Source organism: Haliotis asinina, chromosome 7, assembly GCF_037392515.1.
Source record: "Haliotis asinina isolate JCU_RB_2024 chromosome 7, JCU_Hal_asi_v2, whole genome shotgun sequence".
Lineage (NCBI taxonomy): Eukaryota > Metazoa > Mollusca > Gastropoda > Lepetellida > Haliotidae > Haliotis > Haliotis asinina.
Genome location: NC_090286.1, coordinates 58,960,493 through 59,202,784, shown reverse-complemented (window position 1 = coordinate 59,202,784; position 242,292 = coordinate 58,960,493). Strand labels below are relative to the sequence as shown.

The following is a 242,292-nucleotide window of genomic DNA, read 5'->3' as shown; positions in this document are numbered from 1 at the left end:
GCACGACAGAAATCAGGGAATACATAATTTGTAGCGAGTGTGGCCACCGTGGCATCCATACACACCAACACATGCCTCCTTATTGACGTCGTTTGGATGACGTCCGGAGGGATTCTGTTCATGGGAGTCTGTTCAAGTCTCTGTTGGTTATCTGGAGGTGATACAACCTGTTTCAGCTGACGATGAAGATGATCTCAGAGATGTTCACTGGGATTCATGTCAGAATACGAGAACGCCAGAGAAGGTATTACGCAAGACGTTAACGTTATGCAGGTATTCTCAAAACCTTCTGGCGGTGTGAGATCTCATTGTCGTGATACAAAATGACTTCACTTGGACGTTGTCCAATAACACCACAAAAGGTCTCAATACTTCATCCCTGTATCGCGAGACATTTAGACTTCTTGTTCTCTTGCCACAAATGTCGCCACATACCATGTCGCCTTCTTCACTGGACAGCTGAACTTCTTGAACGCATTTTGGTATCAGTCGCTCTGAGCAGTGTTTGCCCTCAACTCTAAAAAGCTTCAGGCCCCAAGGACCCAGGGTGTCGGTTCACAAAAGCCTCTGAGCGCTTACTTACTCTGTACGACTTACTGAAGGATACCTAGCATATTTCGTTCCATGCAGACATAGTAAGCCCGTCGTAAACGTCTCTTAAGTTAAGGGTTATTTACGATTTACAATGTCCTAACTTGCACAGTTGGTCAGTCTCTCCTGGATCCAAGACTCGTACTATGCAATCGTTTCTGAAGCAACTGAACCGACTTTCATCTGTAAGTAGCACTCTCTCCAAGCCACCGACGTTCAGTTCGTACCTATTTGCAGTCTGTGTTGACGGTGAAGACGGGTGAATGCCATTCCACAGAAGGGTCGGAACTCTCGCTTTGGAATATGCTGATATTGACCTGGCTTCAGTTTAAGGCTCTTGCCAGTTAACGTTGTGATGCCCCCATACTGGCGATACCAATCGCCTTTTGTCATTGTCCTCGGCATATTCGTGCTGTGTTTTGGTATACTCTTGTATCTATGAACTGTGCTATTCCTACCCCACTGTCTATTACATGACACATGCTCTTCATCTGTGATGAGTTTCTCATAGACACTGTTGGTCCATTGTCCCAAATGCTAACTTCATTATAAGTACTGTAACTTAAAAACATTTTGCTTTGATTCTATCGATCATTAACACGTTTTTCTTTTGCCCACTAGTTAGGAACATGTGAAAAGAGCGCAACATATAAAGACAAACAATAAAGAATTCATTTTCCCCCAATAGGGGTGATAATGTGTTCCCTGTATTTAACGCATCACAAATTCTACGCTTGGGCCAGAGGATGTAGACTAACCTTTAGCAAAAATAGGTCTTAGCCTTCATTTTTAGGGAGGGTTAGTATAATTTAAGCATATTCTAAAGTTATATACAGTTTACACGTGGGGTTTACATATTGAAACGGTTCCAGTTTGCAAACGAGATGTCTAAAAGATTACCGTTTATGGACATTTTTGTCATTTCATCTGCGGATAACACGTTGCCCGTTCACGAACACCTGGTGTCATCAATGATTAGCAGTGATTACCGATATTTTGCATTTTTCACCAACTTGGAGGTCGTTTCCTTGATAAATCAAGAATCATTGTTCTTAACGTAATGATACAAAACACTGAATAATATTTTTTCCTATGCCCTATGGTTGGATACAATACTAAACCGCTAAAGAAATGTCACGCTACGAAACAATTGCCAGATATGTTTCATGTTAATTTTAATGATTTTTTTCTCTTTTTTATATGTTAGGTAGACCTGGTTTTGTAGCCAAGGTTCAAATAGCCAATTTAGCCAATCTGGTTTCAGATGTTTTAGTTTATACAAGAAACATGTCGTCAAAATGCAGTAACCAAAGCAATGATGGGATGTATTTCATGACAATGACAATGCACGTGCATCCGGAGTTGTCTTCCCTATAAGAAGAGCCATCGGCTGTAATTCATGTACAGCTAAATCATAAGAAAGGATGAATATGTTCACTGACTGATCTAAATTGTTTGCCGTATCGTCATAATAGAAGGTGTCAGAAATGTTTGGTTGTGGGGTGTGGTGATGTGGGCTGGATTCTTCCACAAAACCATTGTCAACCTGATCTAGAGATCTATCCCCGTCATGTCCAACGTCAACTCCGTATTTACAAACGACAATGACACGCCTTACACAACACTGAAAACTATGCAGAATTTGTTTTCCTTTCGGTGTCATTTCAGATTAAATCTTATTTCCAATACCACCAAAATATGGTTATACATATATTATGTATGTTTGCAGTGTGCGTAAACAGAGTTCACGATGTGGATAAGAGGCACTGTCGCTGGATAAGAGGCACATTTGAGCACGACTAAATCATATGGTTTCCTAAGAAATGATGTTTTCTTAATAACGGAAAAGTGTCAAAGAGACACATCCCTGAGTACCTGGTGAATCTTCATTTTAATCCAATTTTCAACAAACGCTACAATAGGAACTGTGATAAAGTTGAGAATTATTTACATGATGCATTGCAGGACTTGTCCCAGCTGTGGTATCTTTACATATTGTCAAATTGGAAACATTGCAGCCACACTAAAAATGCCACTGTAGGCCATTAACCCGTCATGTCTGTTTGTATCGTTATGGATTTTCACAGCCTGGAATTGCTGATTCTCAAACCAACCAGCTGCTGCCGTCGATTCTTTGAAGGAGAAGAAGAAATTTATTCAATTTAAAGGTCACAGGCAATAAATACAAACAGCATGATGGTTGGAAAACCGTACCCGTCTCGGAATGGGAACGTGCACGAGGGTGCACTCTTGAGAGTTTAACCAAAGTTTCATTTTCCATATCATCTGTCAAAACGTCAGAATTATCAAACATAAATCTGTCCAGTCGTAGACGGTATCTCACACGCTCGAACATAGAGCTATATAATTGCATAATTCCTTTTAACATCATTTCTCTCTTGTCACAGTCTCAAGTTTTTGAGAGGGTATATTTAGAAATGGGTACAATGTGATAAGTCCATTTCTGGTGTCCCCCGCCATGGTATTGCTGGGATGTTGCGGTGTAAAACGTAACTCACTCTCACACACTGTAGTGTCAATCACGTACCTCGAGTGCCCTTTTGCATGTTTAACTTGATGTCTCCCATTGCCGAAGTTAATGAATGCAGTTAACTATTTAGACCGCTGCGGTGGCTGAGTGGGTCAGATCGCGTCCTGGAGGTAACATACAAACAGTGAACAAATTGTTTTTATAAAAACATTTTTCAAAATACACGACTGAATACGGCAGGTATATATTTCAAATTTGTAAATGAATTATGACTAATTTACAATGAGAATTAAAGTCCTTTCGTGCCAAAAACGGCCAAGAGGCCAAATATCAGTCCCACTGATTTGGATCCAGCAATGAACATCATGACTAGGGATCAAAATTTTGTTTTCTAATTAGTGTGATGAGGCGCTGAGTGTATTTCTAGCATACAACATGTGTTTTAGTGAGCGAGTTTAGTTTTACACCGCACTCAGCAACATTCCAGCTGTATAAGGGACAAGGAGAAGAGAAAATCACCGAAATCTTCAATTTTGCTCACATAAAGATGCTAACGACGTTGGTCGTTCTGTCCCATGTGGTCATTGTGAGTACAATGTCGTGACAGTTGTCAGTTGACAGTTGTCAGTCTCTGCCATTGTTACCACCGCATTGATCCGAATAACTGCTTGACTAACTTAGTCCTTCTCTAACGATAATGATGTTTGTTACTTTGGTCACGTATACTCTGCTACAGCACCGATGAAAACCTGACAAAATATTCTGCCAACCCCTTCCTGGATTTTTTTTCTATTGTAAATAAACTGGCTGTCGCCCAGCAGTGAAGGGCGCCATTGTGCAGTCCCCGCTCAGTGAAGTGCCAGTGCATCATACCCAGATAACCAGGCTGGCCTCCAGGGCTTTGAAAGAAGTTGTGATTGTACAATGCCACTTAGAAAGTACAGTCCGTTTGATTCCATTTGAGACCAATGAATTGCTCACTAACACAAAATCTAATAATTGCAACAAAACCAAATTTTGCACAGCCACATGAAATCGACAGACCAACTCTGATGATGTGTCTCATAATTTGGGACACCCGAATAAAAAAGTTATTTAACAAACGATCATCATTTTATTGTCACCTTTCGCTAGTTTGTACGAGGGGGGCCTCTTGCTGGTAGAACAGCCAGGTGGGCAAGGTGCGCGTGTGAAATTGACACGTGTGATTTGCTCGGCGAACTAGACATTCGTGATTGCAGTACCTGAAACAACGAGATTATCACACGACGCTAAGCCAACTATTTGCAAAGTATTCAACTTTTTTGAAACCGAAGGTGAAAGGGGTAGGCCTCAACGTGCTGTGGCTAAGTATCGTTTACGAACTGCACGTGCTGTTTGGATGAAGGAAGGGAAGTCAAAAACTATCTTGAAAAATTGTACCGATTCAACCTGCAATGACACAACTAAGTGGACCGTCTCAAAACCCACACAATGTGAGAAAGTCGATTCATTTCAACAATAGCTGGTAAGAAACGACATCGAGTCTCTATATAATCAAAGTACCTGTGTCTCTCTGCGAATTCTGAAAAAAGCATATGAAGACAAATCATTCTTTGGTCACTTCAAAATATCACTTATGGACGTTGCTTCACAAATTTGGTTTCCGTTACAAACAAGTAGGCTCAGAAAATAGACGTGTACTGTGCGAGAGGTGTGATATTGTTCGACTAAGAAACCACTACTTATGCACAATTCGAAAGAAACGTACAGATGGTTACGAGCCTGTATATTTGGACGAAAAATGGGTAAATGTTTCCCATACCACAAGGACACAATGGTTCGCTAGCTCCTCTTCAGAGTCCTTTGCCAGAAAGTTACCACTTGGCAAGGGAGAGCGACTGATTGTGCTCCATGCTGGTTGCGAGAGTCGGGGATTCCTACTTGGCTGCTCCCTAGTCTTCAAGGCAAAATCTAAAGACAACCGATACTATCATACCGAAATGAATGGGATGGTTTTCTTAGAATGGGTACCAAATCAACAGCGTCTTCTGAAAGTGGCAACACTGACTCCCAATAAATCTCTCAAGTGGTAACCAGAAAACGGCTTTTGAGATGACCCCATCTGCACAACACACGTTTGTTGATTACTTGGCTGTCAACACCAGCACACAAGTCAGCTGCCTGACATTTGAAAGAATTGTCAATATATCAATATAATTATATAATTGTTACATACACCGACGTGTTGGTCTTAACGAGACTCAGAAGTACTTGAGACAGACGTGTGTACAGCAAACATTCGTGAGATGCAAAATGTAGACACAGGTGGACGGTAATATTTTATCAGTAGTTTGTCAGTTAATAGTAATATTTGCCAAAAACCACTAGAAGCGTCCATACAATCTGCCCAAAGCCGGTCGTGGTATTCACGCTCCACTGCCCAGTGCAGGAAGTAAGAGAGTGACGAGTCACGGCCCATGGGCAGGCTGGTGTTGGGATCGTGTTCTGTAGTAGAACTCTTGCTGAGACTGAAGTCAGGTATGTTCAAACATCAATGGTATCAGGGCAGTTACAAGTGTTACACTGTCATTCACTGGAATCAGCTGGTGCACACGTTATGAGATATTGTTGGGCGTGTATGTCCGAGTTGCCTCCCTTACAGGACTTACTTCAATGTTGCAGTTGATTACTTCCTTCTTTGAATGTTTTGTATGCAGTGATATTTAAGCGGGTTTTTTTTATCAAGTTGTTTGGGTTTCTCTCTTGTGGCGATGAAACATGTATTATCGTAGCTACACACCCGAGCGCGGCGACGCTCAAACGTCCAAATACGTGTACGCTTTATGTACACAGTCGGCGACCTCCCACTCACTGGTGAATGAACGGGCTAGCTTGGTGTTACTTTGTCAGCGAGGCGTGGCTGTATGTGAAGTACAGCTTAGTGACGTCGTGCGAGACAGTTTACGAGATAACGCGGTAATTACCACGATCTACGAATAAAGGTGATCCACGAATTTAGGTTGCGCATTGAGGAATGAAAAACTAATTTTCAGTGTTATATGCCGAGGAAATTGTGCAAACATGTAAGGGAAGTAAATGCAACATGTAAATTAGTACAACATGTTGGGAAGCCAATGAAATATTTTTGCAAGGTGTGAAGGGAGTCAGTGCAAGATAGTAACATTTGCAAGCTAAGAAAATTGCATATGGTATACTAAAATCTGTTTACACATTCAATCCAAGTCCTTATGGTTTGGTATTTAAGATATTTGATACTAAAATTAGCCCAGTTGTTTTATATGCAGCTGAAAAATGGGGAGTTGCTAAATTCAATGAAGTTGAAATTGTACATATGTTTTGCTGTAAACGGTTCTTAAATGTCAAGCGGTCGACTCCGAAAATGTAGTTAAGAGAGAATGTGGCCGTTATCTAGTGTATGTATATAAAAAAGGCTGTTAGATATTGGTGTAAAGTATATAAAATGCCACATTCTAGGTTTGTAAAGAAATGCTACGATATGTTACTTTTAGACTCTGTAAATGGTAAAACAAACTGGACATACAAAATTCGGAATATTGTCTACTTTTTTGGATTTTGCTTTATGTGGGAACATCGGCAAAATTTGTGTAATGTTGATCAGTTCATATCAGAAGTTCTCGTTAGACTCAGAGCAAGTTATGAACAAGAGTGGCACTCATCGCAAGTAAAAAATCCTAAATTTTCACTTTATTCTTGTTTTAAAATCTTATCAAATGTTGAATAACATAAAAGATTTATCAATCTCAAAATTCCGATCGGCCCTTGCTAAATTCCGATGTTCTTAACACCGTCTCCACACTGAAACCGTTCGATATATCATTAACCAACGCAGATCGAATAGATTATGTCCTGTGTGTAAAAATAACTCTATTGAAAATGAATTTCATTTTATTTTAGTTTGAATGTAGTTATCAAAATCTGAGATGTTTGTATTTACCACATAAGTTCTATTCAAATCCCACCATTCATGAGTTTAAAAATCTAATTAATCGCTAATGTTAATTGACAGTCCAGTAAAAAAAACCTACCTTTATATTTATATACACCATGAAGTGAAACTTAGAGATTCACTCTTGTGTCAGTAATATCATGCTTCCTTTTGTTCATTTTGTAAATCAGTTTATTGTCTTTTATTGTCTATTTTATATGCACATACATACAAACAATAAAGAAAGATTGAGTGACGTGATTGAGTACATGATTAGTTGTGTTTTGTTTTCTAGGAAGATGGATGAAGTATCTACCCCTATTGTCATTGACAACGGTTCGAGCACAAGCAGGGCAGGGTTTGCCGGGGCCGCCCAGCCGTTGTGTATCTTCCCGACCATTGTTGGCAGGCCCAGAGGACAGGTCTGAAGCCAACAGTTTCTTTTGGATTTTATAGCAGGGCAAACTCTTATCCCGAAAATTGATTGTATGACTTATTTTCATCTACCTGACATAGATTTTATGGTTACATGTGTTTGTATATTTATGATCAAAGGCATATGCTTTATCGGATAATGGAGACTGGTTCGGGTCCGGCGTTGATATAGAGATAACGTAGACAGACATAGTGTGCACTGTAAGAAAAAACCGGTCGTAAGATTAATTAATACTAATCCACTGGGTACGATATCAGACACACATAGAGCTGTCTCATAGAGCTGTGAATCTTGTGTTGTTAAGTATTCTTTTCTAATCCCTGACGAGTACGTGCCCTGAAGCTTCAACTGTAAACAATTATTCTCTGGACTAATCATTAGTTCCTTACTTGAACAGAACAAAAGTCCTGAAAGTCATATTGCATTTGCAGCATTAGCTCGAGAAATATCATTCAGCCAGTGACCGATGTTGTAAATACATATAGCGTCTACGCTCGGATGTTGATCTCTATTCACAATGCGTCATCATAAGGTGCAATATCAATGAAAGTGAGCGTGCATGTTCTTACTTCTTTCTGGAACTGTAATATTGAAACATGAGTTTTGGAAACCACGATTACAATTTCAAGAATGGATTACTACAATCACAAACAGGACGCAGTGTACTCTTGGTACGGACATTTTGTACTTTCAGACGTATTCGGACATATTGAGAAGGTAAATTTTCTATCGCCCATTAACAATACCACATTCATATGTGAAAGTGGATATGCTTTATCCCAACGTTTGTTTAGTGATTGTTTCACACCGCAGTCAAGTCTGGTTGAAATATATAAATTATACAGACAACCATTACACTTCATCACTGGTAATTAATTTCAAATCAATCCTCTAGCCATTGGCGCATAACGCTGGATGTACTGCTCCACCTACACCTACCCACAGAAAGACCTACACACCTACCACGCACACACCAAAGAAACTAATAAGCAAACAAACAAACAAACAAACAAACAAAAGATTTAATGAACATAGTAAGTGATTGCACAAAATCAATGACAACCCCCTTTCGGATTCAGAACATGTGTACAATATGTGTACCCCCACCCTAGCCCACAGCCATAAATTATGAGCGGTCCTTTAGAAAAACACATACATAGAAAGAGCATGCTTGAAAGTATTTCAAGAGTTGTGAAATGTAGACACCAACAACTGATGCAGCCTGAATATCCGACAAAAAGGGAAAAACGTTGGAGTTATCCCCCTTGTATGAATTTTTTATATCGTTATGCAGGGTCTAAATACGACATAAGTAAGGCATGTAGAACATGTTATGTTGCTGAAATGAGCGTGTCCTGACACAGAGTGGTACTTAACGCTTGGTCTTTTGTGTCTGCTGTTTACAGACACATTGTTTTTGTCGCCTCATACCTAAGTCGTATACAGCTGTCTACGATTTGTAATCATTGAATAAATATAATGACTGCCACGATAACTACTGGCTTATATACACATAATGCTGACACGTTCTCTTTCAGGGTGTGATGGTCGGAAAGGGACAGAAAGACAGCTACGTCGGTCACGAGGCACAGACCAAAAGAGGTATCCTTGCTGTCAAGTACCCTATCGAACACGGTGTCGTCACCAACTGGGACGACATGGAGAAGATCTGGCATCATACCTTCTACAACGAGCTCCGTGTGGTTCCAGAGGAGCATTCAGTCCTCCTGACTGAGGCTCCCCTGAACCCCAAGGTCAACCGTGAAAAGATGACCCAGATCATGTTCGAGACCTTCAACTCTCCCGCTATGTCTCTGGCAGCCCAGGCTGTTTTGACTCTGACTTCATCTGGCCGTAAGACGGGTATTGTTCTGGATTTCGGTGATGGTACAGCGCATCAAGTTCCCGTATATGAAGGATATTATTTGCCACACGCTGTCTGTAAGACGACAGTGTCGGGGCGAGATCTAACATATTACCTCTTAAAATTGCTGATCGAAAAAGGCGACGATATCAACTATAACGTCGCCAGAGACATTAAAGAGACGCTGTGCTACGTGGCCTATGACTACGAACACGAGCTGAATACGATGACCAAGTCTACTTTAAACAAAACCTATGTACAGTCCGATGGGACCTTCATCAATGTGGGTGAGGAACGCTTCAAGTGCCCTGAGGGGATTTTTAATCCTCCATTGCTGGGTGAGGAAATGCTGGGTATACAGGATATTTTGTGTCGCTCCATACAGCTGTGTGATAGCTCCATCCGTGATCAGCTGTATGACAATATAGTCTTGTGTGGGGGGTCTACACTTTTCCCAGGATTCCCTGACCGCCTCCGGAAAGAGGTAGAGATCCTAGCACCCGCTGGAACTTCCGTCAACGTGAGAGCACCTCCGCATGGAATCTTGTCAGCATGGGTGGGAGGCTCTGTGAGGGCGGCGTTGCCCTCCTTCATGGATGCTGTAATGACGAAAGATATGTACGATGAATATGGCCCATCTCTAGTTCATCGTTGTTGTTTTTGAACCATCACTGAACCATCATTGTTTTTATTCCTATAAGCATTGTTGCAACATATTCATTTTTGTCGTATTCAGAAGACACATACATATATTTCCGCATTGTTAAAAAACAAATCACATTTTGAAAAACTATTTTATCCATAATTGTGTAGGGGATAATGATCGGTGAGTTTTCAAAAAGTACCAAATTTTGCTACATTCATACCTAGTTTTGTAAGATCAGCGATCATTCGAATTTTGATATATAATATTTACGAGGGCAAACATATCGGGGTTTATATTATCATACGATGCCGTAGGATAAAGTATCATTTTACGAGGAAGTTTTCCATGTCAAGCCTCGATTTCGAACGGAACTATTTTTTCATTCATTAAATTTACTATGCTTTACTACGTTCATTCATAGATAACCAGTGGCTCTTTCAAACAAAACTCTTGTTGATGGGAGATTAAAGGTTATCAATTATATATTTACGACTGAAATATATGTTTGTGTTTTTTCAGACTCAGGGTTTACAAATAACTGTTAATGAAAATGCGCACTTGCTTCATATGCGAGTAGGTAAGTGGCTGTAAGTGGTGCTAAGGTCTCTGCCTGATTACGTTGATATTTTCTTCCGCCGCTATTACAGGTGACGTGGCCTTTCATTATAATCAGGTACTTCCCTCCGTGTTTAAGTGATACATATTTCTACGACAATAAACAGAATATCACATTCGTGCCCATGCCATACTATGATTACGACACTCGTGCCGAAACGCCGAAATACCAACATTTCGGTACTCGTTACCATAGCATGACATGGGCACTCATATAACATCCTCTATGAATCCATCCTAAAATTCTTCTTTCTCCCCGGAACCATGTTTACTGGAAGCACATCAAAGACGCGTGTTAGAGAGAAATTTTCCCCATGCATACAGTTTAAAACAAAAGACACTGTTATCCTTAAGATTTGATGCCCTGGAGATATCGAGGACGATGTCAGAGGAGTTTTATCTATTATTCCTCATTATTATGATAGTGTACCCTCCACCTAACAAACATTCCACCGCCACGTTGGATGTATATATTGTTTATACTGAATAAACCTCTCCTTCAAAGGATCGAGAGTGGTAGTTTGTTTGGGGTCTTGTCTGTCAGACAAAACTATTTCTGATTCAGAAAACCACATACTTCCAGCATGGGAAAAGCCATGACCCAGTCATTTAGTGGCATACAATCACGAATCCCCTGGAATCGAGGGCAGCAGGTGGTTTGTTTGGGCTCATATCTGACATACAGATGTGCCAGAATCCATAGTGATCTATTCAGAAATGACTGTTTAGTGGGCTAAAATGACATTTTAAGTGTTTAAACATTGGTAGTATTTAAAGACAAGAATATACACACACAAAAACCCCCAAAACAAAACAAACAAAATAGCAGCTACAATGCATCATCTGAATAATTCTAAATAACTTGAACATCGTCACAGTTCAGATGTCAAGTTTGCTGATAACTTGATTAAGCGAAGACTGACAAAGTGTATACCTCTCGTTCAAACTGTGTAAGCTTTCATTAAAGTGACTGCATTAATGTACCTGCCCTAGCGGCTTATTCTTTCAAAATAAATCGGGCGCCAGGCGGTTTATTGGTTACCAAGTCCCTCACCTGTCTATCAGCTTAACTGTTATAGGTTTTGATATTGATGATGTATACTCCAGTAATGTGTGTCCGTGTCCGTCACGGCAACTAGCATTCACATATACTGTCATAGTTTCAAAAACTTTCGAGCACTTACGACCATCGCCAATAACGTGGAGAGCTCTAGAACATAGTCGTAGCCTCGTGTTTATGTTTGTCGAAGGGAGGTAACTCCAAAGTGCTGCCTTAGAGGTGTGCCGTTTAAATAATTCTCTGTGGGAAGTGTGACCCATAACAACTCACCCTAAAACCGTAAATATTATGACTCAATTACAAATACCATAATAATAATAATAATTAATAACAACTCAAATCGCGGAAAATACCCACTCCTAACAATATCACTGGACATCTGACCCAAACTTCTGGTACTGACTCAGTGTTCTGCTGATTACACTTTGACTGAAGTCTGCAAGGTGAAGCATTGTTGACACAGTTTCCAGTAAACGTGTAATCTGATGCTGGAGGCCATACGTGCATTCAGTGACTCAATCCTTAGTTTCCAAAGTAGTAGTGCCCTCCGATAATGACGTTTTATGTCGCAAGAGGGGGGCACCAAAAATCGGCTCCATTCATGTGGGGGATCGAACACGGATCTACAGCTTGACGAATGAATGTTTTGACCTATCGGCTATCCAACCTCTCCTCGAGAAACTGAAGTCTCAATTATCATTCACTAGGATATGCCAGTCTTGATTTGCTCGATGTAGTTTTGCATGTCAACAAAACCTATGTAAAATAGAGTAGTATAATTTTAGGTATTGTTTCCTCCTGGTGCGAGTTGTGCCTCGGTCGATGTGAAATATGTTTCAAACAGAACTCAGACTTAAGGTGTAAAGACAATATTCCTCGTTGTCGTGTGTCACTACTTGTTATTTTAGCATTAACAACACATACAAACAGACATACAGTATATGAAGTCTCCAAAACAACATATGAAGTCTCCAACCAAACAATCTATCTCCACTTTGGTGAAAAATGTTAAATAGCGGTGATAATTCTAGGAATTGCGATAGGGCAAAACGTTTGCCTGAGGGGAAGTGACAAAACTGTCCATACACGGTAAGATATTAGGCTCATCGTTTGCAAATGGGGACCATGTCAATATACCACATGTACACTGTATAAGCGTAAAACTTAGAAAAGTAGTGCACTGCGCATTTATTCTTGCACACAAACCAGCCTTAAAACATCGAAAACACAAGAATCAAACGTCAAAATTTGAAACATATTTGAAAATTTATACATCAATATCATATATCGTTTCACTGTCTATTCTATCAAACCCGTTCCAAAGTTACATACAGTCCCTCCTGACTCTTGGACAATCAACACGGGCAGTCTTTCACAATATTATCACAGTGTGAATCCCCAGCAGGCTCTCAACAAGGAACAATACTTGCTCCTACTTTATTTTATTAACATGTTTGACTTCGTTTCAGCTTTGGTTATTGACAATGGATCCGGCATTTGTAAGGCAGGCTTTGCCGGTGACGATACCCCAAGAGTTGTTTTCCCCTCCATCGTCGGTCTTCCCCATCATCAGGTATTACACTTAATTCTGCCAGTGTCATGCCATGCCATACCCAACGCCACAATGAGACTGGATATTGGTGGCCGTGATCTCACTGAATATTTGATGAAGATCCTGACTCAGGTGGTTGTTCCTTCACTACCACTGCCGAGGGAAAAATCGCCAGGCCAAGGAGAAACTGTGCTATGTCGCACTGGACTTAGAGCGGGCGATGCCTTCTACTTCCGCTTCTTCCTCCCTGGAGAAGAGCTATGAGCTTCCTGACAGGTCGTCGTCATTGGCAAGGAGAGGTTCCTTTGTCCAGAGGCCCTCTTCCAGCCATCCTTCGTGGGTATGTATCAAACGGTATCCACGAAACAGCATACAACTCCATCATGCAGTGTAATGTTGATATTCGTAAAGACCTATATGCCACCATGCTCCCAGGTATCGCAGATAGAATGCAGAATGAGATCCAGCCCTTGCCCCAGCAACAATGAAGATCAAGGGCAGCGCTTCACCAGAATTCTCAGTCTGGATCGGTGGCTCCACCCTTGCCCTTTGTTTGACCTCTGAGCAAAGATACATCAGCAAGCAGGAGTACGATGAGTCCGGTCCATCCGTTGTTCACAATAAGTGTGCTTAGTTCCTGGTACTGCAGCTGCATGTGATGTTGACATTGAAGAGAGCACTTTCAGTCATTTAGAAGACCACTCTTTCGTAGTTTTATTCTGGTAGTTGGAGCTGTATTGAAATGCATTGAAATGACAAAATTCCTGGTGTCCTCTCCTTCATGTTTTGAGCTTTTAAGTATGTTTCCTTTTGGTATTGGGTATTCATAACTTTCATTGTGTCTTTTATATGTTTCTACTCTCTTGGATCTCTTGTATGGTTGGTTTGAAAACGAGTAAAGAGAGAGATATTCGGTTTCTTGCACTATTCACTGCTGCAGACTTCATGGAAAGTGACGTCGCCTGTAACCATCCGTCAATAAAGTTACGAAATCTGAACGTAACTACACGGAGTAGTTTTGCCTAATTGTTTTAGTCTTTCAGTAGATGTCAGTAGCAACAAAAAATATTTGTAATAATTACGGTGCATATCTCCATACACAATGTATGCTGACAGCGCACGAAAAGTTGGAGAGCTCTTGTCTGTATAGGCACGTGGAATACTTTGAAGTGATCTGAAGAGAATCTGAGGATTTAATGTCAAGAAGAATAGCAGTTCCACTCGTGTGTTTGCTGCAAAGCAAAGGAGCGATGACCACAACCAAGTAAATTTACACTTTTGGTACATACAGATGCTGACGACAATGAGACTTCATGTTGCGAGCAGAAGGATAGATCAGGTCCTTCAGCTACCATGACACAATACTCGATAAACACTAGAAAGTTACAATGAGAACTGGGAAGACAATTCGGTATTGTGGAGAATTTTGGCTGCAGAAATTCTGGACACGCTGTAGTCTGTTAATGATGTTGGAAGCTGCAGAACGAAAACTATGTTAAGGTAATAGTGATTTCTGTTGAGTATTTTACAGAAATACACAATATCATAGTGTGTTCTAATTGATTCCTATAATGAAACTGTGATGTCCACGATTTTCATGTTTTAGTTGTTTATCTCTTCTAGGGTGTGTTACGGTTAAGAGTCCCCTCTGAACCAGCAAAAAATACCATACACAAGTCTTAAATATTCAATAATACATTGAGCAAACAGTGAGCAAGTTACAATGAATCAAAATACAGATTTCTAGTACGATGCACTTGAGTCACAAGTCTAAGGTAATGGGTCACACATATCAAATATTAACTCACCAGAATCTTGGCATTTTACAGTGAGATCAGATATTTACTGACGCTTGTTTCCACAGTGAGCGGTCAGGCACGGAGTGTCAGTCTTGAATCTGATATTGTTGACAAACAGACGTTGATAGGCAGAGGCACACAGCTCCAGTATTTCCGAGTGTAAGTCTGTATGTGTCTCAACAGAGCCATCCTTTATATACACTGACAGAGTGTCGGGAACATTCGCCATTCATTTATAACTTCTCGAACAGGAAGTAAACAAGAGATTGCTATAGACTGTCGCTAAAAATGCTCTTGCCATTGAATATATATGATATGAAAAGAGATTAACATTAACTTACGACTATCATACCGCCAAGAGAGCGTCGAAAATCTAGGCCCTGGAATATTGAGGGCATTCCTTTCATTATTTCAAAACTTGATGATGCAGTTATATAAAGAATTATATAACTGAATTTATTAGTTATATAAAGAATTGACATAATTTATCTGACTGAATCTTTCTTCAAAATCTGGTATCCATCTGGAATCCATCTGGTATCGATGTTTTATCTATCCTACATCAGACTGTCTAAAGGAGTTAGATTATCAGGCGGCGTATACGTGCTTATGAACAAAACTGTAACTGCATACTGTCAGCAGGTATCAGATTTTCACAACAACCTGCAAACTCTTTGCTCTGTAAACATTTTGTAGCGATATCATCTTAAAGGAAATGCATGTTTCTCCACTAGCTCAAAGGTTCATGCTGCAGGAGACAACACAACAACAATCAAGCTGGTAGATCGGTGGCTGATAGAACATTCAGTTATGAACGATGAGGTCACGCCTTTTGGTGACATGAACGCAAGGATAGCGCTTAAACACAACCCAAAGGATACGCTTTGATGAAATCCCAGAACACAAACATGGCGTTGTCTGTAACAGTGACAGCTTACCTGTAAGAACTATAGTTGACGGTGTGAATGTGAATGTGAATGTGGATGTGGATGTTGATGTTGATGTTGATGTTGATGTTGATGTTGATGTTGATGTTGATGTTGATGTGAATGTTGATGTTGATGTGGATGTGGATGTGGATGTGAATGTTGATGTTGATGTTGATGTTGATGTTGATGTTGATGTTGATGTTGATGTTGATGTGAATGTTGATGTGGATGTGGATGTGGATGTGGATGTGGATGTGGATGTTGATGTTGATGTTGATGTTGATGTGAATGTTGATGTTGATGTTGATGTGAATGTTGATGTTGATGTTGATGTTGATGTGGATGTGGATGTGGATGTGGATGTGGATGTGGATGTGGATGTGAATGTGAATGTGGATGTGGATGTGAATGTAAATGTAAATGTGAATGTGAATCTGAATCTGAATGTGGATGTGGATGTGGATGTGGATGTGGATGTGGATGTGAATGTGAATGTGAATGTGGATGTGGATGTGAATGTGAATGTAAATGTGAATGTGAATCTGAATGTGAATGTGAATCTGAATGTGGATGTGGATGTGGATGTGGATGTGGATGTGGATGTGGATGTGAATGTGAATGTGAATGTAGATGCGAATGTGGATGTGAATGAGTAAGAATGAAGATTTTTATGGATATCAACTTCTTTATGAGAGAACACAACGTTTCGGAGTTAATGCTTACTCCTTCATCAGGTGATTGGGAAAGGGATACAGAGGTGTATTTATATGTACAGGTAAAACAATAACAAAGTAACAAGTGGAACGAGTTAACGAAAGCTAGTATAAACAAGCACTGATAGGAAGCCGATAGTTAAGATAACAATGATGGAAGCCAATGGTAATGCATTACAGTTGATTGGATATGTTTACATAACACAGATACGGGATAAGGACGATGTACATGATTGGGGATAAGGATGGAAGCCAATGGTGATACATTACGCATGATAGGATGATGTACATAACACACGATAGGGGGTGAGCATGTTTGAGCATGATTTCTGGTCGAATTTCCTGACTGAGGTCTGACCTATACATTGGAGAAACGCTGAGACCAATCAACACCAGAATGAAGGAACATCAGACCTCAGTCAGGAAACTCGACCAGAAATCGGCCATCTCTGAACACATTCTCAAGAACCCTGAACACTCAATTCGATTTGAGGACACTAGGATACTATCTATCAACAACAACAACTGGCGCCAAAGGAAACTACAAGAGGCCATCGAGATCCGGAGACAGAAACCAGCCATCAACCGCGACCAAGGAGTGTACCTACCAAGTGCCTGGGACTTATTGATAAATTAATCTCATCTACCTGTGTACATTCTATCTATGTAATTCATGTATAGCCAAGCTACCCGAGTACACCCTTACCTACCTGTGTTTGTACATCATCAACCCTCATGTAAACATGCTCACCCCCTATCGTGTGTTATGTACATCATCCTATCATGCGTAATGTATCACCATTGGCTTCCATCCTTATCCCCAATCATGTACATCGTCCTTACCCCGTATCTGTGTTATGTAAACATATCCAATCAACTGTAATGCATTACCATTGGCTTCCATCATTGTTATCTTAACTATCGGCTTCCTATCAGTGCTTGTTTATACAAGCTTTCGTTAACTCGTTCCACTTGTTACTTTGTTATTGTTTTACCTGTACATATAAATATCACCTGATGAAGGAGTAAGCATTAACTCCGAAACGTTGTGTTCTCTCATAAAGAAGTTGATATCCATAAAAATCTTCATTCTTATGTATTTTCACTTCTAAATGACATTCAAAGACTTGATGTGAATGAGGATGTGAATGTGGATGTGGATGTGGATGTGGATGTGGATGTGGATGTGGATGTGGATGTGGATGTGGATGTGGATGTGAATGTGAATGTGAATGTGGATGTGGATGTGGATGTGGATGTGGATGTGGATGTGGATGTGGATGTGGATTTGGATGTGATTGTGATTGTGAATGTGAATGTGAATGTGAATGTGGATGTCAATGAGGATGTGGATGTGGATGTGGATGTGGATGTGGATGTGGATGTGGATGTGATTGTGATTGTGAATGTGAATGTGAATGTGAATGTGAATGTGGATGTGGATGTGGATGTGGATGTGAATGTGAATGTGGATGTGGATGTGAATGTGGATGTGGATGTGGAAGTGGATGTGAATGTACATTCACCGCCTGTCGAACAGTTTTACAATGGCTGTGTCCACGACGCATCAATAGACGACTATATGACCTTGTGTGGTATATGTAGGGCTTGTAACAGTGGCAGTGTCCACGGCACATCAATAGGCGACTATGTGACTGCGTCTGTTATATCTTGGGCTACCGGGCATTGTAACACTGGTGGTGTCCATGGAAACATCAGTAGGCGACTATGTGACCATGTGTGTTCTGTGTAAGGTTGCCTGGCTGTGAAACAGTGGCATTACATGATTAGGAGAGCCTAGAAACAGACTATGGAAAGTAGACCGTAACTGACCCCAATGCACCATTGTTTTGACCGTAGTACACAAGGTAAGATGGCATTATAATCAAACTATGATTAATCACTACGGCCATCAGAACAACGCCTGTGACCGAAAGATGTGATGGCGCCCTAAGAAATAAGCCGAAAATCTAATCTCTTATCTTGATGTTTCTAGTGTAAATGGTGTACATTTGATCAAGGATGTGTAGCATGTGTAAGTCAATAAACTATTTATTCACTGAATATGACTACATTTTTTATGTTGTCAGAGGAAGCATCAGAATTTCTGAAGGTCGGAATTTTGAAATGTAGATTTTATCGGTAGGAGATTTTATCGGTAAGACGCTGAGATCGTTTGTCAAACCGCTGGAAGCGTTCGTACAATCTATCAACATCCTTTAGGCCCACCGGCCCATCAAAGGAAGTGACAAGTCACAGTCCACCGGGCCATCAAGCTGGGGTTTGGGACCTCTGCTGCTGACTAATTATTCATACAGACAGACATATTCTTTTCAGTACAAGGTCTTTGGCCAGAAATACAGAAATTTTACTCTTCCTAAAGACCCATTTGTATATTACATATTTGAATACTTTACAGCGAAAAAAAAATGCATGCATGCTATATATATATATTGTATCTTACTTTGCTGTATGTGTTGTGCTTTCAAAAAAGGATTAACGTTTCATGCAAAATATCAAAATTATGCAAAGAAATTACAGAAACAAGGTTATGTTATGCAGTATTTACCAATAAGTGTATTAATCATTCAATGGAATTATTAACACCAAGAAACTTGACATATCTCACGATTGAATAAACCCCGTTCTTAACACTTTGAAGCATATGTTAGACCTGACTGGTCGTCATGTATAGCAAAGGGATCCTCCGATACAGAACTTGGCCCAATAAGGACATGCTTTAAGCGATAAAATGCATAGACTGCTCTGCCAGAGGATCAGGAGGGTCACAGGGTATGAGTGCTGGCTGTCATACAGTCATATGGAGGTTATATTAGGTATTGATCTTGAATCGTACACTGAGAATGACAGTTTGAATCTTCATATTTATGAATAGAGAGACTTTCACTTTGTTCCATTCAACAGTCAGAGAAACCATAATTTGTACGCTCTCCACAGACAGGGAAACCATCATTTTTACACTCACCAACATCCAGTTAGATCATCTTTATACTCTCCACAGTCCGAGAGGCAACCACTTTTGCACTCCAACAGTCAGAGAGACCATCACTTTTGTACTCTCCAACAGTCAGAGGCTATCATCTTTACACTCTCCAACTGCCAGAGAGACCATATTTGTTACACTCTTCAACAGCCAGATAGACCACCACTGTTACACTCTTCAACGGGGAGACCATCGCTTTTACACTCTCCAACAGGGAGATCATCATCTTTACAGCCTCCAACAGTCGGAGAGACCATCTCTGTTACACTCTCCAACAGTCATAAAGACCGTCTTTGTTACTCTTCAACAGTCAGAGATACAACAGTCAGAGAGACCATCTCTGTTACACTCTCCAACAGTCATAAAGACCGTCTTTGTTACTCTTCAACAGGCAGAGATACAACAGTCAGAGAGACCATCTCTGTTACACTCTCCAACAGTCATAAAGACCGTCTTTGTTACTCTTCAACAGTCAGAGATACGAGACCATCTCTGTTACACTCTCCAACAGTCATAAAGACCGTCTTTGTTACTCTTCAACAGTCAGAGATACAACAGTCAGAGACACCATCTCTGTTACACTCTCCAACAGTCATAAAGACCATCTTTGTTACTCTTCAACAGTCAGAGATACCACCACTTTTACAACGTCCAGCAGTCAGAGCGACCATCTTTAATATTCTCTCCAACCGTCACATTCATATTACCAAAGGCTCATCATCTTTGATGCGTGTCAGAGCTTTACTGTGTGAATGTATTCATAAAACAGTCCAACATTCAGTTATCAATCTCTTGATTGCACACTGATCTCCAAGTTTCATATCGATTTGTTTTTCAAATATGAACAAAACGGGGTCAGACTGGGATCAAGAATACATACCCCTGTCACCTTAGAAGATATAATGGCTAACATGTGAAAATCATACTTTCACTCGTGGAAGCAATCGGAACTACATATAATCTGTTTATCTGCGTAACATACCCAACAGAAATGACACAGTCATTTTATGTTGCTCAGATACAAATACGTTGTGGGAACGTTATAATTACCCAAAGCCATTAATCGATGGTTTTGCTGCAGTGAATAGGACATCTCGGCTCCTTACTCTTTTTCAAACTAGCCATGCAATAGACACAAAGGAGTAAAAAAGACATTGAAAAGATATTAAAGACAAAAATAGTTATGAATACCCAGTAAGAAAGGCAGCATGTAAGAAAACATGAAAAAAGCTCCAAGCATTATGGAGAGGCCATGAAGTACGTTTTCTTTGTCATTTCAATATTACAACAGTTGAAACGATTCGAAGAACAGTAAATGATAGCAGCAATCACAATGATCATAGGTATTTGCCTGAATGTCACCGCTTTATGCAGTGTCAGTACCTAACACTTTCTGTGAACAATTGATGCACCGGACTCATCGTACTCTTGCTTGCTGATCCACTTCTGCTGGGAGGTCAAACGAGGTGCAAGAATAGAACCACCGATCCAGACGGAGTATTTTCTCTCTGGAGGAGCGATGACCTTGATCTTCATAGTTGGTGGAGCAAGGGCTGTGATCTCCTTCTGTAGTCTATCAGCCATTCCTGGGAACATGCTGTTACCTCCGGAGAGAAGAATGTTGGCGTATAACTCTTTACGGATATCAACATCACACTTCATGATGGAGTTGTACGTTGTTTCGTGGATACCAGCATACTCCCCACCCAAGAAGGATGGCTGGTACAATGCCTCTGGACCACGGAATCTCTCGTTGCCAATAGTGATGACCTGTCCGTCGGGAAGCTCGTAACTTTTCTCCAAAGAAGTGAATGTGGCAGCCGTCTGCATTTCATGCTCAAAGTCAAGTGCAACATAACACAGTTTCTCTTTGATGTCCCTGGCGATTTGTCTGTCTGTGGTGGTGGAGTAACCACGCTCACTTAGAATCTTCGCGAGGTAATCAGTGAGATCACGGCCACCAAAGTTCAACCTGAGAATACCATGGGGTAGGGAGCAACCTTCAAAGATGGGAGCAGTGTGGGTGACACCATCACCCGAGTCCAACACGATACCCGTGGTACGACCAGAGGCGAGCAGAGACAGAACTGCCTGGTTGGCCAAATACACAGCGTGAGAGTTGAAGGTCTCGAACATGATCTGGGTCATCTTTTCACGGTTAGCTTTGGGATTGAGGGGTGACTCTGTCAGAAGGACTGAATGCTCCTCTGGAGCCACACGGAGCTGGTTGTAGAAGACGTGATGCCAGATCTTCTCCATGTCGTCCCAGTTGGTGACGATACCGTGCTCAATGGGGTAATTCAGGGTGAGGATACCTCTCTTGGACTTAGCCTCCTCACCAACGTAGATTTCCTTCTGTCCCGCCGTCTGAAATGTAAAATGTATTGACGGGTCAGACGATTGTTATTTTTGACACAGCCAAAAGGAATATTGTTTCAATTAATAATTTTGGAGTAGTTGATTGGACAAAACAAGACATCCAGAGTCTTGACCGCCTGACCAGAAGGATCATGTCTGATAACAGAGCACACCACCCTCTTTCCTCTCTTAATCGTTTATATATGCCAATCAGTTCAGGAGGTCGGGGTTTGATTAAGGTGGAAGCTCTTCATGACAGAATTTATTGTGTACTTTTGCACATATTTATTTATCGGATGATTCTCTGGTGATGCACGTCAAGACTCACAATGAAAGCAAGGAGTTCCACAGCTATTTTAAGCGTGCCAAGGGTGTTGGACATATTCTGAAATTTGAAGTTGATTTTGCTCATGGTGATGTACTGCTGGACAGTACAGCGATGGGAGTAAACCAGGTGAAGTCCTTTACCAAGTCTGCCCAGCGCCGGTTCTTTGTGGAGAAGCTGTCTGAGAAGCCATTGCATCTTGTGTACATGCAGTGCGTGGAACAGAACAGCAGTCCAACCGACTCCTTCGCCTGGTCTCACATGTGAGACTGAGGGCTTCCTTTTTGCTGCTCAGGACCAGTCACTTCCCACTCACAATCGCCAGACTGTGATTCTTAATCAAAATGTGAACATGAAATGTCGTCTCTGCAATGAATCTACAGAGACTGCCCAACACCTTGTGAGTGGATGCCCTTCTTAACAGCATATCTTAAAAGACATGATGGCATGGCTCGCTGCTTTTACTATCGTCTCTGCCATGCCTGTGGCTTTGACCCGGAGGTCCATCCACGGTATGACCCTGGACATGTCCAGGGCGTCTTCGAAAATGAAGCTAATGAAATTATTTATATCATTGAATTTTCTGTCCCTTTTGACAGCAATGTGTTCATCTCTAGTTCAGATTATACAAAGTGCGTTAATACGGACGTATATCCTTTTCAGACTAAATCATCACAACTTAAGCATACTCTTACTTTAGATGTAATGCTCACAACTTCAAAGCTGAAGCAGTACTAGTTACGAAAAGTGTAAATGTAATAGATACCCAATGTCCAGTGAGTACCATGTATTACGTTTATGTCCTTTATATTTAGAAATAAAGTAAAAATATCTGCCTTATTTTTCCACAACCAACCGTCAAGACATAAATCACTTATGCTACTTCGCATAGAAAATGTTGAATTATTGTAAGGTAGCCACAATAATGTTGTGATGTACCACCTATTTATGTTGAGGAAAACGTGTTTATGGTATTTACTGATTTATCAATGTCCTAATAAATAGTAAATTTACAGGTTGCGCATTAATTCATTGGTATAATTTTACACATCATGTACTGATGACCTCAGGGCAACATACACAAACACATATCTGTCTTTCCGTCTGAGAGATGACAAAAGTATATAGAAATATAATCGAAGACTGTGAGTAACTGATATCTTCCTAACAAATGTTAAATTGTAATATTTCAAGATGACACTAGCAATATTAAGTGTTATACCTGATGACGGGGACGACCAACGACGCAGGGGATAACAGTTGTTGGGGCATCACTACCAGCTAACCCGGCCTTCACAGTGCCAGCGCCGTTGTCGATAACAATCGCAGCAACCTTGTCATCACTCATAGTGTAGAGCAAGTATCGTTCCTTGTTGCACGCCGGCTGAGGACTGAAGTACTCTACATCCTCCACAGCTGTATTTATGTGCGAAGATCAATGCAGTTCTCGGGTACCACAACAGTTCCCTTATAAAGCACTGTCATACTACATGTATTGATCCCGTGGAACGTGATAATAGCTGTGCCAGTTTTCGGGGATGGGGCAAGGGTGGGGAAATAAGGAAGAAGAGGAGACTCGTCTCAGAGATATGATGGTTCGGTACGGGAGGGGTGTTGCGGTGCAGGGTTGGAATGTCAAGAAGAAGAAATCAATAATTATCAATCGATCAGAGATTTGCACGTTTTGTTTTGTTTATAAACTTCTGTCAAAACGAAAGTCACTGACTTCACTTGGAAACAAAGCGGTATGTTAGATTTATGCTGATTATTTTACAAACAGAAACCATTTTCCAATACATTTACTGAAAGTTCATCGTAATGCTGGTCTTGCATTTGCTGCAAGTCAAAGAAAGAGTCAAGGGGTCAAAATGAACAAAATCAGTAAATCAGTGTTCATTGAACAAATATGCACGAAGAGGCACGACAGAAATCAGGGAACACATAATTTGTAGCGAGTGTGGCCACCGTGGCATCCATACACACCAACACATGCCTCCTTATTGACGTCGTTTGGATGACGTCCGGAGGGATTCTGTTCATGGGAGTCTGTTCAAGTCTCTGTTGGTTATCTGGAGGTGATACAACCTGTTTCAGCTGACGATGAAGATGATCTCAGAGATGTTCACTGGGATTCATGTCAGAATACGAGAACGCCAGAGAAGGTATTACGCAAGACGTTAACGTTATGCATGTATTCTCAAAACCTTCTGGCGGTGTGAGATCTCATTGTCGTGATACAAAATGACTTCACTTGGACGTTGTCCAATAACACCACAAAAGGTCTCAATACTTCATCCCTGTATCGCGAGACATTTAGACTTCTTGTTCTCTTGCCACAAATGTCGCCACATACCATGTCGCCTTCTTCACTGGACAGCTGAACTTCTTGAACGCATTTTGGTATCAGTCGCTCTGAGCAGTGTTTGCCCTCAACTCTAAAAAGCTTCAGGCCCCAAGGACCCAGGGTGTCGGTTCACAAAAGCCTCTGAGCGCTTACTTACTCTGTACGACTTACTGAAGGATACCTAGCATATTTCGTTCCATGCAGACATAGTAAGCCCGTCGTAAACGTCTCTTAAGTTAAGGGTTATTTACGATTTACAATGTCCTAACTTGCACAGTTGGTCAGTCTCTCCTGGATCCAAGACTCGTACTATGCAATCGTTTCTGAAGCAATTGAACCGACTTTCATCTGTAAGTAGCACTCTCTCCAAGCCACCGACGTTCAGTTCGTACCTATTTGCAGTCTGTGTTGACGGTGAAGACGGGTGAATGCCATTCCACAGAAGGGTCGGAACTCTCGCTTTGGAATATGCTGATATTGACCTGGCTTCAGTTTAAGGCTCTTGCCAGTTAACGTTGTGATGCCCCCATACTGGCGATACCAATCGCCTTTTGTCATTGTCCTCGGCATATTCGTGCTGTGTTTTGGTATACTCTTGTATCTATGAACTGTGCTATTCCTACCCCACTGTCTATTACATGACACATGCTCTTCATCTGTGATGAGTTTCTCATAGACACTGTTGGTCCATTGTCCCAAATGCTAACTTCATTATAAGTACTGTAACTTAAAAACATTTTGCTTTGATTCTATCGATCATTAACACGTTTTTCTTTTGCCCACTAGTTAGGAACATGTGAAAAGAGCGCAACATATAAAGACAAACAATAAAGAATTCATTTTCCCCCAATAGGGGTGATAATGTGTTCCCTGTATTTAACGCATCACAAATTCTACGCTTGGGCCAGAGGATGTAGACTAACCTTTAGCAAAAATAGGTCTTAGCCTTCATTTTTAGGGAGGGTTAGTATAATTTAAGCATATTCTAAAGTTATATACAGTTTACACGTGGGGTTTACATATTGAAACGGTTCCAGTTTGCAAACGAGATGTCTAAAAGATTACCGTTTATGGACATTTTTGTCATTTCATCTGCGGATAACACGTTGCCCGTTCACGAACACCTGGTGTCATCAATGATTAGCAGTGATTACCGATATTTTGCATTTTTCACCAACTTGGAGGTCGTTTCCTTGATAAATCAAGAATCATTGTTCTTAACGTAATGATACAAAACACTGAATAATATTTTTTCCTATGCCCTATGGTTGGATACAATACTAAAACGCTAAAGAAATGTCACGCTACGAAACAATTGCCAGATATGTTTCATGTTAATTTTAATGATTTTTTCTCTTTTTTATATGTTAGGTAGACCTGGTTTTGTAACCAAGGTTCAAATAGCCAATTTAGCCAATCTGGTTTCAGATGTTTTAGTTTATACAAGAAACATGTCGTCAAAATGCAGTAACCAAAGCAATGATGGGATGTATTTCATGACAATGACAATGCACGTGCATCCGGAGTTGTCTTCCCTATAAGAAGAGCCATCGGCTGTAATTCATGTACAGCTAAATCATAAGAAAGGATGAATATGTTCACTGACTGATCTAAATTGTTTGCCGTATCGTCATAATAGAAGGTGTCAGAAATGTTTGGTTGTGGGGTGTGGTGATGTGGGCTGGATTCTTCCACAAAACCATTGTCAACCTGATCTAGAGATCTATCCCCGTCATGTCCAACGTCAACTCCGTATTTACAAACGACAATGACACGCCTTACACAACACTGAAAACTATGCAGAATTTGTTTTCCTTTCGGTGTCATTTCAGATTAAATCTTATTTCCAATACCACCAAAATATGGTTATACATATATTATGTATGTTTGCAGTGTGCGTAAACAGAGTTCACGATGTGGATAAGAGGCACTGTCGCTGGATAAGAGGCACATTTGAGCACGACTAAATCATATGGTTTCCTAAGAAATGATGTTTTCTTAATAACGGAAAAGTGTCAAAGAGACACATCCCTGAGTACCTGGTGAATCTTCATTTTAATCCAATTTTCAACAAACGCTACAATAGGAACTGTGATAAAGTTGAGAATTATTTACATGATGCATCGCAGGACTTGTCCCAGCTGTGGTATCTTTACATATTGTCAAATTGGAAACATTGCAGCCACACTAAAAATGCCACTGTAGGCCATTAACCCGTCATGTCTGTTTGTATCGTTATGGATTTTCACAGCCTGGAATTGCTGATTCTCAAACCAACCAGCTGCTGCCGTCGATTCTTTGAAGGAGAAGAAGAAATTTATTCAATTTAAAGGTCACAGGCAATAAATACAAACAGCATGATGGTTGGAAAACCGTACCCGTCTCGGAATGGGAACGTGCACGAGGGTGCACTCTTGAGAGTTTAACCAACGCCAGTTAGACCAATATCATACCGATACCTTCACACCGGAACACACGTGTTTAATCAGGCGGACATGTTACAAAACAGGGGAAGGGGAGCAACCGCGGACATCATAACTGCCAACCACTACTAATATTGGCGTGACCACCTTTTTTTTCTTAAAGATAGGAGTTGGGTCACCCTTAACAGATACAACATATAACTGCTGTTTAACGCGAAGTTGTAAGGAATGATTAAAAGTCATTGACTTCACTGTTATAACAAGTGTCACTGGTATGAAACAACAAGAGCTAGAACAGTTTAAAGGAACCAACACTGGATAAACAAACGTCAGTAATGTGGGGATTATTTAGTCCCTTTGCATACTCAATGGGTCCAAGTAATACACACTTGAGCAACTAACACAATGTGAACACAAATACAAAAACTAGTAAAGAACCATCATAGGACAGACTACCCTCTGGTTCTTGGGGATTATTCTGCCCCAATTGAAAACACAAAACTCAAAGATCCAACACAAAATCCTGAAGGTAAGATGGACTCTTCCTGTTGCGCTTAGGACGACTACACGTCTGTGCAGGGTCAGTGTCTAGAAGAGGCTCTGGAGGCTGTACTATCTCTGAAGGAGGTTCCGAGCTTGGTGGAAGGTCATGGCTAAACAGGGGATCAATTTCACTGGGAATCACTGGGTGATGGATCACTGTGGGGTTCATATTAACCTCCAGATCTGTATCAGTAACAACAGGTACACTAGGCTCCTCTCGGTCTTCTTCCTGAGTGACCTGCGGCTCTTGAAGTGTAGGTGGAACAAGATAGCAATCTGAGGAGTGAATACGGTATGCTGTGTCGCGTAGCTGTACTCCAACAAATTTACGCACATCGCACCATGGGCCATCAATATTGGAGACGAGATATCTTGAACGAGAACACACCTTGTTTCTATCAGACTTCAAGTAGACAATGTCCCCAACTTTTAACACAGGAGGTAATGGAAACACGCCGTTGTCACTTTTGGCTTTGACACTGTGGGGATGGTTCTTCAAGCGAGAATCGTGTTGAGAGGATATCAATGCTCTGTCTGACATGGGGAATTGCTGGTGAGAAAATTGATCTCGTTGAGTCCAAATCTCACGAGCCGAAAGCCCGCCGTGACGAATGCGCGAGTTCAATGAGGCGACTGCTACTGCTAGGGCCGTGGAAGAGATGGCACCCCTTGATGGATCGGTTCTCAGAATTTCTAACTCTAGTTCTTGAATAGCTCTTTCAGCTACTGGGTTTTTGTTGACATTTTTGACGCGACCAATTTCAAGTGTCATTCTGTGTTTCGACAGCAAGGGGTCATTGTGTAAGGCAAGAAATCCTGGAGCTGGATCAACTTGGACTACGCATCTTGGTCCATCTAGGGGACACATTCCGACACATAAGCGAACGAGAGCATCACGCAATGTGCAAGCCTTCTCATCCTCAATGAGACATGCAAGGGTAAATGATGACACACATTCCCTCAGGACAAAGATCATCTGACGCTCACGACGCATCACATCAGCTGCGTATGAAACTCCAACTACTTCTGGTGGCTCAGAAGTGGACTGTTCTAAGGTCACTACAGGTGCTTGTTTGAGGGCAGCGCACTGGTGACATGTTGAAGAGATGCGTTCAATTGTCTTGTCAAAATCAAGAGCATAGAAGTACCTATGAAGGACCTGTTTCAGTTGGTAAGCAGAGGGATGGTTGAGCTTGAGATGCAAGGCAGTTATGACTCCGTCGACAATCTGGCGGGGAATAATGATGCATTCTCTTGGAGGTTGCAGGGGATCAGCATACCTGACAACCAACAGTCCGTCTTTTGCAATTGTAGCAACAGCGAGGTAGCGTTTGATGTCTTTGATATTGGTCAGTTTCTTGGAAGGACGTGCACCCTGTAGCAGATGCGCATGGGTACGTCTTAGATCACCACACTCACTTTGTAAGGAACGCCATGTGGTGCGAGTCATGAAGGGTAGTCGTACTTTTCCGGACACAATGTCTTCGACAGAGGTACTCCTTACAACGGATTCTTCCATGGTGTCAATAAAAGAGCATATCTGACAAGACTGATCTGAGCAATCTGGAGCGTTTCTGCTGGCAAAATCAGACGGGACATTGGATGCACCTGCAAGGTGATCGATAGTAGCTTGATACTGGCTCACGACAGATAAGAAAGTTGACACTCTCGGGCTGGTTGAGAACTCCCCTCGACATAACTTTCGAAAGGCAAGGACACATGGCTTGCTGTCTGTCAGCACATGAGACTTGTGACGAGACTGGATCAAATAAGGACTGAAATGCCGAATCGCAGCAGCAATCGATAATGCCTCTATTTCACAAGGTATCCATGAAACTTGTCGCGGTTTCAGCTTGGCACTGAAGAAGCCTGCCAGTTTTGTCTTGCCATTCCTGACCACGTACATTGTGGCACCAATACCAGGCTTTCTCAGGGCTCCATCTGTCACAATCCACAATACATCATCTGAGCATGGGAGGGTGATTGTCTTGTTCATGGCTAATGACTTCTGAGCTGACTGAAAGGTTTCGACTTGATCAGTCGTCCAATCTATCTTATCACCCGACTGTCGTCCTGCGGTAAGAGCATCAAGAGGACCTATTGTGGGTGCACATTGGGGGAGAACGCGAGACAAGACCTTGTAAGCTCCAATGAATGACCTGAGGCCAGAGACAGTTTTGGGGAGACTGCAAGAAGATAGGGTTGCGATTCGATGGGGACTTGCTTGAATACATCCATCTTGCCACTTCCATCCAAGGATGGTGACTGATCGTGGAGCAATGAATGTTTTCTTGGGGGAAAGCTTTAAGTTGTTCTTCTGGAGGGCTTGTAGAACCGACTTCCAGTTGTCCAAAAGCTCTTCAGGTGTAGATCCGCCACAATACAGATCGTCAGCGAGCTTTGCCACTATTCCTTTTGCAATGAGGTCGCCAAGTACCCGACACATGAGTTCCTCCAAAGCAGTCTCACTGCCCGGCATTCCCATGGCTGATCGTACGTATACCCTGACACCTCCAAATGGTGTTGCCACTCCACAATATTTCATAGAGTTTCTCGATAGGGGTATTTGATAGAATGCACTGGATAGGTCTGTGGTGACTAGATACTTCCATTGACTAATTTGTCGCAAAGTAGAGTCCACATCCGGAAGCAATGACGGCTGAGGTTTGCTGTAGCGTCCCACATCTCCAAAGGATGTTACCAGACGGAATCCACCAGATGGTTTCTTGACCAAGAAAGACGGGTTTAAGTATTCCACGTTCACTCCCACATCTTCAGGGCGTTTGAATACTCCCTTTGACTCTAGATCATCAAACATTTGCTGTAACTCTACGAGACGACCTCTTGAATATTGCGGCAACCGTCCCTTCCGTTGGGGAGGTAGTACAGGTCCCATATTGACTGTAGCCTGGAATGGGCCTGATGCTCCATTGTATCCTTTCGCAATTGGCTGAAATACTTCATCATATTGGCAGATAAGTTGACGAAACTTGTATGAAACGTCCTCTGGGAGTATGTCATGTGGATCGACTTGTACACTGTCAGAGCAAAATCCAGTGGCATGGTGTGATGAGTTAGTAGCTGGTGTGTTGGGCTGGACGGTGTCATATGAATCTGTCGTCGTGACTCCACGTACAGAGCAAAAATGTTCGTTTTTCCTCAGAGTCTGAGGGTGATCGGACATATTCAGTATCCTTACACGACCGGACAAACATGGCAAAATGCTAGGGGGGGGGGGGGGGGGGGGGCACAAGTTGGATAGTGATGAACAGGAACGTCTAGTGTCTTCACGGGGTTCAACTGCAACAAAGTGTTCATGTTTGTATTCCACGGGCACGGAAACCTCCAGGTATTCACCTGGCCATATGGTTGTTGCATTTTCAGGAGCTCTCACTACGACGGCTCTTCTCACCGTGTGTATGTCTGGGTTCTCATCAGACTTGTAACAAATGCTAGTGTTATCCGAAAAAATGATAAGCTTGAGTGCAGGGCGTATTGTAATGTCGTTTTGTGACAAAAAGGGTATACCGGCGAGTATTCCGACATCAAGAGACTCTACAACCAGACCCTCAAAACAAAACTCTCTGTTATCTCTGTGGACAGTGAACTTTGTTTCACCGACTATTTTCAGCTTTGAAGTACCATCAGCTTGTCTTGCAGACTGAGTACTCCTATTGATGGGGGTACCTAGATACCTGGCAGTATCGGCAGAGATCATGTTGCCGGTAGCACCGGAGTCAAGAGTGAGGCGAACGCAAATGTGGTGATAGAAAGTGTCCATGTATGGCGATTCCTCGACATGGACCCGTCTTGCCGATGTTGTAGTACTACTAGGGTCATTAGCAATAGGTGCATCTGTATCATGACATGTATTTTCCTCGTCACTGGAGGGCACGTCGTCCAAAATGTGTGCAATTTGCCGTGCTTTCATGATATACTTGCGATCTCGGTCGGGCAAGAATTTGCACTCACTTAGGAAGTGATTCACACTAGCGCGCTTTGCTGCTGTACAAAGTGGACAAGATTTGAACCGCTGAGTCGTGGACGAATGTTTTGTGTACTGGTTACGAGTGGATGTCTGAGAGCGCATTACTTTCACATCCTCTGATGTACGTATCTCATCTAGTAAGGAGTCTAAGGCCTGAGAAATTTCGGGTTTGATTGACGCTAATGTGCGTGAACGTAACTCCGTCCCATATCTCTGTTTCACTAAACGGGGGAGGTCTTTGTGTAACAATCGCAACCAAGTAAGCACTATTAGGTTTTCTACGGTAGGAGAGGCTTCTTCGTCCTCGGCAATCGCCTCGCCATGGTGAGTAATGCCTGAGTCACGTAGAAGTAAATTGTCCTCTATGAAAGCTGTCAGGCGTTGATACAAATCCTCCGGTCTCTCATCTACTCCCAAATGAATGTCATCAAAGTCAAGAAAATGACCCCCGGTTGATTGAAAACCAAAATGGAGGCGAATTGACTGCCATATGTACGGTAAAGAGGTAGAATTTTTCACTATGGTGTTTCTCGATATGACAGGGCAGTAGTTTGCGATTTGGCCGAGCATAAGTTCTAAAGTAGTGACTTTTTGTACTGCTGTTTTGCGTTGAGCGACAGCGACATTTTCTCCATCATTTGTAAAACCCCTGTTCGGGTTGGCACGAGATTTCTTCAGCCAAGTTACACCCGCTTCTAACAATGGGGAAAACGCTGCATCTGTGGACAATGTGTACAGTAAGTTTTGTTTCCAACCTTCGAAAGAATTAATGGTTTCATTTTTGGTAAGGATCCATTGTTTTGGAGCCCTGTGTGTTTGTGCCATGATGACAACACGCTGAACGATACTAATGTGTGCCTATCCAGATCAATTGCGACATTGACACCAGTGAGAGCGTGACGCTACGGTTTCGTCTTGAATGGGTCTTAACCAGAAAATTCTGACTTTACAGAAGGGTGAATACGTATCCACGCTGCCACCACGCCAGTTAGACCAATATCATACCGATACCTTCACACCGGAACACACGTGTTTAATCAGGCGGACATGTTACAAAACAGGGGAAGGGGAGCAACCGCGGACATCATAACTGCCAACCACTACTAATATTGGCGCAAAGTTTCATTTTCCATATCTTCTGTCAAAACGTCAGAATTATCAAACATAAATCTGTCCAGTCGTAGACGGTATCTCACACGCTCGAACATAGAGCTATATAATTGCATAATTCCTTTTAACATCATTTCTCTCTTGTCACAGTCTCAAGTTTTTGAGAGGGTATATTTAGAAATGGGTACAATGTGATAAGTCCATTTCTGGTGTCCCCCGCCATGGTATTGCTGGGATGTTGCGGTGTAAAACGTAACTCACTCTCACACACAGTAGTGTCAATCACGTACCTCGAGTGCCCTTTTGCATGTTTAACTTGATGTCTCCCATTGCCGAAGTTAATGAATGCAGTTAACTATTTAGACCGCTGCGGTGGCTGAGTGGGTCAGATCGCGTCCTGGAGGTAACATACAAACAGTGAACAAATTGTTTTTATAAAAACATTTTTCAAAATACACGACTGAATACGGCAGGTATATATTTCAAATTTGTAAATGAATTATGACTAATTTACAATGAGAATTAAAGTCCTTTCGTGCCAAAAACGGCCAAGAGGCCAAATATCAGTCCCACTGATTTGGATCCAGCAATGAACATCATGACTAGGGATCAAAATTTTGTTTTCTAATTAGTGTGATGAGGCGCTGAGTGTATTTCTAGCATACAACATGTGTTTTAGTGAGCGAGTTTAGTTTTACACCGCACTCAGCAACATTCCAGCTGTATAAGGGACAAGGAGAAGAGAAAATCACCGAAATCTTCAATTTTGCTCACATAAAGATGCTAACGACGTTGGTCGTTCTGTCCCATGTGGTCATTGTGAGTACAATGTCGTGACAGTTGTCAGTTGACAGTTGTCAGTCTCTGCCATTGTTACCACCGCATTGATCCGAATAACTGCTTGACTAACTTAGTCCTTCTCTAACGATAATGATGTTTGTTACTTTGGTCACGTATACTCTGCTACAGCACCGATGAAAACCTGACAAAATATTCTGCCAACCCCTTCCTGGATTTTTTTTCTATTGTAAATAAACTGGCTGTCGCCCAGCAGTGAAGGGCGCCATTGTGCAGTCCCCGCTCAGTGAAGTGCCAGTGCATCATACCCAGATAACCAGGCTGGCCTCCAGGGCTTTGAAAGAAGTTGTGATTGTACAATGCCACTTAGAAAGTACTGTCCGTTTGATTCCATTTGAGACCAATGAATTGCTCACTAACACAAAATCTAATAATTGCAACAAAACCAAATTTTGCACAGCCACATGAAATCGACAGACCAACTCTGATGATGTGTCTCATAATTTGGGACACCCGAATAAAAAAGTTATTTAACAAACGATCATCATTTTATTGTCACCTTTCGCTAGTTTGTACGAGGGGGGCCTCTTGCTGGTAGAACAGCCAGGTGGGCAAGGTGCGCGTGTGAAATTGACACGTGTGATTTGCTCGGCGAACTAGACATTCGTGATTGCAGTACCTGAAACAACGAGATTATCACACGACGCTAAGCCAACTATTTGCAAAGTATTCAACTTTTTTGAAACCGAAGGTGAAAGGGGTAGGCCTCAACGTGCTGTGGCTAAGTATCGTTTACGAACTGCACGTGCTGTTTGGATGAAGGAAGGGAAGTCAAAAACTATCTTGAAAAATTGTACCGATTCAACCTGCAATGACACAACTAAGTGGACCGTCTCAAAACCCACACAATGTGAGAAAGTCGATTCATTTCAACAATAGCTGGTAAGAAACGACATCGAGTCTCTATATAATCAAAGTACCTGTGTCTCTCTGCGAATTCTGAAAAAAGCATATGAAGACAAATCATTCTTTGGTCACTTCAAAATATCACTTATGGAAGTTGCTTCACAAATTTGGTTTCCGTTACAAACAAGTAGGCTCAGAAAATAGACGTGTACTGTGCGAGAGGTGTGATATTGTTCGACTAAGAAACCAGTACTTATGCACAATTCGAAAGAAACGTATAGAGGGTTACGAGCCTGTATATTTGGACGAAAAATGGGTAAATGTTTCCCATACCACAAGGACACAATGGTTCGCTTCAGAGTCCTTTGCCAGAAAGTTACCACTTGGCAAGGGAGAGCGACTGATTGTGCTCCATGCTGGTTGCGAGAGTCGGGGATTCCTACTTGGCTGCTCCCTAGTCTTCAAGGCAAAATCTAAAGACAACCGATACTATCATACCGAAATGAATGGGATGGTTTTCTTAGAATGGGTACCAAATCAACAGCGTCTTCTGAAAGTGGCAACACTGACTCCCAATAAATCTCTCAAGTGGTAACCAGAAAACGGCTTTTGAGATGACCCCATCTGCACAACACACGTTTGTTGATTACTTGGCTGTTAACACCAGCACACAAGTCAGCTGCCTGACATTTGAAAGAATTGTCAATATATCAATATAATTATATAATTGTTACATACACCGACGTGTTGGTCTTAACGAGACTCAGAAGTACTTGAGACAGACGTGTGTACAGCAAACATTCGTGAGATGCAAAATGTAGACACAGGTGGACGGTAATATTTTATCAGTAGTTTGTCAGTTAATAGTAATATTTGCCAAAAACCACTAGAAGCGTCCATACAATCTGCCCAAAGCCGGTCGTGGTATTCACGCTCCACTGCCCAGTACAGGAAGTAAGAGAGTGACGAGTCACGGCCCATGGGCAGGCTGGTGTTGGGATCGTGTTCTGTAGTAGAACTCTTGCTGAGACTGAAGTCAGGTATGTTCAAACATCAATGGTATCAGGGCAGTTACAAGTGTTACACTGTCATTCACTGGAATCAGCTGGTGCACACGTTATGAGATATTGTTGGGTGTGTATGTCCGAGTTGCCTCCCTTACAGGACTTACTTCAATGTTGCAGTTGATTACTTCCTTCTTTGAATGTTTTGTATGCAGTGATATTTAAGCGGGTTTTTTTTATCAAGTTGTTTGGGTTTCTCTCTTGTGGCGATGAAACATGTATTATCGTAGCTACACACCCGAGCGCGGCGACGCTCAAACGTCCAAATACGTGTACGCTTTATGTACACAGTCGGCGACCTCCCACTCACTGGTGAATGAACGGGCTAGCTTGGTGTTACTTTGTCAGCGAGGCGTGGCTGTATGTGAAGTACAGCTTAGTGACGTCGTGCGAGACAGTTTACGAGAAAACGCGGTAATTACCACGATCTACGAATAAAGGTGATCCACGAATTTAGGTTGCGCATTGAGGAATGAAAAACTAAATTTCAGTGTTATATGCCGAGGAAATTGTGCAAACATGTAAGGGAAGTAAATGCAACATGTAAATTAGTACAACATGTTGGGAAGCCAATGAAATATTTTTGCAAGGTGTGAAGGGAGTCAGTGCAAGATAGTAACATTTGCAAGCTAAGAAAATTGCATATGGTATACTAAAATCTGTTTACACATTCAATCCAAGTCCTTATGGTTTGGTATTTAAGATATTTGATACTAAAATTAGCCCAGTTGTTTTATATGGAGCTGAAATATGGGGAGTTGCTAAATTCAATGAAGTTGAAATTGTACATATGTTTTGCTGTAAACGGTTCTTAAATGTCAAGCGGTCGACTCCGAAAATGTAGTTAGGAGAGGATGTGGCCGTTATCTAGTGTATGTATATAAAAAGAGGCTGTTAGATTGTATGCCAGGTTTGTAAAGAAATGCTACGATATGTTACTTTTAGACTCTGTAAATGGTAAAACAAACTGGACATACAAAATTCGGAATATTGTCTACTTTTTTGGATTTTGCTTTATGTGGGAACATCGGCAAAATTTGTGTAATGTTGATCAGTTCATATCAGAATTTGTCTTTAGACTGAGAGCAAGTTATGAACAAGAGTGGCACTCATCGCAAGTAAATAGTCCTAAATTTTCACTTTATTCTTGTTTTAAAATCTCATTTAATGTTGAATAACATAGAAGATTTATTAATCACAAAATTCCAAATCGGCCCTTGCTAAATTCCGATGTTCTTCGCACCGTCTCCAAACTGAAACCGTTCGATATATTATTAACCAACGCAGATCGAATAAATTATGTCCTGTGTGTAAAAATAACTCTCTTGAAAATGAATTTCATTTTATTTTAGTTTGAATGTAGTTATCAAAATCTGAGATGTTTGTATTTACCACATAAGTTCTATTCAAATCCCACCATTCATGAGTTTAAAAATCTCTAATTAATCTCTAGTGTTAATTGGCAGTCCAGTAAAAAAACTACCTTTATATTTATATACTACATGAAGTGAAACTTAGAGATTCACTCTTGTGCCAGTAATATCATGCTTCCTTTTGTACATTTTGTAAATCAATTTATTGTCTTTTATTGTCTATTTTATATGCACATACATACATACAAACAATAAAGAAAGATTGAGTGACGTGATTGAGTACATGATTAGTTGTGTTTTGTTTTCTAGGAAGATGGATGAAGTATCTACCCCTATTGTCATTGACAACGGTTCGAGCACAAGCAGGGCAGGGTTTGCCGGGGCCGCCCAGCCGTTGTGTATCTTCCCGACCATTGTTGGCAGGCCCAGAGGACAGGTCTGAAGCCAACAGTTTCTTTTGGATTTTATAGCAGGGCAAACTCTTATCCCGAAAATTGATTGTATGACTTATTTTCATCTACCTGACATAGATTTTATGGTTACATGTGTTTGTATATTTATGATCAAAGGCATATGCTTTATCGGATAATGGAGACTGGTTCGGGTCCGGCGTTGATATAGAGATAACGTAGACAGACATAGTGTGCACTGTAAGAAAAATCCGGTCGTAAGATTAATTAATACTAATCCACTGGGTACGATATCAGACACACATAGAGCTGTCTCATAGAGCTGTGAATCTTGTGTTGTTAAGTATTCTTTTCTAATCCCTGACGAGTACGTGCCCTGAAGCTTCAACTGTAAACAATGCTTATTCTCTGGACTAATCATTAGTTCCTTACTTGAACACAACAAAAGTCCTGAAAGTCATATTGCATTTGCAGCATTAGCTCGAGAAATATCATTCAGCCAGTGACCGATGTTGTAAATACATATAGCGTCTACGCTCGGATGTTGATCTCTATTCACAATGCGTCATCATAAGGTGCAATATCAATGAAAGTGAGCGTGCATGTTCTTACTTCTTTCTGGAACTGTAATATTGAAACATGAGTTTTGGAAACCACGATTACGATTTCAAGAATGGATTACTACAATCACTAACAGGACGCAGTGTACCTTCGGTACGGACATTTTGTACTTTCAGACGTATTCGGACATATTGAGAAGGTAAATTTTCTATCGCTCATTAACAATACCATATTCATATGTGAAAGTGGATATGCTTTATCCCAACGTTTGTTTAGTGATTGTTTCACACCGCAGTCAAGTCTGGTTGAAATATATAAATTATACAGACAACCATTACACTTCATCACAGGTAATTAATTTCAAATCAATCCTCTAGCCATTGGCACATAACGCTGGATGTACTGCTCCACCTACACCTACCAACAGACAGACACATGCACACGCCAAATAAACTAATAAACAACCAGACAAACAAATAAAAAAATTAATGTACATAGTAAGTGACTGCACAAAATCAATGACAACCCCCCTCGCGGATTCAGAACATGTGTACAACATGTGTACCCCCACCCCAACCCACAGCCGTAAATTATGAGCAGTCCCTTAGAAAAACACATACATAGAAAGAGCATGCTTGAAATTATTTCAAGAGTTGTGAAATGTAGACACCAACAACTGATGCAGCCTGAATATCCGACAAGAAGGGAAAAAAGTTGGAGTTATCCCCCTTGTATGAATTTTTATATCGTTATGCAGGGTCTGAATACGACATATGTAGAACATGTTATTTTGCTGACATAAGTGTGTCCTGACACAGAGTGGTACTTAACGCTTGGTCTTTTGTGTCTGCTGTTTACAGACACATTGTTTTTGTCGCCTCATACCTAAGTCGTATACAACTGTCTACGAATTGTAATCATTGAATAAACATATTGACTGCCAGTAACACGATAACTACTGGCATATATACACATAATGCTGAGACGTTCTCTTTCAGGGTGTGATGGTCGGAAAGGGACAGAAAGACAGCTACGTCGGTCACGAGGTTCAGACCAAGAGAGGTATCCTCACTGTCAAGTACCCTATTGAATACGGCATCGTCACCAACTGGGACGACATGGAGAAGATCTGGCATCATACCTTCTACAACGAGCTACATGTGGCTCCAGAGGAGCATCCCGTCCTTCTGACAGAGGCTCCCCTGAACCCCAAGGCCAACCGTGAAAAGATGACCCAGATCATGTTCGAGACCTTCAACTCTCCCGCTATGTCTCTGGCAGCCCAGGCTGTTTTGACTCTGACTTCATCTGGCCGTAAGACGGGTATTGTTCTGGATTTCGGTGACGGTACAGCGCATCCAGTTCCCCTATATGAAGGATATTATTTGCCACACGCTGTCTGTAAGACGACAGTGTCGGGGCGAGATCTAACATATTACCTGTTAAAATTGCTCATCGAAAAAGGCGACGATATCAACTATAACGTCGCCAGAGACATTAAAGAGACGCTGTGCTACGTGGCCTATGACTACGAACACGAGCTGAATACGATGACCAAGTCTACTTTAAACAAAACCTATGTACAGTCCGATGGGACCTTCATCAATGTGGGTGAGGAACGCTTCAAGTGCCCTGAGGGGATTTTTAATCCTCCATTGCTGGGTGAGGAAATGCTGGGTATACAGGATATTTTGTGTCGCTCCATACAGCTGTGTGATAGCTCCATCCGTGATCAGCTGTATGACAATATAGTCTTGTGTGGGGGGTCTACACTTTTCCCAGGATTCCCTGACCGCCTCCGGAAAGAGGTTGAGATCCTAGCACCCGCTGGAACTTCCGTCAACGTGAGAGCACCTCCGCATGGAATCTTGTCAGCATGGGTGGGAGGCTCTGTGAGGGCGGCGTTGCCCTCCTTCATGGATGCTGTAATGACGAAAGATATGTACGATGAATATGGCCCATCTCTAGTTCATCGTTGTTGTTTTTGAACCATCACTGAACCATCATTGTTTTTATTCCTATAAGCATTGTTGCAACATATTCATTTTTGTCGTATTCAGAACACACATACATATATTTCCGCATTGTTAAAAAACAAATCACATTTTGAAAAACTATTTTATCCATAATTGTGCAGGGGATAATGATCGGTGACTTTTCAAAAAGTACCAAATTTTGCTACATTCATACCTAGTTTTATAAGATCAGCGATCATTCGAATTTTGATATATAATATTTACGAGGGCAAACATATCGGGGTTTATATTATCATACGATGCCGTAGGATAAAGTATCATTTTACGAGGAAGTTTTCCATGTCAAGCCTCGATTTCGAACGGAACTATTTTTTCATTCATTAAATTTACTATGCTTTACTACGTTCATTCATAGATAACCAGTGGCTCTTTCAAACAAAACTCTTGTTGATGGGAGATTAAAGGTTATCAATTATATATTTACGACTGAAATATATGTTTGTGTTTTTTCAGACTCAGGGTTTACAAATAACTGTTAATGAAAATGCGCACTTGCTTCATATGCGAGTAGGTAAGTGGCTGTAAGTGGTGCTAAGGTCTCTGCCTGATTACGTTGATATTTTCTTCCGCCGCTATTACAGGTGACGTGGCCTTTCATTATAATCAGGTACTTCCCTCCGTGTTTAAGTGATACATATTTCTACGACAATAAACAGAATATCACATTCGTGCCCATGCCATACTATGATTACGACACTCGTGCCGAAACGCCGAAATACCAACATTTCGGTACTCGTTACCATAGCATGACATGGGCACTCATATAACATCCTCTATGAATCCATCCTAAAATTCTTCTTTCTCCTCGGAACCATGTTTACTGGAAGCACATCAAAGACGCATGTTAGAGAGAAATTTTTCCCATGCATACAGTTTAAAACAGAAGACACTGTTATCCTTAAGATTTGATGCCCTGGAGATATCGAGGACGATGTCAGAGGAGTTTTATCTATTATTCCTCATTATTATGATAGTGTACCCTCCACCTAACAAACATTCCACCGCCACGTTGGATGTATATATTGTTTATACTGAATAAACCTCTCCTTCAAAGGATCGAGAGTGGTAGTTTGTTTGGGGTCTTGTCTGTCAGACAAAACTATTTCTGATTCAGAAAACCACATACTTCCAGCATGGGAAAAGCCATGACCCAGTCATTTAGTGGCATACAATCACGAATCCCCTGGAATCGAGGGCAGCAGGTGGTTTGTTTGGGCTCATATCTGACATACAGATGTGCCAGAATCCATAGTGATCTATTCAGAAATGACTGTTTAGTGGGCTAAAATGACATTTTAAGTGTTTAAACATTGGTAGTATTTAAAGACAAGAATACACACACACAAAAACCCCCAAAACAAAACAAACAAAATAGCAGCTACAATGCATCATCTGAATAATTCTAAATAACTTGAACATCGTCACAGTTCAGATGTCAAGTTTGCTGATAACTTGATTAAGCGAAGACTGACAAAGTGTATACCTCTCGTTCAAACTGTGTAAGCTTTCATTAAAGTGACTGCATTAATGTACCTGCCCTAGCGGCTTATTCTTTCAAAATAAATCGGGCGCCAGGCGGTTTATTGGTTACCAAGTCCCTCACCTGTCTATCAGCTTAACTGTTATAGGTTTTGATATTGATGATGTATACTCCAGTAATGTGTGTCCGTGTCCGTCACGGCAACTAGCATTCACATATACTGTCATAGTTTCAAAAACTTTCGAGCACTTACGACCATCGCCTATAACGTGGAGAGCTCTAGAACATAGTCGTAGCCTCGTGTTTATGTTTGTCGAAGGGAGGTAACTCCAAAGTGCTGCCTTGGAGGTGTGCCGTTTAAATAATTCTCTGTGGGAAGTGTGACCCATAACAACTCACCCTAAAACCGTAAATATTATGACCCAATTACAAATACCATAATAATAATAATAATCAATAACAACTCTAATCGCGGAAAATACCCACTCCTAGCAATATCACTGGACATCTGACCCAAACTTCTAGTACAGACTCAGTGTTTTGCTGATTACACTTTGACTGAAGTCTGCAAGGTGAAGCATTGTTAAATATCATTTCTCAGTTATCATTCACTAGGATATGCCAGTCTTGATTTGCTCGATGTAGTTTTGCATGTCAACAAAACCTATGTAAAATAGAGTAGTATAATTTTAGGTATTGTTTCCTCCTGGTGCGAGTTGTTCCTCGGTCGATGTGAAATATGTTTCAAACAGAACTCAGACTTAAGGTCTAAAGACAATATTACTCGTTGTCGTGTGTCACTACTTGTTATTTTAGCATTAACAACACATACAAACAGACATACAGTATATGAAGTCTCCAATACAACATATGAAGTCTCCAACCAAACAATCTATCTCCACTTTGGTGAAAAATGTAAAATAGAGGTGATAATTCTAGGAATTGCGATAGGGCAAAACGTTTGCCTGAGGGGAAGTGACAAAACTGTCCATGCACGGTAAGATATTAGGCTCATCGTTTGCAAATGGCGACCATGTCAATATACCACATGTACACTGTATAAGCGTAAAACTTAGAAAAGTAGTGCACTGTGCATTTATTCTTGCACACAAACCAGCCTTAAAACATCGAAAGCTCAAGAATCAAACGCCAATTTTGAAACATATTTGAAAATTTATACATCAATATCATATATCGTTTCACTGTCTGTTCTATCAAACCCGTTCCAAAGTTACATACAGTCCCTCCTGACTCTTGGACAATCAACTCGGGCAGTCTTTCACAGTATTATCACAGTGTGAAAACTAAGAATAATTTGTTGACGGAAATAGAAACAGTAATGTTCCCGAGAACTTCTTTCATCGGCGCACACAAGAACTGTGGAGGATGTCGATTCATTAATTCCCCAGCAGGCGCTCAAAAAGGAACAATACTTGCTCCTACATTATTTTATTAACATGTTTGACTTCGTTTCAGCTTTGGTTATTGACAATGGATCCGGCATTTGTAAGGCAGGCTTTGCCGATGATGATACCCCAAGAGTTGTTTTCCCCTCCATCGTTGGTCGTATCAATCATCAGGTATTACACTTAATTCTGCCAGTGTCATGCCATGCCATACCCAACGCCACAATGAGACCGGATATTGGTGGCCGTGATCTCACCACTGAATATTTGATGAAGATCCTGACTCAGGTGGTTGTTCCTTCACTACCACTGCCGAGGGAAAAATCGCCAGGGACATAAAGGAGAAACTGTGCTATGTCGCACTGGACTTCGAGCGGGCGATGTCTTCTACTTCCACTTCTTCCTCCCTGGAGAAGAGCTATGAGCTTCCTGACAGGTCGTCGTCATTGGCAAGGAGAGGTTCCTTTGTCCAGAGGCCCTCTTCCAGCCATCTTTCGTGGGTATGTATCAATCGGTATCCACAAAACAGCATACAACTCCATCAAGCAGTGTAATGTTGATATTCGTAAAGACCTATATGCCACCATGCTCCCAGGTATCGCAGATAGAATGCAGAATGAGATCCAGCCCTTGCCCCAGCAACAATGAAGATCAAGGGCAGCGCTTCACCAGAATTCTCAGTCTGGATCGGTGGCTCCACCCTTGCCCTTCGTTTGACCTCTGAGCAAAGATGGATCAGCAAGCAGGAGTACGATGGGTCCGGTCCATCCATTGTTCACAATAAGTGTGCTTAGTGCCTGGTACTGCAGCTGCATGTGATGTTGACATTGAAGAGAGCACTTTCAGTCATTTAGAAGACCACTCTTTCGTAGTCTTATTCTGGTCGTTGGGGCTGTATTGAAATGCATTGAAATGACAAAATTCCTGGTGTCCCCTCCTTCATGTTTTGAGCTTTTAAGTATGTTTCCTTTTGGTATTGGGTATTCATAACTTTCATTGTGTCTTTTATATGTTTCTACTCTCTTGGATCTCTTGTATGGTTGGTTTGAAAACGAGTAAAGAGAGAGATATCCGGTTTCTTGCACTATTCACTGCTGCAGACTTCATGGAAAGTGCTGACAGCGCACGAAAAGTTGGAGAGCTCTTGTCTGTATAGGCACGTGGAATACTTTGAAGTGATCTGAAGAGAATCTGAGGATTTAATGTCAAGAAGAATAGCAGTTCCACTCGTGTGTTTGCTGCAAAGCAAAGGAGCGATGACCACAACCAAGTAGATTTACACTTTTGGTACATACAGATGCTGACGACAATGAGACTTCATGTTGCGAGCAGAAGGATAGATCAGGTCCTTCAGCTACCATGACACAATACTCGATAAACACTAGAAAGTTACAATGAGAACTGGGAAGACAATTCGGTATTGTGGAGAATTTTGGCTGCAGAAATTCTGGACACGCTGTAGTCTGTTAATGATGTTGGAAGCTGCAGAACGAAAACTATGTTAAGGTAATAGTGATTTCTGTTGAGTATTTTACAGAAATACACAATATCATAGTGTGTTCTAATTGATTCCTATAATGAAACTGTGATGTCCACGATTTTCATGTTTTAGTTGTTTATCTCTTCTAGGGTTAATATAATGTGACAAAAGGTATAAGAGTCCCCTCTGAACCAGCAAAATATACCATACACAAGTCTTAAATATTCAATAATACATTGAGCAAACAATGAGCAAGTTACAATGAATCAAAATACAGATTTCTAGTACGATGCACTTGAGTCACAAGTCTAAGGTAATGGGTCACACATATCAAATATTAACTCACCAGAATCTTGGCATTTTACAGTGAGATCAGATATTTACTGACGCTTGTTTCCAGAGTGAGCGGCCAGGCACGGAGTGTCTGTCTTGAATCTGATATTGTTGACAAACAGACGTTGATAGGCAGAGGCACACAGCTCCAGTATTTCCGAGTGTAAGTCTGTATGTGTCTCAACACAGCCATCCTTTATATACACTGACAGAGTGTCGGGAACATTCGCCATTCATTTATAACTTCTCGAACAGGAAGTAAACAAGAGATTGCCATAGACTGTCGCTAAAAATGCTCTTGCCATTGAATATATATGATATGAAAAGAGATTAACATTAACTTACGACTATCATACCGCCAAGAGAGCTTCGAAAATCTAGGCCCTGGAATATTGAGGGCATTCCTTTCATTATTTCAAAACTTGATGATGCAGTTATATGAAGAATTATATAACTGAATTTATTAGTTATATAAAGAATTGACATAATTTATCTGACTGAATCTTTCTTCAAAATCTGGTATCCATCTGGAATCCATCTGGTATCGATGTTTTATCTATCCTACATCAGACTGTCTAAAGGAGTTAGATTATCGGGCGGCGTATACGTGCTTATGAACAAAACTGTAACTGCATACTGTCAGCAGGTATCAGATTTTGACAACAAACTGCAAACTCTTTGCTCTGTAAACATTTTGTAGCGATATCATCTTAAAGGAAATGCATGTTTCTCCACTAGCTCAAAGGTTCATGCTGCAGGAGACAACACAACAACAATCAAGCTGGTAGATCGGTGGCTGATAGAACATTCAGTTATGAACGATGAGGTCACGCCTTTTGGTGACATGAACGCAAGGATAGCGTTTAAACACAACCCAAAGGATACGCTTTGATGAAATCCCAGAACACAAACATGGCGTAGTCTGTAACAGTGACAGCTTACCTGTAAGAACTATAGTTGACGGTGTGAATGTGAATGTGAATGTGGATGTGGATGTGGATGTGGATGTGGATGTGGATGTTGATGTTGATGTTGATGTTGATGTGAATGTTGATGTTGATGTTGATGTGGATGTGGATGTGGATGTGGATGTGGATGTGAATGTGGATGTGGATGTGAATGTGGATGTGGATGTGGATGTGGATGTGGATGTGGATGTGGATGTAGATGTGAATGTGGATGTGGATGTGAATGTGGATGTGAATGTGAATGTGAATGTGAATGTAGATGTGAATGTGGATGTGAATGAGGATGTGAATGTGAATTTGAATGTGGATGTGGATGTGGATGTGGATGTGAATGTGGATGTGAATGTGGATGTGGATGTGGATGTGGATGTGGATGTGGATGTGGATGTGGATGTGGATGTGAATGTGAATGTGAATGTGGATGTGGAAGTGGATGTGAATGTTGATGTGAATGTGGATGTGGATGTGAATGTGAATGTGAATGTGAATGTGGATGTGAATGTGGATGTGGATGTGGAAGTGGATGTGGATGTGAATGTGGATGTGGATGTGGATGTGGATGTGAATGTGGATGTGGATGTGGATTTGGATGTGAATGTGAATGTGAATGTGAATGTGAATGAGGATGGGGATGTGGATGTGAATGTGAATGTTGATGTGAATGTGAATGTGGATGTGGATGTGAATGTGAATGTGAATGTGGATGTGGAAGTGGATGTGGATGTGGATGTGGATGTGAATGTGGATGTGGATGTGGATGTGGATGTGGATGTGGATTTGGATGTGATTGTGAATGTGATTGTGAATGTGAATGTGGATGTGAATGAGGATGTGAATGTGGATGTGGATGTGGATGTGGATGTGGATGTGGATGTGGATGTGGAAGTGGATGTGGAAGTGGATGTGAATGTACATTCACCGCCTGTCGAACAGTTTTAGAATGGCTGTGTCCACGACGCATCAATAGACGACTATATGACCTTGTGTGGTATATGTAGGGCTTGTAACAGTGGCAGTGTCCACGGCACATCAATAGGCGACTATGTGACTGCGTCTGTTATATCTTGGGCCACCGGGCATTGTAACAGTGGTGGTGTCCATGGAAACATCAGTAGGCGACTATGTGACCATGTGTGTTCTGTGTAAGGTTGCCTGGCTGTGAAACAGTGGCATTACATGATTAGGAGAGCCTAGAAACAGACTAAGGAAAGTAGACCGTAACTGACCCCAATGCACCATTGTTTTGACCGTAGTACACAAGGTAAGATGGCATTATAATCAAACTGTGATTTGCTATGTTAATCACTACGGCCATCAGAACAACGCCTGTGACCGAAAGATGTGATGGCGCCCTAAGAAATAAGCCGAAAATCTAATCTCTTATCTTGATGTTTCTAGTTTAAATGGTGTACATTTGATCAAGGATGTGTAGCATGTGTAAGTCAATAAACTATTTATTCACTGAATATGACTACATTTTTTATGTTGTCAGAGGAAGCATCAGAATTTCTGAAGGTCGGAATTTTGAAATGTAGATTTTATCGGTAAGACGCTGAGATCGTTTGTCAAACCGCTGGAAGCGTTCGTACAATCTATCAACATCCTTTAGGCCCACCGGCCCATCAAAGGAAGTGACAAGTCACAGTCCACCGGCCCATCAAGCTGGGGTTTGGGACCTCTGCTGCTGACTAATTATTCATACAGACAGACATATTCTATTCAGTACAAGGTCTTTGGCCAGAAATACAGAAATTTTACTCTTACTAAAGACCCATTTGTATATTACATATTTGAATACTTTACAGCGAAAAAAAATGCATGAATGCTATATATATATTGTATCTTACTTTGCTGTATGTGTTGTGCTTTCAAAAAAGGATTAACGTTTCATGCAAAATATCAAAATTATGCAAAGAAATTACAGAAACAAGGTTATGTTATGCAGTATTTACCAATAAGTGTATTAATCATTCAATGGAATTATTAACACCAAGAAACTTGACATATCTCACGATTGAATAAACCCCGTTCTTAACACTTTGAAGCATATGTTAGACCTGACTGGTCGTCATGTATAGCAAAGGGATCCTCCGACACAGAACTTGGCCCAATAAGGACATGCTTTAAGCGATAAAATGCATAGACTGCTCTGCCAGAGGATCAGGAGGGTCACAGGGTATGAGTGCTGGCTGTCATACAGTCATATGGAGGTTATATTAGGTATTGATCTTGAATCGTACACTGAGAATGACAGTTTGAATCTTCATATTTATGAATAGAGAGACTATCACTTTGTTCCATTCAACAGTCAGAGAAACCATAATTTGTACGCTCTCCACAGACAGGGAAACCATCATTTTTACACTCACCAACATCCAGTTAGATCATCTTTATACTCTCCACAGTCCGAGAGGCAACCACTTTTGCACTCCAGCAGTCAGAGAGACCATCACTTTTGTACTCTCCAACAGTCAGAGGCTATCATCTTTACACTCTCCAACTGCCAGAGAGACCATATTTGTTACACTCTTCAACAGCCAGATAGACCACCACTGTTACACTCTTCAACAGGGAGACCATCGCTTTTACACTCTCCAACAGGGAGATCATCATCTTTACAGCCTCCAACAGTCGGAGAGACCACCTCTGTTACACTCTCCAACAGTCATAAAGACCGTCTTTGTTACTCTTCAACAGTCAGAGATACAACAGTCAGAGAGACCATCTCTGTTACACTCTCCAACAGTCATAAAGACCGTCTTTGTTACTCTTCAACAGTCAGAGATACAACAGTCAGAGAGACCATCTCTGTTACACTCTCCAACAGTCATAATTTGTTACTCTTCAACAGTCAGAGATACGAGACCATCTCTGTTACACTCTCCAACAGTCATAAAGACCGTCTTTGTTACTCTTCAACAGTCAGAGATACAACAGTCAGAGACACCATCTCTGTTACATTCTCCAACAGTCATAAAGACCATCTTTGTTACTCTTCAACAGTCAGAGATACCACCACTTTTACAACGTCCAGCAGTCAGAGCGACCATCTTTAATATTCTCTCCAACCGTCACATTCATATTACCAAAGGCTCATCATCTTTGATGCGTGTCAGAGCTTTACTGTGTGAATGTATTCATAAAACAGTCCAACATTCAGTTATCAATCTCTTGATTGCACACTGATCTCCAAGTTTCATATCGATTTGTTTTTCAAATATGAACAAAAATGCATTAAAGGAAATATTTTATTTATATGACATGTACTTACCTTGCCACAAACGGGGTCAGACTGGGATCAAGATTACATACCCCTGTCACCTTAGAAGATATAATGGCTAACATGTGAAAATCATACTTTCACTCGTGGAAGCAATCGGAACTACATATGATCTGTTTATCTGCGTAACATACCCAACAGAAATGACACAGTCATTTTATGTTGCTCAGATACAAATACGTTGTGGGAACGTTATAATTACCCAAAGCCATTAATCGATGGTTTTGCTGCAGTGAATAGGACATCTCGGCTCCTTACTCTTTTTCAAACTAGCCATGCAATAGACACAAAGGAGTAAAAAAGACATTGAAAAGATATTAAAGACAAAAATAGTTATGAATACCCAGTAAGAAAGGCAGCATGTAAGAAAACATGAAAAAAGCTCCAAGCATTATGGAGAGGCCATGAAGTAAGTTTTCTTTGTCATTTCAATATTACAACAGTTGAAACGATTCGAAGAACAGTAAATGATAGCAGCAATCACAATGATCATAGGTATTTGCCTGAATGTCACCGCTTTATGCAGTGTCAGTACCTAACACTTTCTGTGAACAATTGATGCACCGGACTCATCGTACTCTTGCTTGCTGATCCACTTCTGCTGGGAGGTCAAACGAGGTGCAAGAATAGAACCACCGATCCAGACGGAGTATTTTCTCTCTGGAGGAGCGATGACCTTGATCTTCATAGTTGGTGGAGCAAGGGCTGTGATCTCCTTCTGTAGTCTATCAGCCATTCCTGGGAACATGCTGTTACCTCCGGAGAGAAAAATGTTGGCGTATAACTCTTTACGGATATCAACATCACACTTCATGATGGAGTTGTACGTTGTTTCGTGGATACCAGCATACTCCCCACCCAAGAAGGATGGCTGGTACAATGCCTCTGGACCACGGAATCTCTCGTTGCCAATAGTGATGACCTGTCCGTCGGGAAGCTCGTAACTTTTCTCCAAAGAAGTGAATGTGGCAGCCGTCTGCATTTCATGCTCAAAGTCAAGTGCAACATAACACAGTTTCTCTTTGATGTCCCTGGCGATTTGTCTGTCTGTGGTGGTGGAGTAACCACGCTCACTTAGAATCTTCGCGAGGTAATCAGTGAGATCACGGCCACCAAAGTTCAACCTGAGAATACCATGGGGTAGGGAGCAACCTTCAAAGATGGGAGCAGTGTGGGTGACATCATCACCCGAGTCCAACACGATACCCGTGGTACGACCAGAGGCGAGCAGAGACAGAACTGCCTGGTTGGCCAAATACACAGCGTGAGAGTTGAAGGTCTCGAACATGATCTGGGTCATCTTTTCACGGTTAGCTTTGGGATTGAGGGGTGACTCTGTCAGAAGGACTGAATGCTCCTCTGGAGCCACACGGAGCTGGTTGTAGAAGACGTGATGCCAGATCTTCTCCATGTCGTCCCAGTTGGTGACGATACCGTGCTCAATGGGGTAATTCAGGGTGAGGATACCTCTCTTGGACTTAGCCTCCTCACCAACGTAGATTTCCTTCTGTCCCGCCGTCTGAAATGTAAAATGTATTGACGGGTCAGACGATTGTTATTTTTGACACAGCCAAAAGGAATATTGTTTCAATTAATAATTTTGGAGTAGTTGATTGGACAAAACAAGACATCCAGAGTCTTGACCGCCTGACCAGAAGGATCATGTCTGATAACAGAGCACACCACCCTCTTTCCTCTCTTAATCGTTTATATATGCCAATCAGTTCAGGAGGTCGGGGTTTGATTAAGGTGGAAGCTCTTCATGACAGAATTTATTGTGTACTTTTGCACATATTTATTTATCGGATGATTCTCTGGTGATGCACGTCAAGACTCACAATGAAAGCAAGGAGTTCCACAGCTATTTTAAGCGTGCCAAGGGTGTTGGACATATTCTGAAATTTGAAGTTGATTTTGCTCATGGTGATGTACTGCTGGACAGTACAGCGATGGGAGTAAACCAGGTGAAGTCCTTTACCAAGTCTGCCCAGCGCCGGTTCTTTGTGGAGAAGCTGTCTGAGAAGCCATTGCATCTTGTGTACATGCAGTGCGTGGAACAGAACAGCAGTCCAACCGACTCCTTCGCCTGGTCTCACATATGAGACTGAGGGCTTCCTTTTTGCTGCTCAGGACCAGTCACTTCCCACTCACAATCGCCAGACTGTGATTCTTAATCAAAATGTGAACATGAAATGTCGTCTCTGCAATGAATCTACAGAGACTGCCCAACACCTTGTGAGTGGATGCCCTTCTTAACAGCATATCTTAAGCTTAAAAGACATGATGGCATGGCTCGCTGCTTTTACTATCGTCTCTGCCATGCCTGTGGCTTTGAACCGGAGGTCCATCCACGGTATGACCCTGGACATGTCCAGGGCGTCTTCGAAAATGAAGCTAATGAAATTATTTATATCATTGAATTTTCTGTCCCTTTTGACAGCAATGTGTTCATCTCTAGTTCAGATTATACAAAGTGCGTTAATACGGACGTATATCCTTTTCAGACTAAATCATCACAACTTAAGCATACTCTTACTTTAGATGTAATGCTCACAACTTCAAAGCTGAAGCAGTACTAGTTACGAAAAGTGTAAATGTAATAGATACCCAATGTCCAGTGAGTACCATGTATTACGTTTATGTCCTTTATATTTAGAAATAAAGTAAAAATATCTGCCTTATTTTTCCACAACCAACCGTCAAGACATAAATCACTTATGCTACTTCGCATAGAAAATGTTGAATTATTGTAAGGTAGCCACAATAATGTTGTGATGTACCACCTATTTATGTTGAGGAAAACGTGTTTATGGTATTTACTGATTTATCAATGTCCTAATAAATCGTAAATTTACAGGTTGCGCATTAATTCACTGGTATAATTTTACACATCATGTACTGATGACCTCAGGGCAACATATACAAACACAAATCTGTCTTTCCGTCTGAGAGATGACAAAAGTATATAGAAATATAATCGAAGACTGTGAGTAACTGATATCTTCCTAACAAATGTTAAATTGTAATATTTCAAGATGACACTAGCAATATTAAGTGTTATACCTGATGACGGGGACGACCAACGACGCAGGGGATAACAGTTGTTGGGGCATCACTACCGGCTAACCCGGCTTTGACAGTGCCAGCGCCGTTGTCGATAACAATCGCAGCAACCTTGTCATCACTCATAGTGTAGAGCAAGTATCGTTCCTTGTTGCACGCCGGCTGAGGACTGACGTACTCTACATCCTCCACAGCTGTATTTATGTGCGAAGATCAATGCAGTTCTCGGGTACCACAACAGTTCCCTTATAAAGCACTGTCATACTACATGTATTGATCCCGTGGAACGTGATAATAGCTGTGCCAGTTTTCGGGGATGGGGCAAGGGTGGGGAAATAAGGAAGAAGAGGAGACTCGTCTCAGAGATATGATGGTTCGGTACGGGAGGGGTGTTGCGGTGCAGGGTTGGAATGTCAAGAAGAAGAAATCAATAATCATCAATCGATCAGAGATTTGCACGTTTTGTTTTGTTTATAAACTTCTGTCAAAACGAAAGTCACTGACTTCACTTGGAAACAAAGCGGTATGTTAGATTTATGCTGATTATTTTACAAACAGAAACCATTTTCCAATACATTTACTGAAAGTTCATCGTAATGCTGGTCTTGCATTTGCTGCAAGTCAAAGAAAGAGTCAAGGGGTCAAAATGAACAAAATCAGTAAATCAGTGTTCATTGAAAAAATATGCACGAAGAGGCACGACAGAAATCAGGGAACACATAATTTGTAGCGAGTGTGGCCACCGTGGCATCCATACACACCAACACATGCCTCCTTATTGACGTCGTTTGGATGACGTCCGGAGGGATTCTGTTCATGGGAGTCTGTTCAAGTCTCTGTTGGTTATCTGGAGGTGATACAACCTGTTTCAGCTGACGATGAAGATGATCTCAGAGATGTTCACTGGGATTCATGTCAGAATACGAGAACGCCAGAGAAGGTATTACGCAAGACGTTAACGTTATGCAGGTATTCTCAAAACCTTCTGGCGGTGTGAGATCTCATTGTCGTGCTACAAAATGACTTCACTTGGACGTTGTCCAATAACACCACAAAAGGTCTCAATACTTCATCCCTGTATCGCGAGACATTTAGACTTCTTGTTCTCTTGCCACAAATGTCGCCACATACCATGTCGCCTTCTTCACTGGACAGCTGAACTTCTTGAACGCATTTTGGTATCAGTCGCTCTGAGCAGTGTTTGCCCTCAACTCTAAAAAGCTTCAGGCCCCAAGGACCCAGGGTGTCGGTTCACAAAAGCCTCTGAGCGCTTACTTACTCTGTACGACTTACTGAAGGATACCTAGCATATTTCGTTCCATGCAGACATAGTAAGCCCGTCGTAAACGTCTCTTAAGTTAAGGGTTATTTACGATTTACAATGTCCTAACTTGCACAGTTGGTCAGTCTCTCCTGGATCCAAGACTCGTACTATGCAATCGTTTCTGAAGCAACTGAACCGACTTTCATCTGTAAGTAGCACTCTCTCCAAGCCACCGACGTTCAGTTCGTACCTATTTGCAGTCTGTGTTGACGGTGAAGACGGGTGAATGCCATTCCACAGAAGGGTCGGAACTCTCGCTTTGGAATATGCTGATATTGACCTGGCTTCAGTTTAAGGCTCTTGCCAGTTAACGTTGTGATGCCCCCATACTGGCGATACCAATCGCCTTTTGTCATTGTCCTCGGCATATTCGTGCTGTGTTTTGGTATACTCTTGTATCTATGAACTGTGCTATTCATACCCCACTGTCTATTACATGACACATGCTCTTCATCTGTGATGAGTTTCTCATAGACACTGTTGGTCCATTGTCCCAAATGCTAACTTCATTATAAGTACTGTAACTTAAAAACATTTTGCTTTGATTCTATCGATCATTAACACGTTTTTTCTTTTGCCCACTAGTTAGGAACATGTGAAAAGAGCGCAACATATAAAGACAAACAATAAAGAATTCATTTTCCCCCAATAGGGGTGATAATGTGTTCCCTGTATTTAACGCATCACAAATTCTACGCTTGGGCCAGAGGATGTAGACTAACCTTTAGCAAAAATAGGTCTTAGCCTTCATTTTTAGGGAGGGTTAGTATAATTTAAGCATATTCTAAAGTTATATACAGTTTACACGTGGGGTTTACATATTGAAACGGTTCCAGTTTGCAAACGAGATGTCTAAAAGATTACCGTTTATGGACATTTTTGTCATTTCATCTGCGGATAACACGTTGCCCGTTCACGAACACCTGGTGTCATCAATGATTAGCAGTGATTACCGATATTTTGCATTTTTCACCAACTTGGAGGTCGTTTCCTTGATAAATCAAGAATCATTGTTCTTAACGTAATGATACAAAACACTGAATAATATTTTTTCCTATGCCCTATGGTTGGATACAATACTAAACCGCTAAAGAAATGTCACGCTACGAAACAATTGCCAGATATGTTTCATGTTAATTTTAATGATTTTTTCTCTTTTTTATATGTTAGGTAGACCTGGTTTTGTAGCCAAGGTTCAAATAGCCAATTTAGCCAATCTGGTTTCAGATGTTTTAGTTTATACAAGAAACATGTCGTCAAAATGCAGTAACCAAAGCAATGATGGGATGTATTTCATGACAATGACAATGCACGTGCATCCGGAGTTGTCTTCCCTATAAGAAGAGCCATCGGCTGTAATTCATGTACAGCTAAATCATAAGAAAGGATGAATATGTTCACTGACTGATCTAAATTGTTTGCCGTATCGTCATAATAGAAGGTGTCAGAAATGTTTGGTTGTGGGGTGTGGTGATGTGGGCTGGATTCTTCCACAAAACCATTGTCAACCTGATCTAGAGATCTATCCCCGTCATGTCCAACGTCAACTCCGTATTTACAAACGACAATGACACGCCTTACACAACACTGAAAACTATGCAGAATTTGTTTTCCTTTCGGTGTCATTTCAGATTAAATCTTATTTCCAATACCACCAAAATATGGTTATACATATATTATGTATGTTTGCAGTGTGCGTAAACAGAGTTCACGATGTGGATAAGAGGCACTGTCGCTGGATAAGAGGCACATTTGAGCACGACTAAATCATATGGTTTCCTAAGAAATGATGTTTTCTTAATAACGGAAAAGTGTCAAAGAGACACATCCCTGAGTACCTGGTGAATCTTCATTTTAATCCAATTTTCAACAAACGCTACAATAGGAACTGTGATAAAGTTGAGAATTATTTACATGATGCATTGCAGGACTTGTCCCAGCTGTGGTATCTTTACATATTGTCAAATTGGAAACATTGCAGCCACACTAAAAATGCCACTGTAGGCCATTAACCCGTCATGTCTGTTTGTATCGTTATGGATTTTCACAGCCTGGAATTGCTGATTCCCAAACCAACCAGCTGCTGCCGTCGATTCTTTGAAGGAGAAGAAGAAATTTATTCAATTTAAAGGTCACAGGCAATAAATACAAACAGCATGATGGTTCGAAAACCGTACCCGTCTCGGTATGGGAACGTGCACGAGGGTGCATTCTTGAGAGTTTGACCAAAGTTTCATTTTCCATATCATCTGTCAAAACGTCAGAATTATCAAACATAAATCTGTCCAGTCGTAGACGGTATCTCACACGCTCGAACATTGAGCTATATAATTGCATAATTCCTTTTAACATCATTTCTCTCTTGTCACAGTCTCAAGTTTTTGAGAGGGTAGATTTAGAAATGGGTACAATGTGATAAGTCCATTTCTGGTGTCCCCCGCCATGGTATTGCTGGGATGTTGCGGTGTAAAACGTAACTCACTCTCACACACTGTAGTGTCAATCACGTACCTCGAGTGCCCTTTTGCATGTTTAACTTGATGTCTCCCATTGCCGAAGTTAATGAATGCAGTTAACTATTTAGACCGCTGCGGTGGCTGAGTGGGTCAGATCGCGTCCTGGAGGTAACATACAAACAGTGAACAAATTGTTTTTATAAAAACATTTTTCAAAATACACGACTGAATACGGCAGGTATATATTTCAAATTTGTAAATGAATTATGACTAATTTACAATGAGAATTAAAGTCCTTTCGTGCCAAAAACGGCCAAGAGGCCAAATATCAGTCCCACTGATTTGGATCCAGCAATGAACATCATGACTAGGGATCAAAATTTTGTTTTCTAATTAGTGTGATGAGGCGCTGAGTGTATTTCTAGCATACAACATGTGTTTTAGTGAGCGAGTTTAGTTTTACACCGCACTCAGCAACATTCCAGCTGTATAAGGGACAAGGAGAAGAGAAAATCACCGAAATCTTCAATTTTGCTCACATAAAGATGCTAACGACGTTGGTCGTTCTGTCCCATGTGGTCATTGTGAGTACAATGTCGTGACAGTTGTCAGTTGACAGTTGTCAGTCTCTGCCATTGTTACCACCGCATTGATCCGAATAACTGCTTGACTAACTTAGTCCTTCTCTAACGATAATGATGTTTGTTACTTTGGTCACGTATACTCTGCTACAGCACCGATGAAAACCTGACAAAATATTCTGCCAACCCCTTCCTGGATTTTTTTTCTATTGTAAATAAACTGGCTGTCGCCCAGCAGTGAAGGGCGCCATTGTGCAGTCCCCGCTCAGTGAAGTGCCAGTGCATCATACCCAGATAACCAGGCTGGCCTCCAGGGCTTTGAAAGAAGTTGTGATTGTACAATGCCACTTAGAAAGTACAGTCCGTTTGATTCCATTTGAGACCAATGAATTGCTCACTAACACAAAATCTAATAATTGCAACAAAACCAAATTTTGCACAGCCACATGAAATCGACAGACCAACTCTGATGATGTGTCTCATAATTTGGGACACCCGAATAAAAAAGTTATTTAACAAACGATCATCATTTTATTGTCACCTTTCGCTAGTTTGTACGAGGGGGGCCTCTTGCTGGTAGAACAGCCAGGTGGGCAAGGTGCGCGTGTGAAATTGACACGTGTGATTTGCTCGGCGAACTAGACATTCGTGATTGCAGTACCTGAAACAACGAGATTATCACACGACGCTAAGCCAACTATTTGCAAAGTATTCAACTTTTTTGAAACCGAAGGTGAAAGGGGTAGGCCTCAACGTGCTGTGGCTAAGTATCGTTTACGAACTGCACGTGCTGTTTGGATGAAGGAAGGGAAGTCAAAAACTATCTTGAAAAATTGTACCGATTCAACCTGCAATGACACAACTAAGTGGACCGTCTCAAAACCCACACAATGTGAGAAAGTCGATTCATTTCAACAATAGCTGGTAAGAAACGACATCGAGTCTCTATATAATCAAAGTACCTGTGTCTCTCTGCGAATTCTGAAAAAAGCATATGAAGACAAATCATTCTTTGGTCACTTCAAAATATCACTTATGGACGTTGCTTCACAAATTTGGTTTCCGTTACAAACAAGTAGGCTCAGAAAATAGACGTGTACTGTGCGAGAGGTGTGATATTGTTCGACTAAGAAACCAGTACTTATGCACAATTCGAAAGAAACGTACAGAGGGTTACGAGCCTGTATATTTGGACGAAACATGGGTAAATGTTTCCCATACCACAAGGACACAATGGTTCGCTAGCTCCTCTTCAGAGTCCTTTGCCAGAAAGTTACCACTTGGCAAGGGAGAGCGACTGATTGTGCTCCATGCTGGTTGCGAGAGTCGGGGATTCCTACTTGGCTGCTCCCTAGTCTTCAAGGCAAAATCTAAAGACAACCGATACTATCATACCGAAATGAATGGGATGGTTTTCTTAGAATGGGTACCAAATCAATTGGTACCAGCACTGCCCCAAACCCCCCCCCCCCCCCACCCCCCCCCAGCCCCCAACACACAAAAGTCTGCTTGTCATGGATAACGCTCCATATCATGGCGTTCAAGTACCTAATACAAATGCCCAAACATCTAACAGTAAGAGGGGGGACATGATAAAATGGTTGAATATCGTATCCAGAAAAAGCGAAGAAACCTGTTCTGTATGGCATCATAAAGTCAACTAAAACCACACCTGTCTTTAAGGTTGATGAGTACCTTACAGAACATGATCATTCAGTTTTGCGATTGCCACCCTATCATTGCGATTTAAACCCAATAGAACTCATTTGGGGTATCATGAAATCGGATGTTGGCAGGCAAAATGTAACATTCATACTTCGGGATGTACAGACGATTGTTCAACAGTCAATAGACACCATCACGCAGGACACATGGCAAAAGTGCGTTGAGAAAGTTGAGAATGAAATAGGAAGACATTATTGGGACCAAAGTGGACTGGACCATGCCACCATCAAGCCAGCTGTCATCAGGGTAGACTCTGACGATAGTGACACCGATTCGGAAAACAGCGTCTTCTGAAAGTGGCAACACTGACTCCCAATAAATCTCTCAAGTGGTAACCAGAAAACGGCTTTTGAGATGACCCCATCTGCACAACACACGTTTGTTGATTACTTGGCTGTTAACACCAGCACACAAGTCAGCTGCCTGACATTTGAAAGAATTGTCAATATATTAATATAATTATATAATTGTTACATACACCGACGTGTTGGTCTTAACGAGACTCAGAAGTACTTGAGACAGACGTGTGTACAGCAAACATTCGTGAGATGCAAAATGTAGACACAGGTGGACGGTAATATTTTATCAGTAGTTTGTCAGTTAATAGTAATATTTGCCAAAAAACCACTAGAAGCGTCCATACAATCTGCCCAAAGCCGGTCGTGGTATTCACGCTCCACTGCCCAGTACAGGAAGTAAGAGAGTGACGAGTCACGGCCCATGGGCAGGCTGGTGTTGGGATCGTGTTCTGTAGTAGAACTCTTGCTGAGACTGAAGTCAGGTATGTTCAAATATCAATGGTATCAGGGCAGTTACAAGTGTTACACTGTCATTCACTGGAATCAGCTGGTGCACACGTTATGAGATATTGTTGGGTGTGTATGTCCGAGTTGTCTCCCTTACAGGACTTACTTCAATGTTGCAGTTGATTACTTCCTTCTTTGAATGTTTTGTATGCAGTGATATTTAAGCGGGTTTTTTTTATCAAGTTGTTTGGGTTTCTCTCTTGTGGCGATGAAACATGTATTATCGTAGCTACACACCCGAGCGCGGCGACGCTCAAACGTCCAAATACGTGTACGCTTTATGTACACAGTCGGCGACCTCCCACTCACTGGTGAATGAACGGGCTAGCTTGGTGTTACTTTGTCAGCGAGGCGTGACGTCGTGCGAGACAGTTTACGAGATAACGCGGTAATTACCACGATCTACGAATAAAGGTGATCCACGAATTTAGGTTGCGCATTGAGGAATGAAAAACTAATTTTCAGTGTTATATGCCGAGGAAATTGTGCAAACATGTAAGGGAAGTAAATGCAACATGTAAATTAGTACAACATGTTGGGAAGCCAATGAAATATTTTTGCAAGGTGTGAAGGGAGTCAGTGCAAGATAGTAACATTTGCAAGCTAAGAAAATTGCATATGGTATACTAAAATCTGTTTACACATTCAATCCAAGTCCTTATGGTTTGGTATTTAAGATATTTGATACTAAAATTAGCCCAGTTGTTTTATATGGAGCTGAAATATGGGGAGTTGCTAAATTCAATGAAGTTGAAATTGTACATATGTTTTGCTGTAAACGGTTCTTAAATGTCAAGCGGTCGACTCCGAAAATGTAGTTAAGAGAGAATGTGGCCGTTATCTAGTGTATGTATATAAAAAAGGCTGTTAGATATTGGTGTAAAGTATATAAAATGCCAGATTCTAGGTTTGTAAAGAAATGCTACGATATGTTACTTTTAGACTCTGTAAATGGTAAAACAAACTGGACATACAAAATTCGGAATATTGTCTACTTTTTTGGATTTTGCTTTATGTGGGAACATCGGCAAAATTTGTGTAATGTTGATCAGTTCATATCAGAATTTGTCTTTAGACTCAGAGCAAGTTATGAACAAGAGTGGCACTCATCGCAAGTAAATAGTCCTAAATTTTCACTTTATTCTTGTTTTAAAATCTCATTTAATGTTGAATAACATAGAAGATTTATTAATCACAAAATTCCAAATCGGCCCTTGCTAAATTCCGATGTTCTTCGCACCGTCTCCAAACTGAAACCGTTCGATATATTATTAACCAACGCAGATCGAATAGATTATGTCCTGTGTGTAAAAATAACTCTCTTGAAAATGAATTTCATTTTATTTTAGTTTGAATGTAGTTATCAAAATCTGAGATGTTTGTATTTACCACATAAGTTCTATTCAAATCCCACCATTCATGAGTTTAAAAATCTCTAATTAATCTCTAGTGTTAATTGGCAGTCCAGTAAAAAAAATACCTTTATATTTATATACAACATGAAGTGAAACTTAGAGATTCACTCTTGTGCCAGTAATATCATGCTTCCTTTTGTGCATTTTGTAAATCAATTTATTGTCTTTTATTGTCTATTTTATATGCACATACATACAAACAATAAAGAAAGATTGAGTGACGTGATTGAGTACATGATTAGTTGTGTTTTGTTTTCTAGGAAGATGGATGAAGTATCTACCCCTATTGTCATTGACAACGGTTCGAGCACAAGCAGGGCAGGGTTTGCCGGGGCCGCCCAGCCGTTGTGTATCTTCCCGACCATTGTTGGCAGGCCCAGAGGACAGGTCTGAAGCCAACAGTTTCTTTTGGATTTTATAGCAGGGCAAACTCTTATCCCGAAAATTGATTGTATGACTTATTTTCATCTACCTGACATAGATTTTATGGTTACATGTGTTTGTATATTTATGATCAAAGGCATATGCTTTATCGGATAATGGAGACTGGTTCGGGTCCGGCCTTGATATAGAGATAACGTAGACAGACATAGTGTGCACTGTAAGAAAAATCCGGTCGTAAGATTAATTAATACTAATCCACTGGGTACGATATCAGACACACATAGAGCTGTCTCATAGAGCTGTGGAACTCGTGTTGTTAAGTATTCTTTTCTAATCCCTGACGAGTACGTGCCCTGAAGCTTCAACTGTAAACAATGCTTATTCTCTGGACTAATCATTAGTTCCTTACTTGAACACAACAAAAGTCCTGAAAGTCATATTGCATTTGCAGCATTAGCTCGAGAAATATCATTCAGCCAGTGACCGATGTTGTAAATACATATAGCGTCTACGCTCGGATGTTGATCTCTATTCACAATGCGTCATCATAAGGTGCAATATCAATGAAAGTGAGCGTGCATGTTCTTACTTCTTTCTGGAACTGTAATATTGAAACATGAGTTTTGGAAACCACGATTACAATTTCAAGAATGGATTACTACAATCACAAACAGGACGCAGTGTACTCTTGGTACGGACATTTTGTACTTTCAGACGTATTCGGACATATTGAGAAGGTAAATTTTCTATCGCCCATTAACAATACCACATTCATATGTGAAAGTGGATATGCTTTATCCCAACGTTTGTTTAGTGATTGTTTCACACCGCAGTCAAGTCTGGTTGAAATATATAAATTATACAGACAACCATTACACTTCATCACAGGTAATTAATTTCAAATCAATCCTCTAGCCATTGGCGCATAACGCTGGATGTACTGCTCCACCTACACCTACCCGCAGAAAGACCTACACACCTACCACGCACACACCAAAGAAACTAATAAGCAAACAAACAAACAAACAAACAAACAAAAGATTTAATGAACATAGTAAGTGATTGCACAAAATCAATGACAACCCCCAGTAGTATAGGGAATGGGGGTTCTGGACCACTTTCAAGAAATGTCTCTACAAAGCCTTATTTACTAAATAAGGCTTTGGTGGGCCCATTAGCTCTTGCTACTATTACCCCTACTATAAAAAAGTTGGCGGTAATTTACTGTGCCTTGGTAGGAGGTAACACTGTGCCGTACGGTACGATCAATAATTCTTCTCTTACAAAACCCCTACCCGGCCTATGTCACGTTTACCTCGATGAAACAGTTTAACGTGAACCGCCTACGATCTCTTTGGTGTTCATAATAAAAGCTTGCTGGGCTTTTTGTATCCCCTGTTCTATGTACTTTTTTTTCTCGTCCTCGCTGATAGCAGACTTACGAGACTTGGATCGAATATCTTGTTTCATTCCGTTATATTTTTTGAGTTCAGATAGGATTGAACGAAACTCCTCTTCTGAGATCTTACTGTCAGAGAGTGCCGTGGAAATTCGCTCACTCACTGTGTTCAGCTTTGCTTCGGCCAGAACCCTGATCTCGTCGTGTTTCAATGCCTTACGATTAAGTCTGCGTGATACTAACTTAAGAGCCAACCCTACCAACCCTGTCACCCCAGCCGTTATTTCAATACCTAGCACTATAGGTGCAGCCACGATGGTGGTTAACAACCCAACGCCTGCCGCCCCTAGTCCCATGCTGGTTGCCATAAGGGTAGTGTCAGCCCCGTCCACGATATTGAAAGCTCTATTGTACTTCTTACATAGTGCTTTCCGCGTGTCACGGTCTTGTTCTAGTTGACGTTTCACATCACATAACTGCCTCAAGCGGAACCCATCTACGGTTTCCAACGTCTTCGCTACTTCCTCTATGACTGGGTACAGACCCATCCTATAATATATATTTTGAAAGATTTTTTAATTGGGTTTCAATTAAAAGTCTATCAATGAATTTGAAGTCTACAAGTTCTAGACTACTAGTCAGGGTAATAGGTGAGAGGTTAATAAAATTTCCTGTTGTAATAGAAACCCCACTGAGGTTTATTAAGCGGTTTATAAGACCCGTGGTACCCCATTGTATAACAATACGACAATATCGGTGTATGTGTTCTTTAGCCCAGTGTATTAACACCCCGGGTAAAATTTGGTGTGATATTGGGAGGGTTCTATAGAAAGACGTAAAGAAGACTTCTATGATGAGGGTGGAAGGGGAAGATATTCTATCAAGATCACTGCTAAATTTTAATTTATTGTCTGGATGAGCACTTAACCCATTTTTTTCGTAACTAACAGATTCTGTGTTTACTAATGTATTCTCCGGAATGAAATCCCCGGGCCAGATACCGTTGTTCCTAATCTTAGAGATATACCCATTATTTAATATCATATTAGGTGAGGTGGGTGTTAAGTTGATCAGCCATTTAGGTTTTTTAAAATCTGGTAACGGCACCCGTCTGTACACGTTGTCTTTGAAGTGCAGGATGTATAATTCATCTTCCTCACCAGGCTGATCGAATCCCTCCGTATCTCCCAGGTCGTTAAGCGTAGTGTTGGGGTGATGACTGGTCATTATTATACTATTACGATATAATTTCCAACTGGTTTTCTGATAATAATTCAGGGGTTAACTTAATACCCATGAAGTGTATGTTGTCAGGCAGGAATATGTTGATTAATGATATCTTGTTTTCCACGATCACGTTGACCCCCTGCAGACTGGTCTTGGAGTCGACACCCACCCGCACGTAAACGTTGCAAACTTGATACTGGTGTCGTTTCACCCACCCGAGTTTGATCCCCTTCACGATCTCGACATCATTCACCGATGGTTCCCCTAGGTAGACTTTGATGAACAGTGTTGAGTTTGCCGGTAGACTCTCTAGTATCTTGACCACGCCTTCGAATTCAGACACCAACTGCAATTTCACGTTTTGTATGGCCGGTTTACTCGATAGCATGTGGGCTGCTATAGTGTTGACTGGGCTGACGACTATGCTACGTCTCTGAGTTGGGACGTAAGCCACGAGCAGGGTTCCATTGTTCACGACTTTGTTTAGGTGGTTGTCTTTGTTATCCGTGAACACGTAAGGGGAGACGAGTCTAATATTGAGAAACCATTTGTTATCGGGTAACAACACCCACTTGTCATCTTCGGTGAAGACGAGCATATATGGTTTGTTTTTGACGACGGTAGTGCTCTCAACATCGTCTAAGTCGAACAGTTTACCTCCGAACGATGGGTATATTACCCAACTATTATCACCGGTGTTGACAAGGGAGTACTTAGTGTTGACTATTGCTCTTGTGGTATCTATCATATCACTTAGGGTTCCACCGGAGGGGATTTCAACGCGTTTGTAAATGTTGTTTTTCAGTTGCAAGGCATACGATTTACCATCTACTCCGGGAGCGTCGAAACCGCGTGTGTCTCCGAGGTCGGAGATCCCGATATTGACGCATTTTTTCACTCCGGGCCCTTGTGCGCTGGTCATGTTACGTGAAGCGTTAAGCTGAGGTATCCTATATTTACAGGATTATGATTTATATCTAACACCGATATTGTCAGCTCAGGTATGTTGCCCTGGATTAATCTCTTATACTGCCGTGGTGAAAACGACTCGGTTCTACCGTCGTTGTATTTCTCAGTTTTCACCGGCACTGCTCTCAGTATAGTGGAAGGGTGACCTCCTTGAATGTTGTACGTTGTGCTCACCTGACCGAGATGAATGTACAGCTCTCGGTACGGTACTAGGTCGGGTAACTTCGTGCCTGTGACGGTTGTTGTTGGTTTTATCTCGTCAGGAGACATACCGAGTATCCTCGCTAATGGTCGGCCGAGCCTCAAGGGGTTTCTTCCGTTGTTGATTAACACCACTGTACCGTTTGAGTCGTTCATCTTGAGTTCGGCTCCCAGGGGTTTGAAGACCTCGTCGTTTAGAGAGCACACGCTGTAGTAGCCGTCAGTTATCTGGCTGCGAGTTCCACTGACGAACAGCTTATTGTTGCTGATATTAATGTTAGTCCATTGCGGTAGGTAGGTGATATCGCAGAGTGCGACTTCGAGTTGACCTGACGTGTTATCGATCGCGTGCGTCAGCTGAACGGCCTCACCGCTCGTTATTCCTGGAAGTGTTATGTACATATTATAATATATGAATTATAAATTATAATATGGATTTAGCACACTTGAAAATCGTGGTGAATGCAGATGGTACGGGGTTTAAAACAACCTTTATTGATATCTTTGAAAAGTATGTCGTGTCCGTTAATAACGCGCAGGCGGTGGTAAACTGGAATCAAAACCCAATGCAGTTTTGGCAGAACCAACTCAACTTTGCTGTGTGGTGTGCGACGACAGGGTCGGGTGTGAAACCAGACTACGGTATAGACAAACTGAGTAAGGCGGTTATTTTGTTTCATATTTATTATCAAACGAGACGAATATTGAAGGAAATAAGTGCTCCTCTTCCCCAAGATAAAGCGTGGAGTATGACGAATAACCCCTATGATAGACGCGCTTATGAACGTGTTTGTGGGGAGTTTGAGATTCCAACAAATAAAGACTTTCGCCTTCCTGGTGTGAACCATGGTCTCGGTATAGTTCTCGTGTACTTCTACAGGTCCGGAAAATATTATGCCGGTTCTAAAGATGGTTCATACAACCCAAACCGGCATACATTTACAGGCCCCACAACGAATGAAAAGATCCATGTCAGCTGTATAAAGCAAACCAGTCCTGATGCAGCCACAGCCTGGACTAAAATGATCTCAAAAACATCGAAAGAATTCACTCGTGCTGGTACAATACGCTTGAACGACTCGATTCGAACGTACGTGTGGGCGCTGTTGGGTGCGCAGTCGATGACGCGTTCCAACATCCTCGGTAAGGGAACTGCTTACGACGCTCAGACACAGTTCGTTTCCAACGTTGAGGATGCTATCAATTCTCCAGTTGATCTCCCGAGGGCCATCGACCGTTACCAAAACGTGTTAGAATACGCCAGATCGAAAGTCAATTACGTGTTCGGTGTGGGGTTGTACATGGCCCCGAGTGATATGCAACTGAGAATAAAAAAAGTGGTGGGTTATAACAACAAAATAGTCATAGCCACGGCGGACCAAAAGTTGGGTATCAACCCCGATATTAACACTGCCTATATCCCACACATCCCACCACGTGAAAAGGGTATAGTGGCGCCACCTCCGGAGCCTAAAGTTCATGTGCCCCCAACACACCCCCATATGCATGTGGGGTTACCCACCTATCAGCAGCATATTGATAATAAAACAGCCCTGGTGGTTGGTGGGGTAACTTTGGGACTTATTTGGTTAAAGATTTCTTAGCCGCTACGTACACCAGGCCCGCCACGGCGACGATGGCTGCCCACAGGTTTTGACTGAGCCACATGGCAGTTTTAGACAGAGCGCCCAACAACCACGAGACGATGCTACCCAGGATGCCGGGAAGGGCTTCGGCGGCTTTACCAGCTAGTTTAGCTAGGCCTTCCCCGAGTTTTTTGATCCAGTCTTTAACACCCCCACCGCCACTTGGAGTTCCGCCGCCTCCTGTAGACCCAACAGGGGTACCCCCTGTTAGTGACACCACCAGGGTTGATATGATGAAACCCAATGCAGTCAGAATGCTGGCGATGGTGATCCCTTGCTCCCGGAACAATATCCGAATCCTGTCTGCTAACGTGGTGTCTCGGTGGAGGACTTGATTGATGGTTTCCCGTATACGGCTGACCTGGGATCTAAGCTTTTCTTTGTAGCCGGACGCTGTCTCCAACCAGGTCTGCCTTTCATCTTCCAAATTACGTATTCGTTCCTCAATGGTGGCTTTCATAGACTCGTCCTCAGTTTCACCGAGTTTTTTCTTTTCATAGGCGATGTGGTCGTCTATCTCACTCATTTTGGCTGTGCTTTTCCAGAGCTGACCACGAATGGTTTGCATCAACAGGTCCAACCCCCTCAGTTCCCGAACGGTAAATTCGAGTCCCGGGAAGGGTTCGTTCTCGTAGTCGGCCAACATCTTTTTAATATCATAAGTCATGTTTTGATCTGATGTGGCGTCCCTGATACCTTCCAGACCTTGAACTAACTTCGGAGGATACTGCTTAGGTCGCGCGCCACCGTAATCTATGAAACCTAGTTCATCTTGGACCAACTGACTTCCATGTTTACCAGCTAATGTTGATAAAGCAAGCGGTTCTCTAGTGCGTTTATTCATGAGATCGATCTCCGGGCGAGACTTCAAACGCAGCGTGCCATTGCTGAGGGTAAAATCGGAATAGTTCCTTCCCAACGGCTTGAGTTTGGATTTATTTTCAACTGCGTTGTAATAATCGTCGACGGCGCCTTTAAGGAGCTCGTCACCTTGCGAGAATGAGGTCTCCTGGTCATCATTGAATGCCTGGGCACTATCGTCCCACATATCATCCATAGGTATGTCTTCATCCATTAGTATTAAAAATATATTTCTTTTATATAACAATGTACGGTAGAAAATTAGATCCTTTCAGAAGATTGAGAGAGCCATTAGGTGCCAGAGCCGTGCGCCAGTCGGTGACTATCACCAACAATCCCAGCAAGATAGACCAGAACCAAACTCTGCTGGTTAGATTTCCAAACCTTGGTGAGAATGACCTCATTGTACCAGGCACTGTTCGACTGGCGTTCAATATCACGTTGACCTCCGACAACGACAAACGCGAGCTAGTGCGGAACGTGGGTCGAGCTATCATCAAGAAAACGACCGTCAAGATCAGCGGTAATGAGGTGCTGAGCATCGACGACAGCGACGTGTTTCACTGCTACAAGGATCTCTGGAAAAGCGATGGAGAACGAGTCAATGATGTGTACCAGGGCATCAGCAAATCAACCCGGGCGCGCATAGGGTATGTCTTCACGCAAGACCAACAAGACAAGCTATCGGCCGGTGAAAAGGCCATCGCTCTAGCATACGGGAATCGATTCTGCGTGCCGCTCGACTTCGAGTTGCTCACGGGACACGCGCCGTTTTACCAGGCCGCGCTGGGTGATAGGCTCGAATACGAGCTCACGTTTAACGACTATAGCAAAGTAGTGCGTACGCCGAACGGTGATGAGGCCAGTTATGCCATAGACAACATCTCTCTGGAGTTCGACATGGTCACTAGCCCGGAGCTGGCCAGGCAGGTTCGAAGTCAGTACTCTGGGAAGATGGCTATCCTATACGATCGCGTACTGAGGCATAGATCAGTCGTGCGAGATAAGAGCGACACTGTGTGGAATATCAACCTGAACGTGCCGGCGAGATCGATGAAAGGTATCCTGGTCGTCCCCGTGGAGGATTACGAGCCATTCCAGAGGGACAGCGAGAAGTTTTTCAACCCCGAGATTGAAAAGGTGGAAGTGACCATCGAGGGCGTGCCCAACCAGCTGTTCAGTCATGGTATGAGGCCACACCAGCAGTGGGATGAGATAAAAAAGCTACCAGTGGGGGATTACATAACAAAGGACCTGGACCTAAGCTCCGTGCAGATCGGTGAATACCTGACCACCAAGTACGCCCTATGGTTGGACATGCGATCCACGGATGATGATAAACTGCACGGTAGCGGGCGTCGTATAGATAACGGCAGCGAAGGGATAACCATCCAGATTAATAAGAAGGCCCAAACCGCTGGTAAGTTGAAATTATATCTGTACGTTATTATGGACGCGCAACTTAATATAGACAATGGGAGATTCGTGCAAGCCATCTACTGATGGGGGGTACCCCCCCACACCCCCCAACAATAAACTGCCACAACTACCCACTGACCCACACTGCGCCATAGTGTGCGGGCAGACTGGCTGTGGGAAGACCGTTTTCGTGTTGGATATGTTGGAGGGTTACTACAAGGATGTGTTCGATAACATTGTTATCATGTGCCCTACTCTGAGCATGAATAAAACGTACGCGCGACCTTGGGTGATGACGGACCCGGACGTACACAAAATCGACCCTGGAACACGCCTGCAGGACTGGTTGAAAGCTCTTCACGAGAAATTTAAAGGGGAACCGACGCTGTTCATACTGGACGACTGCAGCGCTAATCGCGAGATAACAAAAAAGAGAGACATGCTATCGTACCTGGCCTTCTCCGGCAGGCATGCAAATCACAGCGTCTGGGTGCTAACGCAGAAGTTCAACTCGGTGTTGAAAGACCTCAGGGAGCAGACGCGATGGGTGGCCTTATTTCACTGCAAGGACAGGGATTCGTTTGAGGAGTGTTTGAGAGAGAACGATGTGATGAGTAAATTAGAACGGGAACGGGTGAAGAAACAGCTCGCTGAAACTAAACACGCTAAGCTCGTTCTAAAGACCGACCAACCAGTAGCATATATAGTTTGCTAAGCAAAGCTAAGCAAAAGCTAAGCAAAGCTAAGCAAAGCTAAGCAAAGCTAAGCATATAGCTATGATATTTGAAGTATTTGTCGTGTGCAACTTAACTTTCATTTCTCTGTGTTTTGTTTGTATCGGGTATTATATAGTTAAAACTAAATCTTACTTGTTATATTATAAGATGGAGTGTGAGGAATTGCTCGAACAATTGTCGTTGGAGGGTTCCCCCACGCCGCCCGCAGGCCCCACTGATGACAAGCGAGAGAAACTGGTGGCGTTGGCTGTTGGCGGCAAAGCCAAACATTACTTTGGAGACTACACCCCGGATAAAATTCACAAAATGTCAGCCGAAGAAATCGATAAGCTGTACGCTAGATACGAGTCCCGGCTCGGAGCAGAAATGACAAAAACAATAGGATCGGCTATGACCCAGATATACACCGGTATTGTATCACAATTCCTTCCCATTCCACCAGAGCGCCGACTTTACCTATGGGAGGACCTCGAGAAAGACCCTTTTATCGAACACGCCGTGAGCTCTATCAGCTGCGGGCTGTACCACAAATATGGCATGTTGTTGGCTCCAGTGACGGCGGCGATTATCACGGCAAAACATTGTCAATTTGAGAGAAAGAATAATAATAATAGTATAGATGGATGCTGCACAGGAAACCCCAGTGGGGGTACCCCCCACACCCCAAACAGTGAGTCCCGAGGTGACGGAACCAGTGAGTCCCGAGGTGACGGTGGAGACCACTTCAACAGTAACCAGACAGAAGAATCCTAAGAGAGTAGCTGCCGGTAAAAAACGGTGGTGTAACCAACATAAAGTGACCAACCCAACCCGACTGTTGTTGGCTGTAGGTGTAACTGCTGCCTTGGCTATCTCGTGGTTATATACACGTGAGGGAAACCCTCACCGTGAGGTGGTACCCCCCACGCCGCCGGCAGGCCCCACTGTCGACCCGCATATCATGTTATAATTTTAATATTTTATATCATATACATAATGTCTGAGGGGAAAACGTTCGTCAACGACGCATACCACGCCACAGTGGTCGCCAGTCTAGCCGTAGGGTACGCTCGGTTGACTAAAATGGTGCTTAAACAACCAACTATCAAGCTAGATTTCAACCTGCAGGATATGGGTATGCTCATAATGAACCTTGGTATGGCGATGGCCACAAAAGACATCCTAGTAAAACAAGGAATAATACCTGATAATATAATGAAATAAATATAGGGATGGCCACGATAGCTATGATGGTCGGTGGGGCGTTAGTGAATGCCCTGGCATTTTCCGGGAGTAATTTCCTCTTCTCGAAACTACGAGATGATCACGCGGCTGAAATACAGGAAGAAAGGATGCGACACGATCTCGCTACTGAGAAATTACAAAGAGCACAGGCCGAGTACGCTAAAAAACGCCTCCAGAGGATCGATTTTATTAATGAACAACTCAAGTGTGAAAACCATGCCGTTCAAACATTCAACGATGTTGATGAAGCAATGAAAGAATACTATCTACTAACTGGTAAACAATTGGAACCGCTCAATAAACCCACACTCGCTCAGTACTACACACCATCCAAGGGACAAATGAATCGTGAACTGGGCTTCATAGTGTTGGGTATAGCAGCTACTGCATTGGTTGCGAAGCAATTAAACTAAAATACCTATATAAGTAAACATGAGACCCGCTCCATACCGATGCGAATATATACTTATGGGGAAGACCGAGGCCTGTGGTAGGAAATGCAGGAATCAGGGGTTCTGTTGTTTCCATATGGGAAGTCCTAACTACACGTGTTCTGTGTGTGGTATCGGGGTTAAAGGGCACTACTGTTTATGTAAAGCTCACGGAGCGAACGTAGTCAGACATCAACTCATATACGAGAATAAAAAAGGCTACATAAAAGAACGTAGGCGACTGCTCAAGATAGCCACTTAAGAGTTACCTCCCCTTACTGTGAACCAATTAGACATTAGTTTTCTTAGGTGTAAACACGATGTCTACTGTGCGCGAGCTCAAGAGGGTCGCAAAACAGAGAGGTGTTATCGGGTATTCTAGAATGCGGAAGTCAGCATTGTTGAGATTACTAGGTTTAGAAGCCCCTCCTACGGTAAAACAATTAAAAGCTCAAGCAAAACAGCTTGGGCACACGGGTTATTCAAACCTGGGGAGAGCCGGGTTAACCGCATTGTTATCACATACCCCCGTAGCAAAACCTCCCACTGTAAAACAACTGAAAGCCGAGGCACACGATTTGGGTTTAGGCGGGTATTCCCGTATGAGAAAACCACAGCTTGTAGAATTATTACGACAGAATAGAGCTATTGACCTACAGTTCGTGCGCACTGAGCGCGCTGTAGGTAACTATTTGAGAGGTTGGCGCATGCACGTTGATAGAAACATAGACATTACAGATATCAAGCCTCTGATAGCTGATAAGGTCAACCAGGAACTAAATAATCTAGGAAGTATCAAGTTTCAGATCACAGTGAAAATGTCGCTCGATAAGCAGGTTGGGAGTACCACTGAGTATGTTCAACCTTACTTCCGAGGCCAACAAGAGGTCGTCACACATGCAGAGACCATTGACGCATCAATCGATAATAGTTTTCAGCAGATACGAGAATACCTAGAACGCTACACACACTTGGGGTCCGGGTGGGCTGTAGATAAAATCGATAACGTCTATCTAGACATAGCTAACTACGTGCCGTTCAGAGGCGGGTCATACCTAGCCTTGCCCCCCTACTATAAGAACAAACATGCCATAGTAAACGTTAAGAATAGAGGAAACGATTGCCTGAGGTTAGCTATCAGGTCAGCCTTATTTCCAGCTGGCACTCATTCAGATAGGCTTTCTAGCTATCCCCAAGATGATGGGCTTAATTGGGATGGTATAGATGAACCCACCCCAATATCCCAGATCACTAAAGTAGAAAAACAGAACAATCTGGCTATAAATGTCTTTGGGCACGAAGGCAACACAACAATAGTACACAGGGTCAGCCCGGTGAAGGATCGCCAAGTTATCAATATATTCATGATCCAGCGAGGTGAAAAGTATCACTACACATGGATAAAACATCTCAGCCGGTTGTTGCACGACCAATCGGCACACAGAGAAAAGACCCACTTCTGTGAACGATGCCTACACGGTTTCAGTCGAGCTGATTTATTAGAATCCCACCGGGATGATTGTCAAGGTGTGGGGCAGACGGCCATACGAGTCGACATGCCTAAGGAAGGTGAAAATATCCTAAAATTCAGTAACCACAAGAACCAAATGTCTGTACCTTATATTATATACGCCGACTTCGAAGCCTTAGTTGTGGGTGGGGATTCCCCCACACCCCCTAGTGGGGGTAGCTTCACCCACAAGACACAAGAGCATAAAGCCTGTTCGTTTGGATACATTGTCGTCCGTTGTGACGGGGAAACGAAAGCTCCGGTAGTGTATAGGGGGCCTGACGCGGCTGAAAGGTTTCTAAAGTGTTTGCAGGAGGAAGAAAAAATTATTAGGAATGCATTGTATAGAATCGCTCCCATACGTATGACCCGAGCTGACAGGCTAGCTCACGCTAGTAGCACTAACTGTCACGTGTGTGAATCACCACTTAACGGTGATTCGGTGAGAGATCACTGTCACATAACTGGTAAGTATAGAGGCGCCGCTCACAACGCGTGCAACCTCAAGCTTAAAATCAACCCTAAGACAATAAACATCCCCGTTGTCTTTCACAACTTGAGAGGGTACGACTCACACTTGATCATGCAGGCCATCGCGAAAATCGATGGTAATATAACGTGTATCCCCAACAACATGGAGAGATACATCTCCTTCAGCTTAAACGGACTTAGGTTCATTGACTCGTTTCAGTTCCTCCTGTCGTCACTCGACAGTCTGGTCAAGGCCAACAATACCTTCCCTATCACCGATCGATACACAGACGCCGAGACTAGACCCCTGCTGATGAGGAAGGGTGTGTACCCCTATGAGTACATAGATAGTTGGGCCAAGTTCACCGAGACCAGACTACCCCCTATTGACTGCTTTTATAGCAAGCTGAATGAGGCGTCCGTCTCACGAGATGATTACTCGCACGCGACTAACGTATGGAATAAACTGGGTTGTAAGAACCTGGGTGATTATCACGACCTGTACTTGAGGACAGATGTACTGCTGTTAGCCGACGTGTTTGAAACGTTTCGGCGGACCTGTTTAAAGCAGTATAAACTCGACCCCGCATGGTATTACACCAGCCCAGGTCTGTCGTGGGACGCCTTGCTTAAAAAGACCGGAGTTAATTTGGAATTGCTCACAGATTACGACATGCACCTATTCATTGAGAAAGGCTTGCGAGGTGGGATTTCCATGGCATCCAAACGATACGCTAAAGCAAATAATCAATACGTGAAAGGTTACGATCCTAACAAACCAACCAATCACATTCTCTACCTCGACGCAAATAACCTGTACGGCTGGGCCATGAGCCAGTATCTACCTACAGGGGGATTCGAATGGGTACCCCACGTTGATGTTATGAGCATTGCACCAGATTCGAACAAAGGTTATATCCTCGAGGTTGACTTAGAGTATCCCAAGGCATTACACGCATCGCACAACAGCTATCCCCTTGCACCCGAACGTATGAGGGTTAACCCAGACTGGATGTCTGAGTACCAACATAACTTGTCAGGTGGTCGTGTGACAGACGTTGAAAAACTCGTGCCTAACTTAATGAATAAGACCAAGTACATCGTTCACTATCGCAACCTACAGCTGTACCTGTCGTTGGGTATGAGGCTGGCCAAAATACACAGGGTGCTCATGTTTGACCAGAGCCCATGGATGGAGCCCTACATCAGAATGAACACAGACCTACGAAAAAAAGCCACCAGTGATTTCGAGAAAAATCTCTACAAGCTCATGAACAACTCGGTGTTTGGTAAGACTATGGAGAACCTGAGGAAACGCGTGACCGTGAAGCTGGTTAGATCTAGTGAGGAAGACAAGCTCAGGAAATTGATAGCCAGTCCGGCATTCAACCGTAGCAAGATATTCACAGACAACCTGGTTGCCCTACACATGAAGAAAAGCCACATAAAATTCAACCGACCTGTTTACGTGGGGATGAGCATCCTCGATTTATCCAAACACCTGATGTACGACTTTTACTACAACGAGCTCAAGAAACAGTACGGCGACAGGTGCGAAGTGCTGTACACTGACACGGATTCCCTGCTGATGGAGATTCGAACCGAGGACGTGTACGAGGACATGAAGAAACACCTCGATTTATACGACACCAGCGACTACCCTAAGACCCATACCCTACACAGTACGGTAAATAAAAAGGTCCTAGGTAAGATGAAGGACGAGTGTGCTGGCACGCCCATAGCCGAGTACATAGGTTTGAGACCTAAGATGTACTCCATACTGAAAGCCGACAATAGTGAGATCCGGAAGGCTAAGGGGGTTAAGAAGTATGTGGTGAAACAACACATCAAACACGCCAGATTCAAGGAAGCCCTGTTCAAGACCCGTACCTTTAGACATAAAATGAACACACTTAGAAGTGATGGACATAAGATATACGGACTGACTATAAACAAGACGTCCCTGTCGCCTATGGACACGAAACGTTGGATAGCTATTGATGGTATAAACACATACGCGTATGGACATGAAAAAATTTGAGGCTATTTACTACAGCCCGCGTGGGTACTGGAAAGGAGCTAGCGCAGTAGATAAGCTAGCTAAAATAGCGCGAGTACCCCCGGAGGAAGCCAAAGCGTGGCTTGAAAAACAAGCCCTGTGGCAGATCTATTTGCCGGCACCACGCTACGTGCCTAGAAGGAGGTTCGGTATTAACATACCTAATAGCGTTCACCAGGCAGACCTACTGTTCCTACCCCACGACAAGAGGTACAAGTATGCCTTAACCGTAGTGGACGTAGCCAGTCGTTACAAGGAAGCCGAACCCTTGACCACGAAAGATTCGGCCCAGGTAGCCAGAGGATTCGAACGCATATACAAACGCAGCCCGCTGACGTGGCCAACAGAGCTGCAAGTTGACCCCGGACGGGAGTTCATGGGTGCCGTGTCACAACTGCTAGCCAAACACGATACAAAGGTCAGGCGTGGCACGGCCGGAGCCCATCGCAGCCAAGCCATAGTTGAGAGATTTAATAGGACTTTGGCCGAGCGCTTGTTCGGCTATCAGTATGCTAGGGAGATGGCCACCCCTGGAAAACGATCGACTGAATGGGTCACGAGGTTACCCAAGGTGGTGTCGGCAATCAACCATGAAGTCACCCGTCTCACCGGTAAGAAACCGGCAGACGCTATCAAACTAAAATCAATAGTTGCAGAGTCGGCCGCTCCATTGCGTGGGAAGGAGAAACAGATACCAGATAGGGCCTTAGTGAGGTATCTATACCAGCCGGGGGAACACGAGGGCGATAGCCGTAAGCGGGCCACCGATCCTATATGGTCAGTCAAAACTTACAACATAGATAAAGTGGATATGAAAGCCGACGAACCTAACTTGTACTACTTGAGGGATGGGCCGGGTAGGGGTTTTGTAAGAGAAGAATTATTGATCGTACCGTACGGCACAGTGTTACCTCCTACCAAGGCACAGTAAATTACCGCCAACTTTTTTATAGTAGGGGTAATAGTAGCAAGAGCTAATGGGCCCACCAAAGCCTTATTTAGTAAATAAGGCTTTGTAGAGACATTTCTTGAAAGTGGTCCAGAACCCCCATTCCCTATACTACTCCCCCCTTTCGGATTCAGAACATGTGTACAATATGTGTACCCCCACCCTAGCCCACAGCCATAAATTATGAGCGGTCCTTTAGAAAAACACATATATAGAAAGAGCATGCTTGAAAGTATTTCAAGAGTTGTGAAATGTAGACACCAACAACTGATGCAGCCTGAATATCCGACAAAAGGGAAAAACGTTGGAGTTATCCCCCTTGTATGAATTTTTTATATCGTTATGCAGGGTCTAAATACGACATAAGTAAGGCATGTAGAACATGTTATGTTGCTGAAATGAGCGTGTCCTGACACAGAGTGGTACTTAACGCTTGGTCTTTTGTGTCTGCTGTTTACAGACACATTGTTTTTGTCGCCTCATACCTAAGTCGTATACAGCTGTCTACGATTTGTAATCACTGAATAAATATAATGACTGCCACGATAACTACTGGCTTATATACACATAATGCTGACACGTTCTCTTTCAGGGTGTGATGGTCGGAAAGGGACAGAAAGACAGCTACGTCGGTCACGAGGCACAGACCAAAAGAGGTATCCTTGCTGTCAAGTACCCTATCGAACACGGTGTCGTCACCAACTGGGACGACATGGAGAAGATCTGGCATCATACCTTCTACAACGAGCTCCGTGTGGCTCCAGAGGAGCATTCAGTCCTCCTGACTGAGGCTCCCCTCAACCCCAAGGTCAACCGTGAAAAGATGACCCAGATCATGTTCGAGACCTTCAACTCTCCCGCTATGTCTCTGGCAGCCCAGGCTGTTTTGACTCTGACTTCATCTGGCCGTAAGACGGGTATTGTTCTGGATTTCGGTGATGGTACAGCGCATCAAGTTCCCGTATATGAAGGATATTATTTGCCACACGCTGTCTGTAAGACGACAGTGTCGGGGCGAGATCTAACATATTACCTGTTAAAATTGCTGATCGAAAAAGGCGACGATATCAACTATAACGTCGCCAGAGACATTAAAGAGACGCTGTGCTACGTGGCCTATGACTACGAACACGAGCTGAATACGATGACCAAGTCTACTTTAAACAAAACCTATGTACAGTCCGATGGGACCTTCATCAATGTGGGTGAGGAACGCTTCAAGTGCCCTGAGGGGATTTTTAATCCTCCATTGCTGGGTGAGGAAATGCTGGGTATACAGGATATTTTGTGTCGCTCCATACAGCTGTGTGATAGCTCCATCCGTGATCAGCTGTATGACAATATAGTCTTGTGTGGGGGGTCTACACTTTTCCCAGGATTCCCTGACCGCCTCCGGAAAGAGGTAGAGATCCTAGCACCCGCTGGAACTTCCGTCAACGTGAGAGCACCTCCGCATGGAATCTTGTCAGCATGGGTGGGAGGCTCTGTGAGGGCGGCGTTGCCCTCCTTCATGGATGCTGTAATGACGAAAGATATGTACGATGAATATGGCCCATCTCTAGTTCATCGTTGTTGTTTTTGAACCATCACTGAACCATCATTGTTTTTATTCCTATAAGCATTGTTGCAACATATTCATTTTTGTCGTATTCAGAAGACACATACATATATTTCCGCATTGTTAAAAAACAAATCACATTTTGAAAACCTATTTTATCCATAATTGTGTAGGGGATAATGATCGGTGACTTTTCAAAAAGTACCAAATTTTGCTACATTCATACCTAGTTTTGTAAGATCAGCGATCATTCGAATTTTGATATATAATATTTACGAGGGCAAACATATCGGGGTTTATATTATCATACGATGCCGTAGGATAAAGTATCACTTTACGAGGAAGTTTTCCATGTCAAGCCTCGATTTCGAACGGAACTATTTTGTCATTCATTAAATTTACTATGCTTTACTACGTTCATTCATAGATAACCAGTGGCTCTTTCAAACAAAACTCTTGTTGATGGGAGATTAAAGGTTATCAATTATATATTTACGACTGAAATATATGTTTGTGTTTTTTCAGACTCAGGGTTTACAAATAACTGTTAATGAAAATGCGCACTTGCTTCATATGCGAGTAGGTAAGTGGCTGTAAGTGGTGCTAAGGTCTCTGCCTGATTACGTTGATATTTTCTTCCGCCGCTATTACAGGTGACGTGGCCTTTCATTATAATCAGGTACTTCCCTCCGTGTTTAAGTGATGCATATTTCTACGAGAAGGTATTACGCAAGACGTTAACGTTATGCAGGTATTCTCAAAAACTTCTGGCGGTGTGAGATCTCATTGTCGTGCTACAAAATGACTTCACTTGGACGTTGTCCAATAACACCACAAAAGGTCTCAATACTTCATCCCTGTATCGCGAGACATTTAGACTTCTTGTTCTCTTGCCACAAATGTCGCCACATACCATGTCGCCTTCTCCACTGGACAGCTGAACTTTTTGAACACATTTTGGTATCAGTCGCTCTGAGCAGTGTTTGCCCTCAATTCTAAAAAGCTTCAGGCCCCAAGGACCCAGGGTGTCGGTTCACAAAAGCCTCTGAGCGCTACGACGTCTTGGCTGGTACGACTTACTGAAGGATGACCTAGCATATTTCGTTCCATGCAGACATCGTAAGCCCGTCGTAAACGTCTCTTAAGTTAAGGGTTATTTACGATTTACAATGTCCTAACTTGCACAGTTGGTCAGTCTCTCCTGCAGCCAAAAGTCGAACTATGCAATCGTTTCTGAAGCAACTAAATCGACTTTCATCTGTGGGTGCGGGTGGTGGTTACATATTGAAACGGTTCCAGTTTGCAAACGAGATGTCTAAAAGATTACCGTTTATGGACATTTTTGTCATTTCATCTGCGGATAACACCTGGTGTCATCAATGATTACCGATACTTTGCATTTTTCACCAACTTGGAGGTCGTTTCCTTGATAAATCAAGAATCATTGTTCTTAACGTAATGATACAAAACACTGAATAATAATTTTTCCTTTGCCTTATGGTTGGATACAATAATAAACCGCTAATGAAATGCCACACTACGAAATACATTGCCAGATATGTTTCATGTTAATTTTAATGATTTATTCTCTTTTTATATGTTAGGTAGACCTTGTTTTGTAGCCAAGGTTCAAATAGCCAATTTAGCCAATTAGCTTTCAGATTTGTTTAGTTTATACAAGAAACATGTCGTCAAAATGCAGTAACCAAAGCAATGATGGGATGTATTTCATGACAATGACAATGCACGTGCATCCGGAGTTGTCTTCCCTATAAGAAGAGCCATCGGCTGTAATTCATGTACAGCTAAATCACAAGAAAGGATGAATATGTTCACTGACTGATCTAAATTGTTTGCCGTATCGTCATAATAGAAGGTGTCAGAAATGTTTGGTTGTGGGGTGTGGTGATGTGGGCTGGATTCTTCCACAAGACCATTGTCAACCTGATCTAGAGACCTCACATAATCTCCGTCATGTCCAACGTCAACTCCGTATTTACAAACGACAATGACACGCCTTACACAACACTGAAAACTATGCAGAATTTCTTTTCCCTCCGGTGTCATTTCAGATTAGATCTTATTTCCAATACCACCAAAATATGGTTTTGTGCTATACATATGTTATGTGTGTTTGCAGTGTGCAGTTCACGATATGCATAAGAGGTACTGTCGCTGGATAAGAGGCACATTTGAGCACCAGTAAACCATATGGTTTCCTAAGAAATGATGTTTTGTAAATAATGGAATAGTGGCAAAGAGACACATCCCTGAGTACCTGGTGAGTCTTCATTTTGATCCAGTTTTCAACAAACGCTACAATAGGAACTGTGATAAAGAATGGATTGAAAATTATTTACATGATACATTGCAGAACTTGTACCAACTGTGGTGTATTTACATACTGTCAAATTGGAAACATTGCAGCCACACTAAAAATGCCACCGTAAGCCATTAACCCTCCATGTCTGTTTGTATCGTTATGGATTTTCCCAGCCTGGAATTGCAGATTCCCAAACCAACCAGCTGCTGCCGTCGAAGAAGAAGAAGAAGAAGAAGAAGAAGAAGAAGAAGAAGAAGAAGATGAAGATGAAGATGAAGATGAAGATGAAGATGAAGATGAAGAAGATGAAGACGTCACTTCAGTTTAAAGGTTACAGCCTACGTACAGTGCATAAGAAGCAATAACTACATACAACTGATGATTTGAAGTTGTACCCTCCTGGTTCTTAGAACGTGCACGAGTATGTGTGCTTTGAGAGCACAATATCGTTTTCTAAATCATCTGTCTCGATTATGAAATATAAATCTGTCCAAACGAAAACGGCATCTCACACCCTCTAACATAGCTCTGTATAATTCCATAATTCCGTTTCATATCATTTCTCTCTTCTCACAGCCATCCAAAGTTTTTGAGAGGGTAGATTTAGAAAGTGCGTGAAAGATCTCCAGATCATTATATAAATTAATGGGGGTTTTGAGTGTGATCCATGATTCCAATCCACACTCTCAGGCACCCAGCACACAAAGTCAACAATTTAACTCACTCACCCCCCGCGGGACCCAGAATGTGCAGTCGTACAACTTGTAGTCTAAATCGGGGCAGTGTTAAGCCTAATGGTTAAAGCGTTCGGTCATCACGCTGACGGCCCGGGCTCGATTCCCCACATGTGTGAAGTCCATTTCTGCTGTCTGGTGTGATATTGCTGGAATATTGCAGCAAACGCCTTAACACGTAAATCACTCTCTCACACACGTGTAATGCATGCATGTGTAACTTGATGTGGCTCTCATGGGCGAAGTTATGAATACAATTAACTATGTAGACCGTTGCGGTGGCTGAGTGGGTCAGATCGCGTCCAGCAGGTAACATACCAATGGTGCACAAGTTGTTTTTATAAACACACACATTGCTCAAAAACACATGGTTGAATAATTCAGGTATATATTTCAAATTTGTAAATGAATTATGATTAATTTCTGAATGAAATAATTAAGGTCCTTTCATGTGAAAACGGTCAAGAGGCCAAATATCAGTCCTACTGATTTGGATCCAGCAATGAACATCATGATTGAAGACAAAAATAAATTTTCTACTTAGTGTGCTGAGACCTTGAATGTATTTCCAGCATACGACAACATGTGTTTTAGTGAGCGAGTATAGTTTTACACCGCACTCAGCAACATTCCAGCTATATAAAACAAGAAGAGAAAATGGACCCAAATCACCGAAATCTTCAATTTTGCTCACATAAAGATGCTAACGACGTTGGTCGTTCTGTCCCATGTGGTCATTTGTGTGAACACCGTCGTGACAATAGTCACTTGACACAATACATCACACATAACCGTGCTGGAAATGGTGTGTCGCTGCCATTGTTTACATGTAACCACTGCAAAACCGCTTGAATAACTTTCTCTTACAATAATGATGGATGGTCTTCTGGTCACGTATACAGCATCGATGAAAAACCTGACAAAATATTCTAAGCGCCCGTTCCTGGATTTTTCCAATGTAGATAAACCGGCTGTCGCCGGGGATCAGTGAAGCGCCAGCGAAACATACCCAGGGAACCAGACTGGTCTCCAGGGCTTTGAAAGAACTCGTGCACATATTAACTGAACTGAAACATTGACTGAAGTACTTGAGATAGACTTATGTGTGTAAAGTGAATCTTCATGTGATGTATGGTAGCTACACACCCGAGCGAAGCCATGCTCAGACCTCCAAATACGTGTACGCTTATGTACACAGTCGGTGGCCTCCCACTCACTGGTGAAAGGACGGGCCAGGTGTTAGTCTGTCAGCCAGGCGTGGCAGTATGTGAAAACAAAATTCCAGTCGAGGAAATTGCGAAAACATGTAAGGGAACATCCTCGATATATCCAGGCTCATATGGTTTTTGTAGCAGGGCAGATCGCCAAACCCTTATCGCGAAAATCGACTGTATGACTTATTTTCAGCGATCTGACATAGACTTTATGGTAACATGTGTTTGTATACTTATGATCAAAGGCATATGCTTTGTCGGATAATCAAGACTGGTTCGGGTCCGGCGTTGACATTTGATATTGCGATAACGCAGGGATTGGAACCTTCTGTTGTGGTAGTCAGCAATAGTCGCGCCATGTCGCCTGTAGTCTACGAGTGAGCGAGTTAATATTTAACATCGGCAATATTGCAGCCATATCGTGGCGACTGTAGTCTGAGAAAAGAGAATTACTACAATCACAACCAGAACACAGGACACCCTTGGTATGGACATCTTGTACTTTAGGAAGTACTCGGACATTCTGGGAAGGTGAATTTTCTATCCCCCGTAGACAACACAATTCATAATCATATGTGAAAGTGGATATGCTGCATCTTTACGCTTGTTTAGTGATTGTTTCACACCGCAGTCAAGTCTGGTTGAAATTATACAAACAACCATTACACATAAACACAGGCAATTGTTTTCCAATCCAACCGTCTACCCAAGATGTAAGCTTATCATCCAAAACTGTGTTCCACAGGAGATATCGCTTATGTGACGATATCAGGATTATGGTCGTCCGTACTTCAACCAATGACGCAGCCTGACTACCCGTCATGAAGGGAAAAAAGGAAGTTATCCTTAGTCTCACATTCTTTATCTCGTTATATCGTCGTTATGCACAGGTCTAAATAACACAATACGTCTGTTTCCCCAGTCCTTTTTTCAGCGCATGAGGGATCCATCAAGGGTACAGTGGAGGCTTATCGGAACGTATACCCTGGAGATATCGAGGACGATTTTAGAGGAGTTTTATCTATTATTCCTCATTATTATGATAGTGTACCCTTCATCTAAAGAACTTTCAATCCACCGCCACGTTGTATGTATTCATTGTTTGTTAGGGAATGTACATGCTACTGTGGCTTTCATACTGAATAAACTTCTGCAAAGGATCGAGAGTGGTAGTTTGTTTTGGGTCATGTCTGACAGACAAAACTATTTCTGATTCAGAAAACCACATACTTTGACTCCAGCATGGGAAAAGCCGTAACCGAGTCATGTGGTGGCATACCTCGTACAATCACGAATCCCCTGGAATCGAGGACAGCAGGTGGTTTGTTTGGGCTCATATCTGACATGCAGATGTGCCAGAATCCATAGCGATCTATTCAGAAATGACAGTTTAGTGGACTAAAATGTCATTTTAAGTGTAACTCCCATGTTTAAAAATTGAAGTACTCAGACAAGAACATAAACAAGTCCTTCAGTGTATGATCTAAATAATTATAAATCAATTTATTGTTACACTTGAAATGTCACATTTCCTGACAACGAGATTAAAATGAAGACTCACCGAGAGTATACCTCTCGTTCAAACTGTGTAGACTTTCACTAAATGACTGCAAGAATGTACCCACACTGGAGATTTATTCTTTCAAAATAAGGACTTATTATTAAATACGTCACGATATGGCTGAAATATTACCAATGTGACGTTAAATATTAACTCACTCACTCACTATTATTAAATACAAACCTCGGGCGCCAGGCGGTTTATTGTATAGCAAGTACCTCTCCTGTCCGGCAGCTTAACTTTTGCAGATTCGCTACATCACGGCGGTTATTGAGACAACAGGGGAAGATGGGAACGCGAGCGCGCACACACAATATACTTATTCAAAAGAAACACAGATTCTTGTTTCGGTGATATTGTAAATAAGGTTTCATTCTGGATGACACCAGAGTGAGAGTCTACACTGTACAAAGTCTTCAGTTGAACCAAGCCTGTGTTCACTGGCATGTGATGCAGTTACCAAGGACATCTCACCTGCTGTCAATAACGTGTATGCCCACCCCTAGTACCGACACCTACAGGTGGATTTTGTCGAAATATAACTCAGTTTTGTGTATTTATGCTAGTATGTGTTTGTTCGTCTTTGCCAGAAAACTCGATGCAACATGAAACTTAGAGCAAAGTGTTCTTCACCACTGGGCTGAAGATGCGACCTAGGCCTTAGATCAAAGGGATTGTAAAGCTATCAAGGTATGTACTGTCACTATCGGGGCCATAGCACTTTGTAAAAGAAAAAGGATGTAACGAGGTCAAAACACCAAGTTCATTTCATGGCGAGTTCATCAACGATCACTGTACTTATCCCATCCAGGTATGCACACATTTCAAGCCAATGCATTTACCTACAAGATGAGACATACACCAAAAAAAAAATCGAATCAGTACTTCTGGAGCTAGGGTCTCGGAAGGTCGGAAAACCGTTATTTCTCTATTCCAAGCCAAGTTCCCTGCTCTGAATTCTTGAGTATACACAAACGGCGTGCACCAAAATATGTTGAATTGATGGCCCCCGTCAGCACTCTAATTCTTTGTTAGAGACACTTGCACTTTACTGTCATAACAAGTTTACCTACACTTGCTCATTGCAAACAGGACTAGTACTGTGTCGTGCCTTTTCGCCATTGACGACCTTGGCCTTGACCTGTCCTGCACTGAAAGAGAGAGAGAGATCATTGGCTATAAACAAATTATGCCCCATCAGATCGCTAACGCTTACTCTCAAAATGTCAGAGATACTTTACGCTCCAAAATCAGAGAGACCATCACTCCACTCTCCAACAGAGAGTCAAACAAATGAATTACCAAAGGCTTAACTTTCTTTATTCGTACCAAGGCTTTATTAGGGGAGTGTATTCACCAAAATATCCGAATATTCAGTTATCAATCAAACGTTATAATTACCAAATATCGTTATTCATGGCTCGAACACAGCCAACAGGTTTTTGTCAGAGTGAGTAATGCACAACACTGGAAGGCTCCCTCTATACTCTTTTTCAAACTAGCCACAAAATAGATCCATTAAATAAAAACCATATTAAAGACACAAATAAAGTTATCAATACCCATTGAGAATGACATGTGGGAAGACATGAAAAAAGTTCAAATAACTATGGAGAGCCCATGAAAACAACCCCTTTTGCCATTTGAGTATGACAACAGTTATAACGATGTAAAGAACAGTATTGATAGTGGCCATCTCAGTGACTGTAGGAGTTCGCCTGAAAATCAATGATGATTCAGAGATGTGTATGTTTTACATTGTTCATAAACTACAGGCAAAAAGACAGTTATCAAAGACATATGTTAGATTTTCTATTATTGTATTACAAACATTTTTCAATAATGTACCGAAAGTTCATTGTCAATCAACACAAAATCAACAAATAAGCGTTCATTAAGAAAATGCATGAAGAGTCACATAATGAGACAGAAGTAGGGGACACATCATTAATAGTGAGTGTGACCATCCATGGCATCCGTACCCACAAACAACATGCCTCCTCATTGACGTCGTCAGTCAGTCGCACGACGTCAGCATGAATCCAATGCATGGGTGTCTGTTCATGTTTCTGTTAGTTACCCGGAGGGGATACAACCTGTCTCAGCTGATGATCAAGATGTTCAGAGATGTTCAGTGGGCTTCGTGTCGTGATTCGTGATTCAGTCGTTCTAAATAACATCAGGAAAGGTGCTATGCTTGTGTGGCGCCATGTGGGACTGTGTTATTAACTTATCGTAGGACGACAGTATGTTATAAGAATCTGTGAAAAACATAAACATAAAAGCATAAACACTTATAGAGAAATCTTCCTTGAAACAACAAAGGAGTGTCATTTTTCCACAACAGTGGTTATGATATGTTCCTTGAATTTAACGCACTTCGCAAATTCTCAGCTCAGGCCAATGCACGAAGACGAACTTTTAGCAAAAATATGCCTTACCCCTTTTTTCAGGGATGGGCTTGTACAATGTTAGTCTATTCTAAAGTTGTAAACATAGTACTCGTGGTATATTGAAGAGGTCCCAGCTTGCAAACGAGATGTCTAATAGCTTACCGTTTATGGACATTTTTGTCAGTTTACCGGCAGCTAAAACCATCTTGAACAAACGGTTTCATCAATGGTTTGCAGTGATTTATCACCGATATGTTGCATTTGTCACTGGCTTGGAGATTGTTTTGTTGGAAAATCGTTATTCTCAACTTAATACATTTTGTGTAAGTTTTCGAATGCTAAAACAGCATCTGGTGATAGAAAACACAGAATAATATTTTTCTTATGGTTTATGGCTTGATTGTTACGCGTAATTCAGATTTGTCGATTAACAATTGTGAAAAGTCATATCACTGACATTTTAAATTGTTATCGTGTAAAACTCGATAGCATCTAACAAGTTTGATAACGGTCGACACTTCGTGACGTTGCAAACGTCTCTGGGGTCAGCTAAGTTGTGTTCGGCACGACACAGAATCGATACAGGAAGTTTGGGTCAGATGTCCAGTGATACAGTGATACACATGTGGTGGAAATCCTTCCACCAATTGCAGCAAGACAGGTGTCTTCAGACTGACTGCCGAAAGACTTTATCATTTCTTTACTGTCACTACAGTGAGTCCTTGTGAAACTTGGAGATGACTTTTGGCCAAGGCACACTTTTCACTGTTATATAATTGAGAAGGGTGAATTCGATGTTGATGGTGTTGCAGGTTTTCCTTTTCACGAACCTTTCTAGACATCTGGACTTAATCATGAACATTTTTCTGGCAAAAAACCCCTTCCACTCCTTTATAAATTGAGAAGAAACTGTACATCTGTGATATCTGTTCCTTTGCAGCAGAGTATCATATGAAAGGATGTTGTTCACTCACTGATATATATTTTTGCCATGTCGTCATAATGGAAGATGCCACATCGAAGTATCAGACATGTTTGATTGTGAAAAAGTGGTGATGTGGGCTGGAATCTGACACGAAAACCATTGTCAATCTGATCCATGGAGACCAGTGATCCTGAGACCTCACATTATCCCTGTCATATCCAGCTCCAAGTTCGTATCCTCCCACAACAAACGACACACCTCACACAAAACTGAAAACCATGCACAATTTGAGATTTCCAACTGGCGTCATTCCAGATTAAACTTATATGGCTTTGGGACTCGTTCTACAAAGCGATCACAGTGCGCCGACCGTAGTAAATCTATGTTAAAATATGGGTTATGTTATGTTCGTCTCAGAGTTACGATCACATTAAGGAGCAGAGTCCAGTTGTCATCAGCTTTTCACAAGAGTTTAGTCCATACAGAACCCCGTAGATTGCCTTATTTCATGCTTTGTTGAAACCAGTTCTGTAAATATTACATAGGCCACCCTATTTCGAATTAAGCCGTGAGCAACTTCATGTAAATTCGGTTGTGACTAGACGTGCTTGTCCCCATTGCGACACTATGCACTAAGCAAATTTATGTGTATCAAATTCTGTTGAGATCAAAATCATTCGTCATGTCTCAACCGTGTCCGTAAACTCAAAGAAGACACGTGCCCGTCTCGATACTTGTTATATAAATATGACAAACTAGTGAGAACGCGAGTAGGGATGGCTGTACTTTGATGGCTATAATCCCCAGTACTGAAATCGGTTATGTCATTATGTGTTTTTTATATAAAATCATGAAAAATATATATCGTCATATTGAAAACACAAAGAACGTGGCTACAGCAGAACTGTGTTGCCTCGTGTAAGGATAATGTCATTGACGGTGAGAGATTCGAATACATGCACGTGCATTTGTTGACTTAAAGGCTCTGATGAGTGAATGAGTGAGTGATAATTTATCTTCACGTCGGCAATATTGCTGCCATATCGTGACGAGAACAGTTTAATTCATATCAATATTAAAATTAATGAATAGAAAACGTAAAAACCTGTCATCGGAGGACAGTAAACCACTAGACTTTCACACATATGAACATAAAACTAGGATTGAAAGTTAAAACATTGTAATTAAAGAGGTCAATACGATATAAAACACGGGCTATAGATCACCAACGACAGAGGGTAGATCACCATACTAGGGACCATGGGGACTTACAGTATCTTTGCTACCTCCATGGACCCTAGTTGGATTTACACCATCCCTTCAGCCATTGGCGATTATACTGAAAAAAATAGCCATTACTAAAAGCAGCAAATATACTACGATTAAAGGTTTTGCAGATCTAAGGTTACATAGACTATTTTGGGACTTACATACACTTTCAGGAGGACGATTTAACCTCTCTGGTGAGTCCATTTGAATGTATTGGGTTAGATTGTTTGTGCCCTTCCAACATTTTTAGGAAATCTAATTATACATTGCTACAAGTTTCAAAATAAAAATATTGATTTGTTTTGGTTATAGGTGTTTGTCAGCATTTGCTGTGTTTTTGCAGCCGCTTCAGACAGTAAGCTTTGTAAATCATCATGGAATTCACACAAGAAAATCAGATCATGCTTGAAATGTTTCAACGTGGAAAGAAAAAAACATAGCCAATAAACCTGAAGACTTTGAACAATGGTTGAAAGGTTCCCTTATTGTTAAGACAGAACATACATCTGTTGTCTATTAACGCTTTACCAGGATTTCCCCATTTAGTGGTGACAGGCATGGGAAAGGTACACCACATGATGTCTGGTGCTTTTATGTCAACAGTCTTGTGGAATCCAAGAACTATCCCAAGGACGTCAAGGATCAAACTATTTGGGGTTCACTGAAAGGAGATGCTTTCCAGATAGCTGTAAACATGAGGCATAGAAGTGATATCTCCGCACTCCTAAGGAAACTAAAGATCATCTTTGATTTTGCCGATAGAAAGGAATGCTGGATGGCTCAGTTTTACGTTTTACCAGGCAGAAGGATGATGAAGATATTTCAATGTGGAGATGTCGTCTGGAGGAACTGTTGGCGCATGCAATAAAGGATAGCCCTGTAGATATGGATGGGGATGAGAGGCATTTCGAAGTTGGTATTCTAATATACTACAAAATGTTATGGATGTCAACTTAACCATCCATAACATTTCCTGTATATCGCACCTTTACAAATACCCCTTGTCATGGTACATCACAAGCAAGATATGATTCCCCGAGAAATTCTGAGCAAGGTTATGCAGATTACCAACCCACAATGGACCAATATTCTGCAGAAGAAAGGAATTGGAGTCCAATGGAACTTGCCTGCTGGAGATGTGGTCAAGTTGGACACATGCAGTATTGTTGACATGTTAGACTGGACCATAGTAGGAGAGGACGAACTTTAAAGTCACACAGACCTATGGATAGGGGCCACCTGAAGGCATCTGTGAGCACCCGATAGACTGGTTGGAAATGCTAATGAGGTGATGTCATTATTGGAGGAGTGCAGGTCCGATCATTGCTGGATACTGGAGCAACAGTTCCATCTTATCACAATTATTTTATGACACGTATTTGAAGCATGTTCCCTTAGAGTCATTTCAAGATATCCTTAACATAGAACGTGTGTTGGGCAATCTCTGCAATATACAGGATATGTTAACGTTAAGCAAGAAAAAGGAATCGGATTTGAGGAGCCCACTTCTTGTTTATTCCAAATCTCCAAGGGTGCCAACTATAACATCAAAGTGCCAGCTTTACTAGTGTTTCTTTTGAGGAGGTTAGCAAGGTTCCAGTTTGTTATTATTACAAACTTCTGGTGTTCTGATGATGAAATATAGGTAGCCAGATGTTCCGGAGGATGAATGGAAATTGTATCATCTAATCATGGTACCGAAATTATTTCAAAAACGTGTACTTTCACTAGCACATGTAAGCCCTAGGTTATTTGCATGTAAGCAAAACTTGTGAGAAACTTTGGTCATATTTCTTTTGGCTCAGGTTGATAAGATATAGCTGAATTTTCCAAGACCTGTTATGTATGCCAAATTGTTGGAAAACCAAATCAGAAAATTCCTTTCACTTCCTTAAAACCTATACTGGCTTTTGAGGAACGTTTCAGTAGAGGTGTTATTTATTTATTGTGTTTGTCTGCTATCTAAGATTAAGTCTTGTAAGTAGTATTTTCTCACTATCATGTGTGCTTTTGACAGATTTCCTGGTTCTATTCCACTTCGTGGTATTGTTGCTCCTGTGGTTGTCAAAGCTTTCATCAAGTTTTTCTCTTTAGCTGGTTTGCCAGATGTTGTTCAGTCTGATCATTGCTCGGATTGTGTGTCTTAGATGTTTCGGCAAGCTATGTACCAGTGAAGCAAGTTCAGTCAAGTGCTTATCATCTGGAGTTGCAGGGAGATAAGCATATGGTCAAGAATTATTGTTTTGAGACAAAGACAGATCGGGATGAGGGTGTGCTTTTCCTGTTGTTTCAGGAAAGTTCAGGGTTTAGCCCCTTTGAACTTGTATTTGGTCAGTACGCGGGCCATTGAAGCATTTAAAAGAACAATGACTCAGTCACAGTCCAGAGGTCAATCTTTTAGACTGTGCGTCTACATTTCGAGACTTTCAAAAGCAAGTGAGTTGGCTAGACAAAACATGAAAGGTTCACAAGCAAAAATGACACAAAACTATGACAGAAAGTCACTTGTGGTGAGAAAGTGTTACGTTTACTTGAAAACACTTCCGGAAAGCCTGCTGCAAAGTACTAAAAGTGCTGAACATTTATGATACGAAATGTGACCCATAATAATTATCACTAAAACACTAAACGTTGTGACCCAATAATAATTATTACTTAATTAATAATACAATTTACAGAAAATACACTCTCGTAACAATTGTACGAAACACAAGTGTGAACATGTTGACAACAATGATGGTGGTGTTAGCAATGTGACATTTGATCAACTTAGTGATAATGTTTCACCAAAGTTGAGAAATTCTGATGTGTTAGCTCACCTTGATGAGAAACTATCAGAAAGCAGAAAGTTCAAATACCAGATTTGTAATTTGCAATGTCTTACACAGTATAAATATTTAGGAGTTGTCTTTGCAAAAATTCTGCCTTTGTTCAAACATGTTGATAATGCACAACTATAAGACAAACGTACCTTACTTATTATTTTGAGCTCATTGTCACAGCTTAAGTCACTGCCTTTGAAACAATTTTTAAATATAGCTTATTCTAAAGATGAGCCAATTTTAATGTAGGGGATGGAGATTTGGGGTATGTCATATTCTAAGCAAACTGAATCAGTACATGTTCTTGCGTGTAAAAGTCTGCAACTTCCAACCAAGATGTTTCGAGGAGAATGTGGCATAAAAATTGTATAAAATATTGGTAAACGTTACTTCATATTCCCGATTTACATATCCCCCCACCCCCCAAGTTTTTGCAAGTGACATAAAGCATGTACATTGTCTGGAACAGATGTACCAATATACACATTCTTATATGTAATTGAACCAATCAATGCTGTGCCAGAGACCGTTGCCCCACATCTGTACTAAAGTAGAAGTTAAACGTCATGTGTTTAGTTCCATTTTTCATCAAAGGTCTCCATACCTTTGACTTACTGACCAAGAATTTATGGACAGGTGTACATTTTACCTCGTTTGTTTGCAAAACATCACTCGATTCCATAGAGTAATATAAACATAATATCTTCTGTGGAATGTCAACTGTTTGAAAGATAATCATAATATTCACCACAACACATGATGGAATCTCAAATGTCAAAGGGTAATGTCAAAGTATCAACGTTATTAATTTTTTGGGCAAAATGAATCACTGTCCGGTCCATTTTGCCTGATAAGGAAACGGTCTTGCGTTGTTAGGGAAAAAAGAAACGTCACGATACAGGACATCCTGGAGCCATGCCGCAAATCTAATAATGCACCTATCACCCATAATGTATCAGTATGAAATATGCTACATAGATATTCCCGATATCCATTGAACGATGGAAATACCCATCATAAGCCAGCCGACATGTGGATATCAGTGTGTCAGAGAATCCTTAATAATATATCATAATGTGCGGGGATTTTTTAAAACTGAATCCGTACCGTACCCTTCAGACATATCTTGAAATCATTCAATTGTGTGCGGTTTCAGAAGGCAATAACAACGATAACCCACAGTGAGAAAGTATGGTGGCAAGACGATTACTCACGGTTACACCAAAAGATTTATTTCACCCCTTGTTATGCAATATGGGTACATAGATGCTTCATGTCATCCTGAACTTAAAACCTGCAGCAGGAGAGGTGAGGTTGAGAGAGTAAAGATGACTCAGTGCGTGTGTGTGTGCGCGCGTGCGTCTATGCGTGCCAGAGCTAATGTATACAAGCACTGGCACCTGCTTATGTATATCAGCATGTGCACAATCACACAGACACATTTAGAGATGCTCACACTCGTGCACACTCATAAGTGCACAATCACACACATACAGATGTATTCCAAGGACTAGCCCTCAGTGTGCTTGTATTTCTATAGTTCTTGTAATATTTGTCGGATTGTTATTTGCTGAAATATCCTTCAGCAACCCATATGCCGAGGCGCCATAACCTGATCGGATGGTCAGACTCGCTGACATAGAGATATGAATATTGCTGATTTATTGCAGTTACACAATACAGAAACAACACGATTATTTTTCAGATATTCAGTAATTATCATCAAGCTTTTACTTGGTTGAGACTCGATAAGTTACAGACCGCCGCCATACAGCTGAAATATTGATATACAGATGCAAGCGCTCACATGATTATAATGTGTGAAATGAGGTCCCATTTTAAGAATGTGTGAATGAGCTCGCATATTCAGAGAGTGTGATTTTGGATGCAGTAAGTGAATATTAACTCACTCGTAGGGCCTGAACACAAGGAATTAAAGATGCTACTCAAAGTGTTCATAGAAGATATGATTCTGATTTCAGAAGAAAATAAATGATTTGCACATATAAAATTGCTGTTACCGGTTCAAGGATCAGGTTTGCCGCAAATAGCCGGTCGCTGTCTTAGCAGTATTTTCCCACTTGCTCACTGTCTCAATGACGCGATCGATGCTGTGACACACGTCAACGTCAGCTTGGCGGGTAATGGGTGTACCTACCTATCTACCTAACAATATATGGTGGGACACCGTGTGTTTTACCTTTTGTTGTGCACAACCTTGGGGTTGTGCTCTCTACATGAGTGAACGACGGGAATAATTAACATTTCTGGTATTGACAAATATAGCCCTGACACATTCTGAAAATATACGCTTATACGCATGCATGCTTATAAAGTGATGGTGTGGATAGTATGATGAAAATGGTGAAGTATGAGGACGCGAATATGCACTCGGACAATAACAATGCTTGGTGCATTTAGATGGAAATGATACGTGATACTCAAACCTATGAACAAAACATAAACTTTATTAAAGCAAAGGGCATAAAATACAAACGTTTTTCATTCCACACGGTCATTGCTCCAACTCTCCTTCTGTGTCAAACCTACCTACATATCACTGAGATACCTGTTTTATATTTCGTGTCCATCCCTCCTTGAGAGACTCGCGCAACTATTGCCACGCGTCACAGGCTTCAATACATGTAGTATGATATTGCCATACAAGGAATTACTACTGCTGGTTTCCGAGAAGTGCTTTCACATAAAACACAGCTGTTGAGGATGTCGAGTCATTCAGTTCCAGACTGGCGTACAACAAGGAACGATACTTGCTCCTGAAGTATTCTATTAAAATGTGTGACGAAGATGTTGCTGCGTTGGTTGTTGACAACGGTTCCGGTATGTCTAAAGCCGGGTTCGCCGGTGATGATGCCCCAAGAGTTGTTTTCCCCTCCATCGTGGGTCGTCCCCGTCATCAGGTAGGGCACCTCTGTTTTCGTCCCTAAGTATAGGAGAAAACACGACTCTGAGGTTTTGGTAGGTGTTTGTGTGTGTGTGTGTGTGTGTGTGTGTGTGTGTGTGTGTGTGTGTGTGTGTGTGTTCGTGCGTGCGTGCGTGCGTGCATGTTTTATATTGTCTACCAAAACCTCGGAGAAGAGTTTTCTCCAACATATATACCGTCAATGATGGGTAATTAAAATGTAGGTGACCATTTGAAGCGTGCGTAAAATCATTTTCTTGATAGTAACTATAAGTACATAATTTAACCACACTACCCCCAAATGTTTCGTAAATACATGGACGAAAGTGTTATATGGTGAAAATGAATATACAAATATACACATCTACATGTAAAGTAAATGTAATTCTGAATATCCAAGCAAATTTACTACAATACTTCATCTTTCCAGGGTGTGATGGTGGGCCTGGGACAGAAAGACAGTTACATTGGTGACGAGGCTCAGTCCAAGAGAGGTATCCTCGCTGTCAAGTACCCTATCGAACATGGTATCGTCACCAACTGGGACGACATGGAGAAGATCTGGCATCATACCTTCTACAACGAGCTCCGCGTGGCTCCAGAGGAACATCCAGTTCTCCTGACAGAGACTCCCCTCAACCCCAAGGTCAACCGTGAAAACATGGTCCAGATCATGTTTGAAACCTTCAATACTCCAGCTATGTATTTGGCCGTCCAGGCTGTTCTTTCTCTGTACGCTTCTGGTCGTACGACAGGTATTGTGTTGGACTCTGGTGATGGTGTCACCCACACTGTTCCCATCTATGAAGGCTACGCCCTTCCCCACGCCGTAATCAGACTGGACCTTGCTGGCCGTGATCTCACCGATTACATGATGAAGATTCTGACTGAGCGTGGTTACTCCTTCACCACCACTGCTGAGAGAGAAATCGTCAGGGACATCAAAGAAAAATTAGCGTACGTTGCTTTAGACTTTGGACAGGAAATGCAGGCTTCCACGTCTTTATCTTCCCTGGAGAAGAGCTACGAGCTTCCCGACGGTCAGGTCATCACCATTGGCAACGAGAGATTCCGTTGTCCAGAGGTCCTCTTCCAGCCATCCTTCATAGGTATGGAATCACCCGGTATCCACGAAACAACATTCAACTCCATCATGAAGTGTGATGTTGATATCCGTAAAGACTTGTATGCCAACACTGTTCTCTCAGGAGGTACCACCATGTTCCCAGGTATCGCAGATAGAATGCAGAGGGAGATCACAGTCCTTGCACCACCAACAATGAAGATCAAGATCATCGCTCCCCCAGACAGAATATACTCCGTGTGGATCGGTGGCTCCATCCTTGCCTCTCTTTCGACCTTCCAGCAGATGTGGATCAGCAAGCAGGAGTACGATGAATCCGGCCCATCCATTGTTCACAGAAAGAGTTTTAAGTGACTGGATTTGCACGGACTGTAACAGTTAAAGAAAATCACATTAATCACGTAATGGTGAAAGTGAATAGCTGTTGTCATTTTCCTTGCGTATTTATTACATTTGATGTTATTTTTTGTCACTTTTATTTTACTGATATATTCCAATTTGAATTTAGAAAGGAACATTTGGCAGCAATTAGCATTTGTGTGCCTATCGAAAGTATCAGATATTACACTGAGAGAATCTCTACAGTGTATGTTGAGTAGTCATAGAGTGATGGCTCTGGATCACTTCCTCCTATGGGTTTATTTTATGTAATTCTGCTCCCAACTAGAACTCCCAAAATGATCCCCGGAGCCATCATTATTTGTCCAGGTTGGCTCGCCAGGCTTGCTCACTAGGTTGTATCATCAGCATGGACTGTAAAAATTCGAATCGTTTTCCAACAAGTGAAAACAAAAACATAGGAAGGTGATGAATGAATATAATGTCTCTTGAACTCACATCCACCTAGGGAGAAAGAATCCAGAGATGATGGGTTGAGCAACCCTCTTCCTAGGGGTAGTGTCAGCTACCTTTACTCTCACCTTGAGTGTGCCCCAACTCAGAAGGACCCCTTACGTGATTCAGACTGATATGATTCTAATTCCTCTCTTCGGTTTTGAATTGAAAGGTGCAATGAATCCAGAGAGACAACAATGGGACAGACCCGCTTCACTAAACCGATTGCACCACCGAGGACCTGACAGTCAAGTGCTTGGTTTAACTAGTTTATCCTGAGATCCTTCTTAGCTGGGCTCCGTCCATACCATCGCAAAGACAGTCTAAAACCAGTCTTATGTCGTTCGTGCTCCGTCAATACTATCGCACTATCACGGGACTGTGGACGTGCAGATTTCGTGATTTTGATTTCTCTGGAGCGTGTTTCAAGAGTGGCTGTGTTTAGTGCTGAGCCACATGACTGTCCAGCCTAATATCCCTAGTGTTGGATTGCTGAAAATGTATACATATGATCATATCTCCACGAGCTCATGGGGGAATTCCTACTGTCTAGAATGCAACTACTGGGTGGGGGTTCCTGTTACTGGGGACCTTAGAAACTCCCAACTAGTCGTGGTCTAGGACTGATGGTATCCGTTGGTATAAGTGTGAATCCCATCGTCTGGACAAAAATGGATCAACAAGCTTAAGCAGCAAGCAGGAGTCCGGTCCATCAATTGCTCACAATAAGTGTGTTTAGTGCCTGGCACTACAGCTGCATATGATGGTGACATTCAAGATAGCACTTTCAGTCATTTAGTAGACCACTATTCTGGAGCTGTGTTGTGATTGAAATGGCTAAATTCCTGATTTCTTCTCCTTAATGTTTTGAGCTTTTAAATATTTTCTCACATGTTTCCTTTTGGTATTGGATATTCATAACTTTCACTGTGTCTTTTATATGTTTAATATTCTGCTATCATCATCTGTATGGTTGGTTTGAAAAAGAGTAAAGAGCGAGATGTTCGGTTTCTTGCACTATTCACTGCAGCAGACTTCATGGAAAGTGTCGCCTGTAACCATCAGTCAATAAAGTTACGACATCTGAACATAATTAGACAAAGTAGTTTTGTTTAATTGTTTTAATCTTTCAGTACATTTCAGTAGCAACAAAAACTATTTGTAATAATTACGGTGCTTATCTCCACAGACAATATAGCACTTGAAAACGTTAGAGAGCTCGTCTGTGTAGGCATATGGAATATTTTGAGGCGATGTGAAGAGAATCTGAGGATTTGAATAATATAATGCTAAGAGGGGTACAGTTCCACTCGTGTGTTGCTGCAAAGCAAATGAGCGATGATCAAAAGTTAGTACATTTAACTTTTGATGCATAGAGATGCAGACGACACAGCGACCTCATGTTGCTAGCATATGATAGATCAAGCCCTTCAGTTAGCATGGCAAAATATTCGATAAACAGTAGAAAGTTAAACTGAGAACTGGGAAGACATTTTGTATTGCAGATGATCCTGGCTGCGGAAATCTGGACATGTTGTAGTCTGTTAACGATCCTGGAAGCAGCAGAATGAAAAGTATATTAAGGTAATAGTGATTTCCGTTGAGTATTCTACTGAAATACACAATATCATAGTGCATTCTGATTGCTTCCAGTATTGAAACTGTGATGTCTATGATTTTCATGTTTTCGTCGTTTATGTCTTCTAGGGTGTGTAACGGTTAGCAAATTGTGGTGACAAAAGGTATGAGTCACTTCTGTACCAGCAAAATATACCACAGACAAGTCTAAAATATTCAATGATATATTGAGCTAACAATGAGCAAGTTACAATGAATCACAATATAGATTTCTAGTACAATGCAGTTGAGTGACAAGGTAATGGGTCACACATATCAAATATCAACTCACCAGAATCTTGGCATTTTACAGTGAGATCAGACAACTGGTAGTCTAGACTGCGTACTTTGTGTACCTCTCTGATGAGTGTAAATTGGCACGGCTCCCACGGCCGAAAGCTATGATTACACGATGCCATTTAGAAAGTGGTCAAATGCAACATATGTCATATTTGGGATTTCACTTTCTTAGTAAAGTACAAATTCTAGTACTTTTTACGGTTGAGTCCCATCCGGGATTCGAACCCGCACCCTCAGAGTCAGGCACCTAATCGCCAGCACACAAAGTCAGCCGCCTAGCCCGCTCAGCCACCGCGACTTCCACAAGTGGCTGAGCGGGCTAGGCGGTTGACTTTGTGTGCTGGCGATTAGGTGCCTGACTCTGAGGGTGCGGGTTCATTCTCTGAAAGTCGAATAGTTTGAGAATAGCACGGCACATCAATAGGCGGATATGTGGCAGTGTGTGTTATATCTAGGACTGCCGGGATGTGAAACAGCAACATTACATGACGAGGACAGCCTTGGAAATGATTGTGAAAGGAAAAGGAATTACAGTTTGTTTGTGACCCTAGTTTTCCCTGACACTGCACCGTTTTGCTGACAGTGGTACACCGCGGTAAGAGGGCATTATAATCAAACCACCGTTTGCTACGTTAACCACTTCGGTTCAGTTGAACAATGTTCATGACCCTAAGATCTGACCGCGTTTAGGGAAATACCCCCCAAACTCCAAACTTCGTGTAAAATGCAGCATGGCCTACACCTTCATTAAGAACCAATCTCTTACCTGGACGTTTTTAGCTAGAATGGTGTACATTTGATCACGGATGTATAGCATGCTTACGTCAATACATTATTTATTCACTAAATATCAATACATTTTTGTACGTTGTCATAGGAAGCATCAGAATTACTGACGGTCGGTCATTTTGTATGAAATGTAGGCCTTAAACAATTGTAAACAATAGCCAAGCGATTTTAATCAGTATGTCTTTGTCATCATTTGTCAAACCACTGCAAGCTTTTGTACAGCTTATCAACATCTTTTAGCGATAATTCACGTTGCCAAAGTGACAAGTCACCTTCCAGCATCCCATTAAGCTGGGGTTTGGCTTAGTGTTGTTCACTAAATATTCATACAGACAGACAGATTTTATTCAGTATAAGGCCTTTAGCCCAAAACACAGAAATGCAAGAAAACAAAAAAAACCAAAACCAAAAAAAACCAAAACAAAAAAAAACCAACCAAACAAAAAACAACAACAAAAAAAACCCCAAAAAACCCCAAATTCAAATTCAAATTCTACACTCTCAAACAGCCAGACAGATCATCACTGTTACGCTCTTCAACAGTCAGGGAGACTGTCACTGTTACGCTATTCAACAGTCAGAAAGATCATCATATGTACACGCTTCAACTGTTAGAGGGACCATCACTTCTACACTCTGAAACAGCCAGACAGATCATCACTGTTGCTCTTCAACAGTCAGGGAGACTGTCACTGTTACGTTATTCAACAGTCAGGGAGACTGTCACTGTTACTCTATTCAGCAATCAAAGTGAACATCACTTTAACTCTCTCCAACAGTAGAGATACTATCACTGTTACTCTATTCAGCAGTTATTGAAACCATCAGCGTTCTTGAACAGCCAGAGAGACCATTTTTCACTTTATTCAGAAATCAGAGAGCCCATCACTATTATTTTTTATTCAACAGTCAGGCATACCATCACATTACTCTCTAGCAGTCGGGGTCAGGCGGAGATCAAGAATGTATACCGCTGTCATCTTAGATGAGATGACGAATGAGTTGTGAAAATCATAGTTATCTCAGTTTCAGCTGTGGAAGCTATCAGAGGTACATATAATCTGTTTATCTGTGTAACATACCCAACAGAAAGCACATAGACATTTTGTGTTACTTTTATACATCTGCGTAATGGAAACGTCAAAATTACTCAGTATTAATATCGATGGTTCGAATTTAGCCAACAGGTTTACGTCAGGCTTGCTACAGTGAAAACGACGTCTCGCTTTGTACTCTTTTTCAAACTAGCAACACAATAGATCCATTAGACCAAAACCATATTAAAGTGTGAGTGAGTGAGTGAGTTAACATTTAACGTCACATCGGCAGTATTGCAGCCATATCGTGACGAGAGCATTCTTAAAAAAGGAATCTATGTATATGATAAAAACCTGCCGACGACGGACAGTAAAACAACTAGAATATCAGAATAAGAAATAAAACTAGCGTGAAAAGTTAAAACTAATATTCCTATTCAGACAATACAATATAAAAACAGGCTATACTAGGGGCCATGGGGACTTACAGTACTTCTGCTACCTGCATGGTCCCTACTTGGATTTACATCATCCCCTCAGCTGCTGGTGATTGTGTGCAAGATTAGCCACAAATTAACATGACACATATTCTACGGCTTTTACATATTCCACTTCAAATGTTTTGGGACTTACGTACCCTCTCAGGAGGACAATAATTTTACAGTGCTTTAACCCCCTCGAGGATACAGCCACTAACACTCTAAGTTACTAATTCATACTTCCAAGCATAAAATATTTATCTATTTACAATTCATTTAGCAAATCTAATTCTTTTAAAAATGCAATAATTAAATGAAAGCTAACAGAATTAAAAAGATCCTTCAAAGTTCGTGAATTAAAATATTTATCCCTTGTGATGGAATATTCAACACAGTCAAGCAGGACATGCTTGACTGTGATTCTTTCATCACAAGGGATGCAGAACGGAGGATCTTCACCTTTTAATAGATACCCGTGAGTATACCTCGTATGGCCAATGCGACATCGCCGCATAATGACCTCAAATCTGTACTGACAACCCAAGTAAGTATAACCGATATAAGGTTTTATTTCATGTAATATATTTATACCTACTTGGGTGTCCCACTTCTTCTGCATCACATCACGGATATAAGATCTTATTGTAGCTTTATAATCTGAGTATGGAATAAGAAGTGCTGCTTTAGCAGCAAGATCGGCCATTGTGTTACCAGAAATGCCTACGTGACTAGGTAACCAACAAACGACGATGTCGCACTAGCCAGTAGCAAGATTATTATACAATTAAATAATTTCTATTAAAAGTGGATGTTTACAAGAAATATTTTTAATCGCCTGAAGGCAAGAAAGAGAGTCGGAATAGATTATATACTGTTTATGTTTAGGGTGTCTTTGAATATATTTAAGATCAGTTAATATGGCGTTTGCTTCTGCAGTAAAATAGAGCTGTTATCTGGAAGTCTAGAAGATATTGTTCTCGATCCAGTGACAGTGGCACAAGCTACTGCACCACCGTCCTTGGAACTATCTGTAAATAAGGATTTATAATTGCTCTATTTAGTTTTTAATTGATGATAGTCTTGTTTATATTGTAATTCATTCGTTTCTGATTTTTAAAATGAAGTTAATGTTAGGTCAACTTATGGCCTAACCAGCTGCCAAGGAGGAGAAGAAAGGAGACGGGAGGGAGCTATGTGTTCCAGCTCAATGCCGGCCGAAGAAAGAAAGGGTTTAATTCTGTGTCCTAGAGGTGGAACAAGAGAAGACCTCTTGTCGTACAAATTTTCATAAAACGGATTGAACACACAGTCATAGGCTGGGTTAGATTTATTAGAATATAATTTAGTAATGTATTGTAAAGACAATTTTATACGGCGTTGTGAAAGAGATGATTCATCAGCCTCAACATAGAGACTGGCAACAGGTGAGGTTCTAAAAGATCCAAGACAAAGTCTTAGACCTTGGTGGTGGACAGAATCTAATAGTTTGAGGTTGCTTTTACAGGCTCCACCGTATACAATGGAGCCAAAATCAAGTTTTGACCGGATCAGTGATCGATAAAGCTGCAGGAGGGTAGCTTCATCCCCTCCCCACTTAGAATTTGAAACGACTTTCAACAAGTCAAGTGCCTTCAGGCATTTAGTTTTGAGGGATTTGATATGTTGTAGAAACGTTAAATGCGAGTCAAAAATTATTCCCAAGAACTTGGCCTCCTTGACAACTTTTATGGGAGATCCATTTAGAAACAGATCAGGATCTTTATGCGGTTTATATTTTCTACAAAAGTGTATACAATTAGTTTTGGATTTAGAAAATTTAAAGCCGTTTTCAAGACACCATTTACTTATTTTATTTAAACACAGCTGCAGTTGCCGTTCAATAGTATGCATATTTGTACCACGACAAGAAATATTAAAATCATCCACAAATAACTATCCATCAATTGAATCATTTAAAACTTTTGACAAACTATTTATCTTGATACTAAAAAGTGTGACTGACAAAAAATACTGCCTTGTGGAACACCCTGGTCCTGACTGTAATGATCAGACAGGGTAGAACCTACGCGGACTTGAAATTGTCTGTCATTTAAAAAGTTGGCTATGAATTGAGGCAAACGACCTCGCAAACCGAAATCATGTGGATCTCTCAAAATGCGATATTTCCAGGTTGTGTCATATGCTTTTTCAAGATCCAAAAAGATAGACACAGCATGTTGTTTATGAATTAGTGCGTTTTTCACAAATGATTCCAGTCGCACTAAGTGATCGACAGTACTTCTATTTTTACGGAAACCACATTGTATATCTGTGATTAGGTTATTGTTTTCCAAGTACCAAACAAGCCGATTATTTATCATGTGTTCCATGGTCTTGCAAACACAGCTAGTTAATGAAATCGGACGATAATTGGACGGATCTGTGTGATCACGTCCAGCTTTAGGTATTGGTACTACTATAGCATCACGCCATGAAGAAGGAAATTTCCCGGAAGTCCAAATATCATATCATATAAAAATTAATAAGAGCGTCTCTAAACAGGTTTCTGGTAAGTGCTTCAGGAGTTGGTAATGTATGTTATCAGCTCCTGTAGCAGTGTCATGAGCTTGATCAAGAGCAGTATGGAGTTCATGAATAGAAAACGTTTCATTATAATCTTCCCCATTATCAGAATTGAAATTAATAGTCTTCTTTTCTTGTTGTTTTTGATACTGCTGGAATTTAGGTAAATAATTAGAAGAGGAAGAGTATCTAGCGAGAGTTTCGCCCAGTTTATTTGCGATATCTGATTTATCAGTAAGTAACTGATCTCCATGTTTAAGAGGATGGACAGTAGATTTAGTACCTTTACCTTTAATTTTCTGGACCATGTTCCACACCTTGGACATGGGTGTCCGAGAATATATTTTGGATACATACTTTTGCCAAGATTGGCGTTTGTTCTGTTTAAAAGTACGCCCTGCTTTAGCATTTAAAATTTTAAATTTATTTAAATTATGCACCATAGGATGGCGGCGGAAATAACGTTCTGCTTTTTTCCTTGCCTTCCTAGCTTGTTTGCACTCATCGTTGAACCATGGTTTTCTTATGTGTGGAACTGCAGAGGACTTTGGTATATACTCATCAGCTATGGAATTCAGTTCATCAGAAAAGCATTTCATAGCATCGGGAACGTCAATAAAACTTTTAGGTTTAAGTTTTTCAGCACACAGTGTTTCATATAAAGCCCAGTTAACCTTTTTAAATTTCGTCTTGATGATGGAGGAACATCAGATGGAGTCACAGCTTTTAATACCGTAGGAAAATGGTCCCTTCCACAAAGGTCATCGTGGACTGACCATTCAAATTCACTTAGTAGTTCTGAATTTGTCAATGACAAGTCAAGAGCAGAATACGTCCCTGTCCCAGGGTGTAAATATGTGTTGGAACCATCGTTATAATAATACATAAATCATTGTCAAAATGAACAAAAGTCCTCCAACAACTTTCCTTTAGCGTTTGTAGTTACACTACCCCAGAGTGGGTTGTGTCCATTTAAATCTCCCATTATAATACAGGGCTTCGGGGGTTGGTCATATAGAGCTTGAAGATCGGTTTTGGCAAACACCAAAGACGGTGAAATATAAAGAGAGCATAGTGTAAACGCTACATGTAAAGTAATTCTCACTGCAACAGCCTGCATATTAGTAATAAGTGAAACAGGGCTTTGAATAACGTTTTGTCTGACTAGAATGGATGATCCGCCAGTGGCCCTATCACCTGGTGGTGAAAAAACGGTGATATGCATTAAAATGACGAAGGTCAAATGTATCTGTGTGTTTTGAATATGTCTCTTGGAGACATAACGCTGAAGGTGTGAAATCTTGGACTAATGGCTGTAATTCATGTAAATTAGTCCTCAGTCCTCTGCAGTTCCACTGTAGAATATTATTGGAATAAACTATCTTTTGGGGGGAATTATTGGGGATCTACCCCGCACTCTTTTGGAGGGCGACAAGCTATGTGCCCTAGAATGGACGTTTTCAGAAACGTCAATATCTTCAAGAGACCCATATTTATTGAACAACTGAATTTTGTTCTGTGACCCTTTAGGAGCTCTACCACTTTGTTGTTTTGAAGCATCAAGCTTAGGCTTCGGTTTACTTTTAACAGGTGGCTGACTATCAGCTGTCGATTGAGACTTGGAGTGTGACTGAGATGGTGATGATGATGATTTGTGATCGGAAGAAGACTTTGATGAAGGAGATACGGTCTTTTGTGTAGACTGAGCTGTGTCTGTCTGAAATAGTCTGTTCTGAGATAGACTGTGGAAGATCAGGAGAGATAGACTGAGGAATATCTGAATTTACCCATGTCAGGTCAGTCTGGCATGAGCTTGACGAAGTTAGTACTGGCGTAGTTGTTCCTTTTGATAAGGTTTCAGATGTTTTTGTGACAGAGGCGTAAGTTTCAGTGTGCTCACTAGATTGTAAATCTTTCTTGCTTCAGCAAAACTTACGTTCCTGGAAAATTTGATTTTGTTAATTTCCATTTGCCTTTTCCAAATGGGACATTCTTTCGAAAAGGATGAATGGTTTCCTGAATGGTTTGCACATTTTTTGTGAATTTTGTCACAATCTTCGGTTACATGTGTATTCTCAGCACAGTGAGCACATGTAACAGACAATGTGCAAGTATTAACAGCATGTCCGTACTTTTGACACTTAAAGCAGCGCAGAGGATTTGGAATATATAAGTCAACATTCAGATTGCAGTAACTTGCTTTGATTGACTTTGGAGGTGTTGGAGCTGAAAATGAAAACAGATATGTGTTGGTTTGGACAGTCACATTATTTTTCCGTGTTGTGAAACGTTTGACGAAAGATACTCCTTGATCTTTCATCTCGGACATTATATCGAGCTCAGTCATGTCTGGTAGAAGGCGCTCACGGTCTCGAACTATGCCTTTGCTTATATTCAGTGTTCTGTGTGCAGAAACTAATACTGGGACACCGACAAACACATCAGTATCAGGTTGGTAGCTTGTTGTTTTCTGCTACATTCAATCAGCAGTGAACCTGATCGCAAGCGTTTGATATCTTTTACCTCACCTGTAATGCCAGAGATACCTTTTCAAATTGCAAAGGGATTTAATTTTAAAGGAGTCTTGTCAAGGGTCTCAATAATCAAAAAACGTGGCCAGTGATCAATTTGCATAGAGGGTCGATGTTGATCATCATTTTCCAGTTGACGTTTTGTTTTGTTGTTAGGGGTTTGGTAATCCATGATTATTGGTATATTGGTTCGTCATCCGAGCTCCCCACCCACCACGGAGTATCACAAGGACAATACTAAAGCAAGTGGGCCTCCAGCTTACAGCACCAAGTATACTCGGATGATATACTCCAGCAGAAACATTAAAAATATTAACACTTCCACCAGATTGGCCCATGAGTCACCGCCTTCTGGGCATAAGACTCTGGCAAAGTTCGTGTAATCAAAAATCAAGTCAAATAATATTCTATGAACAAAGGGAGCCAAGACTAAAATGTAAACAATTCCAAATCAAATTCTGTGCAATGACAGGGCTTGGCATGACCAGCCGTTTGGTTGAACCGGGCCCATTCTACCACCCGTCTAGGTGACGTCAGGGCCGAAGTGGTGTGTTGAGCAATAGGAACACTGGTCCTGCTCCGATTGCCCTCAACCACCAGGATCCCCTCCTCCACCGACACAGGGCCGCAACCCACGGCAAACGGGTTGGTGGACCAAATATTCTCCCGGGTCCACTACGGGGGTGTCGGCGAGCTCTTAGCATTACCCAGCACCCACCACGAGGAGGTGGCTCGCCACGGGTGCCACCATATTAAAGACACAAACAGGGTTATCAAAACCAAGTGAGAAACACAACCTTTGAGAAAATATGGAAAAGCTCAAAACATTATGGACAGCTCATGAAACCATTTTTGATCACAGTTTTAATGCAGTGTCTGTCCCTAACACTTTCTGTGAACAATGGATGGACCGGACTCATCGTACTCCTGCTTGCTGATCCACTTCTGCTGGGAAGTCAAACGAGGTGCAAGAATGGAGCCACTGATCCACACGGAGTATTTTCTCTCTGAAGGAGCGATGACATTGATCTTCGTTGATGGTGGAGCAACGTCTGCGATTTCCTTCTTTATTCTATCAGCCATACCTGAAAACATGGTGTTACCTTCGAAGAGAAGAGTGTTGGCATATAAGTCTCTACGGATATCAACGTCACACTTCATGATGGAGTTGGATATTGTATAATGGATTCCGGTAGATTTCATACCCACAGGGAATGGCTGGAAGAAGGCTTCTACACAATGGAACCTCTCGTAACCAAAGGTGATGACCTGACCGTCGGGAAGCTCGTAGCTCTTCTCCAGCAAGGTGGAGGAGGCAGCAGTTTGCATTTCCTGTTCATAGTCAAGTGATACATAGCACAGTTTCTCCTTGATATCTCTTACGGTTTCTCGATTGGCTGTGGTGGTGAAAGAGTAGCCAATCAGGATCTTCATCAGGTAATCAGTGAGAGCACGGCCAGCAAGGTCCAGTTTGAGAAAAGCATGGGGAAGGGCGTTACCTTCGTAGACAGGGACAGTGTGGGTGCCACCATCATCAGAATACAAAACAATACCTGTTGTACTGTTACGGTTAAGAATTTACCGTGACAAACTATGTAAGAAATCCCCTGTGAACCAGCAAAACAGAACAATGACAAGTCGTTTACGTTCAAATTCTGTGTTATGCACCGAGGGCAAGGTATACAAAGTCACAAGTCAATATAACAATGCAGATTTCAGGTACAATTCAAGAGAGACAAAATCTTAGTCAGTGGGTCATAAAAGACAATATAGCAAACTCACCAAAGTCGTGGTGTGAGAGAGAATCAACTATTGCAGAATGTCAATACAGTGATCGTTGCGACAGCAGATAATGTAGATTCAGGCGTTGACGGGATTTTGATGATCAAGCGTGTTGGCAGTAACTCCAGTAAAATATGAATAAATGTAGGTGTCGCCCTCCAAACGGCAACCAGCCTATTAATATATATAAACTAAGTCATTTCCCGAAAGTTCGGGCACAAACGAACATCGTCAACACTGTAGAATGCCCTAGAATAAGTCTTCCGGAAGTAAACACTGAAAACCAGGAGCAGATAAATTCCGAAAACCAGAATCCTAAAAGTGTTGACCAGATATTAAAACGAAATGTGAATATTTAAAAACACTAAACACTGTGACCCAATAATAATTATTACTGAATAATGCTGTCCTATTACAAGTGCTTTATACAAAGTGTCCTGACGTTCTCCATCCAGGTCTGGTACGCCTCTCTGTCGCTGCAAAACAGGAACAAACTTAACAAAATAGTTAACATCAGCAGCAAGATTACCGGGACTCCTGTACCCAGACTGGACGATATTCACCGCGACAGAGTGCTCTCCCTTGCTTGCAAAGTGACATCTGACCCAACACATGTGCTCAGTGCGGGATATGTTCCCCTACCATCAGGTCGCAGATACCAAGTGCCAAAACTCAGAACTAAACGTGCCAAATGTTCTTTTATCCCTGTTAGCATAGCCCTTTTAAATGACTGTTAAGACCTATTTTAAAGTGCATTTGATGCAATTGTTATATTTATATATTCTTAATTGCTTTAATATAGGTAATATATTAATTATATATTCTTATCCCAGTTAGAATAGCCCTTTTAAATGACTGTTAAGATTATTTTAAAGTGCATCTGTCTCAGTTATTATACATAACACATTGCAATTGCTTTATCATGTTTATTATATGTAGTATTTATCAAGTATTTTAATGCATCAATTACCTTCATGTTTTTTTCTGTTTTTAACCTAATTGTACTTATATATTCGTTTGTTCCTGTGCTCTTGTCCTTTCATTATGTTGTCATGCTCTGTTACATGTAAAACAAATTCCCCCAGGGGTAATTAAGTATTATTATTATTATGTTTTACAGATTAGAAATGAAATGCAGCAGAAAGGGTTTGGGTGATCCTTTCACAGTCAGGCTAATAAAGCTCATCACCAGCTCAGGGCCATCGCCCCCTCTACACGCATCCCAGACAGCGAATGGGACTTCTCCCAGGAAACACTGCCTAATCGAACCCACCACAACTTTTCGGAGAATATGGAGGCTCCCCAACACTGCAGCCTTCTGCATTACCCAGATTGTCAGAAGGGCTGTGCTCCCGGTGGAGAACCCGGGCAGTCTCTTGATCTTTGCCAAGAGATCAGGAGGTACCAAACCAAGGGCACCGAGAACAATGGGGAGCCTGACGACTGTGTACATGGAATGCAAGTGAGACATTTCAAAGGCGAGGTCCGCATATTTATCATGCTTTTCCTGAATCTTGCCAATCACGTTGCTGTCAAAAGGGACAGAAAATTCTATGATATAAATAATTTCATTGGCTTTATCAAAAAGGACAAGATCAGGTTTGTTGGCTGGAATTCGTCTCAGGCTGTATATTGGCCTATTCCAGAGAAGTTTAAAAGCATCATTTTCCAGGACGCCCTGGACATGTTCAGGGCCGTACCATGGATGGACCTCGGAGTCAAAGCCACAGGCATGGCGGAGACGATAATAAAAGCAGCTAGCCATGCCATCATGTCTTTTAAGATATGCTGTTTGTGCCAAGGAAGGGCATCCACTGACAAGGTGTTGGACAGTCTCTGTAAATTTATTGCAAAGACGCCATTTCATATTGATATTCTCTTTAAAAATCACATTCTGGCGATTTCGAGTGGGAAGTGACTGGTCCTGAGCAGCAAAATGGAAGCCCTCATTTGAGACCAGTCGACTTCATCCAGGCGAAGGAGTCGGTTGGATTACTGTTCTGTTCCACACACTGCATGTACACTCGATGCAATGGTTTCTCAGACAGCTTCTCCACAAAGGACCGACTCTGGGCAGATTTGGTCAATGACTTCACCTGGTTTACTCCCATCACTGTACCGTCCAGCAGTACATCGCCATCAACAAAATCAACTTCAAATTTCAGATTGTGTCCAACAACCTTGGCACGCTTAAAATAGCTATGGAATTCCTTGCTTTCATCGTGAGTCTTGACGTGCATCACCAGAGGATCATCCGATAAATAAATATGTGCAAAAGTTTATTATTATTATTAATAACAAAATATACAGGAAATACACACTCAGTACAGTACTACCAGAAACGTACAAAGACAGAACAGCCTGGATGGCCACATGCATAGCTGGAGAGTTGAAGGTCTCAAACATGATCTGAACCATCTTTTCACGGTTGGCCTTGGGGTTGAGGGGAGCCTCTGTCAGGAGAATGGGGTGCTCCTCAGGAGCCACACAGAGCTCGTTGTAGAAGGCGTAATGCCAGATCTTCACTATGTCATCCCAACTGGTGACTATACCCTGCTCAATAGTGTGATTAAGAGTGAGGATATCTCTCTTGGACTGAACCTCACCACCAACATAGATTTCCTTCAGTCCTGCAGTCTGAAAAGAAAAATGTATTGTGGGGTCATATGATTTGTTCATTTTGACACATATATATTTATTGTAAGCTTCCACCATTTTCATATTCACAATGTTACAGTTAAGAATGTACCATGACAAACAATGTAAAACATCCTCAAAACAGAACAAAGACAAGTCTGAAACATTCAAATTCTGTATTACTATACAACGAGAGCAAGGTCAAAGTCACAAGTCAATTTCACAAACAGATTTCAAACACAATTCAAATGCGGCAAAATCTAAGGCAATGGGTCACAAAAGAGCGGTCTGACAGCAGTATGGATAACGTTGATGGATAAAGCGTTGGCAATGTAACTCCAGTGAATGTCCAAATGTGTGTCCCCACAACACGGCAGCTAGCATTTATATACATTTTCAGTCGTTTCCCGAAAGTACGAGCACTTACCTCCATCGCCAACACTGTACAAAGCCCTCGAAACAATGTCTCTCTGAAGTAAACAAACAGGAAGTCCAGGTCAGATAATTCCTGAACAAGCCTGCTGCCCCAAATCATAAAAATGCGGATCATCTATTATACGAAATGTGACCATCATATTTATTATTCCAAACACTAAACATTGTGACCCAATAACAATTATTACTGAATTAAATACTGAACAAAATATATAGAAAATACACACTCGTAACAACGATGAATTCCATTCCACCATCATGTACATGCATCAAGTGTAAATGATAATAATAATAGTTCATTTATACTGCGCATAACTCCATGAGTATTTCAAGTGTCCAAGGGTTCACTGACTTGACTTATCACAGAATGCTTGCTTATACAGATATGTTTTGAGTCTGGATTTAAACAGAGAGAAAGTGTCACAGTCCTGACACTAATGTATTCTGGTAACTGATTCCACTCAGTCGCAGTTGCAAATGAAAAGGATCTCTTTCCATAGGAAACTGGTTTGGTAACTGAGATAGTCAGCAAATTTTTGGACTCTGATCTGAAAGATCGAGCCGGGATATATGGTACGATAGACGCACAGAGATACTCTGGTGCACCACCCGACCTACATTGGTACACGACGCACAGGGTCTTATAGCTTATCCTTTGTTGTACTGGAAGCCAGTGGAGGGTACGAAGGATTGGGGTTATGTGATCATACTTCCTGGAGCAAGACGCGATCCTGGAAGCCATATTGTGAACGCGTTGGAGTTTGTTTATGGCCGTCTTTGGAGCGTTGGTGAGCAGTCCATTGCAGTAATCAGTTCTCAAGATCACAGGAGAAAGTGCCAGGGTAGCCGTAGAACCTTGACTTAGGAATATACATATATTGCCAATATTGTGAAGATAATTTTAGCAGACTTTTGCAATATACGTGACATGTTTGGACTTCGATAGTTCACTATCCAAGATTACTTCCAAGTCTCTGACTTCTGTGGAGAGTGGAATGAAACATCTCCAAATCTGTGGACCATGTAGATCAGACTGTTCGCACCTTGAACGCAGTCCAAATAGCATGCAATATGTCTTATTGCCATTCAGTCTCAATATGTTAACATTCATACAGCTCTTGATACGGGCACAACATGAGGTGACACACTCAGCTGGGTGTCATCAGCGTATTGTTGACGAGGTAGTAGATACTGGGCAATGACTTCTCCAAGCTGTTTGGTATAAAGGGTGAATAGAATCGGTCCTAAGACAGATCCTTGTGGAACGCCACAAGTAAGATTAACTGGATTTGACAAAGAGAACAGACTGTTTGAGAGATATGACTCAAACCACATCAAACACGAACCTGCGATTCCAAAGTCAGTTTTTAGGCGGTGAAATAATCTAGAATGGTCAACCGTATCAAAGGCCGCACTTAGATCGAGCAACACAAGCAGTACTGCATTTCCTGAGTCAATACCAAGTCTCAACGGGTGCACCATGTGAAGAAGTGCAGATTCTGTAGAGTGTCGTGTCCGATATGCAGACTGGTATGGGTCGTAGAGATGGTGTTGTTCAAGATGCTGAGCCAAACTATCTCGAACAGCCCCTTCTATCACCTTGGAAATGAATGGAAGATTTGAGACTGGCCTATAATGTTTCAAAACATCCACATCTAGTCCATGTTTTTAAGCAATGCTTTTACCACTGCATGTCGATAGGGATCAGGCATGGATCCACATAGGAGACTATAATTCGCAATACCTGTGATGACAGGGAGAAGTATATCAATATTAATGATCACAACTTTGGTAGGAATTGGGTACAGTTGCATAATAAGTTCTATACACACTCGTGGTATTATGGTAACGATACAAACCAATATACCTTTTTCATGATTTGAAGTAAGATCCATCATGTCAGTATGAGTTCATCCCTTTAATACACAAAACATAATTCCTCGTCCATAATGATTGATAAATGACCGGAATGTCGCACTGATATCCCTGCATATGTCACGTGCAAGGGATGATCCAAACAATTATAGAGGTATTGCGTTATTGAATATACTGAACAAAATATTTACGGCTAGAACCGGTAATTACATATATCTTGGATTGGATATCCGCTTTTGAAATTTTATCAGAGTGCCATCGAGAAGAATACTCTATTACTGTCCTACCCGCGGAAGAAAGTGGGGACTTTTCTGATCTTAGACTAATCTTAGATTTTAAGAAAGCATTTCATCCCGTTAGGGGATCCACACTGTTAAATGTCCTACTACAGACGGGTATATATGGTAAACTCCAACGTCTTATGCGTAATATGTACACCAATGTGAGAGAATCTGTTAATGCCAGTAAACTGCGGTTGCATTTTGTTCTCTTTACTTTACTTGCTAAAATTAAAGAACTTGTTGAATCATTGGAGAGGTGTATTTATTCACAAAAATATCAGAGATCTTTCATTAATGTCACTTGTAGATGACGTTGTGTTTTTTTCTGGTGCCCAGTTACAATGCAAGATGTATACTATAACTGAATATTGTTTGAAGTGTGGTCTGCAGATGAGTATCAGTAAAATTAAAAAGGGGGTAAAATTTCAAAGAGTGAAAAAATGTTTCCTTGTTAACCAAACATTGGAGGTGGTATCATATTACAAATATTTAGGAAAATTTACCATTATATTTTCTTGCAGAAATATATTTTCCAGTCTGTGAAACATGAGCTAAACGAGTTCTGCATGCCATAAAGCAATTCATAATTAAAAGCACAGAATTACCGATTGATTAACCATTTAATCTGTTTTTGATGCAAAACAAATATATCAATCATTTCTGTTGTACGGTTCTGAAATATGGGGCATTAACATCAACAAGTATACAAAGTTCAATGTTCAACATGTTTTTGTAATGTGTTGGCTACTGAACTGCGAACAAGATTATTTTATCTGAATGTGGACGTTTTCCATTTTAAGTTATGACAGCTGCCTGGCTATTTCATTCTAGCTAAGACTGCTGACACGATATTCACGATATTCAAGAAATAGTTATGAAATGCTTAAAACAATAGATGATACTGGAGATAGTACTTGGTCTTCCGCCGTTAGAACTATTCTTTTTATTCATGGGCTCTGGACACGTGTGGTTCTCTCGGATCGTAAGCAATACACAATATTTCAATTGGAGTATTGAAGCAGCGACAAATAGACATTTATCAACAACATTGGAATAGTGAAATAACGTCACCAGCTTGTGTCTACTTTAGTTCAGAATAAAAGTACTTCATTAATGCAGACGTTTATCTTTTCGAGACTAAACCATCACTTAAGCGTACACGTACTTAATTTAGATGTAATGCTCACAACTTCAAATTTACACGTTGCGCATAAATTCACTGATATAATGTACTATTGACCTCAGGGCTACATACATAAATACAAATCTGTCTTTCTGTCTGATAGATGACAAAATCCATACAGAAATATATCATATCGAAAACTGTGTAACCGATATCTTCTCAACAAATGTTAAAGTGTTATATTTCAACATGACACTAGCAATATTAAGTGTTATACCTGATGACGGGGACGACCAACGACGGCGGGGACAACAGCTCTTGGGGCATCATCACCGGCGAACCCGGCCTTTACAGTGTCGCCACCGTTGTCGAGAACTATCGCAGCAACATCGTCATCACACATATTGATAGGTTAGGGTACGAGCAAGTATCGTTAAGAAATACATGAACAGGCATATAATGAGACAGAAGTCAGGGAACATATAAGTTATAGCGAGTGTGGCCACCTTTGGCATCAATCAATGATTTGCAGTGATCGATCACCGACATTTTGCAATTTTCACCGGTTTGGAGATTGATTCTTTGAAAACTCGAGACTCGTTATTCTCAATTTAACATATTTTATGTCTGTTTTGTAATGCTAAAACAACATCTGGTGATAGAAAACACAGAAATTTTTTTTCTTACCCCTTATGGCTGGATTCTATATGAAATGCGTAATTCAGATTGGCCGAGCTACAAATTTCAGCAAGTGGAAACAGCAGTTAAAATCATATCACTGACATTTTAAATAGTTTGATATAAACTTCCCACAAAAACATCCGACGTGTTTGAAAATGTGTCAACACTTCGTAACGGTGCCAAGTTGTGATCGGCACGAAACTAAATCGATATAGAAAGTTTGGGTCAGATGTCCTCTGACAAACATATGGTGGCCAGTCTTAACCTAACAGCGACAAGACAGGTATCTCACGACTGCAGTAAGGCGTCATCACTTCGTAACTGTCACTAAAGTAAAAACGTGGGTACAACACCTCGGGATAATTTGATGGCCCAGACACACTTGTCAGTGTCTTACTATTGACAAAGTTATCCTTAGTGTTAATGATGTTGTAAGTCTTCCTTTGCGAACTTTTGGAGAGTGAACGAAAGTTTAACATCTGGGTATAATGATTTCTCTGGAGAAAAAAACCCCAAAACGTCCACTCCTCTATAGACTGAAAGAAAATGTACAAACTGTGATTTTCTGTTACTTTGCAGCAGGAAATCATAAGAAAGCTTGAATATGTTCACTCACTGATGCACGCACACACACACACATGTGCACGCACACACACATAAACACAAAAATATATGACGAAAGATGTCATATCGAAGTACATATATCAGACATGTTTGGTTGTGAAAGTGTGGTAATGTGGGCTCGAATCTCTCACAACACCATTTGCAACCTGATCCATTGAGACCAGTGATCCTGAGACCTCACATAACCTAGTTATACCCTTTTTGTCCAAAGTCTCGTCACGCGACAAAGACACGCCTCACACAACTCTGAAGCCATGCACAATTTTGGATTTCCATGTAATGTTATTCCAGATAATCTTATAAGGACCTGGTTCTCGTTCTAGAAAGCAAACATAGGGCGCCGACTGTCGTAAGTCTATTTTAATGTATGTTCGTCTTCAGGTTACAATCGGTTTGAGGAACGGAAGCCCAACATCGATCTGACCGACCACACTGACTGAAAATAGTTAGCATCTTCACTTTGGTGGAATTTGATGACGAAAATATCGCCATTTTTCGTGCTCGTTCAGATCCATGTTTTATGTGTAGGATTTCGTGGCAATAGATGACACGAAATATCAAAGCACATGTAACGACGATTTTCGTGTCTCGAAACTGCTTAAGTAACGTTTTCCAACACTGAAAGTAACGGTGGCCGTTGTTCTGGTGACGTACACTTTGCCACAGTGTCGATGAAAATGCTATGAAACACTTCTAACCATCCGTCCTCGTTTTTCTATAGTAAATGTATGGCGCGTCTCCCTTTAGTGAAGGTCGCTATTCGACATTGGTTGCCTGGGTCAGCCTTAGAGCAGGCGCAACAGACCCAGGGAACCAGGCTGTAAACTAAATAGATAAAAACAAAAAAGGCAGTGTTTCGGTCATATTAAGTATCATTCGAATCATACGGGCATAAAGTAGTTCTTGTGTCTAAGCGCCAAATGAAGTCCTTCGAGAGGGGCACGATTCAGCTTGTCACCGAATAACAAAAGTGGGTCACGAATGTTACAAAAACATGTAGCAACTCTGGAAAAGATCAAGGTGTGCTCTATGTCAAACGCTTTTCGACCCGTAAAAACAATGAAACTGTTCCAACCAATACTTATCTCTTTTTTTCCGACAGCTCCAAAATCATTGAAGGCTGGTTACTGCAACATCAAGGTTGACGTGTACATTCCCAATCCACTCAGATGTTTTAAATGCCAGAAGTACGGCCATGGTGTAAATACTTGTACATTGTCCGTTGCGTGTGCTCACCGTGGTGAGAAGTCACACACAACAGAAGATTGTACAAGTGCACCAACTGTTCAGGAAACCATTCATCTTTTTCGAAAGAGTGCCCGATTTGGAAAGAACACATGGAAATTAACAAGATCAAATTTACACAAAACATCAGTTTCTCTGATGCCCCCAAAAACTTGTTAAGAGATCTGAGCTTCCAGACAGTTAAGCTTCTATAATCAAAACATCAGCTGAATCCAGCCATAAACTATCTACTTTTTATCCACAAGCTGTCAAACAATTTTGACTTGGGTCAAATGTGATTCTCCCCAGATATTATATCCTATCACATCGTCTCAAACTACGGAGTCACTTCTTATTCAGTCCCAAAAGCAGTCAGTCTTCTTCTGATCTTAAGCCATCCTCTCAGTCGCGTACACAATCTAAATCGTCATGTGATACTCACTCAGCTGTTACATGCAAAAGTAAACTGAAGCATGAGGCCTAAACCCCCCCCCCCAAAAAAAAAACAAAAAAAAACAAACAACAACAACAACAAAAAAAAACAAAAACAGCAAAAACCAAAAAAACAAAAAAAAACAAACAAAACAAAACAAAACAAAAAACAAAACAAAACAAAAAAAAACCAAAGTGGAAGAGCCCCGAAAGGGTCGGAAACTGGAATACAGCTACACAACAGATACGGATCTCTGGAGGACATGGACGTATCTGAAAACGTCCATTCTAGGGTACATAGCCTGTCGCCCTCCAAAAAGGTGCGGGGTAGATCCCCAATAAATCCTTCCAAAAGATAGTTTCTTCTTATAATATTATACAGTGGAACTGCAGAGGGCTAAATAATAATGTCAGTGATTTACAGCTATTGATCCAGGACTTTATTCCATCAGCAGTCTATCTGCAGGAGACATGTTTAAAGGAGACGGATACGTTTGACCTACGCCATTTCAATGCTTACCATTCTTTTTCACCCCCGGGCGAGAGGGCCACTGGAGGAGCTTCTATCCTTATAAAGCAGAATATTATTCAGAGCCTTATTATTCTTAATACTGGCCTCCAGGCTTTTGCCGTGCGACTTACTTTACACGTTGCACTCACACTATGCTCTTTATATATCTGACCGTCTTCAACACTTCAGAAGACCGAAGTTCAAAATTTGTAAAACCAACTCCTGAAACCCTGTGTTTTTATGGGAGACGTAAATGGTCACAACCCACTCTAGGGTGGTACAACTACTAATGCTAAAGGTAAAATACTATATGAGTTCTGTTCCGAAAATGATTTATGTATTTTCAATGATGGGTCGAACACATCTACATCCTGGCACAGGAACATATTCAGCCCTTGATTTATCGGTTTCTGATTCAAGCCTTCTAAACGAATTTGAAGGGTCAGTTCATGATGACCTCTGTGGGAGTGACCATTTCCCAACATTACTAAAACCTGTGAATCCATCTGATGTTCCTCCATCATCAAGATGGAGCTTCAAAAAGGCTAACTGGCGTTTATATAAAACTCTGTGTGTTGACAGGCTTAAACCTGAATTTTGTAATAATGTTCCTGATGCTATTCAACGTTTTTGTGATGAAATGAATGTTATTGCTCATGAGTGTATACCAAAGTGCTCTGCAGTTCCACATATTCGCAAACCATGGTTCAATGATCAATGTAAACAAGCTAGAAAGGAACGGAAAAAGGCAGAACACTATTTCCGTCGACACCCCATGGTACATAATTTGAATAAATTTAAGATTGTAAATGCTAAAGCACGGCGTACTTTTAAACAAAGCAAACACCCATCTTGGCAACGATATGCATCAAACATTAATTCACGTACACCAATCTCTAAAGTCTGGAATATGATCCAAAAAATCAAAGGTAAGGGCTCCAAATTTAGTATTCACCACCTTAAAGATGGAAACCAGTTATTAACTAATGAAACCAATATTGCTAGTAAACTTGGTGAAACTTTGGCAAAACATTCTTCCTCGTCAAATTATGAACCTAAGTTCCAATCATATCAGAAACAGCAAGAAAAGAAAACTATTAACTTTTATTCAGATAATGGGGAAGACTATGATGAAACATTTTCGTTACATGAACTTCATACTGCTCTTGATCAGGCTCATGATACTGCTTCAGGAGCTGAGAACATCATTATCAAATCCTGAAGCACTTGCCAGATACATGCTTAGAGACGCTCTTACATATTTATGATAATATTTGGACATCTGGACAATTTTTCTTCTTCGTGGCGTGATGCTATCGTTGTTCCCCTCCCTAAACCTGGACGTGATCCGACTGATCCTTCCAATTATAGGCCAATTTCACTTACTAGCTGTGCAAGACCATGGAACGCATGATCAACGATTTTAAAAGATTTACATGACTTCGGATTGCGAGGCCGATTGACTCAATTTATAGCCAACTTTTTAAATAAAAGACAATTTCAAGTCCGTGTGGGTTCTACCCTGTCTGATCATTACAGTCAGGATCAGGATGTACCACAAGGCAGTATTTTGTCTGTTACACTTTTTAGCATCGAGATAAACAGTTTATCAAAGGTTTTAAACGATTCAATTGATGGATCACTTTTTGTGGATCATTTTAACATTTCATGTCGGGGTAAAAACATGCATACTATTGAACGGCAAATGCAGTTGTGTCTAAATAAGATAAATAAATGGTGTTTGGAAAACGACTTTAAATTTTCTAAGTCTAAAACTAACTGTATACATTTCTGCCGAAAATACAAACCACATAAGGACCCTGAACTGTATCTAAACGGCACACCTATTAGAGTTGTAAAGGAGGCCAAGTTTCTGAGTCTTATATTTGATTCCCACTTGACGTTCTTCCCGCTTACTAAATCCCTTGAGGTTAAATGTTTGAAGACACTCGACTTGTTAAAATGGGGAGGCGATCAAACCACCCTACGTCACTTATACAGATCACTCATTCGCTCCAAACTTGACTATGGTTTCATTGTATATGGCGGAGCCTGTAAAAGCAGCCTGAAAATGTTAGATTCTATCCATCATCAAAGTCTAAGATTATGTCTTGGATCTTTTATAACTTCTCCCGTTGACAGTCTCTATGTCGAGGCAGATGAGCCTTCTCTCACTCAGCGACGTATAAAATTATCTTTACAATATGCTACAAAACTATACTCTAACAAATCTAACCCTGCATTTAATTGTGTCTTTAACCCTCATTATGAGGATTTATATAACGAAAAGTCTTCTCTTATACCACCTCTAGGGCACAGACTTAAACCATTTCTTTCTTCAGCCGGCATTCAACTGGAAAACATAGCTCCATCCCGTCTTCTTTCTTCTCCTCCTTGGCAGATAGTTAGGCCACAAGTTGTCCTAACATTAACTACATTTAAAAAATCTGAAACGAATGATTTACAGTATAAACAAGAATATCATCAATTGAAACATAAATATAGCAGTTATAAATCCTTTTTTACAGATGGGTCATATTGACAGCTCTTAAATATATTCAAAGACACTCTAAACGTAAACAATATATAATCTATTCAGACTCACTTTCTTGTCTTCGGGCGATTAAAAAATTATCATGTAAACATCCACTTTTAATTGACATTATTGAATTGTATAATAATCTTGCTACTGGCCAATACGACATCGTCTTCTGTTGGTTACCCAGCCATGTAGGCATTTCAGGTAACACAATGGCCGATCTTGCTGCTAAGGCAGCAATCAACAAATCTGTGACACCAATTCTTATTCCATACTCTGATTACAAAGCTAGCATTAGAACTTATATCCGTGATCTGATGCAAAAGAAGTGGGACACCCATGTAGGTATAAATAAATTACGTGAAATAAAACCGTATATTGGTTACACTTACTTGGGCTGTCTGTCCAGATTTGAAGAGGTTATTTTAAGCCGATGTCGTATTGGCCATACCAGATATACTCATTCATGCCTTTTAAAAGGTGAGGATCCTCCGTTTTGTATCCCTTGTGATGAGAGAGTCACGGTCAAGCATATCCTGCTTGACTGTGTCGAATTCTCCATCACAAGGGATACATATTTCAATGTCAAAGCTATCAATGATTTTTTTCGCTGACAGGTTTTTATAATGTACATATGATCTTTTTCACTGTTGAATGTTCTCGTCACGATATGGCTGAGATATTGCCGATGTGACGTTAAATATTAACTCACTCACTCACTCACTCACTCATGGCATTATTATCATTCTTGATACTTCTAGCTGTGAAGTACAACTCTAACTTCTCAAATATATGTCCCAGCTGTCACTTTCTGGGTTAAATTCGTGGATCTTCCAGGAGGTAGGCGACGCCATTTTGTTTCAGGCGAAAAGCGGCGGACGCAAAACACCACATATCCAAAAAGTTCTCTCAGAGACACAGTTATTTACCTCGTCGCCAAAATATGTGATGACTTGGCAGCAACGACAAACAGCTGTTTTCTTTAACAGTGTATTCCATCATTAGGTACAGTCCCCAGCCATGTGGTCTGCAAGCAGGCAGCTACATTCATCCATATCCGGCGTATGCATGTGCGCACTCGTTCTTGTGAACTACACACAATCTGGATAACAGAAAACTGGTCTTGTCTTATCAATACGCTACAAATTACTAGAGAAGAGAGAGTGTGCAGGTATTGTTTGACTATGTCCAAAAGTAATGTACTCGAGGGTGAAATTCATTTTCTTATTACAATATCATTATCTTCGATCCCAACTGTTGAATATTCCTCATTATCTCTCCAATGAAAGGAATCTATTCACATCATGATGTGCGAGAACCAGACATTATTATCAGAATGCATATTCAAGACATCAGTTGTTAAACAGAAGCACCTCAAACCTGATGGAGACACCTTTGTGCATATTTATTTATACATAATACGTGCCACGAATTATTACGTCTTTCTAGAGCACACTGCATTAAACTCACACATCACTCTCTTTTTCAGAATAGTACACCCAACTATTATACATTGATGCAATTTCCTTAATGTAAGAGGGTTAACTGTCATCTTTTGTACTATCATATTGTCAGTTTATAGTTACTACTGATCGACTATGTGCCCGTTTGAATATCTGTCATTCACACTTTTATTATTGAGTCACCATAATAAAATGTTGTATGTTGTTTGTACTCTGGGCCTAAGGCCCCTATTACCGAAATAAAATTGATTCATTGAATACGAAGTCGAGGTCTCATATCATCGTCACCGAGCGTTCAGGAAGCTGTGTGTGCATGAAGGTGGTACAACACTGCCGGACAGCGCATATGTGAAAATACATATTTGCTTTTCCTTATGTAATTGACGGTAAAGATGACGGCTGATGATCGATGACGACTGAGGGTAAATTAACACATCATGTTTCATTATGCGGTACATGTGGTCGTGGATGCACAAATACAGTAGCGCATACTACAAAATAAACGTATCCACGTTGCCTTTCATCAACGAACTTGATCAAACGGAGCACAGAACGGAATATGTTCAAACCAAACGTCCGAGTAATCATTTCGAGTGCGACAAACAGTATTGCCCCAACCTTTGACTTACCCGCCCCCCTACACACACACACACACACACACAATCGATGACATTCCGTTACTATATTTCAGTGTACCTGTGCCCGGTATCAGTCTATAACTCTTTCACTCGTTCACATACACACACATTCACTTCCACTTTCACTTCTCTCTTAAACACACTCATACTTTCACTCTTTCTCACACACACGATCACTTTCATGCTCTCTTTCTCACACACACTCGCTTTCACTTTCTCTCTCTCACACACACTCACATTCACTCTCTCTCTCCACACACTCAAACATTCACACTTACTCTTTCACTCTTTATCACACACGAACACACTTTTCACTCACACACACTCATATTCACTAACTTTCACTCTCTCTCTCTCACACACACACTTTTAATCTCACACATACTTTCATTCTCTCTCACAACACTCACTCAGTTTCACTCTCTCTCTCTCACTCAGACTCACTTTCACTCTCTCTCTCTCTCTCACACACATACACTCAATTTCACTCTCACACACACAGTTATACGGACAGTGAACGAGTGATGTTTGAAAATACATTTTCGCAAAAGATTTAAGATCTATGCGTATTTACATACACTGTCTCTTCCTCTCTCTCTCTCACACACACATTCACTTTCTCTCTCACACACACACACACTTTCACCTTCTCTCTCTCTAACACTCATTTTCCCTCTCACACACGTTCACTTTCACTCTCTCTTTCTCTCTCTCTCACACACACACGCACTCACTTTCAATTTCTCACAAACACTCACTTTCACTCTCTGTCTCTGATTCACTTTCACTTTCTCTCACACACACAATCACTTTCACTTTCCCTCTCTAACACTCATTTTCTCTGTCTAATACATACGCTCACTTTCTCTCTCTCTCTCTCTCACACACACACACTCATTTTCAGTTTCCCTCACACCCACTTTCACTTTCTAACACATTCATTTTTTCTCTCTCACACACGCTCACTTTCACTCTCTCCCTCTCTCACGCACACTTTCACTCTCTCACACAGACTCCCTTTCACTCACACACACTCACTTTCACTTTCTCTCTCACACACACTCTCACTTTCACTCCCTCTCAAACACACAATCACTTTCACTTTCTCTCTCTCAGAGGGAATGGTCAATGCTTCAACACTCCTGTGTCAAACCTACCTACGTATCACTGAGATACCTGTTTTTTATTCCGTGTCCATCCCTCCTTGAGAGACTCGCACAGCTATTGCCATGCTTCACAGGCTTCAATACATGTTGTGTGATATTGCCATATAATGAATTACTATAGCTGATTTCCGAGAAGTGCTTTCATCGGTGCACATAAAAACACAGCTGTTGAGGATGTCGAGTCACTAAGTCCCCAGCCGGCGTGCAACTTGCTCCTGTAGTATTCAATCAAAATGTGTGACGAGGATGTCGCTGCACTGGTTATTGACAACGGTTCCGGCATGTGTAAGGCTGGGTTCGCCGGTGATGATGCCCCAAGAGTTGGTTTCCCTTCTATCGTGGGTCGTCCCCGTCACCAGGTAGGGCACTTTTGTTTTGGTCTACTGATTAATATTGACTTATCCAATGGGTCCTTACGAGGTACCCATTCACAGCTGGGTGGACTGGGACGCATACTCACAGCACTTTGTGCAAGGTTACTGCACGTTGCTGTACCTGCAGCTATGTGTTTGCATGCATTGATGTGACCACATTCTATCTGGTCATACATACCAACGGATTCATGGGTTCTTTTAAGTGCACAGTAGGGGTTAAAACAACATTGAAAGAGTCTGTGACACCTAAGTTTTAACACCCGGCCAAAGGTGGGTCGATCCCGTCACCCAAAGCTCCCTGGATGACTAGCCTGGTACTTTATCCAGCTTACCCACTATGCCCCCCATCATTTATGACGTAGGAGACTGAACTAAACGCATTTACCTTAATGTATGGGTATTCATTCAAAAACTTTATCGAGGGTATATTAAACTTAAACATTGTTAAAGAAAGCGTAAACACGACTTCAAAGAAAATCATCAATAGACGAAACATTTCTTTGTATATAAATTAAAAGTGTGAAATTGTGAAAACACAATTATGTTTAAATGTTTTGTAAATACGAGGACGAAAGTGTCATATGGTGAAAATGAAAATGAATATAAAAACGTAAGTACATACTATCCGAGCATACTGACCCATACGTCACTATAATATTTCAACTTTCCAGGGCGTGATGGTCGGAATGGGTAAAAAAGACAGTTATGTCGGTGACGAGGCTCAGTCCAAGAGAGGTATTCTCACTCTAACGTACCCTATCGAACACGGTATCGTCGCCAACTGGGACGACATGGAGAAGATCTGGTATCACACCTTCTACAATGAGCTTCGTGTGGCTCCATGGGGGGCATCCCGTCCTCCTAACAGAGGCACCCCTCAACCCCAAGGCCAACCGTGAAAAGATGGTCCAGATCATGTTCGAAACCTTCAACACTCCAGCTATGTATGTGGCCATCCAAGCTGTTCTTTCTCTGTACGCTTCTGGTCGTACGACAGGCATTGTGTTGGACTCTGGTGATGGTGTCACCCACACCGTTCCCATTTATGAAGGCTACGCCCTTCCCCACCCCATAATGAGATTGGACCTTGCTGGTCGTGATCTTACCGATTACATGATGAAGATTCTGACTGAGCGTGGTTACTCCTTCACCACCACCGCTGAGAGAGAAATCGTCAGGGACATCAAGGAGAAACTGGCCTATGTCGCCCTCGACTTCGAGCAGGAAATAACAGCTGCTTCATCCTCCCTGGAGAAGAGCTACGAGCTTCCCAACGGACAGGTTATCACCATTGGCAACGAGAGGTTCCGCTGTCCAGAGGCCCTCTTCCAGCCATCCTTCATGGGTATGGAATCAGCCGGTATCCACGAAACAACATACAACTCCATCATGAAGTGTGATGTTGATATCCGAAAAGACTTGTATGCCAACAGTGTTCTCTCAGGAGGTACCACCATGTTCCCAGGTATCGCAGATAGAATGCAGAAGGAGATCACAGCCCTCGCTCCTGCAACAATGAAGGACAAGGTCATCGCTCCTCCAGACAGAAAATACTCCGTTTGGATCGGTGGTTCCATTCTTGCCTCCCTTTCGACCTTCCAGCAGATGTGGATCAGCAAGCAGGAGTACGATGAGTCCGGCTCATCCATTGTACACAGGAAGTGTTTTTAGTGACTGGAATGGCATAGACTGTAACATGTAAGGAAACACCATTAATCACCTCACGGTGAAAGTGCATAACTGTCCATATGTTCACACGCATGTGATACTACACTATGAAAAAAATATTATCTCTCCAAAATAACTTTTTCTCACCTCTGATTGATGTCCTTTATGTTGAAACCTATGTAAATTCTGTATAAAGATATTATTTTACGTGTGTGGTATTAATGAGCTTCCATATAAAGATCCGTCAGAAAATATCCTCTATGTTTATATTTGGAAGAAAACACATAGTCATATATACAGTCAGCAGACTGATTTGTGAGTACAAGAACGTTTTGTGAATAAAATCGCATATTGACCCCAGCGTGATAAAGATGACTGGTGACAACAGTGTATCCATACACAACACAAGATTTAGACCCCTAGATTTAGAACCAGCATGATGCTTACACTGATCGTTCCACGTTAGTTCAACCAGTCCTTCGAAGCCTGCAGTAGTTGTCATGTCAAGAAACTGACGTCTCGATAAGTATCGGAACTGGTACTAGAGTTTCACATGGTAGCAGTGATAACTACCAACCTGATCTAATTCAGCCGACTCTTAAGCTCAGCAATACACTCAACAGTCTTTTTTTCTTATCCGAGATTCCCGTGAATTTAGCCAAAATATGTGAGAGCAGACCAGAAGACTGATTTACTAATGAGGACGCTGTCAAATGAAAGTGGCTCCGACGTTGACTGTCCTTGCTCGCAGACCAGTCTCTTTCAACCTGTTCCGTATAGTTTGACCAGATATCCTCCGAAGTCCATACATACTGGCTGCTGTGCGCTCACTCGCAGTAGGATCCCGCAAATGTAGTACCCGGATCTACCGATCTCGTGTTGCAGTGGTAAGTCGAGATCTTCCTGTACGGGTACTGTCATTCGTTATACCTGTCAACAGAAGACTGGTAATCACCAGCGTGAATTCTTTCAATGGCGGTATTCCGTGTTGCTGAGTCAAAACATGGCATAGCGATTTGACTTTGAAGCACCTTCTTAATGAATGCCAGTTTCCGAATGGAATTTGGTTTCTAATTGTCAGACAGTGCATGCTCTTTGCCGTACATTTTCAACTGGAAGGGGATTTCTGTTATGGCGATGCCTTTTTCATTCTTATAAGAAATCTCATCAAAATCAACATTTTCATGTAAAATCGATTTTACTAGACTGTGCAATCGCCTATACGTTTCGTTTTCGGGATATTATAGTTGATTTTTGGGCCATGGAAGCACAGACTGTGTGTTTTATGAGATTGTCACAACTAATGTCGCATAAAGAGCCAAAGAACTGGAGTTCAAAATCAATTTTTGCCATATTTTAAGCCGGATGTAGGTCAGCGTTATTTACCCCAAGCATTTAAGTGAATTAGCACTCCGTCTGCCTTTCTGACAACACTTTTCAGTTCCAGATCTACGCTAAATAATCCGTTAGTAGTGTACCACCGTATGCAGTGCAATCTGCTGATGCAATGATTTCATTGCCAAGAGTATAGTTTACAGTTTTGACTTTCCGTTTGCTTTTATTAAACTGATTATTGATGGGTTTTTATTTGTAGGATTGTATGTTTAACGCCATTTATTGGCATATGTATGTAAAGGATCGACAGCCATTTGAAGTCCCTTTGGTGAAGTACCAGCAAGTGTCGTGCCGTCAGCAAGCCATATACTAGTACTCGGAGCACTCAGATCATACACACTTAGGCCATTACAGAGAAGAAATCAAATCATTAATAAACACTAAGAACAACCAGAAAGGCATGAATCCGCCTTAGCCAACACCTTGCTTAACAGGATACCTGTTAGAGCTTCCACCCCTTTATCTTGCAAGAGCATAACTATTTGTATAAATGCAGTGCAGTGTTCTCCAGATGTCTCCCTGGATGTTTAGTTGATCACAGCCTGGTTCTCTGGGTCTGTTACGCTTGCGCTACCGCTCCGACACTGAGTCAGGCAACCACTGCCGAATGGCGACCATCACTGTAGGGAGACGCGCCATTTATTTACTATAGAGAATTCGAGCACCGGTGGCTTGACGTTTTTCATGGCATTTTCATCGATACTATCGCAAAGTGTAGATCACCAGAACAACGGCCATCGTCGCTTTAAGTGTTAGAATACGTCATTTAAGCAGTTTCGAGGCATGAAAAGCGTCGTTACATGGGCGATACGTAAACAGTGACACACCTCCTACTGGGCAAAGCGCTTAGATCGATATGAGTGATGTTAATGACTGCTAGGGTTTGACATTCTGATATTTAGCCTCTACAACACAAAATTAAACAGTTAACGTATATGCCAGTATCATTCAGAAATGTATATGATTATAATAAACATGGTGAATGAAATGATCAATATACAAAAATATACACACAGCTCAAAACGATGAATTTGGTACTTTATATTCCTAAACTGACTTTACAAAAGTACAAGGTGTGATTAGCATGCTAATACACTGGCATACATATATGGAAAGAATTTCTGTCAAATGCTATTCGTTATCTGAAAAGGCAGTATATGCTGTAGAGTTTCTCTCAATGCAAAATCTGTCACTTTCGACAAGAGCAAAAGCGCTCATAACTGCCCCATTTTCATTTGTAAATCCAAAGTGGTGTATATTCAGTGAAATAAGGAGTATTTTCAAGTAACTTAGTTTCTATGTGTTTAAGTAGGAAGAGGAAGGAAGGAAGAGCTTTATTCGGTGTTTATGGTCACATGACCAAGAGTACAATTAAATGAGCATAATATAGCACATGGACAGGTGAACAAGTTTATACGGGTAGACATAGTTTCAGGTAAATTGCAACATTTTTTAGTAGGTTTATGTTCTTTGTTGCAAGCAACTGAGTAAAGTTTGATCTGGTTGGGGATATAATATGAAAATCAGGAATGTACATAGAACGTTGTTGTGAGTAAAATGGACATACGAGCAAGAAATGATACTCATCTTGTAGTAAATTACAGTTACATTTATCACATTTAATGGAATCAGAGTTTATCCTATTATAGCGACGGTGTTGAATTTTAAGTTTATGACTCATGCATCTGAATTTAAATAAAACACGTAAAAGATCTTTTTCGTAACAAAACTCTGATATATATTTTTCAGGTTCAAGTACAGATTTATAAGATGAGTAATGATTTAAAAATGACGAAGAAGTGATTTTTGCATACCAATTCTGGAAATCTATATCTTTACATCTCTGTTAAAAAACATTAATAAAGCTTGTTACCTCTCCACAATCTTGCGATAACCACACAAAAGAAAATCCAGAATGAAATAGAAGTAAACGTACATGGGATACCCAATTGTGACCACCACTGTCGTCATATCTCTTTAGCAATTCATAGCATGCCTTTGGGATGCGATAACTTTCCATATTCAGGAGTCTACACCAGTATTTTATACAACGGGTGAAATACTGCACACAAAGGTGGCTTCTACCCGTTTCACCGAGTACAATATTTGACGATACATTTTTGCTAACACGGAGGTATCTTTTGAAATAATAGCTGTGCACCATAAAGTAAAATTGGTGCAATTTTGCTATCGAATATAGTGGATGCCACAGACAGAGATATACTTTGATATGTCTTGAATAGAGAAAAAATAGGAATTGAAGCCTTCCTAGCTTGTAAAGCTAATGTTTCACATGCTTTAGACCAGTACAATTTCGATGTAAAGACAATGCCAAGATATTTATAATGAGGTAAAACGTTCATGCTCGTACCGTCATAAAACCATTTTTCGTTATTATTATTATTATTTTTTACAGATTAGAATGAAAATGCAGCAGAGAGGGTTCGGGTGATCCTGGCACAGTCAGGCTGGTCAAGCTCATCATCAGCTCAGGGCCCTCGCCCCCTCTACACGCAGCCCAGACAGCGAATGGGACTTCTCCCAGGAAACACTGCCTAGTCGAACCCACCAAGAACTTTCCGGAGAATATGGAGGCTCCCCAACACTGCAGCCTTCTGCATTACCCAGATTGTCAGAAGGGCTGTGCTCCCGGTGGAGAACCCGGGCACTCTCCTCATCTGCGCCAAGAGATCAGGAGGTACCAAACCAAGGGCACCGAGAACAATGGGGAGCCTGACGACAGTGTACTTGGGATGCAAGCGAGACATTTCAAAGGCAAGGTCCGCATATTTATCATGCTTTTCCTGAATCTTGCCAATCACATTGCTGTCAAAAGGGACAGAAAATTCAATGATATAAATAATTTCATTGGCTTTATCAAAAAGGACAAGATCAGGTTTGTTGGCTGGAATTCGTCTCAGGCTGTATATTGGCCTATTCCAGAGAAGTTTAAAAGCATCATTTTCCAGGACGCCCTGGACATGTTCAGGGTCATACCATGGATGGACCTCGGAGTCAAAGCCACAGGCATGGCGGAGACGATAATAAAAACAGCGAGCCATGCCATCATGTCTTTTAAGATATGCAGTTTGTGCCAAGGAAGGGCATCCACTGACAAGGTGTTGGACAGTCTCTGTAAATTCATTGCAAAGACGACATTTCATATTGATATTTTCTTTAAGAATAACATTCTGGCGATTGCGAGTGGGAAGTGACTGGTCCTGAGCAGCAAAAAGGAAGCCCTCAGTTTCACATTTGAGACCAGCCGACTTCATCCAGGCGAAGGAGTCGGTTGGATTGCTGTTCTGTTCCACACACTGCATGTAAACACGATGCAATGGCTTCTCAGACAGCTTCTCCACAAAGGACCGACTCTGGGCAGACTTGGTGAAAGACTTCACCTGGTTTACTCCCATCACTGTACCGTCCAGCAGTACATCGCCATCAACAAAATCAACGTCAAATTTCAAATTGTCTCCAACAACCTTGGCACGCTTAAAGTAGCTGTGGAATTCCTTGCTTTCATCATGAATCTTGACGTGCATCACCAGAGGATCATCTGACAAATAAATATGTGCAAAAGTACACAATAAAATTCTGTCATGAAGAGCTTCCACATTAATTATTATTATTATTATTATTATTATTATTATTATTTTTACAGATTAGAATGAAAATACAGCAGAGAGGGTTCGGGTGATCCTGGCACAGTCAGGCTGGTCAAGCTCATCATCAGCTCAGGGCCCTCGCCCCCTCTACACGCAGCCCAGACAGCGAATGGGACTTCTCCCAGGAAACACTGCCTAGTCGAACCCACCAAGAACTTTTCGGAGAATATGAAGGCTCCCCAACACTGCAGCCTTCTGCATTACCCAGATTGTCAGAAGGGCTGTGCTCCCGGTGGAGAACCCGGGCACTCTCCTCATCTGCGCCAAGAGATCAGGAGGTACCAAACCAAGGGCACCGAGAACAATGGGGAGCCTGACGACAGTGTACTTGGGATGCAAGCGAGACATTTCAAAGGCGAGGTCCGCATATTTATCATGCTTTTCCTGAATCTTGCCAATCACATTGCTGTCAAAAGGGACAGAAAATTCTATGATATAAATAATTCCATTGGCTTTATCAAAAAGGACAAGATCAGGTTTGTTGGCTGGAATTCGTCTCAGGCTGTATATTGGCCTATTCCAGAGAAGTTTGTAGCTGTCATTTTCCAGGACGCCCTGGACATGCTCAGGGTCGTACCATGGATGGACCTCGGAGTCAAAGCCACAGGCATGGCGGAGACGATAATAAAAGCAGCGAGCCATGCCATCATGTCTTTTAAGATATGCTGTTTGTGCCAAGGAAGGGCATCCACTAACAAGGTGTTGGACAGTCTCTGTAAATTGATTGCAAAGACGGAAAATTGATTGCAAAGACGCTAAATTGATTGCAAAGACGTTAAATTGATTGCAAAGACGGATTGATTGCAAAGATTATTATTATTATTATTATTATTATTATTATTATTATTATTATTAGCTTTTCAAAGGCACATAGCGACCCACTGTAAACAGGTCACAAAGATGTGTGATAAGACACTGCCCCATGGGTATAATGTGCTCATTTGTAACATTATATGGGCCTCGAGATTTTTGGCAGTTTCCCAAACCTCGTCTGTAAATCCCTTTCCCGTACTTCATCTAATGCTTCAATATCGTCAACACCCTGAGGTATGTCATCTTAGCAACATGAAGTTAGAAACGGATTAGGGATTCGGGATTTGGGATTCGGGATTCGAATCTTTTTTCAGATTCGGGATTCGAATGCCGAATCTCGAATCCGTTTCTAGCTTCATGTTGCCTATCATCTTTACATTTATCACCAAACATCTGTGAGGTGTGTGGCTGAGCTAGGTCCGAATTCCTGATGAAGGAGCAAGCATACGCTCCGAATATCAACAATAAAGAAATGGACATCCTTAAATCTGGTCACGCTTAAGCTTTCCACTTCTAAATGCCCTTCAAAATTCCATGCATTTTGGATCTTTTATATTTTCGATGCAGACGTCGAAAGTTTGACTTTTGAGTTTTATATGATAATATATACATCCGCGTCCTCACCTCTCGGCTTACAACTGTTAAACCATGTACTACGAGCAACTCCCGTACGGCAGTGGACACTATATCTAAACCATCCTGTTTCCAGCATGAGTTGCAGCTGCTGAATCACCCCCTCCTCTTTACCATGTTGGAGTGAATATATGTACACACACATATATAACGCACAAACATATATATAGGTATTTACATATAATTATTCCAGGTAAACAATAAAATTGGCCAAAGATACATAAAGTACGTTACGCAAAAAAATAAGATGGACAGTTATGCACTTTCACCATGAGGTGATTAATCGTGTTTCCTTAAATGGTACAGTCTATGCCATTCCAGTCACTAAAAACACTTCCTGTGTACAATGGATGGGCCGGACTCATCGTACTCCTGCTTGCTGATCCACATCTGCTGGAAGGTCGAAAGGGAGGCAAGGATGGAGCCACCGATCCACACGGAGTATTTTCTGTCTGGAGGAGCGATGATCTTGATCTTCATTGTTGGTGGTGCAAGGACTGTGATCTCCCTCTGCATTCTATCTGCGATACCTGGGAACATGGTGGTACCTCCTGAGAGAACAGTGTTAGCATACAAATCTTTACGGATATCAACATCACACTTCATGATGGAGTTGTATGTTGTTTCGTGGATACCGGCTGATTCCATACCCATGAAGGATGGCTGGAAGAGGACCTCTGGACAACGGAACCTCTCGTTGCCAATGGTGATGACCTGTCCGTCGGGAAGCTCGTAGCTCTTCTCCAGGGAAGATAAAGACGTAGAAGCCTGCATTTCCTGTCCAAAGTCTAAAGCAACGTACGCCAATTTTTCTTTGATGTCCCTGACGATTTCTCTTTCAGCGGTGGTGGTGAAGGAGTAACCACGCTCAGTCAGAATCTTCATCATGTAATCGGTAAGGTCACGGCCAGCAAGGTCCAATCTCATTATCGCGTGGGGAAGAGCGTAGCCTTCATAAATGGGAACAGTGTGGGTGACACCATCACCGGAGTCCAAAACAATACCTGTAGTATTGACCAGAAGAGTACAGAGAAAGAACAGCCTGAATGGCTACATACATAGCTGGAGTATTGAAGGTTTCGAACATGATCTGGGCCATCTTTTCACGGTTGGCCTTGGGGTTGAGGGGTGCCTCTGTTAGGAGGACGGGATGCTCCTCTGGAGCCACACGAAGCTCATTGTAGAAGGTGTGATGCCAGATCCTCTCCATGTCGTCCCAGTTGGTGACGATACCGTGTTCGATAGGGTACTTTAGAGTGAGAATACCTCTCTTGGACTGAGCATCGTCACCAACATAAGTGTCTTTTTGACCCATTCCGACCATCACGCCCTGGAAAGTTGAAATATTATAGTGACGTATCGGTAACTATGCTTTGATATACAGTATTACATGTACTTACATTTTTATATTCATTTTCATTTTCACCATATGACAATTTCGTCCTCGTATTTACAAAACATTTAACCATAATTGTGTTTTAACATACATAATAAGACATAATTTGCGAAGAGTAAAATTCTACAGCAGGTTGAGTCACATTTCTACTGACGGTGCGTATTTAATTTCACACTTTTAGTTTAAAGACAAAGAGTTGACAAAGAATTATTCAACCTTAAATGTTTGGTCTATTGATGATTGTCTTGATGTCATGTTTACACTCTCTATAACGATGTATGCGTTTAATATACCCTTGATATAAACGTGATTTCAATCAATAACCATACATGAAGGTAAATGCGTGTAGTTCATTCTTCTACGTCATAAATAATGGGGGCATGGTGGGCGAGCTGGTTAAAGTGCCAGGCTAGTGATCCAGCGAGCTTGAGGTTACGGGATCGAGTCTACCTGTGACCAGGTGTTAAAACCTTGGAGTCAACTTGCAGACTCCTTCAGTCACAACCCCTACATCAACGTACAGTAAACTTGGACAAAGTGTTGTGACTATGTATCCCATTCCACCCAGCTGTAAATGGGTACCTCGTAAGCATGAGAAGGCCACATTAACTCGGAGCGCCTAGTGGTTCCAAGATTTGTATGGTCCCCAGAGAAGTGGAGATTGATAACTGTGCCATTTGAGACATCCAATGATCGAGGGGAAAACAAAGCGCCTTTGAGCAGGTGATCAGGATATTGGCGCTATATAAATATATATAAATAAAAAAACATGATAGGATATCGTCATATCCAAAAAAAAGTCATGATATCCGTAACAATAACAAGTCCAGTTGACCCACTGGATGAGTCAATATTAGTCAGTAGACCAAAACAGAAGTGTCCTACCTGATGACGGGGACGACCCACGATGGAAGGGAAAACAGACCTTGGGGCATCATCACCGGCGAACCCAGCCTTGCACATGCCGGAACCGTTGTCAATAACCAATGCAGCAACATCTTCGTCACACATTTTGATAGAATAGTATAGGAGCGAGTATCGTTCCTTGTTGTACGCCGACTAGGGACTGAATGATTCGACATCCTCAACAGCTGTTTTTTTATGTGCACCGATGAAAGCACTTCTCGGAAATCAGCAACAGTGATTCCTTATATGACAATATCATACTACATGTATTGAAGCCTGTGAAGCATGGCAATAGCTGCACGAGTCTCTCAAGGAGGGATAGATGAAATACATTTTCTGTACAAGTATTCAGTGATTGTCCCCTTTTGTCATTCAAATTGCGTGCGAACGTTTGTGTTTGATACAACTAACAATCACTGTTGCTCAGGTAACCTACAATCAGAGATAATACACCCACAGTCACACAGTCAGCTATTGTTGTGCTATGCCTCTTTTTTATATCGAAATACGTGTCGTTGTTGCTATTGAGGAATATATGGGTAGATGTTGGTAGATATACACATGCTGGTTGAAATGTTCACTGGTTATAACCGAAGGCATCGGTTTTAAATCCCCCAAAGGATCCCTGTTGTGCATATTGCTGTGATATTGCTAAAAGAGGTATAAACCATGTCTACTCATTTACGAAAACTAATTCATATTATCCCTCGTTAATAATAGCAGATTAGTATGGTGTTGAAACTCCATGTCATTGTTTTCGGTGTTGGTCATCGAATGCATTAAATAATGTTTTTGTGTTGTCATAATCGGCCCTCTTGATCTGTAATTTATCATTTCCTGATTTAGATCAACATCCTATGACCCGTCTGTGCTTTGAATGAGGTTCAGACAGGGTAACAAGAGTACTGTCTTTCAACGTCTGTGTATATGACACGACTGGAGATCGAACCAGTGACCTTTCTCTCTCCAGTTTTCTATATACAGCGGTGTATATTACTTCGGTAACAGCTCGAATGTTCAGATTACTGTGTGAAGTTAAACTATCGAAATACATGTCCTAGAACCAGGTCAGGTGCTATGGAGGGATTGTTCTACAATAAATCATAATGGTCTTTCCCATCCATGGCGAAAACCTGTGACTGTATGATTTCAAGTTCGTCAACCAACACACCACGTTGCCGCTCTACTAAATGTCATATCAAGCGTTACATTGACTAAATAGAGGTATATAAACCCGTCCGTTTAGACAGGTGCAGTCAGCCATACAGAAATAGTGGTGAAACACGCCTCATATCGTTCTTCCAAAATGTGTGACCTGCTTTGGTTATCGACAACGGCTCCGGCATGTGTAAGTCTGATGACGCACCAAGAACTGTCTTTCCCTCCTTCGTGGGTCGTCCATGACATCAGGTAATTATTCTATATTGTGTGTGACGGCTGTAGGTCTTCATCAACCCTATGTTGTTCTCCAAATACCTCGGAACCGATTCACAACTGCTAGGGCCCAGATACCATAAGCTGTTGTGTTTTGACGTTCGAATCAAACATGGTGCTGGTGTGTTTCACCATCCTTGTTTTTCGCTGTTCCTGAGAATGTTTCATTTCAGTCCAGTTCAACAAATATCGAATCCGTTGCTTCACCGCAAGCTCCAACATGTCTTGTAAAGTGCCCATTAAGCACACTGAAAGTTCCATATACCCTAGAGTATAAATCACTTCACCACGTGTATGTTTATGTACAACTATCACATTTGTATTATACATGTATACATGCGTGCTTCTATATGGATACTGCACCAAACCATGCACAGTTTGATTTCTCCCAAAGATCGCGGGACGAGACAACAGGTCTGACATCTGAACGTGAATTGAAAGGCGGTGTTTATTCAGAGCATGGCCATCTCATTTCACAAATAGACGTATGGATTCCAATGACTCTCTCAAAACTATATATATCCGCAAAAGATTTTAGACTAACACTCCCATCATTATTGGAAGGAAGGAAGCCCAGTCAATGTGTTTCAAATTTTCGGTCCAAATATGGATATGAAAAGCTTCACACATACATGCACAGGGGTATGTTGGAATGAATTTTACCCAAGTCAAAGGCAAACGTGATGCAATATTACGCTTGGGTAAACCTGTGATAGCACCCTAGCAATTATAGGAGATCTCAATAGCTATTCAGTATATGTATTGAAGTTAAGTTGGACGAGGGAACGATTATTAGTGGAAACATCGTCACGTCACCTTCGGTTCCCGTTATGAGGTGGGAACATTGTATAACTATTCTGGTGAACATTACTTTCTTTGTGTTAATGTGACATTTATAAGACAACTTGAAAATTGATAATGGCACAGGAATGTTGTCTCACCTTTTCCAGAGCATGATCATGGGCATGGGACAGAAAGACCAGGCTCAGTCCAAGAGAGGTATTCTCACTCTAAAGTATGTTTTTTTTTTTTTACTCCTAGATTCCCATAGTAATTTTATAATAACCGGGAACACAACCACATGTTCCAGCTGCAGATCGTTTCGGTATCTATAAATAGATCGTCAACACTGAGCGAGGAGCCTTCAGTTCGATCGTTTATCCGATGTTCAAATTTAGTTCAATTATTTAGGTGAAATCGTGAGTTTATTACCTTTGACTAACAACGCAGAAAAATATATTTATTAGCAGCTAATCTTCAGCAAATCTCAGTAAAACTTCCCTCTTCAAATCTGTACACCATCCTAAAATGACACTGAATATATGGTAATATATTTTTTAATCATCTTCTTATTTGTCAGTTTATTATCAGTTTATTTGTCTGTGTGTACTTTGTTGTGGAATTCTAATTTACAAACTTCCACAATACTGGACTTCATGAACTGCCAGATTTTATGTTCAGGTATATAACACCACTATAACACAAAGAACATCCAAGATACACTCTGCACCTGTACACTAACCTATCTTCCAGAAACAATCTCTGGAAATCTCTGAACAGAGGATCCACAGTTACCAAAACAATTAACAAGGCTTCTTCAGAGATAATTACTAATGGACATAAGGTGCAAAGAATATCTCAAAAGTTCAAAGCTTTTGTCAATAAAAATACTTTTGTCAATTATAATTGCTTCTTAAACAATGATGATAATAACCTTTGTTTTATTATATCAGAGACCATATCCCTAGAGGACATAACACAAAATTTGATCTATTTCCTTTTCTGGAGTACTTACTAATGTCATCAAAAACATATTAAAGTTGTTTCAAAATGTGGTAAAAGTCTTTACAAACTTTAGGAAAATGCCCTAAAGCATTCACATTCTGCAAACCAGTGTACAATTTAATATGAAGCTGATTTTCCAAATAACCATGCATCAACAAACCTTGAACAATTTGTCCATCTTAATAAACAACACTTTGGCTCAGTCATGAAACATTGGTAACCTCCCCCAAGCTGGTGATTTCTAAGAAGCATTGTATTTCAATCTTCATTCCAGTTACATGAATAGTCAACTGTGAGCTTGTAAGTTATTCTGTTCCAAGACTGAATGATTCCAGACCAGTTTGTGGCCAAAACGTAGCATTTGTTGTTGTCTTTTTTTTAACAAAAACTCTCTGGATGTTGAAATAACTTTTATATGAGTTACGATACAAGTAATCACTTTCAGACGAATCTCACCAGCGAATATATTATTTTTTTATAAAAAAACATCGTAAAGCAGGGGCCAAGAAACTAAGTTAGTGTCATGTTATTGCTCTGCCGGACATGTCGATAGTGTTGTCTAAGCATGTCTGATTCTGCCTTCAAACCAAAGGAATCTAGTATGGCAGTAAGGTATAATTATATATAAATTAATTATAGTATTATTTATTTTATTACCTTTCTACGTTTACTAAAGGATGCAAGATTCTTAAAAGATCTCTTGCTATAATTTCCAGTGAAGTAATGAAAATGACAGTTGTATCAATGTACCTCTCCTGCATGAAAAAAATTATAATGTAACAAAAATTAAAAACAAATAATATTGTCTTAGTTAAGAAATACAATTTTATTTAATTCCCTCCAATATTCCAGAAAGTCACTATTCTTCTCGCATAGTTTTCGTCTCGACCCACACCTGTTTATAGAAATTCCAAGATATTTAAGGCATGGTTTTATAGACACTCATTTGAAATGCTTTTCATATTTTGGATATTGCGTGATTGGCATCTGCTTACACTGTCCCTTTGATTAAAAAATATTACTCCGCAAATATTTTTCGCTATTAACAGATAGTGTACTGCACAGTAGCCATTCAGATTGTGCTTTTGAAACTTGACAACATCATAAAATTTGTGACAAATATAAGAATATGTAAGATCGAAGGCAGCTATATGCATCACTTTGTACTTTAATGTAACGTGTTTTGCAATTCTGGTCGTCCCTAACCGAAATTAGATCGCTGTCCGATTTGTTTACATTGTGTCACGGCCTTCTCGCCTGTCTCGTTTCAGCTTTATGGTCTACCAAATCAATGCCCAGCATTGACTAAACCGTTAAGCAAAAACAGTGTTGTAGTTACAAAAAACATACGTGTTTATAATACTTGCAAAGCCTTAAACTGTTAGTTGTTGTCCTCTAATTGTTAATGAGTTTGCGCATGTGCGAAAGTGCGGAAGTTCATGCAAATTCTCAACTTCGAGCAGACGTAGGTTTCGAGAACGATGGTGCCGACAATTACCTGATCGTGAGGCCTATCGCATTGCTTGATCCACCTCAATGTTTTCGTCTTCAACAAAATGGTCCTGTTGAAGGTACTGATCAAATCGCAGCAATGTATAATAGATATTGCGAGTTTGAGTGGAATAATTTGAAGCACATCGCTTTGGAGGCTTCGTTTGACCCCGGAAACAAGTCTGACAAATCCACAATGCGCGCCCGGCCTGCTGATTGGCCGAAATCGACGCATGCGCCAGTTTTGATTGACAGACTGGATCGGTCTATTCCAGTGTTGTCTTCCACATTGTCATTGATACGTTTTCCTTTCGTGTTCATCAAATTTATCTGTTTGACAGATTCATTATATCAAAGGGGTACGTTTTCTCTAAATAGAACACACCTCATCAGAAAATACTCGCCCAAACTTGTAATCTATTCTGTTTCTATTTCATATTCGAAGGAAGTAACCCGATGAATATTGAGAATGTTCACTATATGTACACACCATTAAACAAACAGTACTGATATGTGAACGTAAAGGTTCCCCGCCCGAAAAAGGGTAATCTCAGTCTCTGACAGATGGAATACGGTTGTCGATTATTACTGAAACTGGTACAAACGTTCCTTTTGTCTCGATGGTGGTGATTCTGTACATACTGCCTGCTCTCACCGAATGGAACAGGAAAGATAAAGGCACGGCCTTCTCTGCTTAACAGTGATGTTCACCAAATCAGATAAGTCCTGCGTAATGAATCCCGTGAGTTACAGAAACGATTAGCTTTCTGAGGGATTCATTTGCGGTCTCTATACAGTTGATGGCAGGGCTAAACAAAAAGGCAGGTTGTGTCATGTACTGGCTTAACTGTAAGAAGCAGGTCAACAAATCTCGAACAACCCCATCCAACGATGAAACGAGCAAACCACCAGGTCTGTGTCTGGAGAATGACATTGCAAGCCATGCATGATGTCTGGGAGACAAGAGATGGTTTAATTCAGCATGTGTTGATCACAAAGAATCCAGCACTGGGAATTGGAACTGTTGGAATTGGCATCCTGCAATTGCAAATGGTCAACATGCCTCCCAGCAGCTTATGCTTGTAGTGCCAATGAACTACTAATTGATAAGTACAAGATGAGCCACGACCTGACAAATAGTACCAATTTGCATATTTGAGAACGCCCTCCAGAACATTCCATTTGAAACAAGGGGGAAACAGGTTGTTGTCTACATATTGAAAAGTTTAAGTTTCTCTTGCGAATCGTGTTTTGATTGTTACATCATACTAGTGCTTGACAATTACTAGAGCCAGTGCAGTGAAGGCATTTGTGACAGGCAGGCGAGGCAAGTAATCGGGGTCCCGTTCCTCAAAGCGATCGTAGCCCTTCGACTGTCGTAAGTCTATGTAAAAGTATCGGCTTACAATGGCTTACAGATAAATAAAATGATACATAGCCTTACTGTAGAATGATAAACTGAAACGCCTAATTACAAACAGAGTTTTGCGAACATAATGATAAAGGCGTTAGTATAACATGAATTTCATGATCAGCGTTTATTCTTTAGTGCAAAACTATATGTGTGTAACTTTTACCTGTATTATAGAGATTCATGCACATTCAACTCCAATATAAACATGTTTTAACATGAACAATTGCTAAATAAAACAAATACATGATTTAAATGAACTGCTTGGGCATAAAATCCCATGTGATCCCCAATAACTAAGATCCATAACTACAATGTTATCATAGTCTATAGCTGTATGAGACTTTGGCCTTTATGGTAACATGATAACATTTGTCCCATCATAAAACAAACAATGATCATTCAGAACTCAGAACCAAATACAGTATTGGTGAAATCTCTGAAGTTGAATGCAGGAAAGAACAGCAAGATTTATGGATGTCAGTTTCTCTACAGCACGATGTTTGGGAGCGTACGCTCTCTCCTACATGATGTTGATGAAGGAGCAAGCATATACAAAAGCATTTGGTAGAATGCGCATTTTGGCACTTTTGGAGCCACTTATGAAGACATTTTCAACCTGAGCACATTTTGCTGCTACGGACATCAAGGGCAGATAATTCGAAAGGAGCTATCTCTGGATGACCCAATATATTGCGGAAACGGAGCCATATCGCGATAATCGTGTGGCGCGATACTGTACCGGTATGTACCGGTTCACCGGTAATATTGCACAGCATTATTAATCAATATGTAGTCGGGTGCGTCCTCTCCACACAGGGGTCAAATACTGATTAGATGTATTATAGAGGTTCCTGAATTAGACACACTGAATTTAAACCAAAGTCGTCACTTTCTGTATCGGAATCGGTGTCTGAATTACTTGTCAGCCCTAAATCGATCACGAATCTGTCAATTTCCTTTTCTATTACAATTTCCCGTTGCCAGTGGCCATCTTCAATTGTTTTGACATGTTTACGAAATTCGGACTATTCCTTAGCACCGATTGCAGACATTCTCTCATTTATCCTCTCTTAGCGAAGTTTTTGTGAACTGTAAGTGTTGTGTAGCAGCATAACTTTTAACACTAGCCCAGATCCACTCAACTGGGTTCAATTCTGCGTGTAAGGAGGAAGACGTAATATGTTATGTCTATGTTGCTTCAACATAGTGTCTACTCTATAGACAGGTGCCGATTTGTTGGATTTTGACAGAAACAACAGTTCGGCTTTGAACATTTCATCATCAAATGAAATATTATGCCTTTGTAACCAAGCTTCTATGTCATCTTTTCTTTTAGCCGTTGTTGGTCACTTGTCCACTTGCTTGCTGTGGTATGGCGCATTATCCACGACAATGACGGTGTGGGGTGGAATCTTTGGGATCAATCGTTCCTGCAGCCATTTGGAAAACATATCAAAATTCATCTAGTTATGATAATCTGCTGATTTGAGCTTTGAATCAAATACAAGTAAAGCATTTGGGGCAAATCCATTTTCAGACCCTGCATGAACCACAATAAGCCGAGGTCCGGTGCCGGACGGAGTATGAACCCCGTCTATTACAACCTCACCATCAAGTTGCGAACATTTTGGGACAATGTGATGTACGTGCAGCTATGTTTCATCGACAAAGATGATTGTACGATTTTTTTTGTACGATTTGTACGGTATTTTTTTATTGTACGCAAGTATTGCAAACGCTATACTTACGATTTGACAGCGGTTTTCGCCTCCAAAACCCAATGTTTCTTTGGAAAACTTTCCTTTGAATCCCAGTAGTGCAATTGGTTTCTTGACCTATCATATATATCATATCTAGAGTAGGCATTGCTTTTGTACACCATATAAACTTGTATGGGTGTACAAATTTATGGACGGCACACCGGTCAAAATCATCAAGTTTGTGCTTGAAAGGTTTGGGTTTGGTGGTACTAATAAAAGTAGGCCAACTCGTACCCCTTGGATAGACCAGTAGTAATGCTACTTTTTGAAATAGCGTCTGCTTTGGTTGCACATGTCTTTTCCATATCAATGGTATTATTGCAGGCTAACTCCCCTGCCTGGGAATGAACAATTTGCCCATGCTTCCCTAACTTGGATATTTGAATCTAAATTGACTTGTGTCGTGATGGTTTCTAGCTGAACTAAATCGCACTACGAGACTCGTATTGAACAGTAACGGTATTGATTTCACGCCACGGTCAGCATGTATTGCACGTGCTTAATCACCTGGAGTGTATTCGTCCAGATTAGTTGCCGTGCCTGCTTTTCACGGACGCGTTCACTGCGCGGACGCGGAATACACATGCAGACACCTTACCAAGTGTGGTGCAGTTCCAAATATTCATGAAGGAACGGGACCTTTAGATTGTTAATTTCCTGTTCATGGGTTAAAATGTGCTTTGCCATTAAGACATTATCTTACCTCACACATAAATGTCGCTTTCTGATTGGCTTAGCGTTCTTCTATCATTTTCAATGTACCCCACTTACAAGCGATGTACATTGCATTCGGTACTCCTTGGTCCTTCTTTATCTCGAATAACATTGAATCACTCAAGAAACGCTGAAATCGCCAATGTTGTGTGAATACAAATTGATGGAAGGTAGATAACTCTAAATTTGTCATTCTTGTCTCGTTTGCAAAATCTAGCGATGGCTACGAAATGATTTGCTTCGCATTCCTATTATTAAATTTTAATAAAACGTTCAAATGTAGTCAGGATGAATATTTAGAAAGGGATTTACATCCTAGCGTCTTTATTGAGACACTACCTGAGGGAAAGCAGCAAGCTGCAAGATTCGAATTGTTTGATTAACGCATGTCGGCTGACGTGTACGATCTGATACCCAAGCTTCAAACAGTCCACAAGGTGTTCAATAAGATTAAACGTTGTTCACTGGCCCCTTGGGGCCCATGGGTGTATGTATCCGCCATGTTTGTTTATGTTATTGCAGTTATTACAGATGTTGAAACTACCCCACAGTGTAGGTATATCTTACTATAAAATGGACAGCTTTTCAATAGGTGTCTCCCATTAAAATGCTTCTAACGCTTTACCCACACTATAATTTTGAATTACATAGTACCAAAACCTGTTCAATAGGCTCTCCTGGATCAAACTGTGTCGTCAAGCTTTTGTATAGAAGCTGAACGAAATTAATGTTTCTTGTTTGTATCCTGTACTATGTGACAAGGGATGGGTTTAGTATTTTTAGACACATTGTAGGATTCGTCCCAGCTGTGGTGTCTTTAAATATTGTCAATTTGGAAACACAACCGCCACACTTTAAGTGCCATTTTATGCCATTAATCTGTCATTTCTGTTTGTATCGTTATGGATTTTCCCATGCTTGAATTGCAAATCACCAAACCAACCATCTGATGCCGTCGATTCTTTGAAGTCGAAAACATATTGTTTTCAGTTTGAAGGTCACAGGTCTACGGACAGTGTATAACAAACAATAAATACAAACAGGGTGGTGATTCAAAAGCTGTACCAGCTTCTGCCTAAGAACATGAAGGTGCGGATTGAGAGTTTAAGCACAGTATCGGTTTCTGTGTCATGTCTTAAAACGTCATAATTATAAAATGTAAGGCATTCCAATCGAAGACGGCATTTACCACGCTTTGATATAGCTCTATCCCAAATTCCGTTCCACATTTCTCTTTTCTCACAATCTTTCCAAGTTTAAGAGTGGGTAGATTTAGGAACGGCATGAACCCCCCACCCCCGATCATAAGGTAAATTAACGGGGTTGTAAGTGTGAACCGGGATTCCAACCCACACACTCAGCACACAAAGTGTCACACTTTAACCTACTCAACCACCACCTCACAAAAATGTCAGACAACGTGTAGTCTAAAGCAGGTACGGTGGCTGAGTGGGTCAGATCGCGTCCGGGAGGTAGCATATCAACGGTGAACAAATTGTTTTTAAAACACACAAACTCCTCAAAAACACATGACTGAATTAATCTGTTGTGTACTTCAAATTGGCCTCCCACTCAGTGTTGAATGGACGGGCCGGGTGTTGTTCTGTCAACGTACAGCTTCGTGACATCATGCGAGACAGTCTACGAGATAACGTGGTAATTACCACGATCTACGAATAATGGTGATCCACAAATTTAGGTTACGCGTTGAGGAATGAAAAACATAATTTCATGCTATATGCAGAGGAAAAAGTGCAAACATGTAAGGGAAGTTAATGCAACATGTAAAGTAGTACAACATAGCGGGAAGTCAAAAAGTATTTGCAAAATGTGAAGGGAGTCGGTGCAATAATGTTAAGAGAGTCAGTGCAGGATGTTAAGGGAGTTAATGCAAGGTGTTAACAGAATCAGTGAAGGATGTTAAAAGAGTCGATACATGATGTTAAGGGAGTCAGTTCGACATGATAAAGGAGTTGATGCAAGGTGTTAATAGAGCTAGTGCAGAATGTTTGAGGGAGTTGGTACAGGGAGTTGGTACAGGGTGTTAATGGAATCAGAGCAAGACGTTAAAGATCATATATACTCTATGGGGTAGAAATACATAAATCACTTACTGATATCGTTATTAATGAAATCCCGTCATCAAAACTACTCATTTCCACATGTAAATACGTTAAATCGACTTTTTTGACAACAGTGCACAATTGTCTCCCGCGAACCAAATGTCAACCAATCAGAGGACGCGCCTCCGTGACGTAATGTGACCCTATGTGGGTTGCTGTAGTATTCAGACCGACGGACAGACACGCCTCACGTCTTAATATAAACTACAGATATACAATTTACATAAAAAGAAGGCGAGCCATCCAAAATGGGTTATGAGAGAAGAAGTAAAACGAAATCGATAATTACATGCAATAACAATGCGCTGCTTCTCACTAGGGGCACTAAAATACACAACATAATTAGATAAACATACATTGTAAGTAGAGTATTTGTTAAATCAGAGTTGTATACAGTGATCATAAAACCTAAAGATGTAAAATATAAGGGGAATACTCCATTTCGTATGTATACGCAAGATGTTACAAACGATAAATTAATTATCAAATAATATAAAAAATATGCATGGGTACTTAAACTGGTTTTGCAGGTCTTGGTACTTAATAAAATCAATTCAGGTGAAGAGAGAATAAAACCAACTTTCTGTACGTCACTAAAACCGGAGAAGTCAGTGCACACGAAAATACACTTGGTATACATGTCATGTCTGACATCTGCATATAGTGGGCAGTTTAACAGCGTGGTACATATTGAAAAGTCCTATCTTCCACAGGTGGTTGGTGTATCGTCCATTCTTAATCTTCAGGGGGGCTACTCTGCATCTAAACCTTGACAGAAAGTTTCTCTGAGACCTGTTGGTGACAGATGTTACATATCGTTCGGTCCCAGACTCAGTCTTGTTTCACAATTTCTATACCTACACATTGATGTAGATACAACAACTGTAATAACTGCAATATGTGCCACAACATCATGAAATAAAACACAGAATTACCCAGCCCATGTGCACACTGTATTGTTAGCAGCAAAACATGGTAGACCGAGGAAGACGTGCGTGGCTCTGTTCTGTGCTGCGTTTATGTAGGACATATTGTAGGTTCCCCATATAGCGGCGCTGAATGCAATGACTGACCATACCACTCAGTCGTGTAACTAGAAAAGTGTCCAAGTCCATGCCTCCTACAACCATGTACTTAGAAATGAGCAATCCTAGAGCTCTGCTAGCTGGCCTGGCCGCTGTTTTTGCAATTCGATTGTAGTCAAGGTGCTCCAAGGTAATTATAAAAGTCAGTGATCTCTAAAACATCTTCTCCGCAGGTAAAAGTAGTATGTGTCCGAGTTGTCGATACAGGCCTAAAATGATGATCTTGGATTTCCCCTTGTTGACAGTCATCGAGTTGGTTCCACACCAGCTGTTGAGACAGTCTATCAGTAAGTTGAAATAGCTTTCCGACTCAGCAAGTAAAACCAAGTCGCCAGCACTCCAACAGTCTTGTCGTTTATGACAACGCCGATTGATTAATCATTAATCGGGGTTAAAAGATCATTTATGTAGAGATTAAAAAAAAGGTGAAAGTAAACATCCTTGTTTCACCCCCATTGCACATCAAACCATGGAGTATGCCTAAAGTTTAATCTCACAGAGCATTCAGCAGTTCTGTAAAGAGAGGTAACGGTATACATGTACATTTCCGGTGATAGTTTATCTTGTTTATAGGTTTGTTTAAACCTGCAATCGTGACAACTGTTTAGAAAAATGAAAGCTTTTCGTTTTCACAATGTACTGCCATTTAATCTTGTCACCTGCTTTGTTTATTTTCCGAGATACACCTTGTTTTACACCTTGATACATTTTCTGTGAAAATGTGATTACACGATGCCATTTAGAAAGTGGTCAAATGCAACATATGTCATATTTGGGATTTCACTTTCTTAGTAAAGTACAAATTCTAGTACTTTTTTTCGGTTGAGTCCCATCCGGGATTCGAACCCGCACCCTCAGAGTCAGGCACCTAATCGCCAGCACACAAAGTCAGCCGCCTAGCCCGCTCAGCCACCGTGACTTCCACAAAAATGAAAGTCGGACAATTGGTAGTCTAATCTAAACTACTTGTTACTGCTGGTAAAATATGTTCATCATTGTCACTTCGACCACAACCTCGCTCCCGAGTGAGAAATCGTTATGTTACAAGTCGTGTCATGCACAATTCGTTCTGTCATTTACTAAAAAACAAAAACAATAGGAACTTCTATCTTTGAAGCGAGGTAGGTGTCAAACCATCCGATTTAATACGTACAGGCTCCCACACCGCTCGCTTCGCGCTCACAAACAACATATTTTGCACAAATCGTGGGGTCCGGTGGAAATTTGCGCTTGGTGACACCCTCAACTGACACCTGGGAGCAACGAAACGACTTATTAAAAATCCTTCCTCACATTCCCTCTGGCTCTGGCGACAGAGTTACATAACCTGTCTGTGGTTTCGTTGCCGGGCGAGTGTGAAACATTCGACTTTCTGGCAACATCTAATCACTCGGTATTAATTAACCACACTTTTTCAAAGAATGAATTTGGCGTTCCGCTTAAGACTAACCACGAGTCTTTCATATGTAATGGTTAAAAGAGTACACAAAGTGTGAGTTTATTCGTTTTTAAGGGAGTCTGTACAAGACGTAAATAGAGTCAGTGCAAGATGTTAACGGAGTTGTGCTAGGTGTTAATGAAATCAGTGCAAGATGTTAAGGGAATCTGTGCAAGATGTTAAGGGAATCTGTGCAAGATGTTAAGGGAATCTGTGCAAGATGTTAAGGGATTCCGTGCAGAATATTTAAGGCTGGTTCAGGATGTTTATGCAGTTAGTACAGTACGTTAAGGGAGTTACGGAATAGTTACTGGAACATGTTAGGAGAACTAGGACACGTTTGTTTGTGTTAAGTTGTGATTAGTTGTGTTTTGCCTTTTTAGGAAGGTGGATGAACTATCTAACCCTATTGTCAATGACAACGGTTCGAGCACAAGCAAGACAGGGTTTGCCGTCAAGCCGTTGTTTGTCTTCCCGACCATTGTGGGCAAATCATGGCGACAGCTCTGAAGCCAACAGTTTCTTTTGGTTTTCATCAAGTTATTTTCTTTTATGTGCTTTTTTCCAACGTTTGTTTGGTAATTGTTTCACACCGTCATTATACAGACAAGTTTACACTTTCTGCTCGTTCATTGTCTGTCCCACCCAAAACTCCATCCACTGGCCAACATCTAAGTAAATACACAACGCTGGATTTATTGTTCCACCGACTTATGACTCCGATGCCGTAAAATGATACCATCTGAGTACAAGTTCAATTGCGCTTCATAGAAAGAGCATGCTTGTAAGTACTTCAAAAGTTGAGAAATCTAGACAACTAATGGTGCAGCCTGATATACCGGACGTGAAAGGTAAAAGTTATCCCCCTTGGCTCACAGTCGAAATACTACGTAAGTAAGGCTTTTTGTCCTATTTTCGTAGCATGTTGCGACTATTTTCTCTTCCGGTTTAAATCAAGGGAAGGGATTAGACTGTCTGACAATTGTAAACCATAGAACTGACGAGTTGAACACGCTAATACTTGGTCTTTTGTGGCTGCTGTTTACAGACACATTTTTATGTGGCTTCCTACCTAAGGAGGATACAACTGTCTATACATAGTAACCATGGAATAATTGTATTGAGTGTGTGTGCGTATGTGTGTGTGTATCACATACACAGTGTCTGTGTGTACGGATATGTGTGTGGATCACAGTGTTGACATTCTCACATACAGGGTGTTATAGAAAGGGGCAGAAAGAGCTACATCAGTGAGACCGATGACCAATAGATGTATCCTCACTCTGTACCCTATGGAGCACGGCATCGTCACCAAATGGGACGACATGGAGAAGATCTGACATCACACCTTCTACAACGAGCTTCGTGTGGATCCAGAAGAGCATCCCGTCATTCTGACTGGCCCCAAGGCCAACCGTGAAAAGATGACCCAGATCATGTTCGAGACCTTCAACACTCCCGCTATGTCTCTGGCAGCCCAGGCTGTTTTGATTCTGACTTCATCTGGTCGTAAGACGGGTATTGTTCTGGATTCGGGAATCGGGGCGAGATCTAACGTATTACCTGTTAAAATTGCTCATCGAAAAAGGGAACGATGTCAACTTTGACGTCGCCAGGGACATTAAAGAGACGCTGTGCTACATGGCCTATGACTACGAACAAACTTGGTCACATTCAGAGGTTCTCTGAAAGAGGTAGAAGGAGTTCCTGGATATATTTTTAATTTTCGGACCTGTCAATTTGCTGCATAATTTCCTCAAAATCTGAGTCGCACTGCTAACAAACCATTGCAGCTGCAGTTGCTATCTCTTGAGACTGGCAAGCTCGGTTGTAACGACAGCTTAGCTGATTGGCTGCAGTGAGAATGCTGAGTCAGCAAGGAAAGTAATAAAATTCTTGTGCCGAGCCATAGATCCATCCAGGGTACGGTGGAAACTTAACTGAACGTATATCCTGGAGATATCGAGGACAATTTTAGAGGAGTTTTATCTATTATTCCTCATTATTATGATAGTGTACCCTTCATCTAAAGAACTTTCATTCCACCGCCACGTTGTATGTATTCATTGTTTGTTAGGGAATGTACATGGTACTGTGGCTTTCATACTGAATAAACTTCTGCAAAAGATCGAGAGTGGTAGTTTGTTTTGGGCCATGTCTGACAGACAAAACTATGTCTGATTCATAAAACCACATACTTTGATCCAAGCATGGGAAAAGCCATGACCCAGTCATGTAGTGGCATAAAATCAGAAATTCATTGATTCATTGTCACATTGTCACACTTGAAATGTCAATCGTTCAAACTGTGTAAACTTTCATTAAAGTGACTGCATGAATGTACCGGCACTGGAGGTTTATTCTTTCAAACTAAGGACATATTATTAAATACAAACCTCGGGTGCCAGACAGTTTATTGTATAGCAAGTACCTCTCCTGTCCGGCAGCTTAACTGTTGCAGATTCGCTACACCATGTCGGTTATTAAGACCACAGGGGAAGATGGGAACGCGCACGCGCATGCACAAAATATTCTTATTCAAAAGAAACACAGAGGCTTATATTGGTGATATTGTAAATAAGGTTTTATTCTGGAATGACACCAGAGTGAGAGTCTACATTGTATATAGTCTTCAGTTGAACCAAGACTGTGTTCACTGGCATGTGATGCGGTTACCAAGGACATGTCACCTGCTGTCAATAACGTGTATGTCCACCCCTAGAACCGACACCTATAGGTGGATTTTGTCGAAATATAACTCAGTTTTGTGTATCCGATCCAACAGGAAACTTATATACTGTAGACATGTTACAGTGTGGTCATACTATATGTGAAATTGTAATTGTATGTCATTGTGCCCGGCCTGTGTGCACTCTATCGATCATGTGCATTGTGCTCAGCCGGCGCAGACTTTATCGATCATGTGAGGATAGTGCACATTTAAACAATTGAGCCACCACCATATATTGAAAGAGTGTTTTAGACCTTATGTGAACAAACCCCCATTATGTGAAGGAAGACGGGTAGTGTCTGCTTTTTCAGAGTTTGTGAAAAAGGGGGTCTAGGCTCGACTTATTAATAATTATATGGCTTATATTGAGTGTGGCCCCAAACCACCATTACCGATACTACTGATACATATGTATAATAAAAACTTTATAATTACGCAGTATTATTATCGATTGTTCAAATACAGCCAACAGGGTTACGTCAGGCCTGCTACAGTGAAAAGGACATCTTGCTCTTTACTCTTTTTCAAACTAACCACACAATAGATCCATTTGTGTTAAAGACACAAAGAACATTATCGATGCCCTCTGAGAAGGACACCCTTTGAGAAAATATGGAAAAGCTCAAAGCATTATGGAGAACCAATGAAACCATTTCTGTCACCGTTTTAATGCAGTGTCTGTTTGGACTGTCCCTAACACTTTCTGTGAACAATGGATGGACCGGACTCATCGTACTCCTGCTTGCTGATCCACTTCTGCTGGGAGGTCAAACGAGGTGCAAGAATGGAGCCACCGATCCACACGGAGTATTTTCTCTCTGGAGGAGCGATGACATTGATCTTCGTTGATGGTGGAGCAACGTCTGCGATTTCCTTCTTTATTCTATCAGCCATACCTGAGAACATGGTGTTACCTCCGAAGAGAAGAGTGTTGGCATATAAGTCTTTACGGATATCAACATCACACTTCATGATGGAGTTGGATATTGTATCATGGATTCCGGCAGTGTCCATACCCACGAGGGATGGCTGGAAGAGGGCTTCTGGACAACGGAACCTCTCGTAACCAATGGTGATGACCTGACCGTCGGGAAGCTTGTAGCTGCTCTCCAGTAAAGAGGAAGAGGCAGCAGTTTGCATTTCCTGTTCATAATCAAGTGCTACATAGCACAGTTTCTCCTTGATATCTCTTACGATTTCTCGATCGGCTGTGGTGGTGAAAGAGTAGCCACGTTCAGTCAGGATCTTCGTCAGGTAATCAGTGAGATCACGGCCAGCAAGGTCCAGTTTGAGAATAGCATGGGGAAGGGCGTTACCTTCGTAGACAGGGACAGTGTGGGTGACACCATCATCAGAATACAAAACAATACCTGTTGTACGACCAGAGGCCAACAGAGACAGACCTGCTTGGTTGGCCACATACATAGCTGGAGAGTTGAAAGTCTCAAACATGATCTGGACCATCTTTTCACGGTTGGCCTTGGGGTTGAGGGGAGCCTCTGTCAGAAGAAGGGGGTGCGCCTCAGGAGCCACACACAGCTCGTAGTAGAAGGCGTGATGCCAGATGTTCTCCATGTCATCCCAGTTGGTGACTATACCGTGCTGAATAGGGTGATTAAGAGTGAGAATATCCTTTTTGGACTGAGCCTCACCACCAACGTAGATTTCCTTCAGCCCTGCAGTCTGAAATGAAAAATTGAGAGGGCCACAGGATTTGTTCTTTTTGACACGTATATATTTATTGTAAGCTTCCACCATTTGCATATTCACAATAAATTCCATTCTACCGTTATGTACATGCATCAAGTGTAAGATTAACCAGATAACACTACACTTCTATGCCACAGAGACGTAGGTTTCTGCAGGACGTGAAAACTTATTTTCACTCTTTCAGTATGAACACCACGATGGAGGATTGATGAGCCTTTACAGTTGCATGATATGTTCCATACACACTCGTGGCATTATGATAACGATGCAAACCAATATACCTTTTTCATGATTTGAAGTAAGATCCATCATGTCAGTGTGAGTTCATCCCTTTAATACACAAAACACAATTCCTTATCCATAATGATTGATACATGACTGGAATGACGCATTGATATCCCTGCATATGTCACATGCAAGGGATGATCCAAACAGTTATAGAGGTATTGCGTTATTGGATTTACTGAACACAATTTTTACCGCTAGAACAGGTAATTGCATAAATATTGGATTGGATATCCACTTTTGAGCTTTTATCAGAGTGCCAATCGGGACATCGATAAGAATACTCGACTACTGTCCTACCCGCAGAAGAAAGTGGGGACTTCTCTAATCTCAGACTAATCTCAGACTAATCTCAGACTAATCTCAGACTTTAAGAAAGCATTTCATTCCGTTAGGGGATCCAAACTGTCCTACTACAGACGGGTATGTATGGTAAACTCCAACGTCTTATGTACACCAGTGTGAGAGAATGTGTTAATGCCAGTAAACTGCGGTTGCAGTTTGTTCTCTTTACTTTACTTTTTTAATATTTAAGAACTTGTTGAATCATTGGAGAGGTGTATTTATTCACAAAAATATCAGAGATCTTTCATTAATGTCACTTGTAGATGGTGTTGTGTTCTTTTCTGGTGTCCTCTTAATATATAGGATGTATACTATAACCGATTCACCATTTCATCTGTTTGATGCAAAAAGTTATATCAATCATTTCTTATGTACTGTTCTGAAATATGGAGCATTAACATCAACACGAATATCCTGTCCAATGTTCTACATGTTTTGTAATGTGTTGGCTACTAGTACTGAACTGCGAACAAGATTATTTTATCTGCATGTAGACTTTTTCCATTGTTATTAATGTCAGCTGTCTGGCTATTTCATTCTAGCTAAGACTGTTGACACAGCTAATTTCACGATATTCAAGAAGTAGTAATGGAATGCTTAAAACAATAGATGATACTGGAGATAGTACTTGGTCTTCCGCCGTTAGAACTATTCTTTTTAATCATGGTTTTGGTTACGCTCAGATCGTAAGCAATACACAATATTTCAGTTGGAGTATTCAAGCAGGGACACGCAGACATTTATCAACAATATAGGAATAGTGAAATAACGTCACCAACTTGTGTCAACTTCAGTTCAGAATATAAGTACTGCATTAATACAGACGTTTATCTTTCTGAGACTAAACAATCACAACTTAAGCGAACACGTAATTTAGATGTAATGCTCACAACTTCACATTTACAGGTTGCGCATAAATTCACTGAAATAATTTTACACATGCACTTTTGACCTCGGGGCTACATACATAAAAATACAAATCTGTCTTTTTGTCTGATAGATGACAAAACCATATAGAAATATATCGTATCGAAAACTGTGTAACTGATTATCTTGTTAGTGTTATAGTTATAGTTCAAGATGACACTAGCAATATTAAGAGTAATACCTGATGACGGGGACGACCAACGACGGAGGGGACAACAGCTCTTGGGGCATCATCACCGGCGAACCCGGCCTTTACAGTGTCGCCACCGTTGTCGAGAACTATCGCAGCAACATCGTCATCACACATATTGATAGGTTAGTGTAGGAGCAAGTATCGTTCCTTGGTGCCCGCCGGCTGGGGACTGAATGACTCTGCATACTCCACAGCTGTATTTATGAGCGCCGATGAAAGCTCTTCTCGCTGACCAACAACAGATTCCTTATATGGTCATATCACCCTATATGTTTTGAGTTTGTGGAACGTGACAATAGCTGTGCAAGTTTTCGGGGATGGGGCAAGGGTGGGGAAATAAGGAAGAAGAGGAGGCTCCTCTCAGTGATATGATGGTTCGATACAGGAGGGGTGTTGCGGTGCAGGGTTCCAAAGTTAGGAAGACAGAATCAACGATTTTTCAAAGATTTGTGTATTCTGCATTGTATATCACGTATCAGCCAAAAGACCGTTATCAGAGACATATGTTAGATTTTTATTATTCTACAAACAGTAATCATTTTCCAATAATTGTACTGAAAGTTCATTTCAAAGAAAGGGTCAAGGGGTCAAAATTACACATAAATCAGCAAACCAGAGTTCATAAAGAAATACATGAAGAGGCATATAATGAGACAGAAGTCAGGGAACATATAAGTTACAGCGAGTGTGGCCACCTGTGACATCGATACCCGCCAACACATGCCTGCTTATGAACGTCAGCAGGAATTCTGTTCATGGGAGATGATAGAGCTGATGTTAAAAGATGTTCAATAGGCTTCGTGTTTGGAGTACGCACTGACTAGGTATTACCCGACAATTTTTGAGATGTCGTGCTGCTAAAAATTGCTCTACTTGGATGCTATCGAATAATGCCACAAAAGGCTCACACTTCAACTTTGCAGTGGCCGTTTATTTCAAAGGTCAGTATGCATCGTCATCTCGTAATCAGCCTTCATCAGCGTTGGTAGAAAGTTTGATTTGAAACATATTATTTTCCTGATAACATTGACCAAGTACTTGTTTTGCAGTATGTTGTTGGTACTGGGGTTTGGGTCCCACATTATAATGTTGGTGTCACCGTCGAGGACAAAACTACATTTTATGGTAACCAGCTGTTACTGTTGTTTTCCTTTCCTTACTCTCCCACAGTAAACAAACTTCCACATTTCCACCGTGATTCAGCCGTTTCAAATAAACAGTGGGACTGGGTTACTGACTTTGCATAGAACGACATTATAAAATAAGAATCTGTGAAAAAAGCATAAACATATAAACACTTATAACGAAATTTTCCTTCAAGCAATAAAGAAGTGTTATTTTTCCCAACAGTGGCTATAATGTGTTCCCTGTATTTAACGCGCTTCGTAATATCTACGCTCGGGACAGTATATGAAGACCAACTTTTAGCAAAAACATCTCTTACCCCTTACGTTTGTATCATTTTAGTCTATTCTAAAGTTATATACAGTTTACACGTGTAGTTTACATTTTGAAACGGATCCAGTTTGCAAGCGAGATGTCTAACAGTTTAACACGGATTTTATGTTGCCCGTTCGTAAACATCAATGATTTGCAGTGATCGAATGCCGACATTTTACATTTTTCACCGGTTTGGAGATTGATTCATTGAAAAAATCGAGATTCGTTATTCTTAACTTAAGTGTAACGTTTCGAATGCTGCAATAGCATCTGGTGATAGAATAATATTTTTCTTGCGCCGTATGGCTGGATTCTATATGAAACGCATAAATCAGATTGGTCGAGCTACAAATTTCAGCATGAGGAAACAGCAGTTAAAATCATATCACTAACATTTTAAATAGTGTGATATAAACTCCCCACAGAAATATCCAACGTGTTGGAAAATGTGTCAACACTTTGTAACGCTGCCAAGTTGTAATCGGCACGACACAAAAGGTTTGGGTCAGATGTCCAGTGACATACATATGGTGGACAGTCTTTCACCAAACAGCGAGGCAGGTGTCTCCAGACTGCCGTAAGACGCCATCACTTCGTAACTGTCACTAAAGTTAAAACGTGGATACAACAGCTTGGGATAATTTGATGGCCTAGACACACTTGTCAATGCTAATGGTGTTGTAAGTCTTCCTCTTTGCGAACTTTTCCAGTGAACGGAAGTTTGACATCTGGGTTTAATTATTTCTGTGGTGAAAAAAACGTCCTCTATGAATTGAGAGAAACTGTACAAACTGTGGTTTTCTGTTACTTTGCAGCAGAAAGGGTGAACATGTTCACTAGCTGACACACAAACACACACACACACACACACACACACACACACATGCGCGCGCGCACACTCACATATTTGCTGTGTTAATGGAAGATGTCACATGGAAGTACATGTATCAGACATGTTTCGTTGTGAAAGTATGGTGGTGTGGGCTGGAATCTCTCACAACAACATTGTGAAACTGATCCTGTGATCCCGAGACCTCACAATATCCCCGGTATGTCCAACGTCAGCTCCATATCGTCACACGACAAAGACACGCCTCACACAACTCTGAAGCCATGCACAATTTTGGATTTAGTGTTATTATAGTATAATAGTGTAATATAGTGTTATTCCAAACACGGGAGACAATGGGCGATATTTTCGTCATCAGAATCCACCAGCATGAAGATGCTAACTATTTTCAATCAGAGTGGTCCTTCAGATCCATGTTTTATGTGTAACATTTCGTGGCAATAACGAGTTGACAAAGCACATGTCGGTGATGATAGTAGGAGGTGTGTCATTGTTTACATATCGCCATGTAACGACGATTTTCGGGTCTCGAAACTGTTTAAATATCGTTTTCCAACACTGAAAGTAACGATGGCCGTTGTTCTGGTGACGAACACTTCGCCATAGTATCGATGAAAATGCTACGAAAAACATATAACCATCTGTCCTCGGTTTTTTCTATGTATGGCGCGTCCCTCTGCAGTGAAGGTCGCCATTCTGCAGTGGTTGCCTGTGTCAGCGTTAGCGCAGGCGCAACAGACCCAGAGAACCAGGCAGTAAAACAAATAGATGAAAAACAAAAAAGGCAGTGTTTCGGTCATATTACGTATCACTGGAATCATGCGGGCATTGAGTTATCGTTTTTGTGTAGAGTAGTTCTTGTGTCCATGCGCCAATATGAAGTCCTTCGACAGGGGCACGAGTCGCTGTTCGGCTTGTCACGGAATAACAAGAATGGGTCACGAATGTTACAAAAACATGTAGCAGCTCTGGAAAAGATCATTGGTGGCGCTAGTTTCAGAACTTGGTCTTCAGAAACATGTACCTGTTCACAGAATCGAATATCTTTTTCGAAATCCACAGAGGCGACATAGAATCATCTAAGTTAACGTTAACGTAACCATGTTTGAAGACAAGCAGTAAGTTTGAAAAAGTGCACCATTGTTGCAGTTCGGGGCCTACAATCTGCTTGTTGGTCACGTGCTTTGCAACTATTTTTTCTACTTTTTGGGTATTGAGTTTTAAGGCTAATATATATCCTAATTTTGTGTATCTTAAAACTCCAGCGTATGTTAACATGACATAATAGAAGATACAAAATTAACCTATTCCTCTCAGTGGAACCATATTAATATTTGAAGATTCCTGCATTTGCAGGATATGTAAGGACGCATAGTGATAAATCCCTTACGGTTTTGAGACATAAGTGGGCGTGTCATTAATGGGATTTTCATAACCTCAAGCTTATATAACGGCGATGACACTTGATCCCCAAAACTTCGTTAATGGGCGTAAGTGAGTCCCATTATCACACGGAAATAGTTTAATATATCACTCATATATAGGATAACGTGTTACTGACTACTGCTACTTGCTACTGCGAACTGTTATGAGGCACCCAAAAACAAACTGAGCCTGTAATTCACCGATTTAACATGTTCCAGTAAACCACCTTGCCAGACTGGGAGAACAGCGGCCAGTGAACAAACTTCACATTTTCCTTGTCCAATGGTGTTCAACCAATGGAAGCCAATGACAAGACCACAGACCTGACCTCATTCAGATTTGGCTTCATGGCATATGTGATCCTGTCTTGTCTATAAATACATTTGATGGAGATATAAACCTTTCACTGACATTTGTATTTATGTTTAAGGTGATATGAACTAATCACAAGCTATATCACAAATACATATTCCAATAGTTTTCCACATCAGTTTACAGTTGTTTTCATTCTTCTGAGACCCGTGAAGGTCCCGGGGTAGAATAGGCCTTCAGCAACCCATGCTTGCCATAAAAGGCGACTCAGCTTGTCGTAAGAGGCGACTAACGGGATCGTGTGGTCAGGCTCGCTGACTTGGTTGACACATGTCATCGGTTTCCAATTGTGCAGATCGATGCTCATGTTGTTGATCACTTGATAGTCTGGTCCAGACTCGATTATTTACAGACCGTCGCCATAAACCTGGAATATTGCTGAGTGCGGCGTAAAACTAAACTCACTCACTCACTCATTCTTCTGAACCAGTTACTCTCATGCAGTATATTGGTACTGAATGAATTCATGTGACATTCTACGCGTCACACAACCAAAGGTATATTAATGATATATATAGAAATCATTTTGGTGATTTGAACGAAATTGTCGTCACTGTTACCTCTCCATACCCATGTGTGCCTCTTGCAGGATTTCATATCTTGATCCATCTGTCAACGTATTTGCATCTTTGACTCTTCTGTATCACATTCCACTGTTTAAGCAATCGAGACAGAATGTCTACTACTTGTCACGTTAGAGCTGACCTAAGTAATATATCTATACTCAGTGACAAGCTAACATCTCTCATTGGTGTAACACATTTGTTGTAATTGAAACGGTTATTTTTTCATTTATCTTCCCTTATGACCCCAAGAACAGCGAATATTGTCCGTCTCATTGGTCAAGAAATAGGGATAGGCACTTTTTCTGAGAATCATCATCTTGTAATCTGTGAGATCACGGCGGCCAAGGTCCAATCCCCTGGTGGCGAGCGGGAAGGCATATACCTCATAGATGGGAACAGTGTGAGTGGCACATCTAGATAGTGTTGGATGTTTCTTTCGGAAACCTGGCGACACGTATACATGTGTATTAGAATGTAGAACCTATGAGAAATACATGTGTTTTTGGATTTGAAGGATGTGGGTTCTAGTGTGGCTGAGCTGTATCTTGTATCAAGTCAGATGGTAATAAGGTAATAACTGGGGAGGTATCAATTTGCATCAAAGAATAGTTGTTTATGAATTGTAGATTTTAGACTGCACGGATCTCAAAAGTGCCTCATTTTACATAAACTTAGAGAACAAATATCATATTTGAAATTTAGCAGTCTATCTGGTGCATGCTCAGTTCAAATCTTTTGTAAAATATTTCGTGTATTGCCAGCTTGTTGTTTAGTACAGATTTCCGTGTTCTTGTATTCCTGTAACAACCGTAAATTATCATCTCCTTTGACTTTGTTGTCTTATTCAGTGACATCTGCACCACTGCTGGGTATCCTTATCAGTGTGGACTACTTTGTTCCTTTCTTCACCACACGTATAAACGTACATCGGTAGTTGCAAACATGGAGCCAACTGCTTGTTAGCTAGCATATAACTTATAATCGTGACGGTAGTACAGTAACGCACACCGCACTATCCACAATACCAGGCATACTGTAGAGGAGTTGGGTGGGTATTCGACGGATTCTGCACAACCCGATTCATCAGATTGTGTGTAAAATTACTTGTGTCTTTGACTGTATGTCCGTTGGAAAATAATCCACCCCACTCTCAAATTCTCTTTACACACTGTGAAACGACACAGGTGACCTGAGACTGTTCTACCTGGGAGTCTATATCAGTCAAGACGAAAAAACTCCCAGTTACACTACCCTACAGTCAGGAATACTACACCCTCAGTCAGCTACTGGTGTGAAAGGAGACTGTCCCCGATAGAATGTCCGATAGGGTGGGATACTACACCCACCTCCTCTTGACTAAATGTTTTGATTAGTTGTGCGTAGTTCCGGGAGACTACTAGAGAATTCTACATTAATGGCGACGGTCGTATGCGCTCGAAAGTTCAAGAACCATTGACTCTGTATGTGAAGGCTGGTTGTAGTGTTGAGACACGGGCACACAAAGATTAACTGGAGTAACATCAAACTGCTTACGTCAACGCTTGACCCACATAACCGCTGCCTGACCGCTCGCTGCCTGACCGTGTTGTATTCATTAAGACTCTTTCTCGCTCTCACACCAAGACTTCGGTAAGTTGGCATTATATCTGCGACCCATTACTTTAGAACTGACTCGGTTGTATTGTACATGAAACCTCTACTGTGTACCTTTATATTTTGCTGTTTTTTGCTGAATACGTATTATTGAATATCAGACTTCTGAGTGTTATATTTTGCTGGTTCTAAGGGGACTTCTTATACCTTGTATCGCGCAAATCATTCACACTATCGTTTTGCCAGGGAGACTGTCTCAGTTACATTTTTTGAAAGTTATATCTGATACACAGTTCGCCAGCCCTAGATACACACACGGTCACAATGTCCCCTATTGATATGTCATGGAGTCTGAAACTGTCAAACTGTCCGAAGACTTTGCTGTGAACGTCCTATAGTAACTAGCTTTCTGTCAAATAAAAGAAACCCACATTGAGATAGATAGTTTTTGAAGACAAATAATTGTTTGATTCATTTCGATAATATGCACTTATTTTGACCGGGTTTTGATGAGTGGAATGAGAATATGTACCAATGTTACCTGAGAAGAGATATACAACAGTAACATTAAAATCATAGACATCACAATTACAATACTGGGTGCAAGCAGAGCACACTATGGTACTGTGCATTTCTGTAAAATACATAAGAGAAATCACCATTAGCACTTTCAGGTGTGTATCGGGTTAGATGATTGAACTATCCTTCTGCTTGCAATATGTAATGGCAATGTCAAGATCTCTTACTCAGCTGTGATCATCGCTCCTTTGCTTTACAGCAACGAACTGTGCTCCTCTTGTCAATAAATCTCCAGATTCTCTTCCGATCTTTAAAGGAAAATACTAACGTAAAACTACTTTTTGATATGTATTAAAAACCACATCCTAAAATCACTTTCAGTTATCACAATTTCACAAAAAGTTTGTAAAATAGCAATATTACGGAAACATCTGACAGTTAATGAGCAGAGGCGGAATCACGTGACATGACGTCAAACGTGACTATTGCCGGTGGCTTCGTCTTTTGTTACATTAATTTTGACAGCTTGACAGTGACCATGGATTCAGAAGCTGTAATAGATGTTCCCGACGTCAATGTTTAGTTAGACCGTGCCAATACAAGCTGACTAGACATGGTGTTTGAGAAACTTCCAGTGAAGATGAAAAAGAAGAACGACTTTGATTCAATTCAATTCAGTCCAATTTATTTATTCGGTATTTTGGCCGTGTGACTCAAGCTACAAATGATTGTGACCATATAGCCGTAACACCTCACAGGAAAAAACATATTTACATGTATATCTTCATGCAAAGGAAAACAAATGTTTCATGAAAATTGCAACAGAAGTTATGGTTTTGGTACTTTGTGTACCGAGAGCAGATAGACTTTGAAATTGATGCTATGAAATTATTTTGTTTGGTGATCCGCATATCTTTTACATACAATTCTAAGATGCTTCGGTGAAAGATCAATGGCGCCGACAATACTTTATCAGACGATAATGTGCACTTTTTGCATTACGTCACAATGTGGTGACGTCAATGCGCCTTTCCAGTCTCCCCCCTCGTAATCGAAATTCTTTACGTCACAATGTAACCGACGTCACGATGGATGTCACTTTGCCATCGCCAGTCTCCTACAGTAAACTGCTTCGTCGTATCCCGTTTCTTGGTTTGCAGTTGCATCACACAGCTATCATCACTGGTGGAAACATCATGTTTATGTTTTCCGAAGGATAAAATGTCTCATAGTTCGACTCAAAATTTTACAGAGACACGGTGATGTTTGCAATGTTTACATTCCCACAATGCAATCGTGGAATGTCGCATGACTAGTCAGCTTCAGCTGAATGTACTGATCTAAACTTTCGTTGGTAGTAGAAATGGGACGGTCATATTACCTTGTATGGTTTAAGAGAACCACAGATGTAATTATAACGATCTAGAGAAGATATTTAACCCGAACATAAACCGTCATCAAACTGTTCATCATTTGTTTTTCTAGTAAAGTTTGTCTTAACGTAGGAGGCTGACACACCAAACGAACAGCGCGTCAGTTAGCCTTGTGCGAGGATTCTTAATTTAGGTCACAGACACCGTCGTTTGTTTTCTGCCATACATTAATCGAAATTAGGCTAAGAAATGATTAAATACGGCATCTTAGAAAAGAAATACAGTTCGTTCTGCCACCATGTATAGTGTGAAAAAGCACACTTTCGCCCTGAACTATTATATCGTTAAAGCACTCGGACACAAGCGTCCTCGTGCTTTAACTATAACAGTTCAGGGCGAAAGTGTGCTTTATTACACTATACATGGTAGTAGAACGAACTGTATTTCTTAAATAATATATGGTACTCATCTTCGAGAACTCGTAGATCACAACATACATACACAGTGCACACAGGAATGTTTTCATTAGTACAGTGTTTTTTCTCAATAGATTAACTTTAAACGGATGCAACGCAATGCGTAATTTACAGAATGCACGAATCAGTGTGTTATCACTTAGTGCCGTAAGGTATATTTCAGGCTGTAATAATGATTTGAAAGTCGAGTAATTCTTTAAAGATGTGGGTGTACAAAGAGTCATGCCAAACTTGAGAATATATATCAGATTCTTTGTGCACAGGTGCTGTTAAACATTTGTACTTTTCCTGCAACTTGTTCCATCCAAACATATGACACTCCAGTTGTGAAAAGTAAGTGACGGACATCTGAAAGCCATGTATGTTTACTATTATCACCAAATGTTTGAGGAAGAAATAACACTGGTAAAAACACTGATGCCTTTCTTAGTGCTTCTTACCCAAACTGTTTAACACTTATTTGACCTGACACGTGCGCGTATCTGCCCACTGAATATTGACTTATTCGATGCACACTTACAAACATTTCTAACTAGTTTCAAGTATGTAGTTTGTACTATGTTCTATGCATCCATAATACATAGCCTTGTAGTAATACGGGCATGATTTTACTGTAAATGTTTTACATGCAACTGTGAAGGAACAACCCTTACTATTTCGAAATAACCTGTACATGGAGCAAATAACTTTACCAGTCTTGGGGGACTTTGACATGCTTTTGACCACAAATTAATGATGATGAGCAGAGAACACTTCAAAACATTTTCAAAGGCAGGTAACTCAAGATAACAACGTTAAAGGCCGCTTGTCGATAAAACTCTCGTAACAACATCAGTACCAGAGTCATCAGCAAGTCCTGTCTCAAGACCTGAAGCAAGCAGAGATAGAACAGCCTGGTTGGCTACACACATCAATGAAATCTTGATTTGGGTCATCTTTTTAGAAGATGTCCTTGGGGTTGAGGGGAGCCTCTGTCAGAAGGAACGGGTGCTCCTCTGGAGCCACTCGAAGCTCTTTGGAGAAAGCGTGATGCCAGATGTTCTCCATGTCGTCCCAGTTGGTGACGATACCGTGCTTGATGGGGTAACTCAGGGTGAGCATATCTGAGTTGGACTGAGCCTTATCACCAGCGAAGTTGTCTTTCTGTCCAATGCCGACCCTCGCACCCTACAAAAATGAGACAACATTTTCATTATCTCTTTTCTCCCGTGTCATTTCTCATGAATGTCACAGTAATCCAAAGCACCCAGTATTTGACCAGATAAGTTTTGCGCGGATTATTGCGATGTTCATCGATGATGCCCCGCACACTAGAAAGAAATGTATATGGCAAACAATATTGCACCATTGATACTTTCTTGTTCATTATACAATATTTAACTGTACGAACGCAACAACTCCACCCACACCCACCCACCCACCCCCCCACCCCCCCACACACAAATCTGTATCGTAGCCATGTTTCCACAGTGATGTATATGCACAACATGATGTAACATTGTGACGAAGATAGTATTTATCCTCATCCATAATTGTTGATAAATGACTAAAAAATATACAGAAATTAATCAATTCACAAACTGGCTAACTGACTTCACAATTGCTAAATTGTTCTATTTCAGAATGACACTGGCAAAATTATGTGTAATACCTGATGACGGGGTCGAACCCCGATGGAGGGGAAAACAACTTTTGGGGCACCATCACCGGCGAACCTGACCTTATTGTTGTCAATAACCAACGGAGAAACATCGTCACGACACATACTGAGAGAATAGTGTAGGAGCAATGATCTTTCCTAGTACGCCGGCTTGGGACTGAGTGACTCAACATCATCCACACCACTTTTCGGGAACCAACAACAATTTCCTGATAAGGCAATTTCACACTAGTGTAATGAGGTTGTGGAACGTGGCGATAGCAGCACGGGTCTTTCAGGGATAGGGCAAATGTGGGGAAATAAGAAAGAAGACAGCTTTCGTCTCAGTGGTTCTTCGGTTCGATAGAAGGGGGTGTTTGCAGTGCAGGGAGCGTAATTTACCCTGAACCACTACATTCTCTCTGTTAACGTTGGTTTGTGGTTTAGCGCCGCTCTCAGCACTATACAGCAATATTCCAACTCTATATATGGCAGTAGTCTGGAAGTAATCGAACCTTGACCAGACAACCAAGAGATAAACAGCATTACCATCGATCTACTCAACTTGGATACACAGACATGTGTCAACCAAGTAAGCGAGTCTGATCACTTGATCCCTCTAGTCGCCTCTTACTATTAACATGGGTTGAGGAGAACACCTTCCAAGTGGGCCACTTCATTCGGACAGTTGTATTATGACACGCATACACGAACGACAAGCATGTCTATTGACTTTGTAGAATCCAACTGTACCGCACAAAAAGAAAAAAAAAGAAAAAACACAAACCAAGCAACAGGACAGCTCAAACATCGTTGTGCACAGATGCTATTTTCTAGAATATGGTTGCCTGGTGTTTGAAATAGCCACTGCACTTATCCCTTGAATCACTTTTCTCAGTTCCATATCACTTTATGTCGTCTTCACACTGTGATAATACTGTACATAGTACACAGCAAGATATCGTGTCAAGAAGACTCTCCGGGTTGAATGTCCAACACTCAAGGACTGAATGTAATTTTAGAATAGGCTAAATAGAATAGCCGATGAAATAATTCGTTCGTGATATTGATGTATGACCAGTCAAGGCCTGAATGTAACTTTAGATACATGAGACGATGAAACGATACATGATACTCATGTGTGAAGTTTGAAATATGTTTCCACATGAGTTAAAGGGTTCACTCGATACGCCGAGCTCAATTCTCCGCGTGAGTGAAACCGATTCTTGGTGCCCTCCTTCTGCTGGTGTGTGTGTGTGTGTGTGTGTGTGTGTGTGTGTGAGAGTGAGTGAGTGAGTGAGTGAGTGAGTGAGTGAGTGAGTGAGTGAGTGAGTGAGTGAGTGAGTGAGTGTGTGTGTGTGTGTGTGTGTACAGTGTGTGTGTGTACAGTGTGTGCAGGTCGGAACACTAACCGTCATTATGAGGAGTACCTGTAGCATTTAAACTGGTGGACAGGTGAGGCACTGGTGACTAATAAACCACCTGGCGCCCGAGGTTTGTATTTAATGATGTTTCCTTATTTTTAAAGAATAAACCTCTAGTGCAGGATGTGTTGACTTATTGACTTATTGAGTCTTCATTTTAATGTAGCTATCAGCAATATTGACGTTTGAAGTGTGACAAGGAATTGATTTGAAATTAATTAGATTATACATTGTGGGATTTGTACAAGCTGTGTTCGTATTCTTGTTTTTAAGTATTGTCATTTTTTAACATGGCCGTTACACGTAAAATACCATTTTAGGCCATTAAACAGTCATTTCTGAATAGATCGCTATAGATTTTGGTACGTGAAAATAAATACATTTTCTTTTTGCCAGATATGAGTCCAAACAAACCATCTGCTTCTTTCAACAATTTCCACACATAGAATGCCTGTCAGAGATTAACAGTGAGTCATTTCTGTTTTGTATGTTATTACATGACTGGGTTATGCCTTTCTCCATGCTGGAATCTAAGAATGTTGTTTTCTGAATCCGAAACAATTTTGTGTGACAGTTTTGTTTACATGTAACATGAATTTCTAACTGTTCATTCTATTGTTACTCCTCTTTGTTTAGTAGTTCACTGTGCTGTAATGGAGTCACGGTCCATAGTGGAAGCCTTATAAGGAGGTGGTCCATGGTGGGAGCTCAGAGCAGAATCAATTAAAAAGGTGTGAAAACATGCGGGCCACAGTGAGACGGGCCATACTGGGAGGTTACCCAGACAACATCCCAAACAAACTACTACTCTCGAGTCTTTGAAGAAAACGTTTATTCAGTATAAAAACCGCAGTCCTACATTCCATAACAAACAATATATACATAAAGCATGGTGGTAGTATGAACGTTATTTAGATTAATAAGGCTGCTCTGAAATATCTGTAAAACACTTAATGACATCGAATCTTCTGAATTGAATTTAGACACAAGAGTGTCTTTTGATTTAAACTGTATGTATGGAAAAAATCTCTAACAGGTGTATGAAATACCTGAGGGTTTTTGACCTGTGGAAGTCAAAGTATATGTATTCCAAATAAGAATAAAACAACACTGATAGTGTAAATGATGTACTGTGCAAATTGGGCGACTACTGCCGACTCTTTATATACTGTGGCTGTGTGGGTTAGATCGTGCGTGCTGGCGATTAGGTGCCTTACTTTGATAGTGAGGGTTCGAATCCCGGATGGGACTTAACTCCCAAATGTTCTAGAATCTTACTTTACTGAGATGGTGTGATTCCAGATATAACATATGTTGCATCAGTGAGTATAGGAATAAAGACAAGGATGGTAATCTTCATCCTCCAGCTACAGTAATTCTACTTACAACTATGTAGAGTAATCTAGGATGTAACGATTATAACACACAATGATGGACTTCTTGTAACTTCAGATATAATGTTGGATGATCGGGAAGAGTTAACTCCCCTTATATACTTAGGACCATGAGACTAGAAAATTCTACAATTCCTCTCTTAGGCTAATAATTCTGAATTAATTCTGCTTAATTCTAGTACAAGTCAAATTAAGATAGGTGTCAACACGTACACTGCATTACATTTGGAACGTTGTTACATAATGAATTACACTGCCACATAATACGAGGAGCTTGATATCAGCCAATAGTTGGGGATGAGCTTAGCTACTGTACACACAATCTTAGGTACAAAGAAGTGAATGATTCGGGTTAAACTTTCAATTTCACTGCTCACGGGTAAGCTTAGCTGAGGAAAACAGCCCCGAAATGATGTAGGTAGTTGCAAACAAGACTATATTGTCATGCAACTGATCATGAATGGAGCTATCACACAGCTGTATGGAGCGACACACAATACTCTGTATTAACATCTTGCATCAACTACCTTAACATCTTGCACTCATTCTCTTAACATCTTGCACCAACTACCTTAACATCTTGCAGCAACTGCCTTAAACATCCTGCACTGGCTCCATTAACATCTTGCAGCAACTCCCTTCACATCTTGCAAATACTTTATTGACTTCCCAACATGTTGCACTAATTTACATGTTGCATTCACATGTTTCCTCGCCATATAACATGAAATTTTGTTTTTCATTCCTCAACGCGTAACCTAAATTCGTGGATCACCATTATTCGTGGATCGTGGTAATTACTGCGTTATCTCGTAGACTGTCTCGCATGACGTCACGAAGCTGTACTTCACATACTGTTAAGCCACGTTGACTGAATAACACCTGGCCCGTCCATTCATCACTGAGTGGGAGGCCAATTTGAAATATATAACAGATTAATTCAGGCATGTGTTTTTGAGGAGTGTGTGCGTTTTAAAAACAGATTGTTCACTGTTGGTATGTTACCTCACGGACACGATCTGACCCACTCAGCCACCGCAGCTGCCTCAAGAGTTAAATGTATTCAGAACTTCGGCAATGGGAGCCATGTCAAGTTACACATTCAAAGAGGTACTCAAAGTACCTGCTTTAAAGTACATGTTGTTTGACATTTTTGTGAGATGGTGGTTGATTAGGTTAAAGTGCGGCACATTGTGTGCTGAGTGTGTTTGTTGGAATCCCGGTTCACACTTCGAACCCCGTTAATGTACCTAATGATCTGGGGAGGGGGTGGGGATGTATGGTGTGAGAGGTAGGAGGAGTTCATGCCGTTCCTAAATATGATACAGATATAGAAACCGATACTGTGGTTCAACTGTCAATAACGCACCCTCAAGTTCTTAGACAGAAACTGGTACAGTATTTATTGTGTTTACTGCTTGTTATGCACTGTACGTAGTCCTGTGAAATTGAAAAAAAAATGTTTTAGACTTCAAAGAATCGACGGCATCATCTGGTTGGTTTGGTGATTTGCAATTCAAGCATGGGAAAATCCATAACGATACAAACAGAAATGACAGGTTAATGGCCTAAAATGGCACTTTAAGTGTGGCGGTTGTGTTTCCAAATTGACAATATTTAAAGACACCACAGCTGGGACAAATCCTACAATTTGTCTTTCTGAAAACACTAAACCCATTCCTTGTCACATAGTACAGGTTGCAAACCAAGAAAAAATAATTTCGTTCAACACCTTCTATATAAAAAGCATGGGCATGGTACATACTAATAATGATCTATGATTGCTTTAATACGTATAATTCACTGATACGTCTGGGCACTCTTAGTGTATTGTAGTGTTTAAACAATTCCTTGATGTAAATCCAGTCAAGACGCAATATGTGTTGGTCATAATATAAAATGTTTTACATAATGGTCGCCATTCACAACATAGTGGAGATCAACAGAATGTATGGCTTGACAGCGAAGTACTTCATTAACATATAATGCTTTGTTCATGCATTGTACAATATAAGTTGTTCCCCTGTCACGAGGGGGGCATGGGTTGATGTACCCTCGACATTTATGTTCCCTGAGCTCGAAAGGGGAGGGGAACATAATCAAACATGGCGGACACATCAACCCATGGGCCCCGAGGGACAAGTGAACAAAGTTCAATCTTATTGAACACCTTGTGGACTGTTTGAAGCTTGGGTATCAGATCGTACACTTCAGCCAACCTGCTTAATCAAACAATTCGAATCTTGCAGCCTTCTGTTTTCCCTCAGGTATTGTCTCAATAAAGACGCTACGGTGTAAATCCCCTTCTTACTATTCACAGGGACTGCTTTTGAACGTTTCGTTAAAACTGATTGCGAATGGTACAGTATCTCGCGATACGATTGTCGCGACATGGCTCTGAATCTGCAATATATTGGGTCATCCAGAGATAGCTCCTTTCGAATTATCTGCCCTTGATTTCCATAGCAACAAAATGTGCTCAGGTTTCATGTAACATTTTACAGGTGGAAAATGTCTTTATAAGTGGCTCCAAAAAGTGCCAAAATGCACATTCTACCAAATGCTTTGTTTTGTGCGTTATACTGGTTTTATATGTGACGATTTGGAGAAATAAGGGGCCTCTAATGGACCAACCTTTTAAGACAAGCAAGATTTATCGATGTCAATTTCTTCTTGTGAATAACGTGACGTGGCGGAGTATATGCTTGCTCCTTCATCAACATCATGTAGGAGAGAGCGTACGCTCCCAAACATCGTGCTATAAAGAAACTGACATCCATATATCTTGCTTTATTTTCCTGCATTCCACTTCAGAGATTTGACCAATATTGTATTTGGTTCAGAGTTCTGAGTGACCATTGTTTGTTTTATGATTGGACAAATGTTATCATGTTATCATAAAGGTCAAAGTCTTACACATTTATAGACTATGATGACATTGTAGTTAAGGATCTTAGATATTGGGGGTCACATGGGATTTTATGCCCATGCAGTTCATCTAAATCATGTATTTGTTTTATTTAGCAATTGTTCATGTTAAAACATGTTTATATTGGAGTTGAATGTGCATGAATCTCTGAAATACAGGTAAAAGTTACACACATATAGTTTTGCACTAAAGAATAAAGGCTAATCATGAAATTCATGTTATACTAACGCCTTTATCATTTGTTCGCAAAACTCTGTTTGCAATTCGGCGCTTCAATTTATCATTCTACATTAAGGCTACGTATCATTTTATTTATCCGTAAGCCATTATCGTAACTCCGATACTTTTACATAGACTTACGACAGTCGAAGGGCTACGATCGCTTTGAAGAACGGACCCCAATTACTTGCCTCGCCTGCCTGTCAGGAAACGCGTTCACTGCGCTGCCTCTAGTAATTGTCAAGCACTAGTATGATGAGGGCGTTCCCAAATATTTAAATTGGGACTATTTGTCAGGTCGTACATTGGCACTACATGCATAAGCTGTTGTATGTTGACCATTTGCAATTGCAGGATGTCAATTCCAACAGTTCCAATTCCCAGTGCTGGATGCTTTGTCATCAACACATGCTGAATTAAACCATCTTTTGTCTCCCAGCCATGGCCATCAAGAGAAGGAAGATCATGCATGGTTTGCAATGCCCTTCACCAGACATAGACCTGGTGGTTTGCTCGTTTTATGTGCTGCGTGTAGATAAGGCTGTTCGAGATTTGTTGAGTTGCTTCTTACAGTTAAGCCAGTACATGACACAACCTGCCTCCTTTCTAGCCCTGTCACCAACTTCATAGAGACCGCAAATGAATCCCTCAGAACGCTAATCGTTTCTGTAACTCAAGGGATTCACCACGCAGGTCTGATTTGGTGAGCATCGCTGATAAGTAGAGAAGGCCGTGCCTTTCCCTTTCCTGTTCCATTCGGTGAGAACAGGCAGTGATGTACAGAATCACCATCATCGAGATAAATGGAACTGTTGTACCAGTTTCAGTAATAATCGGCAACCGTATTCCATCTGACAGAGACCCTTTTCAGGAGGGATCATATATGAGCGCATCAACCTTTACGTCCACGTATCAGTACTGTTTGTTTAATGGTGTGTACATATAGTGAACATTTCCTCATATTCATCGGGTTATTTCCTTCGAATATGAAAGAGAAACAGAATATATTAGAAGTTTTGGCGAGTATTTTCTGATGAGGTGTGTTTTATTTAGAGAAAACGTACCCCTTTGACACTATGAATCTATGATAAATTTGATGAATACGAAAGGAAAATGCATCAATGCCAATATGGAAGACAACACTGGAATTAATACACACAGGCTCGAAAAACGTTGTCAGTAGTACTCATAACAAGCATTAAGCATTTCAGTCCCTACTCATTTCTGACGATGAGAAGAACAGTTACAAACTTTCGCCTTAAGATGATTAATGTTTTGCTTCCTTAAATGTTACAGTCAATGAAACACCAGTCACTAAAAACACTTTCTGTATGCAAGTGCTGGTGTCAACATTTTCAGTGTTATTTTACCTCTATGAACCTCATACATTCTGTTTCCGTAGATATACTAGAATAAGATAATATCTGGCCTCTGCCTTCTGCCACTGCTCACGTGTATATACTTTCCAACACCTACCTAAGCATACATAAGTATATTCTTATCACAATATTAATTGAAAAATCAAATATATTATTCAGAGCAACCGATAAATAATCGGGTTGTGTAGATATTCGTGATGGAATATTGCACACACTGTTCAATAATACACCTTGTGTGGCTCAAAAACACTTCCTGTGAACAATGGATGGACCGGATTCATCGTACTCCTGCTTGCTGATCCACATCTGCTGGAAGGTGGACAGAGAGGCAAGGATGGAGCCACCGATCCAGACGGAGTATTTCCTCTCTGGAGGAGCGATAATCTTGATCTTCATTGTTGGTGGAGCGAGGGCTGTGATCTCCTTCTGCATTCTATCTGCGATACCTGGGAACATGGTGGTACCTCCTGAGAGAACAGTGTTCGCATACAAGTCTTTTCGGATATCAACATCACACTTTATGATGGAGTTGTATGTTGTTTCGTGGATACCGTGTGATTCCATACCTACGAAGGACGGCTGGAAGAGGGCTTCTGGACAACGGAACCTCTCGTTGCCAATGGTGATGACCTGTCCGTCGGGAAGCTCGTAGCTCTTCTCTACGGAGGTAGAGGATGCAGCAGTTTCCATCTCCTGCTTGAAGTCGAGGGCGACATAGACCAGTCTCTCCTTCATGTCCCTAACGATTTCTACCTCAGCGGTGGTGGTGAAGGAGTAACCACGCTCAGTAAGAATCTTCATCATGTAATTGGTGAGATCACGACCAGCAAGGTCCAATCTCATTATGGCGTGGGGAAGAGCGTAGCCTTCATAGATGGGAACAGTGTGAGTGACACCATCACCAGAGTCCAACACAACACCTGTTGTACGACCAGAAGCGTACAGAGAAAGAACAGCCTGAATGGCCACAAACATAGCTGGAGTGTTGAAGGTTTCGAACATGATCTGGGTCATCTTTTCACGGTTGGCCTTGGGGTTGAGTGGAGCCTCCGTCAGGAGAACAGGATGCTCTTCTGGAGCCACACGAAGCTCGTTGTAGAAAGTGTGATGCCAGATCTTCTCCATGTCGTCCCAGTTGTTGACGATACCGTGCGAGATGGGGTACTTTAGAGTGAGAATACCTCTCTTGGACTGAGCCTCGTCACCAACATAACTGTCTTTCTGTCCCATGCCCACCATCATGCTCTGGAAAAAGTGAGACAACATTTTTGTACCATTATCAATTTTCAGATTGTCTTATAAATGTCAAAGTAACACAAAGAAAGTATTGCTGACCAGAATAGTTATACAATGTTCCCACCTCATCACGGGAACCGAAGGTGACGTGACGATGTTTCCACTAATAATCGTTCCCTCGTCCAACTTAACTTTAGTACATATACTGAATAGCTATTGAGATCTCCTATCATTGCTAGGGTGCTGTGACAGGTTTACCCAAGCGTAATCAAGCATCACGTTTGTCTTTGACTTGGGTAAAACCCGTTTCAACATATCCCTGTGCATGTATGAGTGACGCTTTTCATGTCCATATCCCCGCCCCGCTCAGATTTCTGACCTGTTGGCTCGTCCCGCGATCTTTTTATGAGAAATCAAACTGTGCATGGTTTGGTGCAGTATCCACATAAAAGCACACACGATTTCTCAAACCCCTTTCCTTTCTACCTTTAACCTGTTATAGTTTCCTATACATGTATAATACAAATGTGATAGTTGTACATAAACATACACGTGGTGAAGTGATTTATCCTCTAGGGTATATGGAACTTTGAGTGTGCTTAATGGGCACTTTACACAAAAGCTTGCAGTGAAGCAACGGATTCGATATTTGTTGAACTGGACTGAAATGAAACATTCTCAGAAACAGCGAAAAACAAGGATGGTGAAACACACCAGCACCATGTTTGATTCGAACGTCGACACACACCAGCTAATGGTATCTGGGCCCTAGGCGTTGTGAATCGGTTCCGAAGTGATTGGAGCACAACATAGGGTTGCTGAAGACCTACAACCATCACACACAATATAGAGTAATTACCTGATGTCGTGGGCGACCCACGATGGAGGGAAAGACAGTTCTTGGGGCGTCGTCACCGGCGAACCCAGCCTTACACATGCCGGAGCCGTTGTCGATAACCAACGCAGCGACGTCTTCGTCACACATTTTGGGAGAACGATATGAGACGTGTTTCACCACTATTTCTGTATCGCTTACTGCACCTGTCTAAACGGACGGGTTTACATACCTCTATTTAGTCAATGTAACGCTTGATATGACATTTAGTAGAGCGGCAACATGGTGTGTTGGTTGACGAACTTGAGAACATATATACAGTCATGGATTTTCGCCATGGATGGGAAAGACAATTATGATGTATTGTGAAACAATCCATCCATAGCACCTGACCTAGTTCTAGGACATGTATCTTCATACAGTAATCTGAACATTCGAGCTGTTACCGAAGTAATATACACCGCTGTATATAGAAAACTGGAGAGAGAAAGGTCACTGGTTCGATACCCAGTCGTGTCATATACACAGACGTTGAAAGACAGTACTCTTGTTACCCTGTCTGAACCTCATATAAAGCACCGACGGGTCATAGGATGTTGATCTAAATCAGGAAATGATAAATTACAAATCAAGAGAGCCGATTATGACAACACAAACGCATTATTTAATGCATTCCATGACCAACACCGAAAAAAATGACATGGAGTTGTAACACCATACTAATCTACCATTATTAACGAGGAATAATATGAATTTGGTTTTGTAAATGAACAGACATGGTTTTTCCTCTTTTAGCAATATTACAGCAATATTCACAACGGGGATCCTTTTTGGGATTTTAAACCGGTGCCTTCGGTCATAACCAGTGAACATTTCAACCAGCATGTGTATATCTACCAACATCTACCCATATATTCCTCAATAGCAACAACGGCAGTGATTGTTAGTTGTATCAAACACAAACGTTCTCACGCAATTTGAATGACAAAAGGGGACAATTACAGAATACTTGTAAAGAAAATGTATTTCATCCATCCCTCCATTCCTCTTTTAGAGACTCGCGCAGCTATTGCTACGCTTCACATGTTGTGTGATATTGCCATATAAGGAATTACTGTTGCTGATTTCCGAGAAGTGCTTTCATCGGCGCACATAAAAAATACAGCTGTTGAGGATGTCGAGTCATTCAGTCCCCAGCCGGCGTGCAACAAGGAACGATACTTGCTCCTATACTATTCAATCAAAATGTGTGACGAAGATGTTGCTGCGTTGGTTGTTGACAACGGTTCCGGCATGTGCAAGGCTGGGTTCGCCGGTGATGATGCCCCAAGAGCTGTTTTCCCTTCCATCGTAGGTCGTCCCCGTCATCAGGTAGGGCACTTCTGTTTTTGTCTACTGACTGATATGGACTTCTCCAGTGGGTCAACTTGACTTGGCCTTATTACGGATATCATGAGTTATTTTTTTTCAATATGGTGATATCCTATCGTGTTTTATATTTATATATGTTTATATAGCGCCAATAGCCAGATCACCTGATCAAAGACTGTTTGTTTCCCCTCGATCATTGGATGTCTCAAATGGCACAGTTATCAATCTCCACTCTCTGGGAACCATACAACTCTTGCAACCACTAGGCTCCTAGTTAATGTGGCTTTCTCATGCTTACGAGGTACCCATTTACAGCTGGGTGGACTGGGATACATAGTCACAACACTTTGTCCAAGCTTACTGCACGTTGATGAGAGGGTTGTGACTGAAGGAGTCTGCAAGTTAACTCCAAGGTTTTAACACCTGGTCACAGGTAGACTCAATCCCCTAACCTCAAGCTTGCTGGATCACTAGCCTGGCACTTCAGCCAGCTCTCCCACCATGCCCCCATTATTTCTGACATAGAGTGAGTGACTGAGTTCAGTTTACGCCGCACTCAGCATATTCCAGCTATATGGTGGCGGTCTGTAAATAATCGAGTCTGGACCACATAATCCAGTGACCTGCAACATGAGCATCGATCTGCACAACTGGGAACCGATGACATGTGTCAACCAAGTCAGCTAGCCTGACCACCCGATCCCGTTAGTCGCCTCTTACGACAAGCATAGTCGCCTTCTATGGCAAGCGTGGGTTGCTGAAGAGCTATTCAACCCGAGACCTTCACGGGTCTTTATGACGTAGAAGAATGAACTACACGCATTTACCTTAATGTATGGTTATTGATTGAAAACACGTTTTATCAGGGTATATTAAACGAATACATTGTTATACGGAGTGTAAACATTACATCAAGACATCCATCAATAGACAAAACATTTAAGGTTGAATAATTCTTTGTCAACTCTTTGTCATTAAACTAAAAGTGTGAAATTAAATACACACCGTCAGTAGAAACGTGACTCAACCTGCTATAGAATTTTACTCTTCGCAAATTATGTCTTATTACGTATATTAAAACACAATTATGATTAAATATTTTATAAATACGAGGACGAAAGTGTTATATGGTAAACATGAAAATGAATATAAAAATGTAAGTACATGTAATACTGTATATCAAAGCGTAGTTACCCATATGCCACTATAATATTTCAACTTTCCAGGGCGTGATGGTCGGCATGGGTCAAAAAGACAGTTACGTCGGTGACGAGGCTCAGTCCAAGAGAGGTATTCTCACTCTAAAGTACCCTATCGAACACGGTATCGTCACCAACTGGGACGACATGGAGAAGATCTGGCATCATACCTTCTACAACGAGCTTCGTGTGGCTCCAGAGGAGCATCCCGTTCTCCTGACGGAGGCTCCCCTCAACCCCAAGGCCAACCGTGAAAAGATGACCCAGATCATGTTCGAAACCTTCAACACTCCAGCTATGTATGTGGCCATTCAGGCTGTTCTTTCTCTGTACGCTTCTGGTCGTACGACAGGTATTGTGTTGGACTCTGGTGATGGTGTCACTCACATTGTTCCCATCTATGAAGGCTACGCTCTTCCCCACGCCATAATGAGATTGGACCTTGCTGGCCGTGATCTCACCGATTACATGATGAAGATTCTTACTGAGCGTGGTTACTCCTTCACCACCACCGCTGAAAGAGAAATCGTTAGGGACATCAAAGAAAAATTAGCGTACGTTGCTTTAGATTTTGAAGAGGAAATGCAGACTTCTACGTCTTCATCTTCACTGGAGAAGAGCTACGAGCTTCCCGACGGGCAGGTCATCACCATTGGCAACGAGAGGTTCCGTTGTCCAGAAGCCCTCTTCCAGCCGTCCTTCGTAGGTATGGAATCACACGGTATCCACGAAACAACATACAACTCCATCATGAAGTGTGATGTTGATATCCGTAAAGACTTGTATGCTAACACTGTTCTCTCAGGAGGTACCACCATGTTCCCAGGTATCGCAGATAGAATGCAGAGGGAGATCACAGTCCTTGCTCCACCAACAATGAAGATCAAGATCATCGCTCCTCCAGAGAGAAAATACTCCGTCTGGATCGGTGGCTCCATCCTTGCCTCTCTTTCGACCTTCCAGCAGATGTGGATCAGCAAGCAGGAGTACGATGAATCCGGCCCATCCATTGTTCACAGGAAGTGTTTTTAGTTACTGGAATGGCATAGACTGTACCATTTAAGGAAACACCATTAATCACCTCATGGTGAAAGTGCATAACTCTCCATCTTATTTTTCTTGCGTAACGTATTAAATTTTATGTATCTTGGGTCAATTACATTGTTTACATGGAATAATTACAAAGGACGTCGTTGTATTGTGCGTTATATATAACGCACATGGTAAAGAGGAGGGGGTGATTCAGCAGCTGCAACTCATGCTGGAAACAGGATGGTTTAGACATAGTGTCCACTGCCGTACGGGAGTTGCTCGTAGAGCATGGCTTAACAGTTGTAAGCCGAGAGGTGAGGACGCGGATATATTATCATATAAACTCAAAAGTCAAATTTTCGACGTCTACATCGTAAATCTAAAAGATCCAAAAGCATGGAATTTTGAATGGCATTTAGAAGTGGAAAGCATAAGAAAGACCAGATTTAAGGATGTCAATTTCTTTATTGTTGATTCACGTTTCGGAGCGTATGCTTGCTCCTTCATCAGGAATTCGGACCTAGCTCAGCCACACACCTCACAGATGTTTGGTGATAAATGTAAAGATGACAGTCAACATGAAGTTAGAAACAGATTCGGGATTCGGGATTCGGGATTCGGGATTCGGGATTTGGGATTTGGGATTTGAATCCCGAATCTGAAAAAAATATTCAGATTCGGGATTCGAATCCCGAATCCCAAATCCCGAATCCGTTTCTAACTCAATCCCGAATCCCTAATCCGTTTCTAACTTCATGTTGCTAAGATGACATACCTCAGGGTGCTGACCATATTGAAGCATTAGATGAAGTACTGGAAAGGGATTTACAGACAACGAGGTTTGAGAAACTGTCAAATCACTCTACAAAAACAAATCTCGAGGCCCATATAATGTTACAAATGAGCACATTATACCCATGGGGCAGTGTCTTATTACACATCTTTGTGACCTGTTTACAGTAGGTCGCTATGTGCCTTTGAAAAGCTATTACTTAAACACATAGAAACTGAGTTACTTGAAAATAATCCTTATTTCACTGAATATACACCACTTTGGATTTACAAAATTAATGAAAATGGGGCAGTTATGAGCGCTTTTGCTCTTGTCGAAAGTGACAGATATTGCATTGAGAGAAACTCTACAGCATATACTGCCTTTTCAGATAATGAATAGCATTTGACAGAATATGTCACTATGGTCTGTTCAGCCTGGTTCTCTGGGTCTGTTGCGCCTGCGCTAATGCTCCGACACTGACCCAGGCAACCACTGCCGAATGGCGACCTTCACTGCAGGGAGACGCGCCATTCATTTACTATAGAAAAATCCGAGAGCGGGTGGTTAGAAGTTTTTCATAGCATTTTCATCGATACTATGACAAAGTGTACGTAACCAGAACAACGGCCAGTGGTACTTTCAGTGCTGGAAAACGTTATTTAAGCAGTTTCGAGACACGAAAAGCGTCGTTTCATGGCTATATGTAAACAGTGACACTTTCATCACCGACATGTGCTTTGATATTTCGTGTCAGTTCGCTATTGCCACGAAATTGTACACATAAAACATGGATCTGAACGACCACGCTGACTGAATATAGTTAGCATCTTCATTTTGGGGGAATTTGATGACGTGTAATTCGCTGATTTGGCCCCATTTCCTCCTATTATGTGTGTTAGAAACAAACTGAACGTCCAGTCGTTGTAACTAGAAAACAGTTTTTACATTACGTTATATAAGTAATGATAATTAGATCTAATACTTTTGAAAGGCATAAATGATTCACTCAGTGCTTTTTATAACAATGGCACCCATGAAGAGCCACCTCCTCGTGGTGGGAGCTGGGTAACGCTAAGTGCTCTTCTCGCGTGTGGACCCGGGGCAGAATGTGTCCACAGCACCCCGTTGCTTGTCGTAAGAGGCGACTAAATTGGGCAACCTGTTTGCCGTGGGTTGCGCCCCGTGTCGGTGTTGCACGGGATCCTGGTGGTTGAGGGCAGTTGGGCTTTTAACTGCATTCCATTTGCCCAACACACCACTTCGGCCCTTACTTCACCTAAACGGGTGGCTGAATTGGCCCGATTCAACCAATCGGCTGGTCATGCCAAGCCCTGTGCATGGACTATGTATGCGTCATTGCACAAATGTGATTTGGAATTGTTGTGAATTTTGGTCTTGGCACTACTGTTGATCTGTAACTTTTTCGATTGTGAATTATCCAAATTATGATCATATGAACTTTGAGTAGAGTCTTGTGCCAGAAGGCGATGGCTCATGGGCAAGTCTGGTAGACTAATTATTTATAATTCTTCTACTGGAGTATATCATCCGGGTATCCCTGATGCTGCAAGCTGGAGGCCCGCTTGCTTTAGCATTGTCCTTGTGATACTCCGTGGTGGGTGGTGAGCTCGGATGATGAACCAAATTAAACTAACCCTGGCTTATGACATACCCCCCCAAAAAAACAAAACATCCACTTTAAATTGATCCTGTTGATAATGACCACAGGCCGTCTCTATCGATTGAGTATTGGCCACGTTTTCTTGTTACTGAGACTCCAGACAAGACACCATTAAAGCTGAATCCTTTCGCAGTATCTAAGGGTATTCAAGGTATTGCTGTGGACGTTAAGAACATTAGACGCTTACGTTCGGGTAATTGAATGCGGAAAAAGACAACAATCAACCAACCTGATGAACATTAAATCTTTCGTGGGCATTCCGGTCACGGTCTCTCCGCATAAAACCTTGAACACAAGCAAAGGTATCGTGAGAGATCGGGATCGATTGTTTGATGATATGTCGGACCTTGATATAGGATCTGAAATGAAGGATCAAGATGTGCTCTATGTCAAGCGCTTTTCAACTCGGAATAACAATGAAATCATCAAAACAGGCATCTGTTTACTTTTTCCTCTCCAAATGCTCCGAAATCAGTGAAGGCAGGTTCCTGAAACATTCCCATTGATACCTACATCCCCAACCCGCTCAGGTGTTTTAAATGCCAGAAATATGGACACGGTGTAAATACTTGCTCATTGTCTGTTATGTGTGCTCACTGTGGTGAGAAGACACACACAACATAAGATTGTGACAGTGATTATAACAAATGCACCAATTGCTCAGGCGACCATTCCTCATTTTCTAAACAGTGTCCAATCTGGAAAGAGCAAATGGAGATCAATAAAATAAAATCCACTCAAAATATATCTTTTTCTGAGACCAAAAAAACTGGTAAAGAGATCTGATCTTCCAGAAAGTTATGCTACAGTAGCAAAAACCTCATCGGGGTCTAGCTCTAAAACAACATCAACCACAGGTTGCCAAACTACCTTGACTTGGGTAAATTGCCATTCTCCACAGCTTTTGTACCCTGCTATATCATCACAGACTGAGGAATCACTTCCTAGTACCTCAAAGTCTTCTTCTGATCACAAATCATCATCTCAGTCACACTCAAAGTCTCAATCGACAACTCATAGTCAACAAACGGTGAAAAGTTAACCGAAGCCAAAGCCTGATGCTTCAAAACAACAAAGTGGCAGAGCTCCTAAAGGGTCACAGAACAAAATTCAGTTGTTTAATAAATACGTGTCTCTTGAAGACATGGACGTTTCTGAAAACGTCCATTCTAGGGCACATAGATTGTCGCCCTCCAAAAGAGTGCGGGGTAGATCACCAATAAATCCCCCCAATAATATTGTACAGTGGAACTGCAGAGGATTGAGGACTAATTTACATGAATTACAGCTACTAGTCCAAGATTTTACACCTTCAGCGATATGTCTCCAAGAGACATATTTAAAACAAACAGATACATTTGACCTTCGTCAATTTAATGCATATCCATTGTTTTGCACCTCCGGGTGATAGGGCCACTGGCGGATCATCCATTCTAGTCAGACAAAACGTTATTCAAAGCCCTGTTTCACATAATACTAATATGCAGGCTGTTGCAGTGAGAATTACTTTACATGTCGCGTTTATGCTATGCTCTCTTTATATTTCGCCGTCTTCGACGTTTGCCAAAACTGATCTTCAAGCTCTATATGACCAACTGCCGAAGCCCTGTATTATAATGGGAGATTTAAATGGACACAACCCACTCTGGGGTAGTGTAAATACAAACACTAAAGGTAAATTGTTGGAGGACTTTTGTTCTGACAATGATTTATGTATTTATAATGATGGTTCCAACACATATTTACACCCTGGTACAGGAACTTATTCTGCTCTCGACTTGTCACTCACAAATTCAGAACTGCTAAATGAATTCGAATGGTCAGTCCACGATGACCCCTGTGGACGTGACCATGTTCCTACTACTAGTATATTAAAAGCTGTAACTCCATCTAATGTTCCTCCGCCATCAAGGCGGAATTTTCAAAAGGCTAACTGGGCTTTATATGAAACACTGTGTGCGGAGAAACGTAAACCTGAACGTTTTACTGACGTCCCTTGTGCTATTAAATGTTTTTCTGATGAACTGAATTCCATAGCTGATGAGTGTATACCAATGTCCTCTGCAGTTCCACATATTCTAAAACCATGGTTCACTGATGAATGCAAACAAGCTAGGAAGGCAAGGAATAAAGCAGAACATTATTTCCGTCGCCATCCTATGGTGCATAATTTAAATAAATTTATAATTTTAAATGCTAAAGTTCGACGTACTTTTAAACAGAACAAACGCCAATCTTGGCAAAATTATGTATCCAAAATAAATTCTCGGACACCCATGTCCAAGGTATGGAACATGGTCCAGAAAATTAAAGGCAAAGGTACTAAATCTAGTGTCCATCTTAAACATGGAGATCAATTACTTACTGATAAATCAGATATTGCGAATAAACTGGGCGAAACTCTCGCTAAACATTCTTCCTCTTCTAATTATATACCTAAATTGTAGCAAAATCAAAAACAACAGAAAAGAAAACTATTAATTTCAATTCAGATAATGGGGAAGATTATATGGAAACGTTTTCTATTCATGAACTCCATACTGCTCTTGATCAAGCTCATGACACTGCTACAGGAGCTGATAACATACATTATCAACTCCTGAAGCACTTACCAGAATCCTGTTTAGAGACGCTCTTATCAATTTTTGATGATATTTGGACTTCCGGGAAATTTCCTTCTTCATGGCGTGATGCTATAGTAGTACCAATACCTAAACGTGGACGTGATCATATGGATCCATGCAGTTATTGTCCGATTTCATTAACTAGCTGTGTTTGCAAGACCATGGAACGCATGATAAATAATCGACTTGTTTGGTACTTGGAAGCAAATAACCTTATAACAGATATACAATGTGGTTTTCGGAAAAACAGAAGTACTGTCGATCACTTAGTGCGTTTAGAATCATTTGTGAATAACGCGCTGATTATTAACAACATGCTGTGTCTATCTTTTTTTATCTTAAGAAAGCATATGACACAACCTGGAAATATGGCATTTTGAGAGATTTACATGATTTCGTTTTGCGACGTCGTTTGCCTCAATTCATAGCCAAATTCTTAAATAACAGACAATTTCAAGTCCGCGTGGGTTCTACCCTGTCTGATCATTATAATCAGGATCAGGGTGTTCCACAAGGCAGTATTTTGTCAATCACACTTTTTAGTATAAAGATAAATAGTTTATCACAAGTTTTAAACGATTCAATTGATGGATCGTTATTTGTGGATGATTTTAATATTTCTTGTCGTGGGACAAATATGCATACCATTGAACGGCAACTGCAGCTGTGTTTGAACAAAATAGATAAATGGTGTCTTGAAAATGGCTTCAAATTTTCTAAATCAAAAACCAATTGTATACATTTCTGCTGTAAATATAAACCTCATAAAGACCCAGAACTATTTCTAAGTGGCACCCCTATCAAACTTGTGAAGGAGGCTAAGTTCTTGGGACTTATTTTTGATTCACATTTGACCTTTTTGCCCCATATTAAATTCCTAAAAGCCAAATGCTTGAAGGCACTCGATTTATTAAAGGTTCTTTCTAGTTCAACGTGGGGAGGGGATCAGACTATCCTCCTTCACTTATATACGAGTAGATCACTCATCCGCTCAAAACTTGATTATGGCTCCATCGTATATGGTGGAGCCTGCAAAAGCAACCTGAAACTATTAGATTCTGTCCATCACCAAGGTCTAAGACTTTGTCTTGGTTCCTTCAGAACTTCACCTATTGACAGTCTCTAGGTTGAGGCCGATGAACCATCACTTACACAACGTCGTATTAAATTATCCTTACAACACATTACTAAATTACACTCTAATGAATCTAACCCTGCATATAACTGTGTGTTCAAGCCACTGTATGAGGATTTGTACGACAAGAAGTCTTCTCTTGTTCCACATTTGGGGCACAGAATTAAATACTTTCTTTCTTCAGCCGGTATTGAGCTGGAAAACATAGCTCCCTCCCGCCTTCTTTCTTCTCCTCCTTGGCAGATGGTTAGGCCACAAGTTGACCTAACATTAACTACATTTAAAAAATCAGAAACGAATGAATTACAATAAACAAGACTATCATCAATTGAAACATAAATATAGCAATTATAAATCCTTATTTACAGATGGGTCAAAGGACGGTGGCGCAGTGACTTGTGCCACTGTCGTTGGATCCAGAACAATATCTTCTAGATTATCAGATAATAGCTCTATTTTTACAGCAGAAGCTAACGCCATACTAACGGCTCTTAAATACATACAAAGACACCCTAAACATAAACAGTATATAATCTATTCAGACTCTCTTTCTTGCCTTCAGGCTATTAAAAATATTTCATTCTAAGAACACCAGGTTTATCATGCTCAAAATAATCAATGCACAGCAAATGTATACTCTCATACTGGCTTCAAGCCATAAAAACTACAGTTCTCATGACAGGTTTCATAGGAAAAAACCCACCCAGATTGTATCACCTATTTCAGCACGGCTGCCTTGGGAACTACATTCGCCGCCTTACACGCGCATCCTGCATGTCGTTGGATAGCGGGACCCTGGCGCGTCCTGGAGAATTTTTCCGTTTGTTTTTTTGGCAAAGTTATAGTAGAGCAATTAAGGATTTTGTGATTTCAGACTGTCTGAATTTTTTCCACAGAAGTCTCGGTGGAAGACTTTTTCTTCCACCCAGCCTCCGGTGGAAGTCGCTCGCGCCAGTGTATTTTGGAAGCCTTTTACTTTGTGACATCTATGCATGTTATACATGGTTGAAACCCGATCCAACGCTCTCTCCAAAAATGCAAACGTGATTCTAATGCTGCTCCTGGTAACCAGTCCAGATTGAATCTCCGACATGATGGCTTGTGTAATTTTGTTGAACTTCAATTCTTCTATATCACAGCAGTCATCATGCCACCATAGTCCGGTCATGATGTAATGGCAACCACTCTTCCGATTCGCCTCAGAAAATGCATTTCTATACTGCGTTTGAAAGCCATTTAGAGCGTGTGTCAGACAGTGTATAAAACGCACACGTTGCGCGTTTAGTGGTGGAGCTGTATAGGTATTAATGTGCGAAATGCAACAAATACCGCAGGTGATATAGATTGGCGGATTTTAGATGAATCTGTACACCAGCTATACCGGCGTCGTTAATATTTTCAACTATAAAGCATTTGCAAGATGATTAATGTGGGATTCTGGAAATATGTAACATGCTAGTGTGCAACATTAGACATTCGCGCTGCACAGGAATCGATATACGTGACAGAGCTAAAGTTGCAATGAATTGGAATAAAGCCATAAAAGCAATGCCTGTAGTCTTAATATATAAACTTTTACGGTGGTGGAAAGCCCTTGAAAGTGCGGTTCTGCCAAGGTGTAATGTGCATTCGAGTCGCGTCTGAGAGTCAAACAATGCGCGTCATTATGTAAATGCTTTTGCGCTAATGGCGGGTAAAGTAGTCGGAGATCCGTCAGTGTTACGGCAGCTATAATTTCACGGTACACCATCCAAAATTTAATATTTAACGTGCATCTGAAAGCCCTTGAACGTGCCAAATTATAATGGACATTCCAGGAACGTGAGATAATCAGGCAATGCGCGTCATTACGTAACTGTTCTTGTGCGACTGGTAGGTAAAAATGGGGATCTGGCGCGTAACTTCCGTCAGCTATTATTTCATTTTCCTTCATCCAAAATGAAAGATTTAAAATGCATCGGAAAGCCCTTGAAAGTGCGGTTTCAACGTCTGTCTATCTACTGAGGTAGCCAATCCATACATGTATAGTTAAGCACGGAATAATTTGCATAAATATGGCATGATGTTTCATACAGCTTTATTCCTTACTGACAATCGACTTTATCCAGCATACCCAAGACTGCAACATTCTTGACCAGCTCGTGTTATTCCCAGACAAGCCGAATAGCGATTTGTGCCCCTCTCGAAGGATTTCATATTGGAGTAGGAACATCAGAACTATTTCAAACAGGAACGATAACTCTACTCCTGTTTGATTTCTGTGGTACGTAATATCACCGAAGTACTCATACATTATATTACTGTCTGTGTTTTTGCTTATTTATTTCAAAGAATTAAATCCCCTTGATACACCTAAGAGGAGAAAAACATATTTGTTAAAGACTTATTCTGACGTAATTGTTACCACATGTTCACCTTATATTTCCAATTATATTTATGAAAATGTTTAATGATTGCAAATCGGATTTGTTTTAATGAATATGCCAATATATTTTTTTAAAAACCCAAGTTACATTAGACCCCAAAACAGAAGCTCAAAAATGACTTTAAATTATTTCTCAAATGGAACATTCGTGTAACCGTAAAGCTTGCTGGCATACTTCAAGCACATGTATTCGTTGAAAAATGTATGAATGACCAAAACAAAGTTAACTAAAATATTCCTAGGGATATGAAATATATGCCCAGTGTTAAAGATTACAGGTGATTAGTTATGCAGATATAGTATATATTACTATTGTAGAAATCCTAGCGATTTATCACCACATATCCTAAAACGGCTGGAAGCGCACTACAATCACCACAATAAGCCCGCAAGGTCGTCAGAAAACACTCAGATAGACCAGCGAGAGCCGTTATGTCAAACAAACACACGCGTACGTGCGTGTATTCGAATCTCTCAACGTCAATCGCATGACTTTTATAAAAAAAACCCCCTTCACATCAAACAGCACTATTCTGTTAGCTAGGTTCTGGGTACTTTCAGCATGACGATACAAATTTTTCATATTTTTAAAACAAACAAAAAATAAGAAAATAAACGATTTAAGTAGTCGGGATTATTGTTATCGAAGCACCGCACCCATTACACGCTGTCTAATTGGTTTGTCGGATTTTCGCACATGCCAAACGAGTCTTCGTGGAGGTTACGGGCGGGTGGTATGAAATGAGCTTGCAAGTGTTTCGAGCAAGTGATAGATTTGTCAGAACGAATCCTCAAAAAATATTCTCTAAATAAAGGGCATATATCAGAATAACTATTCGATGTGATTGCTTTCCATTCTGCTTATTTTCAACACGATACTTAAGAGGGCTATAGACCCATGGTACATCGTATGATAAGGCGAGTGTGTGTGCGCAGCCAGCCTCACGTGAGGTGAACGGTAAGGGAGGTAACCCGTGCACTCTTATAAATCAAATGAATTCTTCGTTTTTAGGCTGCTATTCTCCTATCCAGGCACAGAAGGAAAAACGCAATAAAAAGATAGAGAAACGTTTGAGAGAAAGAAAGTGAGAGATTTGAGGTAGAGAGAGACAGAGAGGGAGGACTACGCACGCACACGCAGACGTAGTCGCAGACGCAGACGCACACGCACACACACACACTCACCGACAGAAGGACGAAGCTTGACTGACAAGCAGATGACAGATAGACAGGCGACACAACAGAGACGAAGAGAACATAGGGACCCAGTCAGAATAGGCACAGCTGATTGATCAACTGACTGTTTTCACCCGCATTGTATCAGTCTATCTATCTGTCTCGAGAAAAGCTGCGAAAATACCGTTACCTGTTACCCATGGATCAATGATATTACCCAGCATGCCCTTAGCCAACCAGGAATAGAAGTCTGTAAGTGTAGTTTTACGCCGTATAAGTAACATTCCAACAACACCATGCCTTAGATCACCAGAAATTGGCTACACATACTGTACCCTTGTGAAGAATCGGGTTCTTCAGGGTGAAAAGTGAAGCCCTTAACCACTTGACTAGCCCACCGCCAAGAGAACCTATGAGGCATTTGTCACAACGAATACTGAAAAGGATGGTGACTGTTAGAAATGTTAGAAATGTTGACTGTTTGGAAAGTAATGTGGTAGGAATGCTGAAACTCAATATGGGACCCTTAAATCATATGCTGTGTATCAGATGCTGTGTCGTTCACGTAATAATGATAATTATAAGGTGATTATCAGCGTTTGCAACGCGAGATACACACGTTATGCCGTGTGACGTAACAAGGCTATGTCGATGTGTAGTGAATATCTGATCGAAAACCGCTCTCACCCCCGAGAAGGTGCAGGGGGAACAGTTCAGAGCCATGAATCAGAAGTAAAGCTAATGGTGTTGATAGGCAGATGGTTTACTGAACGCATTTCCTTTCCTTCATCTGTCACACATTCTAAAGAAGACAGTAACAACCCAATCCCCAAACAAACATATTTAAAACACAATTATCACTTATTCGTGAGAAATAATATCAATTGCTGACTGTGAAAAACAAATAAAGAAAATTATAAGCGTACAATAGCGAATCTTGAGTGCAATATATTTACGTGGGGTTACTTCCCTCGAAAGGAAACGGTTGTAGGAAACAAAATGTTCATAGGAAAAAACGTCATGGAGTGAAAGTCGTAGATTTGGGTTAAAAACAAAGTCATAGAAAAACAAGCCATGAATTAAAAAGTAATTGGGAGCACCTTTAGAATACAGCACCACAATTTCACGTGAGGACGTTCCCAACCGTAGGTCACATGTCAGTGAGACATGCAACCAGTTTGTGAGTACCCGTCGGACGCGAACCCGCGGCCTTCGGTTGTTAGCCCGACAGCTAACCGACTGAGCTTCGTGACGTCACGGAAATGAACGGAAAGAGTCGAATTGGTTGCGGACAATTACGAAGGTTACGGGTAGACTTGGTACCTCGTGTTTTCAATCTACTGACGGTTGCCGAATGGTCCCGATACCATTTGGCACGATCGTCCCATTCCGTAATCTACAAGATACCATGTTGTGTTGAATGAGCCGATATGGTTCGAACTGAAAACGATTGTTGACGTCAGGCCTCAGACGTTGATTTCACGGTGCATGTATGAATGACGTGCTTGTATAAAAATGATTGTGTGCTTCCGTGACAGAAAAGTGTTGTAGGGAACACAGTAAGGTAAAAGGTAGATCTAGAGGTGAAAATTGCTGGAGGCCGATTTCCCCCAGCCCAAAATTTCGACATTAAACCATTTCATCGTTTATTTAAATGTTGATATTTTTGGTCTCCCGTTTTTCTTTGTGAACAAAGTATTAAGAATGGAAAAGGAAAACAATTGGTACTCATGCATTTACCTACTATATTGGATTAGGTCCCTTACCCTAACCCTAAACCCTAAACCCTAAACCCTAACCCTTGGAACCGAACCGGCACGAAAATGGCTGACGTATGTGCGGCATATCGTCACATGCACTATTCTCGCGACTACCACCACACCCCTAGCGGAGATCCGGTATGTCAGGGATGGGGCGATATGTCAATGTGCCGTTTGTCCATATTCATTAACGCGCTTCGGTTTTGTCTCTTCGCCTCCTACAGAGCAGGAATCCGGACATCGCGTCTGTATAGGCTCATTTCGTCCGGGGAATTGTTCATGGATGGAATACGGTGTGCTCCTTAGCATTTCCCTGCCGATTTGACGAGAATTCTCTCTTGTGTATCTAACAACTAAGCTATGAGGGCGCAGAGTCTGATCGGTGATATATCTCCAAGACTGGTCTCCCGATCCTATGAACTCCTTTGAAGTGTAAGTGATCGCTACCGATGTCGAGATGGTTTTAAATGAACTCTTCCAGAACCTTCTGACTGTTTTCCAAACAAGACGAAACTTTCTCTTCGGGGATGTTTAAGAATATAAGATCGTCTCTCATAGATCGATATCTTAGATCTGTCACAGTTTATTGTAATTTCAGGTTTTCTTGTTCACGCCTTGCATAAGAAGTGCGTATTTCTCATTTTGCAAAAGGTTTTTATCATTCTGCATTTTGGTTTATTTCTTATGTATGAGGTGCTTTTGTCAATTTCGTCAATCCGCGTTTTCAGAACATCCAATTCTTGTACTTTGATTTCAAGTCTATCAATTGCATTTGATGTCTGATGCTTTAACAAAATGGTCGCCATACCGGGTGTCGGGTCGGGGATTTTGAAGAACATATAGGTAATTTGGAATCGGAGACTGATAATATTATTGGTCGAGAGGTGATATGTGTTGAATCGGGCTATTTGCTTGTGGTGTATAAACATTATCTAGAGAATGTTTAACCAAATCTCCAGTATTCATCATGTTGGTGGTTGTGTCGTCTCTCACCGCATCAGAGTCAGTTGAAGACGACGTATTCTTCCGATTTACTTTCTTCTTTGTAGGAACAGGTTCTGCATTTTGTTGATGAGACATACTAGTTTACATACCGGGTTGATTTGGTCATGATTTAGACATCGTTCATCCATTTAGATCACTGCAACAGGAAAAATACTGTCAGAGCAGTTTCCAGTTGCGACCTCCTACCGCCATCTCGTTTGGGGTTTTTGAGCGCACACGCACTCACTCTGGCTCGGTCTCCAGGGTGCTTCGCTGGTCCTCGGGAAATAATCTTAGGAAAAATAACTATTATAAAACATCACGTTCTCCAGTTATTTACATTGCTTTTACTGTGTTTTATAAAATTCACGTCCATCGTCAGTAACATAAACATGTTGTTCTCCAGTTGAGTTCTTATAATCAGTTCAAATGTTGTAGTGCTATTGCTAAATTGACCTTTATTGAATTCATGACTATTTTTTTCCTATGACTTTTCCTATGGCATTAATAGTATAAGTTCAACTGAGGTATGTTGTTGCTGATAACATTGTTATAATTTGTTAAATAAATACATGATCAATAATTGGCCTACCTTTAGAATACAGCACCACAATCTTTAAAGACGCGTCATAATACTATTTTACGTAATTACAGGGGATTTTGTTCAAAAGCACATTCCTGAAACAATGTTCTATGACGCTGGCATGGCAACAAGGTCGTCAAGCTCAGCGAGTGCGTATAAGCTCCGCTCATTACAGAAACCCAACTATGTTGTGCGTTTCCAGTGGTAGTTCCCGGCGGATGCGCAATTTTTCGCAAGCACCAGTTTTAAATATTTTCTTGATTAATATGCTCACATTTCTTTGTATTAAGAGGTGCTGAGGTGTTATATTTTGTTTCAAACGTAACTATTTGGATCAAATGAATTTTACCTGTAAACTAATATACATACATATCTTTGTCATTCAGTAACATGCACCATTATAAGGAAATATTTATTTTTCGAAGCGGTAAAACTACACTGGATACGTCTGTAGAGCCCTTAAACCCCGACAGGTCTTAAGTCCTGACTGAACATGAATAATCATTAGTGGGCGGAGCTTATGTGACCAGGTCGTGCGTCTTTCTTACGCACAACTTCTCAGTTGAACAGCATTCGGTTTACTTCTGCTCAGTCGTGTTAAGTTGATAAGCGTGCAATGAGAGTGTATTTCAACCTAACTACCATTTCAATACTACGGAAAATAAAGACATGTCCCAATGTTTGTTAAGAAATCGAGGCCGCACACACGTACCATATCACAACCCTAGATCCAACAATACCGCCCTAAACATCCCAGAAATCAACAGCAGTGACCATGTTCCTAAGAATCGTGATTGGGACCAGACTGTAATGACAAGTAATTGTGTTAATAGCGGTCATGGTGAATCTTTCTGGTGATACAGTAATGGCTCATATAACACCTGTAGCAATACCGATACGGGTAACACAAGTGATTCTGCAAGTAAATCGAACACTTCAACATATATGCTTCAAGCGACGAATGCTTTGCAAACATTGCTGATTCAAACGACAGACCTTGAAAAGTCCATGGTCCTGTAAGTAACAGTGGCACTACTGATGACAGTTATGTTGCTATCACTGACATAGATGTTCATGGTTTTATACGTAACAGTAACACTAGTGATGAAAGGGAGGCTATTGTCACTGACATAGATGTTAGTGGTTCTGTTAGTAAGAGTAACAATATTGTGGACAATGATACTGCTGTCACTGACATATATGTTGACTGTGCTATAAGTGACGGAAACAGTATTGTTGACTATGATATTACTGTCACTAACATAGATGCTGATGGTATTGTAACTAACAGTGACATTATTCTTGACAATGATACTACTGTCACTACCATAGATGCTGATGGTGAACTGGACCCGGGGGTGCTGCTGGTTGAGGTGTTGCAGGAGGGTAGTTGGGTCTTGGTCTTGACGTAGGATGACAAAGGTGTCGTCAACCTTTCTGTACCAGCAAGTAGGTTTGATGGTCGAGGTGCTGATCGCTTGCTTTTCAAAGGAGGCCATATAGATTTCTGTGAGTAATGGGGACAGAGGGGAGCCCATGGGCAGGCCGTGGATTTGTTCATAGTAGTCGTCTCCCCAGGTGAAGTATGTCGAGGTGATGCAGGCAGAGGTCAAGGCAATGATGGAGTCAATAGTGAGATTGGTGTCAAGGGGTGTTTCCAATTCAGATATGCGACGGCGGAGGATTTGTAGGGTTTCATCTATTGGGACACTTGTGAATAGGTCCACAACGTCATAGCTTAGGATTTGGTCAGCTTCGGTAATTTTGAGGAGTTTGGTACAGAAGTCACTGGAGTCGGAGATAAAGGAGTCCGCTGTTTTTCCGAGTGGGGCAAGGATTTCTGTTAGGTGCTTGGCGGTACTGTAGAACACAGTGTCTCTGGAACACACAAGCAGTCTGGCCTTGGGTGGAGTTTTGTGGATTTTTATGCTCCACTCTTGCTTGACAACGGTATAAGGATCCATACCGAAACGTCGCATCATATGCAATAAAGAAGTTGTTATCCATAAAGAATCTTACCCTCTTATGACATTATTGTTGACAATGATACTACTGTCACTAACATAGATGCTGATGGTATTGTAACTAACAGTGACATTATTCTTGACAATGATACTACTGTCACTAACATAGATGCTGATGGTATTGTAACTAACAGTGACATTATTCTTGACAATGATACTACTGTCACTGACATAGATGCTGGTGGTATTGTAACTAACAGGGACATTGTTCTTGACAATGATACTACTGTCACTAACATAGATGCTGGTGGTATTGTAACTAACAGCGACATTATTCTTGACAATGATACTACTGTCACTACCATAGATGCTGATGGTATTGTAACTAACAGTGACATTATTCTTGACAATGATACTACTGTCACTGACATAGATGCTGGTGGTATTATAACTAACAGCGACATTATTCTTGACAATGATACTACTGTCACTAACATAGATGCTGGTGGTATTGTAACTAACAGCGACATTGTTCTTGACAATGATACTACTGTCACTCACATAGATGCTGGTGGCATTGTAACTAACAGCGACATTATTCTTGACAATTATACTACTGTCACTGACATAGATGCTGGTGGTATTGTAACTAACAGCGACATTATTCTTGACAATGATACTACTGTCACTAACATAGATGCTGATGGTATTGTAACTAACAGTGACATTATTCTTGACAATGATACTACTGTCACTGACATAGATGCTGGTGGTATTATAACTAACAGCGACATTATTCTTGACAATGATACTACTGTCACTAACATAGATGCTGGTGGTATTGTAACTAACAGCGACATTGTTCTTGACAATGATACTACTGTCACTCACATAGATGCTGGTGGCATTGTAACTAACAGCGACATTATTCTTGACAATTATACTACTGTCACTGACATAGATGCTGGTGGTATTGTAACTAACAGCGACATTATTCTTGACAATGATACTACTGTCACTAACATAGATGCTGATGGTATTGTAACTAACAGTGACATTATTCTTGACAATGATACTACTGTCACTAACATAGATGCTGATGGTATTGTAACTAACAGCGACATTATTCTTGACAATGATACTACTGTCACTAACATAGATGCTGATGGTATTGTAACTAACAGCGACATTATTCTTGACAATGATACTACTGTCACTAACATAGATGCTGGTGGTGTTGTAACTAACAGCAACATTATTCTTGATAATGATACTACTGTCACTAACATAGATGCTGGTGGTATTGTAACTAACAGCGACATTATTCTTGACAATGATACTACTGTCACTGACATAGATGCTGGTGGTATTGTAACTAACAGCGACATTATTCTTGACAATGATACTACTGTCACTAACACAGATGCTGATGGTATTGTAACTAACAGCGACATTATTCTTGACAATGATACTACTGTCACTAACATAGGTGCTGATGGTATTGTAACTAACAGCGACATTATTCTTGACAATGATACTACTGTCACTCACATAGATGCTGATGGTATTGTAACTAACAGTGACATTATTCTTGACAATGATACTACTGTCACTGACATAGATGCTGATGGTATTGTAACTAACAGCGACATTATTCTTGACAATGATACTACTGTCACTGACATAGATGCTGGTGGTATTGTAACTAACAGCGACATTATTCTTGACAATGATACTACTGTCACTAACATAGATGCTGATGGTATTGTAACTAACAGCGACATTATTCTTGACAATGATACTACTGTCACTAACATAGATGCTGATGGTATTGTAACTAACAGTGACATTATTCTTGACAATGATACTACTGTCACTAACATAGATGCTGATGGTATTGTAACTAACAGTGACATTATTCTTGACAATGATACTACTGTCACTAACATAGATGCTGATGGTATTGTAACTAACAGGGACATTATTCTTGACAATGATACTACTGTCACTAACATAGATGCTGATGGTATTGTAACTAACAGTGACATTATTCTTGACAATGATACTACTGTCATTACCATAGATGCTGATGGTATTGTAACTAACAATGACATTATCGTTGACAATGATACTACTGTCACTAACATGTATGCTGATGGTACTGTAACTAACAATGCAATTATTCTTGACAATGATACTACTGTCACTAACATAGATGCTGATGGTATTGTAACTAACAATGACATTATTCTTGACAGTGATACTACTGTCACTGACATAGACGTTGATGGTGCAAGAAGTAACAGCAACACTGTTGATAACAGTGATGCTACTGTCATTGATGTAAATGTCGATGGTGTTGTTAATGATGTTGAAGGAAATAATAATGATGTATGTTAATGTCAATGATGGTGACGAAGATGATGAAGGGAATGATAGTGTTGGTACAACTACTCTAAATTGTCTCTCTGTAAATGTAGGCGGGCTTAGAAAATGATATACTTTGTGGTAAAACACATAAAAAGAAGTAAAGTGTTGTCAAGCTGCTTTTGTAAAGTTTTCACAAGAGTGTTAAATGACAAACTGAAAAGATTCTCAGATACCAACAATATTCTTAGCCCAACAGAGGCAGGCTTCAGACAAGGGTCTTCAATATTTTTGTTATGTAATTAATATTCAAATGTTAAAAGTCTGTAAAAATAAATTAGGTACGGATTTTACCAAAGTATTTGATAAAGTCTGAAGAATTGGGTTGTGGTATAAACTGGCCAAAACAGGAATAGATTGGAAATTTTTCACACACAGAAATATTTATCATAACATACAATCTACGGTAATGATTAGAAATACCATATCAGATGAATTCCCGTGTTACGAGGGTGTTCGACAAGGTGAAAACGTATCTCCCCTTTTGTTTTTCATCCACCTAAATGATCTTGAACAACACCTCTTTGACAGTGGCTGTAATTGTTTTAAATATGAAACACAAACTAACAGTATTGACCCCTTACACCAATTTGTTATATGTATTGTTATAAGCGCATAACGCCGTATTGCTCAGTGAAAATCCACATGATTTGCAAAACCCCTTGAATGTCTTCTTTCACTACTGTAAGAAATAGAAACTTAAGGTAAACTTATCCAAAACGAAAGTCGTTATCTTTAAAATTCACTTTACCTATGGAACTTAAACCATAATATTGTTGATACATGCAATTACCTTGGAATCAAATTCAACATGAATGGGTGATTTGTTCAAGCAATCAAAGCACTTACAAAGCAATGAATTGTCTTTTAAAGAAATCCAGGAACGCTAATTTACCTTTAGATTGTCTTTTCGATGCGTTTGATGTTGTGGTTGTTCAGATTCTATTATATGGATCAGAGATATGGAGATACGATAATGTAGGAATAATAGAAAGAATTCAATGAAAATAGCTTCCGGTTTGAGAAATAGCACTCCAAAATATGATCTTTCCGGTGAATTTGGGAGAGTGTCTTTCTCTATAAGTAATTTATTTCACACTGGCATAAATTAACCTTTGAGAACACACATTGGAGACTATCCCACATTATATATAACTGTATTAACCACATCTGTGACAACACAAGTAAAATTACATGGTTACGTGTTCGTTTCGTGAAACATATCCTTGGTAACTGCGGTCTATCCTACGTGTTCCTAAATCCGTCTGTAAGCTCAACGCCCTGGCTTGACTCAGTGGTCGAAAACACCTACAGAGAACAGTTTTTTTTCCGAAATTAGAAGTCTGATCTTGATTGAAGCTCCAAATGTGATTGGTATAACCATTTCAAAACCTAACCAACCTCTTCTTCCAAAAATATATACTACCCAATTTCGACCAACATCTAACCATACATTACAAACTGAGACTGGCCGATGGTTGGGCATCCCACGTGAAGACCGACAATGTACACTTGGTGCATCAGTGCTGTAGGAGACGAGTTTCACTATTTGCTCAGATGTGAAGCTTTCCTCCAACTGCCAGAGTGGGTGGATGTTCACTCAAGTGACCGGTTCATTTGAGAATGGGGCTCCTTCTGTGTATATAGAGATTATCTGTTTCATTGGCATTTTAGACGTGTGGTGAGTAATAAGAAAGTGTGATTCTATATGGAGAACAACTTAATTTATTGAATATGATGCGACGTGGCGACATGGATTCATATATCTCTGTGAAGCAAGAGCGACAAGTGTATTAGAATCCATACCGAAACGTCGCATCATATACAGCTGAAGAAGTTGTTGTCCATTAAGAATGTATATAGATATGCTGGGTTTTGCAAATACATGCTCTTTGCATTTGCGTTCGATCCAGTCAACAAATACTGAGATGGTGAACTACTGCGCATGCGTGGTTGGAAACTGTCGTTCGTTGAAGTACAAAGCAGAACTTGAAACTGACAATCTGATTTTGCTCCGGTTTCCGTCCGATCCAGTCATCCGAGAAATATGGATGCAGTCTGTTTGCAGCCATAGACATAATAACATGCCATGTGTGCAATATCACATGTGTGCAGTATTGAAGAAGAAGAAGAAGAAGAAGAAGAAGAAGAAGAAGAAGAAGAAGAAGAAGAAACAGTTTATTATGTCACATATTTCCGACATATGTAAGTGCATAATGGGACAGAGACAGAATTCAGGTGCACGAGCCACAAGTCAACGGTATTTTGTTTATGGTGTATAGGCGGATAGATGTTAAGTTAAAATTGGTGTCATAGGTGTCAATAAAACAGATATTGAGTTTAGTCTGCAACAGAGACTGCCTGACACAATCAATATATTTTTCTACGTTTCGATAGACCAGGGATATTCTACAAAATATAGTCTCGCAGGATAGACAGATGTATCGCAACATTTCAGCTTTCAAGCTGAGCATTTGTAACAATGTAATTAGCATTTCTAATGCTACACTTTCTTGAAAATCTGGTTTGTAAATCTGCAACAGTATGGAGCCAGGGTATTACTGTGGACCGAAGATGCTCGATCGCAAAGATAATGCTTGCATCACTTACGAGTCGCCTTTTCTGTTCCAACTGATTGATCCTAAGAATGAGGACTATGCTTTATGGATATACAATTTCTTTTTTCCAGTTAGTGCGACGTTTCGACATGGATACTAATGTCGTTGTCAAGCAAATGGTACAGGGTATTAAATTTATGCAGTGAATATATACATGAATTGTTGTTACAATAAATGAGAAGAAAACGAGCTGTTTATGCAACTGATAGGGTACACAAATGGACGGGAAGTCAGAAGTTAATAAGGAGTATGGTATAAGAGACTGGAAACCAGTAGAGTGTTGTTACAACAAAGTGGGTTGATGTACAGAATATTTTAACAAGCGATGATATGCAAGTGGAATACTAGATCACAAAATGATTCCACTTCAAGTGAAGTTTTTGAGGAATTCTACCGAACATTCCCATCCCAAGGCGATTTGAACAACGTCAGATTCATAGGAGATTACACAGATGCATACTTTGTATGATGATGAAGTGGAAGAGCACAAACACTTAGGCATCTGGTTTCATAAGGTCTCAAATTGTACTGCACAAATAACTTCTGTACTTGATACAGTTTCACCAATGATAAAGTGTTGAAGGAATTACAAATACAATTATCAAAGGCATAATTATCAAGACAAAATCATTTAAACAAACTTCTAACAAACGCAAACACCACTTGCATATATCTTAAATCGTGTCGCAATGTAGATGTAGACGAGAGCCCTTTATCGAAGGCTCGCGCTTCAGTGGCTAATGCTGATTACCTGTCTCGCATCTCTCACCTAGCTATAGTACAACGGTTTTTAAAGGTCACAAGCAACGTAAAACACAGCTGTGCAGATTCTGATACCCTTCGGTATGCACGTACCTAAACAAATCATCAAAAATGCCGATTCAACCTATAATTCGCCTCAAACAATTCACTAAGTTTCCCCCAGTTCTGGGAGAAAAAGGTGGTTTCAACAGTATGCCTGCCCGGAGTATGAGGTCGTGAGCAGTAGTCTAATCTTGGTTGTGCACACAAACAAGTAACTAATCTACTTGTTACATAAACTTGTTGATTGTGGTAAGCAGCGGCCGTCACAGTGAAAGTCCAATGTCTGGTTTATTGACACCAATATTGACGACAATATGCAATACACAGCTTCAATCATTGACCACATGCAGTTTTAACTTAACATGCAATTTGAACTTAACACCTATCAGGCTATATACCATAAACAAAATAAATTGATTTAAGACTCGCGCGCCCGAGTACTCTCTCTGCCACATTATGTAGTTATGAAGGTGTGATACTTGTACACATGACATGTTTTTATGTCTCAGTTTCAAGTCCTGCTCTTCACTTGAACGAATGACAGTTTCCAGTCTTGAAGTAGTTCACCATCTCTATTGAGATGATTTGTGATTGGATCGAACGCAAATTCAGAGACATGTATTTACAAAACCCAACATCTCTGTATACATTCTTTATGGATAACAAGTTCTTCTAATGCCAATGATTTTGTTTGACAACGGTATATGAAACGACGCATCAAGTACAATAAAAGAAGTAATCCCAAGTACAAAATATTGCACTTTTGAATCGCGATTGTAGGCTTATAATTTTGCTTATTTGCTTTTTTACAAGCAGCAGTGCACTGTAAACCAGGAAATTTTTGCGTCGATAAAATTTTGCGATTGAAATGCGACCATAACGTTTTGCGACTTGTAAGACTTTGATCAGTATACTCATTTTGCTATTTTATGTTATGGAAGCACCAACACCGAAGTGTCACTTCACATACAGTTATTGCTTCCTGTTGTTTTGTAATGCCACGCAAGCGATACACAAGTACTGTTAACTGTGGCTCCGATCGCTATTGTTTTGTTGTTTGCGCAAACACTTTCAAGAAGTGGGCGATTATTGGAGTAGGGGCATTCATTTGTAATATGTCATTATATATAAGCTTCTTAACCTATCCAGATTTCATCACATTTTGAAATGAAAATATGTTTAAAAAAAACACACACACCCAAAAAAAAAACAACAAAAAAAACCATCCGGGATGATACCAGTCACCGCGTATGCCTCGATACGGGATCTATCTATCTCTTTCCCTTTCTCACAAAAAAGTTACCATTTTAAGTGATTGGCATTTATGCGCTTCCATATAAAAATCCATAAGAAAACATCCAATATGTTAATGTTTTGTGAATATAATCACATGTTCACTCCAACCTAATAAAAAGGAGGGTTTGATTCAGCTGCAACAGAGTAGCCATACATAACACACCATTCAAACCCATTCGGTGCCTAACCAACATGATGCTTACACTGATCGTTCCACGTTAGTTCAGTCTGTACTTCCATGCCTGCAGTATTTGTGGGGTCATGTGAAGAAATTGACTTCTCGATTAGTATCAGAGCTGGTATAAGCTTTTTGAACAAGAAGAAGAAGAGGAAAATATTTGATTATGGTGTCACATGCTAATATACGGTACATGATGGCAAGGTTAAAACGTTTTACACAGCATCCGGCCATTTGGCCAATGCGTGTGCGTGTGTGTGTGTGCGTGTGTGTGTCCGTGTGTGTGTGTGTATGTGTGTGTGTGTGTGAATCACACTAAAACATTTAAGCTAAATAAATCGTACATTGCCCATACATCACAAAATTGTTGCACACATGAGTAGATTCATGCATACGTGAAACACGCCCATACACTCATACATCTGTCCTCACACCCCCCCCCCCACCTTCACCCCCTCTCCTCTCCTAAACCCCATCTCTCCTCTTCCACCCCACCTCTCCTCCTCCACTCTCCTCTTCCACCCCTCACTCCTCCCCCACCAGTCTCTCCTCCTCCATCCCATCTCTCCTCCTCCACCCCTATCTCTTCCTCCACCCATCTCTCTTCCTCCATCCCATCTCTCCTCCTCCACCTCCTCTCTCCTCTTCCACCCCTCACTCCTCTTCCACCCCATCTCTCCTCTTCCATCCCTCTCTCTTCCTCCACCCCCTCTCTCCTCCTCCGCCATATCTCTCCCCTCAGCCCCAGCTCTCCGTTTTGCCTGGTAGCAGTGCCCACCCGATCATAATCCATAAATAATGGACATATATCAGAATAATTATTCGGTGTGATTGCCTTCCATTCTACGTAATTTTTTATTCAGTACATAAGAGGACCATAGGCCCATAGCACATCGTATGATATGGCCATTCAGGCACAGCCAGCCTCACTAAAGTTGAACGATAAGGAAGGTAGCCCTTGTACGCTTGTATATCAGTTACATTATTCGATTTAAGAGTGCTATTCTTCGATCTATGCGCAGAAGGAAAAACGCAATATAAAGATAGACAAGCGTTTGAGAGAAAGAAAGTGAGCGAGTTAGAGAGAGAGAAACAGAGAGGGAGGAATACATATAGACACACACACAAGACGAAGTTTCTGTGTGCGCTCACACACACATACACACACACACATATACATACATACATACATACACACACACACACACACACACACACACACACACATACATACATACATACATACATACATACATACATACATACATACATACATACATACATACATACATACATACATACATACATACATACATACATACATACATACATACAACCGCCCTTATCCTCAAGAAAATGCAAGGGGGGTCACATTCAGAGCCACGAATCAGCAGTACAGCTAATGTTCTTGATAGGCAGATAGTTTATTGGTACGTATATCACATGTGCTTATCGTGTTAATGGTGAACACAGTGAGAAGACATTATTTGAATTGTCTCGTTGTTGACTGAATTAATGAATTTCTTACCAAACAAACAAAAAATAAATCTAAAAAGTAATTTCACTGGAACCTCGGTAAAATGTAGCATTGTTTCGGCTTTTGTATAGCAGAAATGGTTGTTTGGGAGAGAAAACAATGTAACACGGATACATTGAAAAGACTGGCCACATGTGTATGGTCGGCAGCTGGTGGCATGGATTGTTGATGTTGCATCAACAGGCAAACTGTTGTAATATCTGTACGCACATAAGCATTTGATACATAACCGGTATGTCTAATAACTTACAAATGTACACACAATGTGCATTTAGATATAAGTAATACACACAAATCAACTATATGAATAAACACTTAAACTCTAATTAAGTAAACGCTCTCCACGGCAAAGACGTTTGAATTCAAAGATGAAAAAGGTCCCTTCAACACCCCTCCTGTGTTCAACGTTCATTGCACTGAAAGAAGTCACCTGTTTTACCTCCTCGAAAGACGCGCTCGCGCACAGCTATTGTCACGCTCCACGTGTTTCCCTACATGCAACATGATAATGCCATATAAGGAAGTTTTGTCGCTGGTTTCCGAGAAGTGCTTTGATCGGCGCTCATAAATACAGCTGTTGAGAATTTGGAGTCACTCAGTCCCCAGCCGGTGTGCAACAAGGAACGATACTTGCTCCTACACGATTCTATCAATATGTGTGACGACGACGTTGCTGCGTTGGTTATCGACAACGGCTCCGGCATGTGCAAAGCCGGGTTCGCCGGTGATGACGCCCCAAGAGCTGTTTTCCCCTCCATCGTGGGTCGTCCCCGTCATCAGGTAACACAATTCTGTCATCGCCTTATGAAAATGTTGATTTATACAGTGGGTCAACTTGACCGGTTTTGCCGGGGATGTTATTACTGCATTCCAAATGTGGTAAAATATGTTATTTATCACGTATAAATGTAATGTTTCATGTTTCCATCTTATTTCAAAATAGTCTATATAGTTATAACTTATATCCATGAACGTGTGACAATGGTTTCAGAACAAACATGTTATGTGTTTGAAAGATTGAGACTGCATAATTTTTAGAGTCATGTCTCTGAGTATCTTCAATACTAATCTTAAAGGTCACATGCAGCCAAAAAAATCAAACATAATTAAAACACAATTATCACTTATTCATGACATCTAATATACATTGCCGCTTGTAAAAAAACCCAAATAAACAAAATTATAAGCGCACAATCGCGATTCAAAAGTGCAATATTTTGTACTTGGGCTTACTTCCCTCGAAACGAAGCCGTCGGGAGACCGAACCCAGTCACAGCGAGTAGGGGTGCACTCAACTGTAACGACGGCATCCGATTGGCTGTTTCATTTGCTGATATGTTGAAGGCTCAATATGTGTGCAGAAAGATGATCTGTTTGAGGGGCATTTTATAAGTATGGTGAGTCACAAGAAAGTATGATTCTTTATTGATAACAACTTCTTTTATTGTACTTGATGCGTCGTTTCAGTATGGATTCATATACCGTTGTCAAACAAAATCATTTACACTAGAAGAAGTTGTTATCCATAAAGAATGTATATACAGATGTTGGGTTTTGTAAATACATGTTCTCTGAATTTGCGGTCGATCCATTCAAAAATAATCTCAGTAGAGATGGTGAACCACTGCGTGGCTAGAAACTGTCATTCGTCCAAGTACAAAGCAGGACTTGAAACTGAGAAGAGTTCGCACCAGTTTCCGTCAGATCCAGTCATCCGAGAGAAATGGATGTAGTTTGTTTGCAACCCACAGACATAAAAAAACATGTCATGTGTCCATGTGTATGTATGTTTGCCTAATTACATAATGCGGCAGGGACAGGAGTGGGGTTCACGAGTCATAAAGCAATTTGTTTTGTTTATGGCGTGTATCCTGATAAGTGTTAAGATCGAACTGCATGTGGTCAATAATTGAAGCTGTGTATTGCATATTGTCGTTAGCAGACATGCAGGCAGACAAATAGGTGTCAATAAACCAGACATTGACCTTTCTCTGTGACAGAAGAGGCTTATCACAATCAAGTATTTTTCAAAGTAAGGAGTAGATTAGTTACTTGTTTGTTTACACAACCAAGATTAGACTACTGCCCACGACCTCATACTCGTGCATACTGTTGAAGCTCCGCGAACCTATTCAGTGCGCATGCGTTATGAGCGCAGCGCATCACAGCTGTTGAAACCAACAGCGCTTGTGGAAATTTAGTTAATCGTTTGAACTCCGATTTCGTGGGCTTTTTTTCATCGCGTTTTTCTCAACTTCATAGGTTGAATTGGCATTTTGGATGATTTGTTTCGGTACGTGCAAACCGAAAGGTATCACAATCTGCAAAGTTTTACGTTGCATGTGACCTTTAACGTATATAAGTAAGCATATACCTACGACAGATACGTTGTACTGTTTAGTCAAGTAAAGAATAAAAGGTATCTCTAAATATCTGTGTAAAAAGACAAAAAGACCATGTTTGTGACTACCTTGGAGAAACGTATTTTATGGTGAAGAGGGCATTTACATATGACTGGATATAGCACACAATCTGAATGCAGCAGCTAAATATTGTAACGTTATCTCCAATTTTGTTTCCAGGGTGTGATGGTCGGTATGGGACAGAAAGACAGCTATGTCGGTGACGAGGCTCAGTCCAAGAGAGGTATCCTTACCCTGAAATATCCTATCGAGCACGGAATCGTCACCAACTGGGACGACATGGAGAAGATCTGGCATCATACCTTCTACAACGAGCTCCGTGTGGCTCCAGAGGAGCACCCCGTCCTCCTGACTGAGGCTCCCCTCAATCCAAAGGCCAACCGTGAAAAGATGACGCAGATCATGTTCGAGACCTTCAATTCTCCAGCTATGTATGTAGCCATCCAGGCTGTTCTTTCTCTGTACGCTTCTGGTCGTACTACGGGTATTGTTTTGGACTCTGGTGATGGTGTCACCCACACTGTTCCCATCTACGAGGGTTACGCCCTTCCCCACGCCATAATGAGACTCGATCTCGCTGGTCGCGATCTCACTGATTACATGATGAAGATTCTGACCGAGCGTGGTTACTCCTTCACCACCACCGCTGAGAGGGAAATCGTTAGGGACATCAAAGAAAAGTTAGCTTACATTGCTCTAGACTTTGAGCAGGAAATGCAGACTGCTGCTTCTTCCTCTTCATTGGAGAAGAGTTACGAGCTTCCCGACGGACAGGTCATCACGATTGGCAACGAAAGGTTCCGTTGTCCAGAGGCCATGTTCCAGCCATCCTTCATAGGTATGGAATCAGCCGGTATCCACGAAACAACATACAATTCCATCATGAAGTGTGATGTTGATATCCGTAAAGACTTGTATGCCAACACTGTTCTCTCAGGAGGTACCACCATGTTCCCAGGTATCGCAGATAGAATGCAGAAGGAGATCACAGCCCTCGCTCCACCAACAATGAAGATCAAGATTATCGCTCCCCCAGAGAGGAAATACTCCGTCTGGATCGGTGGCTCCATCTTGGCCTCTCTTTCGACCTTCCAGCAGATGTGGATCAGCAAACAGGAGTACGATGAGTCCGGTCCATCCATTGTGCACAGAAAATGTTTCTAGACATATTTGAGTTACTTTTGCAATGTCGTACCCTACGTGGTGACAATGTGGAAATCCTGACAATATGGACAATTTTCGTGCAATCTCAGAAACTATATGATGTTGGAAGCCGCATCTGTAAGCCATTCATGTACATTCTGGTTGTTTTCACTGTTTTATCTTTTGAATAAATATTTATAATCATATTTTGTTTCACTTCTACATGTTCTACTTTAAATTGTTAGTAGCTGTTTGGAAATTGGTGTAATGCCCACGTTCCACCTGATTCAAGTTTTCTTTAGGACGTAAGCTGTCAGTCTTAGCTGGGCATTAGCTGAGTTATTGACAGTCAGCAACACAACAGTATATCACAGTCAAGTCAGAAAAAAAGTACCCAAGCCTCAATGTATGATCAGTGTAGTACACTCATCAATGTGGTGTGATTCTCAACTTCCTCGGGAGTATACAACTCAGAATATCCTTCACCACACGCTGGATAAGTTGAACAGGTCCATATTTCAGGTCGCTTGTATCAAGAGAACACCCGTCGATGTGTTTTCTGAGAATGACTACTATCATCTAGGTTTAAGATGTTTGTTACATTCACGCGACGTCAGCCCTGACGTCCATCTAAGTGGAGGCATGTCGGTTTTCTGTTCGAGAATGACACAGGTATTGACCATAGCAGTATGCAAAAGAAACTCGCACTCTGCAATAGTCGGTTGGAGGAAGATGTAGGCGAGGATAATGTCTTTGCCAGCCATAACAGTTTTATTGGGCTTTGAGAAATACCGACTATTAAGACCCAATCTTTGAACCTTTGGTGAACAGTTTACTCTTCTCTGCATTTCATTACAATTGTACCCTAACAGTGAACAATTCACACAATGTGCAAAAGGTTTAAAATTAGGGGTCATAAACTATGTACATATACTGTACAATTTTAGTGGAAGCCAGCTGCAATGAAAGCTTTACGAAAATGTTAATGATTCATGACTTCATTTGAGCAGAATGTTAAGGCAGACATGGAAATAAGTCTTTCACCGTGTATCGGCATTAGGAAGTATAAGGATAATGAGACCACTTCGAGAAAACAGCTCCACAGATGGTCAGTCTCCTTACATTTGTAACATGTCACACTGGGTTTACACCTGTTGAAGTACAAATTCTAGTACTGGTTTAGTTGAGTCCATCCGGGATTCGAACCCTCACCCTCAGACTGTTAACCTAGTATGAAACCATACAGCTTGGTGTATCTAACATTTTTTGTCACTTGAAATACATTTGATGAAACCCAATCTAGCAAATATATCGGACATAATTTTACAGGGTTATTCTGTGACATTTCTGTTTTTACACGTACCGGGAAACAAATATGAAACGTTAGAAACAGGACCATATATCAGTTTCATCATCATGACTTCTGTATGAAACTGACATTGTGTTTAACTGTTGAGTAGATCGGGAAGGAAACATACATCAATGTTTCCTTGACACTCATATTGCAGCATGATACTTGTTACACAAGGGTGGAGCCTGTCAACGCCGACAGCTACAAGGGCGCAAGGGAAGTTCAAATGCCAGTTACACACTGTTACCAAATAGGGCCTGGAGAGTACAAGTGTGTTGTGGTTCTGAGTGACCTACATTCGTGTGACCGAGTGGGGAACCCGGGTTAGTAGACGTACCCAGCGACCCAATATGTTTTAGTGAGGGTGATAGATGGATCAGCGACCCAGTATGTTTTAGTGAGGGTGATAGATGTATCAGGTTATCAGGTTCTGTAAATTAGTTCACGAATTGTCATCGTACCTCGATACATGGGACATTGCACACAATGACAGGCACTCACGTCTGTTATTTCCGCGAGGACAGCATTGCATTGGTGGAAAACTGCTCAGTATATGTTTCTGTTGTGCCTGTATGCGTATTGCTGCTTGTACTGAAAGCATTAATAAGATGACAAGATTGCTCATTGTGCTAGAATCCATTATTACCACGGTCATTTGATCAGTGGTTATACATTTTCATTCTCCTCTCCATGGGGATCATTCTGCCTGTGAGGTTAACCCAAGGAAAAGTCTATTATTGCTGGTATTGCTCGGTACATAAGAGGACCGCTAGTCCCATACAATATCCATCGTTTGATATGGCCAATCATGCACAGCCAGTCTCAGGTAAAGGTCACATGCAACGTAAACCACAACTTTGATTCTGATACCTTTACGTATGCAGTTACCGAAACAAATCATGAAAAGTGCCAATTCAGTCTATAAAGTTGAAAAACACGCGATGAAAAAAAGCCAGCGAAATGGGAGTTCAAACGATTCACTAAATTTCCCCCAGCGCTGGGGGAAAACTGGTTTCATCAGCTGTGCTGCGTTGCGCCCATAACGCATGCGCAGTGAGTAGGTTCGCGGAGCTTGAAACAGTGTGCATGCTCGGAGTATGAGGTCGTGAGCCGTAGTCTGATCTTGGTTGTGTAAACAAACAAGTAAATAATCTACTCGTTATATAAAAAACTTGTTGATTGTGGTAAGCAGCCTCTGTCACAGAGAAAGCTCAATGTCTGGTATGTTGACACCTGTATGTCTGCCTGCCTGTCTGCTAAAGACAATAGACAGCATCAATCATTGACCACATGCAATTTGAACTTAGCACCTATCAGGCTATACACCATAAACAAAATAAATTGATTTATGACTCGTGCACCCGAGTCCAGTCTCTGCCGCATTGTGTAATTAGGCAGGTGTGATACTTGTACACATGACTTGTACACATGTTTTTTATGTCTGTGGGTTGCAAACAAACTACATCCATTTCTCTCGGATGACTGGATCTGACGGAAACTGGTGCGAACTCTTCTCAGTTTCAAGTCCTGCTTTGTACTTGGATGAATGACAGTTTCTAGCCACGCAGTGGCTCACCATCTCTACTGAGATTATTTTTGATTCGATCGAACGCAAATTCAGGGAACATGTATTTACAAAACCCAACATCTCTATATACATTCTTTATGGATAACAACTTCTTCTAGTGTAAATGATTTTGTTTGACACTTGAGTGCACCTCTACCCGCTGTGACTGGGTTCGGTTTCCCGAGGGCTTCGTTTCGAGGGAAGTAAGCCCAAGTGTACAAAATATTGCACTTTTGAATCGCGATTGTGCGCTTATAATTTTGTTTGTTTGTTTTTTTAACAAGCAGCAATGTATATTAGATGTCATGAATAAGTGATAATTGTGTTTTAATTATGTTTGATTTTTTGGTTGCATGTGACCTTTAAGTTGAATGATAAGGAAGGTAGCCCCTGCTCTCTAGTAAATCAGTTAAATTCTTCGCTTTAAGACTGCTATTCTTCGATTTACGCAACAGAAAGATAGACAAATGTTTGAGAGAAAGAAGGTGAGCGAGTGAGAGGTGTGTGAAACAGAGAGGGAGAAACACACGTAGACACACTGACACAAGCAGGACGAAGTTTCTGTCTTAACAGACAGACAGAGAGACAACACCAAGGACACGGCGAGACGATAGTAAAACATACACACGTGAACATAACTACATATAATGATACCCCGCAGCTAGGTGCTGTGTCGTTCACGTAATAATGATAATTAGTGATTATTAACGTTTACAACGCGAGGTACACACGTTATGCCGTGTGACATAACAAGGGCATATCGATGTATAGTGAAGGGGTTACGTTCAGAGCCACGAATAAGCAGTGCAGATAATGCTCTTGATAGGCAGATGGTTTATTGGCACGTATATCACATGTGTTTATCCTGTTAATGGTGAACAGGATATGGTGAATTGCTTCGTTGTTAAATGAATTGATGAATACCCTACCAAACAAGCAAAAAATAAACTCCTCACAGATACTCGTTAGACCTTTCTCCTGAAAATATATTACCATGAAAAACAAGGCAAAACAATTTGAAAGGTGATCCGCTAACCCCATCCTTTTTTTTCGCTACACTTATCCCTTCATGCTTGACACCAAGAAACACAGCCTTGTTTGCTGTGTCAGATAAAACCGTGAACATATGAATATGTTTGGCTTGATCATATGACCTTGACAAAGCATTTCCTTCCCTTCTCCTGGCATACATTCTTACGCAGCCAATAAGTAACACTGGAAATCTGGTCTTTGGAAGAAAAGTAGGCTTAAAGGTCACCTACAACAACAACAACAACAACAACAACAACAAGAAGAAGAAAATCCCCAAAACATATTTAAAACACAATTATCACTTATTCGTGACAAATAATGTACATTGCTGATTGTGAAAAAAACAAATCAAGGAAATTATAAGCGTACAATAGCGAATCTTAAGTGCTGTATTTTTACGTGAGGTTAATTCCCTCGAAACGAAACGGTTGTAGGAAACAAAATGTCCATAGGAAAAAACGCCATGGAATGAAAGTCGTAGATTTGTTTTGGAAACAAAGTAATTGAAAAACAAGTCATGAATTAACAAAACTCAGTATTGATCATGTATTCATTTAACAAATGATAACAATGTTATCAGGAATAACATACCTCACCTGAACTTATAGAATTAATGCCATAGCAAAAGTCATAGAAAAACAAGTCATGAATTAACAAAACTCATTATTGATCATGTATTTATTTAACAAATTATAACAATGTTATCAGGAATAACATACCTCACTTGAACTTATAAAATTAATGCCATAGAAAAAGTCATAGGAAATAAGTCATGAATTAAAAAATGGTCAATATAGCAATAGCACTACATTTGGTACTACATTTGTACTACATTTGAACTGATTTATTTATAAAAACCTTAACAACCTGTTTTCATTACTGACGATGGAAGTGAAATTTATAAAATACAGTATAAACATTGTAAATAACTGAGAACAGGATGTTTTACAATAGTTATTTTTCCAATGACTACTTTCCGAGCACACTTTCCCAGCTAGAGTGGGTGTGCACTCAAAAAACCCAAACAAGATGGCGGCATCAGGTCGCAAATGGAAACTGCTCTGACAGTATTTTCCTGTTTCAGTGATCTAAATGGATGAATGATGTCTAAATCATAACCAGATGATCCCGGTATGTAAACCACTATGCATCAACAACAAAATGCAGAACCTTTTACTCCAAAGTAGTAAGTTAATCAGAAGGAAAAGTCGTCTTCAACTGACTCTGATACGGCGAGAGACGACACAACCACCAACATGATGAGTACTGGAGATTTCGTTAAACATTCTCTAGATAATGTTTATACGCCACAAGCAAATAGCCCGATTCAACACATACCACCCCTCGACCAACAATATTATCTGCCTCCGCTTCCATATTACCCGACACCCGGTAGGGTGGACATTTTGTTAAAGCTTGCACAACTTGATGGGAAGGCCTCTAAACCTGACTCTATCGAAAAGAATGTGTCACACATCAAATGCAATGTTGAAAAGCTTAAAATCGAAGAACAAAATTTGGATGTCCTGAGAACGCAGGTTGACGAAATTAACAGTACAGTAAAAGTACCTTATAAACGAGTGCATGTTTCGATGATTTCCAAAAAGATAAACTAAAAATGCATGATGATATAAAGCATTTGCAAAATGAAAAATACTCACTTCTTATGTAAAGCGTGAAACAAGAAAACCTGAAATTGTAATAAACTGTGACAGATCTAAGATATCGATCTATGCTAGGCGATCTTATATTCTTAAACATCCCCGAAGAGAAAGTTTCGTCTTCTTTGGAAAACTGTTAAAAGGTTCAGTGACCAATGTTCCTAAGAATCATGATTGTGACCAGACTGTAATAACAAGTGATTATGCTAATAGCGACAATGGTGAATATTTGAGCTCTAAGTCTGTACCTGTTGTTTCAAAGGCATTTAGAAGTTGGAGGAATCAAACTAAAAGTGCTTTATGGTTCAACTTCTTTATTATACAAGGTCACAACGTTTCGGGACAGATTCTAGTCTCTTCTTCAGGTGAAGTGAGGGTAAAACTAAAGGGTTGCAGTATATATACACATAACAGTAGACTGATAACAATGGGTAACAAGATATACAGGTTTCTATTAATTGATGTTCAGGCTTCGATTGATAGATGTACAGGCTTCAACTTATGTACAGGCTTCAACTGATTGGTGTGCAGGCTTGTGTTGATTAGGTTAACGAGTTACAGGTAAAGATGTTTGGATAAAGATTAGTCACTGAGGATAAGGTAGTTCCATGCATTGGGTAAGTAAACACCTCCGTCTCTGTTGATTGAGGGATTGTTCCGCTTGATTGCAATGGCTGTGGGAATTTTGAGCAGTGAGTTGTTGTTGCCTGATCTGAGACAGCGAGATGGAACATACTCTTCCACCTGGTTGGACAGATAGGATGGAGCCGAACCATTTATGCAGCGGTATGTGATGCACAGGATCTTATATTCGATCCTTGCTTTGATCGGCAGCCAGTGTAGTTTGACAAGGACTGGTGTGATGTGTGACCGCTTCCCGCTTCTGGTGATGGTACGTGCAGCTGCATTCTGACAAGATCCTGACGTACATTACCCAGTAAACTGTCACAGTAATCCAGCCGTGAGAGGATTGTGGATCTCGCCAAATGCCACTAACATAGATGTTGATTGCATTGTAACAGTAACACTATTGTTGACAATAATACTACTGTCAATGGCATAGATGTTGATTGTGCTGTAAGTGACGGTAACACTAGTGTTGACAATGATACTACTGTCACTGACATAGGTCTTGATATGGTATCGTAAGTAATAGTTACACTAAATAAAGTTTAAGATCTCACAACACTGTTTATTAATGTGTCCTAACATAGTCTTTATGTCACTGGAGTTCGGTCACTCTTGATTAGGGCTTTCACAAATAACTTCAACTTCACAGAAATAGATTGAAGTTTGTTATATTTATAGAAGACCTAAATTCAAAAGAATCTCAAGGCTTAGTATTCAAAGTGTATATGTTGCTGGAAGTAAAGTTCTGCGTTCAGGACCCGTGAAGATCTGGAAAAGAACAGGGCTTCAGCAACCCATGCTTGTCATAAAAGGCGAGTATGCTTGTCGTAAGAGGCAATTAACGGGATCAGGTGGTCAGGCTCGCTGACTGGGTTGACACATGTCATCGGTTACCAATTGCGCAGATCGATGCTCATGCTGTTGATCACATCTACGAACCGCCGCCATATAGGTGGAATATTGCTGAGTGCGACATAAAAATAAACTCACTTAATTAAACTGAAATTATTTGCCATTATAATTTCATCTATTTGTTATCCATATGTTTGCAAAATATAGAAAATCAAGGAAAGGAAATTATTTTCATCCACGAGCGAGATTAGTCGAATTAAGACCGTAATGATTTCATATTTTGTCACGATACTTATAAACACACTTTCATTCATTTACAACCTCCCCACCCCCCAAACAATAAAAAAAACCAAATGCATTTTGAGTGGAAGTGCAGATTTTTGTACTTGTTAAGAAACAGAGGAACTAAGTCAAAATGAGTTGAATTTTGTGCCATGATACTTATAAATATATCCTCATTCATTTACAACCTCCAAAACACAGGAAAAGATGTATTTTGAGTAAAAGTTCTCGCATATTTTTATAAATCGCCCTGAACTCGCAAAATTAAGGCAAAATGAGTTGAATTTGGTGTCATGATACTCATAGAGGCACATTCATTCATTTACATCCTCCAAAACATTGAAAAAGGTGTATTTGGAGTAAAAGGAAATATTCTCGCCCATGGGTCAAATGTTTTTTGGCCCATGGGCGAGATTTTGTTATTTTACTCTCAATTAACGGAATTGAGTAAAAATGAGTAGAAATTTGTGTTACGATACATATGAACATACTTTATTCCAAAATGTTTTTCGCCCAAGAGCGAGAGTTTTCAAATTCGCTCTCACTAAGCGGAATTAAGTCAAAATGAGATGAAGTTTCTGTCATGATACTCATAAATGTACTCTCATTCATTTACATCCTCCAAAACATGTGAAAAGATATATTTGGAGTAAAAGGAAATGCCGAAAGTCATTTTGGGCCATGGGCAAGATTTTGTTATATTACTCTAAACTAACGGAATTCAGTAAAAATGAGTTGAGATTTGTGTTATGATACTTATGAACACACTTTCATCCATTTACAACCTCACAACAAATGTATTTTGGGCAAAAGTAAATATTCTCACCCATGGGCGAGATTTTTTAAATCGCTAAAAATTAGCAGAAATAAGTCCAAATAAGCGTGAATTTCGTGTCACGACATTAATAAAAATATACTTTCATTTATTTATAAACTGCAAAGCATGGACGAGCATTTTCAAGGAAAATAAATGTTCTCGTCCATAACCTCATATGTTTTTCACCCATGGGCGAGATTTTTTAAAAATCACTGTCACTTAGCGGAGTCAGGTCACAACGAGCTGAAAGTTGTGTCATGATACTTATTAACATTTTGAAATTCATTTACAACCTCAAAAACATTTATTCTGGACGAAATTAAACATTCACTCCCATGGGCCACTCGAGTTTAAATTTTGAGTTTTCGAAATTTTTCATTTTCATTTTTTCATCCTTAGCACATATTCATAACAGCTGAATGTTTATTTTTGCCCGATCCCTTGTGAGAGAGTGGCCACAATGAGTAGAGTTTCTGGACTTCTGTGAGTCCAGAATTAACGTGTAAATTGTTTATGTCTTTTACCGAATATGATGCGACGTGTCTATATGGATTCATATATCGTTGTGAAGCAAGAGCGACAAGGGTATAAGAGTCCACACCAAAACGTCGTATCATATGCAATTATAGAAGTTCTTATCCATAAAGAATGTATGTAGATTTTGTTGGGTCTTGTAAATACATGCTCTCTGCATTTGCGTTCGATCAACAAATACTGAGATAGTGAACTACTGCGTGGTTGGAAATTGTCGTTCGTTGAAGTACAAAGCAGATCTTTAACCTGACAGTCTGAATTTGCTCCGGTTTCCGTCCGATCCAGTCATCCGAGAAAAATGGATGCAATTTGTTTGCAAGCCACAGACAAAATAACATGCCATGTGTACAATTAGTGATTAGTGGATCGTTTGAACTCCGATTTCGCGGGATTTTTCAGCGCGTTATTTTTCAAGTTGAATTCATTTGTTGCTTTAAGTTCGTATGGAAAGGTATCAGAATCTGCAAAGTTGTGTTTTGCACCTTGCCCATTGTTTGCCAGTCAGCAAGCACATCAGGGCTGCATCATTTTAGTTCCGACATGTGAAATCTGTCAAATAGTGCCAGACACTGACAAGGGATACCGCGTCATGGGCTACTACAGTTTCTGTGAATGGTCAATCGAACCTCATTAAAGAAAGAAAGTGAGTTCTGCAATTACGGTGATACAACATGCATCTTGTTCCGGGTTCATCTGTTACAGTGAGGCTTCGTCGTTGTAGACAAGGGGGGAGTTCTAAATATGAACAAGCATACACACAGGAACCACAGGAACAGGTGTAATCATGCACTTGTTGAAGGCACAAACACATCCCTGCTGTCTTTCTCAGCCATAAATTCTGTATGGCAGTGTTTGTTTTGGACTCATTTAAAAGGCAGTGCATACTCTCCCCCCCACTCCCCCCACTCTCTCTCTACAACAGGCATGTGCGACAGTCGTACTTACATTGGCGTGAGTGATTGAGTCAAGATTTAAAGTATCATCGGCGACATTTCAGCAATATCGCGACTAAAACTGTTTCGAAATGATAAATAAATAATACATACATATAATATATAAAACCCCGTCAACGAATGACTATCACAACATAATTTACAACAAGGTAGCAATCATCGATAAAAAACGAAGAAAGCTAATCTTGAACAATACAATATAAAAGTGGGCTATTTAGCGTCCAAAGAGGAAGGTAGATCAACATACTAGTGTATCAGTATTCTGATAGACAAATCGTACATTGTCCATCCATCAAAAAATTGTTGAACACATGAGTACATTCATGCACCCACAAAACTGATTCCACTCCATGAGAAAACTGTAACGTAAATCTGAACAAAAGGGGCAACTGATCTGAAAATGAATCTAGTCCTCAACTGAATGGTCGTCACAGAACTTACATAGCCGATGTTCCAGATGTGGGTACCAAAAAATTGAGTTTATTCGTTCTTTAAGTCGAGTAAACCTGTTGACTTCTAAGGATAGAGAACTACAGCGCAGCTAAGCCAGAGCAATGCCATGGAACCTGGGGATTAAGTGAGTTAACGTGCGGATTAGCCATCAGAGAACTTTTTAAAAGTATATACGTTCGTAGTAGAATGTCCACGGTCATTCCATAATTCTCAAGTGATTGAATCCACTCACAAGATAATTTAACATCAAGCCCTGTCTGGTTATGAATGTCATGAACTGGAAACTGTGATTCAGAAAGTAAGTAATAGACAAAGTTAACTCAAGATTGATCAAACTGTCAAGACCATTGCATAATGACACATGGCAGTCTGGAGTCCGCAATACAGTTGCCCAACCCCAAAACCTAAATATTCCCATTTCTGCTTACAAATATGGCTGCTCCATCCCATCTCTCCTCCTCCACCCCATCTCCCCTCTTCCACCCCATCTCTCCTCCTCCACCCCATCTCTCCTCCTCCACCCCATCTCTCTTCCTCCGCCCCATCTCTCCTCCTCCACCCCATCTCTCCTCCTCTGCCTCATCTCCCCTCTTCCACCCCATTTCTCCGCCTCCGCCCCATCTCCCCTCTTTCACCCCATCTCTCCTTCACCCCTCTCTCCTCTTCCACCCCATCTCTCCTCCGCCACCCCATCTCTCCTCTTCCACCCCCTCTCTTCCATCCCATCTCTCCTCCTCCGTCCCATCTCTCCGTTTTGCCTGGTAGCAGTGCCCACCCGATCATATTCAGTCGAGATGAACAGTAAAACAATCAACAGTTTGTGAAACTTTACTTGTCCCATGAATATGAGTGTATATGTGTGGGAGTGAAAGAGTGTGTTCGTGTGTGTGAGAGAGGAAGAGAGAGGGAAGCAGAGGGAGAGAGAGAGAGAGAAAGGGAGAGAGAGAGAGAGAGAGATAGAGAAAAAGTGTGAGAGAGAAGTGTAAGTACCAATCTTTATTAGTAATATTTGTCACACACCCGCCGAAGAACTGATTAATCGGATGTTTGATTTGAACAGATTCCGCTGTGTGCTCCGTTTGATCAAGCTCGTTGATCACAGTCATCATTCAAGAAGACTACATGTACCGCATAATGAAACATTATGTGTTCATGTACCCTCAGTCGTCATCGGTCATCAGCCGCGCTTACCCGATGACACGCAGACTAAGATCTTCTTTACCGTCGATTACATAAGGAAAACCAAATATTTATTGTCGCGTATGAGCCTTCACGACAATATTGTACCACCCACACGCATACAGCTTCATGAACGTACGGTGACGATGATATGAGGCCTCGACTTTGTATTACCTGAGGCCAGCTGTGGAAAAGCCGGTTAAACAAACAAGAAAACAGACAGATGAAGAAGATAGGAATATCTTCAACGTTTGACTATCGATTGAGGAAGCCAATCCATACATGAGTAGTTAAGCACGAAATAATTTGCATAATATTGCATGATGTTCCGTACATCTCTATTCCTCACTGATCATCGACTATACCCAGTATACCCAAGCCTGCGAGTGTTATGAGTAAGTAATAGATTTGTCAGAGTGAGTGAGTGAGTTTAGTTTAACACCTCTTTTGGTAATATTCCATTAATATCACGGCGGTGTACACCGGAAAGAATGTTTAGAACGAATCCACAAAAAATATTCTGTAAATAATGGACGTATATCAGAATAATTATTCGGTGTGATTGCCTTCCATTCTACGTAATTTTTTTATTCGGTACATAAGAGGACCATAGACCCATAGCACATCGTATGATATGGCCATTCAGGCACAGCCAGCCTCACTAAAGTTGAACGATAAGGAAGGTAGCCCTTGCACGCTTGTATATCAGTTACATTATTCGATTTAAGAGTGCTATTCTTCGATCTACGCGCAGAAGGAAAAACGCAATATAAAGATAGACAAGCGTTTGAGAGAAAGAAAGTGAGCTAGTTAGAGAGAGAGAGAAACAGAGGGAGGAATGCATATAGACAGACACAGACATATGCACAGAAGGACGAAGTGTCTGTGCATACATACATACATACATACATACATACATACATACATACATACATACATACATACATACATACATACATACATACATACATACATACATACATACATACATACATACATACATACATACATACGTGTACGTGTTTCAGAAGAATATAACCGCATGTAATGAGACCCCACAGCTAGATGCTGTGTCGTTCACGTAATAATGATAATTATAAGGTGATCATTAGCGTTTGCAACGCGAGATACACACGTTATGCCGTGTGACGTAACAAGGGTATATCGATGTGTAGTGAATATCTGATCGATAACCGCCCTCATCCCCGAGAAACTGCATGGGGGTCACGTTCAGAGCAACGAATCAGCAGTAGAGCTAATGTTCTTGATGGGCAGATAGTTTATTGGTACGTATATCACATGTGTTTATCCTGTTAATGGTGAACACAGTGAGAAGACATTATTTGAATTGTTTCGTTGTTGAATGAATTAATGAATATCTTACCAAACAAACATAATATAAACCCCTCACAGACACTTTCCAGACCTTCCAAAAATATATTAATATGAAAAACATGGCAAAACAAAGGTCATCTGAAAATCCCATCCTTTGTTTTCACTTCACTTATCCCTTCATGCTTGACACCAACAAACACAGCATCGTTTATTGCGTCAGATGAAACCGTGAACATATGAATAATTATTGCTTGATTATATAACCTTGAGAATGCAATTAATTTCCTTCCCCTGTCATACATGCTCACACAGTTAATAAGTAAAACGGGAAATGCAACTGATCCTCTCTTTGTAAGAAAAGTAAAGTCGGGTTAAGGAAGAAGGTTCGATGCAGCCTGTAATCATCCCATACCAGTCATGAAATACTGGAGCTGGGTCAGTTTAGTTCCGACACCTAAACTCTGTCAAATAGTGCCGGATACTGACAACAAAGGGTACAGCGTTACGGGCCACTACAGTTTCTGTGAATGTAGATTGTCTCAGCTTACAATCAATTATCACTCAAGGGGATAGGTTCTACAAATACGGTGCTACAACATGCATCTTGTTCCCGGTTCATCTGTTACAGTGAGCGTACGTCGCTGTAGACAAACGTGAAGTTCTACTTATGAACAAGCATATGCACAGGAACTACAGGTGGATGTGTAGTAATGCACTTGTTGAAGGCACACACACAGACACGCATCCGCAGTCTTCCTCAGCCATACAACTGTAACGCTTTGCCCTCATTTAAAAGGCAGTACATTCACTCAAAACACACACACACACACATACACACACACACGCGCGCGCGCGCTCTCATACTAGCTCTAATGTACACACACACGTACATTTAAACACTCAAACACACATACACTCAAAACGCACCTACACACATGAAAAACACTGGTATATATACCAAATTATTTAGACACTGAAACACACATAAGCACACTCCACACATTCTATCGATAGCACACCCACAAACATAAGCACCGAAAGCACACACACGCTTCTGAAATCCCTCCATTGTTTGTTTTCACCAGACTCAGCGATATTTCAGTATACACGATGTACTATCACGCATGCATACACATGCTTACTCTCACATTTTCATTCACACACTTGTACACACATATGCACTCACTCACTCACATACATATTTTCCCAGGCATGTCTAGATGCGCATGCGCTGCGCTAAGCATTGTATAATATTTGTCTGTGTCTATATACTGAATATACGAAGGTGACACACTTAACCAGTGACAGTCTGTGCGAACGATATCGACGAGACAAGCTGCTGTAACATGTGACAACGTCAGCTCGGCGTGTCACATAATTTAGCGGATACTTACCTTTCTATATATGGCAGGGCTTATTGTGACAACCATTAGCTTTTGTTGGTCACAGTTAAGTCCCGGCCTGACTCGTTGTACGGGTAAACGACAGGAATAAGATATACTTCTAGCATTAATAAATGTAGTCTTTACACATACTGGATGATATCAGTGACCACATAGGCTTCGATATAGGAAGTCCGAAAGCCATGTCAATAAAACGTGAACACAATGTGTTACCTGTGGAAGTAATATGTGGAAGTGGAAAGATGTTAGACCAGCCAGAGAGAGAGAGAGAGAGAGAGAGAGAGAGAGAGAGAGAGAGAGAGAGAGAGAGAGAGAGAGAGGAGAGAGAGAGAGAGAGAGAGAGAGAGAGAGAGAGAGAGAGAGAGAGAGAGAGAGAGAAATGTAGTATTGCTTGGTTGTTTGGGAGAGAAAACAATGTGACACAGATACATTGAAAAGACTGGCCACATGTATATGGTCGGCAGCTGGCGGCATGGATTATTGATATTGCATCAACATGCAAACTGTTGTAATATCTGTACGCACATAAGCATTTGATACATAACCGGTATGTCTAATAACTTACAAATTTATACACAATGTGCATTTAGATATAAGTAATACACACAAATGAACTATATGAATAAACACTTAAACTCTAATTAAGTAAAAGCTCTCCACGGCAAAGACGTTTGAATTCAAAGATGAAAAAAAACACCCCTCCTTCTGTGTCAGACGTTCACTGCATTGAAAGGAGTCACCTGTTCTACCTGCTTTCCCCAGCGTGCCCCTCCCTCCTCGAAGAACGCGCTCGCGCACAGCTATTGTCACGCTCCACGGGCCTCCCTACATGCAGCATGATATTGCCTTATAAGGAAGTTTTGTCGCTGGTTTCCGAGAAGTGCTTTGATCGGCGCACATAAATACAACTGTTGAGGATGTGGAGTCACTCAGTCCCCAGCCGGCGTGCAACAAGGAACGATACTTGCTCCTACACGATTCTATCAATATGTGTGACGACGACGTTGCTGCGTTGGTTATCGACAACGGCTCCGGCATGTGCAAAGCCGGGTTCGCCGGTGATGACGCCCCAAGAGCTGTTTTCCCCTCCATCGTGGGTCGTCCCCGTCATCAGGTAACACAATTCTGTCATCGCCTTATGAAAATGTTGATTTATACAGTGGGTCAACTTGACCGGTTTTGCCGGGGATGTTATTACTGTATTCCAAATGTGGTAAAATATGTCATTTATCACGTATAAATGTTATGTTTTATGTTTCCATCTTATTTCAAAACAGTCTATATAGTTATAACTTATATCCATGAACGTGTGACAATGGTTTCAGAACAAACATCTTATGTGTTTGAAAGATTGAGACTGCATAACTTTCAGAGTCATGTCTCTGAGTATCTTCAATACTAATCTTAAAGTATAGAAGTAAGCGTACACCTACGACAGATACGTTTTACTGTAAAGTAAAGGATAAAAGGTATCTATAAGTATATGTGTAAGACAAAAGATAGCTTGTTTGTGACCACCGTTGAGAAACGTATTTTAAGGTGAAGAGGACATTTACATATGACTGGATATAGCACACAATCTGAATGTACCAGCTGAATATTCTAACGTTATCTCCAATTTTGTTTCCAGGGTGTGATGGTCGGTATGGGACAGAAAGACAGCTATGTCGGTGACGAGGCTCAGTCCAAGAGAGGTATCCTTACCCTGAAATATCCTATCGAGCACGGAATCGTCACCAACTGGGACGACATGGAGAAGATCTGGCATCATACCTTCTACAACGAGCTCCGTGTGGCTCCAGAGGAGCACCCCGTCCTCCTGACTGAGGCTCCCCTCAATCCAAAGGCCAACCGTGAAAAGATGACGCAGATCATGTTCGAGACCTTCAACTCTCCAGCTATGTATGTAGCCATCCAGGCTGTTCTTTCTCTGTACGCTTCTGGTCGTACCACGGGTATTGTATTGGACTCTGGTGACGGTGTCACCCACACTGTTCCCATCTATGAAGGCTACGCCCTTCCCCATGCTATTCTCAGGTTGGACCTTGCTGGTCGCGATCTCACTGATTACATGATGAAGATCCTCACTGAGCGTGGTTACTCCTTCACCACCACCGCTGAGAGAGAAATCGTCAGGGACATCAAAGAGAAACTGGCCTATGTTGCACTTGACTTTGAACAGGAAATGCAGACTGCTGCCTCTTCGTCTTCACTGGAGAAGAGTTACGAGCTTCCCGACGGACAGGTCATCACGATTGGCAACGAAAGGTTCCGTTGTCCAGAGGCCATGTTCCAGCCATCCTTCTTGGGTATGGAATCAGCCGGTATCCACGAAACAACATACAATTCCATCATGAAGTGTGATGTTGATATCCGTAAAGACTTGTATGCCAACACTGTTCTCTCAGGAGGTACCACCATGTTCCCTGGTATCGCAGACAGAATGCAGAAGGAGATCACAGCCCTTGCTCCTGCAACAATGAAGATCAAGATTATCGCTCCCCCAGAGAGGAAATACTCCGTATGGATCGGTGGCTCCATCTTGGCGTCTCTGTCCACCTTCCAGCAGATGTGGATCAGCAAACAGGAGTACGATGAGTCCCGGTCCATCCATTGTGCATAGAAAATGTTTCTAGACATATTTGAGTTACTTTTGCAATATCGTACTCTACGTGGTGACAATGTGGAAATCCTGACAATATGGACAATTTTCGTGCAATCTCAGAAACTATATGATGTTGGAAGCCCCATTTGTAAGCCATTCATGTACATTCTTGTTGTTTTCACTGTTTTATCTTTTGAATAAATATGTATAATTATACTTTTTCACTTCTACATGTTATGCTTTAACTTGTTACTAGTTGTTTGGAAATTGGTGTAATGCCCACGTTCCACCTGATTCAAGTTTTCTTTAGGACGTAAGCTGTCAGTCTTAGCTGGGCATTAGCTGAGTTACTGACAGTCAGCAACACAACAGTATATCACAGTCAGCTCAGAAAAATGTACTCAAGCCTTAATGTATGATCAGTGTACTACACTCATCAATGTGGTGTGATTCTCAACTTCCTCGGGAGTATATCCTTCACCACTCGCTTGAGAGGTTTCAAGTCGCTTGTATCAAGAGAACACCTTCGATATGTTTTCTGAGAATGACTACTATCATTTAGGTTTAAAATGTTTGTTACATTCGCGCGACGTCAGCCCTGATGTCCATCTAAGTGGAGGCATGTCGGTTTTCTGTTCGAGAATGACACAGGTATTGACCATAGCAGTATGCAAAAGAAACTCGCACTCTGCAATAGTCGGTTGGAAGAAGATGTAGGCGAGGATAATGTCTTTGCCAGTCATAACAGTTTTATTGGGCTTTGAGAAATACCGACTATTAAGACCCAAACTTTGAACAAAACTTTGGTGAACAGTTTACTCTTCTCTGCATTTCATTACAATTGTACCCTAACAGTGAACAAAATACACAATGTGCAAAAGGTTTAAATTTAGGGGTCATAGACTATGTACATATTCCGTACAATTTTAGTGGAGGCCAGCTGCAATGAAAGTCTTTACGAAAATGTTAATGGTTCTTGACTTCATTTGAGCAGAATGTTCAGGGAGACATGGAAATATGTATTTCACAGTGTATCGGCATTAGGAAGTATAAGGATAAGGAGACCACTTCGAGAAAACAGCTCCACAGATGGTCAGTCTTCTTACATTTGAAACATGTCACATTGGGTTTACACGTGTTACTGAAGTACAAATTCTAGTACTGGTTTAGTTGAGTCCATCCGGGATTCGAACCCTCACCCTCAGACTGTTAACCTAGTATGAAACCATACAGCTTGGTGTATCTAACATTTTTGTCACTTGAAATACATTTGACAAAACACAATCTAGCAAATATATCGGACATAATTTTACAGGGTTATTCTGTGACATTTCTGTTTTTACACGTACAGGGAAACAAATATGAAACGTTAGAAACAGGGACATATATCAGTTTCATCATCATGACTTCTGTATGAAACTGACATTGTGTTTAACTGTTGAGTAGATCGGGAAGGAAACATACATCAATGTTTCCTTGACACTCATATTGCAGCATGATACTTGTTACACAAGGGTGGAGCCTGTCAACGCCGACAGCTACAAGGGCGCAAGGGAAGTTCAAATACCAGTTACACACTGTTACCAAATAGGGCCTGGAGAGTACAAGTGTGTTGTGGTTCTGAGTGACCTACATTCGAGTGACCGAGTGGGGAACCCGGGTTAGTAGACGTCCCCAGCGACCCAGCATGTTTTAGTGAGGGTGATAGATGGATCAGGTTAACGGGTTCTGTAAATTAGTTCACGAATTGTCATCGTACCTCGATACATGGGACATTGCACACAATGACAGATACTCACGTCTGTTGTTTCCGCGAGGACAGCATTGCATTGGTGGAGTACTGCTCAGTATATGTTTCTGTTGTGCCTGTATGCGTATTTCTGCTAGTACTGAAAGCATTAATAAGACGACAAGATTGCTCATTGTGCTGGAATCCATTATTACCAAGGTCATTTGATCAGTGGGTATACATTTTCATTCTCCTCTCCATGGGGATCATCCTGCCTGTGAGGTTAACCCTAGGAGGTTAATTATTGCTGGTGTTTCGAATTATGAATTATGACGAGGTCGTGCTCAGCACAACCAGCGTTACCGTCTCCGATGTATTGACACAGATATAAGCAAGCGAGTCTCCACGACATGTGTGAGTGAGGGAGTAAATGAGTTTGGTTGTATGATGTCTTGGCGGGGTACACTAGAAATGCACCCATGTAGGGTATCGAACCCAGGCCTTCGACGTGACGAGCGAACGCTTTAACCACTAGGCTATACTGCCACCCCACTACATGTGTGATCACATGTACACATGTGTGAAGGAGAGCGTTAGATCAAACGTCTGAAATGCAAATCATTTTAAATGTATCGTCAATACTGATCCGGAAGCCTCTGTGAACCCGGTGAGTCATGGGACATAGGGGTGAGATATGAAGCTAATCAAATACGGATCTATTACCAACCTAGGATTTCTAGGTGTAGTCAAAACAGAAACAATTTCACAAATGTACCCTGCTATATCCTACGTCCTATACACATACCAACACAAAACGATACAAAGAAAGGAGAGAATCAATCAGGATGGAGGCAATATGCGAGTATCTTTAGGAATTAATCCAAATGTTTCATAATTTAATACCACTTAGAACATTAATTTATGTATGTAATCAATAAGATTTCAGTGCAGAGGCGATAGCTTCAAGACAACGTTTCAACTGAGGAATCCCCTGTGTGTGTTAATCTAACGACCCTCGAGCATTCGCAGCGATCTTGTGAACACGTCACTTGTGGTCGAGTATGGCATCTATAGTGATGGAAGTGAAGTGTGTACTTCAATGATATGAAGTCGATGGCGTAAGTTCGACTATTGTTCAGGTGAAAAAACGTAATTAAACGCACATCTAATGTTTGAAATGTGATCGGGATTTTGTACAAGCAATTCAAGATTGTGCATCTCCAAAAAGATCCAAACCAAAGGGCCAAATAAAGCTGTTTTTAGTTTATAACATTGTCGACTTAATTTAATAGCACTACCAACAACCTAAGTATTGAAGAGAAATGCACGGGTAGCAGTCTGAATACATCTACTATTATATGCGCACTTTCCCGTCCATGTAAGATTACTGAGCCGTGCATCCGTTTATATCTGGTGAATACAGTTAATAATAGCCCCCGAAGTCGTAGGACCGGGTGTCTAGTTCACTCGCCTCTCGATATGCCCTTTTAAGGGTATTTCACTGATGCAGCAAGTTTTCTGTTCAATTCAAATACTGTTGAAGTATTCAAAAGATTAAAACGATTCAGTGAAGCGGAACACATTAAAGGACAGGAGAGCAGTCTTGTTTGTTCAGGTAGTCGCTTGAGTCAACAGAGAGCTTGGTCAATACAGAGCTTGGTGACTATCGCCTGAGTCAGCACAAGGTGGAATGTGACGGAACGAGAAGATATGATTCAATAATTAGTAACAGGAAGAAAGAAAAGAATACAGTGTAAAGCTGTGTTACAAACCTGTAGGAAACAAACTTCGACTTTCAATGAATAGTATATTTCTACTTTGACTTTTGAATGTACAGTCTGTGTCGTTTGTCTGTTCTCAATGCTACTACATGCTATATGGTGTCAACATTATAATTATTGCAACCTAGTTTGACATTTTAAAATATACCACACACACATGCACGTAACCAGGCACGCACCTACACAAACGAGGCTGATGTCACACACACACACACAGTATCAACAACACTTTAAACCATTTCATTTCGAAATACACACGTTAGATGCACAAATGAATGCCTGTCATGCACATGTCTCTCCACAGATAGGACACACGCGCGCTCCTCTCTTACTTACTGCTTTGTCGCACGCCGCCCCCATACATGCACGCACGCACACATACTGTCCACTCCCGAAAATAAACCACGATCATACCCCACACATGTGACTACGGTCGACTACACAGGTGTTCAGGGAATGTCTGTGTGGGAGAAGTCCACGGGAAAGTACAAGTGTGTGTTAGCGATGCTATAGTCAACACAGGTTATGAATGCATTCACTGAAGGCTTTATATCCTCCACGGTGTACGGCCCGAACGTTTGCTCAGTTCCGACAAGTTTGGGGATTAGATTTACTTTGTTTGACCTTCATCAGAAAACATAATATTAGATATTTCGTCTGTTGTATTTGTGGCGTGGACATAGTTAATCAGCGTGATTCAACCGATTCCGCCGTGTACATAGATACACCACAATTCTATAGTCACGTAGCTAATATAACCACGAGCGTATGAGGTTGATTGCACAATATGTCACACAATGCTTGTAGATAGTGCATATTGTGTCAGACAATGCTGGAACAGCTTCATATCGTACCACATGATAGCATGCTAGTCATAAAGTGGGGAATGTATAAACATCATTATCATGACATTCGATTGAAACAAGCACATTCCAAATTTGTGATGCCTGCCATGTTGAGTCCAAATCTCAGATACTGCAGCTAGATCCTGACACCTTTCTCCAGTTACACATCACGGGACTGGAAGTTACCAATATCAGACTGGAGTGCAAACATATCTTGGAAGTGTGTCGCAGTCAGCGTCACAGCTGCATCACCGAGGCCTGCATTTGACCATATCAAGATCGCGCCACAGAGACTAGAGCCTTGTGTTTCAAAACGCCCTTAGCGCTACGATATATCAGCGTTAATGTATGGCACTTAGGAGTATCTTAGCACAAAGGAAGCTTCGAAAATCTAGGCCCAGACTTGAGCAATATCACTGTATTTATAAACATCACAGCTGTATCATCGAGGCATGCAGCGAGCAATACAGCAGGTGTATCATCAAACAACAGTAAATACCACAGCTGTAACATCAGGACCTGCATTAGTGAATACCACAATTGTATCATCGATACATACATTAGTGAATACCACAGTTGCATCATCGATACATACATTAGTGAATACCACAATTGTATCATCGATACATACATTAGTGAATACCACAGTTGCATCATCGATACATACATTAGTGAATACCACAATTGTATCATCGATACATACATTAGTGAATACCACAGTTGTATCATCGATACATACATTAGTGAATACCACAGTTGCATCATCGATACATACATTAGTGAATACCACAGTTGCATCATCGATACATACATTAGTGAATACCACAGTTGCATCATCGATACATACATTAGTGAATACCACAATTGTATCATCGATACATACATTAGTGAATACCACAGTTACATCATCGATACATACATTAGTGAATACCACAGTTGCATCATCGAGGCCTGTATTTATAAATACCACAGTTGTGTCATCTAGACATACATTAGTGAATACCATTGCTGTATCATGAAAACCTGCATTAATGAATACCATAACTGTATCATCGAGACACGCATTGAGCAGTACCACAATTGTATCATCGAGAAATGCATTATTTTAGTAAATACAACATTGTATCACCGGGACATGCATTGAGCAGTACCACAAGTGTCTCATCGAGAAATGCATTGAACGATGCCACAGTTGTATCATCGAGAAATGCATTAATTTAGTAAATACCACAGTTGTATCACCGGGACATGCATTGAGCAGTACCACAAGTGTCTCATCGAGAAATGCATTGAACGATGCCACAGTTGTATCATCGAGAAATGCGTTGGGCAATGTCACAGGTATTAGCGGTAAATTTAGTAAATGCCACAGTTGTTTCATCGAAAAATCCATTGATCAATGTCACAGCTGTATCATCGAGAAATGCATTGAACAGTCCCATGCTGTATCATCGAGATATGTATTGAAGAATATCACAGTTTGTATTATCGAGAAATGCATTAGCAAATCCCACAGCTGTATCACCGAGAAATGCACTGAGCAATACCACAGTTGTATCATCCAGACATGAATTGGTAAATACCCCAGCCGTACCACTGAGACATTCATTGGGCAATTCCACAAATGTATCATCGAGAAATGTATTGATCAATGCCACAGCTGTATCATCGAGCCCTGCTTTAGTGAATACCACAGTTGCATCGTCGAGAAATGCATTGAACAATACCACAGCTGTACTACCCAAAGGAAGCTAAAGTACCGGATTCTTTCATGTAACTATAATTATTCCGAAATATGAACAAATAGGGGCTGTCCTTATTTTCCATTGTGTGGTATAAGATGATGATTAACTTTGGTTTTACTGTTAGTTTTAAGGTAAGCGCATACAGTGTAGGGGCCGTCACTTTCAGAACTTACGTGTTGAGCAGGACTGTGTCAGTCGAACTCAGACAGACGCTACTGTTTTGTTCGGTAGCCGGTGGTTTATTAGAAATGAACGACGAAACAACGTAACCCTGAAACAATCAAGTGCACAGTATAATAGCTGCATCGATATTCGCATATCATATACACCTGGGGACGCTGCTGTACTAAATGCCTGTCTGTGGAGTGGGTGAGTGAGTTTAGTTTTCCGCCGCTGTCAGCAATATATCAGCTATATAGCGGCGGTCGGTATATAATGGAGTCTGGACCAGACAATCCAGTGATCAACAACAGGAGCACCGATCTGCGCAACGGGGAACCGATGACATGTGTCAACCAAGTCAGCGAGCCTGACCTCCCGATCCCGTTAGTCGCCTCCTACGACAAGCATAGTCACCTTTTAAGCCAAGCATGTGTTGCTGAAGGCCGCCATTCTACCCCGGAGCTTCACGGATCACTGTCTGTAGAGAAAAGGATAATATGTACAGACATGCTAATAACGAACATACATAAAAAGAATCCTCAGCAATGATGTAGTAATCAAACACACATGTATGGCTGTAACTGGGCAAGATATAAAACAATACAAGATAAGATCTCAATCATTCATTCATGCTTGCGAATGTGTACTTGTGTTTATCCATTCATCACATGCTTACATGGATAGCCTTGCCTATATATTATACTACTATTAAGCATTCTATAAAGATTACATTATAAAGAATATATATAATATTTGTTACATAAACAATAAGTTCATTACCCTCTTAGCCGATTGCCCAAGCTGGCTATAAAGACAAAAGGGCTTAAGTGGGGAAGAGCTCAGGTTACTGTATTGTGAACATGTGGTAAGCACGCTCAATGAACTGGCTGTGAGTCATAGGTGGTTAAACGCAGGCTGAGTTATATGACAAAACAGCATGACTAATATGTGCAATGATATCTGAATTGTTTATTTTCATGAATTCTAATTAATATACAACATAGTAAAATATACAAACATCTGTCACTGCCACACAGCGCGGTGCAAGAAGCCAATATCTAACACATGATGTGTCATGCGAGTGTCGAGTCAAGATGCACGCTCTATGTATCCCGGTTGGTGGGTTTGGAATACTATAATGCATGGACCACATATTGAAGGTTAAAGTTCGGTCTCGTTCCTCCTCACCTCATGTGTAGTGTAATGAATGTTTAGTATACAATGGATGTGGATTGCGTCAACAAGTTTCTGATGCCCTTTCACATTCAGGCCAACCAACCGCTGTGACTAAGCTGTGACTATCGGATTATCTTTCTCTTCATTAACATACTTACGTAACGGCTCCAGCACCAGACCAAGACTACAATTACAAACATCGTACAGAATGGGACCCTGCTGATAGTCATTAGTGTACACGGAAATTATTGAGCATTCCCAGTTAGTGTGTATAGAAAATAGTATGCATTCACCATACTTACAGACCGATGCCAGTTACATTGCACACTTGGCGTAATTTCCATATACTTACATGTTAATATAGTGTAGCATAAATAATTTTCATTAAATAATTTTTCTTAAGATCCAAGTCAAATTTTGCACATATGTGAAGAATCATCGTAACTACAATCACATAGTTTCCATTTAATTCGCTGTTGCTTATTTACCGAATGGCAGCGAATTGATCAGCATATGAACAATGCCGAGAAGTCCTTTAACATGGCGGCATATGGCATTCTGCATTGTGGAACTATACGTAAGTTGATAAATGTGATATACTGAAATAACATGTAAGGCTATGAAAATTACGTCAAGTGTCCGAATATAACTGGCACGGGTCTGTACGACAAAGACTACAATATTGTAAAGAGAATATCCAAACACTGACAAGTAATTATATAAAACGTTTACGCTGACTAACAATCATTCAGAGTACTCATTTCTTATCATTTTGTCCCTATTTGAGAGACACCACATTTTGCTAATGTTATACTTTTCTGAACATTTTCATTCATATACAAGCCGTGAAAATATGTCGTATGCTGTATATTGTCTCAGTAATCAAACCTAGCTGGCCACAGGTATTTCATGGCAGACTGTGCTTTAAGTGTTGCCTCGCGTTGATAGTGTCACTTTACGAAACATTTCAGTGTAATTGTGATTTGACAGAGTTTTCAATAGCCCTGACCCTAGTTCGCCTTGATTTACAGCCTTAGCCCCGAATGCCCGATATGCTCCTCAACGCCGCAGGCTACTCTTAAGGGTGAAGAATGGCTACCAGGACGATAATGAACCTGTCCTGGGAATGTGGTGTTGTCTTACATCTCAAACACTCTCCGTCCCCCGGGGTACAGAAAGTAACACATCCTAGAATCCTTGTGGTAGGTAAATAACATTATGCAATCAGCACGGTATTGTCAGTGATCACAGAGGACCGCTCGGGGCGAGGGCCTTCGACCAAGTGAGCAGATTAGGTCAGAGTGACTCAGGACTCTTGGCAGCATCATTGGCGGGGTGCTACAGCAATCAATCCTCTCAGGTTTGGCACTTAATCTTGTAAGGTCACGTGACATGACCTATTAAGGCGACCTGTCAATCAGGCATAGTGAAAGGCAAGAATCAGTCCGTTATTTAAGGGCTGGCTGGCGGCGTGAGAGGACATCTCAGGGTTACTGCCGAGTTTACTGTTGCCAGCTTAAACAGATACAACATGGATGACGACGTTGCTGCACTGGTTATCGACAACGGTTCCGGCATGTGTAAGGCTGGGTTCGCCGGTGATGATGCCCCAAGAGCTGTTTTCCCCTCAATTGTTGGCCGTCCAAGACATCAGGTAATTTATTAAGCTTGTCAACATTATAATAATAATGTTGTTACAATAGGTAACAATAATACCCACGACCAACCACTCTGCCATCAAACTGCAGCTCATCCAAGTGCCTGAACTAGTTGATATTTCCCTAGATACAAACATCCAGATGTTAGCACATGGTGATATAATTTTATACAGGAGTGGTTAAAGTCTACCGAAAATGTATCAATATGGTATGAACACTTTAAAGGAGATGGGGATGATGATTGTGGCTCAGTTTACTGAGATAAACTCACATCACATCACGTCTGTAATTCCATAAAAAATAGATGATTCTATAGCTTGGGCGTCCCGCGGACTGCAATTCTGGCACCATTGCGTCATCGTTTTATAATTTGTTTACGTATTTCCAAAACGACATCCCTCACTGGGTTGTTATATGTATTGAATATTATATCCAGACAAGTGGCGTACGTTTCATACTGCTGAAAATCCTTGAGTTGTATATGTCGGATCAGATGATAACAGGGGTTCTTTTCCAAAAGACAGAACTCCCATAAGACAAACTCATTGAGTAGACAAATTAGCTGATCCATGCTTTCCACCCAAATTATACTAACGAACTGATCCAGAGTCAGCACAGAGCATAGTAACAACAGAACACACATTAACATGTGGGCAGAAACAGAACATGTAGCTACTGAACCCCAGCCCTTAAGTGACTTTGCTTGGACTTTAAAACCTTAACACCGTGGCACTGTCTGACGTACAGTCACCTATGATATAAACCTTAGGGTACCATCAGTCTTATACACGGTTACCTAGTGTGTTTTCATTCTTTCGCGTGAGATTTTTATTTGGCTTATCCGGGGTAATAATATGCTTGCTTTGTCTGTTAGCGCTAAGAGCATTCACCTCTTGAGTGAAGTTTGGCGCAATATAAATGCACATATATTATTATTATCATTATTATTATTTTACAGTTTCGTTACTTTCCTCTAACATGTAATTCAAGAGATCTTTACTTATCTGTCGTGTGCAATAATCCCTGCGCATTATGTACCAGGGCATATAGTCCCATATACACCTTATGTACAACGTCCCGTAACAACCTTACCGTAACGACCTGCTGACGTAATTAACCCCACTGGTCATGTGGACTAAGCGTCTGACTTGGGATCACGGGACTTGGAATTGAAATGGCCGCTACAATCAAATATAACTGAGAGTGACATGTATATGGCGTATTGCTCTTCTATCCCTTTCTATATGTATCTTCCTTTTGGCTTTCATTGTCGTGAAATGATATTTCAGATACCCGCTGTACATTTGTTTTAGATCTATATTAAATGTAATCTAACGGATTTTTGCTTTCAGGGTGTGATGGTCGGTATGGGACAGAAAGACAGCTACGTTGGTGACGAGGCTCAGTCCAAGAGAGGTATCCTTACCCTGAAGTACCCCATTGAGCATGGTATCGTCACCAACTGGGACGACATGGAGAAGATCTGGCATCATACCTTCTACAACGAGCTCCGTGTGGCTCCAGAGGAGCATCCCGTTCTCCTGACGGAGGCTCCCCTCAACCCCAAGGCCAACCGTGAAAAGATGACCCAAATCATGTTCGAGACCTTCAACTCTCCAGCTATGTATGTAGCCATCCAGGCTGTTCTTTCTCTGTATGCCTCTGGTCGTACCACAGGTATTGTATTGGACTCTGGTGATGGTGTCAGCCACACTGTTCCCATCTATGAGGGTTACGCCCTTCCCCACGCCATAATGAGACTGGACCTTGCTGGTCGCGATCTCACTGATTATATGATGAAGATTCTGACTGAGCGTGGTTACTCCTTCACCACCACCGCTGAAAGAGAAATCGTCAGGGACATCAAAGAAAAGTTAGCTTACATTGCTCTAGACTTTGAGCAGGAAATGCAGACTGCTGCTTCTTCCTCTTCACTGGAGAAGAGTTACGAGCTTCCCGACGGACAGGTCATCACGATTGGCAACGAAAGGTTCCGTTGTCCAGAGGCCCTCTTCCAGCCATCCTTCTTGGGTATGGAATCAGCCGGTATCCACGAAACAACATACAATTCCATCATGAAGTGTGATGTTGATATTCGAAAAGACTTGTATGCCAACACTGTTCTCTCAGGAGGTACCACCATGTTCCCAGGTATCGCAGACAGAATGCAGAAGGAGATCACAGCCCTAGCCCCAAGTACAATGAAGATCAAGATTATCGCTCCCCCAGAGAGGAAATACTCCGTCTGGATCGGTGGCTCTATCTTGGCCTCTCTGTCCACCTTCCAGCAGATGTGGATCAGCAAGCAGGAGTACGATGAGTCCGGCCCATCTATTGTGCACAGGAAATGTTTCTGAGCCATAAAAGGTGTATTGTTGAACAGTGTGTGCAATATTCCGTCACGAATGTCTACACAACCAGATAATTCATCGGTTGCTCTGAATAATATATTAGATTTTATAAATAATAAAGTTATAAAAATAAGCTTTTGTATACTTTGCTTTTACTTAGGTAGATATTTGGCAGAAGGTAGAAACCAGCTATCATCTTATTCTAGTACATCTCTGGAAACAAAATGTATGAGGTTTATAGAGGTAAAATAACACTGAGAATGATGACACCAGCACCTGGCGTTTATGCACAGGATAAACATGTCCGCTATGCATTACAGTTAGCACCGGTCTCTCTCGAAATTGCCACAATAATTATGTGCCAGTGTATAAAGTCAAATTACAGATAATCAACAGGTATGAAGTCAAAAAACCTTCATGCTATTTGTAAAGAGCGTAGTACAGAATAGCATTTTGTAATACAATCCGCTTTGCCTCAAATTTCACTTGCGCAATATTTTTCATTTCATATATTTTACGTGCGCTTGTGCCTGTTAAAGTTGGGACATTCGCATGATTGCCAATAGGACATAGTATCTAGGGTTATATAATTTACATGTACAACATCATGTGCAAAGTGAGTGAGTGAGTGAGTTTAGCTTTACGCCGGACTCGGCAAACTCCCAACATTCTGAAAAAAAACCCCAAGTACTGTCAGAAATATCTTTATAATTGATATGTGAGTTGATATGTGAAAGTGTGAAACATCTGCTAAGCTTAGTTTGGCCTAACGATAGAGGTAGGGAGATAGGAAACGTGAAAAAAGGCTTAACTGAGGACAGATTTGTGCAGAATTGAGCAATGCGGATTTTTTCCAAGTCAAAAGCGACTTATTTGGATCAGACCATAGCTTTATGCAAATTACTTTGCGCTGAAATTGCATTTCACAAGACAATTTTTAAATGCCCTTTTTAGAATTAAACTTAGCTTAATTATAAAGGACCGTTTCCCGTAGAATTAATAATTTAAAGGTTGAAACTATTAAAGCAGCGGCCAACGCGTCTCACTATCACTGCAAAAAGAAACTGTTAGGAGGGGTCGTCTCAAAAGCAAATCCAAGACGGGTGTAGCAGACGATAGTTCGGGTCGGGCTGGGTGATAGAAATACCAGATAATATATGATAATACTTTAGGGGAATTAAATTATGAAAGTACATGGCATGTCATAACAATTTACAGTCCTGTCGATCTTCAGTTGGTCATGTCACCTATATATTTTGAGGCAATTGATAAGGTGCTTTTCTATGGGTTTTAGGTATCATACTCTTTTACATATATGAACGTGAACAAGTTTATCAATAGATAAACTTGACACATTGTGAGACACATTTCACATACATGAAAAAGCACAAAGTATCGTTGAGATGGCCCCTTGTGACAGTAGCATTTCATGCATCTCATGCCACGTGAGGTGATGGGTCCGTCAACATACCTGGCTCAGCTACCTAACTGCCATCTATAGCCTGACCTATTGTTTTCAGTAGCTAGACACTAAGTCTTATTAACTTTCGCCCGATTTATACGAGTAAACATGGTTTTCTGGATATCATCTTACGCATCTCAGTGAATGCCTATTTAGGGAGAAATAAATTATTTCGACACATGTTATTTGCAGTTGTGTAAACTTGAGGGATACAGATTAACAGTCTAAAACATTTTTTCTCTATTTCCGACAGTACTTTAACATCTTTCTACTACCATCTTAACATCATACTCAAAGCATACTGAAATCATACTGACATCACACTGAAAGCAAAGACATCATAATGAAAACATACTCCCAACATGCTAACATCATTATAGGATATAGGATATTTATACAGCGCACATGTCCATGCAGTTATTACTTGCTCAAGGCACTGGTATTTGTCATATTCGCACCATACGGAGATCATACAACCACTATGCTGAAATCATACTCACATCACACTGCTAACGTCATACTGAAATCATACTCCCACCAAGATCACGTTGACATCATACTAACACCACGCTCACACCATACTGAAATAATACTTTCACCATGCACAAAGATTCTCGCACCATACTCATAGAAAACCAACATGATTCTCGAACCCTACTTACGTCATTCTCGCGGTGAAGCTTGACCGTAATGAGCACCGGAACTACGCTTACTCATGTAGTGGTCAGTGGTAAGCCAGTGTTTTCACTGCTCGATGGTCACGACGGGCTACGATGTCGACTCCGCAAGTGAATAAATGCGTGAAGGCAGCCATTGCTGTTTCCCAGGTGCAGTACTGAACGTATAATCACGTTATTCTTGACGTTTTTGTGTCTCTATTAGTTTGTAATGAAGAATAACGATACGAAACAGAATAAACGGAAACACCTGGTTCAGCGTCCATCACTGAACTAAAGAAAAATCCCCGTCGGTAGTGATAGAGAAGAGAAACGAATGATCGACAATGAACCGTTGTTGAGAAGGTGACAAATATAAGTCTAAAGGTAATTCTACAACTCTCGTTATCCCCTGCTGTGCAGAAGGTACCTACATAGGCCTAACTAACATTACGTAACTGGCGTATGTGCTGGGCTATGCCCGTCAACGAAACATAGTGTGCGTGTGCATGTGCGTGTGCGTGTGCGTGTGCGTGTGCGTGTGCGTGTGTATGTCTCTGCGTGTTGGTCCCACCCGTGGAAACTCCTCATTATATATAACAATCAAAACATTGGAGATATGGTTCATGTTAAAATATGGAATTGCGTCGGATTTCGGCTATTGTCAGTGATGCGTATAAGGAGAAGATAAGGAGAAGATGAGGTTGTCACAGTGATCATCTTTATTTCTTTTCTAGTTCAGGCGAGTAAATCATTGGAAGGTGATGGATAGTTTTTGGTCGATATCATATAATGGATTCACTTAAAGTTACACCTATGGCCAAATTACACATAGGCCTTCCTTGTTTTACTTAACCAACTCGAAGATTCCAATGCATGAAGAAACACGACTGCAAGACAGGGAGCACCACTGCTCTCCATGGGGCATAACTACTTCTTGCCTTTACCCAGTAGGTATTTCACATGCAATGAAACTGAAATTCTTTAGGATGAGCTAAATCATCTAGCGACCTGTAGCCGAATACTCAGTTCGCCGTACAATTCACGCTACATCAGAAGCATATCAGCTAGCTCTTACCATGTCATATCCAACTAGCAAAGATATCATCTGATATCCAGCTAGCAATGATGCCATATGATATCCAAATAGCAAAGATATGTGGTATCCAACAACAACAATGACGCCACGTGATATCCAACTAGCAATATCATGTGATATTCAAATAGCAATGATATCATGTGATATCATGTGATGTTAATCTGCTCCACAGTGCCCAATACACACAAACATACCAACATGGTGTCGGTGATGAGAGGTGCTAACATTACACTTTTAAGGAGAGGCATATTAGTTTACAGTACGCAAAATGAAACATTGCACATTAAATATTATATGATAGCAAAATATTCGTACACGAAGATTAATCTGTGCCCTTGCATCTTCAGTTCTCGATCGGGGAACTCTCCACCTGGGATAACCTTATAAGGTAAGTTCAGTGTTTCACCAGGGCTGCGTTTCACAAAAAGCCTCCTAAATTTAGGAGGTCGTATCCCATACGCCCTTGTTTACGACCCTCTTCCGACCTCCTTTACGACCGTTTCACAAAGACGTCGTATCCATGTCGTACCACGGGGCCCTAAATCCATGTAGAATATCGTTTAAGAGGTACTTTGTTGCATAGAAACGCATGCATCGAGACCAAACAAGCACCTGTGTATCTTGTTATTCCCAACGTATTTCAAAATAGAAACACAGTTTCAGTAACAATGCAAATGCCATGTTTTTAACTGAAAGGACGGGTTATGTTATCAAAATAATTGGATTCTCTCACTAGATTCCACTCAAAATTACAAGATAAAATGTATAAATCATATTCATTAAAAATTACAAGGCTTGAATTAATCGCTCTGCATTAACCTGTTCATATATAAAACTGCAACATTACTCCCAGTGTATTGAATATTGTACATCAGAGGAATTGAAGTAAATGTTGCCGATATGAAGCCTAATATGTACAACAATGTTGACGTATGACATCGCAACCGATTTCTTACAAAACGGCGGCGTCGCTGACAAGGGTACGTAGGATTTTGGGAGGACTCTTCCCTTGATTCAGGGATCGTTTGAATATAAATATGATACGTAAGTGATCAGAGCGATTCTGATCATATGTGTGTTGTTATATGTTTTCATCGTTTTCATTGCAAGAGAATAAGCCAGAAATGCCGATAATTAGCAGCGAGTCTGACCAGCCGATCCTGTTACTCGCCTCTTACAATAAGTATGGGTTGCTGAAGACCAAACACGGACCTTTACAGGTGTTAAACGGCAGTGGCGTGTAGCTGAGTATTTGCTTGTGGGCATATCTGTGAAGAAAATTATGACATGCATGAAATGTAAATGTGGATTCATGACCAGGCATCACTGTATAAATCTCTGAAACCATGAATACGTTAAATGTAACATGTGAATAACGCTGACACCGACAAATGCTGCAATGTTTGTGAAATGAGCTGAATATAAAATGAATAACTAATCATCTCCTAACAACCAACATGACGTGTTAATCCGCAAACTGTAATGTACATGAAACCTTCATGGTCGCATTGTAACTGGTAATACATAGGTGAATTCTACACAGACACAAAAGAACAGGGAATACTTCAAGAGTGACTGCAACATTAATCCTACAACGAATACTTCAGCGAGTAACCCTACAACGCAAACTTCAGCGAGTATCTGAACAAGAGTTATGTGACACCGTGGGTCATTGTAGAACAGTGTTGTAATGATATAACAATGCTTTGGTTACGCTCCAGCTGGGGGCAATGGTGTGCGTACAACTACATTTTTGTTGATTTAGATGGATTGTACAACCACTTCTTTCAGATTCTCCTTTTTCCCCCGTTCTAGTATCTCTCCGATGTCAATGCTGGAAGGCTCAATGATTTCAAACATCTCTTTGAGTGATCACAAAAACAGAGTTCAATGAATATTGTACACATAAATACTGTTTCTTGCGTGTGACACACTTATACATGAGACAAAATGAACTGCATGAACATACCGTATTTCAATATATTCAGTTTATGCGATATAGCAATGTTGCCTAAAATATTTCCATGCTTCCATGCTTCAAACTTGATATTGACCAGGGCCCGCTTGCACTGAACAATCTTAGTTACAATCAATCTTAGGCCCCTACAATCAACTTTACAATCACCATACAATTGCCCTAATCCACTTGCACAAAGACGATCTTAAGACATCATGGATTTAATATCGCGATCTTAACTAAGATCGAACTCTTCAACGTTGGACGTAGACATTTCTTAAACTCGACTCCTGTCTACAGTTGTCTTCAAGTGCGCATAGCATGCAGCGTAAATACAACGTGGAACTGGTTACTGCACACAGATGACAATCCTTCTTTAATCGCACCTTGCAGATTTTTCATGACAACAAATATAAAAAAATACAAACAAAAGAAAAACCCAAACAACCCCAATCCACAAATCTTTGAAGTAAAAAATAACGTTGAAGGAAGCGATAACGTAGAAGGTAACATGTATAATCACCTCAGGGGTTATTCTCTATTTTTTCTACATTCTAATTTTTTTTATGAACTAAACATGTGATACTGCAACCACAGAAATATCATGTTTTATGCAAATACTGAAATACAAACAAATACATTAACAGATTGGGTCTTGAGTTATTGACCTAATAATCATGAACACATCAATAAAATTTCCTTATGACATAAAACCTAAATGTACCATGATTTGTCAGTGACTGTCAGTTGAACATAGTTTGGCATCGGTGTTATTTGGAGTAAAATCCCATATATATCCCGCAAGCATTAGATTTGTATAGATATGAAAGTGTGACATCACTGTGGGAGTGTTTCTTGATAATTATTTTTTCGCTTTGTTAAAAAAAAATCACATACCCCAGCTAGTGTATTTTTCCGTTTGAAAAATACTTGTATTATATTTAAAATACATAGATTAAAACTCTTGTCTCTCGTCAGATTCAATTTTTACAAGTAAAAAAAAACACATAATTTTTTACTTTATCCAACTGTAGATTATTTCAATGATAAACTAAGACAAAATCATTAACCGAAAAGAAATATGTGTATATCTGTTCTGTCACAACAGAACATGCATTGTATTTGGGCATGGCAGATTTTACGGCAACGTCATAATCTACAAAGGGAAACCACTCCCATCTTGCGTAAAAACTAAAATTAGCTGCCCTTGAGTTATTGAAAAGGTCATGGCCACTGCTAATCGCATGCAGACCCCTTTCGTTAGATCTACTATCCTTTCCTTGTTTATCAAAAAGGTATGGTGTTCATACTTTTTCCAACACTTTTCCAACAATTTTGCTACTGACCACAATGATTTTAGCTCCTTACAACTGGTTGCGACCAATTGTAAGTTTTGATTGTAACTTACAATGATCTTAGCCTACAATCGCTTTATGCAAGTGGATGGCGATTGTAGCCGAAGCCTAAGATCGCAATCTTAAGTACGAGGGTTGGCTGAAAAGTTCTTAGCCTGAGTGGTTTTTCCCCACCAGGTAGAGACAGGTGTTTGCCACCAATGAGGACAATCATTTAGTGAATCATAGACACAAGAACTACAAACGTACTAATAGTTTTATCTCAACTACAGCTCTTTTGGTAAACCTACCCTCTGAAATCATCAGAAATGGACAAAACTGAATACAGGGCAGTCATCAAGTACTTGCAAAAGAAAGGGATGTCCCCAACACAGATACATGCTGACATGGTCTCCACTCTAGGGGATGATGCTCCTTCATTTTCCACAGTAAAGAAGTGGGCTGCAGAATTTAAGCGTGGGAGACAAAGCCTTGATGATGACCCACGCTCAGGAAGGCCTTCAACAGCAACCACTCCAGAAAACATCACGTGAGTGCTCGATATGTTGATGGATGATCGACGATTGACTACTCGACATATTGCTAGTGTAGTGGGCATCTCTCATGAGAGGGTTGAGCATATTATCACCAACGAATTAGGAATGACTAAAGTTTCTGCAAGATGGGTGCCAAAGCTCTTGACAGCAGAACAGAAACGTGTCAGGTTCCAGACGTCCATTGACAATTTGCGTCGTTTTGAAGCAGATCCCGATGATTTTGTGGCACGATTTGTAACCATGGATGAGACCTGGATACATCACTTGCAACCAGAAACAAAACTACAATCAAAACAGTGGAAGCATCCTGATTCACCAGCTCCTAAGAAAGCCAAGTCTGTTCCTTCAGCTGGAAAGGTGATGGCATCAGTCTTTTGGGATTCCAGGGGTATTCTGCTCATTGATTATCTTGAAAAAGGTCAAACTATCAACGGCAGATACTATGCTGATCTACTGAACCAGTTGCGAGAATCAGTCAAAGCCAAACGACGAGGGATGATCGCTAAAGGTGTCCTCTTCCACCAAGACAATGCGCCTGTTCACAAATCGGTGGTGGCCATGTCAACAATCCGCGATTGTGACTTTGAACTCATTGACCATCCTCCTTATTCACCTGATTTGGCTCCTTCTGACTTCCACCTGTTCCCCAAAATGAAAAAGGAACTCGTCGGTCGCCATTTTGCAAGTAATGATGACGTCATTTCCGCTGTGACTGACTTTTTTAGGGTAGCTGAAGAAGATTTCTTCCTGACCGGGATTCGGGCCTTGCAGCATCGCTGGCAAAAGTGTGTGAACTTGGAAGGGGAGTATGTAGAAAAATAAATTACAAACGTGGACTTTGTAACTTTTTTTCACAGTGATGCTTAGAACTTTTCAGCCAGCCCTCGTACTTACAATAATTGTAGCTCTAAGATCGTTTTGTGCAAGTGGGTCCAGGGCTTTTACACCCGGTCACAGGTGGGCTCGATGCCTGCACCTTAAGCTCGCTGGATCACTAGTGTGGCGCCTTAGATCGCTCGTCCACCTTCCCCAGAGTTAAAAATGACATATTTTATTAGCATTCTACTGGGTCAAAATATTCCTTATCTGGATTCCAAAATGTACTGTACAGTCTGTCTACTCCATCCACAGGGAGCACCGAAACTAGTTTGACATGTTTCAGGTGATCTTTGAAACCATGATAGCAAAATGTTGGAGAACCATACATGTATTTACGTTGCGGGTTATTCGTGTTCGCAGATCAATATCAGTATCAGCTTATCAGTAAAGAGAATACTATTTCCATATAAATCACAATGTTAGATTTATCAGTCTAATAAATCGAGCTATTTGATAACTCATGACACACTTTTTTATCATTTGTCCCACTACGCAGCAAGGGTCAACCAATTATGTAAAGGATTAATTCTCAAAGCATGTACATACATATAATGGTAGGGTTCTGGGGCCACTTGCACAAAACGATCTTAGAGCTACAATTATTGTAAATACTTAACATCGCGATCTTAGGCTTCGGCTACAATCGCCATCCACTTTCACAAAGCGATTGTAGGTTAAGATCATTGTAAGTTACAATCAAAACTTACAATTGGTCGGAACCAATTGTAAGGAGCTAAGATCATTGTAGTCAGTAGCAAAATGGCGTCCAAGTTGGTGTCAATTTCACGCAAATAATTAGCTTTACGTTTGGGGATTGCTTTCATATTGCATAAAACTGTATGATTCGCCTTGACACTTCAGCGACACAGAGAATGCAACATCGATTTAACGTCAGAAATATCGTTATTTGCGGTAGTGAACAACATCATTATCGAGTCGATATCATAGAGTACAATTCTCACCCGGTTCAGTGTTGGAAAAAGTATGAACACCATACCTTTTTGATAAACAAGGAAAGGATAGCAGATCTAACGAAAGGGGTCTACATGCGATTAGCAGTGGCCATGACCTTTTCAATAACTCAAGGGCAGCTAATTTTAGTTTTTACGCAAGATGGGAGTGGTTTCCCTTTGTAGATTATGACGTTGCCGTAAAATCTGCCATGCCCAAAAATACAATGCATGTTCTGTTGTGACAGAACAGATATACACATATTTCTTTTCGGTTAATGATTTTGTCTTAGTTTATCATTGAAATAATCTACAGTTGGATAAAGTACAAAATTTTGTTTTTTTTCTACTTGTAAAAATTGAATCTGACGAGAGACAAGAGTTTTAATCTATGTATTTTAAATATAATACAAGTATTTTTCAAACGGAAAAATACACTAGCTGGGGTATGTGATTTTTTTTTAACAAAGCGAAAAAATAATTATCAAGAAACACTCCCATAGTCATGTCACACTTTCATATCTTTACAAATCTAATGCTTGCGGGATATATATGGGATTTTACTCCAAATAACACCGATGCCAAACTATGTTCAACTGACAGACACTGACAAATCATGGTGCATTTAGGTGTTATGTCATAAGGAAATTTTATTGATGTATTATCTTTTAATTTCATGATTATTAGGTCAATAACTCAAGACCCAATCTGTTAATGTATTTGTTTGTATTTCAGTATTTGCATAAAACATGATATTTCTGTGGTTGCAGTATCACATGTTTAGTTCATAAAAAAATTAGAATGTAGAAAAAATAGAGAATAACCCCTGAGGTGATTATACATGTTACCTTCTACGTTATCGCTTCCTTCAACGTTATTTTTTACTTCAAAGATTTGTGGATTGGGGTTGTTTGGGTTTTTCTTATGTTTGTTTGTTTTTTTATATTTGTTGTCATGAAAAATCTGCAAGGTGCGATTAAAGAAGGATTGTCATCTGTGTGCAGTAACCAGTTCCACGTTGTATTTACGCTGCATGCTATGCGCACTTGAAGACAACTGTAGACAGGAGTCGAGTTTAAGAAATGTCTACGTCCAACGTTGAAGAGTTCGATCTTAGTTAAGATCGCGATATTAAATCCATGATGTCTTAAGATCGTCTTTGTGCAAGTGGATTAGGGCAATTGTATGGTGATTGTAAAGTTGAGTGTAGGGCCTAAGATTGATTGTAACTAAGATTGCTCAGTGCACAGCGGGCCCTGGTCTGATGGTGTGGACATCATTAGAGAATCCCTGCAGAATTTTGAACATGGAATTCATCTGTAAATGATATGTTCATTTTAAAGTCAGCAGTAATTCTGAACTGACACGTGAAACCACAAAGCTTACTGTTTTGGTCCTGCTAAAGTATTTTAACATTTGAGAACCCAGTTACTCATAAGAATTCCTTTACTTCGAACTGCAGTGTTTAGTGCAAAACGAATTAAGAGAAAAGTTCCTCTGGGTGGGACTGTGATCACTAATTACAACTCTTCACTCTGTCTGAGTGAGGTCATCCCTGGCCATAGGGACAAGTATGTATCCTGACTCTCTTGAAATCTGAATTTCATCCTGGAACTCATGGCTTGAACAATATCTTCACAATATCAGCAGGGAAGATGTCAGGGTTATACCCACATGTAACTATTGACAGATACAAGATCACCGTAATAACATTATCAAAACATACTGCACATAGCTAAACCCTGAAATCGACTAACGATGCTGTCCTTAAAGCCTGCACTGGACAATAACCTTTAGTTAATGATACTGACACGAGTCGACACATCAATGTCTGGCATGACGTCATGAGGAGGTATGTCAGCAGAACCTTGCGTAAACTAAGTTGATAGTTTTACTGTGTCGAGGTAGTAAGTCATAAATGTAGGATTGTGATTATTTCCCAAAACATAACAATTTAATATCCAAAGCAAATTTAAAAGTTATCTTAAACGTTTGGAGAGTCATCGATACATTTTTAAAAAGAAGAAACGTCTATAGGAAATCTTTGTCGAGTAGGTCAGAATATTTGTTGGTAAGGTCGTCACACACATAGACGATGCGCTGTTTAGGTACAATACATCAGGAACGTATCCCCCCTTTCCGGTGTG

General features: G+C 40.9%; 6 protein-coding genes and 7 pseudogenes across 7 annotated transcripts in view; 7 read left to right on the top strand and 6 right to left on the bottom strand.

Annotated features, from left to right (window-relative positions):
- Positions 1–5,503: 5,503 nt before the first annotated feature.
- On the top strand, positions 5,504–11,573 carry LOC137291548 (actin-like). Its single transcript, XM_067822927.1, has 3 exons — positions 5,504–5,602; positions 7,327–7,453; positions 9,006–11,573. The coding sequence occupies exons 2-3, from the start codon at positions 7,331–7,333 to the stop codon at positions 9,993–9,995; spliced, it is 1,113 nt and encodes a 370-aa protein (XP_067679028.1). The 5' UTR covers positions 5,504–5,602; positions 7,327–7,330; the 3' UTR covers positions 9,996–11,573.
- A 1,529-nt stretch (positions 11,574–13,102) lies between these two features.
- Positions 13,103–175,627, top strand: LOC137291278 (actin, cytoplasmic-like). 2 transcript variants are annotated; one of them, XM_067822580.1, is made up of 2 exons: positions 13,103–13,225; positions 174,613–175,627. In XM_067822580.1, exons 1-2 carry the CDS (start codon positions 13,103–13,105, stop codon positions 175,615–175,617), a joined length of 1,128 nt encoding a protein of 375 aa, XP_067678681.1. In that variant the 3' UTR covers positions 175,618–175,627. The 2 variants fall into 2 exon arrangements, with proteins under 2 accessions (XP_067678681.1, XP_067678680.1); XM_067822579.1 differs by lacking the exon at positions 13,103–13,225 and adding an exon at positions 173,187–173,386.
- Positions 13,262–39,883, top strand: LOC137291118 (actin-like; annotated as a pseudogene).
- Positions 21,033–23,680, bottom strand: LOC137291281 (actin CyI, cytoplasmic-like; annotated as a pseudogene).
- LOC137291117 (uncharacterized) lies at positions 42,826–94,852 on the top strand. Its single transcript, XM_067822398.1, has 5 exons — positions 42,826–42,948; positions 76,285–77,268; positions 79,747–79,915; positions 93,207–93,412; positions 93,845–94,852. Exons 1-5 carry the CDS (start codon positions 42,826–42,828, stop codon positions 94,850–94,852), a joined length of 2,490 nt encoding a protein of 829 aa, XP_067678499.1.
- On the bottom strand, positions 49,371–52,024 carry LOC137291280 (actin CyI, cytoplasmic-like; annotated as a pseudogene).
- On the bottom strand, positions 105,530–113,183 carry LOC137291282 (actin, cytoskeletal 1A-like; annotated as a pseudogene).
- Positions 122,272–124,132, top strand: LOC137291279 (actin, cytoplasmic-like; annotated as a pseudogene).
- LOC137291277 (uncharacterized) lies at positions 130,924–172,170 on the bottom strand (annotated as a pseudogene).
- Positions 149,580–150,476, bottom strand: LOC137291283 (actin, cytoplasmic-like). Its single transcript, XM_067822582.1, has one exon. The coding sequence runs from the start codon at positions 150,459–150,461 to the stop codon at positions 149,580–149,582; it is 882 nt and encodes a 293-aa protein (XP_067678683.1). The 5' UTR covers positions 150,462–150,476.
- LOC137291112 (actin-2-like) lies at positions 157,226–162,725 on the bottom strand (annotated as a pseudogene).
- A 24,552-nt stretch (positions 175,628–200,179) lies between the features above and the next one.
- Positions 200,180–220,020, top strand: LOC137292104 (uncharacterized). Its single transcript, XM_067823648.1, has 6 exons — positions 200,180–200,364; positions 202,167–203,165; positions 204,161–204,258; positions 204,679–204,824; positions 218,087–218,313; positions 218,830–220,020. The coding sequence occupies exons 1-6, from the start codon at positions 200,239–200,241 to the stop codon at positions 219,820–219,822; spliced, it is 2,589 nt and encodes an 862-aa protein (XP_067679749.1). The 5' UTR covers positions 200,180–200,238; the 3' UTR covers positions 219,823–220,020.
- An 8,753-nt stretch (positions 220,021–228,773) lies between these two features.
- The window catches only part of LOC137292103 (uncharacterized), a 19,017-nt gene continuing 5,498 nt past the window's right edge, over positions 228,774–242,292 (top strand). The window contains exons 1-2 of the mRNA XM_067823647.1: positions 228,774–228,896; positions 230,253–231,251. Coding sequence (XP_067679748.1) covers positions 228,774–228,896; positions 230,253–231,251 — 1,122 coding nt within the window. The remainder of the gene's footprint in view (positions 228,897–230,252; positions 231,252–242,292) is intronic.

Excerpts from the sequence above, each read along its gene's own strand:
- LOC137292104 (XM_067823648.1), top strand. The coding sequence starts at position 200,239 with ATGTGTGACGACGACGTTGCTGCGTTGGTTATCGACAACGGCTCCGGC. Across the intron at positions 203,166-204,160 it reads CCATTGTGCACAGAAAATGT|AATGTTAAGGCAGACATGGA; the intron begins TTCTAGACATAT and ends TCATTTGAGCAG. Across the intron at positions 218,314-218,829 it reads TGGGTCGTCCCCGTCATCAG|GGTGTGATGGTCGGTATGGG; the intron begins GTAACACAATTC and ends TTTTGTTTCCAG.
- LOC137291278 (XM_067822579.1), top strand. The coding sequence starts at position 173,261 with ATGTGTGACGAAGATGTTGCTGCGTTGGTTGTTGACAACGGTTCCGGC. Across the intron at positions 173,387-174,612 it reads TAGGTCGTCCCCGTCATCAG|GGCGTGATGGTCGGCATGGG; the intron begins GTAGGGCACTTC and ends TCAACTTTCCAG.
- LOC137291548 (XM_067822927.1), top strand. The coding sequence starts at position 7,331 with ATGGATGAAGTATCTACCCCTATTGTCATTGACAACGGTTCGAGCACA. Across the intron at positions 7,454-9,005 it reads TTGGCAGGCCCAGAGGACAG|GGTGTGATGGTCGGAAAGGG; the intron begins GTCTGAAGCCAA and ends GTTCTCTTTCAG.
- LOC137291283 (XM_067822582.1), bottom strand. The coding sequence starts at position 150,461 with ATGGAGAACATCTGGCATCACGCCTTCTACTACGAGCTGTGTGTGGCT.
- LOC137291117 (XM_067822398.1), top strand. The coding sequence starts at position 42,826 with ATGTTTGACTTCGTTTCAGCTTTGGTTATTGACAATGGATCCGGCATT. Across the intron at positions 42,949-76,284 it reads TTGGTCGTATCAATCATCAG|GGTGTGATGGTCGGAAAGGG; the intron begins GTATTACACTTA and ends GTTCTCTTTCAG. Across the intron at positions 79,916-93,206 it reads GTTTAAAGGTTACAGCCTAC|CTGTTGAGGATGTCGAGTCA; the intron begins GTACAGTGCATA and ends CATAAAACACAG.